This window comes from Myxocyprinus asiaticus, chromosome 26, assembly GCF_019703515.2.
Source record: "Myxocyprinus asiaticus isolate MX2 ecotype Aquarium Trade chromosome 26, UBuf_Myxa_2, whole genome shotgun sequence".
In the NCBI taxonomy this organism is placed as follows: Eukaryota; Metazoa; Chordata; class Actinopteri; order Cypriniformes; family Catostomidae; genus Myxocyprinus; species Myxocyprinus asiaticus.
The window spans coordinates 5,297,501-5,517,814 of NC_059369.1; the positions used below are offsets into that span (position 1 = coordinate 5,297,501).

Here is a 220,314-nt window from a genome sequence, read left to right on the forward strand (position 1 = left end):
AGTACGTAGTGTATTTTACTGATTAATTATTTCAAAACACAAGAAAAGAGATTTGTTTGAATTTCCATTGTGTCTCTTTACTACTTTATTTTGTTTAAACTTTTACTTACTTTTCTGTTTGTTTAAAAAGGTGATTTATGTTGTTTCATTAGATAGAATGGAAGTTCCTTCTCCCGAGAGAGTTAGGAAAGGGAGAAAGTAATCATTAGAGAGTTATTCAACTTAAAAAAGAGGGAATAAGGTAAGATAGATGTTTTCTATTTACAGCATAGATAGGTGTTGTAAATTTAAAGCTCTGCTCGAACAAAAGGCTAAAGTAAGTTGTATTGAATGTAAAGAGAATGTTGAAAAAGAAATGTGTTTGTCACCTGTTTGGAGCAATATGGAAACAAAGAGATTTAGGAGAAAGTGATGGAAGCCTAATTAAACATGCAGAACAGATTGAACAGTTGATTTCTGCAATGATGTTACCTAAATGATTGGCTATCATTAAATGTCAATCCCACAAAAAGGGCAATGACTTTGTCATTAAGGGAAATAATGCAGGTCCATATGAACGTGGGAAAATAGGGGTGCAAAGAAAGATTCACAAGGTATATGGTGTTCTCATGAAGGACAGATTGTTGCATCACCTAAGCTTCTCAATGTTCTTATTACAGATGTGCATGGTTTTGACCACTGTGCAAGGGGGGAATTGATAAGGAGAATTAAACAACAAGTTCTAGAAGAGGATTTTTGAAGATGGTTTAAGATGGGAAAGTTTGAAAGCAGTTAATATAATGAATTATTATAATTATCACTATTGTCACTGTTGAAGAATAACTTAAATGTATTATTGTGAGATTCTAAAATGGAAAAAAATAAGGAATAGCTGTAATGAGATTAGAAACAGTGTGAAGGTGTGGAATGTCCCCCTCTGAATTCCTCCCCCACCCCACTCTCTCTCACACACACACACACACACACACACACACACACACACTCTCAGTTTAAGTTTGATAAGTGTCTGTTTGAGACGGAAATACAAGAGCAGATTTTGAACTGTGCTAAAGGCACATCTATTTATTTTCTTTTGATTTTCTTTTCTTTTATATGGAAAATGATGTGATTTGACAATAATGTTAGATACAGTGATATGAAGGAGATGTTCAAACAGCTTTCCTCATCATGATTAAATATTTTATATTCAGAGGGCAATTTGAAGTTAAGTGTTTATACTAAAGATCAGAGATTCAGTTGAATGTTCATCTGAAAGAATAAATGTAGGTTCAAAAACTATCTAGAGACTGTTATTGAATTAAGGTAATGTTTTTAAATGAAGCTTCCTAGAAACTGGACAGAGGCTACTCTTTATTTTGTTTTGTTCTGATGTTAGTCCCCACCATGATACATGGTCTTTTGTGATGTTTTCTAAAGGAGCAGAAATAGAATCTGAATGAAAATTAATAATCTGTACATGAGTTCAATTTGAGAATTCTTACTTTTAATTTGGACAATTTTAATAGACTGTTACATTTTGAATAATGCTTTGTATTTAACCATGTTATGAACTGTCTCCATATTTAAGCAGTTGTAGATGGTTCCATTGGCTGTGACTGTTCTCTGGTTATACTTCCTGAAACAAAAGAAAATATCTGTTAACTGATACCAAATTATTAAGGATTGGCTGATATGACTGAGTGGTATAGAGACCAGTGGCAAGAGGTGATGACCCAATGATGGGTAAGGCTTTCCAATGGGGGGGGGGGGGGGTGCAGGGCATCACCGCCCTGGAAGTCTGCCCAAGAAGGGGTGATTTGGGTTTAAGGAAGTGGATGGATGCTTTTAGATCGGAAGCATCAAAAGTGAGGTCTAGAAGAAACCTGTCCGAAAGTTGTGAGTTCCACTCAACCCGGCTGTATTTCAATAACCGCTTTACTAAAACAACTTATCACAGTGTTAAATACCAAGCATTCTGTCATTGTGCCATCAGGGGATCATACCCTGAGTAGAAGATTATTTATAGATTGGTTTTAGGGGTAAAGTTTTGAAAACTGTTGCAGACAAAGGAGTGCCTGACTTAGTAAAGAAGTATTAAACAAACCTGGGAATGTTTGTATGATGAAGAATTGAGATTGAAAAGTTATTTATTACTTTTACTTATGCTTTTATTGAACTCATGTACATTTTAATATTAATGAAGTATGGAAAAAGAAAACATGGTGGTGACTAAAGATTAACATTGCTTGTCTTGTTTGTTTATAACAATTTAAATAGAATTGTTTAAGAAATGGGGTGCACGATTGACTAAAATTGATATAATGATTTGAATAACAATCCTTGTGGAAGGAATAGTATTCTGTTGTGTGATACCATTAGTAAAATAATTCTTGATCTGAGCAACAGTAAAGCAGATGACACTGATCAATCTGAATGGTCCAATGCAATACAATGACAACTACCCTGGATGGACAGAAAGACCAAATTGGGAGGAAATGGATTCCTCCATTGAAGATATGTATGAAGAGATAAATGATGAGCCATACCCTGGGTGTAAGTGCTAGACTAACCTCTCCCAGGTGGTGACCCTCTACGATGCACAAAGTACCTGGGTTGAAGATATCTACACTACAAAAGAGAACTCTTAATATGATGATGAATATTTTGTTTTATGTTTGAAATACTCTACATAACTGTGACAACCACAGGCAAGGCTGAACCAATTGCACGCTCATGCTTACAGTATAACATGCTTATAGGTTTCATTTATATTCCGATTAACATTTTTTTTATTGATTCAGCCATTAAATATATACATAGCAGAACACACATATACAGAATCAATATACAACCCCCCCCCACCCCCAATCTCCCACCCGACCCCCAACAACACCCCAGTGGTCACACAACCATAGACACACAACAAAAATAAATAAATGAATTAATAAAAAAATAAAAATAAAATAAAATAAATAAAACAATCACACACCCTTATAAATAAAACCCCTACACCTCTCTCTCCACTGTCCCTCCCCGAGAGCCCTCCAAAAAAGACAGATATCTGCCCCTTTCCTCACAAACATGTCCAGACTCCCCAGTCTTCTGGATACCCCCTCCTCAAGAGCTGCCACTCTGGCCATCTCTGAACACCACTCCTGAAAAGGGGGCGCTCCAGCTGACTTCCAACTCCTCAAAGTGATCTGTCTGGCGATCATAACACTAGATAGGACCCAGTTTTTCATGTGCTTATTCTCCAAATTAATGACTGCCCCATCTCCCAAGATACAGAGTCTGGGGCAAAATAAAATTTGAGAGTCCAAAACCTCGCACATAAAACTCTGAATCCTCATCCAAAATTCCTGCATCTTAACACATCCCCAAAAGACATGGGTTGTGTCTCATCTTCTAATTGACATCACCAGCAGGTGGGTGTGTCTTTAAGACCAAGCCTATGCAATCTAGAGGGGGTCCAATAGACTCTATGTAAAATTTTAAATTGCATGAGGCGAACCCTTGCATCTCTGGATGCAGATTTGACATTTTTTAGAATACCAGCCGGGATTCCCTGTGGCCGGGAACTTCAATGCAAAAGTAATCTTTCATCAATGTAAAAACTTCTTTAAGAAAAGTGTTATTCACAAAACAAACTCCAGCCGCTAGGCGGAGCCAATGCAAAAAGAAACCAAAATGACACCCAGCTTCCTCAAAAGCTAGAGTAAGTACAGCGAGTCAGACCCACTCATATGAGAAACATCCAATGGTTTACTCACCCATTGATTCAATAAAAGACATTGCCTGATTGGGGCATGTAAATACTTTGCGACCATTCTTCGTTTCTATTCTCAGTTTGGCCGGAAACATTAGAGCAAACGAGATGTTTTGCCGATGTAAGAGTTTCTTGCATTCCTTGAACCAATCGTGTTTCTCTCTTGTCGAACTCGCAAAGTCCAGGAACAAGAAAATATTATGATTCCTCCACGAAAGCTTCCCTTTGCTCCTCGCCTGGCGCAACACAAGATCTTTACCAGATGACCTCAGAAATTTGGCCAGAATCGATCGGGGCCTGTCTCCCTCAGCAGATCTGTGAGCTGGGACTCTGTGAGCTCGCTCGATTTCCAGCTTGTGGCCTGTTATGTCGAGCAGACTCGGGAAGCGCTCGTCTAGGAATTTCACCATATCTCTGCCCTCCTCATGCTCAGGAATTCCAACAATTCTGACGTTATTCCTGCAGTTTCTATTCTCAAGATCTTCAAGCTTTTCAAGAATACATTCCAGATCAACTTTGGTCACGGGCAGATTAGCGGTTAATTCCCTCTCCGATGACTCCAAATAATCAATTCGTTTCTCAGCATCCGACACTCTTGTAACTAACTCAGAGACTTTTATTTCCATTGCCGTAATCAATCGACGTATTACAGCAAGATCCTCCAAGTCAGCAAGAACCTTCGTCAACATCACCAACATGTTGGACAACTGATGCTGGATCTCCTCTCTTAAGAGTTCTCTGGAACTCTTAAGGAAACTGGTCTCCAAATGGTTTGAAAAGCACCTTATTTTCATCCTGCCTCCATATTCAGCTTCCGAAGGCAGCATTTCCTTGTTTGGGACACATACATTGATTTAACCACTGGAGACTTATGGATTACTTTTAGGTTGACTTATGTGATTTTTGGAGATTCAAAATTTCACTTCAATTCACTTGCATTGCATGGACCAAAACAGCTGATAAATTCTTCTAAAAATCTTCATTTGAGTTCAATAGATGAAAGTCATACACATCTGGGATGGCATAAGTGTGAATAAGTGATGAGAGAATTTTCATTTTTGGTGAACTATTTCTTTAAGCTCAATCAACAGCATTTGTGGCATAATATTGATTACCACAAAAAATTAACTTTGCCCCTTCTTTTTTTAAAGGTGCAGTATGTAAGATTCAGAAACCCTTGTTATTAATGACACCTGTGGCCATTAAGTGAACTGCAGCCAGCTACCTGTTGCTCATGCTCGCGCTCGTTAACACACTCCATAGGGACTCGAGCATTGCCCAAAACAATGACGTAACGTGCAAAGAGACAACGTGATTCACTTGCATCATGCTGACAGAGGAGGTAGCATAATTAGAATTACACATTTATGATTGTTTTACTACAAACTTTGAGACTGTATATTATATTTGACTCTCCAGTGCTGGAACACGGCTAAAACAAAGTGTGGATATAGGTCTGGCTATGCGAGACTGTAATCACTTTTCAAGTAATCACTTTTCTTTGCATGATACATTGACTGCATTTATATGATAGCCAATGTAGGTGTTAGCTAGCTAGCCAGCTTTATCAATAGCTGTTAGCTAAATTTGGTGGATGATGACAGTAGCTGTTTATAAAATAGACTGTACATTATAAATATGTTGACTCAATTCAGTAATGATGTGATTCCATCACAACTGTCATTTTGATATATCGATGCGCTATTGTTTTATAATAATAGAATGTATATATGTTCTGTATAACCAAGTTATGTTACACTAATGAATGGGTCTTTTTGCATTATCTTGAACATTGTCTAGCATTCATTTCATGTGTTATTGTAGTTTAGCTAAAATTACACAGATCAATCCTTATGGCACTATATTTCACATGCTTTGCAGTTATGTAAGCTTACCTGTCCAATAAGAAGAACACCAATTCAGGGTCAGTTTTGATCCCCAAAACTGAACGAAGTTCCCTCCAGGAATCAAATGCCCTGCCGATGTTCACTCTAGTTTTCGCTCGACCATGATCATGTTCCCGCTTAGCCAGACAGGATTCAGTAGATAAATGTTATCGTTGTTTTTTTTTTTTTTTGGCTTACTCGGAGTTTGTGTAGGAGTCAGTGTTGTGCTGGGAGATGGCCGTTTGCTGGATTCCATCTCTAAGATAACATTACGTAGTGTTGCAGTTTGTTGTCGCTGTTGAATAGCGGAAGAGAAGCACTGAGGCAATGCTCTCGGGAGCACGCATAAATGTCACATCCTTTGGATTTTCCCGGCAAAAGCGACCTGCTCCCTTCAAATGAAAATCAGTATACAGGCTTTAATAGGAAGTCCAGGAAGGGCTCATTTTTTATGTTGCGTTACAAGCCGTTCACACATTGGCAAAAAAAGGCGAATATTACATGAAAATTGTTACATATTGCACCTTTAAAAAAAGCAAAAATCTGGGTGACAGTGAGGCACTTACAGTAGAAGAAAATGGGGGCCAATTTTTGAATTTTAAAATACAAATTGTTTCAAGAGTATAGCCACAAGACATAAACAATATGCGTGTAAACATGATTTTAGTGTGGTAAAATCACTTACTAACCTTTTCTGTGTAAAGTTATAGCCAATTTGACAACTTTGTTGCCATGGCAATGTTATGTCAACAAACCCTAAAACCCTAAAATGACTGTAAAAATTACAATTTAAACAACTTTACATCTCAAATAATACATGAGTTTGAACAGTAGAATTAATGTAAGTGCTTTTATAAAATTCTAAGCTTCACATTTCACAGGCGAACTTCCTGTTCCAGTTGCTGCTGGCACATTGCTCGAGTCTGTGTTCGTAGCTTGCTTTGCTGCTTAGCATTGCTTATTCCTCTACATTCATCATTTAATCCTTAATCTTTGCCATTTTATCCGCGCTTTGGTTTTTCCACTTTACTACTTTTTCAAACGTGCGCAATTTTTTTTCTTTTGTATTTTTTTTTTTTTGGTTGTCTACATCTCGCGATTCAACTGTGTGCATTCGTCTTCTCCGTGTTTACACGGATTATTGCATCAATCTCAAACCTCTGTTGATCAGGAACCACCACAATAACAGCAAACCATTGCCTAAGGGATTCACATTGATCTCAAACCCCTGCTGCTCAAGAACCACCACTACAACAACAACAAACAATTGCGGTAAGTCATGGCATCAGCACACGTTATTGCTACCTGCACTGCATGTCACATGTTTATAATTGCTTCATACATCAGCAGTGAAGGATTTACATGTGATAATATAAGTAATTAGTCAGGCTGACAGTGAAGGTTATGAGTTAGAGACACGCATCCAAACACTACTGGAGGTCAGTGAGAAAGAGAAGCCGGTAGATACTGTTTTGGATGCAGGTAGTACAGCGAGCAACTCACGCATTGGCTCCAGCTGTACAGCCCCCGCAGCACAGCAATTGGGTGATGTCTCGATGGCATACTCGCTCAATAAAGCAACACCACTCTCCCGTTCCTTTTAGGATTTCCAATAGATTCTCCCCACCCAGTGACAAACCCACTGACAAGCCTGCTGAAAAAGCCCTGGTTATAGGTGATTCTATTGTAAGGAACGTGGAAATAGAGACTCCATCCACCATTGTTAATTGCATTTTGAGTGCTAGAGCGTCTGACATCAGATCAAATTTACAAGTGCTGGCTAATGATAAACATAGATTTTCTAAGATTGTTATTCACATCGGCACTAACAGTGTAAGGCCTCGCCAGTCAGAGATCACTAAAGATAATGTTAAAGAGGTGTGTGAACTTGCAAAAATGATGTCAGACAATGCTCTGGCCCCCTCCCTGCTCATCGTGGTGATGAGGTTTATAATAGATTAGTGTCACTGAATGGCTGGATGTCTGATTGGTGTCCTGATGATAACATAGGATTTATAGACAATTGGAAGCGTTTTTGGAGTAGACCTGACCTGCTAATGAGAGATGGACTCCATTCCTCCAGGGAAGGTGCCGCTCTCCTCTCTAGCAATCTGGCTCATAGTCTTAATAGTGATAGTATTTGACTAACTGGGGCCCAGGTCAGGAAGCAGACACAATGGCTTAAACATCCTTCTGCAAGCTGCCTTGAGACGTCACACAGTTCACATAAACTATAACACATAGAGACTGTATTACCTAGATATTATATAGATACTGTGTCTGTTCCCCGAACTACCGAACACAACCCCCTCACTAAATAATTTAGAATTTTTTTTTTATTATTGAGGTCAAACTTGAAAATAAAAATAAATACATTTGAAGATAAACATCATATAAAGGTAGGACTACTAAACATTATATATCTTTCAACCAAAGCACTAATTGTAAATGAAATGATTACAGATTATAGTTTGGATGTGCTATGTTTGACTGAAATCTGTCTTAAACTGGATTAATTTATTAGTTTAAATAATAATAACAATAATAATAATACATTTTATTTATAATGCGCTTTTCTAGAACCCAAAACGCTACAAACAGATGCAAATAAGACAAATAAAATACAAAAGTTTTGTAATACAGTACAAAACAAATCATTCTAAACAATACAATAGAACTAATCAATACAATCAAATACTAGTGATCTCAATCTATATAAGCAATTTAAAAAGATGGGTTTTTAACAACTTCTTAAAACTGTCTAATGTGGGAGCATCTCTAACAGCAAGAGGAAGTGCATTCCATAATCTAGGTGCAGCAACTGAAAAAGCTCTCTCACCCATAGATTTCAGTCTACAAAGAGGCTGCTGAAGAGTAAAATGTTAGATCCAAAACCAGTTAAAAGAGGTGTTTCCTATAATCTCAGAACCTCTTCTTTATAGTACTGACTCCTCACTATCCTTAGGGCATGTCCCAAGAAACTTTAAACTGGCAGTTATCAAACCGCTTATTAAGAAGCCACAGCTTGATCCTGGAGAGCTGGCTAATTATAGACCGATTTCAAATCTCCCATTTATGTGTCATGTCCTGTCACTCTGTCAGTCTGGATTTTTGTCTGACAGGACCTTGGTATCATCGTCCCATGTCTGTCTTGTGTTTCGTTGTCTGTCTTTGTGTGAGCACATGGTTTCAGTTGTATTCCCTGCCGTGCACTCTTCGGTCTGTCTTGTTTCATGTCTGGAGTAAGGTGTCTGGGTCCTGACTTCCTGTCTGATTCAGTTTCGGTCTGTGTCAGGATCCAGACACTCATGCGCCATGTCTGTCTGTTACTGACGTGGGTGCATCGCGCTTATGTCATCTTGGCAGCATGCACTTGTGTCAATAGTTTATGTCTGTCTCTCATGAACACGGGTGCACCTCACGTCACGCTGCGCACCCGGATCGCAAGCTGTCTTCACATTGTGCTGAGGTTCAGTCACTTCAGTCTGAGATTTTGGGTTGTGTGGCCGAACTCTCACACAGGTGTCATGTCTTGTTTTTGTTGCCGGTTGCTTGCATCGCGTGCTGTTTGCCTCGTGATGTATGCTCAGGTTTTGTTTAGTGTGAGAATGCATGGCATCACTTTGTTTGGCATTGCTACGCATTCTCTTAATGTATTGCCGAGTGTCTCTCGGTCTTACGTCATACCCCGCCTCCTTGTTTGCCCATTATTCGTTTATTAGTCACACCTGCCCTGTCTTTTTAACCCATTTGATTTCTTTCCCTATTTTAGTCTCCTCGTGTTTGTTGTCCAGTGCCAGTTCATCTTGTTTCCAGTCTTGTGTGCTTGTTTTTCAGTCAGTCTTGTCTGTATGTTGGTGGTGTTTAATCAGTCCTGTTTCATCCCTATCCCTGTTCCTGTTCTCGGTCCGGTTCCCCATAACCTCTGCCCCAGCCTGGATTTATTACTTTATGTTTTCCCCTATGGGGTAGTTTGTTTTTGTTTTTCCCCCTTGTGGGAGTTTTATGTTGGATTTTTGTGTTTTATTTTTTGCATTAAATAAACCTTCATTTTTCACTCTGCATTTGGGTCCTGAGCCTCTTATTCCTGACATTATGTTGAAAATACTAGAATAGGTAGTGTCCTCCCAACATGTTAATTTTTACAGAGAAATGATATATATGCACAATTTCAGTCAGCATTTAGGCCACATCGCAGTACAGAAACTGCACTTATCAGAGTTACAAATTACTTGCTCTTATCATCTGATTGCGGCAGCATTTCTCTTCTAGTGCTTTTAGATCTTTGTGCTGCCTTCGACACCATTGATCACAACATTCTCTTGGATAGGCTTGAGAATTATATTGGCATTTGTGGACAGGCATTAGCATGGTTTAGATCCTATTTATCAGACTGCTACAACTTTGTATTTGTAAACGAGTAATTGTCAGATCAAACAAAAGTTATGTATGGAGTACCACAGGGATCAGTTTTAAGGCCTCTGCTTTTCTCCTTATATATGCTTCCTCTGGGAGACATTATCAGGAATCGTGGAATACGTTTTCACTGTTATGCCGATGATACCCAACTTTATATTTCTTCGAAACATGACAAAATTTCACAAATCTCCAAATTAGCATTGTCAATGAAATCAAAGATTGGATGGCTAGAAACTTCCTTCCACTCAATTCCGACAAAACAGAGGTACTAATTATTGGACCAAAAACCTCTAAAAATAAGCCGTTAAACTATAATTTGTCTCTTGATGAATGTACTGTTACATCGTCTTCTACAGCAAAGAACTTATGTGTTATATTTGCTACAATCTAATTTCCAACATTTGTAGAACAGCATTCTTCCACCTCAGACATATTCCTAAATTATGACACATGCTTTCTGTTGTTGATGCCGAAAAAGCTAATTCATGCGTTCATGACCTCAAGACTAGATTATTGTAATGCATTACTGGGAGGATGTCCTGCAAGTTCAATAAATAAATTTCAATTGGTTCAAAATGCAGCAGCTAGAATGCTGACTAAAACCAAGAAATATGATCATATTAGCCCCATTATATAATTGTTACATTGGTTACCAGTTAAATTTCGTATTAATTTTAAAATTCTATTAACTATGCACTAAGCTTTGAATGGTCTAGCTCCACAGTACAGGTGACCTTCTACTATGCTATATTCCATCATGTTCAGCACGATCGCAAAATTCTGGCCTGTTAATATTACCTAGAGTATCAAAATCCACAAAAAAAGGTAGATCCTTTTCCTATTTGGCTCCTAAACTATGGAATAGTTTTCCTAACACTGAGACATACTCTCTCAATTTAAGTCTAGACTAAAGACTCATCTATTCAGCCAGGCATACACCTAATTTATCCATCAACTCATAGTTATGCTGCTTTAGTTAGGTCTGCCGGAACCAAAAACACTTCTCATATTCTACAGTGCATCCGGAAAGTATTCACAGCACTTCACTTATTCCACATTTTGTTATATTACAGCTTTATTTCAAAATGGATTAAATTCATTATTTGCCTCAAAATTCTACAAACAATACCCCATAATGACAACACGAAAGAAGTTTGTTTGAAATCTTTGCAAATTTATTAAAAAAAATAAATAAAAATAAAAATCACATTTACATAAGTATTCACAGCCTTTACCATGACACTCAAAATTGAGCTCAGGTGCATCCTGTTTCCACTGATCATCCTTGAGATGTTTCTACAACTTGATTGGAGTCCACCTGTGGTAAATTCAGTTGATTGGACATGATTTGGAAAGGCACACACCTGTCTATATATGGTCCCACAGTTAACAGTGCATGTCAGAGCACAAACCAAGCCATGATGTCCAACGAATTGTCTGTAGACCTCAGAGACAGGATTGTATCGAGGCACAGATCTGGGGAAGGGTACAGAAACATTTCTGCAGCATTGAAGTTCCCAATGAGTACAGTGGCTTCCATCATCTGTAAATGGAAGACGTTTGGAACCACCAGGACTCTTCCTAGAGCTGGCCACCTGGTCAAACTGAGCGATCGGGGGAGAAGGGCCTTAGTCAGGGAGGTGACCAAGAACCCGATGGTCATTCTGATAGAGCTCCAGCATTTCTCTGTGGAGAGAGGAGAACCTTCCAGAAGAACAACCATCTCTGCAGCACTCCACCAATCAGGCCTGTATGGTCGAATGGCCAGACGGAAGCCACTCCTCAGTAAAAGGCACATGACAGCCCACCTGGAGTTTGCCAAAAGGCACTTGAAGGACTCTCAGGCCATGAGAAACAAAGATTGAACTCTATGGCCTGAATGGCAAGCGTCATGTCTGGAGGAAACCAGGCACCGCTCATCACCTGGCCAATACCATCCCTACAGTGAAACGTGGTGGCAGCATCATGCTGTGGGAATGTTTTTCAGCGGCAAGAACTGGGAGACTAGTCAGGATCGAGGGAAAGATGAATGCAGCAATGTACAGAGACATCCTTGATGAAAATCTGCTCCAGAGCGCTCTGGACCTCAGACTGGGGTGAAGTTTCATCTTCCAACAGGACAACGACCCTAAGCACACAGCCAAGATAACAAAGGAGTGGCTCCGGGACAACTCTGTGAATGTCCTTGAGTGGCCCAGCCAGAGCCCAGACTTGAACCTGATTGAACATCTCTGGAGAGATCTGAAAATGGCTGTGCACCGACGCTCCCCATCCAACCTGATGGAACTTGAGAGGTCCTGCAAAGAAGAATGGGAGAAACTGCCCAAAAATAGGTGTGCCAAACTTGTAGCATCATACTCACAAAGACTTGAGGCTGTAATTGGTGCCAAAGGTGCTTCAACAAAGTATTGAGCAAAGGCTGTGAATACTTATGTACATGTGATGTTTTTTTTTTTTTTAATAAATTTGCAAAGATTTCAAACAAACTTCTTTCACGTTGTCATTATGGGGTATTGTTTGTAGAATTCTGAGGAAAATAATGAATTTAATCCATTTTGGAATAAGGCTGTAGCATAACAAAATGTGGAAAAAGTGAAGCGCTGTGAATACTTTCCGGATGCACTGTATAACTCTGCAATAAATTGAATGGCATCTAAGCTAATATTATTCTATTTTTTTTCCCCCCTGTCTCAGGGATTCATATCCCGAGGTTACCAGAGCCTGCCACATTCAGTTCCCTTTCTGCTTGGTGTCCGACTCCCACTGCTATATGCAGCCTGTGCCAGCCAGATATCACTTTAGTCTATTATGATGGACTTCACATAGCATGAACTGATGAACTCCAACCAGAAAATATGGGAAACTTCATGTGCCACTGCCTGAACCTTGGATTTAGGATTGACCTCACCAAAATGACCTGCCCTCATCAGCCAAATAACAAGGACAATGCATCAATGTGAACTTCTGCAGTTAATCCAGGATGAACTTCAAAAGACATTGTTCATTAATCTTACAGTTTGTACAAAATCTAAACATTGGCCCTGAACACTTACTTAGTTTAATCATTTTAAACCATGACCTGCACTACACATAAAAACTAATATTTGCATTATATTCATGCTGTTTAGCCAGAGGGAAACTGGCCCCCACAGTGAGCCTGGTTTCTCCCAATGTTATTTTTCTCCATTAATCTACATCTTATGGAGTTTTGTGTTCCTTGCCACAGTCGCCTTCGGCTTGCTCACTGGGGTTCTAAATACAATTATTATTTACTTATTTACTTAATTATTTATTTTTATACACAATTTACAATCATATTTTTATCAAACTGCACAATGATGAGTCTAAGACTTTATAGATATTACAGCTTAATTTTCTGTTAAAGCATGATTTTCTGTAAAGCTGCTTTGAAACGATGTGTGTGGTGAAAAGCACTATACAAATATATATGACTTGACTTGGCATTTCTGCCTTTTAACCCTCAAAAATTGGCCCCATTCACTTCACTGTAACCTCGATCTTTGCTTTTTTAAAAGAACAGTAGGAGGGAGTCGAAATGAGTTGTTGTGGTAATCAACATTATGCCACAAATGCTGTCAGTTGAGCTTAACTTGTATTGAATGCGGAATCTTCCTTCAAGCACATCCAATGGCATAGTAGGCCATTTGTGCGCTCTATCATTAAGTGTGCACGGGCAGATCCAGAACCCTGCTCGAGCTAAAAAGCACATATTTTTGTATTTTTGTTACTTAGACAAAAGATTATACATACAGTATAATTAGACTATTTCATATAGTCTGTGCGTACTGATTGAAATGTTGAAAATGTTTGTTTGCAGATTTTATGCACAAACACATGCATGTGCATGGTTAGTGAGTGAGGCCCAATGTCCAGGTCATATTTCCCCCCAAAATAACACCAAAAAATAAAATAAAAATAAAAATTATATTTAGCATAAAGCAAATGAATACATTTTACATTTTAAGATGTTTAGAATTTTTGGTAATACTTTAGGGATCAGAAATTAGACAGCAATTAATGACTAATAATTGGACTTGTATGGGACTAATTACGGACTTGTTTGGAATTATAAGGTATTTAGTTAGTTGATTTCTTACCCTTGCCTAATAGCCTCTTTATATTAGTTTTTCTTAACAATGAACTTATTGGATAGAAACAAAAGATACCAATAGCTAGTAAAGTGCAAAATACATCCTTAATAGGTTCTCATTACACTATGTGAATGTGCAACTTATAAGTATAAAATAAATATATTAGGCAGAGACTTATGTTTGTTAGTATAAATAGCAATAAAACGCATCCTCTTTGCATTAAGGGCAAATAGTGTTAGATGCTATTTTCACCCTAAATTCAATACTACCATACAGTATACTGTAGTGGCATCACTGCAGCATGTTTATTGTGTTTATTTAGAGTCCCACAAACACCCTACACCAACCTCTACCCCTAAACCTAACCCTAACCTTCCCAGCTTTGTTGAAATACTATATGCATTCTACATGTATTTCATACTTACAAGCCACACATTCACACAGAGTACTGAGAACCTGGGATGTAAACTCAGCAAAAAAAGAAACGTCCCTTTTTCAGGACACTGTATTTTAAAGATAATTTTGTACAAATCCAAATATCTTACAAATCTTTGTTGTAAAGGGTTTAAACAATGTTTTCCATGCTTGTTCAATGAACCATAAACAATTAATGAACATGTACTTGTGGAATGGTCGTTAAGACACTAACAGCTTACAGACGGTAGACAATTAAGGTTACATTTATAAAAACTTAGGACACTAAAGAGACCTTTCTACTGACTTTGAAAAACACCAAAAGAAAGATGCCCAGAGTCCCTGCTCATCTGCGTGAACGTGTCTTAAGTATGCTGCATGGAGGCATGAGGACTGCAGATGTGGCTAGGGCAATAAATTGCTATGTCTGTACTGTGAGATGCCTAAGACAGTGCTACAGGGAGACAGGAAGGACAGCTGATTGTCCTCGCAGTGGCAGACCACATGTAACAACACCTGCACAGGATCGGTACATCCGAATATCACACCTGTGGGACAGGTACAGGATGGCAACAACAACTGCCCGAGTTACACAGGAACACACAATCCCTCCATCAGTGCTCAGACTGTCCACAATAGGCTGAGAGAGGCTGGACTGAGGGCTTGTAGGCCTGTTGTAAGGCAGGTCCTTACCAGACATCACTGGAAACAATGTCGCCTATGGGCACAAACCCACCTTCGCTGGACCAAACAGGACTGGCAAAAAGTGCTCTTCACTGACGAGTCGCAGTTTTGTCTCACCAGGGGTGATGGTCAGACTCGCGTTTATCATTGAAGGAATGAGCGTTACACCGAGGCCTGTACTCTGGAGTGGGATCGATTTGGAGGTGGAGGGTCTGTCATGGTCTGGGGCGGTGTGTCACAGCATCATCGGACTGAGCTTGTTGTCATTGCATGCAATCTCAATGCTGTGCATTACAGGGATGACATCCTCCTCCCTTATGTGGTACCCTTCCTGCAGTCCCATCCTGACATGACCCTCCAGCATGACAATGCCACCAGCCATACTGCTCGTTCTGTGCATGATTTCCTGCAAGACAGGAATGTCAGTGTTCTGCCATGGCCAGCGAAGAGCCCAGATCTCAATCCCATTGAGCATGTCTGGGACCTGTTGGATCGGAGGGTGAGGGCTAGGGCCATTCCCCCCAGAAATGTCCAGGAACTTGCAAGTGCCTTGGTGGAAGAGTGGGGTAACATCTCACAGCAAGAACTGGCAAATCTGGTGCAGTCCATGAGGAGGAGATGCACTGCAGTACTTAATGCAGCTGGTGGCCACACCAGATACTGACTGTTACTTTTGATTTTGATCCCGTCTTTGTTCAGGGACACATTATTCCATTTCTGTTAGTCACATGTCTGTGAAATTTGTTCAGTTTATGTCTTAGTTGTTGAATCTTTGTGAGTTCATACAAATATTTACACGTTAAGTGTCATAAACCGTGGCAATGCAAGTTCAAGGGAACTGAGCTCAGGGAAAACGGGGAATGTGGACCCAGTTGCAAAGAACGCAAGGAAGTCAGGAATAAAACAAAAACAAATCTTTAATAATCCAAAGGAAAACTCAGGTGCAATGCCAAAAATTAAATCCAGTTAAACATAAAGTTCATGGCAGTAAAAATCCACAGGGTTTCAAAAAACATAAATCCAGAAAACAAAAAGTATTTCCAAACAATAACAGTCAGTAATCCACAGAGTCTCGGGAGCAACAGAGAACAGGTCTGGTTAACTCAAAAACTGAGCAAGGAATGAACAGAAACAACCAACTTAAATAGATCGCAGAAAACGGGGCACAGGTGAAATGAATGGTCAGAAACAAGCATGGGAAACACAGGGAAAACACAATGATGACATCTAGTGTACAAAAATAAGAATAACAGGACCAAAACACTGACATTAAGTTTGCTGAAAATAAAAGCAGTTAAAAGTGAGAGGATGTTTCTTTTTTTGCTGAGTTTATTTTATCATCATACTTGCTATTGAAATGTTTTGTTTTTAGCTAAGAAATTAATTGTTATGATGTTCGTTTGGGAAAGGAGGAAGCAGGAACCGGATTAACAATTAACAAGTAACAAGACTTTAATCAACACAAACGCTGAACTGAAACATAACAACAGACATTGACACACACACACACACACAAACACACACAGCTCCGTGTGTCTGTCTGTCTCTCTCTCTCTCTCTGGCGTCCCTGGCTCCTCCTTTATCTCCCTCCCACTGATTGGGCACCTCACTCCCTCCTCGTCGTCACAAGGGGCTATAAAGCAAGAATGAGAAATCAGCCAATAAAGGCTTAATAAATACTTTATAATGTCAAACAAGTCCATAACTAGTCACTTACAAGTGTAATTATTAGTCATGAATTACTGTCTAATTTCTGATCCCCAAACTATAGTGTTAGTGGATTTTTGGTGTTGTGACATTATGACAATTAAAGTTGAAGTGTCTAATTTCTGTGCCGTTCAGAATGACATACTACCAAACTACTCTTAATATGCCTGCCATATAGCAAAAATAATAAGAGCAATATCATAGTATTACATTCCGAACTCAGCCACTGTTTTCATATGTTGGTTGATCCATTGTCATTGTGTTGGACTAGACGGGTTGCTTAAACAAACAGAGGAATGTTTTGATAGCACCACAGAGCCACAGTGTTATAATTTTAGTTGAAATCAACCTCCAAATGGCTTACATGACTACATATAAAGCTGGGGTATGAAAAAATTACACACATCAGTTTTAAGTCCCCAGAGCTGTTGTAATAAGTCAGTCCTCACCAATCGTCTGTCCAGCAAGAGCATAAGAGTGTGAGCTGTGTCAAAGGGGATCTGTCTCCTCAGAGTATCTATATGTCTTCTCTACATGTCTGACCTTCCAGAGAAGATTTCAGCTCCTCAGCATGCCGAAGAACTTTAAGAACTTTACAGACAGAGAGCTCAAATAATTTGAAGATAATGCAGTCTTAGACCCAACAAGAAAAAAACTGTGCAATCCATGAATAGTTGCCACTGTTTTTTTTGTTTGTTTGTTTGTTTTTTTCTTCATCAAAGAACATTTGAAAATGATTCTATGAATTGTCATATACACCAAATTATGTACAATAAAAACTCAAAAGCCCGAGGTTAGGATAAGGATTAGGTTTAGGATTAGGGTAAGGGTTTGATCTAGGAATTTTCCACAAAAACACAATGGCTGAGAATAAACCTGGAGAAACAAAATGCTTGTTCAAGGGGCCTCCTAAATGTCTGCACCCTGTATACACTGTCAAATCATTACTAAATAATGTCATATTTATGCATAACACAGAGAAACTTGTGCAGTAGCCCTGATCCCTTGGTCCATTGCTCGCTCTCTCTCTCTACCACACCATAATGCTCAACATGGACAGTCTCTGATGTTGGCTCCTTAAAGCCTGTGTCGGGCCCCATGTATTCAGGTAGAAGACAAAGGCAGGCCTAACACAGTCGTAAAACCTAACTCAGGCCCCCACATAACAAGTCATAAATCTTACTGATAAAAACGTGCCAAAATCAAACCAAGGGAGTCCAAAACAGTCTACAAATCCCATGAAGCCTTGCTCACTAAAGGATCAAACTCTCAACTCCTATTGGATGAGGCACACGACAGAATGCACCTCAACCATGACATCATCAGGAGTAGAAATACCTCTGAAATGCTTCCGGGATTTGCTTCCAGCAACTTTGCTCAGCGTGCGTAGACGCAGCTCATCGCTGCTCTCAGGTGCAGCCTTGTGGCACAAGGAAGTAAGATCTGACTTGAAACTGTGGCCATACAATCTCCATCTCGCTGGACGAGTTGAGATTACTCTGTGTTCCACCGAACACTCTAATGGATCCGAAGGTGACTGCCGCGCAGTCTGCATCTTCATCCATTTGCCTGCAGAAGTGAAGAGATAAAAGATTTCTCTTCCATCTTCAATCAAGTCGACGTCGCTGATTTCTCCGCCAGCACGCCGAGAATCAGCAGCCGTACCGCCCGCCGACAGAGCGAGGAAACGGCTTCCCGTCATCACCCGAGCCTCGAGGAACCGAGTCTGAGTTAAAGGACGGATGAACACACATTCTGCATCCTCATACGATTCAAGTAAGAGGTTTACGTCTGGGCAGAGATAGAATATTATAGTGTGTTATTCTTGTGTATCAAGGTTATTGCTTGTACAGTTTACGGACTGCCATGTCTGCTCATTATTAACACTCAGGGTATTAATTATCACGAATGAGGTTTGCTGTATTGTAGTCCAACCACATTGGACAGGTGTGCATTTCCACCATCGCGGGTGAGACCGGCACACTGAGTTTATCCATTAAAGAATCAAAGGCCGCGGGACAGTTTACGAGCCGTCCACCGCGTCTCTGAGTGATAAACTAACAGCTGCTTTCTCTCCCACGATCGCGAAACCGGCTTTGGGGCCATCACTTTATTCTCTCTCTCTCTCTCGTACCAACCACACACATACACACGCGCGTGCGCAACCCTTCACAAACATTCTCGCACACATTTTTGGCTAGTAGATAGCTTCGTGATAAAGCTCAGCTTTGTCCCTAAGCTACCATTGACTGGTTTCTCCCCGCCCACATTCGCGGCCATATTCTTTGGCCGGAAGTCTCGCGTGACATACTCTCCACGAGAGTCATGTCCGCCATTTTGTGCGCATCCCTCCTTACACACACACACACACACACACACACACACTCTCTCTCACACACACACCCTCATGTGTTATAGGATTATTTTGATTTCCATATCTAATCATATCACTGTTTAGTTTGTAGTTGTAAGTCGGAAGTTTATTGACTGCATTGTATTAATTATTAATTGATATTACTGCATAAATAAACTTTGTTATACTTCAAAGAGAAGTGTTTTGGTTTGTTTTGCATATGCCTGTGTCATGCTGATGGGATGTCAGTGCTCGGATTCAAGCCTTCATTCACTGTTTTTTTTCTCCGAAAATCGATATTCTTCGGATGTCGATTTTCTTAAGAAAACAATCTAATATTGAGACTGTTATACTATCTGGTTATTAGTCCCTGATTCCAGGGTGGTGCCCCGTCAATATTAATCCTTATTAATATTATATTGATTTTTGATAATTATCTTTGATGATTGTTGAATTTGAATGATCAATAAGCTAGTGTTAATTTTAATTAATGTTTCATCGATGTAAATGATTAGTGATTATCTTTGATAATTGTTGATTTAAAGGATTAAAAAAAAAGCTAACACTGATTCTCATCAGTGTTCTATTGATTTTAATAATTAATAATTATCTTTGATAATTATTAATTATTGCTAATAACCAAACCCGCTCCTAAACGTAGCACACTACATTTACTGGAGCCCCATATGAGGTTTTAATGAGTTAGATTCAATTAATTAATTTAAATATGAATTAATAACTAAAGAAATAATTACCAATTATTTCTGATAGTAGCACTGATCTAAACAACCAGTAAAGCCCTACACCTGCTTTATTATCAGTGGACCATTCAAATTGTATGGTAATAAAATACCTTTCCAACACCAGACAACCACAATGTGAGGGGATTCACGGAAACTAATAATATGAGGAAGAGCCATTGTATTTTGTATTAAGTATTTATGAACTTCCAATATGTTCTCAAATCCATCATGTGAATTTCTTCTCATTTGCATCTCTCAGCAATGAACAACACACAGTTTTGCCCCCACTCAGCTTTTTCAGGTGTGGGCCAATGACATGGTGTGCAATGGTTACAAATTTCACATGGTTCGACTTGTATCACAGTTTTAGGGTCACAGTTTTGGTACTGTTCAGTACTTGATATGTCCAGAAAAGAAATAAAAAACACTACTGCCAAAACTCTTTTATTAAGTACCATGCACTTTAGCATGTTTCATGTTTCAACTCAACATAACATTTGGAAGCTATACAGTATAACTATTTGAGCAACTCAGAACACTTACATTCTCTCTTATTCTAGGCCACTATCTTCATGTTTTTCTGCAGGAAGATAAGTTTGTTAACATTTTCTGTTGCAAAGCGAGATCTGCATGCAGTAACAGCGTCATCTGCAGTGAAGAAAACTCTCTCACTTGACACTGATGTTCCTGAGACACACAGGTATTGTTTTGCAAGTTTGGCAACATGAGGATACTTGCCCTCATTTGTCTTCCATCAGGCAACTGGACCTGCATGTACGCCCATGCAATCTTCTGCCTTGTATGACAAGACCTCCTCTATAATCTTGCTAAAAGGTTTTATCTTCTCAGCTGCTGTAAAAAGCTCCTCAAATAGCTCTGACATAGCTGACTTCTTCTGGGGAGGGGATTCTGGGAGCTTCACAAATTTTTTTTGCCTGATTCACAACAAGTACGTACGCACATTAATTTGTTCTTACCCTCGTTCCAGTGTTGACGAGTTTGAATTATTCTAAATGAGGGAGCATGTGCCCATAGCGAGTAATTTGATTAAAACACACTCAAACCAACTCCATATAAGGGCTTTCAGCATCACCACACCTGTACAGAGAAAGTTGTAGAGAAAGATGCTGCTGAAGCAAAAGAACAAACAAAAAAAAATAATAAAAAAAGAACTTCACCAATAGTGAACGAGAGGTTTTGTTATCGTAGATGGAAGCCAGAAAAGGTGTGCTGTTCAAAGGTGTGTCAGCAGCAGGCACAAACAAAAAAGAAGCATGGGATGTGGTAACAGAGGCTGTTAATGTGGTTTTAGCAGAGATTCGGACTGTTGCGGGTTAAGAAAAAGTGGTTTGATATGAAGTTTGACACAAAAAGTTGAATTTCAGCACAACAAAGGAAAAAAGAGATGGGTGGTGGACAGGGGCGGCCTGATCTGTCTGCTTTTGATGAAAGGATGGCTGCAATCATAGGACACAAAATCTTGAATGGTGTTCTAGAAAGGACTGAGGGAGAGATTGATCTAATACAGGAGCAATTACAACACGGTAATCATTGTTATTTAAGTAAATCAAATTTAATCTTTTATTTAGAATTTAAGTCATGCAAATAATAACTTTGCATTACTCCAGTGATGCAAAGTTTTGAGAACTCCCCTGCCCCATCCAGTGCATCCACACACAGCAGATGATGCTGAAGAATCTGAAGTCCAGCCTGAGATCCAACCGTCTACTTCCCAAGCATCAACCTTCTGATGTGCTACTGCGCAGAGCTGCACAGGCACACAAGTCTTAACCTATGCTCGCTAGTCAAGATGCCCTCATAAGTGCTGTTAAGTATGTGGCAGCCGGTCTATGGGAAAAAAAGGTGCCTTTGAGTAAATTTCTTGTAATATTTAACAAGAAACTTCCTGAAGAGGACCATATTTTCTATGCGTGTAAGTATATACCTAAAATTCAACAAGGATACAGTCACGCAGTTAATGCAAAAAGAACACAAGTCCATATTTCTATTATTCTTATTTATATTCAGCCCATTTGCAACACACAGTGTGTTATTGTGTGTAGCAGTTTTCCTTAATAAAAAGCTCTGAGCTATCTGTGTATCTGTGACATAAGACCACTCTCCATAAATTTATATGAGCAGGAGGATACAGCATTTTGAACTGCAAAATATAGTCCATACAATGCAAGTGAATGGTAGCTAGAACTTTGAAACTCCAAAAAGCACAAAAAAGCATCATAAAAGTAATTCATCCATGGATTAAACCACTGGAGTCGTATGGATTACTTTTATGAAAGCTCTGGCCACCATTCACTTGCATTGTATGGACCTACAGAGCTGAAATATTTTTCTAAAAATCTTAATTTGTGTTCTGCTGAAGAAAGAAAGTCATTCACATCTGGGATGGCATGAGGGGGAATACATGATGAGAGAATTTTCATTTTTTGGTGAACTATCCCTTTAATAGACCAGTACTTTTTACTTTTGATACTTAAGTACATTTGAAATCAAGTTCTTTTGTACTTTTACTCAGTTGGAAATTTAAAAGGAGGTAATTTTACTTTTACTGGAGTAATATTTAATCAGGGAATCTGTACTTTTACTCACTACAGGATTAGAATACCAGCACTGCCGGGGGGTCACGTGACGCCATGCAAGAAGCAGATGTGTAAGCGACAAGCTCTACGCACTTTGCTAGTTTTTAAATTATTTTCATGTTATAACCAGTGAGATTCGATACACCCAGTTACATATTTGCTCTTTGAGGTAAACATGGCAAAGAAGTCAAAATCCTCAGACTCTGGCGACATTAAAAGAACACTTACGTGTTCAAGCTGAGGCCTCTGATGGGCCTGTGAGCCGGGGACTCGATTTGGGAAGCACGTCGGAAGAAGAAATTCAGCGTCAACTGTTTAACAGCTCAGTGATGCTGACAAAGGTTGTTGCTGACTTGGAGGATCTCGCTGTAATACGTCGATTGATTACGGTGATGGAAACAAAATGAGTTGGTCACAAGAGTGGCAGATGTTGAGAAATGGATCGATTATCTGGAGTCATTGGAAAGGGAATTATTCGCTAATCCGCCCATGTCCAAAATAGACTTTGAATACATTTTGGGAAAACTGGAAGATCTCGAAAATTGGAACCGAAGGAACAATATACGGATTGTTGAAATTCCTGAGCATGAAGAGGGCAGAGATATGGTGAAATTCCTGGACGAGCTCTTCCCGAGTCTGCTCGACATAACAGGTCATAAGCTGGAAATTGAGCAATCTCATAGAGTCCCAGCTCGGAGATCTGCTGAGGGAGACAGGCCCCAATCAATTCTGGCCACATTTCTGAGATCATCTGATAAAGATCATGTGTTAAGCGAGGCGAGGAGCAAAGGGAAGCTTTCTTGGAAGAATCACAATATTCTCTTGTTCCCGGATTTTGCGAATTCAACAAGAGAGAAACGCGATCGGTTCAATGAATGTAAGAAATGTTTACATCAATGGAAGATCGCTTTTTCACTGATGTTTCCGGCCAAACTGAGAATAGACACCAAAGACGGCAGCAAAGTATTTTTATGCCCGCAAAAGGCACTGGCCTTCATACAAACTATGGGTGAGTAAACCATTGGGCATTTCTTAAGTGAGTGGACTGACTCACTGTTCAGTGTCTCGACTGTCTAAGGAAGCTGGGCGCCATTTTTTGTTTCTTTTTGCGTTGGCTCCGCCTAGCGGCTGGAGTTTGTTTTGTGGCATGACACTCCAAGAAACTTTTGCATTGATGGAAGATCGTTTTTACACTGAAGTTCCCGGCCAGATTGAGAATGGACACTGTGGATTACCGCAAAATATCTACATGCTCACATAAAGGATGTCTTTTATAAAGTTGACAGACTGAGTAAGTCATGGTATATTTTTTTTTACATGGCCTCCGAGTGAATTTGACTCTTGATCATCCGAGGTACCGGGATGCCTGTTTTGTTTCTTTTTGTGCTGGTTCAGCCTAGCGGCTGGAGCTTGTTTTGTGGAATAACACTGCTTCGGGACAGTGTTGTGGATGAATCTGTTCGTTCTTTGTGCTTATGCCTCCTGTTGGCTGGAGTTGGGACTCTCGTAGGCATACATGTACCTTTTGAATTTTAGAAGGATCGGCGCCGGTTGGCGCTGTCGTGCGTGGGGTTAATGCGCACGTTTTTCTTTTTTCTGTTTGTTTTGTTCGGGGGGAAGTTCGGGGTTTGATTGTTGCAGTAATGGGGAATGTGGTCTGTATAATCTTGCTTTTGACACACAATTTATTTATTTTTTATATCAATATTTCAAATGTTAATCTGAGTGGATTATCTCTCGCCACATGGAATGAGAATGGGTTGGGGCACCCCATAAAAAGAAGGAAGGTTTTTTTCTCTTCTTTTTTTATTTTTTTTTATTTTTTATTTTTTACAAAAAATACAACAACATCTATATAATGAATCAAAAACTTTAAACATTAAACCCCCACTATATCCCCTCCCCCTACCAAACTCTCAACCCACCCTGACCCCCCCACGAACACCCCTGTGGTCAATAGAATATAGACACACACACAGAAAACTAAAACAACAACATAAAATAACACAATAATCAAGTATAATAATAATTAATAAAAAAACTCTAAATTACTCCCTCCACCACCCCACCTCGAGATTCCCTCAAAAATGCTAAATAATTGCCCCATTTCTTATTGTAAGTTTCCCTAACCCCCATCCTAATGGTTGAACCCTCCTCGAAGGCAGCCACCCTCCCCATCTCCACGCACCACTCCGGGAACGAGGGTGCTCCATCCGACTTCCAACTCCTCAAAATAACCTGCCTACCAATCATCACACTGGTCAAAACCCAGTCCTTCATGTACTTATCTACCAAATCCATGACCTCCCTATCTCCCAAAATACAGAGTCTGGGGCAGAACGAGACCTGAGTGCCCAACACATCACACACAAAACTTTGCACCTTCAGCCAAAATTCTTGGATCTTAAGGCACCCCCAAAAAACATGGATGGTGTCTCCATCTTCAGTATGGCATCGCCAACAGATGGGTGTGTCCTTAAGACCAAGCCTATACAATCTAGAGGGGGTCCAATAAAATCTATGTAAAATCTTAAATTGCATAAGGCGAACCCTTGCATCTCTAGATGCAGACTTTATGTTTTTTAGAATCCTTGCCCACACTCCCTCCTCCAATACCAAGTTTAAATCTTTCTCCCATAATCTTTTAAGAGAATTTAAAGCTCTGTCCCCCAGACTCTGAATTAACAAGAAGTAATACACTGATGCCTCATGACCCTTCCCAAAAGCAGCAATCACCATTTCCAGAGTATCTGCCGCTCTAAGAGGGTGTATGCTACTCCCAAAAACAGAGCAGAGCAGGTGGCGCAGCTGTAAATACTTATAAAATTGAGATCTGGGAATCCCAAAATGTTGAATCAAATTTTCAAAAGATCTCAATACTCCACCCTCATACAGGTCACCAAGTGTATTAACCCCCCTCACAATCCAATCTGACCAACAGAAAGGGGACTTATTAATACATAGTTTAGGGTTCAGCCATATGTTCGAGGCTATGTTTAAATAAATATCAGAATTAAACACCCTGGACACTTTTGTCCATATCGAGTGCAAATGCAAAATAACGGGGTGCGACTTAACCTCTCCAGCTAGTTTAATCGAAAGGCTTTGCAGTGGCGAGATAGGGGCAAGAACTTCCTTTTCAATACAAAACCAGGGAGGAGCTCTCTCAGGTGGAAGCGACCAATGAACCAAATGTCTAAGACTGAATGCATAATAATAAAATAAAATCTTGGGTAGGCCTAACCCACCTTTGTCAAACGGCCTATGTAACTTACTAAAATTTAACCTGGGATGTTTACCATTCTAAATGAAGGACTTCACTATGCTATCAAATTGCTTGAAATAAGAGAGAGGGACATCTACAGGGAGAGATTGTAGCAGGTAGTTAAATTTTGGAATGCAATTCATTTTAATAACATTAACCTTCCCAATCATCGATAAGTGTAATGAAGCCCATCTGTCCACATCATTCGAAAACCTTTTTATTAAGGGATCAAAATTAACTCTGACTAAATCAGACAAATTTGCTGGGAATAAAATTCCCAAATACTTAATTCCCTGTTTGGGCCACTGGAAGGCACCCAGCTGGAAGGCCGTTGCTGGACAGTATGCTGTCAAAGCCAAAGCTTCGGATTTAGACCAATTGTCTTTGTATCCTGAGAATTTGGAAAAGGAGTTAATAATTCTGTAGAGGCAAGGCATAGATCTAGTGGGGTCGGAGACGAATAATAAAATATCATCTGCGTAAAGCAGAAGCTTATGCGCTACACCTCCCGCTGTCACCCCTGGAAAATCATCCTCCTTTCTTATCACGGCTGCTAATGGTTCCAGGGCAAGACAGAACAACAATGGGGAAAGAGGGCAACCCTGCCGGGTGCTCCTATCCAGAGTAAAGTAATCTGAAATTAACCCATTTGTTTGCACCGCTGCTACAGGGTGTCTATAAAGTAACTTAATCCAACCAATAAATGTATTCCCGAACCCATACCTTTCCAAAATCTTAAAAAGATAATCCCATTCTACCATATCAAACGCCTTTTCGGCGCCAAGAGAGATGGCAGCGACCGGAGATTGATCATTCGCTACTGACCACATGATATTGATGAGACGCCTAATATTATCAGAAGAGCTACGGCATCGAATAAACCCCACCTGATCTATATGTATAAGTGATGTCATAACTTTACTTAATCAATTAGCCAGAATTTTGGACAAAATTTTTACATCTAACTGGATCAGGGAAATTGGGCGGTAACTTTTACACTCGCTTGGATCTTTGTCTTTTTTAGAATCAGACTGATCCGGGCTTGTGTCATGGTTGGCGGAAGCTTTCCATTCTTTAATGAATCAGTATAAACTTCTAACAAAAGTTGAGCCAGTTCTGTAGCATAAGATTTGAAAAACTCAGCGGCAAAGCCGTCAGGCCCCGGAGCCTTGCCTGTAGGCAAGGCTTTAATTACCTCAACAAGCTCCTCCAAGGTTATTTCAGTATCAAGAGAATTTTTTTGCTCAGTCGTCAGTTTAGGGAGATCTAATGGATCCACAAAGTTCCTAATATCTTCATCAGTGGATGAAGACGTGGAACCATAGAGATCAAGACAGAACTCTTTAAAGGCATTATTAATATCAATAACTGAGGTAAATATTTCACCACAAGCAGATTTCACTGAGGGAATGGTAGAAAAAGACTCTCTCTGCTTTATATATCTAGCCAAAAGTTTTCCTGCTTTATCACCTGACTCAAAGTATGACTGTCTTGCCCTGAATAATCAAAACTCCACTTTCCGTGACAAAATAGTATTATATCTATATTTCAATCGGGTCAATTCTCTGAGACCATCAGATGACATACGGCGCTTCAGCTCTGCCTCGGCACTTTTAATATTTCCTTCCAACTCCACGAGTTCTTGTGCTTTGGATTTTTAATGAATGAGGCATACTGTATGATCCGGCCCCTAAGAACCTCCCAAGCCACGCCCGCAGAGGATACTGAGGACCAGTTGGTCTCCATATAAACATTGATTTCAGTCTTTAACATTTGTTGGAAATCAGGATTTTGCAAAAGGGACACATTAAGGCACCAACTATAAGATTTCTTTTTCTCTATATGTGGCATCACCTCTAAACTCACCAGAGCGTGATCTGAGACTAAGATATTTCCAATTGAGCAATCAACAACAGATGAAATGAGGGATTTGGATATAAAAAAAAAAATCTATTCCAGAATACTGATGAAAAAAATGTATAGTCTCTACCAGATGGGTTCAGAAGTCTCCAAATATCTGTAAGATCAAGATTTTTACACATCCTGTGAAGCGTCAATGTTGCTCTAGGGGGCTTGCACACTTTTGCTTCACTATGATCAATGACTGAGTCCATCAAAAGATTAAAGTCTCCTCCCAATATTATATCATGAGGGGTGCCAGCAGCTTGCAACATCCCATCAAGATCTATAAAAAAGCCCTGATCATCAGCGTTAGGTGCGTAAATATTAGCCAAAATCAACCTTTGCCCTTGAATTTCAACTAACACAATAATTACTCTTCCTAATTTATCTTTAATCTGTTTGAGACATTTGAATTGTAGATGTTTATTTACCAGTATAATGACTCCCTTGCTCTTACTTGAGCCAGTACCAAAGAAAGCATGTCCACCCCATATCTTCCCAAATATTTCAGCTTCCTGCGGGGAGAGATGTGTTTCTTGAAGAAACACTATATCATATTTCTTACATTTAAGAAAATAAATAACCTTCCTTCTTTTTATGGGGTGCCCCATCCCATTCATGTTCCATGTGGAGAGAGATAGTACACTCATATTAACATTTGACATTTTGATATAGTAGAAAAAATAAACTGTGTGTCAAAAACAAAATTATACAGACCACATTCCCCATTAGTGAAACAATCAACCCCCGAACATCCCCCGAACAAAACAAACAGAAAAAAGAAAAATGTGCGCATTAACCCCATGCACGACATCGCCAACCGGCGACAATCCCTCTAAACTCAAAAGGTCCATGAACGCCCCGAGTCCCCACGACAACTTTGCTATCGGATTGCTCAATTTTACATAACAGAAAATACTTTGTAAAATAAACCCAGTCAATAGGAAGAATGAACACAAAGAATGTGTAGATTCATTTACAGAACTGTCTCAAAGGTGTGATCTTCCACAAAACAAATTCCAGCCGATATAAAGCCGTTCAGATTCCTCAGGCAGACAAACGAATCTTCAGTGAGCCAGCTGTTATGAGTTCAGTGGATGACGTAATCATTCCAATGTCTCTTGAAAAAAAACCTCAACAAAACAAACTACAGCCAGCAGGAGGAATAAGCACGAAGAACGAACAGATTAATCCACAGCTGTTCCAAAGGAGTGTTATTCAATAGAACAAGCTCCTGCCGCTAGGCAGATCCAATACAAAAAGAAACAAAACCGGCATCCTGGTTCCCCGGATGATCGAGTCAATTCACTCGGAGGCCACATAAAATTATATACCATGACTTACACAATCCGTCAGCTTTATAAAAGACATCCTATGTGTGAGCAGCATGTAGATATTTTGCGGTCATCCGTAGTTTCTACTCTCAATCTGTCCGGGAACTTCAATGCAAAAGTCATCCTTCATTAATGCAAAAATTTCTTTAAGGAAAAGTGTTATTCACAAAACAAGCTCCAGCCGCTCGGCGGAGCCAACGCAAAAAACCCAAAATGTCGCCCAGCTTCCTCAAGAGTTAAGTACAGCGAGTCAGGCCCACTCACATGAGAAACACCCAATGGTTTACTCAGTCATTGATTCTATAAAAGACATTGCCAGAATTGGACATGTAAATACTTTGCGACCGACCTTCGTTTCTATTCTCAGTTTGGCAGGAAACATCAGAGCAAACAAGATCTTTTTCTGATGTAAGAGTTTCTTACATTCCTTGAACCAATCGCGTTTCTCTCTTGTCGAACTCGCAAAGTCCGGGAATAAGAAAATATTATGGTTCTTCCAAGAAAGCTTCCCTTTACTCCTCGCCTGGCGCAACACAAGATCTTTATCGGATGATCTCAGAAATCTGGCCAGAATCGATCTGGGCCTATCTCCCTCAGCAGATCTCCGAGCCGGCACTCTGTGAGCTCGCTCGATTTCCAGCTTGTGGCCTGTTATGTCGAGCAGACTCGGGAAAAACTCGTCTAGGTATTTCATCATATCTCTGCCCTCCTCATGCTCAGGAATTCCAACAATTCTAACGTTATTCCTGTGGCTTCTATTCTCAAGATCTTCAAGCTTTTCTAGGAGATGTTCCAGATCAGCTTTGTTCACGGGCGGATTAGCGGTTAATTCCCTCTCCGAAGATTCCAAAAAATCGATTCGTTTTCCAAAATCAGTCACTCTTGTAACTAACTCGGAGAATTTTATTTCCATTGCCGTAATCGATCGACGTATTACAGCGAGATCCTCCAAGTCAGCAAGAATCTTCGTCAACATCACCGACATGTTGGACAACTGACGCTGGATTCCTTCTCTCGCCGTGCCATCCAAATCGAGTCCCCGGTCTGTAGGCCTGTCGGGGCTTTCATCCTGAACACGTAAGTGTCTTTTAATGTCTCCAGAGTCTGAGGATTTTGACTTCTTTGCCATGTTTTGCAACAAAGGGCAAATGTGTAACTGGGTGTATCAAATTTCACCAGATTATAATATGAAAATAATTGAAAATTCAGCAAAGTGCACAGAGCTCGTCGCTTACACGTCTGCTCCTTGCATGGTGTCACGTGACCTCAGGTTATTTCTCTTCTTAAGTGTAAGAAATATGATATAGTCTTTCTTCAAGAAACATATTTTTCCTCGCAACTATCATTACATTGATAAGTAAACATCTACAATTCAAATTCTTCAAACAGATTAAAGATGAAATAGGAAGAGTCATTATTGTTTTAGCAGACATTCAGGGGCAAAGGTTGATTTTGTCTAATATTTACGCACCTAACGCTGATGATCAGGGCTTTTTTATAGATCTTGAAGGGATGTTGCAAGCCGCTGGCACCCCTCATGATATAATATTGGGCGGAGACTTTAATTTATTGATGGACTCAGTCCTTGATCATAGTGAAGCAAAAGTGCATATGCCCCCTAGAGCAACATTGATGCTTCACAGGATGTGTAAAAATCTTGGTCTTACAGATATTTGGAGACTTTTGAACCCATCTGGTAGGGACTATACATTTTTTTCATCAGTCCATAAGATTTATTCTAGAATAGATTTTTATATATATATATATATATATATATATATATATATATATATATATATATATATATATATATATATCTAAGTCCCTCATTTCATTTGTTGTTGATTGCTCAATTGGAAACATTTTAGTCTCAGATCATGCCCTGGTGTGTTTAGAGATGTTGCCACACACAGAGAAAAAGAAATCATATAGTTGGAGCTTTAATGTATCACTTTTGCAAAATCCTAATTTCCAACAAATGTTAAAGGCTGAAATCAGTGTCTATATGGAGACTATATGGATAACTGGTCCTCAGTATCCTCTGTGGGCGTGGCTTGGGAGGCACTTAAGGCGGTTCTTAGGGGTCAGATTATACAGTATGCCTCATTCATCAAAAAATCTAAAGCACGAGAACTTGTGGAGTTGGAAGGGAATATTAAAAGTGCCGAAGCAGAGCTGAAGTGCCGAATGTCATCTGATGGCCTCAGAGAATTGACCCGACTGAAATATAGATATAATACTATTTTGTCACAGAAAGTGGAGTTTTGTTTATTCAGGGCAAGACAGTCATATTTTGAGTCAGGGGACAAAGCAGGGAAGCTTTTGGCTAGATATATATAGCAGAGAGAGTCTTTTTCTACCATTCCCTCAGTGAAATCCGCTGGTGGTGAAATTTGTATCTCGGCCATTGATATTAATAATGCTTATAAAGAATTCTATATTGATCTTTATAGTTCCACGTCTTCGTCTACTTATGAAGATATTAGAAACTTTGTGGAACCATTAGAACTCCCTAAACTGACGACTGAGCAAAAACATTCTCTTGATTCTGAGATAACCTTGGAGGAGCTTGACGAGGTAATTAAGTCCTTACCTACAGGCAAAGCTCCGGGGCCAGATGGCTTTGCCGCTGAATTTTTTAGATCTTATGCTACAGAATTGGCTTCACTTTTGTTAGAAGTTTATACGGAATCATTAAAGAATGGAAAGCTTCCCCCAACCATGACACAAGCCCAGATCAGTCTGATTCTTAAAAAGGACAACGATTCAAGTGAGTGTAAGAGTTACCGTCCAATTTCCCTGATCCAGCTAGATGTAAAAATTTTGGCAAAAATTCTGGCTAACCGATTATGTAAAGTTATGACATCTCTCTTACATATAGATCAGGTGGGGTTTATTCGGGCCACGTCTAATCAATATCATGTATTCAGTGGCGAATGATCAGACTCCGGTCGCTGCCACCTCACTTGATTCCGAAAAGGCATTTGATATGGTAGAATGGGATTATCTTTTTAAGATTTTGGAAATATACGGGTTCGGGAATACTTTTATTGGATGGATTAAGTTACTTTATAGACACCCTGTAGTGGCGGTACAGACAAATGGATTAATTTCAGATTATTTTACTCTGGATAGGGGCACCCGGCAGGGTTGCCCTCTATCCCCATTATTGTTCTGTCTTGCCCTGGAACCATTAGCAGCCGCGATAAGAAAAGAGGTTGATTTTCCAGGGGTGATGGCGGGTGGTGTGGCGCATAAGCTTTTGCTTTACGTAGATTATATTTTATTATTCGTCTCCAACCCTACTAGATCTATGCCTTGCCTCCACAGAATTATCAATTCCTTTTCAAAATTTTCAGGATACAGAGTTAATTGGTCTAAATCCGAAGCTTTAGCTCTGACTGCGTACTGCCCAGTAATGGCTTTTCAGCCGGGCGCCTTCCAGTGGCCCAAACAGGGCATTAAGTATTTGGGTATTTTATTCCCAGCAAATTTATGTGATTTAGTCAGAGTTAATTTTGGGCCTTTAATAAAAAGGTTTTCGAGTGATGTGGGCAGGTGAGCTTCATTACATTTATCGATGATTGGGAAGGTTAATGTTATTAAAATGAACTGAATTCCAAAATTGAACTACCTGCTGCAGTCTCTCCCTGTAGATGTTCCCCTCTCTTATTTCAAACAATTTGATAGCATAGTGAAGTCCTTTATTTGGAATGGTAAGCGTCCTAGATTACATTTCAATAAGTTACATAGGCCGATTGACAAAGGTGGTCTAGACCTACCAAAGATTTTGTTTTATTATTATGCGTTTGGTCTCAGACATTTGGCCTATTGGTCGCACCCACCTGAGAGAGCACCTCCCTGGTTCTGTATTGAACAGGACATTCTTGCCCATATTTCGCCATTGCAAAGCCTTTCTATCAAACTAACCAGAGAAGTTAAGTCACACCCCATTATCTCGAATCTGCACCTGGTTTGGATGAAAGTGGTAATGTGAATAATGTGAATAATTTATTCAATTTTTTATGTTGTGTTTGTATGTTTTATTTTTGGAATCAATAAAATTGTTAATAACAAAAAGAATAAAAAAGGGTAAAAATGACATTTACAGTAATACAAATCTAATGAGAGTTATCATCGAGAACAATGAGAATTACAAAAACAAAGGTCTGAATTCATGATGATAAGAATTCATGAAAAAAAATGTGGTTAATTTTTATGAAAATATTGTTACAATGCAAAAAAAAAAAAATCTTAATAGACAAAAAAAAAAAACGAAAAAAAAAAAACATGAACATATAGGGTGCTTCTCTTTTCTGAAATTGTGCATCCTTGTTTCCTTTCCTTGCTTCCTTTCCTTGCTTCCTAGCTCCCTCTAAGTATAAAAGGAAAGGGTGCAAGGAAAGGAAACGAGGACGGAGGAATCGAAGAAAGACATATGCGCAAAATGGAATGTCCTGCTCACTCATGAGTCAATTCAAAATGCTGTCTCTGCATAGCTGCATTACCTCGAACCTCTTGCCGTTATGTTGTTGATTAAAACTTGATTAATTGATATTTTCATAATAAAACGTAATAATTCAAGATGCACAGTTAAAGTGTGTGACAATTATGTTTTATTTAAACTGCAAAGGTGAAACATGAATTAAAACTGTTGTGTCAAATGTGAAGGGGGAGGAGAATTTATGCGTGCGTCAGGTGATTCAACCAAAAAGTCTTTCACATAGGATGCTCCTGTGCTTCCTTGCTCAAGCATCCTCGGTAATCTTTCCACTTCCTTGATCCTCGCCTCCTCATGGTGCGTTTAGAAAATTGATACGTCCTTCATGATGGGGAACTTCAGTTTTTGGGACACAGGCTTGCGGACGGAGGAGAGAGGAAACACAAGAATGCACAAGAAATGAGAATGCACACCTGGTTTAGTTTTTTTGCTTCATGTACATCCTTGCCCCGCCTGCTTTGCTGCTTACCTGACATGTCTTTTATTAGACAATTAACCAGCTTCACATTTTCCTAATTATCTGCCATCCAGTCTCATCCTTTCTGCTTGTTTGTGCACTCTTATTTATTTTATTCTCTGTTTGCTGTGTTTCTTGCCAGATTGTAAATGCTTACTGTTTGTCTACATCCTACATCTGTGAGTCCTTCCACCCAAACAGAGCACATTTAAGAAAGAACTAGTCACTGGAGTTGACAGTTTTTCAGGTTAGTGGCATCAAATGAAACTCACTTTTGTTTTTTTTGTTTTTTTTAGGCAGCAGGTTTGAGGCAACTGGTAGAAAGGAATACAGATATGTCTATGAAATAATCAGCATACTTTTTTCTCCCCTTTTTCTCCCCAATTTGGAATGCCCAGTTCCCACTACTTAGTAGTTCCTCACGGTGGTGCGGTTACTCACCTCAATCCGGGTGGTGGAGGACAAGTCTCAGTTGCCTCCGCTTTTGAGACAGTCAATCCGTGCATCTTATCATGTGGCTCATTGTGCATGACACTGCAGAGACTCCCAGTATGTGGAGGCTCATGCTACTCTCCACGATCCATGCGCAACTTACCACGTGCCCTACTGAGAGTGAGAACCACTAATCGCGACCACAAGGAGGTTTTCCCCATGTGACTCTACCCTCCCTAGCAACCAGGCCAATTGGTTGCTTAGGAGACCTGACTGGAGTCACTCAGCACACCTTGGATTCAAACTCGTGACTCCAGGGGTGGTAGTCAGCGTCAATACTCGCTGAGATACTCAGGCCCCCCCAAAATCAGCATACATATTATTTTGGTCAGACAGAAATTCTGATGACTAAGTCTACACACATTTTTTATACCTTCTGTGTTCCCTCTATAGCTGATCATAGACAGAAACTGCTGTCCCATTATTTTAATTAAGTTTTTTCCACACCAGTCTATTATTGTTGTATTACCTTTTTTCAGATAAGCCCACATCTAAATGATATGCAAAAACAAAACAAACTGAGATTGGTTACTTTACATGTCAGTCAAATGGCCTCTTTCTATTTAAGTGGGCAGTTCTTGGCCAGAATGAGCAGCAAACTGTAATAGACTTAATGTTGATAGTCCAAAGTCTCTCTCTCTCTCTCTCTCTCTCTCTCTCTCTCTCTCTCTCTCACACACACACACACACAAGAACACAAACACCCCCAAAATACTTTCTGCAATGGGAATGCTACATTGTCTTGGATGCCACAACATAGCTGAAAATAGTCATTTGCATAGCAGCTTGTAAACAAATGCAATGTTACATTTGAGACAATAGTGTAATGGAAGAGTTTAGACTGATCCTGGTTAGAATAGGAATGAGCAAGCACAGCATACTGTAATGATAGGCTACACACATTCAAGGTCCAAAATAAAAACTATATTGTCATGTAGTATTCGGTTATAACACTGGACTTATTTCTTTTTGCTTGAAAGCCTTCCAGAGAGTTAATAAGATGGTGCATAATGAAACTTTAATCCAGTTTAAATTACTTAATTCAACATTTTTTTTTTTCATACAAATAAAACTCTCTTTTACTGGAAAAACTGGAGAAAATTACATATATTAATACTAGACTGAGATGTGACACACGGACCTCTTGACTCAATAAAAAGAAACCGTACAGTATTTCATAGCTGCATGTTTTTTATTGTTGCAGACAAGTGAGTGGATGATTTGTTTTAACATTTTAAATATAATATTATTTGTGATTTATCATTTATCAAAACCAGAATCCCTTGAGCGTGACATCATATCCTGTTCAATGCAGAGTAATTTTGCATGCTCAAAGACTAGTGTGAATGTGGCTTAAGTCTGCATGTTAAAACCATGCCCTTTCATTATCACATGGAAAATACACAAGGAAATACAGAAATAAATGTGGAAATAAATAAATAGAGGAATAAAGAAATATGGAAATTAAGGGTCACATGATGCCATGTAAGAAGCAGAAGTGTGAGCGACGAGCTCTGCGCACTTTGCTAAATTTTCAATTATTTTCATGTTATAATCTAGTGAATTTGATACACCCAGTTACACAATTGCTCTTTGATGCAAAACATGGCAAAGAAGTCAAAATCCTCAGGCTCTGAAGACATTAAAAGACACTTATGTGTTCAGGATGAAAGCCCCGACAGGCCTACAGACCAGGGACTCGATTAGGATGGAGCGGTGGGAGAAGGAATCCAATGTCAGTTGTCCAACATATTGGTGATGTTGACGAAGATTCTTGCTGACTTGGAGGATCTCGCTGTAATACGTTGATCGATTACGGCGATGGAAACAAAATTCTCTGAACTAGTTACAAGAGTGACTGATGTTGAGAGACGAATCGATTGTCTAGAATCTTCGGAGAGGAAACTAACCGCTAATCCGCCTACGACCAAAGTTGATTTGGAACATCTCCTTGAAAAGCTTGAAGATCTTGAGAATAGAAGCCGCAGGAATAATGTTCGAATTGTTGGAATTCCTGAGCATGAGGAGGGCAGAGATATGGTGAAATTCCTAGATGAGTTTTTCCCGAGTCTGCTCGACATAACAGGCCACAAGCTGGAAATCGAGCGAGCTCACAGAGTTCCAGCTCACAGATTTGCTGAGGGAGATAGGCCCAGATCGATTCTGGCCAGATTTTTGAGATCATCCGATAAAGATCTCGTGTTACGCCAGGCGAGGAGCAAAGGGAAGCTTTCTTGGAAGAACCATAATATTTTCTTGTTCCCGGACTTTGCGAACTCGACAAGAGAGAAACACGATCGGTTCAAGGAATGTAAGAAACTCTTACATCGGCGAAAGATCTCGTTTGCTCTGATGTTTCCAGCCAAACTGAGAATAGAAACGAAGGTCGGTCGCAAAGTATTTACATGTCCCAATCAGGCAATGTCTTTTACTGAATCAATTCAAAAGTGGTTGAGTAAACCACTGGGTGTTTCTCATGTGAGTGGTTCAACTCGCTGTACTTACTCTTGAGGAAGCTGGGCTACATTTTGGGTTTTTGCGTTGGCTCTGCCATGCGGCTGGAGCTTGTTTTGTGAATAACACGTTTCCTTAAAGAAACTTTTGCATTGATGAAAGATTACTTTTGCATTGAAGTTCCCGGCCAGTTTGAGAGTGGACACTATGGATGACCACAAAATATCTACAGGATGTCTTTTATAAAGTTGATGGATTGAGTAAGTCATGGTATATACCTTTATGCGACCTCTGAGTGAATTGACTCGACCATCCGGGGAACCGGGATGCCGGTTTTGTTTCTTTTTGTATTGGTTCCGCCTAGCGGCTGGAGCTTGTTCTTTTGAATAACACTCCTTTGGAACAGTTGTGAATTAATCTGTTCATTCTTCGTGCTTATTCCTCCTGCTGTCAGTTGTTTGTTTTGTTGAGTTTTTTTACGGGACATTGGAATTATTACATCATCCGTTGAACTCATAACAGCCAGCTCATTGAATATTTGTTTGTCTGTCCGATGAATCTGAATAGTTTTATATCAGCTGGAATTTGTTTTGTTTTGTGGAAGATCACATCTTTGAGACAGTTCTGTGAATGAATCTACACATTCTTTGTGTTCATTCTTCCTATTGACTGGGTTTATTTTACAAAGTATTTTCTGTTATGTAATTTTGCCTCACAAATTTGAGGCAAAATTGAGCAATCCGATGACAAAGTTGTCATGGGGGCTCGTGGGCGTTCATGGACCTTTTGAGTTTAGAGGGATTGTCGCCGGTTGGCGCTTTCATGCATGGGGTTAATGCGTACATTTGTCTTTTTTCTGTTTGTTTTGTTCGGAGGGAAGTTCGGGGTTTGTTTGTTTCACTAATGGGGAATGTAGTCTGTATAATTTTGTTTTTGACACACAATTTATTTTTTCTAATATATCAAAATGTCTAATGTTAATATGAGTGTACTATCTCTTTCCACATGGAATGTAAATGGGTTGGGGCACCCCAAAAAAAGAAGGAAGGTTATTACTTTTATTAAACGTAAGAAATATGATATAGTGTTTCTTCAAGAAACACATCTCTCCCTGAAAAATTTGGGAAGATATGGGGTGGACATATTTTTTTTTAATGCTGGCTCAAGTAAGAGCAAGGGAGTCATTATATTGGTAAATAAACATATACTATTTTTTTTTTTAATGCATTTTGGCAGATGCTTTTATCCAAAGCAACTTACAGTGCCCTTATTACAGGGACAATCCCCCTGGAGCACCCTGGAGTTAAGTGCCTAACTCAAGGACACAATGGTGGTGGCTGTGGTGGTTGAACCAACAACCATTTGCTTACCAGTTCAGTGCTTTAGTCCACTACACCACCACCACAATTCAAATGTCTCAAACAGACTAAAGATAAATTAGGGAGAGTCATTATTGTTTTAGCTGAAATTCAAGGGCAAAGGTTGATTTTGGCTAATATTTACGCACCTAACGCTGATGATCAGGGCTTTTTTATAGATCTTGAAGGGATGTTGCAAACCGCTGGCACCCCTCATGATATAATATTGGGAGGAGACTTTAATCTTTTGATGGACTCAGTCCTTGATCATAGTGAAGCAAAAGTGTGTAAGCCCCCTAGAGCAACAATGACACTTCACAGGATGTGTAATAATCTTGGTCTTACAGATATATGGAGACTTCTGATCCCATCTGGTAGGGACTATACATTTTTTTTTCATCAGTCCATAAGATTTATTCTAGAATAGATTTTTTCTTTTATATCCAAATCCCTCATTTCATCTGTTGTTGATTGCTCAACTGGAAACATTTTAGTCTCAGAACACGCCCTGGTGAGTTTAGAGGTGATGCCACATATAGAGAAAAATAAATCATATAGTTGGCGCCTTAATGTATCCCTTCTGCAAAATCCTGATTTCCAACAAATGTTAAAGACTGAAATCAATGTTTATATGGAGACCAACTGGTCCTCAGTATCCTCTGTGGGTGTGGCTTGGGAGGCACTTCAGGTGGTTCTTAGGGGTCGGATCATACAGTATGCCTCATTCATCAAAAAATCCAAAGCACGAGAACTCGTGGAGTTGGAAGGAAATATTAAAAGTGCCGAGGCAGAGCTGAAGCGCCGTATGTCAGCTGATGGCCTCAAAGAATTGACCCGATTGAAATATAGATATAATACTATTTTGTCGCGGAAAGTGGAGTTTTGGTTATTCAGGGCAAGACAGTCATACTTTGAGTCGGGTGACAAAGCAGGGAAGCTTTTGGCTAGATATATAAAGCAGAGAGAGTCTTTTTCTACCATTCCCTCAGTGAAATCTGCTGGTGGTGAAATATTTACCTCAGCCATTGATATTAATAATGCCTTTTTTTAAGAATTAAGAATTCTATCTTGATCTCTATAGTTCCATGTCTTCGTCTACTGATGAAGATATTAGAAACTTTGTGGAACCATTAGATCTTCCTAAACTGATGATTGAGCAAAAAAACTCTCTTGATTCTGAGATAACCTTGGAGGAGCTTGACGAGGTAATTAAGTCTCTACCTACAGGCAAGGTATGGATGGTTTACCCCGGGTATGGATGGTTTTGCCGCAGTATTTTTTACAGAACTGGCTCCACTTTTGTTAGAAGTTTATACTGAATCATTAAAGAATGGAAATCTTCCACCAACCATGACACAAGCCCGGATCAGTCTGATTCTTAAAAAGGACAAAGATCCAAGCGAGCATAAAAGTTACCGTCCAATCTCCCTGATCCAACTAGATGTAAAAATATTGTCAAAAATTTTGGCTAATCGATTAAGTAAGGTTATGACATCTCTTATACATATAGATCAGGTGGGATTTATTCGGGACCGCAGCTCTTCTGATAACATCAGGCGTCTCATCAATATCATGTGGTCAGTAGCGAATGATCAATCTCCGATCGCTGCCATCTCACTTGACGCCGAAAAGGCATTTGATATGGTAGAATGGGATTATCTTTTTAAGATTTTGGAAATATATGGGTTCGGGAGTACATTTATTGGTTGGATTAAGTTACTTTATAGACACCCTGTAGCAGCGGTACAAACAAATGTATTAATTTCAGATTATTTTACTCTGAATAGGGGCACTCGGTCCCCATTATTGTTCTGTCTTGCCCTGGAACCATTAGCAGCCGCGATAAGAAAGGAGGATGATTTTCCAGGGGTGATGGTGGGAGGTGTGGCGCATAAGCTTTTGTTTTACGCAGATGATATTTTATTATTTGTCTCTGAACCTACTAGATCTATGCCTTGCCTCCACAGAATTATTCATTCCTTTTCCAAGTTCTCAGGATACAAAGTCAATTGGTCTAAATCCGAAGCTTTGGTGCTGACAGCGTACTGCCCAGAAACGGTTTTCCAGCCGGGCGCCTTCCAGTGGCCCAAACAGGGCATTAAGTATTTGGGGATTTTATTCCCAGCAAATTTGTCTGATTTAGTCAGAGTTAATTTTGACCCTTTAATAAAAAGGTTTTCGAGCGATGTGGGCAGGTGGGCTTCATTACACTTATCGATGATTGGGAAGGTTAATGTTATTAAAATGAATTGTATTCCAAAATTCAACTACCTGCTTTAGTCTCTCCCTGTAGATGTCCCCCTCTCTTATTTCAAGCAATTTGATAGCATAGCGAAGTCCTTTATTTGGAATGGTAAGTGCCCCAGGTTAAATTTCAATAAGTTACATAGGCCGATTGACAATGGTGGGTTAGGCCTACCCAAGATTTTGTTTTATTATTATGCGTTCGGTCTTAGACATTTGGCTCATTGGTCACTTCCACCTGAGAGAGCCCCTCCCTGGTTTTGTATTGAAAAAGAATTTCTTGCCCCTATCTCGCCACTGCAAAGCCTTTCAGTCAAACTAGCCGGAGAGGTTAAGTCGCACCCCGTTATTTTGCATTTGCACTCGATATGGACAAAAGTGTCCAGAGTGTTTAATTCGGATATTTAATGCAGCCATGAGCATATGGCTGAACCCTAAACTATGTATTAATAAGTCCCCTTTTTGTTGGTCAGATTGGATTGTGAGGGGGGTTAATACACTTGGTGACCTATATGAGGGTGGAGTATTGAGAACTTTTGAAAATTTGGTTCAACATTTTGGCATTCCCAGATCTCAATTTTGTAAGTATTTACAGCTTCGCCACCTACTCTGCACTGTTTTTGGGAGTGGCACGCACCCTCCTAAAGTGGCAGGTGCTTTGGGAGGGGTGATTACTGCTTTTGAAAAAGGCCATGAAGCATCAGTGTATTACTCTCTACTAATTCAGAGTCTGGGGAATGGAGCCTTGACTTCTCTCAAGAGAGTATGGGAAAAAGATTTGAATTTGGTATTGGAGGATGGAGTGTGGACTAAGATTCTTAAAAATGTCAAGTCTGTATCTAGAGATGCAAGGGTTCGCCTTATGCAATTTAAGATTTTACATAGATTTTATTGGACCCCCTCTAGATTATATAGGCTTGGTCTTAAAGACACATCCACTTGCTGGCGATGCCAATCAGAAGTTGGAGACACTACCCATGTCTTTTGGGGGTGTGTTAAGATCCAGAAGTTTTGGTTGAGGGTTCTGAGTTATTTGTGTGATGTTTTGATCATTCAGGTTTTACTATGTCCCAGACTCTGTATTTTGGGTGAGGGGGCGGTCAAGCATTTAGGGGATAATTACATAAAAATAGGTTTCTGACCAGTCTCATGATCAGCAGGCAAGTAATTTTAAGGGGTTGGAAGTCAAGTGGAGCACCCTCTTTTTCGGAGTGGTGTGTGTGTTAATGGGGAGGGTAGCTGCATTTGAGGAAGCGGTAAGTAGAAGGCTGGGGTTTTGGGAGTTATTTGTTAAAAAATGGGGCAAATATTTAGTTTTTTGGGGGGGACTCTCGGGGAGGGGATGTTGAGAGTGTAGTTTAGTTTAATCATGTATGCTTATTATTATTTTATTTATATATATATATATATATATATATATATATATATATATATATATATATATATATATATATTTTTTTTGGATTGTGTGTGTGTGTGTTATGTGGGACCACAGGGGTGTTCGTTAGGGGTCAGGGTGGGATTGAATTAGTAGGGTTTAAATGTAAAATGTTGATTCTTTATATATGTGTTGAGTTTTTCCACTGTAATGTGCAAATGAATCAATAAAAATGTTAATTACAAAAAAAAAAGAAATATGGAAATTAAAAAAAGAAATTAAAATAAATAAATGTGGGAATAAATATATTTTTAAAGTTTGTGTGTTGCGTATGTGACACAACACCCTCCTCCCCTGACATCAAAGATGCCCGTCTTTTGGATCAGCTGCCCTTCCTAGGCTCCCAATGGGAGTGGGTAGGAGAGAGAGGAGGGGCACAGTGACTTTTCCCCATTTGGCGGTGCGTGATGAGCCACACCTGAAGTCAATGAAGAGCCTCACCACCGCTGCCTTTAAGAACTGAGTGTGCCTCTGCTTGGGAGACCAGTCTCTTCATGCTGGCATCTGCATAGGTCCAGGAACGGCACGAGGAAGGTCAGGCGCGAGTTAGATGCATTGCAGGACCTGGACCCCTGGTGTGAATTAGATGCAATGCTGGGGATTGGCGCATGCATCGCGGCTGACATTCCCCTCACACACCATGGCACAGGGAAGCTGGGCCGCTCCAAAGAAACCTCCACCCCTCGCGCCCCAGATTAATGAGGGGGAGCGCGTTGTGCCCATTGGACCCTCTCATCACTACCCTTCCTTCAAATAGCCCCATTCACTGCAAGGACATTATATTCCCCTTTGTTTTGGACACTAGCCCCTTGGACCCTTTATCCCCCCTTTTCTGTTGTTATTTCAAATAAATGCCTCTCAGAGGCCTGATGCCACACCCACTGTGTCTGTCTCTTGCTCGACCTGCCACACGTGATTAAAATGAGCTGCACAGCTAGGTAATCAAAGCTGAGGGGAAACACCTGTTCGGGAGAACCGGGTTGAAACATTGGAGTGCATTGGAATAATGTTTGAATTCAATTGCTAATCTTTGATTCTCTCATCAGTTGTAATAGTGCTCAAGTGATGTGAAGCTGGAGCAGTGCCCGAATGCGGAAAAATATGCAATAATGACTGCTACGGGTGGAAAGCTAAGATGAGAGGACCTGTATAAAGCCATAGGGAGCTGTCCCACAGGTACATGGCTGCTTTGCGGAGGCAGCCTAAACGCCAGGGTCTGCTTCGGTGAGGAAATATTATAATGAAGGAAAGACAGGGTGGAAAACAACAGTTAAAGTGGCAGCCACCGTTGCCACGAAATATGAAAATAGTGAGCTGCAGCGGAAGCTTTGTTGGAATGGAAGAGCTTATCTAATGAGGACAAATGCTTCACACAGAGCAGTGAGTCATCTAAGTCTGTCGCATAGATCTGTCACGGGTAAGTGTGTGGGGCCAAATCCTAAAAGAATTGTCTCAGCAGTGAGGTAAGCAGAGGTTTATACGGTATATACTATGGTGCTGTGATTGGTTGGATTAAATGAGCATGCTCCTCCCGAACTTTGTTTGTAAAACTCCATTTACAGTGAAATACTGATGTGTGAACAGCACATGTCATAATTTTTGCTGTAAATATACTTTTCAGCTTTACATGAAAATATTTAACATTTATGCATTTAAACACAACTTATGCTTTTAAACTGTGAAAATATTGACTGCACCTGTGCTAGATTTAGATTCTTTTTGCATATGTGGACTGAGATAACTGAAATTTCCCATCAAATATATATTTTTTTCTGTCTTCTACTTCTGACAGTGGGGCAGTGGTAGCTCAGTGGTTAAGGCTCTGAGTTACTGATCAGAAGGTTGGGGTTTCAAGCCCCAGCACCACCAAGATGCCACTGTTGGGCCTTTTGAGCAAGGCCCTTGACCCTATCTGCTCCAGGGGCACTGTATCATGGCTGACCCTGCACTCTGACCCCAGCCTAGCTGGGATATGTGAAAAAAGAATTTCACTGTATATGTGCAGATGTATAATGTGATAAATAAAGAAAATTATTATTATGACAGAGCCAGTATGGGAGGAAAAAAAATCACTTCTTTACACAGAGAACAAAGCAAATTATGGTGATTAGAGGTAGACCGATATATCGGTTTTACCGATTAATCTTTTCCGATAGTTCCTTTTTGGAACTATCGTTATCGGCAAAAATCTATGCCGATAGTTGCCGATAGTTTTCTCATCATTTTGTCATTTCAAAATAAGAGTCCCCGGTGTGTTTCGGGCTTGTTTATACTTAAAAGTCCCATGTTATATACCAAATCTGAATTTTTTCTAGTTACGTTGGGGATTTTGGTTGAACAATAAACCACACCTGGGATTTTATTCATTAAGGACTCTTTGTCTATGCCCATCATAGTAAGGAAAGAATAAAAAATTTTTTTACATTCTATAAATCAATTTTAAAAACTATTAATCAGTTTTCTGCCTTTTCTACCACTTTAGTTATCAGTATCAGCAAAATCCACAATCGATCGACCTCTAATGGTGGCACAAATAAAAAAATAATAAATACGTATGCAATTATAGTTAACTTCTAATAACAGGAGCATTAATCCACATTATTATATTATACAGTGCTTTGATTATGTATTATATATGCATTAGCTTAGTTAACTACTTAATAGTTATTAAAAAGCATAACCCAATCACTAGCAATACAAAGAACATACTATAGCCTATAAGCAAACCTATCAAATTAAATGGGTATTTATTTTAACATGGTAACTTGATCATACTTCATCAGCTTTGACAGCTATATTGGTTAACTATATGGGAACTTTTCTGCCATCCTGAGGGTAAGAGAGAGAGAGAAAGAGAAAATAAAGATACATATGATACAAATCTTGTTGCTCTAATTAGCACAGAACATGTAAAACAATGTCAGTGTGTCATTGAATCATTACTCCTATGGAGTTACCTTGTTTTATATTCTGTGTCTCACTGTGTGCACTTGTTTCTCCTATCACCAAAAACAGTTCTTTGTGTATGTGAGAACACTTGGCAATAAAGCTTATTCTGATTCTGATTCTGTGTTATCTCCAGAACATTTAAAAGAAGACCATACCAGTAATGCCAATAACACCAAGCCCACACTTAAAGACTGAAGCTTGTTGGTGCGCACTTTACACAGCTGATTACAGACTAGGTGCGTCAGTTATCATTCTCCTTGTCGCTAGCCTTTCTTTCAGTTTTGTTTTGCTGTGTGTGTCTTCTTATGATGTTTGTGTGTCTTTTATTTTTATTATCGACAGTAAGTTGAAGTGTCTTACAAGTGTGCACATGCTGCAAGTTTGCTTTGATCCCCAGCACCAATTAAGTTTTGTTTTTTTAAACTGACAATTTTTTAGTTTTCGCAACACAATTCTACAACCTGAAACATGGCACTTAGAAAGAATGAAAGAAAGAAAGGACACATTTTATTTATTTTATTTTAGGCTCAGCAAGGTTTGAATCTGTACTTGTATTCTTGCTTCCCTCACAGTTTTGAATAACTACTGTATATGTATAAGAGCACCCTGGATCTTCATCTGAAGCCAGTTATTTATGGCATTTTTAATAACATGGCACCCTTAAAACCAAACAATTTTAATGTTTCATCATGCTAGTTAAAGATGGACAGTGTGCATTTCCTACTGTCAATATTTTCATTGTATAAATAGTGATGTACATGAATTAGGGATGTGCAAGACTAGTCGACTAAACGGTTCTGATGCTGCTAGTGGACACTGGAATTACTAGTCAGTTAATATTTTTTCCCATTGTTCAACATTTTTACACATTTACATTTGGCTTTATATGTTTACAGAGGCTGCACTTAAATTACAGTCATATTAATGTTACACATTTTAAATATAATTAATACAAATATTATTTTAAAAAAGAGGATATCTGGAGCAGATATAGAATTTCATTTCACCGCAGGCTGCGCATGCTTCTTCCCTCTCTTGCAGTGCGCGCAGGAAAATGTCCACTCAGTAGACAAGAAAACTCAGCAAAATAGTTATGAAATCACTTCGGTGGTGGTGTGGGAAGCGGATTTCCGAAATGTTTAAAAGTCCTTATGAATGTTTTTACATTTGATTCTTCTTTAAATCTGTGCGTGCTTGTAAGTCATTTTTCCGCTGAGCAGGCTTTTTTAAGCGCAGGATAGCCGCCTCAAGGCCTCGATATACTTCCTACGAAATCGAAGAACGAACAGGCATAATGTCAACAACAAAATCTGTCCAAAAAGAAGGTGTTTTTGCATTCGTTTCGGTGGTTCATAACAGCTCACTGGGGCGAACTTTTAGGAAAAAAGTAAATAATAATAAATAAATAAATAATTAAAGAGTAAATAATAAGGAACAAGAAATTATTAATGAAAGGAACATGGTCTAACTGAATGCAAACTAAATGAAATCAAATATATCTAAAGGTAGGCCCATTTTTCATGTGTTGCCAAGTGGGCCGGCTCCTGCCAGCTATGCTAGGGTGGGCTGGAGAATATTATAGGTGGGCATTTGGGAGGGGGGTGTTACTCAGACTACTACTTATTCATTGTCTTTAATTGGCATGACATGGCGTATTTGTCAAAATCATAAGACCCAATATAACTATATTTTACACTTATTCCCCATATTAAAAAATATATTGAAATAAATAAACTGATAAACATTGTATATAATCATAAGATTGAAGTGGGTCCTGACAACTTTACACTTCATAGTAATTAGAATTACAGCCTTAAAGCAAATTACAAAGACAAATCAGAGCCCACATGAATGCAAGGATGGAGTGGAGAGAAATAATATCAAGGAGGAAAATATGGATGGAGTGAAAGGAAATAAATTAAATGGCGAGATCAAGATTAAGAACCTAAAATTTGACACAGATGGGAACTGCTTAAAGAAGTAATTATATAATATTGAATGATGACGATTCTTTCTGTTTGACAGAAATATAATAAGCAATGATCCTGCCCCACAAAGGCAAAACGCAAAATAGAGTTATGAATGAAACAGTTCTCATATGATCTGTCCGGTGACAGATGAGTTTGTCTCATTTGCTGAAATTCAGAGTAACTATTGTGTGAAAATGCAGTAACTACAAAAATCCACATCAAAATAATGCAAGCCATTTTTCTCAGTTTCAGTGTTAGTTAATGAGTATGGCCTTTGTAGGGTAGTAAAGGATATTGCTATTTTTACCAGTGAAACTATATGTGTAATGTAACGAATGAGGCTGGTATCCCTTCAGCCGACCACCAGAGGGAGCCCTCTCCCGAATACTGACACTGTACCGTTTATTCTATGGTTACTTCCTGTTTGAACCATATAAATAGCCATGCTCTTCTATTGTGACTTTGCAAAGTATTGCCAGTTTTACTGCATGTTATTTTCATTGCCTGTTTATTTGCCTACTTGTTATGACCATTGTGTCTGTTTCACTGGATTACCGTTACTGGATTACTGTTTTACTCTGTTTGCCTGGTTGGACTGATTACCTGTGTAACGACTACTTTTCCTGCTTCAACTATTACGTCTCTGCCTTGTGTTTGGATTTGTTTGCTGATTATAATAAACTTCTTGCATGTGGATTCTACCTTCGCCTCCGTGTCGAGTCCCTTACATGTAAAGTTATTAGGGGAATACAGGAATTTGGATGGATGGATGGAAAGTAATGCCATGTAAGCACCAAAGGTTATTTTCATGGCAAACAGAGTAGTTTGAAGTGCAATGACAAACAATAAACTATCATAGCACTGTAAAAAATGTGTACATAAAAGAGATGTAAGACACGAGGAGACAGACAGTATCTCTCATCGACACTGAATTAACAACAGGGGAAACAGAAGCACACGTCCCGCAAAACACTGTATCCAGCTATGAATCAAGATCATGTATGGTACTATCAGCTAATATTGGCTGCGGAATCATTCAGACCCGGCACAACAGAGTGCAGCGTAGGATGGTGTGTGGGAGCGGGAGAAAGAAATGACTCGCGGAACTCCCGCAAAATATAAATATCTAAATAACAAAATAGATGTTCCTTAAATTTATTTAATGTATTGTAGTATTATTCGTCTATTGAGCAAGACCAACACAAAACAAACTATTTACAGGCGCAGGGTTGGTGGCTAATTCGTACAAATTATTCTTTGTGCTCCATGTAGTGGAAAGTGCTATGGATGTTAATGCTTTATTAAAGAAATGTACAAACAAAACGTTGAAACTAACCAAAGGTCAAAAAAAAAAAAAAAAAACCCTGATACCAGAGCAGGACAGAATCTTAGGGGACCGGGACTGAAAAATGTGCACAGACCACTACCTGCGGACTTGCGGGTGGGAATTGGACAAAATGTGAAAGTTGCAGGTGGGAATGGGACAAAATATTACTTTTTTTTTTGTGCGGGAGTGGGTCTGAAAATCCATCCCCGGCAGACCTCAACTTTACAATTCAGGTCCAGTATTTCACGAACACCCGCGATTTTGGGGAGCTGATGTGGAAGGAGAGGGAGTCAGGGAGATATTTGATAAGAGGGAGCCTGTGGTACACTAACAGCAGCCACATGGTCACTGCACACTGAGACAGCACCAGGCTTCTTTATGGGCATTAAAAACCTATGCATTGCATAAAAATATCTCTTATTACCGTTCTCGCTCGAACTGATGTGATGTCTCGAACTCTCTGGTTTGCAGCAGCCGTTTCTTGAGTGTGTCGTTGCTTTCGGCCAGTGACAAAAATAGAAAAACACTACACATTTTCTGTGCTGTTTTGGGATTGGTTGGGCAGTCTACAGCCCACCCTTAATGTTTGCAACACACAGCCCGCCCCCATATTGCTTTTAACCAATACACAAATTGGAAGAAAATATATATATATATATATATATATAATATATTATTTAAAACCATGTTTCCAAAATGTTTGATTGGGTGGGCAAGACTCACATTTGGGTGGGCTCAGGCCACCCCTGCCTACATCCGGCCCCGTTGCCAACACCTCCATGTTGTTTGATAGACTATTCACAATGCAGGGTCCAATGATTTAACAATAAGTAACTGTATCCTGCATAAATAATATTGAAATGTGTGTAACATCAAGTAAAACTAGTATATACACTTTTTCCCCTGATCATCATGGTTCAGAAAGAATAATAGTAAACAATAAAACAAGGCTTGTTTTAGCAACAAAAATGCACATTCAACATATCCAACTAAACATTTATCCATTCTCAGTCCATTCTTTCACCACTGTCTTTCACCTTTTTCCCTACTTGTTCTTCTCTAAGCAATATGAAATTTTGTATTGCAGCTCATATTTTGACTTAAGACGAACTTGTTGCTGTATTCCTCATTTGTAAGTCGCTTTGGATAAAAACATCTGCTAAATGATTAAATGTAAATTAGGGCTGCAACAACTAATCAATAAAATCAATAGTTATCGATAATGAAAATCATTGACAACAAATTTCATTATCGATTAGTTGGATATGCAGCCAGCACAGAGAAGCTTCGTCAGTGACGTCACATTACAGCCCAGTGACAATGTTGCATGATGAAACTCCTTTGAAAAACGACAGAGACAAATTGAAGCAGAAAAAACACAACCCAAAATGCCCAGTGCACAAGAGCACTTTATATACACTTCGAAGATCATAGTAAGCCAACAGTTTAATGTGGAGCGGTTGCTGCATCAGGCACATTGACAGAGTGCTTGTGCTGTTAGATGCGCTTAAGAGTTGTTTCTCTCCAGCGCATCACTTACTTACTTACTGCTATTTTCTATGTTTTATAATGTATACATGTTATGAATTCAAGATCAGGCATGTATTTCCAGGTACTTCACAAAACTGTTTGTTTTTACCACATGCAAGTTTCCGTTAAAGGAGCAATATGTAATATAAGCCCATTTACTGTACTAAAGCATAAAATTATCATAATATGTTATCAGAGATTTAGGAAACATGCTTAGTTGAAATATGGCTTCTCCGAAAACAATGCAACAGCCAGTATATTCTACTTTGAAATGTCTGTTCGGGGCAGAATTTCTGTGTGTGTTTTGGCCTGTGTGATCCTGCCCACTGCCCATTTCCCAGTAGTATTTTAACACCCTGGGTTGCCTGATTTGAAACAAGTTAGCAAACACAACACGCTGCAGCCATGGAAGCCAGCAATACATCTAGCTAACATTGACAAATTTATGAAAAATCCACTTGAGCTGGTTTATAATTTGCAAACAATAAAAACATTGCAAACGTATACATTAGCTGATCAACTTACAGTGTATGGCTCGTCGCTTGCCATTGTCAGTTTGCTCGTTCCTGTTGCGTGTCCTCAACCTGGCAACCCACGTGAGCTTCGAGTCTGGGGAGGAGGGGGCGAGGGAGACAACTCTCTCCAATATTTTGAATTTGGACTGCAGTACCCATTTTAAATGCTTGATGTCAACGTTACATATTGCTGGTCACGTGACGCCATGCAAGAGGCAGACGTGTGAGTGACGAGCTCTGCGCACTTTGCTAAATTTTTTATTCTTTTTATCTTATAATCTGGTGAAATTTGATACACCCAGTTACACATTTGCTCTTTGAGGGAAAACATGGCAAAGAAGTAAAAATCCTTGGGCTCTGAAGACATTAAAAGACACTTACGTGTTCAGGATTAAAGCCCTAACAGGCCTACAGACCGGGGACTCAATTTGGATGGAGCGGTGAGAGAGGAGATCCAGCGTCAGTTATCCAACATGTCGGTGATGTTGACGAAGGTTCTTGCTGACTTGGAGGATCTCGCTGTAATACGTTGATTGACGATGGAAATAAAAATCTCTGAGATAGTTACAAGAGTGACTGATGTTGAGAGACGAATTGATTTTCTGGAATCTTTGGGGAGGGAATTAACCACTAATCCACCCGCGACCAAAGTTGATTTGGAACATCTCCTTGAAAAGCTTGAAGATCTTGAGAATAGAAGCCGCAGGAATAATGTTCGAATTGTTGGAATTCCTGAGCATGAGGAGGGCAGAGATATGGTGAAATTCCTAGATGAGCTTTTCCTGAGTCTGCGCGACATAACAGGCCACAAGCTGGAAATCAAGCGAGCTCACAGAGTCCCAGCTCACAGATTTGCTGAGGGAGATAGGCCCTGATCGATTCTGGCCAGATTTCTGAGATCATCCGATAAAGATCTTGTGTTGCACCAGGCGAGGAGCGAAGGGAAGCTTTCTTGGAAGAACCATAATATTTTCTTATTCCCGGACTTTGCGAGTTTAACAAGAGAGAAACACGATCGGTTCAAGGAATGTAAGAAACTCTTACATCAGCGAAAGATCACTTTTGCTCTGATGTTTCCAGCCAAACTGAGAATAGAAACGAAGGACGGTCGCAAAGTATTTACATGTCCCAATCAGGCAATGTCTTTTATTGAATCAATGGGTGAGTAAACCATTGGGTGTTTCGCATGTGAATGGGTCGACTCGCTGTACTCACTCTTGCTTTTGGTTTCTTTTTTCTTTTTGCGTTGGCTCTGCCGAGCGGCTGGAGTTTGTTTTGTGAATAACACTTTTCCTTAAAGAAACGTTTGCATTGATGAAAGATTACTTTGCACTGAAGTTCCCGGCCAGTTTGAGAGTGGACACTACGGATGACTGCAAAATATCTACATGCTCACACAAAGGATGTCTTTTATAAAGTTGACAGATTGAGTAAGTCATGGTATATACTTTTATGCGGCCTCCGAGTGATTGACTCGACCATCCGGGGAACCGGGATGTCGGTTTTGTTTCTTTTTGTATTGGTTCCGCCTAGCAGCTGGAGCTTGTTCTATTGAATAACACTCCTTTTGGAACAGCTGTGGATTAATCTGTTCGTTCTTCATGCTTATTCCTCCTGCTGGCTGTAGTTTGTTTTGTTGAGTATTTTTACGGGACATTGGAATGATTACGTCATCCGTTGAGCATTCGTCTGTCTGTCTGAGGAATCTGAACGGTTTTATATCAGCTGGAATTTGTTTTGTGGAAGATCACACCTTTGAGACAGTTCTGTGAATGAATCTACACATTCTTTGTGTTCATTCTTCCTATTTGCTGGGGTTTATTTTACAAAGTATTTTCTGTTATGTAATTTTGCCTCACAAATTTGTGAGGCAAAATTGAGCAATCCGATGGCAAAGTTGTCGTGGGGGCTCGTGGGTGTTCATGGACCTTTTGAGTTTAGAGGGATTGTTGCCGGTTGGTGCTTTCGTGCGCAGGGTTAATGCGCACATTTGTCTTTTTTCTGTTTGTTTTGTTCGGGGGGATGTTCGGGGTTTGATGGTTTCACTAATGGGGAATGTGGTCTGTATAATTTTGTTTTTGACACAATTTATTTTTTCTACTATATCAAAATGTCAAATGTTAATATGGGTTTATTATCTCTCTCCACATGGAATGTAAATGGGATGGGGCACCCCATAAAAAAGGAAGATTATTACTTTTCTTAAACGTAAGAAATATGATATAGTGTTTCTTCAAGAAACACATCTCTCCCCGCAGAAAGCTGAAAAATTTGGGAAGATATGGGGTGGACATGTTTTCTTTAGTGCTGGCTCAAGTAAGAGCAAGGGAGTCATTATATTGATTAATAAACATCTACAGTTCAAATGTCTCAAACAGGTTAAAGATAAATTAGGAAGAGTCATTATTGTTTTAGCTGAAATTCAAGGACAAAGGTTGATTTTGGCTAATATTTACTCACCTAACGCTGATGATCAGGGCTTTTTTATAGATCTTGAAGGGATGCTGCAAACCGCTGGCACCCATCATGATATAATATTGGGAGTAGACTTTAATCTTTTGATGGATTCAGTTCTTGATTACAGTGAAGCAAAAGTGTGTAAACCCCCTAGAGCAACTTTGACGCTTCACAGGATGTGTAAAAATCTTGGTCTTACGGATATTTGGAGACTTTTGAACCCATCTGGTAGGGACTATACATTTTTTTCATCAGTCCATAAGATTTATTCTAGAATAGATATTTTTTTAATATCCAAATCCCTCATTTCATCTGTTGTTGATTGCTCAATTGGAAATATCTTAGTCTCAGATCATGCCCTGGTGAGTTTAGAGGTGTTGCCATATACAGAGAAAATAAATCAAATAGTTGGCACCTTAATGTGTCCCTTTTGCAAAATCCTGATTTCCAACAAATGTTAAAGACTGAAATCAATGTTTATATGGAGACCAACTGGTCCTCAGTATCCTCTGTGGGCGTGGCTTGGGAGGCACTTAAGGCGGTTTTTAGGGGTCGGATCATACAGTATGCCTCATTCATTAAAAAATCCAAAGCATAAGAACTCGTGGAGTTGGAAGAGAATATTAAAAGTGCAGAGGCAGAGCTGAAGCACCGTATGTCAGCTGATGGCCTCAGAGAATTGACCCAATTGAAATGTAGATATAATACTATTTTGTCGTGGAAAGTGGAGTTTTGGTTATTCAGGGCAAGACAGTCATACTTTGAGTCAGGTGACAAGGTAGGGAAGCTTTTGGCTAGATATATAAAGCAGAGAGAGTCTCTTTCTATCATTCCCTCAGTGAAATCTGCTGGTGGTGAAATTTTTTCCTCGACCATTGATATTAACAATGCTTTTAAAGAATTCTACCTTGATCTCTATAGTTCCTCGTCTTCGTCTACTGATGAAGATATTAGAAACTTTGTGGAGATCTTCCTAAATTGACGATTGAGCAAAAAAACTCTCTTGATTCTGAGATAGGAGCTTGACGAGGTAATTAAGTCCCTACCTACTGGCAAGTCTCCGGGGCCAGATGGTTTTGCCACAGAATTATTTAGATCCTATGCTACAGAACTGGCTCCACTTTTGTTAGAAGTTCATACTGAATCATTAAAGAATGGAAAGCTTCCTCCAACCATGACACAAGCCCGGATCAGTCTGATTCTAAAAAAGGACAAAGATCCAAGCGAGTGTAAAAGTTACCGTCCAATCTCCCTGATCCAATTAGATGTAAAAATATTGTCAAAAATTCTGGCTAACCGATTAAGTAAGGTTATGACATCTCTTATACATATAGATCAGGTGGGATTTATTCGGGGCCGTAGCTCTTCTGATAACATCAGGCGTCTCATCAATATCATGTGGTCAGTAGCGAATGATCAGTCTCCGATCGCTGCCATCTCACTTGACGGCGAAAAGGCGTTTGATATGGTAGAATGGGATTATCTTTTTAAGATTTTGGAAATGTATGGGTTCGAGAGTACATTTATTGGTTGGATTAAGTTACTTTATAGACACTCTGTAACAGCGGTACAAACAAATGGATTAATTTATTAATTTCAGATTATTTTACTCTGGATAGGGACACTCGGCAGGGTTGCCCTCTTTCCCCTTTATTGTTCTGTCTTGCCCTGGAACCATTAGCAGCCACAATAAGAAAGGAGGAGGATTTTCCAGGGGTGGTTGCGGGAGGTGTGGCGCATAAGCTTTTGTTTTACGCAGATGATATTTTATTATTTGTCTCTGAACCTACTAGATCTATGCCTTGCCTCCATAGAATTATTAATTCCTTTTCCAAGTTCTCAGGATACAAAGTCAATTGGTCTAAATCCGAAGCTTTGGTTCTGACAGCCTACTGTCCATTAACGGCTTTTCAGCCGGGCGTCTTCCAGTGGCCCAAACAGGGCATTAAATATTTAGGCATTTTATTGCCAGCAAATTTGTCTGATTTAGTTAGTGTTTATTTTGACCCTTTAATAAAAGGTTTTCAACTGATGTGGACAGGTGGGCTTCATTACATTTATCTATGATTGGGAAGGTTAATGTTATTAAAATGAATTGTATTCCAAAATTGAACTACCTGCTACAGTCTCTCCCTGTAGATGTCCCCCTCTCTTATTTCAAGCAATTTGATAGCATAGTGAAGTCCTTCATTTGGAATGGTAAACGTCCCAGATTGCATTTTAATAAGTTACATAGGCCGATAGACAAAGGTGGGCTAGGACTACCCAAGATTTTGTTTTATTATTATGCGTTTAGCCTCAGGCATTTGGCTCATTGGTCGCTTCCACCTGAGAGAGACCCTCCCTGGTTTTCTATTGAACAGGTAGTCATTGCCCCTATTTTGCCACTGCAAAGCCTTTCTATCAAAGTAACCGGAGAAGTTAAATCACATTTGCACTTGATTTGGACAAGAGTAGCCAGAGTATTTAATTCGGACATTGATTTAAATGTTGCCTCAAGCATATGGCTGAACCCCAAATTATGTATCAACAAGTACTCTTTCTGCTGGTCAGAGTGGATTGTTAGGGGGGTTACTACACTCGGCGACCTGTATGAGAGTGGAGTGTTGAGATCTTTTGAGAATTTGGTTCATCATTTTGGGATTCCCAGATCTCAGTTCTATAAGTATTTACAGCTGCGCCAAATGCTCTGTACTGTTTTTGGGAGTAGCACACACCCCCCTAAAGCGGCAGGTGCTTTGGGAGAGGTGATTGCTGCTTTTGGAAAAGGTCATGAAGCATCAGTGTATTACTCCCTGCTAATTCAGAGTCTGGAGGATGGTGCCTTAACTTCTCTCAAGATAGTATGGGAAAAAGATTTGAATTTGGTATTGGAGGATGGAGTGTGGACTAAGATTCTGAAAAATATCAAGTCTGTATTAAGAGATGCAAGGGTTCGCCTTATGCAATTTAAGATTTTACATAGATTTTATTGGACCCCCTCTAGATTATATAGGCTTGGTCTTAAAGACACACCCACCTGCTGGCGATGCCAATCAGAAGTTGGAGACACTACCCATGTCTTTTTTTTTGGGGGGGGGGGTGTTAAGTTCCAGGAGTTTTGGTTGAGGGTTCAGAGTTATTTGTGTGATGTTTTGAACATTCAGGTTTTGCTTTGTCCCAGACTCTGTATTTTGGGTGATGGGGCGGTCATGAATTTAGGGGATAATCACATTAAAAATTGGGTTCTGACCAGTCTCATGATCGGCAGGCAAGGGGTTGGAAGTCAAGTGGAGCACCCTCTTTTTCGGAGTGGTGTGTGGAAATGGGGAGGGTAGCTGCATTTGAGGAAGCGGTAAGTAGAAGGCTGGGGTTTAGGGACTTATTTGTTAAAAAATAGGGCAAATATTTAGTTTTTTGGGGGGACTCTCAGGGAGGGGATGTGGAGCATGATGTTTCCCAACACCTCGAGCTGATCAGCGCAGTCCTGCAGCACAGCACCTGCTCTGAGCATTTCCAAATTGTAATATAATTAACATATTTCCTGAGTCTATTGACCAACACATTTATTATAGGCCGTTTTGTTTGTATTTTTCCTTATTATGTGTATAAGCTATATTATTTTTATGTCCTCTTATTTTATTTCATATGTTTATTTATTTATTTTCTATTTTTGCTTTTTGTACAATTTCATGAAGTCTACAACATTATTTTGAATGTTTGTACTGATTAATGTTGTACATTAAAATCCATTACTGGATAAAATTTTGTGCTATATGGTACTATAAATATCAAGTTAAAAATATGACTGCATGGAAGACTTTGACCAATAGTATATGCTACTCATTTTGACATGACACTAAACAGTACTTCGCATGTTGGTTTTGCTTTCAAACAGCAGAGGGCAGCAAAATAAAGGCGAAGTGTCCATCTGGAAGGACTGTGCATGTCAGCACATCATAAATGAGCCCAGAGTCCCTTTGAAGAGCACCTGTGACTGGGCTGAACTGTACCTGCTTGCAGACTATATGAAACACTATACACGTATAACTGATGATAACAAGTGTTCTGTGCAAGTGGTCTAGAAAAGATTTTTAATGCATTGTTTTATTTTTTTCCATTTCTTGCTGAAAGAAAGAAAAGAAAAGAAAAAAACACTCTCAGATGGTTTGTTGGTCTTAGATGCTGTAGACCAGAAATCCACCTTAGACAGGTTTAAGCCTGTAAGAAAAAAAAAAAAAAAGCTAAAAGTGCTCCCATCTGCAAAATATTTTTCAATACTTTTTTAAATGCTACAAAAAAAAAAAAAATGTTAAGTCTGATTTATACAATGGAAGAAGTCAATCTTTTTTCTCTTGGATGAACTAAAGCATCCTCGGCGAACGAAGCTGCCGTTTATCCACCTTTTTCCTACGTCCCGTGATGCTTAGCGAGAAATATGGGCGTTACTTCCATTCTTAAGTTAACACCGCTGTTATTGTGGCGTACATCCATTCATTCTTTCGTTGTGGTGTTGGGATTTTGAGGAGAGCGTGTATGATTTCGTGTGGACATACATCAATCACAGTGTGTTATTGAATGATAATAAACAGCAACAAATCATAAAGACAAAGAAAGTGCAAACAAAACCGGCACGCTGTTTCTCCCAGATGCAGTTGAGATTTAATCTAAGCACAAATGCAACATTTCGAGCAAAATTATTGGTTGTTTTAGTGGAGTACATGTGTTAGTTCAGCTTCAGATGTGTGTGCTTGTCATCTTGTCACCCTGCATGTTCAAATCAGACACACTGAGGGAGAGCTGTGAAGTTCTCATATTGGTGATGTAATCGCTTTTTCAAGTTTTCCGATCAGATGGTTATTTCCTTTTTAAATCTGCACGTAAATTTAAACTTTTGTTAGGCGGGTGATTGACAGGTGAGGGGTGGTGCTTTGCTGCTGTCCGGGATGCATCAGGATGCCATTTTAAACCTCAAATGTGATGTAGTTTTGACTACCTCTGTATGTGTTTTTTGTGATGTAATCACAAAACATTTTGCACCCCATTTACAACTATATTTAACGCTGACCTTTGCGATTTGGATCATCCGAAACGCGTCTTATTACCAGCTGTAAACAGGGTCTTAAAATGACTGCAGCCAGAGTTAAGGGATGCTGTAGAATGACTTCCGGCGGAAGTCCCACCCACATTTGTTTCCCCAGTAAGACCCCCAGGAAAAAGGTGGATACTACGGGCAGCGTTGTTTTAAAATTGGTTTTTTAAGGGTGTTGTTACGGTGTTTAACGTACTGTTCCAGCCACAAGTAAAGCCAATAATGCAGGTTTTTTCTCTCCGTGGACTGCTGCTTTTAGCGCTGTGTCGTTTCATTGTTTTATTAAACTTGTCACAGAGCCCCTTCCACTTTTAAAAAAATCAATCTCTCTCTACTCATTTTCTTGGCCACACTGTCTTTATAGAGTTTGTGTTGCAAATCATGTAAAAAGTATACTTCTGCACAATCTCTGAAAGAGACGGGCTTCAAAGTTAACCATTTTAACGACCGTAACCTAGGGAACAACTCCTCAGCCGGAACACGCAATTGTAAATAAAACAACGTCACATCCAAACCACACTCACGATTAGCTTTAACCAATCATCAGCGCACTTCGACCAGCCAAGCTCTCCTAGGTCAAGAATTTCAGAGATGTGAGTGAACAGGAGAAATCTCACCAAACGAACACCTTGGCAGAACAAAAACGTCAATGCACTTTGTCATCATTTGTAGGCGAACCAAGCAAAGCCTGTTCATCCAGTAAGTATAAATTAGACTTTAGTGGTGCTTGCCCATACAAAACTCGCCACCACAGTGTTCGGTTTTTCCGTTGTTGTTTTGGTCAGTAGGCCTATGTTGTTATGCAGTTGTTAAAGGCCCTGACACACTCACGGTGAAGTGCTTCTTTGTTCTTCGCACTCAGAGCCCAAAAGAAGTTCGAAACAGCAACGACAAACTGTTTGCAAACAATCAGACATCCGGCACACTGCTGGGGAAGGCGTTTAGAGGAGCATTTAAATATGAGGATGCTCAAGAATACATGTAAAACATCAGCTAATATGACATTAAAATGTGTTGTCAATGACTTCATGCCTCAGTAGAATTCTCCCGAGATCAGTAAAAGAAGCTGCTTTAACTACTTGATGATGATTTAATGTAATATGCGCTAATACGCTATACGTGGCTATAATTGCACTGGTTGCACTCTGTTTTTGTTTTTTATGATGACTGATACTACTGCAAAGATGTGTGTATAAAAGAGTGTTTATGGGCAGAATACAGACAAAAGAATGATGGTAAGAGAGGCATATCTCACTTTGGGCAGATGTATAAATGGCTTTCGGCTGCAGATGGCACGAGTGAAGCAACATATCAAACAATAGAGTAAACAGAGTATTTGAGTGGACTTGATTTCTTTTATAGACAAAAAAAAAAAAAAAATTACAAATCGCATGACATATTATTGGAAAATGTCTCTACTTGAACGATCGTACAGGTGTAGGTAAATTTGCACCAGCTCGCTAATAACTCTGCATATACTGTATACAGGCTACATTAGGGCTGTCGATTTAACGCATTAATTTACTGCAATTAATTATATAAAAAAGAACACGTTAAAATATTTTACTCAATTAATCATGCCCCCTGACACATATGTAAATTCCGTAATAAAAGTATAGATTTTCCTACCAGCAATTCAAGCTTGAAGTACATCTGTTTTTACAAGCCGTATCAATAGGTGGCAGCGAGCCTCAAAAAAACTCACAAGCAGCGCAGCCACAGAATGAGAACCGCTCAATTCGGAGGAAGCACAACAGAATACAAGAATCTTGAGATGCGATTTTCAAAGTTTCCACTACTTTCAACTGAACACAGCATCCTAAAAATGGCACGCACATGTACATAGAGTGACGATTAAAAATAGACAGAATGCAAGAAAGCATCCTGTGAGAACTGGATACATTGACGAACTCAATGCAAAACAGATTGCTGTCAACTGTAGGCTTGTTCAATGAGCTAATAAACTCACAGCATCACTTCCCAAATAAAATGAATGCCTCTTCAATTGTCCATTTGCAAGGCTGCCAGATGGGATGATGAGCCAGTAGGATATTTATATGGTGGAGACTCCCAAAGCAGCTGAATGTAGGCCTCTGCTTTGCCACATTTAGGACAAACAGATGCCTATTATCAACTAAGAAACATGATCAAGGTCAACTGCAAAGGGGCTGGTTTACCCGTCTCTTCGGCCTATTGATGAGGTGTATACATTCACTAGCAATTGTTATAATCAAAAGGTAATCAAAGTGTTTTTAAACATGTCCATTTATTCTGCCTAACTTTGCTCTGTTGGGTTTGGACGTATTGTTCTATTGTCATGTTTGTTTCAGCTGAATAATGCCTGTATCCGAGTGAGGCCTGACTTGTGAACCTTGAGGGAAAGATGGCTTATGTTGTGTTCTGTCTAAGGACGTCATTGCAAGGATTGTTTGAAGTTTTGAGAGTCATGTGTCTAAGCAAAAGGAGCTGAGCTCATTGGGTATCTAAAAGAAGAATAGCCTATCAGATTTATGACAAACCTGCAACCCTTACAATACTTGCTTAAGATTTGTGTTGAAAGATAAAAAATGACGCAGCTCTGAATTGTGGCATTTATGTAGTAGCTCAGAAAACCATGTTTGTAAGATTTCTAGAATTATCTGTAATGTTCACCGATCACTGAGATGATGTAAATTAATTTGCATATGCCTATAATTTCTGTTGTTTCTGTAATCTAAGTTAGTTCGAGGTTAGATCCTCAACTCATTTTCTGTTTCTGTATTTTGCCTTTGGTAATGTGGAGAACTTTGTCTTCAGTAAACTCTCTCTCTACTGACTGAAACTTAGCTTTGACTCCTGTTCGTCATTGTAACATACTGGTCTCTCTAATGGGTCTAACTGTATTTTCTTACAACTGCATGAGGCCAAATGGTGAGCTGTGAGTTTTCTGCGGATTTTACTTTTGTTAACCACATGCTTCGCTGCTGTCTGCTTGTGTTTGTCCTATCACCTTAAACTGTCTGCTTACTGTACTGAAGGGGGAGACTGGGGGGTGTTGTACTGTAATACACTTTATTTCAATGTCTGTAACTCAGTGGTTTTCTATACAATGCATCTCAAACTTTGATATAATATTCCCATATTTATTGGCTACAAATTAAAGTAGTTTAGAAATCTACTACTTGTCCCTAAACCGTCCTGATTACTTTCATAACCTCCGTTCCCTGATGGAGGGAACGAGACGTTGTGTTGATGTAGTGACACTAGGGGTCACCCTTGGGAGCCCCGAACACCTCTGATCTTTGAAAAAAGGCCAATGGGAATTGGCGAGTGGAATTTGCATGCCACTCCCCTGGACATACGGGTATAAAAGGAGCTGGCTCGCAACCACTCATTCAGGTTTTGTGATGAGGAGCCGAGACAAGGTCCCGGCCATTTCAGCGGGTAGTTCAATGTTGTGGCAAGAGGGACACAATGTCTCGTTCCCTCCATCAGGGAACGGAGGTTACAAAAGTAACCAGGACATTTCCTATCTGTCACTCACTTGACGTTGTGTCGACACTAGGGGTCCCTCTACAAAACGCCACAACGACTGAACTGTGTTATGTGGACTGGCAGTGCGAGACGGGCAGACCGCTGTGTGCCTTGTAGCCAGCACACCAGGCCATCACGTAACCTCCCCCGATGCTCCTATGAGCGTCGAACAGTCCCCTGTACTTCGGGGATATGTCGACTGCCCAAAAAATGGGGACAGGCTAGCCCAGCCGTGGCCTCTTCTCCTCTTTTTTCTCCCCCAAAAGAGTGGAAATGGTTTACTGACTGGGGGCCATAAGTGTCCGTGTCAGGGGGGTGTCACTCCCAAGGGGAAGACACCGTGGAGACCACACCCCACCCAGAGGGGGGGGGTATTTGAGTGGAAATACGTCACATGGTCTTACCGAGTTTTGTCGGAAGTATGTCATGTGGAGAAGTCCCGTGGTAGGTCCTACCCGAGGGGGGAGGAGCTCTACAGACACAGTGACCAGGGGCAGAGGAACCTCCGCCCAAGGAAGACACAGTTTACAACAGGGAAACCATTTTTTCGGAAGATACATCACACGGGGTTACCTACGGGGAACCAGCGCATTTGGAGCACATACCCCAGTACAGGGCCTAGTTACCACACGTACTGGGCCGGCAGCAAGTTTCTCCGCAAACAGGGCTAAGGAGGAAAGTCATCCAGGGTCCACAACTTTGTGGACACGACTGGGAGTCAAAGCACGCGTCTTCACCTGGGGAAGGGGATAGGCACTATGCGCAAGCAGTACACCCAGCCAGCTGTCCCGGAACTTACCTGTTCGTACCTGAAAACACACGGGGCGAAACCGGCTCAACCCGGAGATTATAGAATCTCACAAAGGTGTTGGGTGTTGCCCAGCCCGCCGCTCTGCAGACGTCTACTAAGAGTTGCCATTGGTCAGAGCCCAGGAGACCGCCACACTCCTAGTAGAGTGGGCTCGTAGCCCCAAGGGGGGCGGCACATCCTGGGCGTGATATGCCATAACGATGCTGTCAATGACCCAGTGGGCGATCCTCTGTTTGGAGACAGCGCTCCCTTTCCGCTGTCCGCCAAAGCAGACAAAGAACTGCTCAGAGCGTCTAGAGCTCTGTGTGCGATCCCAATAGATGCACAAAGCACGCATCGGACACAGCAATGATAAGGCTGGGTCTGCCTCCTCCCAGGGCAGCTTCGCTTGCAGGTTCACCACCTGATCCCTAAACGGGGTCTTGGGAACCTTGGGCACATAGCCCGGTTGGGGTCTCAGGATCACATGAGAGCAACCCGGACTGACCTCCAGGCACGTTTTGCTGACGTTCAGCTGACTCTAGGGGCTCAAATGGAGCTCCCTGTAGGCCCCGAAGGACCATGTAGAGGTCCCATGAGGGGATGAGACGCGATCTGGGGGGGTTTAACCTCCTAGCGCCTCTCAGGAACCTGATGATCAATTCGTGCTTCCATGATGTGGTATTCATGATGTGCCGATATAGCGGCTACATACACCTTCAAGATGGAGGGGGACAGCCACCCCTCCAGCCCCTCCTGCAGGAAGGAAAGCACTGATCCAACTGCCTGAGTGATCGTGTCTACCACTGCCAGTGGTAGGCCACTTAGGTCTTCCACATCCCGTCCAAGGGCCAGACGTGGAGATTCCAGAGGTCTGGTTGCGGGTGCCAGATGGTGCTCCGTCCCTGAGAAAGAAGTTCCTTCCTCAGGGGAATTCACTGGGGGGGGGGGGGCTGTTGCAAGGAGTGTGAGGTCTGAGAACCAGGTCTGGGTCGGCCAGTAGCGCGCTACTAGGACGACCTGCTCCTTGTCCTCACTGACCTTGCACAACATCTGTGCAAGTAGGCTCACTGGGGGAACGCATACTTGCGTAGCCCTAGGGGCCAGCTGCATGCCAGCGCATCTGTGCCGAGGGGAGCCTCGGTCAGGAAATACCAGAGCGGGCAGTGGGAGGATTCCCGGGAAGTGAACAGGTCCACCTGCGCTTGACCGAATCGACTCCAGATCAGCTGGACCACCTGAGGGTGGAGTCTCCACTCTCCCCCGAACGTGACCTGCCACGACAGTGCGTCCACTGTGCTGTTTAGGTTACCCAGGGATGTGAGTGGCACGCAATGACTTGAGTCGCTGGTGACTCCAGAGGAGGAGACGGCGGGAGAGTTGCGAAATGCGATGAGAGCACACACCTCCTTGGCGGTTGATGTACGCTACCGTTGCCGTGTTGTCCGTCTGGAACAACACGTGCTTGCCCTGGATCAACGGCAAAAGCCTCAGCAGGGCGAGCAATACTGCTAGCAACTCGAGGCAGTTGATGTGCCAACGCAGTCGCAGGCTAGTCCAAGGACTGGCGACTGCATGCCCATTGTACACGGCGCCCCAGCCACGCTTGGAGGCATCCATCGTAACCATGGCGCGCCTGGAGACCTGTTTTAGGGGAACCCCTGCCCGTAGAAACGCTAGGTCGGTCCAAGGGCTGAACAGACGGCGGCAGACCAGCGTGACGAGCATGTGGTGTGCACCGTGGTGCCATGCCCATCTCGGGACTTGAGTCTGAAGCCAGTGCTGAAGCGGTCTCATATGCATCAAACCGAGCGGCGTGACCGCCACTGAGGATGCCATATGCCCCAGGAGCCTCTGAAATAATTTCAGTGGGACTGACGTTTTCCACTTGAACGCTCTCAGACAGTTCAGCACTGAATGCACGCGCTCGCTTGTGAGGTGCGCCATCATTGAGACTGAGTCTAACTCCATGCAGAGAAAAGAGATGTTTTGAACCGGGGAGAGCTTGCTCTTGTCCCAGTTGACCCGAAGCCCCAACCGGCTGAGATGCCTGAGCACCAGGTCCATGTGTGCACACAACAAGTCCCACGAGTGAGCTAGAATCAGCCAGTCGTCAAGATAGTTGAGGATGCGAACGCCCACTTCCCTTAACGGGGCAAGGGCTGCCTCTGCGACCTTCGTGAAGGCGTGAGGTGACAGGGACAGATCGAAGGGGAGGACCTTATACTCGTGCACCTGGCCCTCAAAAGCAAACCGCAGGAAGAGTCTGTGTCGAGGTAGAACCGAGACGTGGAAGTACGTGTCCTGTGCTTTTGCATCAGCATCTTGAACGGGAGCCTGTGCAAGGCCCAGTTCAGAACTCACAGGTCCAAGATTGGCCGCAACCCACCACCTTTTATGGGTACATTGTACTATATATAGTAGGGGCTATAAAACCCCTTCTTCATCTCGGCTGGAGGAACAGGCGTGCGAGGCAGCAGCATTCTCGCCTTTCACCGAAGTGAAGTGGACGCCGTTGAACCTGGGCGGGCACCTGGCAAACTGAATCACATAGCCAAGTTGGACGGTCTTGATAAACCACTGCGATGGGTTGCGGAGCACGAGCCACACCCCCAAGCTCCGAGCGAGGGGGACCAAAGGGACAATCACGTCGGATGTACCGGTGGGTGGGGCCTCACGATGGGGTGGAGCCTGAGGCGCCACGTCGAGGGGGCTGGAGCCCCGACTTCATGGCCATGCTGAGTCTGGGAACATCGAAGCACTTACCTGGCTCCAGATACCCACCATAGGGCCGGTCAGGGAGGGGGGAGGAGGAAAGTTGTCCCCGCAGTCCATCAGAACCGGCCTGGCATGGGCGTGTTTGTGCCACAGCTGGGCGCGCAGGGGCGGGGGGGGCGGTCTCATCCCAGCGAGGCAAACGAGCGTACTGGGGAATGGGAGGTTCGTGGGAAGTTACCCGGCGGAGTGGCTCGGAATGGGTTCTCAAATCACCCCCAGTGCTAACCGACGCGGCCTCAAACCCGTAGGTAGAAGGACCAAGGCGGGGAGCGCTGGGGTGGTCTTTCCCTCTAATGAAGGAAAAACCGTGACTGCAACATTGCCATGGTCACACTCATGCAGTGAGAACATGACCCGTCCTTGAATGCTGTCTCCGCGTGGGCAGTGCCCAAGCATGTAAGACCGTAATCGTGGCCATCGGTAGCGGATAGGTAAGGACCGCAACCAGGAAATACACACAAACGGAGAGGCATCTTTAAAAAGATGCTCTCCATTAATGTCACTCTTTCAGAAGGGAAAATATACTCTTTCAGTTTAGCTGCTAAAGCGCCCAGGGGCGTTCTCTGCACTTCACCAGTGCAAGAGGGGGAGAAGCCGCTGTAATGCGCCATAAATCCAACAGCTTTTCGAGGTGGATGGATCGGCAGAATAATTCAGTTCCCTGAACACAACCGCTCGGCTACGAAGAGAAAATCTGAATGAGTGGTTGCGAGCCAGCTCCTTTTATACCCGTATGTCCGGGGCAGTGGCATGCAAATTCCACTCGCCAATTCCCATCGGCCTTTTTTCAAAGATCAGAGGTGATCGGGTCTCCCAAGGGCGACTCCTAGTGTCACTACATCAACACAACGTCGAGTGAGTGACAGATAGGGAATGTGTAATTTAGTGTTAAGTATCGCACAGAGAGTGCTAACCCCACTGTCTGTTGGGGTTTTAACACTAATAGAAAACAATGACATTTTAAATTGTGTGCATGAATTTATTGTTGAAATCAAACTACAAACTGTAGTTGTCATGACATGCCCAGCCCATGTCCATTTCATTTAAAAAATGTTAATTGAAATTAGAATATAAAATATTCATCTTAAGACAAATGTTTTTGTGAAAAAATATAATGCATCTAAAACTTTTGCACAGTACTGTACAGTATAGATATTTTTTGTTTAAGTGTAAAGCTTGTGTACAGTAGATGATACCAGTTCTGTCATTTAACATTCATTGACATGATTGCAAATCAATTATACACTCATACCTCAAAATAGATTTTTTTTTGTCCTGTAAATCCATTATACAGTTTATGCACAGAGACTTACAACTTCAGGAAGGTATGATAGTAATTTCACCCCTGTACCTAATTTCTAATGGGTTAAATTGGTTGTATTTGACCCCTCCTGTGTTACAAAACTCACTGGTCTTCCTAAATGATATTTCAGTAAAGATAATTAATGTAAACCTGTTTCTGACAGGCAGTGGTGTGGCTGTTTATATGCCGCTCTCCCCAAGCTCACTGGAATTAGAGACAGGTGTTATACATAATTTAGCTCAGGTGTATGCATCCTTACCGCTCTCTCTCTCCGGACAGGCGCTCAACCACGCCCCCGCTGCCACATATCCCCGCCGCCCGACTCAGGCCAGGGAGCCATCCAGCCTGTCTACCACTACCCCCCCCCCCCCCCCACCATTTCTGGAAAGGAAGTCGGTGACAGCCATCTGCGCCCCCGGTCTGTGGACCACCTTGAATTTAAAAGGCTGGAGAGCCAGATACCAACAGGTGATCCACGCGTTGGTATCCTTCATGCGGTGGAGCCGTTGGAGTGGGGCGTGGTTCGAGCAGAGGATGACGGCCAACCCCAGCAGGTAGTACCGGAGGGTGAGGACCGCCCACTGGATGGCCAGACACTCCTTTTCCATGGTGCTGTACTTCGTTTCCTCAAAGAGAGCTTACGCTGATGTACAGCACCAGGTGCTCCTCCCCCTCCACCACCTGTGAGAGTACGGCCCCCAGCCCTCTGTCTGAAGTGTCCGTCTGTAATAGGAAAGGGAGAGGGAAATTAGGTGCATGCAAAAGCGGCCCCCCGCAAAGAGTGGCTTTGATCTGCGTGAACGCCTGTTGGCACTGCTCCGTCCACTGGACCGGGTCGGGAGCCCCCTTTTTAGTGAGATCAGTCAGCAGGCTGGTGACGTCCGAATAATTAGGCACAAACCTCCTGTAATAGCCAGCCAGCCCCAGCAACTGTCTCACCCCCTTTTTGGTCTTGGGTCTCGGACAGGTCGCAATCGCCGCAGTCTTGTCAATCTGGCTTACAACTCTGTTATGGAGGATTTTATGAAATCTCTATGCAAAAAATTAATGGAAAAAATACTTCTGCAACACAGACGGCTAAAAACCTGGACGGGCTCTGTATATTTCTGACTTAACCACAGATTGGGATGACACTAAACAAGACTGCTCTAAAATAATAGCCTACATATTTTGACATAGATAAACATTAAACAAAATCAAATGAATAAATTAAAAGGTGGAACAACCCTAGAAGTGATTGGTAAAACTTGGTTATTGGCAGTAACCAGGGTTGGGAAGTAACGGAATACATGTAACGGGATTATGTATTTCAAATACAAAATATAAGTAACTGTATTCCACTACAGTTATAATTTAAATCATTGGTAATTAGAATACAGTTACATTCAAAAAGTATTTTGATTACTGAAGAGATTACTTTGCATTTTATTGTCATTTGTTTCATTTAATATTTAGTCCTTTCAGATGAAAAACATTTATACATATAAATGATGTGATCCAAAGTGCATTTGAACAGCGGTGAAACACTTTCTTATGATGTGTTACATTCATACGAGCAGACAGAGAAGTAAGTTTGAAGTAAGTTTGGAGCAGAAGAAATAGAAATAAACTTTGTGTAAATTGTCAGCTTTACGCTAAGCTTAAATGCTATTTCTAGCCATTTTACATGCACGTTACCAGACACGATTTTCTTTTTTTCTAGTAAGACCTTTGATATTAGGGCAAACATCATATTCTTGATGATAATTTTTGTATTGTTTTCCTGTAAAAATATCTAAAAATCCTTAAAACAAGATCAATTTAATTTATCATGTTTTAGAAACAACACTGCTAATGATATGTGTGTTTTGTCTTACTGTACTGGCAGAGTTTTTATAGTCAAAACAAGTGAAAAAATCTACTCGTGCTGAAGAAGTAATCCAAAGTATTTAGAATACATTACTGACTTTGAGTAATCTAACGGAATACGTTACAAATTACGTTTTACAGCATGTATTCTGTAATCTGTAGTAGAATACATTTCAAAAGTAACACTCCCAACCCTGGCAGTGACTATGGCTACCATGTTGTGTTTCTTATGGGTTGTTGACATGCCTGCATCGTGTGTTTTGGGTCTCTCGTCGATCGATTAGTTCGGCCTATGCAGCAAACGTTCCACCCGCAGCTGAGAGAGAGAGAGAGAGAGAGAGAGAGAGAGAGAGAGAGAGAGAGAGATCATATTGACTGTTAGTGCCGCTCTTCCCCGCACACAACATGGGCTCCACCGCTCAGACCACCAAGAAAAGAGCCCCGGGATCGCTTCTGTGTTGCGGATCGCGTGTACTGTTGAGTTATTTGAGGTGTAAAATGTGAAGGTAGCTGGTTTTGTGGACTCATGACAAGATGGCAGCAGTATGAGAGCCCACACATCTACATGCTGTGACTTCAGAATAAGTGTGTAAAATGATCGGAGAGCACCTGGATAATACCTACTGTTACTCCGTGTGAAAGGTAAGACTTTATTTTATTAATCCGAGTGATCTGAGATCTTGTGTTCTTGTCTGATCATGTATTTACACTTGATGTTTATGGAACAAGTCAATCAAACATAAAACGGATGATCACACTGGCTGTGCGGCAAATTCTAGTGAGTTGTCTACCTAGATAGCATCTGTCGGCATCGTCGTGTCGAATATTAGATTCGCAGCGTGAAGATTCGAACCTGGATGATTCGATTCGAATGCTCGAACATGCCTATGATGCCCAGCAATGCTGTCTAGTTCCATCTCAACTGATTTGAGACACCACCGCCAATATGAAGTCAGTGAAATAAGCAATTTTACACTCGAAAAGTTCTTCATCACTTGCTTTAATGGTTAAGCTGAAATGGGAATGATGAGTCGGCATTTCTATTTCATGAGAAATAATCAAGTTAAAAAGTAACGGCTCTTTTGAGGTTAGAAAATTGGATAGACTAAGAGGAAGAAGCGTGTTTTATAGCTTTATAATAGCTGCCAATAATAAGTCATTAGCAAACATTATGCAATGCTGAACTGATCAGTAGTTAATTAATTAATATCAGAATCAGGATGAGCTTTATTGCCAAATATGACATACAAGGAATTTGTCTTGGTGACAGGAGCTTCCAGTACACAACAATACAAAACAGCAACAACACTTTAAAAAATAGATAAATATTGAAAAGAAAAAAGTGTATATATACAATACACAATAGACATATATATATATATATATATATACATACACACACACACACACACACACACACACACACACACACACATATATATATATATATATATATATATATATATATATATATATATATACACATATATACACACACACACATATATATATATACACACACACACACATATATAATATACATATATACACATATATGGATATATATACAGTTGTAGTGTTGACAGTTAGATAATTCGGTTATCAAAACTTTAGAAAAGCTGGCCGGTATTGAGATCGCTTCTCAAGTTTCACAGGTACCGCGTGGTGAAGGGGTTTGTGTGGCTGTAAACTACATACTATTGGCTATTTTTCAAAATAGGACGAGTCATTCGACATGTCTCACCCCCACTTCCTGTGTCAGTAGGAAATAAGTCAAAACAGCAAATTGAGCAGCACTCATCAACATGGTTGATTTTTCAGTGTATCATGAAACATTATAGGATTATCACATGCATAACAAATGGGGTATTTCCAGAAATATTATGGTGCAAAAAAATTTCTTAGATCAGGTAAATAATGCTGAAAAAACAATGAAAGATTGCAAGCAATGCATCTCAATGGAGATTTTTTTTATTACCACATACTAAAATTATTTTTAAGTTGAACCATCAAGCACAGCAGAGAGTTGGATTAATGCATTTAAGTAAGTTTAAATTGGCCTACACTTAAAAAAAAAAAAAAGTTTGTGTGGTCAAGTCCCATTCAGCCTCTTGCCAGCATGCACTTGGGCATGAATAATATGTTTGCATTGTTTGGTTGATTGCATGGTTTTATGTACATTTTTGTTGTTGATTTTGTTGTCACGGTAGGTGACTTGTTTTGTAATATCAGGATGAGTTTGTTTCTCTAATAAAATGATCAATTTGTTGTAGGGATGGGACGATATGGTTATCTCACGATTCGTTCAATATACGATATGAGGTTCACAATTCGATATAATCTCGATTCGATATAATAACACTTAAATTACAAAATACTACAGATTTTTTTTTTTTTTCTGAAAAAAAAAAGATTGAGCAAAATACACATGATAATATCTCATCAAAATAAAGTTCCTTAATACGCAATATAAATGCTCAAAGTTTAAATAATAAGAGTTGCTCATGTGGGCTACATTCAGACTGATTGTTTGCAGAACAAGCAATAGAACTGAAAAGAACCTGTCCTGAAAAAAGTATGTGAAATTGAATAGTATATTTTTTAATAATTTGTTTGCTATTATTATTAGAATCGCATTGTAAAAAATGGTTTATAAAACACTTCGTAAAAATACAAAAATTCTACATTCTATTAATTAATATTATATCATGGTATATATAATAATGATATGAGCTATCACTGTTTGAAATAATGTGTACAATTTACAAGTGAAAACATTGAGTTTACTTTTATTTGTGTAAGAAACGCTAAAAAGGTACTGTCACTTTAAGAGTTTCAACATGCATTTCACAGTGAACATCAACAAGAATCTCTCGGTTTCTTTAGCGCATCCATGCTGTGTGAGATTAAAATTAATATTTCTTGTAAGTTTTTATCTGACCGTAAAGAACAGAGAGGATATTAAGGCACACTAGGCCTTGTTCTTGGTCCTTGGGTAAGACACTGAACCCTAATTTGCTCCCAATGGCAGGCTAGCACCTTGCATGGCAGCTCTGCCATCATTGGTGTGTGAGTGTGTGCGTGAAAGGGTGAATGAGTCACAGTATAAAGCGCTTTGGAACCACTAAGGTTAAAAAAGCGCTATATAAGTGCAGACCATTTACCATTTGTTCAGACTGCCACTAAAAATCCAATTTTTTTGCATATCCAGATTGACTCCAGATGAGTTTTTGATAGTCTGGACAGCAAAAAACCACATGAAATCAGATTTTTCTGAATCTGATTCAAACCATATCGGTTGGTGGTTTCAAATGCGATTGAAATCTGATTTTTTCAGATGCGTCTCAGTCCGGACGCTCTGGCTGCTCAAATTGGATTTCAAATGGTCTTTTGCGTCACTCTTAACACGACACACAATGATGAAGTCAAAAATCGGTGACTGCAGCATGGAACATCACAATATTTACCAGTCTCCTCCGTCGCTGAATTTTTCTTGTGCGACGGAGGAGTTCTGCACCGCGACTGGACAGGGCGCTTATTTGGGGAGCGAGATGATGCACCTCCATTTTCACCGCATCTGTTTTGAAAGCATCGCCACATGGGTACGCCTATGTCGTTACCAAAGCAACCCATGCAGATAGGTTGGTTATATCTGAACACGCAAAATCTGATTTGATCATTTGCAATTAATAGTGCAGACAGTCGGCCTGAAAAGATCTGATTTGAGAAAAAATCCGATTTGCCTGCAGTCTGAACATAGCCTTATTCAATGAAAGTGGAGTTGCCTCATCTTCAATGGACACACATTACACGGATGAAACTATCAGTTTGATTCTCAAGCACTTTCTTATCAAAACAAGGCGATTTTCCAGGTATTAGAGTACTTAAGTAGCTAAATTCAAGCACTTTAAGCACTTCAAGGACCTTGTGTGAACTCTGTAAACAGTGTAGAAAAAAAGCGCTGTAGTGGTAAAATCAAGCGATAAAGAGATTATGATGTTTGACGGGTCATTTCATTTCTGATCACATGGACAGAATGTTGCAAATTTCAAAATATCGAGTTATGCCACAAAATGGTTTGTAATTTTTTTGGGTTTGCAATATATTGAAATTCGAGATATCGTCCCATCCCTAGTTTGCTGATTGTTAACCTTGTCAGGTTTTATGTACAAAGTATCGAGGTCTTTGCATGCCATTAAAAAATAAATAAAGAAATAGTTTTCATAAGTGTTCATGTGATGAGTAAAAATGTGATATTATTGGATGAAAGGTGCACTCAGCGATTCCTGAGAAACTGTTGATATTCGAACTCAACTGCCAAAACAAACACACCCCTCCCTTCAGTGCTCCTTTAGAAACTCCGCCCCCCAAATTCATGCACGCGCATTGCCAAGGGAACGACCTCAACTTTCGGACAAAGACTGAGAGCCAATGCTTGACACGGGCGATGGAGATGGTTTAGACGCTCCGGGCTTATAAGGCGTGGAAGTGGAGGTCTCTTTCTCATAGCTGAAGTGAAGCAAAGTAATAATCTAATGTGTTAATAAACGACAGACAAGCAAGCACAAAAACAGCATATTAAACACAGCAACTAGAACTAGCGAGAGTTAGTTGTTTAATTTGATTTTACAGTAACATACAAAACCACAGTGACCGAAGAGGGTGCTACCAAACATATGTTTTTAAATCTTTGTGGCTATAAAACCCTTTGCAAACGTTGTGCGGACAAATACCATTAGACGATTAGAGCGAACAACAACACAGCAAGCAATGTAAATAACATTAGCTGTGTAGTGGGTTAGCAAACTTTTGCTACAGTAAGTTGCTGCTGCTAAGATAACTTGCAGAGAAGACGAGACGGTTTTACGCACACCAGCTCCAGACACTCACAACTCTCCTGCTACTAAATCTAACATCACAACAACAGCATATATGGGTTCTGTGAAACATAGCGAAATTTATGTTACCCACCTATCGAGAAGAAAAGGAGCAACTTCTGCATCCATCTTCAAGCCTTTTACCTCTCTGAGGTCTCTCCACCGCTGAAAAGCCTCGCCAATGTTGACGCGGCTCCTAGCCCTCGACTTATCATAATCCTTCTTTTTTAGTTTATATTCGCCTGACCTTTTTATCTTTGTCTGTTTCTCAGCCATTTGTCCTCCTTGGAGTTTAGAAAGTTCGCATCAGCCAGATTTGCTGTCGCTCTTCTAATGAATTTCCCTCTCGCTCTTCCCCCACCCCCCATCCTATGCACGTGCAAGAACCACCCCATGTTGCTGATTGGCTGGAGTAGTGTTGTGTGGATCGGTCTGATCCACTTTGTTTTTGTCCCATGTACAGAGCCAGGGCTGTGTACAAATACTAGATTTATTTTCAGCCCACCCACAGAACGGACAGCTAGCAGACTGTGAGGAGATATTTGCAGAATTTGACAAAAAGTGTATTGGATTAGAATTACTGAGTGCACCTTTAAGGCAGCAAGTACATCACTTTCCATGAAATATATATTTATAGAAATGTTGAGATGCTTAGAATATTGAACAGTTTAAAATCATGTCAATAAAGGAAGCAGTTGGATAGGATAAAGTTGACAGTTTAAGACACATTTGTAAAGTTAACTTAATTTTAATATGTAATTGTTAAATATGTCAAATTAATATTTTATATGTACAACTAAAATGTTAAAGTCATGGCAGGTTGACTTAGGTTAATTTACTTAAAATTAAGTTCATTAATTCAACTTAAAAACAAACACATACCATAATAAATTATTTAAAAAAATAAATAAATCAATTTTCATGAAGTATTTTGCAAACAACTTTTCACTTTTCTACTGCTGTACAGAAAAAAACAAAATTTATTTTGATGGCTTTGTTAATTTTAGCTTTATTATTATTATTATTATTATTATTATTATTTAGAAATGTTATGTCTAAAAAGTTTAAAAGTGTAATTCTACCCATTAGCGAAAAACAGGCATACTTGGTAAAAGATAATAACGTAATTGTTTGTCAAAAAATGTGTCTTGGACTAATTAAAGTCCTAGTAGTGAGTGTTTTGACTGTTTTGACAGTGACTGTTTTGAATTTCTTTGAATTGCAATTCGGTAAATTCCACTTCCTATCGTTCCAATTCAAATTCCAGTTCAGCTTCCTGTGGGGCGTGGCCAATTCAGTTCAAATTCCAACTCATGAATTGAAAGGGAGTCAATTCTGAAATTCTGAATTTTGCACTACCCTGCTTGTCAAGGCACTTCAGTGTGACTTTAAGCTTTACATGTTTCAATAAATGAATTCAATTTTTAAAGCAAAATCGACTGGTGGAAGTGAAGTGCGTGCAGAAATATTCACCAATCCCTCGGCTGTGGTGGCAGGGGTTGACAATGTAATCGGATATCGCAAGATTATAATTTTTTTAAATAAAAATATTGTGAAAATATTTATTGTATATTGCCCAGCCCTAGAGACAACTATGAGTTAGCCTAAATGTTCATAGGTTGATTCCCCTGAAAAGGCGCTATTTGTTTTAGCATCTGGACATAGCAACATTTTGGTCAGCGGTATGAGTTTTGGGCGGGATTATCTGCTCAACGACCAAGGGCTGACAGGAAAGTGTTTGGGGAAATGTATTTAAAAAAAATTATTTTTGCAGTTCCATATGATGACAATAACACTCTTCAGCTTTAAGAAACAACTTTCCTTTTTGGTCCTCCTTAATTTTTAACCCATCTCTTTCTCATATAGAGAACACACTTCACCATCCAGTTAATTCCCTATGGATAAAATAAAGTCCTGCCAAAATATTTTATTCTTGCTGAATATTACTGTTTCACTCGGAAATTTCATATTACGGAAGTAAAATGGGTTTTCTATAGGGAATACAGAATTTCTCGAGTCTTGCTCTGCTCTAAACTATTTTATTGGCGTATGATTAAAAAAAAAAAAAAAATCCTTTTATATCGTGATTACCGGATAAGTCATGGAAATGTATTGGTCAAAAGAGTTGGAACTCTGTCACTACTTTTTTTTTTTTTTTTTTTTTCACTAGCATTGTCAGTCATGAGGTGCCATGCTACTGGACTCCTTTTTCAGCTCCTGATCGGTGTTATCCTTTGGTTTGTTTTAACTTTTCTCGTTAATACAACCTAGTGTCAGAACAGACGTCACGCACCAGTAAATTACCTTAGGTTGCTGTTTAAAGAGGGTTGGACTTTAGGTCAATTCAGAATCAGAATCAGAATGAGCTTTATTGCCAAGTATGCTTACACATACAAGTAATTTGTCTTGGTGACAGGAGCTTCCAGGGCACAACAATACAAAAACAGCAACAAGACTTTTAAAAAATAATTAAAATTGAATAAAAAATAGATAAATATTGAAAAGAAAAAAGTATATATAGGATACATAATAGACAATATATACATACACATATACATACATACACACACGCATATATACACACATATACATATACATACATATACACATATAAACACATATATGAATATATATACATATACATCAAGGTTGTTTTGACTGCACCAGACAGCCAGCTGTTCAACCTCCCTTCTGTATGCAGACACATCATCATCTCGGATGAGGCTGTTGACAGTGGTGTCGTCTGCAAACTTCAGGAGCTTGACAGAGGGGTCCTTGGCGATGCAGTCGTAGGTGTAGTGGGAGAAGAGTAGTGGGGAGAGCACACATCCCTGGGGGGCACCAGTGCTGATTGTACAGGTGCTGGAAGTGAATGTCCCCTGTCTCACAAGCTGCTGCCTGTCCGTCAGAAGGCTGGTAATCCACTGACAGATAGACGTGGGAACAGAAAATTGGTGTAATTTAGTCCAGAGAATAGCTGGGATGATGGTGTTGAAAGCTGAACTGAAGTCCACAAAAAGGATCCTTGCATATGTCCCTGGTCTGTCCAGATGTTTCAGGATATGATGCAATCCCATGTTGACTGCATCATCCACAGACCTGTTTGCTCGATAAGCAAATTGAAGGGGATCTAGAAAGGGTCCAGTGATGTCTTTCAGGTGGACCAACACCAGTCTCTCAAATGACTTCATTACCACAGACATCAGGGCGACAGGTCTGTAGTCATTAAGTCCTGAGATTTTTGGTTTCTTTGGGATGGGGATGGTAGTGGAACGTTTGAAGCAGCATGGGACTTCACACTGCTCCAGTGATCTATTGAAGATCTGTGTGAAGATGGGGGCCAGCTGGTTAGCACAGGATCTAAGACATGCAGGTGAAACGCCATCTGGGCCCTGTGCTTTCCTTATCCTTTGTTTTCGAAAGACGCGGCTCACATCATCTTCACAGATCTTAAGTGCAGGTTGAGTAGCAGGAGGGGGGAGGAGGGGGGGTTGCAGAAGGTGTTGGTGTTTGTGTGACGTGAAGTTCAGAGTGGGTGTGGGGTGTGAGATTGGGCCTTTCAAATCTACAGTAGAACACATTCAAGTCGTCAGCCAGTTTTTGGTCCACCACAGGGTTGGGGGTAGGAGTCCTGTAATTCGTAAGTTGTTTCATGCCACTCCACACTGATGCAGGGTCGTTAGCTGAAAACTTGTTTTTCAGCTTCTCAGAGTATCTTCTTTTAGCCACTCTGATTCCCTTATTCAGTGTGTTCCCTGCCTGATTGTACAAGACTTTATCCCCAACTCTGTAAGCATCCTCTTTGGCCTGATGAAGCTGCCTGAGTTCCGCTGTAAACCATGGTTTGTCATTGTTAAATAAGTCCTAGTAGGAATGCACATATCCTCACAGAAACTGATATATGATGTAACAGTATCTGTGAGCTCGTCCAGGTCTGTGGCTGCAGCCTCAAAAATGCTCCAGTCAGTGCAGTCAAAGCAGGCTTGTAGTTCCAGCTCTGCTTCATTGGTCCAGATTTTAATTTCTGTCTGTAGGTTGGAAGAAGATGAACCAGACAGTGATCAGATAGTCTCAAAGCTGCTCTAGGAACAGAGCGATATGCATCCTTTATTGTTGTGTAGCAGTGATCCAGTATATTTCTGTCTCTGGCTGGGCATGTAATGTGCTGTTTGTATTTGGGCAGTTCACGTGTGAGGTTTGCTTTGTTAAAATTCTCAAGAATAATAATAACTGAGTCCGGGTATTGTTGTTCTGTGTCTGTGATTTGATCAGCCAGCTGTTGCAGCGCAGCATTCAAACACGCGTTTGGCGCGATATACACACTCACCAGAATAAACGAGGAAAACTCCCGTGGCGAGTAGAACGGCTTACAGTTAATAAAGAGCGCTTCCAAATTAGGACAGCACATCTTCTTTAACGTTGTTACATCTGTACACCAACTTTCATTGATGTAGAAGCATGTTCCACCGCCTCTCGTTTTCCTCGTTAACTCCGCGATGCGATCTGCTCTGAACAGCTGAAAGCCCGTCAGATGTAACGCGCTGTCCGGAATGGCTTCACTCAGCCAGGTTTCTGTGGAGCACAAGGCAGCAGAGGTTGAAAAGGCCTTGTTTGTGTGGGTGAGGAGATGTAGTTCGTCCGTTTGGTTAGGAAGAGAGCGGAGTCACAAGACGAATATTCTGCAGCATTGTTCAAAAGCCCCGCCGACGGAGTTTGACCAGCGCTCCTGCTCGTCTCCCTCGCCTGCGTCTCATAGCACGTTTAAACAACACAGCCGCGCCTCCAACTAAAATGTCAAACAAAACGTCTGAATATTCAAAATCTGGGAAAAGATTGACTGGTATATGCTGTCGAATGTTCAGCAGTTCATCTCTGTAAAACTGACTGGAAAAAGATTACTAAACACAGGACAAACAAACAAAAACAACAAAACAAGAGAAGCGCTCCACACCAAGGCTGCCATCCGCGGCGCCATCATGATGTAATAGGACAGCCTATAGTATACTGTATGAAAATGATGTGAATCAAAGTTTCATGACTTTTCTAAATATTTGGATGTACATCTGTTATGCATTAAATAAGGTTTTAATGTTTGTAAATGATATTAAAGAACATAATTTTAGAGTTGAGCCAGATATTGCAGTTTTATTTAATAAATGATGACGAAGTCTTGTGTAGTTTTTAACAACCAAAATATGGATTTTGTTGTATGAATGGGTCACAATTCAAAATGTAACAAAGTTAAAAGAAAGCCAGACAAATGTTGAGAACATGCATCTGCAGTGGAATGGGGCAAGTGTAAAAAAAAAAAAAAAAACACATTACTATGCGTGCTAAACTTCCATTATGTAGCCAATAAAATAAGCTCATTTACACTCCAAAATGTGTTCATCACTTGCTTTAATCACTAATGTCAAATGGAAATGACAATTTGCTGTTTTAACGTTGTGATTAAGAAGCTAGAATGTGAGGGGCCTGGGTAGCTGCAAGTATTGACACTGACTACCACACCTAGAGTCGCAAGTTCGAATCCAGGGCGTGCTGAGTTACTCCGGCCAGTTCTCCTAAGCAACCAAATTGTCCCAGTTGCTAGGGAGGGTAGACTCACATGGGGTAACCTCCTCGTGGTCGCAATAATGTGTGGTTCTCGCTCTCGGTGAGGCGCGTGGTGAGTTGTGCGTGGATGCTGCGGAGAATAGCGTGAAGCCTCCACACACGCTAGGTGCAACAAGCCATGTGATAAGATGCACGGATTGATGGTCTCAGACACGGAGGCAACTAAGATTCGTCCTCCGCCACCTGGATTGAGGCAAGTCACTACACCACCACGAGGACTTAATTGGAATTGGGCATTCCAAACTGGGGTGAGAAGGGGAGAGAAAAAAAAAAAAAGAAGCTAGAATGCAAGTTGTTTTTAGTTAGTACTAAGTTAAATGAACTTTAATTAACTTTTAATAATTTTCATTACTAATTTACAAACATATATTGCTGGTATGATCAGTAGTATCTCTACAGTTTTAAAGATAAGACAGTTAGAATATATCTTGAATATTTTTAAACGATTATGTGGAAATATATGAATCAAAGTTTCCCGAAATTCAAACTACTTGAATGTGCATTAATGATCTGTTATACATAATAATGACTTATTCACAAAAGTTATTATAACGAGTTATAATGCATGTTTTTGTCGATATTTGTCAATATTATTAATCATTATAAAGTGCTAATAAGTTGTCTCTACTCAACTGATTGAGTTAACTCGTTCCCTCAATTGAATTAAGTAGTGGCATCTCCAAACTTGTGTAATTCATTTCACTAAACTTGGTGTTCATATAGAATGAAATTAACTAGCTGCATTTAGTTACCTTAATGTAAATAGACTTATCTCAGATTTGATATTTAAATGTTGTTGTTTCTAATTAATAATCTTAATTGAATGGACTCAAATTTTGGTCATACACTAACACATCTTAAAAATTATAACTGATTATACTGTAGGTAAATCATTAAATAAACGTAATTCTCTATAGAAATGCAAAGACACCTGTACTTTATTTTTATATGCACTAGGAGGGGACACAGATCACCCTAATGGTGACATCACACGAAACCTACTTGCAACAAAACAACATATACGATAAAAGAGCTGAAACATCTATGAATTCGTAATGACAACTATATAAATGCCCCCATTAGTTCCCTTTGACCAAAGAAACATAATTAAATAATTCAGGTGCAAGGCATTATGGGTATTCCCCATAGCCTCAATTTTGTACCCAATTGTTTGAGCTATTAACACTTACAATCTTACAACTTTGGATTAAGAAAAAAATAAATTCAATGAGCATATTTGAGTTATGAGCCCAAAACTTCAAGTCTCAGGCACGTTAAGCAGATAATTAAATCCTGTTTTCTCGACGACTGGTTCCATATTGTATATCGCATCTAAGCGCACCCAGTGGAAGACGCGGCTATAAACACGGAGACAGCACGCAAATGTGAAAGCTGTCGGGGCATCGTGCATGTTGATGAAAGAACTGTCCACATAAACCATATCTTGCAGTTTTAACATGGATGATGAAAACTATTATAGTCTTATACATACAAAATTTTCAGAAATTGTTCATATACTTGTAGTATGTCACATTCGAAAATGAATTCAGAGCTCAAAGAAAGCCAAAGAGATGTTGTGAGCATGCATCTGCAGTGGAACAGGCAAGTGTAAAATAAAAATAAACTAATTTGCTATGCATTAGAGAAACTCATGTGGATTAAATGCTGTTTAAAAAGCTGTTTGTCTTGTAAAAAAAAAAAAAAAAAAAAAGAAACCCATAATGTTGATCATTTTTACAGTAGAAATGAAGTTTGTTGGCAAGTCATTTTCGATCTAAGGCAACCCCATATCCAAAAAAGTGTTTGCATGTAGCTTATTGTGTTGCGGGGTAAAGGCTGGCCATCTCTCTTTTCAACAGCAGTGCTTTGCTGTTTCTGAAGAATGAGCTCATTTAGTAGCGGGAGAGTTCAATAGTGAAGTCACACGATAGCTCGGCTGCCATCTGAGTCCTGCAGAGTGCACATTCATGTCCACTCCTGCCCGTGTTACTTACTGTGGTGAGGCCTGCCACCAAAATAGACCAGACTACAGCTCATGTTGTGACTCAGTGGAATTTACATTTAAAGGGGTAGCTCAGAAATGACTTTTTTGTTTTTCATCTCCAGCACCAGAATTCTGGGAAAACATGCATAATGAAACTTGCTTTATGGCCTTGTGTTCTTGTCCTTGCATTTGGTTCAGATCGCCGACTACCTTGCTTTTTGACCTTTGGAATGAGATTCAGCCCCTCCTATCACAACAAAACAAAACCACTGTGTTAAATCAGGGTTGCTTAAGATTGTTACTAGTCCTGGTTCTGAAAAAATTAGGACTATTGCTCATACTAGGGGTTAAGGATTTGAATAAACCCCTAAACCTCAGTATTAGGGCTGGGTATAATACAAGCTGGGCATATTCACAAGCTCTCGATTACATATGAAAGAAATTTTCTCCCAGATGATTCTGTTAATGATACAGGGGACTGGGGGTCACGTGACGGCATGCAAGAAGCATACGTGTGAGCGACGAGCTCTGCGCACTGATTATTTTCATGTTATAATTTGGTGAAATTTGATACACCCAGTTACAAATCAAAATTCTCGGGCTCTGGAGACATTAAAAGACACTTACGTGTTCAGGATGAAAGCCACGACAGGGGATTCGATTTGGATGGCGTGGCGGGAGAGGAGATCCAGCGTCAGTTGTCCAGCATTTCGGTGATGTTGACGAAGGTTCTTGCTGACTTTGAGGATCTCGTTATAATACGACGATCGATTACGGCGATGGAAATAAAATTCTCTGAGATAGTTACAAGAGTGTCGGATGCTGAGAAACGAATCGATTTTCTGGAATCTTCGGAGAGGGAATTAACCGCTAATCTGCCCGCGATCAAAGTTGATCTGGAACGTATTCTTGAAAAGCTTGAAGATCTTGAGAATAGAAGCTGTAGAATAATGTTCGAATTGTTGGAATTCCTGAGCATGAGGAGGGCAGAGATATGGTGAAATTCCTAGACGAGCTTTTCCCGAGTCTGCGCGACATAACAGGCTAAAAGACAGATTTCTGAGATCATCTGATAAAGATCTGCTGTTGCGCCAGGCGAGGAGCAAAGGGAAGCTTTCTTGGAAGAACCATAATATTTTCTTGTTCCCGGACTTTGCGAACTCGACAAGAGAGAAACGCGATCGGTTCAAGGAATGTAAGAAACTCTTACATCAGAAAAATATCTTGTTTGCTCTGATGTTCCCGGCCAAATTGAGAATAGAAACGAAGGTCGGTCGCAAAGTATTTACATGTCCAAATCAGGCAATGTCTTTTATTGAATCATTGACTGAGTAAACTGTGTTGGCTCCGCCGAGCGACTGGAGCTTGTTTTGTGAGTAACACTTTTCCTTGAAGAGACTTTTGCATTGATGAAGGATTACTTTTGCATTGAAGTTCCAGGCCGGTTTGGGGGTGGACACTGCGGATGACCGCAAAATATCTACATGCTCACACAAAGGATGTCTTTTATAAAGTTGACGGATTGTGTAAGTCATAGTATATACTTTTATGCGGCCTACGAGTGAATTGTCTCGACCATCTGGGGAACCGGGATGCCGGTTTTGTTTCTTTTCGTGTTGGTTCCGTCTGGAAGCTGGAGCTTGTTCTGTTGAATAACACTCCTTTGGAACAGCTGTGGATTAATCTGTTCGTTCTTTGTGCTTATTCCTCCTGCTGGCTGTAGTTTGTTTTGTTGAGTGTTTTTACGGGACACTGGAATGATTACTTCATCCGTTGAACTCATAGCAGCTGGCTCACTGAACATTCGTTTGTCTGTCCAGGGAATCTGAACTGTTTTATATCGGCTGGAATTTGTTTTGTGAAAGATCACACCTTTGAGACAGTTCTGTGAATGAATCTACACATTCTTTGTGTGTTCATTCTTCCTATTTGCTAGGGTTTATTTGACAAAGTATTTTCTGTTATGTAATTTTGCCTCACAAATTTGTGAGGCAAAATTGAGCAGTCCAATGGCAAAGTTGTCGTGGGGACTCGTGGGCGTTCATGGACCTTTTGAGTTTAGAGGGATTGTCGCCGGTTGGCGCTGTCGTGCGCGGGGTTGAAGCGCACGTTTTTCTTTTTTCTGTTTGTTTTGTTCGGGGGGAAGTTTGGGGTTTGATGGTTTCACTAATGGGGAATGTGGTCTGTATAATTTTGTTTTTGACAAACAATTTATTTTTTTCTACTATATCAAAATGTCAAATGTTAATATGAGTGTACTATCTCTCTCCACATGGAATTTGAATGGGTTGGGGCACCCCATAAAAAGAAGGAAGGTTATTACTTTTCTTAAACGTAAGAAATATGATATAGTGTTTCTTCAAGAAACACATCTCTCCCCGCAAGAAGCTGAAAAATTCGGGAAGATATGGGGTGGACATGTTTTTTCTAGTGCTGGCTCAAGTAAGAGCAAGGGAGTCATTATATTGGTAAATAAACATCTACAATTCAAATGTCTCAAACAGATTAAAGATAAATTATGAAGAGTCATTATTGTTTTAGCTGAAATTCAAAGGCAAAAGTTGATTTTGGCTAATATTTATGCACCTAACGCTGATGATCAGGGCTTTTTTATAGATCTTGAAGGGATGCTGCAAACCGCTGGCACCCCTCGTGATATAATATTGGGAAGAGACTTTAATCTTTTGTTAGACTCAGTCCTTGATCATAGTGAAGCAAATGTGTGTAAGCCCCCTAGAGCAACATTGACACTTCACAGGATGTGTAAAAATCTTGGTCTTACAGATATTTGGAGACTTCTGAACCCATCTGGTAGGGACTATATATTTTTTTTCATCAGTCCGTAAGATTTATTCTGGAATAGATTTTTTTTTTATATCCAAATACCTCATTTCATCTGTTGTTGATTGCTCAATTGGAAATATCTTAGTCTCAGATCATGCTCTGGTGAGTTTAGAGGTGTTGCCATATACAGAGAAAAAAATCATATAGTTGGCACCTTAATGTGTCCCTTTTGCAAAATCCTGATTTCCAACAAATGTTAAAGGCTGAAATCAATGTTTATATGGAGACCAACTGGTCCTCAGTATCCTCTGTGTGTGTGTCTTGGGAGGCACTTAAGGCGGTTCTTAGGGGTCGGATCATACAGTATGCCTCATTCATTAAAAAATCCAAAGCACAAGAACTTGTGGAGTTGGAAGGAAATAATAAAAGTGCCGAGGCAGAGCTGAAGCGCCGTATGTCATCTGATGGCCTCAGAGAATTGACCCGATTGAAATATAGATATAATACTATTTTGTCACGGAAAGTGGAGTTTTGGTTATTCAGGGCAAGACAGTCATGCTTTGAGTCGGGTGACAAAGCAGGAAAACTTTTGGCTAGACATATAAAGCGGAGAGAGTCTTTTTCTATCATTCCCTCAGTGAAATCTGCTTGTGGTGAAATATTTACCTTGGCTATTGATATTAATAATGCCTTTAAAGAGTTCTATCTTGATCTCTATGGTTAGATATTAGGAACTTTGTGGAACCATTAGATCTCCCTAAACTGACGACTGTGCAAAAAAAAATTCTCTTGATTCTGAGATAACCTTGGAGGAGCTTGATGAGGTAATTAAAACCTTGCCTACAGGCAAGGCTCCGGGGCCTGACGGCTTTTCCTCTGAGTTTTTCAAATCTTATGCTACAGAACTGGCTCCACTTTTGTTAGAAGTTTATACGGAATCATTAAAGAACGGAAAGCTTCCGCCAACCATGACACAAGCCCGGATCAGTCTGATTCTAAAAAAGGACAAAGATCCAAGCGAATGTAAAAGTTACCGCCCAATTTCCCTGATCCAGTTAGATGTAAACATTTTGTCCAAAATTCTGGCTAATCGATTAAGCAAAGTTATGACATCACTTATACATATAGATCAGGTGGGGTTTGTTCGAGGCCGTAGCTCCTCTGATAATATTAGGCGTCTCATCAATATCATGTGGTCAGTAGCGAATGATCAATCTCCGGTTGCTGCCATCTCTCTTGATGCCGAAAAGGTGTTTGATATGGTAGAATGGCATTATCTTTTTAAGATTTTGGAAATATATGGGATCGTGAGTACATTTATTGGTTGGATTAAGTTACTTTATAGACACCCTGTAGCAGCGGTGCAAACAAATGGGTTAATTTCAGATTATTTTACTCTGGATAGGGGCACCCGGCAGGGTTGCCTTCTTTCCCCATTATTGTTCTGTCTTGCCCTGGAACCATTAGCAGCCGCGATAAGAAAGGAGGATGATTTTCCAGGGTTGACGGCGGGAGGTGTGGCGCATAAGCTTCTGCTTTACGCAGATGATATTTTATTATTCGTCTCCGACCCTACTAGATCTATGCCTTGCCTCCACAGAATTATTAACTCTTTTCAAATTCTCAGGATACAAAATCACTTGGTCTAAATCTGAAGCTTTGGCTTTGACAGCGTATTGTCGAGTAACAGCCTTCCAGCCGGGTACCTTCCAATGGACCAAACAGGGAATTAAGTATTTGGGAATTTTATCTGATTTAGTCAGAGTTAATTTTGATCCCTTAATAAAAAGGTTTTCGAATGATGTCGACAGGTGGGCTTCATTACAGTTATCGATGATTGGGAAGGTTAAAGTTATTAAAATGAATTGTATTCCAAAATTTAACTACCTGCTACAGTCTCTCCCTGTAGATGTCCCCCTCTCTTATTTCAAGCAATTTGATAGCATGGCGAAGTCCTTCATTTGGAATGGTAAACGTCCCAGGTTAAATTTCAGTAAGTTACATAGGCCGATTGACAAAGGTGGGTTAGGCCTACCCAAGATTTTATTTTATTATTATACATTCAGTCTTAGACATTTGGCTCATTGGTAGCTTCCACCTGAGAGAGCTCCTCCCTGGTTTTGTATTGAAAAGGAAGTTCTTGCCCCTATCTCACCACTGCAAAGCCTTTCAATTAAACTAGCTGGAGAGGTTAAGTCGCACCCCATTATTTTGTATTTGTACTCGATATGGACAAAAGTGTCCAGAGTGTTTAATTCTGATATTTATTTAAACGTTGCCTCGAGCATATGGCTGAACCCTAAACTATGTATTAATAAGTCCCCTTTCTGTTGGTCAGATTGTATTGTGAGGGGGGTTAATACACTCGGTGACCTATATGAGGGTGGAGTATTGAGATCTTTTGAAAATTTGATTCAACATTTTGGGATTCCCAGATCTCAATTTTATAAGTATTTACAGCTGCGCCACCTGCTCTGCTCTGTTTTTGGGAGTAGCATACACCCCCCTAGAGCGGCAGATACACTGGAAGTGGTGATTGCTGCTTTTGGGAAGGGTCATGAGGCATCAGTGTATTACTCCCTGTTAATTCAGAGCCTGGGGGATGGAGCTTTAAATGATCTCAAAAGATTATGGGAGGAAAATTTAAATTTGTTATTGGAGGAGGGAATGTGGGCAAAGATTCTAAAAAACATCAAGTCTACATCTAGAGATGCAAGGGTTCGCCTTATGCAATTTAAGATTTTACATAGATTTTATTGGACCCCCTCTAGATTGTATAGGCTTGGTCTTAAGGACACACCCATCTGCTGGCGATGCCATACTGAAGATGGAGACACCATCCATGTTTTTGGGGGGTGCCTTAAGATCAAAGAATTTTGGCTGAAGGTGCAAAGTTTTGTGTGTGATGTGTTGGGCACTCAGGTCTCGTTCTGCCCCAGACTCTGTATTTTGGGAGATAGGGAGGTCATGGATTTGGTAGATAAGTACATGAAGGACTGGGTTTTGACCAGTGTGATGATTGGTAGGCAGGTTATTTTGAGGAGTTGGAAGTCGGATGGAGCACCCTCATTCCCGGAGTGGTGCGCGGAGATGGGGAGGGTGGCTGCCTTCGAGGAGGGGTTGAGCATTAGGATGGGGGCTAGGGAATCTTACTATAAGAAATGGGGCAATTATTTAGCATTTTTGTGGGAATCTCGAGGTGGGGCGGTGGAGGGAGTAATTTAGAGTTTAGTTTTTATTTATTTATTTATTTTTATTATACTTGATTATTGAATGTTATTTTATGTTGTTGTTTTAGTTTTTCTGTGTGTGTGTCTATATTCTATTGACCACAGGGGTGTTCGTGGGGGGGTCAGGGTGGGTTGAGAGTTTGGTAGGGGGAGGGGATATAGTGGGGGTTTAATGTTTAAAGTGTTTGATTCATTATATATACGTATATATGTTGTATTTTTTGTGTTAATTTATGAATCAATAAAAATGAATCAAAAAATAAAAATGTTAATAACAATTATACAAGGGACCTTCTAACTAGCTACATTACAAAAAATTAATTGTACTAATTATATCTTATACATTTTTCATAATTTTGGTCACATTTTAGCTTTTTAAAAATGAACAAATACATGTATTCAATCAATAAATATTATATTATATTATGTGTATATACTGTTTTATACAATATATAAAGTGTATATTTAAGCAATATCACACGAGCAAGAGTGTGATATGGCCCTAAATCAGCACTGCTGTGATTACCTACGGCACTCGGCCTGCGGCCGAATCACAGCAGTGCTGATGTAGGGCCATATAGCACGATTGCGAATGTGATATTGCTTATATACAACAGTTCAATAAACAAGTAAATAAAAAAAAATTATGAAAAACTCAGTACGGTCATAAAAACGCATTTGTGCATGGAACTACTTTCTTCAGAATCAGAATCTGTGTTGCTGGTTCAAAACAAATGATGCGTCCAAGCCTTCGTAAGTAATTCAAAAATGTCACTTCTGAAATAGTATCATGGCTTTTGCTGTTCCTTCCAAGTTATTGGATAAACGAGGATGGATGTGTGTGTGTTTGTGTGTGTGTTTGTGTGTGGGTGTGTGTGTGTGTGTGAGAGAGAGAGAGAGGGAGAGAGAGAGAGAGATAGATGGAGCGTGTGCGATCACCTGTTGCCACTCCCAAGCAGAGATGCTGTCAGCTTTCTGAAGATCAGCTTTCTCAGTGGAAAAATAGCCGTCCAAGCGGGGGTATTTCTCCCTATTTTGCATTAGCCGGTGCGCAAGAGTCATTCAATACAGAAACCGGAATGTCCTCCGCCATTTTAAACAGCACGTCCTCTCCAATGTGGAAAGTCCGGTAAGAGGTAAGCGCCTTGAGATTGTGTAATTAATCAGTCTGTTGTGTCTCTCAATTGTGATGAGCCGTAATGCTGAAGTTGTTCGTTTAAAGCTGTTTAAAGCTATTTTCTAACTTTAGAATTGTAGTAGTAATATTAGAGATCACGTAGAGCTGTTGTATGTAAACACTGACTGATGCGGATTCACTTCACTTCATCAACTGGCTCATATTACACACAATCTTTTGCCACCACCTGCTGGCAAACATATGTAATGTAAAAAAAAAAAATACATGTAAAGAGACACACATACAGTAGCTCTTAACACATCTGCACTGCTCTTACACTTTAGTTTAGAACGGCACGAACACAAGCGGAGTGATACACACAGTGAAGCGTCCGAGTGCTGATGGTGTGAGACCATCAGTACTCATGGAATGCCTCTTGTCCAATCAGATTCGAGGACCGGAACTAACTGTTGTGTGTGTGTGTGTGTGTGTGTGTGTGTGTATATATATATATTATGCAATTAAACAAACATGTTACTATATATACAGGTGCATCTCAATAAATTAGAATGTCGTGGAAAAGTTCATTTATTTCAGTAATTCAACTCAAATTGTGAAACTCGTGTTTTAAATAAATTCAATGCACATAGACTGAAGTAGTTTAAGTCTTTGGTTGTTTTAATTGTGATGATTTTGGCTCACATTTAACAAAAACCCACCAATTCACTATCTCAAAAAATTAGAATATTTTGACATGCCAATCAGCTAATCAACTCAAAACACCTGCAAAGGTTTCCTGAGCCTTCAAAATGGTCTCTCAGTTTGGTTCACTAGGCTACACAATCATGGGGAAGACTGCTGATCTGACAGTTGTCCAGAAGACAATCATTGACACCCTTCACAAGAAGGGTAAGCCACAAACATTCATTGCCAAAGAAGCTGGCTGTTCACAGAGTGCTGTATCCAAGCATGTTAACAGAAAGCTGAGTGGAAGGAAAAAGTGTTGAAGAAAAAGATGCACAACCAACCGAGAGAACCGCAGCCTTATGATTGTCCAGCAAAATCGATTCAAGAATTTGGGTGAACTTCACAAGGAATGGACTGAGGCTGGGGTCAAGGCATCAAGAGCCACCACACACAGACATGTCAAGGAATTTGGCTACAGTTGTCGTATTCCTCTTGTTAAGCCACTCCTGAACCACAGACAACGTCAGAGGCGTCTTACCTGGGCTAAGGGGAAGAAGAACTGGACTGTTGCCCAGTGTTCCAAAGTCCTCTTTTCAGATGAGAGCAAGTTTTGTATTTCATTTGGAAACCAAGGTCCTAGAGTCTGGAGGAAGGGTGGAGAAGCTCATAGCCCAAGTTGCTTGAAGTCCAGTGTTAAGTTTCCACAGTCTGTGATGATTTGGGGTGCAATGTCATCTGCTGGTGTTGGTCCAGTGTGTTTTTTGAAAAGCAAAGTCACTGCACCCGTTTACCAAGACATTTTGGAGCACTTCATGCTTCCTTCTGCTGACCAGTTTTTTAAAGATGCTGATTTCATTTTCCAGCAGGATTTGGCACCTGCCCACACTGCCAAAAGCACCAAAAGTTGGTTAAATGACCATGGTGTTGGTGTGCTTGACTGGCCAGCAAACTCACCAGACCTGAACCCCATAGAGAATCTATGGGGCATTGTCAAGAGGAAAATGAGAAACAAGAGACCAAAAAATGCAGATGAGCTGAAGGCCACTGTCAAAGAAACCTGGGCTTCCATACCACCACAGCAGTGCCACAAACTGATCACCTCCATGCCATGCCGAATTGAGGCAGTAATTAAAGCAAAAGGAGCCCCTACCAAGTATTGAGTACATATACAGTAAATGAACATACTTTCCAGAAGGCCAACAATTCACTAAAAATGTTTTTTTTATTGGTCTTATGATGTATTCTAATTTCTTGAGATAGTGAATTGGTGGGTTTTTGTTAAATGTGACCAAAAATCATCACAATTAAAAGAACCAAAGACTTAAACTATTTCATTCTGTGTGCATTGAATTTATTTAATACATGAGTTTCACAATTTGAGTTGAATTACTGAAGTAAATGAACTTTTCCACGACATTCTAATTTATTGAGATGCACCTGTGTGTGTGTATATATATATATATATATATAGATATATTGTAACATGTTTGTTTAATTGCATAATTTGTACTATTTACAAGTATTTCCATTAATTTGTTGAACATGTGCTAAAAACTGGTACTGTCTCTTTAAGGAATTAGAGATTATTCTATATATATATATATATATATATATATATATATATATATATATATATATATATATATATATATATATATAGGTCTCTTTAGTGTCCTAAGTTTTTATAACTGTGACCTTAATTGCCTACCGTCTGTAAGCTGTTAGTGTCTTAACGACCGTTCCACAGGTGCATGTTCATTAATTGTTTATGGTTCATTGAACAAGCATGGAAACATTGTTTAAACCCTTCACAATTAAGATCTGTAAAGTTATTTGGATTTTTACAAAATTATCTTTAAAATGCAGTGCCCTGAAAAAGGGATGTTTCTTTTTTTGCTGAGTTTATATAGTTCTCATCAAGCCAGACAACTTGCATTATTACAGTCATTAGCTCCACCCAACAGGAAGTAAGCCATTTTGGATTTTTTGAAAATTGGAGGCTCTGAACTTTTAAATACTCCTCCTAGAGGATTCATGTGACAGTCACCAAGTTTAGGCAACATTGTGCCAATACATTGAAGATGCTTTATTGCGAACGGATTGATAAATTGAACGGTGTTGCCATGGCGAGGCAATAAATGAATGGCAAAAAATGGGAAACAGGAAGTTTCACATATCTTCTGTGTTCATTGTGTGATTTAGATCAAAATTTAGCTGTATGTTTGGTAGTGGGGTGCTGATCAGATGAATGTGGCTATTGTGGTTTACTGTCATAGTGCCACCACCTGACAGCAGGAAGTGTGGCACTTACAACATGCTATAAAATAGTCCTCTTACCCAAATCACTTCAAAATTGTTAATAATAATGTCGAGAAACATGTAAGGGTTACATGAATCATGTTGGCATGGCAACACATTAAATGTCATTATTCTTTTCTTTATATATTCATGTGTTTTTGAGGCACTCGTCTTGCTTTCCTTGACAAAATGCATTGTTTTCTGAAAGCCACCGGGTGGAAATGGACCCATGGTGCTTGGGCCTGTTATTGCTGCTTGCAGCTATATTTTTTGTTGTTGTTTTTAAATCAACAGTTGATTGTAAAAAACAGGAAGGGTATTAAAAGAGACATTGTTCAATGACAAATGTGTCGCGTGGATCTCATCTTTGGACACACATTACACTGAACAACTTTTACTCTCAACACACAGTGAAGGGATCTCGCTGTTGAATAATTCAGCACTATACTACACAATTACTGGTGAGTGAAATCTGAACATGTAACAACCATTTACATTATACATAGATACATTTTAGTCGCATTGTGCAAAATTTGGATTCAATGCAAGCTATTTTCTTTTATTGTAGTAAAGAGTTGTGCATAGAGTAAAAGATTGATCTTGGGATTTAAGAATCATGAAGAATTGTGGTGGCGACAGGCAAGCACCATTCACATTTTCTTCAGAGAATGAAATCTGATTATAAATGTTGTCAGAAGCAGATCTGAAGTTCTGACTGCTTGTCATGACGGTTGTGACATGCTGTTGTTTTGCACAATCAAATAATAAAATAGAGATATATGATTTCCTTTAAAGGCTTTAAAAACGTATGAATGAAATGAAAAATAATGTTTTAAAAATCAAAATATTTCTAAATACTTAATATGTCTTTCATTTCGGTCTACTTTTGTTCAGTTTTACATTTACACTGTTGTTTTGAAATTCCTGTGTTTTATGTACAGTGTGTGTGTGTATATATATATATATATATATATATATATATACCGTAGATACTGTATACAAAGTTATTTTAATCCTGTGGGAATTGATATAAGGGTAAATATTACCTAATCTCCTAAAAGTTTCTTGTGTGTTGCAACGCAGTATGAAAACATCCAAGGAAACGCAAACCACTTATTAGAGGATTAAGGCTTGTGGCATTTTTGATTTATTCTGCAATAGCTAGACTAGCCTTTGCATCTCCCAAAACATAAATGACCCATAATGCTAATATTTAATAACATTATTAGTGCAAAAGTAATCAATATACTATATACAATAGATACTGTGATCGATCTGTTTAGATTAAACAGTGTTAAAACTAGACTACGTACCATGCAAAGGGCTGTTTGGACATGATGACAACGTGTCAATGACGAAGACATGCCCATCTCAGCAATTTCTACAAATGTTGCTTATCCCCTGCAAATTGACTGTAAACAGTACAGATGTCCACAGTAACAATTACTTTACATACATGCTGTATGTCCGGAAAACGAATCCAATCCTAATAGGGCTTAAAGGAATAGTTCACGCGAAAATGAAAATTCTTTCATCATTTATTCACCCTTATGCCATCCAAGATGTGTATGACTTTCTTCTGTTGAACACAAACAAAGATTTTTAGAAGAATATTTCAGCTCTGTAGGTCCATACAATGCAAGTGAATGGTGACCAAAACCTTGAAGCTCTAAAAATCATAAAGGAATCATAAAAGTAATCCATATGTCTCCAGTGGTTAAATCAATGTCTTCAGAAATGATATGATAGGTGTGGGTAGGAATTAGATCAGGGGTTTTCAAATTGGGTGAAAGTGAGCCTCCCCCTAGAGAACTTGAAGTCAGCCGTGTCCCCCCAACACCTCCACAACCACTAATTAGGCTATTATTATTGGTACTACTACTAGTAGTAATACTATTATTAGTATTGCTTTTAGGCTATGTTCCACTCAAAATGAGTTTCATCAATATATATTGTATTTTTTATTAAGATAAACTTTTTTATTACATTCCATTTTAAATTCAGTTTAATTTTGAAATAGGTTATATTTTTTCAAAACATTTCAAACACGTTTGTCTTTTTAAAACATATTGTGAACACATAATTTGCAACACATTGTTACCACATTCAAGCAATTGGGAAACTGTTAAAATTAGCCTTCTGAACAGAATCCTTCACAGTCAAAAAACTAAAAGTATTCTCAACAGCCCTATAACCAAAGAGCCAACAAAATCAGACATAGAACGATATCAGCACGATGGACAGCTCTATTTTCTGATCACTGAACAGATAACCCTCGACGGTCAAATAACTAAACTGGAAACTAATGTTATCTCAATTGAATAAGAGCTATTTTGGAGATTTTAGGCTACTTAAGCCAATTCAACTTTGAAAACATCAACATCAGACATCAAACAACATCAGCAAGATGGACAGCGCTGTTTTGTCACAGTGTCAAATGCGTAAAAATCACTTCCATATAGGCCTACGTTAAGCAAAAAAAAAAGAAAAATCCTCTTAATTTTCATCGCCCCTACATCAGTGGGAACAATGAGTCCGAATTTTTGATGCACACAGGTGATCGATGCGGGGCTGCACGGTTTGAAAGGAATAAACGTAAATCGTCCTCCACCTGCAGCCTTGATTGGTATTTGCTTTTATGCAGGGTCAAAGTGGAAAACCCACACTCACATAAGTAAGTGGAGGTGAAGGGAATCTGCCTCCTCTACTGTAGACTTTTGTATTGTAGACATTGCAAAGCGATCCATTTTGCAACACTCATATGCATAACACACACTTTAACATGCAAGCTAACAGGACAGATGTGTACAGACGTGAACCTTTGTTTTTTTCCCCGCGCTGCGCCTCACCTGGGGCACTCTGGCGCCCCCAGGGGAGGCGCGCCTCACCAATTGAAAACCTTTGAAATAGATCAATATTTAAGTCCTTTTTTTTTTGTTACTGTAAATCTCCAGTTTCAACCAGCCCACCTATGAGCACTCACGAGGTCTTCTTTTCTTTCATGCATATTCTTCGTGCATATTTCCACCTACTGGGTAAGGAGGATCATTTATAGTAAAAAAAAAAACACTTAAATATTGATTTGTTTCTCACCAACACCTTTCGTATCACTTCAGAAAACACGGATTTAACCACTGGAGTCTTATGGATTACTTTTATGCTGCCTTTATGTGCTTTTTGGAGCTTCAAATTCTTTTAATGTCAAATTAAAACTGTCAGCCTTGTCACCTAATATAAGGCATGATTAGATCCCATTAAAAAAAATACAATTAACTTAGTTTAAGATGAGACAATGCAATTTATTAATGCTTAAATGTTTTTTGTTTGATAAAAATGTGTAGAAATGTATTTAAAATCAACTTTTCATATTAGAAAAGGCACCTGTTTCAAGAAATGACCTTTTAGAAGTGTATTTTTTGTGCTTGTATTGTCTCGTTTAACACATTACTTGCACACTTTTAATTAGTTGTATTTTTTCACTTGTACACTGATGACCAAGTCTGTTTGTTTTGCACCTCTTCTGCATGTTCATCTTAATCGTCCGTAGCTTTACATTGCAGTCTCGTTTACCTGAAGTGAACACGCTTGCATGCTGCACTGCAGCTGTCTCGTGAACTTGATCCTTTTCACATAGAGACTGCTGTGTTTGGCTGGTCATTCAGCCCGCTCAACTTTACTTCTCTGGTTACGGATTCAGTTTAGAGTCTTTACTTCATGACCTGGCCACAAACAGCATTTAAAAGTCCTGAGACAGAATTCCTCACACTTTAACAGAGTTAAACACGTGCCTCGTTACCATTGTTAAGCATGACATGCTGTTTATTGTTTAGCAATGTTGTCAACAGGAATGGCAATTTGTATTTTCAACTACAGACTGTCATATGAGCAACCAATAAGTTCACTGATTTAAGATTCACAAGCCTTAAATACTCATAAACTAAAGGCAAACTTATGAGTTCGAGGCAGATACTTTTGGCTGATCCATTAAAAGAACTGGATCATAAGAGTCATTAACGAATCAGACTACACTTAGGCTGTATGTTTGTTGTTGTCTAATCATCATCTTTGTATTCATTCGTGGCACCCAGTCTTTTGGATCACATTCAATTGTGTCTTGGGTATTTTAGGACAGACTTCCATTATGCTGATTTTCAAGAATCTTTAACAGAATGGAAATGAATCTTTCTGAATAAGAGCGGGTTCTCAATTCTTAGTCCTAGTAACTCATACCATGTTGTTGTCTTTGATCATGAAACCAGATGATTCATAGGGTTTTCCCAGGGATTTCCAAAGTTTCCCGGTGGTAAGGGTGTGTAAAGTCATGGCATCAGTAATATTTCAGTTGTGTGGGTGTTAGGACAGTATATAGCCTTCCATGTGATGGTAGAATTTAGAGCCCGACTGATATGGGATTTTTGAGACTGATACCGATTTTAGAGAGGGAAAATTCACAGATTACCGATATGGTGGCCAATATAGTTCATTTTTGAGCTGGAATGAAAACAGACCTTTTCTATGTGGATTTTTCACAAATTTTTCACCGATATGACTATGCAAAGGTACCAAAGAATATTTGACATTATTAATATACATTATCAACAAATTCTAGAAATGAACACTGAGAAAATAAAGAATAAAAAAAAATACAATAAATAGCTTAATAAACATCAGTACTGTTTAGTATAAGTCAATTACTGACCATTTAAATAAAGAATAAATAAAAATAAAAGAAATAGCTAAATAAACATCAGTACTGTATATCCACAGGACAATAATAAAAAAATTAAAAAATGGACATCAGACATGGCAAACAATGCCACAAACAGGCTCTTCCAGTGTAGATAGTTTAGATTATTACAACGGAAGATATTTTGTTGTGATGTACAGTATATGTGGCATGTTATATTAATATTAGGGCTGTCGATTTAACATGTTAATTTAGTGCGATTAATTAGATAAAAAATAACGCAGGTCATCCCTGCCTTCCTGGATCTGGGAGGGGACAAGTGGAGGGAAACAACAACAACAACAACAAAAAAAAAAAAACGCGGTACTTGTACACCGTAATGGTGATGATACCAAACTAAAACACAATACTAATATTTAAAAAGAGAGGGAAAGGCCAACACGGAGCGGCAGCGGGAGAGAGAGTGGAGAGAGAGAGAGACAAAAATGTATTTACTCGCCGGTTCTCTGATACGCCGTAGCCTGGTCCTCGGCCACTCCTCCACCCACTAGTGGACGACAGCCGCGCCTCCCCTGGCAGATCGGAGGCAGTCCTCTGGCCCCTGGCGGACGGAATGCCCCGCCGCATTTTCAGTGGATGGAAGGGGTCTCCCCCGCCCCTGGCAGCGGTTCTTCTGGTCGGCCAGGAGCCCCTCCCCGCTCGCGGTCGGCGGTCCTCTGACCCCACCGTGTTTTAGCGGCTGGTAGGGGTCTCCTCCGCCCATGGCAGCGGCCCTGACTGCTCCTGGCGGTCGGCTAGGAGACCCTCCTCCCCTCGAGGTCGGCGGCCGTTCCAACGCTCTCAGGCGGCCGGGCTCCTCTGTCCCCCGGTGGATGGCTGCGGCTGCTCCATTGGGGTGGATGGTAGTGGCGAGGACTCCTATTACGGCGCATCCCTCCTCCTTCCTGGGTTGCGGCACCAGTGTAACAAGGTAAAAGGGAAAGGATGACGCAAGAACTGGCTTGACAATATAAATAATAGTTTAATGATTAACTTAAACAAAAAGACAAACACAAACACATGCAGGGCAGCTGCCGTAACTCACTCTCTCTCGAACCGCCGTCTCCGGTCGCCTTTATCCCTCTCGGGCTTGATCAGCCTGATTAGGGGCCGGGTGTGCAGAATCACGGCCAGGCCCCGCCCTCCGCCCTGCCACATATATTTATAAATATTTGAATGATTAAAATCTTAATGTATATTACTATATCGGTATATAAATGTTAATATATCGATGCCACAAAAACCTATCAAAAAATAACGTGAAAATCTATAATCAATGTATCAATATTTTATGACATTTTTCAAAAATTAACCAACAAAAATTGAGAAACCAATTTCTCAAAGATTTGACTGCGCTTTTTATTTAGCCATTAATTTTCCTGAAGATCATAAGCAGCAGACTAGTTTTTTTGCCTGCTTTTTTTGTCAAGATTTTTAAGTATGAGAGCATTCAATCAGAAATTTTATAACGTCTCTGATTTAAAAATCAGGAGTAAAAAATTAAGATAGTGTTTGAAGTTGAATTCATTTCCGTGAATCAGTTCTTTCGAATTGGGATTCGGTGAATCTGTTCAAAACAGTTCACTGTCTTCGTGTGCCGTTTTACATGCTTTTAATTGTTTAAAAAAAAAAATATATATATATATATATATATATATATATATATATATATATATATATATATATGCAGGTAAATATTGCTGTTTATTATTACTATGTGTTATTAATTTCACGCATATAAATTACAATGATTAAATATAGCCTAATTCTTAGTGTTGAGTGAAAAAATGGTGTGGAAAACATGCCTTTTGAATAATTGTAATAATTTTTTACTGTATTTCACTTCTTGCATTAAACATTTGGAATCTACTTGGCAACAACTTGGCTGTTTGGTTGAAATAAATCTTTGTCTGATTAAAAATAGACATATCAATATTCATATTGTCAAAATGCTGAAAAATACTGAGGAATCATTTATTTTAGCTGTTTCGCTCAGCCAAAACCGCTGACCATTGCCTCCTGACCTTCTGTGCTTTCCAAAGAATTTGTTTACTCCTATTGTGGATTGTTGTCAGACATGCATTTGCGTTTTTCCTTGAGAACAGGGAACTTTGTTGAATCTGACTTCCTGTTCCCTTTCCCTTGTGGTTTTAATTCTCAAGGAGGAACAAGCCCCAGAAACATGTTTCAAAAGAGATGTGTGCCTTTACAGCTCTGGTCTGAACGGCTGCCTCACTATAATCAGACTGTGACCCGGGGCACCTTTGTAGTTGGCACACTGCAGCCCTTCAAAAATGTAGAACACTGTAAATTTGCCAGTGCATTTGGGAATTTGGACAGACAAATCTAGACTTAAGTCAATTTAGAAAACATTTCACTGTGAAAATAGGTCAAAGGCTTTATATGTTTGTTTTCCATGCTTAAAGCCAACATGAAATCAAAATTGACTTAAAGGGATAGTTCACCCAAAAATGAAAATTCTCTCATCGTTTACTCACCTTCATGCCATCCCAGATACACTATATTGCCAAAAGTATTCGCTCACCCATCCAAATAATTTAATTCAGGTGTTCCAATCACTTCCATGGCCACAGGTGTATAAAATGAAGCACCTAGGCATGCAGACTGCTTCTACAAACATTTGTGAAAGAATGGGCCGCTCTCAGGAGCTCAGTGAATTCCAGCATGGTACTGTGATAGGATGCCACCTGTGCAACAAGTCCAGTCGTAAAATTTCCTAGCTACTAAATATTCCACAGTCAACTGTCAGTGGTATTATAACAAAGTGGAAGCGATTGGGAATGACAGCAACTCAGCCACGAAGTGGTAGGCCACGTAAAATGACAGAGCGGGGTCAGCGGATGCTGAGGCTCATAGTGCGCAGAGGTCGCCAACTTTCTGCAGAGTCAATCGCTACAGACCTCCAAAGTTCATGTGGCCTTCAGATTAGCTCCAGAACAGTGCGTAGAGAGCTTCATGGAATGGGTTTCCATGGCCGAGCAGCTGCATCCAAGCCATACATCACCATGTGCAATGCAAAGCGTCGGATGCAGTGGTGTAAAGCACGCCGCCACTGGACTCTAGAGCAGTGGAGACGCGTTCTCTGGAGTGACGAATCACGCTTCTCCATCTGGCAATCTGATGGACGAGTCTGGGTTTGGCGGTTGCCAGGAGAACGGTACTTGTCTGACTGCATTGTGCCAACTGTGAAGTTTGGTGGAGGGGGGATTATGTGTGGGGTTGTTTTTCAGGAGCTGGGCTTGGCCCCTTAGTTCCAGTGAAAGGAACTCTGAATGCTTCAGCATACCAAGAGATTTTGGACAATTCCATGCTCCCAACTTTGTGGGAACAGTTTGGGGATGGCCCCTTCCTGTTCCAACATGACTGCGCATCAGTGCACAAAGCAAGGTCCATAAAGACATGGATGAGCGAGTTTGGTGTGGAAGAACTTGACTGGCCTGCACAGAGTCCTGACCTCAACCCAATAGAGCACCTTTGGGATGAATTAGAGCGAAGACTGCGAGCCAGGCCTTCTCGTCCAACATCAGTGTCTGACCTCACAAATGCGCTTCTGGAAGAATGGTAAAAAATTCCCATAAGCACACTCCTAAACCTTGTGGAAAGCCTTCCCAGAAGAGTTGAAGCTGTTATAGCTGCAAAGGGTGGGCCGACGTCATATTAAACCCTATGGATTAAGAATGGGATGTCACTTAAGTTCATATGCGTCTAAAGGCAGATGAGCGAATACTTTTGGCAATATAGTGTATGTATGACTTTCTTTCTTCTGTTGAACACAATTTTTGGAAGAATATTTCAGCTCTGTAGGTCCATACAATGCAAGTGAATGGGTGCCAAACTTTTGAAGCTCCAAAAAGCACATAAAGGCATCATAAAAGTCCATATGACTCCAGTGTTTTAAACTATTTCTTCAGAAGTGATATGAAAGGTGTGAGTGAGAAACAGATCAGTATTTATGTCCTTTTTGCTAGTAATTCTTGTCCCTGCCTAGTAGGGGGTGTATGCATGAAGATTGTGATTCACCAAAAACAGAAGAAGAAGAATGTGAAAGTGAATGTTAAAGTGGAGATTGACTGAGCAGGAAGGACAATTTATTGTAAAAAGGAATTGATCTGTTTCTCACCCACACCTATCAAATCGCTTCTGTAGACTGCTTGATTTAACCACTGTAGTCTATGGATTACTTTTATGCTGACTTGTGTGATTTCTGGAGCTTCAAAATTTTGGCACACATTTACTTGCATTGTGTGGACCAAAAGAGCTGAAATATTCTTCTGAAAATCTTCATTTGTGTTCTACAGATGAAGGAAAGTCATATACATCTGGGATTGCATGAGGGTGAGTAAATGATGAGAGAATTTTCATTTTTGGCTGAACTTTCCCTTTAATCTTTTTAAATGTGTGTGATGTGTGTATTTTTGTGTTGCATTTCTCCTATCCCAGCCTAAAATCTAGAGACAACTTGGGCTGGGCGATAGGATGTCACCCCCCCCCCCCCCAAATTCTCTTCTCTCTGCTGAAGTATGTCATGGCATACGGCTGGGCAATAAGTTTGACCAATAGCCAGATGAGTTTCAACCCTTTCCCTCCAGCCACCTGTCAACCACGTGAACGATCGCAGCAATTAGCAAACGACATGGTGTAGGTGTATATTATGTTGCTCCCCTCCCCCAAAAGGAGGAGGAATATTTGAGAATTTGCGTTTGTGTTGCGAGGGTAAGTAGCTGGAGTTTATTTTTTGTGCAGCCGGAGATTTCTTGGGATGTACAGTTCGAGTAAGTGTTCTTTATTCATTATGTTTGTTGTATTGTGATTAAAAACTTGGATATATTGTTTTTACTCTCTTGTTTCTCATTCATCTGTATTGGCACAACGGCTCCCGCCTCACTGTAAGCTAAGTACTGTGTGCGTTTGTGGGCTGGTTATGTTGTAGTGTTGACAGTTAGATAATTTGGTTATCAAAAAGCTGGCCGGTATTGAGATCACTTCTCAAGTTTCACAGGTACCGCGTGGTGAAGGGGTTTGTGTGGCTGTAAACTACATACTATTGTACACATACTATCATTCGACATGTCTCACCCCCACTTCCTGTGTCAGTAGGAAATAAGTCAAAACAGCAAATCGAGCAGCACTCATCAACATGGTTGATTTTTCAGTGTATCATGAAACATTATAGGATTATCACATGCATAACAAATGGGGTATTTCCAGAAATATTATGGTGCAAAAAAATTTCTTAGATCAGGTAAATAATGCTGAAAAAACAATGAAAGATTGCAAGCAATGCATCTCAATGGAGATTTTTTTTATTACCACATACTAAAATTATTTTTAAGTTGAACCATCAAGCACAGCAGAGAGTTGGATTAATGCATTTAAGTAAGTTTAAATTGGCCTACACTTAAAAAAAAAAAAAGTTTGTGTGGTCAAGTCCCATTCAGCCTCTTGCCAGCATGCACTTGGGCATGAATAATATGTTTGCATTGTTTGGTTGATTGCATGGTTTTATGTACATTTTTGTTGTTGATTTTGTTGTCACGGTAGGTGACTTGTTTTGTAATATCAGGATGAGTTTGTTTCTCTAATAAAATGATCAATTTGTTGTAGGGATGGGACGATATGGTTATCTCACGATTCGTTCAATATACGATATGAGGTTCACAATTCGATATAATCTCGATTCGATATAATAACACTTAAATTACAAAATACTACAGATTTTTTTTTTTTTTCTGAAAAAAAAAAGATTGAGCAAAATACACATGATAATATCTCATCAAAATAAAGTTCTTTAATACGCAATATAAATGCTCAAAGTTTAAATAATAAGAGTTGCTCATGTGGGCTACATTCAGACTGATTGTTTGCAGAACAAGCAATAGAACTGAAAAGAACCTGTCCTGAAAAAAGTATGTGAAATTGAATAGTATATTTTTTAATAATTTGTTTGCTATTATTATTAGAATCGCATTGTAAAAAATGGTTTATAAAACACTTCGTAAAAATACAAAAATTCTACATTCTATTAATTAATATTATATCATGGTATATATAATAATGATATGAGCTATCACTGTTTGAAATAATGTGTACAATTTACAAGTGAAAACATTGAGTTTACTTTTATTTGTGTAAGAAACGCTAAAAAGGTACTGTCACTTTAAGAGTTTCAACATGCATTTCACAGTGAACATCAACAAGAATCTCTCGGTTTCTTTAGCGCATCCATGCTGTGTGAGATTAAAATTAATATTTCTTGTAAGTTTTTATCTGACCGTAAAGAACAGAGAGGATATTAAGGCACACTAGGCCTTGTTCTTGGTCCTTGGGTAAGACACTGAACCCTAATTTGCTCCCAATGGCAGGCTAGCACCTTGCATGGCAGCTCTGCCATCATTGGTGTGTGAGTGTGTGCGTGAAAGGGTGAATGAGTCACAGTATAAAGCGCTTTGGAACCACTAAGGTTAAAAAAGCGCTATATAAGTGCAGACCATTTACCATTTGTTCAGACTGCCACTAAAAATCCAATTTTTTTGCATATCCAGATTGACTCCAGATGAGTTTTTGATAGTCTGGACAGCAAAAAACCACATGAAATCAGATTTTTCTGAATCTGATTCAAACCATATCGGTTGGTGGTTTCAAATGCGATTGAAATCTGATTTTTTCAGATGCGTCTCAGTCCGGACGCTCTGGCTGCTCAAATTGGATTTCAAATGGTCTTTTGCGTCACTCTTAACACGACACACAATGATGAAGTCAAAAATCGGTGACTGCAGCATGGAACATCACAATATTTACCAGTCTCCTCCGTCGCTGAATTTTTCTTGTGCGACGGAGGAGTTCTGCACCGCGACTGGACAGGGCGCTTATTTGGGGAGCGAGATGATGCACCTCCATTTTCACCGCATCTGTTTTGAAAGCATCGCCACATGGGTACGCCTATGTCGTTACCAAAGCAACCCATGCAGATAGGTTGGTTATATCTGAACACGCAAAATCTGATTTGATCATTTGCAATTAATAGTGCAGACAGTCGGCCTGAAAAGATCTGATTTGAGAAAAAATCCGATTTGCCTGCAGTCTGAACATAGCCTTATTCAATGAAAGTGGAGTTGCCTCATCTTCAATGGACACACATTACACGGATGAAACTATCAGTTTGATTCTCAAGCACTTTCTTATCAAAACAAGGCGATTTTCCAGGTATTAGAGTACTTAAGTAGCTAAATTCAAGCACTTTAAGCACTTCAAGGACCTTGTGTGAACTCTGTAAACAGTGTAGAAAAAAAGCGCTGTAGTGGTAAAATCAAGCGATAAAGAGATTATGATGTTTGACGGGTCATTTCATTTCTGATCACATGGACAGAATGTTGCAAATTTCAAAATATCGAGTTATGCCTCAAAATGGTTTGTAATTTTTTTGGGTTTGCAATATATTGAAATTCGAGATATCGTCCCATCCCTAGTTTGCTGATTGTTAACCTTGTCAGGTTTTATGTACAAAGTATCGAGGTCTTTGCATGCCATTAAAAAATAAATAAAGAAATAGTTTTCATAAGTGTTCATGTGATGAGTAAAAATGTGATATTATTGGATGAAAGGTGCACTCAGCGATTCCTGAGAAACTGTTGATATTCGAACTCAACTGCCAAAACAAACACACCCCTCCCTTCAGTGCTCCTTTAGAAACTCCGCCCCCCAAATTCATGCACGCGCATTGCCAAGGGAACGACCTCAACTTTCGGACAAAGACTGAGAGCCAATGCTTGACACGGGCGATGGAGATGGTTTAGACGCTCCGGGCTTATAAGGCGTGGAAGTGGAGGTCTCTTTCTCATAGCTGAAGTGAAGCAAAGTAATAATCTAATGTGTTAATAAACGACAGACAAGCAAGCACAAAAACAGCATATTAAACACAGCAACTAGAACTAGCGAGAGTTAGTTGTTTAATTTGATTTTACAGTAACATACAAAACCACAGTGACCGAAGAGGGTGCTACCAAACATATGTTTTTAAATCTTTGTGGCTATAAAACCCTTTGCAAACGTTGTGCGGACAAATACCATTAGACGATTAGAGCGAACAACAACACAGCAAGTAATGTAAATAACATTAGCTGTGTAGTGGGTTAGCAAACTTTTGCTACAGTAAGTTGCTGCTGCTAAGATAACTTGCAGAGAAGACGAGACGGTTTTACGCACACCAGCTCCAGACACTCACAACTCTCCTGCTACTAAATCTAACATCACAACAACAGCATATATGGGTTCTGTGAAACATAGCGAAATTTATGTTACCCACCTATCGAGAAGAAAAGGAGCAACTTCTGCATCCATCTTCAAGCCTTTTACCTCTCTGAGGTCTCTCCACCGCTGAAAAGCCTCGCCAATGTTGACGCGGCTCCTAGCCCTCGACTTATCATAATCCTTCTTTTTTAGTTTATATTCGCCTGACCTTTTTATCTTTGTCTGTTTCTCAGCCATTTGTCCTCCTTGGAGTTTAGAAAGTTCGCATCAGCCAGATTTGCTGTCGCTCTTCTAATGAATTTCCCTCTCGCTCTTCCCCCACCCCCCATCCTATGCACGTGCAAGAACCACCCCATGTTGCTGATTGGCTGGAGTAGTGTTGTGTGGATCGGTCTGATCCACTTTGTTTTTGTCCCATGTACAGAGCCAGGGCTGTGTACAAATACTAGATTTATTTTCAGCCCACCCACAGAACGGACAGCTAGCAGACTGTGAGGAGATATTTGCAGAATTTGACAAAAAGTGTATTGGATTAGAATTACTGAGTGCACCTTTAAGGCAGCAAGTACATCACTTTCCATGAAATATATATTTATAGAAATGTTGAGATGCTTAGAATATTGAACAGTTTAAAATCATGTCAATAAAGGAAGCAGTTGGATAGGATAAAGTTGACAGTTTAAGACACATTTGTAAAGTTAACTTAATTTTAATATGTAATTGTTAAATATGTCAAATTAATATTTTATATGTACAACTAAAATGTTAAAGTCATGGCAGGTTGACTTAGGTTAATTTACTTAAAATTAAGTTCATTAATTCAACTTAAAAACAAACACATACCATAATAAATTATTTAAAAAAATAAATAAATCAATTTTCATGAAGTATTTTGCAAACAACTTTTCACTTTTCTACTGCTGTACAGAAAAAACAAAATTTATTTTGATGGCTTTGTTAATTTTAGCTTTATTATTATTATTATTATTATTATTATTATTATTTAGAAATGTTATGTCTAAAAAGTTTAAAAGTGTAATTCTACCCATTAGCGAAAAACAGGCATACTTGGTAAAAGATAATAACGTAATTGTTTGTCAAAAAATGTGTCTTGGACTAATTAAAGTCCTAGTAGTGAGTGTTTTGACTGTTTTGACAGTGACTGTTTTGAATTTCTTTGAATTGCAATTCGGTAAATTCCACTTCCTATCGTTCCAATTCAAATTCCAGTTCAGCTTCCTGTGGGGCGTGGCCAATTCAGTTCAAATTCCAACTCATGAATTGAAAGGGAGTCAATTCTGAAATTCTGAATTTTGCACTACCCTGCTTGTCAAGGCACTTCAGTGTGACTTTAAGCTTTACATGTTTCAATAAATGAATTCAATTTTTAAAGCAAAATCGACTGGTGGAAGTGAAGTGCGTGCAGAAATATTCACCAATCCCTCGGCTGTGGTGGCAGGGGTTGACAATGTAATCGGATATCGCAAGATTATAATTTTTTTAAATAAAAATATTGTGAAAATATTTATTGTATATTGCCCAGCCCTAGAGACAACTATGAGTTAGCCTAAATGTTCATAGGTTGATTCCCCTGAAAAGGCGCTATTTGTTTTAGCATCTGGACATAGCAACATTTTGGTCAGCGGTATGAGTTTTGGGCGGGATTATCTGCTCAACGACCAAGGGCTGACAGGAAAGTGTTTGGGGAAATGTATTTAAAAAAAATTATTTTTGCAGTTCCATATGATGACAATAACACTCTTCAGCTTTAAGAAACAACTTTCCTTTTTGGTCCTCCTTAATTTTTAACCCATCTCTTTCTCATATAGAGAACACACTTCACCATCCAGTTAATTCCCTATGGATAAAATAAAGTCCTGCCAAAATATTTTATTCTTGCTGAATATTACTGTTTCACTCGGAAATTTCATATTACGGAAGTAAAATGGGTTTTCTATAGGGAATACAGAATTTCTCGAGTCTTGCTCTGCTCTAAACTATTTTATTGGCGTATGATTAAAAAAAAAAAAAAATCCTTTTATATCGTGATTACCGGATAAGTCATGGAAATGTATTGGTCAAAAGAGTTGGAACTCTGTCACTCCTTTTTTTTTTTTTTTTTCGCTAGCATTGTCAGTCATGAGGTGCCATGCTACTGGACTTCTTTTTCAGCTCCTGATTGGTGTTATCCTTTGGTTTGTTTTAACTTTTCTCGTTAATACAACCTAGTGTCAGAACAGAGGTCACGCACCAGTAAATTACTTTAGGTTGCTGTTTAAAGAGGGTTGGACTTTAGGTCAATTCAGAATCAGAATCAGGATGAGCTTTATTGCCAAGTATGCTTACACATACAAGTAATTTGTCTTGGTGACAGGAGCTTCCAGGGCACAACAATACAAAAACAGCAACAAGACTTTTAAAAAAATAATTAAAATTGAATAAAAAATAGATAAATATTGAAAAGAAAAAAGTATATATAGAATACACAATAGACAATATATACATACACATATACATACATACAGACACACACACACACACACACACACACACACACACACACACATATATATATATATATATGTATGTGTAAACATATATACACACACATACATATACACATATAAACACATATATGAATATATATACATACGTACACACACACACACACATACACATACACATACGTAGTGCAAATCTAAATACAAATCGATTTTGTACAGTGCAAGGGAATGTAATGGCAGAAGAGGTAGGATGTGTTGGATAATATAAAAAGACTACGCTGTGTATTGCACATTAATTATTGCTCATAGGGGCAGTTTTAACTGTTCATGAGATGGATAGCCTGGGGGAAAAAACTGTTCCTGTGCCTGACGGTTCTGATGCTCAGAGCTCTGAAGCGTCGGCCAGAAGGCAACAGTTCAAAAAGGTAGTGGGCAGGGTGAGTGCGGTCCAGATTGATTTTTCCAGCCTTTTTCCTCACTCTGGAAGTGTATAGTTCTTGAAGGGGGGGGGGCAGGGGGCAACCAGTAATCCTCTCAGCAGTCCGAACTGTCATTTTGTAGTCTTCTGATGTCTGATTTCATAGCTGAACCAAACCAGACAGTTATTGAAGTGCAGAGGACAGACTCAATGACCGCTGAGTAGAACTGTATCAGCAGCGCCTGTGGCATGTTGAATTTCCTCAACTGGCGAAGGAAGTACAACCTCTGCTGGGCCTTTTTTGCAATGGAGTCAATGTGGGTCTCCCACTTCAGGTCCTGTGAGATGGTAGTGCCCAGGAACCTGAATGACTCCACTGCTGCCACAGTGCTGTTTAGAATGGTGAGGGGGGACAGTGTTGGGGGGTTCCTCCTAAAGTCCACAATCATCTCCACCGTTTTGAGCGTGTTCAGCTCAAGGTTGTTTTGACTGCACCAGACAGCCAGCTGTTTAACCTCCTTTCTGTATGCAGACTCATCGTCATCTCGGATGAGGCCGATAACAGTGGTGTCATCTGCAAACTTCAGGAGCTTGACAGAGGGGTCCTTGGCGATGCAGTCGTTGTTGTAGAGGGAGAATAGTAGTGGGGAGAGCACACATCCCTGGGGGGCACCAGTGCTGATTGTACAGGTGCTGGAAGTGAATGTCCCCTGTCTCACAAGCTGCTGCCCGTCTGTCAGAAAGCTGGTAATCCACTGACAGATAGATGTGGGAACAGAGAGTTGGTGTAATTTAGTCCGGAGAATAGTTGGGATGAAGTCCACAAAAAGGATCCTTGCATATGTCCCTGGTCTGTCCAGATGTTGCAGGATATGATGCAATCCCATGTTGACTGCATCATCCACAGATCTGTTTGATCGATAAGCAAATTGAAGGGGATCTAGAAAGTGTCCAGTGATGTCCTTCAGGTGGGCCAACACCAGTCTCTCAAATGACTTCATGACCACAGATGTCAGGGCGACATCCTGTGATTTTTGGTTTCTTTGGGATGAGGATGATAGTGGAATGTTTGAAGCAGCATGGGACTTCACACTGCTCCAGTGATCTATTGAAGATCTGTGTGAAGATGGGGGCCAGCTGATTAGCACAGGATCGAAGACATGCAGGTGAAACACCATCTGGGCCCTGTGCTTTCCTTATCCTTTGTTTTTTGAAAGCCGCGGCTCACATCATCTTCACAGATCTTAAGTGCAGTTTGAGTAGCAGGAGGGGGGAGGAGGGGGGTTGCAGGAGGTGTTGGTGTTTGTGTGAAGTGAAGGTCAGTGGATGTGGGGTGTGAGATTGGGCCTTTCAAATCTACAGTAGAACACATTCAGGTCGTCAGCCAATTGTTGGTCCACCACAGGGTTGGGGGTAGGAGTCCTGTAATTCGTAAGTTGTTTCATGCCACTCCACACTGATGCAGGGTCGTTAGCTGAAAACTTGTTTTTCAGCTTCTCAGAGTATCTTCTTTTAGCCACTCTGATTCCCTTATTCAATGTGTTCCTGGCCTGATTGTACAAGACTTTATCCCCAACTCTGTAAGCATCCTCCTTGGCCTGATGAAGCTGCCTGAGTTCCGCTGTAAACCATGGTGTGTCATTGTTAAATGTTAAATAAGTCCTAGTAGGAATGCACATATCCTCACAGAAACTGATATATGATGTAACAGTATCTGTGAGCTCATCCAGGTCTGTGGCTGCAGCCTCAAAAACACTCCAATCAGAGCAGTCAAAGTAGGCTTGTAGTTCCAGCTCTGTTTCATTGGTCCATTTTTACAGTCCTTATTACAGGCTTAGCAGATTTTAAATTCTGTCTGTAGGTTGGAAGAAGATGAACCAGACAGTGATCAGATAGTCCCAAAGCTGCTCTAGGAACAGAGCGATATGCATCCTTTATTGTTGTGTAGCAGTGATCCAGTATATTTCTATCTCTGGTTGGGCATGTAATGTGCTGTTTGTATTTGGGCAGTTCACGTGTGAGGTTTGCTTTGTTAAAATTCCCAAGAATAATAATAACGGAGTCCGGGTATTGTTGTTCTGTGTCTGTGATTTGATCAGCCAGCTGTTGCAGCGCGGAATTCAAACACGCGTTTGGCGCGATATACACACTCACAAGAATAAACTAAGAAAACTCCCGCGGCAAGTAGAAAGGCTTACAGTTAATAAAGAGTGCTTCCAAATTAGGACAGCACATATTCTTTAACGTTGTTACATCTGTACACCAACTTTCATTGATGTAAAAGCACGTTCCACCGCCTCTCGTTTTCCCCGTTAACTCCGCGATGCGATCCACTCTGAACAGCTGAAAGCCCGTCATATGTAACGCGCTGTCCGGAATGGCTTCACTCAGCCAGGTGTCTGTGAAGCACAAGGCAGCAGAGGTTGAAAAGTGCTTGTTTGTGCAGGTGAGGAGATCTAGTTTATCCGTTTTGTTGGGAAGAGAGCAGAGATTCGCAAGATGAATGCTTGGCAGCGTTATTCGAAAGCCCCGCCGATGGAGCTTGGCCAGCATGCCTGCTCGTCTCCCTCACCTGCGTCTCATTGCGCGTTTTCATCATGTGCCCACGCCTCCGACTAAAATGTCAAACAAAACGTCTGAATATTCAAAATCTGGGAAAAGATTGAATGGTATATGCTGTCGAATGTTTAGCAGTTCGTCTATGGTAAAAACTGACTGGAAAAAGATTACTAAACACAGGACAAACAAACAAAAACAACAAAACAATTGCACCACACCGCGGCGGCCATCCGCGGCGCCATCATGATGTAACAATCTGATGTAGCTAAATAAAGGCAGATGCGTTCTTATATGAGGAACATCAAGCTACTTGTCAAATACAATGCCCTCTGCAGCTGCCTCTTAAACTGAATCAAAGAGACAAAAACATTGTTTGGTTTCATCTGAGATGTGGCCTAGTAGGATGTACACATTCTTGGGTATATTGCACAGTGGCGTTTGTGTGCCGGCAACCTGAGTTCAAATCCAGTTTCGATCCATTCCCCTGTTTCCTTCCACCTCTGATCTATTCTGTGCAATTCAAGGCAAAAGTCCATATACAAATTTGAAAATTGTCATGTTTGGCCTTTATGCTTCATTATACTGTAGCCTATTTAGAGGGAATGGCTATGTTTAGAGTTAGGGATGTAACAATAACAAAATCTCAGTAGTTGTTACCAATACCACTCAAGTTTCATTTTGATTATGAATCAAAATCTAATGTGCTATTGAACACACTGCTTTCTTTTTAAAGTTGGGCTGTCAATTTAACACTGTGACTAGGAGGAGGGCTAATTGGGCTAATCAGCCGAGGAGAGGGATAAATGCAGTGGAACGCGGCAGTTCGGGAGAGAGAGAGCCACATGCAGCTGCCATATGTGCATTTGTGTTCTGTGTGTCTTTTTGATAAAGTTCTTATTAAATATTATTTTGACTGTTCAGTCGGTTCCCGCCTCCTCCTTTCCCAACCTTAACCTTGTTAAATTGGTGCCGAAGCCTGGGAAGAAGGAGGGATGCACTGTCGTGGAGTCCTCGCCACTGCCATCCACCCAAAGGAGCAGCCGTGAGGGGCGGAGGAATGGCCGCCATCCGCGAGGGGCGGAGTTCCCCCCTACTGGCCGCCAAAATGCGGAGGGGCGTTTCATCCACCAGGGGTCGGAGAGCTGGCTCCGGTCCACCTGGGTAGGAGTGGCTGTCGTCCGCCAGAGGGTGGAGGAGTGATCGAGGACCAGGCGACGGCATGTCTGGGAAACCGGCGAGCAAGTTTATTTTCTCTCTCACTGTCGCCTTAACCTTTCCCTCTCCTCTTTTTTGTTTTTCCCTCCCCTCGTCCCCCTCCCCAGCCCTAGAGAGGCGGGGAAATGCCTGCCGGCAGGCACAGCCAGAAAGGCAACGCACCCCCGAGGAGGGCCGGGCTGTGAATACGCACACCCGGACCCCAATTGGGCAAATCAGCTGAGGAGAGGTATAAATGCAGTGTAATGCGGCAGTTTAGCATGCTGGTGCCATGTGTGCGTTTGTGTTCTTTGTGTCTTTTGTTTAAGTTCTTAGTATTTTGACTGTTCAGCCAGTTCCTGACTCCTCCTTTCCCAACCTTAACCTTGTTACAAACACGTTAGTGTTTAGTACAAGAAGGCTACAAAATGTATATTTATTTAAGTCTGGTTCAGACTAACAAAATGAGAAAGGATACTGCGTATTAGTCGGTATTCAGTCAGTATTGAATGCCATTGAGGGAGTTTTTGTCCAGGAGTGACTTCTATCTGCTTTATATAAAAAGTTGCATAAGGAAAACAGAACAAGTCATCTGAGGCACATTATTTGACATCAGATGTAGTGAGATAAGAGACTGTTTCTGTTTGGATTTGGGACAGTTCTGTCATTATTTATTTGATAATTTTTTTGTGGTTGAGATGTGACTTACTTGACCGTTTGTAGCTGGGTTTCCATCCAAATGTTTCGCATTTTTAAGTGCATTTCTAAAAAAATGTGCATAAAAATGTGTTTTAAAAAAACACATTTCCACTCACAACATCATGCGCATTAACTTGAGGGAGCCCGCCTTGCTTCGAAGACAGCTGCAGTTGTGGTATTTAAGCAATTGTACATCGTGTTATTAAATGCTGCCATGAAGACGCTGCAGAAAGAGTGTAATATCTCATATAATAAGAGCTTAAATTACTGTTCTGGCGGATTGTGAGGACCCACTTTAACGACCAACTGTGGGTTGAACACTTCTGGATGTTAAGGGCTATGTTCGAAGAATTGTGTGCCAAGGTCTGACCTTTCATTGGGCCAGTCACATCACGCTATTGCACACCCATAACACAAGCACAAATGGTCAACAAACATTAGCATTTTGCAAATAAACTGTTTTCATCACCTTAATGCGCATTTGACTAATGTAAACCTCAAAAAAGGTAAATGTACCATTGTATATACTAGGTCTGCACTGTAAAAAGAAATCTGTTAAATTTTATGGTAAAATACAGTGACCATAATTTTTAGACTTTATGGGATATAATTTTGATGCATGCATATTTTAAGGTACACTAAAAAGTTTAAATGATATAAACTTGATATACTAACCTTCTGGAACTATAAAAGTCTGCTTTTCACTTCAAAATGTATTGTTAATCACTGTAGTATCTAGGGGTGTAACGATACACTAAGCTCACGATTCGGTACGGTTGACGATACGGGGTTCACAGTTCAAGGTTCGATACTTTAAATTAAAAAAAAAATTTAAAAAAAGAATACTGAAATGAAAAAAATACATTTATTTCCTGAAACATCAACAATGTTCAACAAACAACATGTTTTCTTATTTGCACATTTTGCAATCAAAACTGCAGTAACGGGAATATTAAGTAATGACAGCTTGGCCCTAATATAAATGCCAGACATATCTAAATTATCTTAATATGTAAAAATAAACAATCTTCAAACAGCTTCTTTTGGATAAATTAACACTAACAGTAGTCAAAGTTAAAATTTCCTTCTCTGGAAATTACAAATAGAATTGGGCTGTCACTGAAAATAAACTAGCTTTAGCATGAAATTAGAATTAGGAAATTTACACCCTAAATTTCTTAATAGAACTACTAAAGTAACAATTAAACTAAACTTTAAAAGGCAAAACATAAACAAATAGTCTTGAAACAAATTAGGCTGAATCCGTCATTGCCGACCACAGAAAATGGCCTCGTCCTTTGCCATAAAAACGCCTATGCATCTGGTTATTTCTTACGCTCTTGCACATGAATTCCACAACGGGGCTGTAAAACTACTTTGCAAAGATGTCTGGCCTTTGATCACTCTCTGTCATATGCTGTTCATGGAGTTTGTCGTTGTGGTGACATTGCACATGCAGCATCATATTGGACGTATTGGAAGATGTATACTTTATAGTTCTTTTACAGTATTTACATACAGTTCTTGTTTTATCTGTAATCTTTTGGTTGGGCAGTCATGTAACAAGAAAACCAAATTGTTGCCATACATCCGACTTAAAAGAGGATGGGGCATCCTCTATTTCCACGTCAGTTTCAGCCACACTCATTATTCAACACCTTTCTGGCAGCAGCTGCTAGTGTGCTATGAAGCGACTCCATTTACATCACTGTGTGACGTAGGCATAGGACGTTGTGTGTCATGCGTATAGGAGAGAACATACAAAAAATAAAATAAAATACCTCCACAAAAAAATTCTATATTTTGAACCGTATACATTGCGATACACAATATATTGTTACACCCCTAGTAGTAACTACAAAAGGCCACATGATGACTTAAAGTTCATCCAGAGTGACCTTTCCAGGAGCAATAATAAATACAGTGCAAAGTGTTACTTACACAGACACAAAACACCATCAAGGTAATACATGTGACACTAAAATAATGTAATAAACATTAACTAAACTATATACAATAAAACACTGAATACCCCATTGTAAATAACTGATATTAAAAATAAGAAGAATCACAATTATTCCCATAAACTATAATGAAATGTGATAGGTCACTCTGAAACTTCTGGAAATTACCAATTTATTGTTTTAAACCGTAATTTTAACAATAGTTTACCGTAAAAGTACATTGTCGGTGCTGTCTTGTTCAGTACACAACAATATCCTATTAGCTGGATAGCTAGCGGCTACTGAGCCTCATTGGTTTCAATGACAGCAGGGCTGCTAGCCGCTAGCCTGCTAATACTTCCTAAGAGGCTAATTTCATGACTGTGATTCAGTTAGATATTTGTGTGTATAACTTTGCCAAACTGCTTGATTTTTTTTTTAGCGACACATAGAACATAGGCTAAATATCAAAAATTACTCAAATGTTTATCATCGATATAGAAAATTGATTTTTTTTTCCTGATAAATATCGATAGCATTTTATTGGCCAACCCTGCTGAATACCACTGAGATGCTCCAAATGTGTCCGTCTGAGGCACGCACATGTTCATAGAGTGACAATTAAAAATAGCGCAGACGGAACGCAAAAACGCGTACTGTGAGAACTGGACACATTGACGAATGAGTTCTTAAGCCAATTGTATTTTCTAATCAACACTTTATTCATCTGCCACGATAATGAAATCTATATAAATAATCTTAATTGTGTAGTATCATTACTTTTGACTCAGATAAGTAACTTCATACATTTTTGCATCAACAGGAAGCAAATGTGGGCAATACCCATAACATTTTCATAGAGATTTACTTATTAGCGGTGTGCTAAGACAATACTGTTGTAATAATTATTTACTGACCCTCATGTCATTACAAACTTGAATGAATGACTTTCTTTCTACAAACTGTGATTTTTTTTTTTTTTGAAGACTATTTTTTAAATTTTTTGGGTGAACTATTTCTTTTAATTTCTGAATACCTTCCTTGATTGGACATTGTATTGAGAAACTAGATGCACTGTGACTCTAGTGTCTCTAACTTTACCCTCACTCTGTAATGCTCACTTTGAAACAGCCATTGCCTAGAGACCTGTGAGTCGATTCAAGGAAACTGATATGAAAAGGTCATGTGAACCTGTGAGCCGTCGGTTGTTTCCCTTTTCGGTATTAATGAAAGGAGGGTTGATGGGTGTTGGCGAGAGGAAGTTCACCTTCTGCTGCAGTATATAATTATCTCTGCCTGTCATTTGCTACTGAAGTCTGATGTTCACCACTGTAGCATATGGGCAAAGTTCAAGGATGAAGTCAGCCTGATGGTATAGACATTAGTAATGGATGGAGAATAGTGTCAATTTTCAGGAATTTTTAAGTCAGTGATAAGTTATATTATTGATGAGTTAATCAATTAAATAAATATTACATTTAAATATGAAAATTCTGTCATCATTCACACCTCCCTCACATTCTTCCAAACCCGTATGGCTGACTTTCTTCCGTTAAACACAGAAGGAGAGTATTGGGGAATAACACTTTAATACTAAATGTTGATACAGCAAAATGAATGTGGAAGACTCCAAATAATGTGCAGTTAATGTCAATAGAAAATATTACAACTTTTTCTGAAATAAAAACCTTGTTGTGTGGAATGTAAAATGATTTGTTTTACGGATGCTTGAAGTGTTCTCCCCTTATGCTCAAATGATCACTGAAAACATTTGTGCTGAAATTTATAAATGAATAGTCAATAAGCATAGTCTAAATGATGAATCTATTAACCACAATTAATCAATCATTGATTAATCATTAACACCACAAATGGAGACTGTAAGTTTAATAAGGCAGATGCTATTTTCACCCTGGTGCAAATAATGGTATATGCTATTTACACCCTAGTGCAAATAGTAGCAGATATTGTTTGCACCCATATATAAATGCTAACATACAGTATGGGCATCACTGCAGTGTGTTTATTGTGTTTATTCAGAGTTCCACAGACACACTACATTAACATCTACCCCTAAACCTAACCTTGGTTTTACTACAGTAACCATGGTTTCACACGGGAACGAGTGCGTTCGACAGACCCTGCCTCCAGATCAAACCTTTCTCTGCACTTCCTGACATTTACCGTGACCAAATCACTGCGATTAAATCAACATTTATATTCATTTTTATCTATTATTTTAAGTAGTATTAAAGGAAATATGGGACAAAACACGGATTCGAACCGCAGTCACTAGGACAACAGTACACATTCACACACCGTCTTTACACCCCATGCCACTGCAGCGACATCTATTGTCTAGTTTGTGGTATATTTCTGTGGTTTCACCAGACTATTGGGGTGCAAATAGCTGCACTTTGTGGCAGATGCTATTTACACCGGGGTGCAAATAGACACTCCTGTTAAATAATATTTTTCAGTCCCATGTTATCAGTCTTTCAAATATTTCAGAAATGGGAAAGCACTCTAAAGAACATTTTACACCAATAGTTTTACAAATGTGTTGCAGGCAATGATTTTTAATGTTATTTTCAAACACATTAGTGCCCATATAATACAGTTCCATGTTTTTCTTAAAAATATTGCCTTTTTTTCCCTTCAATTTTACAGCTCGTAGAAATCATAAAAATAACATTGAAAAGATGGGAACATATGCCCCGAGGTCAACTGCCAGAAAATGCTGCCATGTTACTTTTAGATAATGATTTAGATAAAGAGCTTATGCCAGAGTTTATGTACAAATACAAATCACCTCAGTATTTGCAGTACAGGACCCCCTTTTCAATCTCAACCTCATTCATTGCTCATCTCCCCTGTCTGTCAAATGTTTGTAACCTCCAGAATACAAAAAAACTTTATAGGGTTAAAGATCATCTTTTGAACATAGAAAGAGGCACAACACAAATTGGTGTCTGTAATATGTAAGTGAGAATCCCGTTCAAGTTTTGCATACATTTTTACAAAGAATTTGGAAATGATAAAATTTATGAAATTTCTTAGAATTTCTCAAAAGCATTTGGTAGAGCACTGGTAATCATGCCCCTGTTTTTACTTATATTCACAGGTATGGCCTCACAAGTCTTGGTCTACCCACCACAAGTTTTTCAAACACAGACAAGTGCCTTTTGTAGTGTGAAGAAACTCAAAGTCGAGCCCAGGAACTGTGTTTACCATGACAGGGCCTACCCACAGACTTACTTGAATGGTAGAACCCTTGGCATTGCATATCCAACAAAACTTACTCCTTTGTTCAAGACCCGAGATTCTGCGGTTGACAGACACCACGGACAAGATATTCCATTGCAGACGGCTGCTGTACGAGGCATACAGCGACAGCATACCACTGCAGTGGCACCGCAACAAAAAGGAGGCATATCCTCTCAGGGCAAGGAGCCGGAGCAACAGGACAAAGGAAGGTGTAGCAGCAGTGGAACTTTAGGAGCAGCTGGAGGGGGTAGGGGAGAGGGAAGCGACAGGCAAGGAGGAGGAGGTGGAGAAAAGGGTGGTGGTGTTGACGAAGGTGGTGGGGGAGAGGACGAGGGTGACGGGGAAGGGTGTGGAAGTTTGGACTTGCAAGATAGCTCCCACAGATGCGGCTTGAAGCGTAAGAGCGAGGAGCTTGAGAACTTGGGGAGCGCCATGCAGATAGTGGAGGACCTGCCAATGTTACCTGCAATGTTGCAATCAAACGTGGGAAACCCAACAGTTGCAGTGCCAGCTGCAGTTGGTGGAGGGCCTGCAAAGCAAGGCAGAAGTTCTGGAAGTGGGGATGGTGACTACCAGTTGGTGCAACATGAGTTGCTCTGCTCGTTGAAGAACACCTATGAGGTATTGGACTTCCTCGGTCGAGGTACTTTCGGTCAGGTTGTGAAGTGCTGGAATAGGGGTACCAATGAGATTGTGGCGGTCAAAATCCTAAAGAATCACCCGTCGTATGCACGACAGGGCCAGATCGAAGTGGGCATCCTGGCCCGCCTCAGCAGCGAGAACGCGGACGAGCATAATCTGGTGAGAGCGTTGGAGTGTTTCCAGCATCGAAGCCACACCTGCCTTGTGTTCGAGATGCTGGAGCAGAACCTGTACGATTTCCTCAAGCAGAACAAATTCAGCCCGCTACCTCTGAAGGTGATCCGCCCAATTCTTCAGCAGGTGGCCACAGCGCTGAAGAAGTTGAAGGTGATGGGACTGATCCATGCTGACCTGAAGCCTGAAAACATCATGCTGGTGGACCCTGTACGGCAACCCTACCGGGTGAAAGTCATAGACTTTGGCTCAGCCAGTCACGTCTCCAAAGCAGTCTGTTCTACGTACCTCCAGTCACGGTACTACAGGTATGTACAAACAAACGACTGAATTAATGGTCAATCAAAACATGTTTTGCACTCATAACCGACTGATATGATGACAATCTCAAAATGGTTAAATGGCATCCAATTAATCAGCCCAGTGGACAGATTGGTCAGTCACTAGACTCTCTCGAGTTTAGCAAAGTTGTTCTACTTGGGTGTAGATGGTTAGGTAGTTGCATGGCACATGGTTTCTTATTAGCGTTTTAATATAATTTGTTCTCCATATATGCTATATCAATTCATTTAACATAAGCCCTTGTGGAATTACCATTCAGGAAATGCTTCTGATGGAAAACAATATCCCTTGTGTTTTAAAAACTGCACTGACCTTGTTGAGCTATTTGACCCCACAATGCAACTTGCAGGGGGTTAACCACTCTTGTCACATTGTTATGGGAAAGGACGTGATGGAAAGTTGAAAATGGACTTTGTGCAATAGGACCTTACATAGGGGTGAAAGCATGATTAGGAATTAATATTCTTCAGAACACCATTCTATAAGCTACACAAAACTTGTCTTTTTATTAGGCTTACATCTGTAAATGTAAACTTAAAGAATTAACCTTTTGGGAGGGGGGATTCCCAATTTGGAATGCCCAATTCCCAATGTGCTTTTTTTTTTTTTTTTAAGTCCTCGTGGTCGCGTAGTGATTCGCCTCAATCCGGGTGGTGGAGGATGAATGCCAGCTGCCTCTGCGTCTGAGACCATCAACCCGCGGCTTGATGAGCGTGTTGCCATGGAGGCTTCACGCCATCCACGCTCAACTCACCATGAGCCCCACCGAGAACGAACCACATTATAGCGACCACGAGGAGGTTACCCCATGTGACTCTACCCTCCCTAGCAACTGGGCCAATTTGGTTGCTTAGGAGACCTGGCTGGAGTCACTCAGCAGGTCCTGGGAACTCCAGGGGTGGTAGCCAGCATCTTTTACCACTGAGCTACCCAGGCCCCCCAAGAATTAACCTTTGCAGAACTTAAATGATTGTGACATAACCAACACTTTTGTGTTTGTTCTTATCCGAGTCACACACCAGTCAAACATGAAGGGTTCTACGCTGTTTAGTTATAAGCATGCTATGCACATTATTTAAATAAAGTGTAACGGGGAAACGTTCATCAGATCTTTCAGTGTAAATGTCTCCTGGCTACTTTTTGTTAGTGGCATAATCGTTTGCATTTAGCATCATGAAAGTGAAATGCTCGTGCCACCAGGCTTTACTGGCACTTTTTTACTTTTTTAAGAAGATACAGAAAAAAATAAAATAAATAATAATAATAATAATGGCTCAATCATTGAATTGGCGTCATTTGACATTCTTTTTTTTTACATCCCAAACTTTAACCTTTGTCATGTGAAGTAGTCAGTCAGAAGACTAGAAGCCTTTTTGTCAGGTAGGTCATTTCAGGTTTGTCTATGATGTGAGTTATGATGATAATGAAAAGAAAAACTGGGAACAGAGGAATATAGAGTACAAACAGCAAACTCTCGCAAAAATATAAACAAGGATTTTAATAGTGAATGCAAACGCTCCTGTTTCACTTTAATTTAACGATCATGTACTGGCAAATGTTCTTGGTCATTGCGGGTGCATTTGGGCAGTGTTAATGACATGCAGTGACACAGAGGAGGAGATACCCACATACTCTATTTCTGTGGAGATGATAGAATACACAGAATCTTAATAGTCACCCTTCTTTTGAAAAAGAGCTTATGGGTTTAAGCAGAAAGTCTTAAAATAACGTGTAAAAGTGAAGAGTTTAGGACAGAAATATTTTACTATTGCATAATATAATATAATATAATAATATGCTTGTCATTTAGGTTGGCTGGGTTGCAAAAGCAACAGTGTAAATGACAAACTTACACTAAAGACTAAAGTTGACAAAAAAGAGAGATGTGTTTTAAGTATTTTGAAATATATTTATATTTAATATATTATTTGTCATGTCATTCATACGTTTTTAAAACCTTAAAGGAAATCATATCCCTATTTTATTATATGATTCTAAGTTAAATATGAATAAATTACTTCTTAAGATGAATGAAGCACACATACAAAGACAATTTGTATGACAATTAATCGTCATAATCACAATTATTTGTTTGACAATTAATCATTAGCCAAATTTAATAATCGTGACCACCCTAACTTTATTGGGAAAACCAAACAATTTCAGTTTTATTCACACAATAATAGAGCTATTTTCCTTATCAACCAGCCATTGACTGCATCTATTTACAGTCCCTTGTTCTCAGTTCGTGTCACAAACCTACATCAATAACTGGATTTATGTCCTTCCATTAGATCTGTTTGGTTCTTCCAATCTGTCCCAGAAGAACTGAATTTACAGATGCGGATAAGAAGTGAATAAAAAAGAAAAAAAACGTTAACACATTGTACAAAAAATAAATGCAGGCACATTATTTTGTGTTTGACAAGTTTGATAAAAAAAAAAAAAAAAAAAAAACACATTGGCTTTGTTCAGAATGGAATACTAGCGTACTGCTTACTGCATACTTTACAGTATACACTCCTAACTGCTTACTAGTTTTTAAATAGTATGTGAAATGGGATGCATTTTGCACAGATTAAATATGCTATATTATTGTTACATGACCTTATCATGTTGCATATTTAATTCAGTGAGTGGAATCCAGTGACTTCCATTTGGGAATAAAACACTTGTTTTGCAACATTTTGTTTTCGTTTAATTTTTTGAGGGAGTTGCCTTTATTTATTTATTTTTATATAGTAAAAAAGAGTATAGTGGATGTAGAGAGGACAGTAGGTGTAAGAGAGGGGAAATGGGATTGGGGCATGATACAGGCCAGACTCGAACGTGGGTCCCCATGGAAACAATGGAAAAGGAAGATCAAGTTAAAGGGAGCACAAAAGTTTTTCACAATTTCTCCCTTTGCGTTACGAAAAAGAAAGGAAGTCATATGGGGTTATTACAACACAGGTGTGAGTAAACAATGACTGCATTTTCTTTTTGGGGTGAACTATCCCTTTAAGTGCTTTGCCAATGGGATACAGTATTCCATTTAGCATGCTCTGTTGTATACTGCACTTCATCCAGATATTTCATGCAGAAAATGTTTATACCGTGCACTCATTACTTCATACTGCCAAAATACGAAGAGTAGGATATTATTGTGTAAATAGCCATTGTGAGCTGATCCTAATGGCTAGTATTTTGGTGAATATTTGTCAGTGTGAATTCTTTTCACAAGTATTTAAAATACTTTTGGCATGGTAGGTAAATACTACAGCAATTTACAGAAGAACCCTTCTCTCATTAGTCATTACATTGAAGCTAATACCTGAGTATTTGATTAGCTGATGGTTTAGCCGTTGGCATGAGGGCTGGTGAAATCACACAGGTCCGGGTAAGTAATCCACTCAAGCTCCTGCTGCCTGCCACACCACATCTCAAGTCACAGTCTGTCTGTGGCAGTTCAAGTCACCTCCACTTCCAAAGAGCCATAAGATTAATGGTTTGAGCATGTATGAGGTTTTACAAATTTTAAAATTATATTTATGTTTTTAATATAGCTGATTAATCTCATATAGATAGGATGCGTTCAAGTAAGGCGATTAACTTGTAAAGCCGGCGCCACACTAGCAGTCTCCAAACAACTCGAGTTTGGCCGAGGGTGTCACACATGCAGACTGTTTTCATGTGGAGCTCGCCGAAACAAAAGGAGTACTGCGTGAACACAAACGAATGCAATAGAGTGATTTAGGTGTTTTCAGACCTGTAGCTTGCATGATTGGTTCCAAAACACAGACTAAAATAGTTACAATGTTGCATTTTCTTCATGATTCAGTTCGCTTTTACAAGGAAATATTTCATAATGGACCAAAACTGTAAAATTTCCGTTTTGGTTATTTTATACAACTTTATCTGCTTTTGCATTATATCTGCATTGAAAAGTACTTGTTCTCACATTCACAGATCTCTCTTTCTACCTCTCGTGCCCGCACACTTGCACACAACGTTTTTATCAAGTTGCTGATGCTGTCCTACCTGTGTCTGTTCTGCTGTTATCCAAAAGAGAGAAGTGATCTTGAAAATCGACCTATATCTAATATAGCTGCCAAAAGGCTATACATGCATTTTGATGGTGAAACACAGTGACAAGCTGCCCTACACATTTCTTCTCCGTCCAGGTGGTCTCGGACTGATTGTTTTGGTGCAGATCCAAATGCGATTGTCATGTTCATATATGCCTATACGAACCAAATGAAGGTAGAAAACGCATCAGGTTCCGAAAAAAAAAAATAAAAAAAAATCCTTAAAACGAGCCAGGTGTGTGATTCACGATATACCGTGTGAAAGTTTGTTATTGTCTATTTCTCCCCTCGGAGCTTGCTGTAGAACGTATATGTCTATATGCAGCTTTCATGGAGTAAAGAATTTATGTTCAATGAAAATTTTGGTGGTGTAAAAAAAGGCAGGAAAAACGCTTGGTGACAGAATCAAGGCCTTTGCACACCAAAGGCGAATTTTCATCGCGATTTCTTGCCGTGATTAACATTTTTAATCGAAATAATGGATTACTAGCAAGCCATTCTCACCTGGAGCAAATATTAGCATAGAATCCCGCACTGACCAAGCGACTTTTTTTTTTTTTTTTTTTACGGTTAGGAATGTTACGAGCTGCCGCAGTTACCAAAACCAGCGCAACAGGTAACGCTAAACCACAGAAAGCTGTTTTGACCACCGACATTAAACACTGAAGGAACTCGAGGAACAAATCCTGAACCTGCAATGAGGACGTGTGTTTCATTTGCATCAAATGCCTTGTAACTGAAATTGTTTTTTTTTTCATATGGGTTCTCTTTAAATGCAAATGATATTGCTGCATCACTGTCTAACATCCCCTTTAAAACAACTCCCTGATCTTACGTGGATTGTCTTCATAATGTATTCCATGTTGCTCCTTTATTGCCTTTTGCATTTAATTAAACTAGAGTTCTCTCTAATATAACATATATTGCAACATTTTTTCTTTGGATCTCCTAACCCTAACCCTAATAACTTCTGTTTTTCTTTGCCAAATTTTAATAACAATGCAATAGCAATGTTTGTCTTTTTATCAAAGACACCCCTCCAGTGTACACATGATAAAACTGCCAGTCAGCTCGTCGAGCAGATTAACTGAAATAGTTTGTGAAGTGTCTCAAATGTTTTCTATCTCATTGAGCAAATCACCAACAAGCTCTTCATCACTGCAGCAGCTTGTGAAGAAATCTGTTTTCTTTTTTTAGGGGGATCTGCTTGTCAAGTTCTTATTTTGGACTGCAGTCAGTGTTTGTGAAGATATGCAGCTGAGTGAGATGAAAGCGTTCAGATCAGTTTGACATCTTGTCAGTAATTCAGTAAAAGAAGAAGCTCATTGGTCAAGAGTTCACTTTTATTGCATTATTGAACTAAACAACAAATATTGTGGTATATATATATATATATATATATATATATATATGTATGTATGTGTGTGTGTATATGTGTATATATATATATATATATATATAAAATTTGGAATATGCAGATGAAAAATAAGCAGAAAGTCTCATAGACTTCCATTGGAAAGTTCCCCACACATATTTAGGCATCAGGATGTCTCTTTTGACTTGGGCTAGCAAGCAACCGTTACCCTAGTATCGCCCTAGTAATCACCCAAAACACCCAGGCATTGTATAAAAATAAACCATCGTCATAACATTTTTATATATTTTGAACTGATTCAATTATTCATTGTTGTGGAGAATCCAAATTCATTTGAACTAAATACAACATTAAGATAAACTTTTAGCTCTAATTTTCATTCTATTTCCAACTGGTTGCCATTCTTGTTGACTTAAAGTATATGAAGATAATTATAGAATAAAGACTAGACTAAGCCTCCCCACATTTTCCTAACCTCTAAATCCAAACCTGACCATGCCACATGAAAGCGATCCATGCTTCCCCTGTTTCTGCTGCTCGAGGGAGAGTCCTCTCAAGCTCACAGCGGGGGCTGAGCGCTGGAGACCGCTGCCTAAAATTAGCTGACGGGAGGGCGGCCAACTCTATTTGACTTCTATAGATGGTGAAGTGTGCTGGCGGTGAAAGTGAAATAAGGCAGAGCAAAATGTTAGAGATCACTTTAGCGCTCTGTCAAGGTCACTGTCTTCCAGTGTCAGCTATTTTGTTGCCTTTAGAAGAGGGGATATAGATAGCCCAGTGTTTAATAAGAGGGTGTTCCACCAATCCCAGTATTTATTTATTTTTTTTTTGTCCTTTTCAAACCAAAGTATGTAGGTGTAATGGGTTATTGACTTACAAATTTCCCACACCCTTTTTAATAAAAAATGCAGCAAGCATTTATTAATGTTGCAATATAAAATTAAAGACCCCATAAAATCACTTGACCAGCACTGTTTTCTGTCCTATTGAAAGAAGAAGCGTGGTACATATTGAAGGCTCATCCCTTTAAAAAAAAAAAAAATGCAAATAGCATTTAGTTACACCACATTCATAATCCATGATTTTCTACTAGCTGGTTGGTTGCAGTGGGAGGAACATAATTATTTTAGAAAGCATTTGATTTGGACAAAAATCAATTTAGTGCAACAAGAGACATCAACATTTTGTTTAATTTCCCAGGAAGAGAAAGACTTTACATTTTAAATGCATTTATCTGCTAATATGAATTTTGTTCATGTTTAGGAGTACACTAGCATATAGATCAGCTTTTCCCAACTAGGCAGCTGCGGCATGTGATCTCCAAGCAAACACACAAGGACTATCTGTGATAGGGATACATCTGTGATTGATTAGGGTCTTTAAATTATTTTCAAACAGGACATAAAATACCCATTAAAGTAGTCCAATTTATGCTCGTTTCAACAATGTCAGTGTCATATAGCCCATATCAAGGATTCTTGAAATGTCGAGGCCTGTTTATGTAATCACAGATGAGAACAGACGAAGGACAGAGGAGGCAAAATTAGCGCCACTACTTATAACACAGCCATGTTGCATTGTACTCCGTTATGATGAGCTCTTTCAGCTGTTTTCAACTCTTTAAAAACATACACAGTATACCAAGCCCTGGACCCTGGAGCTGCTTTCTTTGAAAGTTGGAGTTAAAGAAACATTAAGCACTTCATGTATTAATCTACTAACCATCCCTTATAGGCCTGACTGGTCTGAAAGCTCAGTATTGGCTCAACAAAGACGAAACATGGTAGATTACATGGAGTGCTTGGTAGTGCTTACAGTACAATTAGAGTGTAAGCAGCCCGTGCATATATTTTACCAATTGCTTTTTGTCACCTACAGTGGTGTGAAAAAGTGTTTGCCCCCTTCCTGATTTCTTATTTTTTTGCATGTTTGTCACACTTAAATGTTTCAGATCATCAAACAAGTTTAAATATTAGTCAAAGATAACACAAGTAAACACAAAATGCAGTTTTTAAATGAAGGTTGTTATTATTAAGGGAAAACAAAATCCAAACCTACATGACCCTGTGTGAAAAAGTGATTGCCCCCTAAACCTAATAACTGGTTGGGCCACTCTTAGCAGCAACAACTGCAATCAAGTGTTTGCGATAACTTGCAATGAGTGTTTTACAGCACCGTGGAGGAATTTTGGCCCCCTCATCTTTGCAGAATTGTTGTAATTCAGCCACATTGGAGGATTTTCGAGCATGAACTGCCTTTTTAAGGTCATGCTACAGCATCTCAATAGGATTCAGGTCAGGACTTTGACTAGGCCACTCCAAAGTCTTCATTTTGTTTTTCTTCAGCCATTCAGAGGTGGACTTGCTGGTGTGTTTTGGATCATTGTCCTGCTGCAGAACCCAAGTTCGCTTCAGCTTGAGGTCACAAACAGATGGCCGGACATTCTCCTTCAGGATTTTTTGGTAGACAGCAGATTTCATGGTTCCATTTATCACAGCAAGTCTTCCAGGTCCTGAAGCAGCAAAACAGCCCCAGACCATCACACTACCACCACCATATTTTACTGTTGGTATGATGTTCTTTTTCTGAAATGCGGTGTTACTTTTACGCCAGATGTAATGGGACACACACCTTCTAAAAAGTTCAACTTTTGTCTTGTCAGTCCACAGAGTATTTTCCCAAAAGTCTTGGGGATCATCAAGATGTTTTCTGGCAAAAATGAGACGAGCCTTAATGTTCTTTTTGCTCAGCAGTGGTTTTCGTCTTGGAACTCTGCCATGCAGGCCATTTTTGCCCAGTCTCTTTCTTATGGTGGAGTCATGAACACTGACCTTAACTGAGGCAAGTGAGGCCTGCAGTTCTTTGGATGTTGTTGTGGGGTCTTTTGTGACCTCTTGGATGAGTCGTCGCTGCACTCTTGGGGTAATTTTGGTCGGCTGGCCACTCCTGGGAAGGTTCACCACTGTTCCATGTTTTCGCCATTTGTGGATAATGGCTCTCACTGTGGTTCTCTGGAGTCCCAGAGCTTTAGAAATGGCTTTATAACCTTTTCCAGACTGATAGATCTCAATTACTTTCTTTCTCATTTGTTCCTGAATTTCTTTGGATCTCGGCATGATGTCTAGCTTTTGGAGATCTTTTGGTCTGCTTCACTTTGTCAGGCAGGTCCTATTTAAGTGATTTCTTGATTGAGAACAGTTGTGGCAGTAATCAGGCCTGGGTGTGGCTAGAGAAATTGAACTCAGGTGTGATAAACCACAGTTAAGTTATGTTTTAACAGGTGGGGCAAACACTTTTTCACACAGGGCCATGTAGGTTTGAATTTTGTTTTCCCTTAATAATAACAACCTTCATTTAAAAACTGCATTTTGTGTTTACTTGTGTTATCTTTGACTAATATTTAAACTTGTTTGATGATCTGAAACATTTAAGTGTGACAAACATGCAAAAAAATAAGAAATCAGGAAGGGGGCAAACACTTTTTCACACCACTGTATATATTACCATGGTTCCCACACATTCTGGAAAACCTGGAATTTTGCAGTGCAGTTTTCCAGTCATGGAAAATGAAAACACACCTAAATATCCTGGAAATTAGTTATTTGTCCTAGAAAAATATTTTGAATTAAAAAAAAAAAAACTGTTTTGATTGTTCCACTGTCAAGGTTTTTGTTACATGTACAAGTATTGATATAGTGCAAATTTATTAAGTTCCAACACTTCTGTAGTGTTTACTACAAAAACATTTGAGTTTAGACAATGACGACAGTCGGACTGCATTTTATTTGTATTTGTATTTATTTTTATGAATTCACACCTGCTAGCGTGGTGATGCAACCTTTACACTTCGATATGTAAATACATTTTCAGTAATTCAGTAATGTGTAAGTCTTCTTACACTGACGTTACCGCATGTAGGGCCACATGTAGGGCCCTATGATTTCTGCAATGTGAAAAGCAAAGATGAAATCACTAAATCCAGTCATAAAAATTGCATTAGCTATAAGATGCGGAATGTCACAGAATTGGACATATTTGGGACAATAATGAATGTTTGAATGCATAATTAATCAAATTGAAATCTCAATAATCCAAATGTGATTATTAAACTGCAAAAGGCTGGGATTTAATTAAATAAATATATAATTTACATGTTCTGCGTGCTTCAAAACGAGTGTGTGAAGCAGCTGGCCACTTATACGCTGAAAACACCTCATCATGAGCATCACGTGTGCTCTGTGTGTGTGTTTGTGTTTAGTAGATGACAGTGAGCAGAGTGCTCTGAAACTTGAAGCACATATAGGCTATTTATGTATTTTAATTAAATTATAGCTTTTTGTGGTTTAATTCTCACACTGGTACATGTAGCAAACTACTGATCCAGAGGTGAGAAACTACTATCAAAATAACACAAAAATGCCAAAATAAAAGCTTGATTTAAATGGATACATGAAATCTGAAAAATCTCATGTTTAATGCAATTAAATAATAACACTAAAGCAAGATCTCGCAACTGTGATGTTCTGTTGTGCAGCACCTCATTTGACAAAAAATATCTCCAGTGTTGTTTCGGATTGTGCTGTTCATTTGGTAAAAATAATGCAATGTTATGTTGAAAAATTTAATTTATTAAAATAATATTTTCATTTTATTAGTTTTAACAAATTATTTTCATTTCTAAACACGGGTTATGGTAATTCACGGACTCCAAGTGGTCGGCCTACTGCTTGAGCAATTACAGCGCGGTTTGCCTTTGGATAGTTCATCCAGAAATGAAAATTCTCTCATCATTTACTCGCACTCATGATATCCCAGGTGTGTATGACTTTATTTCTTCACCACAACACCACAAGAAAATAAGAGAAATATCTTAGCTCAGTAGGTCCGGAAAATGCAACTGAATGGTGATCAGACTTTTGAAGCTCCAAAAATCACCAGTGGTTAAATTAATGTCTTCTAAAGCAACACGACACAAGTACTTTTTTAACTCTAAATCATCACTTCTCATCTGCTGCGGTATGCGTGTGTGTCGTAATCGTGTTTGCATGTGAGACACTTGAGAACTGAGGCACGTGCTTCACAGCTGTAAGAGCAGCGCGGTTTACAAGTGAGAAGGAGGAACGCTGTACAGAAGCTTGGTTGGTTTTGGTTTAGATCTGTGTTTATCGGTTTCTTTACTCACAATGGTGCGTTTGTGTGCTTATTGTGGATGTCTCAATCGAGTGGAGAACATGAGTTTACTTCAGTATCATGTCAATGTGAACTCCACCCTCTCGTGAAGCATAACGGAAGTGTTGGATTATAAAAGTACTTTCGCACAAAAAGTGATCGTGTCGCTTTAGAAGACATTAATTTAACTGCTGGAGTCGTATCGATGAGGTTTTGCTGACTGTCTGTGATTTTTGGAGCTTCAAAAGTCTGATCACCATCCACCTGGATTTATAAGGGCCTTCTGATATGAGATATTTTTCTATTCTTCTTCAAATGTGTTCTGGTGAAGAAAGTCTGGGATATCTCAATGGTGAGTAAATAATGAGAGAATTTTAATTTTTGGGTGAACAATCCCTTTAAGGTCAAGTAATACTGCTCTTTTAGGTGCTTATATACTGTAACTATTTGGAGTTAAATCTAGATTAAACTAGCAAAGCAAGTAGCTGAAGTTGGGATCAGGGGTCCAAATAAAACAGACATCTAGATCTGTAAATAAATAGCCAAATTTACTTCAGTACATTAAAAGATGTCTTTGTCTCTAGTTTTGGAAACACTGGCGTCTGGTGATATTACAGTTTCATTTTCTGTTAATGCATGATCTTTTGTAAAGCTGCTTTGAAATGATGTGTGTTGTGAAAGTCCTTTTGCCTTTTTTCAACTGGAAGTGAAAATCATTCCACTGTTTGAGTGGGATTTTGTCAGTAAGTGGATGTGTTGTTTCAACCCTCTACGGACACGTTGGAGAATTTAATCGCCATTGGTTAGTAAATTGTTGTTTTCGCCAGACTTTTGACAACATGGAAGTGTAATGCAACTAAAAACTAAAAAAGATATTAAGAAAACTGAGAAGGGGGCATCATCATATATTTTGCTGTTTCGGAGGGAAATTGGTACTTTAATTCACCAAAGTGGCATTTCACAATCTGATCACAAAGTATAGTCAGAACATTACTGATGTAAAAAACAGAACCATCACTATTTGACAAAAGTAATTTTTGATCAATTCCAGACATGCCCCATTTCCAGCAGCCACCACTCCAACACCTTATCCTACAACACCTTATCCTCATGCTAAATTGATAATCTGGTACTATAAAATTACTTGCCATTATATCAAACACAGTTGAAAGCTATTTGGTTCATTAAATGAAACTTAACATTGTCTTTTGTATTTGTTTTTAGTTACCACAATATGCAATAGACTGACATGTCTTAAGGTCAATATTAGGTCAAAAATGGCAAAAAAGAAACAGCTTTCTCTAGAAACTCATCAGTCAGTCATTGTTTTGAGGAATGAAGGCTATACAATTCTTAAAATTGCCAAAAAACTGAAGATTTCATACAAAGGTGTTCACTACAGTCTTCAAAGACAAAGAACAACTGGCTCTAACAAGGACAGAAAGAGATGTGGAAGGCCAGATGTACAACTAAACAAGAGGATAAGTACATCAGAGACTCTAGTTTGAGAAATAGATGCCTCACATGTCCTCAGCTGACAGCTTCATTGAATTCTACCCGCTCAACACCAGTTTCATGTACAACAGTAAAGAGAAGACTCAGGGGTGCAGGTCTTATGAGAAGAATTGCAAAGAAAAAGCTACTTTTGAAACAGAAAATCTAAAAGAAAAGGTTAGAGTGGGCAAAGAAACACAGACATTGGACAACAGATAACTGGAAAAGCGTGTTATGGATCTTAACCCAAATGAGCTTTTGTGGGATCATGTAAACTGTAAGGTGCGTGAGAAGTGCCCGACAAGACAGCCACATCTATGGCAAGTGCTACAGGAAGCGTGGGGTGAAATGTCACCTGAGTATCTGGACAAACTGACACATAGAACGCCAAGGATCTGCAAAGCTCTCATTGCTGCACGTGGAGGATTGTTTTGATGAGAACTCTTTGAAGTAGTTTAAGAAGTTCTGAATATTTTTTTCAAATTGCAATAGTAATTTTTCATGTTATTAATGTCCAGATTGTGTCTATACATTGTGATCAGCTGAATGCCACTTTGGTGAATTAAAGTACCAATTTCCTTCCAAAACAGCAAAATGTTTACATTATTCCAAACTTTTGGCCACCAGTGTGTGTGTGTGTGTGTATGTGTATGTGTATGTGTGTATGTGTATGTGTGTATGTGTATGTGTGTGTGTGTGTGTGTGTGTGTGTGTGTGTGTGTGTGTGTGTGTGTGTGTGCGTGTGTGTGTGTGTGTGTGTGTAAAGTGTGTGTATGTGTATATATATATATATATATATATATATATATATACACACACACATACACACATACAGTATGTGTACGTATGTGTACACTCATAAGGGATGCTGATAATTCACCATCGTTATGCAGAAAATTGACATGACATAATAGTAATTTGTATGAACATTGCACTCATTTGTGTTGCAAAAACAAATGGATGTACTGTGATTAAGTCAAAGCTATGAAATTATAATAAAAATTTGGTTTATGGAAGTGCAAATATTTTTTTTCTACACTTGCACAACTTGTGTCACTAACAGTCCTATGTACTTTTGGTAATTAAGTAATTATTTTTTTATTTATTATTGTTATTTGCAATTTTGTAGTTTTTATTGTTTTACTATTGATAACAGAAGGGTTGATGAATTTTAATGAGTTGGAGGCATAAGGGGTTGGAATGAGGTCCTTGGTCACTAAAGACATGAGAAATGCATTTAAGGGTCAATTAAGATATTGACAGAAAAGAATTAAACAAATTATGCAGGTTCTATACTCATTGTTGGCATTTTAGCAAAGACAGTTTGATTTAGCTTGTTTTGCACAGGCAGGATGCATGGACAGAGCTATGTTTGCAGATATTTATCTGTTGCATGTTCTGAATAAAGGATGGTGGCATAAAGATGGTAAAGGAAGATATGCAGCGAATGTAGAAAAGATTTAACTACCTCTTTAATAGCTCAACTAAGAGTGTTCCTAAACACATTCTCCTATTCAAATTTTAGTTTCAGTCAAGTGTATTGATTAATGGAAGTGAATATAAGATACTGTAACTCCTTGTACTTCATCCTCAATGTTTGTTCACTAAGTGCACAACATAACAGAATCGGTTACAGCAGAATCAGATTTGGAATTGTAATACCCTCAATATTGTTACTTAACCAATGGAATTTTATTTGTTTGCCTAGACAAATATATTGAAACTAGGAACTCCTTTTAACTTATTACCTTTTACACTGCTTGTTTGACCTCTACTCAGTTAACTGGGAACATTTTCCACATGTTGTTAAACAAGTTTAGTACTTGGAACTTGGAGTGTCCTTTGATTCACAATCTTATTTTTTTGGACTCGCACCAGCAAGAGCACTAAGTTAAGCTTTCACCCCCCTCAGTCTGGGATCCAGTTCTCTATTAGTCTTTGTTTAGTTACACTTCTCAGAATGTGGTCTCAAAAGAGAACGATGATGTAACACAAATATCTTGCTTATTCTTGCTTGATTTATATCTGGTAGCAAAGTCCAGTTAGTATAGTAGCTCTCAAACAATGAGGAAATTAATAGATTTAGATTTCATAGAATTTTAGAGGAGGCCTCTTGTAGTCCAATGTTATGGAGTCTCTTATTTTCTTTATTTTCTTGCATCTTCAAGGGTTTTTAGATTTTTAAAAGTTACATTTTTAGAAGCGAAACAAGGCCTTGTTCTCAATCTTGATGTTTAGATATCTGCCTACTTCTTGATCAAGAATGTGTCCTTACCGCAAGCTTCCAATGAAAGCCTTAAAATTGGCTTTACATGACAGAGCATCCGGGAATTTCCTTCATTCCCTGTGGAGTACTTTCCCTGCAGGACTGCCATCTAGTTCCAGCCTGTCTGTGTCATAGCATTGTCTAGCAGCAATAGGTTTCAAATAGCAGAATTTCTTTTTTTTTTTACATAATTGTATCAAAGCATCTTCAAGATCTCAAGTGTTTGTTTTGTCCACTTTATGAAGATATTTGTGCATTCTTCAATAGATCTTTTGTGTTCCACAGAGGAATGAAAGTCGTATGGGTTTGGAATGATATGAGGGTGGGTAAATGATATAATTTTCATGTTCAACTATTCCTTTAACAGCCTCTGTCCTTTTGTCAGTGTGTTGCATTCTATTCAAATACATAGTTGTTTGAATTTGTTGTTTTTCTTGCATTGTTTAACAGTGTCCTGTCTCAATAACTAACTGGAATCAATTTAAAATCTTGGTGTCTTGTCTGGATGTTTCCCAATCATGAGAAGAGGTCTGCATGGGCTTTAAGTTGAAGTTGAAATTGCTCTCTATTATTTCTTCTCCAAGCAAGTAAATTTGTTGCAATAGGCTGTATTTTATTTAAGCATCATAGGCAACATTCGTAACAGTAAGCATACAGCGTTTTAACATTGCAAGATGGCCCTTCATCACACCAGAACTAAAGGGGAAAACATTGGCTTACCATTTATCAAAAACGTAAAATTTTCTCGGTGAGAGTCGTGTGGCGCCATGCGAGGGTCGGACGTGTGAACGACGAACTCTGCGCTTTGCTAGTTTTTAATTCTTTTTGTATCATAAACCGGTGAGATTCGATACACCCTGCTACATAACTGTTCTAAGAAGTCAACATGTCAAAGAATTAAAAATCCTCAGGCTCTGGAGACATTAAAAACACTTACGTGCTCAAGCTGTTACCTCAGTCAGGCCCGCAGACCAGGGACTCAGTTTGGACGGTGTGGCAGGAGAAATTCCACAAGAGTGGATTATCTCTCTCCATGTGGAATGTGAATGGGTTGGGGCACCCCATAAAAAGAAGGAAGGTTATTTCTTTTCTTAAACGTAAGAAATATGATATAGTGTTTCTTCAAGAAATGCATCTTTCCCTGCAGGAAGCTGAAAAATTAGGGAAGATATGGCGTGGACATGTTTTCTTTAATGCTGGCCCAAGTAAGAGCAGGGGAGTCATTACGTTGATAAGTAAACATCTGCAATTCAAATGTCTCAAACAGAGTAAAGATAAATTAGGAAGAGTCATTATTGTTTTAGCTGAAATTCAGGGGCAAAGGTTGATTTTGGCTAATATTTACGCACATAACGTTGATGATCAGGGCTTTTTTATAGATCTTGAAGGGATGTTGCAAGCCGTTGGCACCCCTCATGATATAATATTGGGAGGAGACTTTAATCTTTTGATGGACTCGGTCCTTGATCATAGTGAAGCAAAAGTGTGTAAGCCCCCTAGAGCAACACTGATGCTTCACAGGAGGTGTAAAAATCTTGGTCTTACAGATATTTGGAGACTTTTGAACCCATCTGGTAGGGACTTTACGCTTTTTTTCATCAGTCCATAAGTTTTATTCTAGGATAGATTTTTTTTTGTATATTTTATATATACACACACACACACATATATACATATATATATATATATATATATATATATATATATATATATATATACACACATATATACATATATATCTAAGTCCCTCATTTCATCTGTTGTTGATTGCTCAATTGGAAACATTTTTTTCTCAGATCATGCCCACCCATCCAGAAAAAGAAATCATATAGTTGGCGCTTTAATGTATCCCTTTTGCAAAATCTTGAATTCCAACAAATGTTAAAGGCAGAAATTAATGTTTATATGGAGACCAACTGGTCCTCAGTATCCTCTGTGGGCATGGCTTGGGAGGCACTTAAGGCAGTTCTTAGGGGTCGGATCATACAGTATGCCTCATTCATCAAAAAGTCCAAAGCACGAGAGCTCGTGGAGTTGGAAGGGAATATTAAAAGTGCCGAGGCAGAGCTGAAACGCCGAATGTCGTCTGATGGCCTTAGAGAATTGACCCAATTGAAAAACAGATATAATACTATTGTGTCACAAAAGGTGGAGTTTTGGCTATTCAGGACAAGACAGTCATACTTCGAGTCGGAGGACAAAGTAGGGAAGCTTTTGGCTAGATATATAAAGCGGAGAGAGTCTTTTTCTACCATTCCCTCAGTGAAATCTGCTGGTGGTGAAATATTTACCTTGGCCATTGATATTAATAATGCCTTTAAAGAATTCTATCTTGATCTCTATAGTTCCACATCTTCGTCTACTGATGAAGATATTAGAAACTTTGTGGAACCATTAGAACTCCCTAAACTGACGACTGAGCAAAAACATTCTCTTGATTCTGAGATAACCTTGGAGGACCTTGACAAGGTAATTAAGGCTTTGCCGCTGAATTTTTTAGATCTTATGCTACAGAATTTGCTCCACTTTTGCTAGAAGTTTATACGGAATCATTAAAAAATTGAAAGATTCCGCCAACCATGACACAAGCCTGAATCAGTCTGATACTTAAAAAGGACAGAGATCCAAGCGAGTGTAAAAGTTACCGTCTAATTTCCATGATCCAGCTAGATGTTAAAATATTGTCAAAAATTTTGGCTAACTGACTGAGTAAAGTTATGACATCTCTTATACATATAGATCAGGTGGGGTTTATTCGGGGCCGCAGTTCTTCTGATAACATTAGGCGTTTCATCAATATCATGTGGTCAGTGGCGAATGATCAGACTCCGGTCACTGCCATCTCACTTGATGCTGAAAAGGGGTTTGATATGGTAGAATGGGATTACCTTTTTAAGATTTTGGAAATATATGGGTTCGGGAATTCTTTTATTGGATGTATTAAGTTACTTTATGGACACCCAGTAGCAGCGGTACAAACAAATGGATTAATTTCAGATTATTTTAATCTGGATAGGGGCACTCGGGAGGGTTGCCCTCTTTCCCCTTTATTGTTCTGTCTTGCCCTGGTACCATTAGCAGCCGCGATAAGAAGGGAAGATGATTTTCCAGGGGTGGTGGCGGGAGGTGTGGCGCATAAGCTTATGCATACGCTGATGATATTTTATTATTCGTCTCCAACCCCACTAGATCTATGCCTTGCCTTCACAGAACTATTAATTCCTTTTCTAAGTTCTCGGGATACAGAGTCAGTTGGTCTAAATCCGAAGCTTTGGCTCTGACAGCGTACTGCCCAGTAACGGCTTTTCAGCTGAGTGCCTTTCAGTGGCCCAAACAGGGCATTAAGTATTTGGGTATTTTATTCCCAGCAAATTTGTCTGATTTAGTTACAGTTCATTTTGACCCCTTAATAAAAATGTTTTTGAGCGATGTGGGCAGGTGGGCTTCATTACATTTATCTATGATTGGGAAGGTTAATGTCATTAAAATGAATTGTATTCCAAAATCCAACTACCTGCTACTGTCTGCTAAATGTTGCCTCAAGCATATGGCTGAACCCCAAATTATGTATCAACAAGTCCACTTCTTGCTGGTCAGAGTGCATTGGGGTTACTACACTCGGTGACCTATATGAGAGTGGAGTGTTGAGATCCTTTCAAAATTTGTTTCAACTTTTTGGGATTCCAAGATCTCAGTTCTATAAGTATTTACAGCTGCGCCACCTGCTCTGTAATGTTTTTGGGAGTAGTTTACACCCCCCAAAACAGCAGATACTCTGGGAGTAGTGATTACTGCTTTTGGAAAAGGTGTATTACTCCCTGCTAATTCAGAGTCTGGGGGATGGAACTTCAACTTCTTTTAAGAGATTATGTGGGCTAGGATTCTAAATAACATCAAGTCTGCATCTAGAGATGCAAGGGTTCGCCTTATGCAATTCAAGATTTTACATAGAGTCTATTGTAACCCCTCTAGATTGCATAGGCTTGGTGTTAAAGACACACCCACCTGCTGGCGATGTCAATCAGAAGATGGAGACACAACCCATGTCTTTTGGGGATGTGTTAAGATTCAAGAATTTTGGTTGAGGATTCAGAGTTTTATGTGTGAGGTACTGGGCTCTCAAATTTAATTTTGCCCCAGACTCTGTATTTTAGGAGATGGGGCGGTCATGAATTTGGAGAATAAGCACGTAAAAAAACTGGGTCCTAACTAGTATTAAGATTGCCAGACAGATAATTTTAAGGGGTTGGAAGTTGGCTGGAGCACCCCCATTTCAGGAGTGGTGTTTGGAGAAGGCCAGGGTGGCAGCTTTTGAGGAGGGGGCATCCAGAAGTCTGGGGAGTTTAGACCGGTTTGTGAAGAAATGGGGCAAGAATCTGTATTTTTTTTGGAGGGCTCTCGGGGAGGGACAGTGGAGAGAGAGGTGTAGTGGATGTGTGTGTTTATTATATATATATATATATATATATATATATATATATATTTTTTTTTTTTTTTTTTTTTTTTTTGTCTATGGTTGGGTGACCACTGGGGGTTTGGGCTATTGTGAGGGTTAAATGTTGATTCTGTTTGTATGTGTTTTGTTTTTCATTGTTTAATAGTCAATAAAAAATATTAATCACAAAAAAAAAAAAATTATCGGTGAAGAAGAATCACACAAAGTCCTCTTTGCAACCTGAACTTTGTATGGACATCAAATGGCGACACCTTCACTAAAACAAAAAAACAGATGCAGTGTGACAAATGAAAAAGAACACGGATAAAATTTTTTTCTTTTTTTAACTTGACATAGTGTCCAACAAATGCGGCGGTCCTGTGCAAGATGATGAATCAACAGCAAGACGCAGTGTGACAGTCAAAGACGTCCGTCCAGCGTGTTTTCATTGAAAAAAAAAAGAAGTTCATATACACAAAAACAAAATTGGTTTGAACAGCCCCAAACTGCGAACTAAGTTACACATTTAATTTTTCATTAATTACAAATCGGAATCAGAACCAGGATCTTTAAAATCCTTACAATTTCCATCCTTATTAAGGCTATTTAAGGTTTATTGGGCCCCCTTTATATTAGGTGTCTTTGCTATGTACGTAAGCATTTGATACAATGTACTTAACATGTGGGGTTGGATTTTATCTACATTTAAAGTAGCTGCATTTAATTTAATCTGTAGTTACACTGTTAACCTTACCCCTAACCCTGAACCTAACCCTACCCCAACCCTTACCCTAACCCGTAATCCCTAACCCTACTCCTAAACCTTCACATACAAAGCCTGAACCTCAGTAGCAGCAAATGTGAATCTTGTGAGAATTTAGCAGAAAAACATGCAGTTACACAATAAATACATTTTATTGTGTATATTTTGATATTGGTACACATTAAAGACATCTAATAAAAAAAGTGGGACTAGTTTATCTGTTGGTGGCTTTCATTTGATTTTCAGCTAATATGCCTTTAGGTTGGGCTGGGTATTGATACAGATTCAATTCCAAATCACAAGCTTTCGATTCGATATTGATTCATGTAGGCAAGGCAAGTTTATTTATAAAGCACATTTTATACACTATGGCAATTCAAAGTGCTTTACATATAAATGATAAAGAAAATACAAGATACAATTCAATTTAAAACCAATTAAGAACAAGAAATGAGAATAAAAAGTAATAATTTAAAAAATAAGAAAAAATTGATAAAATGAATAAAAAAGAAAAAGAATACAGAAATAAAATGATCCAGTGCAATCAGCACAGTGCTCAGTCAATAAATGCACAGTTAAATAGATGTGTTTTCAGTCTAGATTTGAATGTGGCTACTGTTGGAGCACATCTGACCTCTTCTGAAAGCTGGTTCAAGCTGCGGGTGGCATAATAGCTAAACGCTGTCTCACCTTGTTTTGAGTGAACCCCCTGTATGTCTAACTAACTTGATCCTAATGATCTGAGAGGTCTGCTAGGTTTATATTCAACAAACATATCTGAAATGTATTTAGATCCTAAGCCATTAGTTGATTTATAAACAAGTATTAGTACCTAAAAATCAATTCTAAATGTAACTGGAAGCCAGTGAAAAGACCTGAGGACTGGGGTAATATGCTCTGATTTTCTGGTTCGGGTGAGAATCCTGACAGCGGCATTCTGAATGAGCTTCAGGTGTCTAATGCTCTTTTTGGGAAGGCGAAGGTGAGAAGTCCATTGCAGTAGTCCACCCTACTGGTGATGAATGCATGAAGTCTTGACTGGATACAAAAAGTATAAATCTTGCTATATTTTTGAGATGATAGTAGGCTGATTTATTTATTGCTTTGATGTGACTACTGAAACTAAGGTCTGACTCCAAAATGACTCCAAAATGACACCAAGATTCCTTACTTAATTTTTCGTCTTTAGACCCTTGGAGTCAAGGTATGTGTTCACCTTGGGAATTTCACCTTTGTTGCCAAATACAATGACCTCTGTCTTGTTTTTGTTTAACTGAAGGAAGTTTTGGCACATCCAACTGTTAATTTAATCAGTGCACTGACACAGAGAGTCTATGGGTCTGTAGTCATTTGGCGATAGGGCTAGATAGATCTGGGTGTCGTCTGCATAGCTATGGTACGCAATTTTGTTCTTTTTCAAAATTTGGTCTAGTGGGAGCATATACAGGTTGAACAGGAGATGTGCAAGAATTGAGCCTTGTGGGACTCCACACGTCATGGATGTCCACTCAGATTCATAGTTGCCTATGTTCACATAGTAACCCCTCCCTTCTAGATAAGACCTGAACCAGCTGAGGACCATCCCAGAGAGCCCTACCCAGTTTTCCAGTATGTCTATGAGAATGTTGTGGTCAACAGTGTCAAAAAAGCAGCACTGAGATCTAATAATCTCAGTGTATGTAGGTATATATCTGTTACAATGTCCATTTTGCTTGCTTATGAAATACATTTTCTCTCAGCTAATGCTTTTTTATTATAGAAGGGTCCTTCTAGGTACATTTTGAAAATATTAATTTTACAAATTATATTTTATAATTAGTTTATCATAATTCATATTATCATCATATTTGGGTCACATTTTAGCTTTTGAAAAATGTTCATGTCTTTTCCTTCAACAAATGTCTTGAAAATGCATATATATGGTTGCATATATATTTTTGTTACATGCTTATTGTTTACTTGCATAAATTGTACTATTTACAAGTATTTATATTGATAAATCGGATAAGTCTCTTTAAGACTAACGGCATCAGTCAATGAGCGCATATAGAGTGAGGACATGTTTCTTAAGTGCATCCATGTGTGATTAGAAATAAATGTTTCTTTTGTTGTTGTTTTTAATCAACAACTGTCTGTAAAGAACAGAAAGGGAATTAAAAGAGACATTATTCAATGACTAGTGAGTGAAATCTGAACATTTACCAGCCAGTGGCTAATCACAGACATTTTTAGTCGCATAGCATGATTTGGATGCACATGCGAGTGATTTACTTTCATTGAAGAGGGTTGTCACAAAGAGTAAAAGATCTATCTTGGGATTTAAGAATCCATATCAAGATAGCACAAACAAATATCGCAATGCATTGGCAAATCTATATTTTTACCCAGTCCTACCTCCAGGTGAGATTACTGTTAGGTTGCAACACCTTTCTGCTCTAAATATCAGGGCTTGGTATTGATACAGATTTCCAGGTTTGATTTGATTCAGATTAACAGGCTCTAGATTTGATTCGGTTTCGATACAATATTGATTAATGTGGGTGTAATTTAATTATAATGTCCATTTTGCTTACATATGAAATAAATTCTCTCGTAGCTTATGATGTTAAGTATGCAGGAGATCTTCTATCTTAAGAAAAATATTTACTAATTATTTTTATTGGTTTTAATTACTTTGATCACATTTGAGCTTTTAGAAAATGAGCAAATACATGTAGTCCATCAAGAAATACTATATTATATTGCATTTATTATACAGTATTTTGTTACATGTGTTTTTTGTTTTGTTTTTTTTAATTCCATAATTTGTAGTATTTACATTGAACACATGCTAAAAACAGTACAAACCGGCATTTCTGGTAAGATTGTCTGTAAAAGAGCACATACAAACAAGAGAGGACTCAAGTGGCTTTACCATCAGTGCAGTGCATGATTATAATGTAATTATTTTTGTCGTTTTTGATGAACAACTAACTTTTAGAACAGAAAATGGAACTAAAAGAGACATTATTCAAGGACAAATGGATTGTGTGGATCTCATCTTTGGAAAAATCTAACTTTTACTCAACATGCAGTGAAAGGATCTGGCTGAACTTCTTCACCACTATACTACTCAATCACTGCTGAGGGAAATTTGAACATTTACCATCCAGTGGCTCATCACAGACAATTTTATTCACAGCGTGAAATTTGGTTGCAATTCCTCTCATTTAAGTAGAGGGTTGCACATAGAGTAAAAGACTGATCTTAAGAATTGATATCAAGATTGTTCAAACGAAGATCGCGATGCATCGGAAAATCTATATTTTTTTCCCAGTTCTACTAAATAAGGTCTCATAAGCTTTTTACTTTCAAAAGTCTCAGTTTTATGGGAATGTGGCTGTTGCTGTGCTCTGTCATAGTGCTTAGTTGGGCAGAGCCTTTATGGTTGTCACTTACTGTTGTCCTTTGAACACACTGATAGAGTGATCTTCGTTTGAATTCAGTTAAAACATTAGAATGGCAGTAACGCCTCCTAGTTTACTCACCCTCACAAGGTTCATTACACCTGCCTTCTGTTCAGCCATCACGTTGAAGTAACACGTGAGTGTTTGATTTCACGGATCATGTTATGTCTTCAAAAGACTGTGTTTCACCTTTTATGTGAGAGGGAAAACAACAGAGGAAGAGTGAGACCTGTGTTGTCTCGTAAAAAAACAATTAACACAATGAACACCTAACGGCAAGATTGTCACATCTTACTGTGCAAAATTAACAACATCTTCCTTGTTAGAATCATAAAGCAATAGTTTATAAACCTTCTAATTCACTGCTTTGATGCTCTTGGTTTAACGACCAGAATGGGAAGCAACCCTGTGAGTGCAAAAAATAGTTGCTTTAGCATAGCACTGATGGCATCATATAGGCCTTACTGTACAGAGAGAAGTAACGCTAGCTGTACGTGCATGGAGCTGAATTTAGATCAGCATTTGGTCTGAGCTTTCTCTCCGTTATGATGGGAATGTTCTTAATTTTGCTGGATGATATTTATGGTTTAAACAGGCATTTGGTGGTGCCTCTGATCGTAGTATTAAAAACAAAACAAAAAAACACATTCCCAAGTTAATAAAACTTTTCTTTCTTCATTGAAAGCAAAGAACGGAATGCTTTTGTGTCCGTGTGTTCCAGATAAGCAAGTTGTCACAAACAGACCCCTCTCGACCTGAAGATGGAGTCAACAATCATATACATGACACAATAAAGCTCTTTTTGACAAGATGTGTACAGATATTACCTAATACATGCCAAAAGAAAGATCACCAATTTAAGAGGGAATTCAAAGGCCTCACAGAGCCAGACTTTTGTCACTTGTGGCATCAGGTGTATTAAAAGTGTGCTTGAGCTGTTTTATGCACTCGACAGTTGTTTCTCTCCTGTGCATAACTTGCAGTTTACTGTTATTTTATAAGCCATGCACATCCATTTTGCAAAACTGTTCTTTATCACAAGAGAGTCTCTATTAAAGTTTAAAGTACACTGAGCAAGTGAGTGCACATGCAACTGCGTCGATTAAACTGATCGAAACGGAGAAAAGGAGCGCAATCATTTGGACATAAAATTTTGGTTTAAATGTAACTGTTATTGAAATCCTACACATCATGCAAGAAATAATATTTTGGAAGATACAGAGTCCTTCATATCAAGAGTGTATCCTTGATATGAACTTGAAACGTAGGCTCTACTCAACTACTTTGTGTAGCTTAAAGGAATTGAGTTAATCTATAGTATCTTAAATTTGATCCAGATAATTCTACTGAACCTTGCAGCTTGTTGCTAGCTAGCAACAAACACATTAGCAAATTATATAATGTACCCATCCTTGACCTAACCATTAGCTCAACTCTTCTCAACAATGTTTACCTAAAAAAAAAAAAAAAAATCCAACATGACAGAAACTCCCCTAAATCCCAACAAAACAGAATATTAAACACTAACAAGTCTCCTACTTGTTTCATTTTGCATTAAAATAACATAACATAACATAAAAATTCCAAAATTTACACTCCCAATCCAGCCCCATGCAAAGCATGCTGGGAACTGGAAATCCCCTGTCTGGTTTCAGCAATACATTGATGCAACAAATATTATTAACATAGTCCCAACACAATTGGATTAAGTAAATTTAGCTGGATTGTACACAGTGAAATTAAGTTGAGACTAAATGCTAAACAATTGTGTTACATTAGCTAATTTCATTTAAGTTAATTGAACAAGCAATAAAAATCATGTTGTGTGAACACTGTGTGTTAGAAGTCTGAATTCATTAAAAAAAATTCATAGCAATGTTATCATATCACTTTTTGAAGACTGTTTTAAATATCACTTTGACTTTATGTAATATAATTGTTCTCATCTCAATCATAAATGTATTAAGTTGATTTTAAAGTGTACTGGTAGTATTTTCAGTAGAGCTACTTTCCCATTTTTCCAATATATTTTAAACTTGTTTCCCTGTCATAGGAACTCTACGCTGCGTATGAACGCTATGAGACACCGTCTGAGTGTCACATGGTCTGAAGCCCTTATATAATCATGGCAATTTTTTGGCTGATTGCACTTAAGCGACGTCCCTAGGGAGCTACATCACAGGCTCCATCAAGGCACTCGCTTTCACGGCATCGAGATTTTCTGTTCTTCATGCACGAATTGTCTAAGCCTGTGGTTGTTTCTAGCAACTCACGTCGAAGCAAGGATTATTTTTCTCCCATTTGAGTGTCAAACACATAAGGACGTTGTTGACACAGTGTAAATTTCAATGTGGTTTTCCAAACTTTACAAGGGACCGACAAGGACAACTGCGCTTCGTTGAGGCTCGCAATTTCTCACCACAAGGCGCTATTCCCACTTGTTCCAGTTCTACAGCTTCCAGATTTGGAGCTCCGTGTGCTTGAGCCATTTGGGATTTCGGTTTTGTGTCTGAGAAGATAAGAGTGCAAACAGACACCAAAATCCTCCTCGTGTTTGTCACCTTCCCCCTGAGCGAAAGCGTAAGTCTCGTAGGTCATGCTCTGAGGTGGCCATTTTCTGAAGAACATCATGTGCGAGAGCCACACGTGTCGTGAGCAGCCGCCATTAAGAAACGCTGTATGAGAGAATTTGTCATTGGACGGTAAGAAAACTAAAAGGGCCCTTTTGTCCCTATAGTTTTGCACATGAATTATGAAATTCACAAGGGGATTCTGCATGGACCGGTGAAGCCGGCTGCTGAACAAGGGGGCTGGAATAGGAGAATATTCCCCTACTGAGTGATGGCAAACCAATGTGCGGAGTGCTTCGTCAGTACCATTATTCTCTCAGGATTCTGTCAGGAGATGCAAGGTATTTTCATTTTTTTTTTGTTTCTTTTGCCCGTTTCGTGGATCACACGGCCGTTCTGGCGAGAGAAGAGATGCGCATTGCAACCTCTGCTCGATTTTTCAATGGCGGCATGGATGCTGCTCTTTTCAGACAGCTGTTGGATCTACACACAATGGTTTTGTAGTCCAACCAAGGGCATCGCGTTAAGAAGTGCCTTTTTGAGTTCACCAGGTCCGTTTCAACTTTCCCTCAAATTTCCCCCTGCGGCTCGCACTGGGAAACGAGTTGGTCAAGGCGATGCCGCCTCCTATGAATCGAGGTTAGCAAACGCTCCCTCCCACATGTATCACGTCTCACAGACGAGCTCTTGGCATTCAGATCGGTGCCGTTCAGAGGACCACAGTCTTGTGACCAGCCAAAGCCCGTTAATGTACAGTATTTATTGATGAAGCGGAGTTAATTATTGAGTCAAGTTTGCCGTTCCTCACACCTCGAACGCTCGAAATTGTCTCCCTGTGAATAAAGTTGTGATTTAATGTTGAGCATTCTCAACTAAATTCTCTATCCAGTTTGCAAAAGTGCTTTGTCTCAAGTACTACACGTTGTTCCCCCATTGTATATGCTGGGACCGGTTTAGTGTCTAACCCGTTTTTCAGTACACCAATTTAATTCTGTTTCCCATGTAATTTGCCCTGGCGAACAAGCATTGCATATTTTCAGCTTGAGTTTTGCCTCTGCCTCCATGACCAAGGGTCTCAGGGCACATGTAATATGACTCGGTGTACAATAAAATAGGTCTACACAGGAGCCTTACGGGCTTGTTGTGTAATGAAGGGTATGCCCCCATTCAGTGAATGAAACTGGACCATATAAACATATCCGTTTCTCCCCTAGTTGCCCTTCGGTCAGTATCGGGATGAGTTTGTCATTGTACACACCTCGAAAGCCCGGCAACCAGAATATAGTTCCGTTTCCCCCTGAAGCTTGCACTGGGGAGCGAACATTGAGAGATTGCATCCCGAATTCAACCATAATTCGATGTTCAACAAGCACAACTGTACACAAAACACACAGTCACAAGTACCACACGCTGTCCCCCCATAGGAATGCTGGGGCCATTGTGGCTGACCAGTTTGTTTCCAATATCCCCCATGTTCACACACTCTTTCCCACTCACAATGCCTGGGAAGAGGTTTTATCAATGTAAGCGCAGCGTAGTTCTAGCGGGAAGACTAGCAGCTGTACATCATAGCACCATTAGCTAGGTAACTCCTAGCCAATCACATGTAAGCCATTGCTTTATAAGTCTGCTCACAATCTATCACATTGCTGTTTCAGTGTGCTAACACGGCAACCTCCACCTCCCCACCACCACCAGCTGAGTTCCGTCCTGCACGGGGGTAGGCTCCTCGCCCCAGCCTCCTATCTCCGGCAGGATATGACAGTTCAGAGTACAACTTCTTCGGACCGCCAGACGGGGCTTACACCAAAGAGAGACATTACATTTCTATTTTATATTCAACAAATAAATGTCATCTTAAATTTCACTCAAGTCTGCAAGTCTTCCTGATAGAAATGAACATCCCTGCTGTATACACACTTCAGGGTGACTTTTTATACATGCCTAGATAGAAAAAAGGCAATTCTACCTACAATCTTCCTTGTTCAACATGCCAGGGAAGATGTTTTATTCCATGAGCGTCCCTGCTGTAGACACTTCAGGGTCATGCCTAGATATAATACAGACAAAACATTATTTACCTTCATTCAATCCACCACAGTAGCAAAGGCACAGGGGTCTCTTTCTGCTGTGCCGCTGATTGTAGAACAGTCACCAAAAGTAAGGCAAAAGCGCCATCTAATGGTTACACATTGCACTACAGGAGAGAGCCATGCATTTATTCCTCTGTCTGCCCGTCTGGTGGCTTGGCAGCAGTTGCAAAACGTTTCGAAATGGGTAACTTGAACGATAGAGCATGGTTATATAACAGCAGCTTGCGTCCCATTCTGGATTTGAGATGTTTGAAATTCACTCTAATGAAATGTCAATTGAAAATGTTGACACAGAAACAAATAATGTCACATGTACAGCCAGGGGACTGGTTTGTGACAGTAGATTTGAAGGATGCTTATTTGCATATTCAGATTGTGCCGAAGCACAGGCACTTTCTCAGATTTGCTTTTGGGGGCAAAGCAAACCAATTTTGCGTCCTTCTGTTCGGATAGAGGGTGATTACGTCCACATAGCTACTCTGGCACCACGCACTTTCACGAAATACATGGATGCAACTCTGACATCCTTGAGGCTTCAGGGCATTCGTGTTTTGAATTATCTCGATGATTGGTTGGTATTAGCTCACTCAGAGTGTCTGGCTGCCCAACAGATGTTGTTCTCAGCCATTTGGGCAAAAAAATATATAGGGCTGCGAGTGAACCTAGACAAGAGCATCCTGTTGCCAAGGCAACAGTCTGTGATTCCAGGTGTGGAGCTAGACTCGTGGACCAGTCTCCAGCTCGCGTTCTGTCATTATGCCAGTGTCTAGCGATGTTCAGACTGGGATGTGTTCTCCCTGCGAGAACATTTCACAGGCTTTTGGGACTCATGATCGCGGCATCCACTGTCATTCCCCTGGGCTTGTTGCATGCAAGATCTTTTTCAGTTCTGGATGAACTCCACAAAGGGACTTCAACCACTGAGGCATGCGCTTCCTTCCTTCAGAGTGATGCGTGAGTGCTACCAGGCTCTGTTGCCAGGGGAACGGACCCGCTATCTATATCGGGCATTCTGTTGGGACAGGTGTGTCGCCGCTAGGTGATAATGTCAGACACCTCCGCCGTGGGTTGGGGCGCTGTATACGCCAGCGGCTGGATTGACACACACACTGTATGGAGATGTTCACGGTGCTGCTCGTGCCATGCTGAGACTGGCACATCGCATCCTTCTGTGGGCACAGAACATGGTACTGTCTGCGAGCCATACATGTTCTGGTCCGGTTGAATTTAGGGGCGTATCTCCTGTCCAGACTGAGTCTGATACCCGGAGGATGAACATCACACCCGCAGATTGTAAAACAAATCTGAGGAGGGTCGGCAGAGCGTAAGTGGACCTGTTTGCTTCGAGTGAGATGTCGCGCTGTCCCCTCTGGTTTTCTCTCTCACCCACTGCTGAGCATCGATCCGCATTTATGGAAATTATGGGTGTGGCCCCTCAACAGAGCTCTCTTTTGAATGATGGTTTATCCCCTGCTGTGGTTGATACCATTCTGAATGCTAGAGCTCCATCAACAAGGAGGCTATATACATTTAAGTGGCTTTTTTATTTTTTCGCTTCTTGGTGTACACTGCAAAGTGAAAATCCAGTCGTTTTAGCAGCTGAATATGTGCTTATCAATGGAGTCTCTGTTGGTAGACATTGTCTTGTCTCTCGTTTTATGCACAAGGTACGCAGGCTTAGACCTTTTCTTCCTGTCTGCTCCCTTTAGGGGATTTATCTTTTGTTTTAGGGGCACTCTCAGGTGCCTTGTTAGAGCCCTTGACAACAGTTATTGGCCAGGTTTTGACTCTTAAAACGGCCCTGCTAGTGGCATTGGCATCGTTTAAGAGAGTCAGTGTTTTGCATGCCCTGTCCATCAATCCCTTGTGTATGGATTTTGCACCAAGGTATTCAAAGGTTGTGTTAAGACTTAATTTAGGCTATTTTCCTAAGGTTATTTCTACATCATTTTGCTTGCAGACCATTAATTTACAGTCCTTCTCTCCTCCCCCATTTGAGTCGGAGGAGCATGGAAGGTTACATATGCTTTCCCCAGTTAGGACTCTGTGAGTTTATGTTGAACGTGCTAGCCAATAACATAAGTCAGAGCAGTTGTTTGTGTGCTTTGGTGGGCTCAACATAGTGTTTCGGTGTCCAAGCAAAGACGGTCACATTGGCTTATTGATGCAATTTCGAGTGCTTATGAAGCGCACCTTACCTTTGCCTTCAGGAATTCGAGCCCATTCTACGAGGAGCATGGCATCCTCATGGACTTTGGTTAGAGGTGAGTCCTTGGAGGACATTTGTATGGCGGCAAGGTGGTCCTCGCCACATACATTTGTTAGAATTTATAATCTGGATGAGGATTTGACTCCTGCTTCCCAGGTTCTCTCTGTTCAAACAGGAGTAAATCCATAATTTATTTTATTTAGAAGCTTTAGCTTGCTTGTGCGCTGCTGTATGCTTGCCACACAGGCTTAGACAGTCAGGGAACCAAGATTACATACGTAACAGATGTTTTTTGTACACAATACAGTATATAGCATGCAGCTATATATTTGAAGTCAAAAGTTTACATACACTTAGGCTGAAGTCATTAAAACTCATTTTTTAACCACTCCACAGATTTAATATTAGCAAACTATAGTTTGGCAAGTCGTTTAGGGCATCTACTTTGTGCATGACAGGAGTCATTTTTCCAACAATTGTATACAGACAGATTGTTTCACTTTTAGTTGACTATATCACAATTCCAGTTGGTCAGAAATTCACATACACTAAGTTAACTGTGCCTTTAAGCAGCTTGGAAAATTCCGGAAAATTATATCAAGCTTTAGACAATTAGCCAATTAGCTTTTGATAGGAGGTTTACTGAATTTGAGGTGTACCTGTGGATGTATTTTGAGGCCTACATTCAAACTCAGTGCCTCTTTGCTTGACATCATCGAAAAATCAAAAGAAATCCGCCAAGACCTGAGAAAAAAAAATGGTTTGGATCATCCTTGGGAGCAATTTCCAAATGCCTTATGGTACCACATTCATCTGTACAAACAATAGTACACAAGTATAAACATCATGGGACCACACAGCCATCATACCACTCAGTAAGGTAAGTTTGGTGCTAAAAGTGCAAATCAATCCCAGAACAACAGCAAAGGACCTTGTGAAGATGCTGGAGGAAACAGGTAGACAAGTATCTACACTACCGTTCAAAAGTTTGGGGTCACTTGCCTGAAATGTTTCTCATGATCTTAAAAACCTTTTGATCTGAAGGCATATGCTTAAAAGTTTTAAATTAGTTTTGTAGACAAAAATTTAATTGTGCCAACATATTAGTATATTTAATTACAAAACTAACATTTTATAAAAAATAAAAAAAAATTTTTTTTTTTTAAATGGATGACTTGGACCGAATAATTAAGATAAGCAGCCACTAAGTGCCCGGCATATAGATGGGAACTCCTTCAGTACTGTTTAAAAAGTATCCCAGGGTGATACTTCAAGAAATTGGTTGAGAAAATGCCAAGAGTACATTTCTGCAAAATCTAGGCAAGGAGAGGCCACTTTGAAAATGTGAAAATATAACATAGTTTTGGATATATTTTAGTCACAACATAATTCCCATATTTCCATTTCTATTATTCCATAGTTGTGATGACTTTACTATTATTCTTCACAAGGTAAACAAGTATCTATATCCACAGTAAAACGAGTCCTATATTGACATAACCTGAAAGGCTGCTCAGCAAGGAAGAAGCCACTGCTCCATAACTGCCATAATAAAGGCAGACTACAGTTTGCAAGTGCACATGGGGACAGAAATCTTACTTTTTGGAGAAATGTCCTCTGGTCTAATGAAACAAAAATTGAACTGTTTGGCCATAATGACCATCGTTATGTTTGGAGAAAAAGGGTGAGGCTTGCAAGCCGAAGAACACCATCCCAACCATGAAGCATGGGGGTGGCAGCATCATGTTGTGGGGGTGCTTTGCTGCAGGAGGGACTGGTGCACTTCACAAAATAGATGGCATCATGAGGAAGGAATGTTATGTGGATATATTGAAGTAACATCTCAAGACTTCAGCCTGGAAGTTAAAGCTCGGACGCAAATGGGTCTTCCATATGGACAATGACCCCAAGCATACCTCTGAAGTTGTGGCAATATGGCTTAAGGACCCACTGGGAATGTGATGAAAGAAATAAAAGCTGGAAGAAATAATTCTCTACTATTATTCTGGCATTTCACATTCTTAAAATAAAGTAGTGATCCTAACTGGTCTAAGACTGGGAATGTTTTCTATGATTAAATGTCTGGAATTATGAAAAACTGAGTTTAAATGTATTTGGCTAAGGTGTATGTAAACTTCTGACTTCAACTCTGTGTGTAGTGTGTGTGTGTGTGTGTGTGTGTGTGTGTGTGTGTGTGTGTGTGTGTGTATATATATTGTAATAAAATACAGGAAGTAAAATTTGGCTTAATCTGATTAATTGATTAATCAAAGAAAAATAGATTATCAAAATAATAATTAGTTACAGCCAAATTTTCCTTACCTCTAATGCAAAGTTTGTTTCTTGTATTAATCATAAGCATCTCTAAATTTTTCTATATAGCTCTTGTCATTTTTCTTCCCAAGTAAATAAATATTTTAAAGGATGTTTTGATTTTTCGATTGGGAAAACAAGAAAAAAAATATTGATTAAAGCCCTATTTGGACTGGATTAGTTTCCTAAATAACGTTTGAGTTTCAATTATCATCACCTAACATCTGTAATTTCATGTACTGATTTGGATGGGATTAAGATCTCCATGTTTATTATAGAGGTGAGAGTGTCTGTTTTCTGGATGTGGGCATACAGAAGTTTAAACACATAAAATTAGTTTTGATAAAATTAACGTATCTTTTGAACTTTATCTGTTTAAATGTAAAATTACATATTTAAAAAAATTAATTTGTAATTAAATTTATTGATTTATTTTTCATTTATTAATTATACATTATAAATCTTATTTTAAAAAGACTATTAAAATAAACTTCACATGAGTTTATAGAAGTGGCTGCTTATAATCAGGGTTGGGAGGGTTACTTTTGAAATGTATTCTACTACAGATTACAGAATACATGCTGTAAAATGTCATTTGTAATGTATTCCATTAGATTACTCAAGGTCAGTAATGTATTCTAAATACTTTGGATTACTTCTTCAGCACTGGTAGATTTTTTCACTTGTTTTGACTATAAAAACTCTGCCAGTACAGTAAGACAAAATACACGTTAAAAATACATTCTCTGAAAAACCTAAATATCTTATGCAGTGTTGTTTCTAAAACAAGATCAATCAAATTGATCTTGTTTTAAGGATTTTTAGATATTTTTACAGGAAAACAATACAAAAATTATTATCAAGAATACGATTTTTGCCCTAAGGTCTTACTAGAAAAAAGAAATTATGATCCAACGTGAATTTTCTTGATTAAAAAAAAATATATAGGTTCGTGCCTGGTAACGTGCATGTAAAATGGCTAGAATAGCATTTTAGCTTAGCGTAAAGCTGACAATTTACACAAAGTTTATTTCTATTTCTTCTGCTCCAAACTGTACTTCAAACTTACTTCTCTGTCTGCTCGTATGAATGTAACACATCATAAGAAAGTGTTTCACCGCTGTTCAAATGCACTTTGGATCACATCATTTATATGTATAAATGTTTTTCATCTGAAAGGACTAAATATTAAATGAAACAAATGACAATAAAATGCAAAGTAATCTCTTCAGTAATCAAAATACTTTTTGAATGTAACTGTATTCTAATTACCAATGATTTAAATTGTAACTGTAGTGGAATACAGTTACTTATATTTTGTATTTTAAATACGTAATCCTGTTACATGTATTCCGTTACTTCCCAACCCTGCTTATAATAAACCCACTGAAATAAACAAGACTTATCTGTGAATTAAATAATTATAATGTTTCATAATTGATCTGAAAAACTATGGTGAGTATCTTACTTGATGCTGATTTTACAGTGGCCAATCTGAGTAGTTTTTGTGATTTGGCTCTCCTTGTTGATATTTATTTTCTTATTTTGTCGTCGGATGGCAAAAAATCTACACCCATATTGAAAGGCCCGCAGCAGGCAGAAGATTGGCACGCATAAGTACTATTTTAATGGTATTTCAAGTAGTTTAAAATACGAGGAGAACCGTTGTGAAAATTTTATATCAGGAATCAAAGACATTCGCATTCGGACAGCATTAGATTTCTGACCCTTGAGTTAGCCGAAAAACAGTAGGTAATTTGCTCTGAAATATTTACAGAGGCTGTTTGAGGAAAAACAGATGGGATTAAAATCACAAAGTATGTCTGCGAAACACAAAATTCCCTGACCTCCTCAGGGAAATCTAGTCCTGTCCGAATAGGGCTTAAGAAAATAAAAACTAATCTGTAAAAATGCGAAACCTTCAAATATTGCTGTTGCATTCTCTGCGAACAGTTGTGCAGACAACGCAGAAGAAAAATAAATGGACAGTTTGTGTAGAATTTGTAATGAGAATTTCTGTCCACCAAAGTAAAAAAAAAGCCTAAGTATCATATACTTCATATACTGCAGAAAGTGCAGTTCGGCTTGTGGATATCTAGTTTACTTGCAACTGTGTGCCTCAAAACTAAACTCTCGAGTATCTTAAGATTTTGAACACTTCAACACTAGTCACTGAATTTGCCAAAGTTTGTGCAGTTATGGAAGTAAAAATTAACCAATCACAAGCTAGCTTCCTGGTGGACTAGTTAAAACATTTATGCCCTCACTCCCGGAAGTTTTTCACAAGTGCTTGTGTGCATATACGCAGTTTTGGGCAAGCTACTCAACAAAATTAGTTAGCTAAGCTACCAACTACTCAACGAAAAAATGTTTTAAGCTAAGCTAAAAGCTACACCTCAGAGAAAATAGCAAGTTACACTACAAGCTACATGCCAAAAGTAGCTTGCTACATTTAAGCTGCTTCTTTTTCTTTTTTTCTTTTTTTTTCTTCAACCAGATGCACAGAGTATACTGTCATAGACAAAGCATCTAAAATACTAATCACATGATGTTTATGTAAGCCATGGTACAGTATAGTGCAATACAGTATGCAATATGAAATGTATGTGCATGTAAAAATACACCTTAGCCAAATACATTTAAACTCAGTTTCTGACATTTAATCATAGGGAATGTTTCCTATCTTAGGTCAGTTAGGATCACTACTTTATTTTAAGAATGTGAAATGTTAGAATAATAGTAGAGAGAATGAATTATTTAAACTTTTATTTCTTTCATCATATTCCCAGTGGGTCAGAAGTTTACATACACTTTGTTAGTATTTGGTAGCATTGCCTTTAAATTGTTTAACTTGGGTCAAAATGTTTGGGTAGACACAAGCTTCTCACAATAAGTTGTTGGAAATTTGGCCCAATCCTCCAGACAGAACTGGTGTAACTGAGTCAGGTTTGTAGGCCTCCTTGCTCACACACGCTTTTTCAGTTCTGCCCACAAACTTTCTATCGGATTGAGTCAGGGCTTTGTGATGGCCACTCTAATACCTTGACTTTGTTGTCCTTAAGCCAATTTGCCACAACTTTGGAGGTATGCTTGGGGTCATTGTCCATTTGGAAGACCCATTTGCAACCAAGCTTTAACTTCCTGGCTGATGTCTTGAGATGTTGCTTCAATATATCCACATAATTTTCCTTCCTCATGATGCCATCTATTTTGTGTAGTGTACCAGTACCTCCTGCAGCAAAGCACACCCACAACATGATGCTGCACCCCATGCTACATGATTGGGATGGTGTTCTTCGGCTTGCAAGCCTCACCCTTTTTCCTCCAAATATAACGATGTTCATTATGGCCAAAAGGTTCCATTTTTGTTTCATCAGACCAGAGGAAATTTCTCCAAATGTAAGATCTTTGTCCCCATGTGCACTTGCAAACTGTAGTCTGCCTTTATTATGGCAGTTATGGAGCAGTGGCTTCTTCCTTGCTGAGCAACCTTTCAGGTTATGTCAATATAGGACTCGTTTTACTGTGGATATAGATACTTGTTTACCTGTTTCCTCCAGCATCTTCACAAGGTCCTTTGCTGTTGTTCTGGGATTGATTTGCACTTTTCGCACCAAACTACGTTCATCTCTAGGAGACAGAACGCGTCTCCTTCCTCAGTGGTATGATGGCTGCGTGGTCCCATGGTGTTTATACTTGTGTACTGTTGTTTGTACAGATGAATGTGGTACCTTCAGGCATTTGGAAATTGCTCCCAAGATGAACCAGACTTGTGGAGGTCCACAATTTGTTTTTTCTGAGGTCTTGGCTGATTTCTTTTTATTTTCCCATGATGCCAAGCAAAGAGGCACTGAGTTTGAAGGTAGGCCCTAAAATACATCCAAAGGTACACATGCAATTCAGTACACCTCCTGTCAGAAGCTAATTGGCTCATTGTCTAGGCTTGACATAAATTTCTGGAATTTTCCAAGCTGCTTAAAGGCACAGTTAGCATAGTGTATGTAAACTTTTGACCCACTTGAATTGTGATATATTCAATTAAAAATGAAACAACCACACCGTCTTTTTCCAGAGCAGCCTGTATTTCTCCTGAGGTTACCTGTGAGTTTTTCTTTGTATCCCGAACAATTCTTATGGCAGTTTTGGCTGATATCTTTCTTGGTCTACCTGACCTTGGCTTGGTATCAAGAGATCTCTGAATTTTCCACTTCTTAATAAGTGATTGAACAGTACTGACTGGCATTTTTAAAGCTTTGGATATCTTTTTATATCCTTTTCCATCTTTATAAAGTTCCATTACCTTGTTACACAGGTCTTTTGACAGTTCTTTTCTGCTCCCCATGGCTCAGTATCTAGCCTGCTCAGTGCATCCACATGAGAGCAAACAAACTCATTGACTATTTATACACAGACACTAATTGCAATTTAAAAAGCCACAGGTGTGGGAAATTAACCTTTAATTGCCATTTAAACCTGTGTGTGTCACCTTGTGTGTCTGTAACCAGGCCAAACATTCAAGGGTATGTAAACTTTTGATCAGGGCCATTTGGGTGATTTCTGTTATCATTATGATTTAAAAAGGAGCCAAACAATTATGTGATAATAAATGTCTTCATATGATCACTATCCTTAAATAAAATACAGTTTTTTTTGCATGATCAGTCATATTTTCAAAATCATTGTCAAAAGTTCACAATTTCTACCAGGGTATGCAAACTTTTGAGCACAACTGTACCATTGTCTTAATATGGTGATGGTACATATCCAAAATACTTGGTAATGCCATGGTACTTTTTTGATGTGTTTTTGTATAGGCTACTAAATGTTTTGTTACTTTTTTGGTGGTAAAATATCATCCTGCAGAAGTCGTTCACAAGCTGCACACGTGTTGAACTTAGTAAAGACCTCCTTCATCAATGCAAACGATAGAACGCATTTGCAGGTTTCATTTCCATTAATTGTAGATCCACTGCAACCAGCGTTATCATTATTTTCTATATTTTAAAATATTCCATGAGCATATTGGCAAGTGAGAGTGCGCACCAAATGATTCAGCAGAGCTTTCTGAATCATTCAGATTGAATCGCGAACCGATTCAGACCAATTTGCTATCACATGTGGCCAATTAATTGTAAAGAACCGACTCAGATGACCGATTTATTTGTGTCTGATATCTTTAGTACATCCAGTACCTTTCTACTCAGAAATGTACTGTAGTTAAGCTAATAGCTTCGCTATATGTAGAGAAGCTACTGCCCATCACTGCATATACGTAGACATCAAACAGTCAGTGAATGGATTGCAGGCATGCCGTCTGATGCTGAGACTACAGAGGGGAAAGCTGCTGCCATTAAATAAGTGTAATATTTATCATTTTTGTTTTAATCAGACAAATGACTTTTGCTACACGGTAGATGACCTCCCCACCCCCAACACTCCTCAAAATAACCCTGTATGCAGTTACTTTGGGCATGTGATCCCCCTCGTAGACAGAACAGATACATGGCTGGAGATCATTATTGGATCCGCTTACGTGTTAATGAGGGAGAGACGATAAATGAGACCTGCAGTGGAGGATCATCACCCAGCTTTATGCATAAAATGCAATTAATCAGATTTTTTCATACTTTTGCTCTGCTCTTAAACATTTCATTAGCTAGAAATGCTCTTTGTGAGTGAAACCACTAAGATCATTTTTTAATTCTTAAAAACACTTAAAGGTGTGAGGAACCCTGTAGGAGTCTCTTTGCAGTATTCTTCACTTTAGGGTATTACCTAGGTAAGCAGCTCTGTAAGTTTGGGAACAGAGCTCATATTTTGCTAATTTTGTGTGTTTGTACTTGAGTAACCTGAGTGGCAGTACTCTGTCAGATGGACTTACTCAAATGAACACTGACTGAAGCTTCATCACACTCACACACAAACAATGAGTCACCGTGGTGATTTGTTGCTAAGCAGTCACTGGGCTTCCTGCGTCACCATGGCTACACTTAAGGTAGGGCTCACTTACCTGGTAACTTGTGTAACCAGGTCTGGTGTTGGACTAGTCCTACATTAAACCACAATACATCTTTTTCCAAGGCATACTATTTTTCTGGATATATAGCTATATGTTTATAAGGGCCTTACTATTTGATATACAATGCACTATGATGTTGTGTGATACTTTAACTTGGTTGTTAAAAATCTGGTAACCAAGGTAGTAATTTGCATTGGATGTGTATACTTTACTCTTTATGTAGGGCACACATCCAAAACAAGCTGTGAAGTGTTTTCCCGACTTACTTTAACACTGCTTTATACATCAGTGCATCAAGTCAATTTCACATAGGCCCTATTAGCAGCAAATTTTGGCAAAGTGAATAAAAGATAAATGTCTGCGATTTGGTTGCAATGCTCAGCCACTGCACAAAACAACTTGTAAAAACAGGTTTTAATGCAATGAGAACAGACCTGAGTGGAATGCTCTAATTGACACTTTTCATTGATGGTTAATATGTCACGGTCCTGTCACCTTGTCAGGTTGGGTTTTTGTCTGACGGGACCATGACATCATCACCCCATGTTCTGTCACCCCATGTTACCGCCATGTGCTCTTTGGTCAGTCTTGTTTCATGTCCGGAGCATGGTGTCTGGATCCTGACTTCCTGTATGGTTCGGTGTCGGTCTGTGTCGGGATCCGGACACTCATGCACCATGCTCTGTTTGTTTTGTTCAAATCGTGTTTATGTTTTCCCTCATGTTTTTCAGGTGCCTCTGGCACACGGAATCAGCGTTTCCATGGGAACCCTGATTGTTTCCATAGAAACGCTGATCATGCCAGCTTTCTGCTGGCGAGCGGCACCTGTCCCTTGTTTGTTCCTGCCTATTTTAATCCCCTCGTGTGTCATGTTCTTGGCTGTAATGTTGAATGTAGTATGTCTTAGTTTGTTGCTTGTAGATGTTAGTTGAGTTAAGTTACTTACTAATCTCACTGTCTCTGCCTAGTTGGTCCTGTTCTCGTGTATCTGTTTGGTTGCCCGTCACTGCCCACATGTCAAGTGTGTGGTTGCCTTCCAGCTTGCTGTATGCTTGTTCTCTGTGCTCACAAATCTTCAGCGGAGGATTCCTCGTCTCTGCCTGCATGTCGGGAAAGTGATTGTCTTCCAGTTTGCTGTGTCAGCTGTGCTCAGCGGAGGTTTCCTCGCGGCTCTACTCCTCGCTGTCATGGCGCATGCAATCGCCTGCGGGAGCGCTCATCGGAGGATTCCTCATCGTGTTTGCTAAAATTATAATTTATTATAAATCCTTTGAACTGTTACTCTGCTCTTGGGTCTCTGTCTCGCTCTCGCACTGTGACAGAACAATCCAGCCAAGTATAGACCCAGCGGAGGAATCTAATAAAAACAAAAATGAGTGATTTGTAAATTATATTCACCCTTTGAAATTGAAAGCTCTACAACTACACATTATATGATGTTTTACCTTGTGAATTTCATTGTTCGTTTGAAAATGAACAGTAATTTCATATCAGATGATTGCAACACGTTCCAAAAAAGTTGGGACAGTCGAGTGTTTACCACTGTGAAACATCAACATTTCTTCTAATAACACTTATTAAGCATTTAGGCACTGAGGACAAGTTTGTTTAGTTTAAAAGTGGAATTTTCCCCTATTCATCCATTATAAAGGTCTTTAGCTGCACAATTGTACGGGGTCTTTGTTGCCATATGATGTGCTTCATAATGCACCACACATTCTCAATTGGAGATGGTCAGGTCTGCAGGTAGGCCAATCTAGCACCCGCACTCTCTGTTCACACAGCCATGCACTTGAAATCCGGGCAGTATGTGGTTTGAAGTTGTTCTTCTGGAAAATGCAGGGAGGTCCCTGGAAAAGACAGTGCTGGATGGCAGTATATGTTTCTCCAAAATTTGTACATATCTGTCTGCATTCATGGTGTTCTCACAGATGTGCAAGTTACCTATGCCATGGGCACTGACACACTCCTGGCACATACAGACACTGGCTTTTGGACCTGATGCTAATAACAGTTTGGATGGTCCTTTTCCTCTGTGGCCCGAATAACACGACAGCTGTGTTTTATTAAATGTGGACTCATCGGACCAAAAAACACAGTTCCACGGTTCTACTTTACATCTCAGATGAGACCGAGCCCAGAGAAGTCAGCAGCGCTTCTGGACAGTGTTGATGTAGGGCTTCTCCTTCACATAGTAAAGTCTTAACATGCATCTGTGGATGCAGTGGTGAGTGGTGTTGACTAACAAAGGTTTGCTTAAGTAATCCCAGTCCCATGTTCATGATATCCATTACAGATGAATGACGTTTTTTAAGACAGTGACGTCTGAGGGATCAGAGATCATGTGCATTCAGAAGTTGTTTTCGTCTTGCCCTTTATGCACTGAGATTTGACCAGATTCCTTGAATTGTTTAACTATATTATGCAATGTAGAGGGTGAAATGCCCAAAATCCTTCCAATTTATCTTTGGGGAACATTGTTCTCAAAGTGCTGGATTATTTGCTGAAGCATCTGTTGGCAAATTGACAAGTCTCTAATGATCCTTGCTCTTGAAGGACTGGGCTGTTTTTGGAGGCTTCTTATATACTATGATACAATTTCCTCACCTGTTTAACATCTCCTGTTTCACATTGCCTTGTTATTTCAACTCGTCAAATTGTTAATAGTCTTAAATTGCCCCGTCTGATTTGAAAGTACTGTACATTTTCAAAAAAACAATGAAATTCATAGGTATAACATCATATAATGTGTAGTTGTGGTGCTTTCAATATAGCAAATGGGTGAATATAATTTACAAATCACTCATTTTTGTTTTTATTAGCATTTTTCATACTGTCCCAACGTTTTCGGAATTGGGGTTGTACTCTTCGCTCCACCCTCTCTCAGCAGGGAGCCTTGCTGAGACATCAGCAGACATCCGCAACTAACCGGGCTCCGGAGATGATGGTGTCGCAGCTCGCTAAGCTCATTGCTGTTGTTCAACAACTCCGCCCACCTCCCGATGCTGGTCCCACTCTGGAAGTGCCCTCGCCAGCTCTGGTGGTTCCCCACATCCCTGGGCGTTCAGAGACGCGTATCCCTCCTCCAACCCCTTATTCAGGTGAGACAGGATCTGTAGTGCATTCCTTTCACAATGTTCCCTGTTCTTCACGTTACAGCCCTCTGCTTTCCCGTCGGACACAGTGAAGGTGGCATACGTCATCATGCACCTCACCGGAAGGGCCGCTGATTGGGGAACTGCCATGTGGGACAATGGAAGTCCCTGTCGTGCTTCGTTCCTAGCATTCGCCACGGAGCTCTGCCGAGTATTCGATCCGGCCCTGTTGCTGTGTGGATCAGCCAATCCCACTGTTCCTGTATTGTGAACTCTGGAGCCGAAGGGAACTTGGACATCGACATTGCTTCCAAGTGGCAAGTTCCTATGGTCTAGTTGGACAAACCTATCACCACCCGGAGGAGCAGCCGGGCGCCTGCTCTCCTGCTGCTGCGAGCATCCATAGCCACGGAGGCCGTTTCCCTGCCGCTGCCAGCGTCCATGGCCACGAACGTTAATGAATGAATAGAATACAACAGGCATATTTTTTTTATCTCAGACTAAAAGTTTATTTGTGCACAGCATAGTTACAGATGTTTTAAACAGATGTGGCTTACTTGTCGTGTTTCTTTCATGAAACATAAAAAGAATGAGAAACTGATACACACGGTTACTTAAAGCAAATTCTCCCGTTTAAAACGAGGACAAAGACACTGTGATACAATGTGTAGATTCTGAGGTACTGTAATCATGCTTGACCTGTGAGTTTGACAACTTATGTGTTTTTTTTTTTTTCTCAGCAATGCGATTTTGACCAGGTGTGACTTTATTTCTGGAAAATACGGTAACTTTACATTGCCAAAACACAATATTATATGATATGATATGATATATCCAATATACCGCCTAGCCATACTTCAAATTGAAAGCGTTAGCCAGGTGACTGATAATTATGTATTTATTTATTTTTATGTATTTATTTTTTGGTCCCCAGCTAAGAACATACTGTAGGACAGACATTCTTTTTTGTATGGTTAGTAAAGTGTGCAAATGCGGTATTGTCGCATTTTCCCTTGAAAAAAGAATTTAATTGTGAAACAAAAAATAAACAATTTTTTTGCAATCTAAAAGTGTTTGCCATAAATATTATAAGTGTTGCCACCATTCAACCATTTTATAGACTCATTATAGACCTAAATAAAATGCATGTGAATTATTAACTGCACAGCTCCAAAGGCAATTTCCCAAAATATTACATTCTCTGATATTTTATTGTCAAATAAGTTAGAGTATTTGAACAAAGTATTTGTTGTGTTTGAGGTTTAGCACTGCTCTTGATGTTTTTAGTGAGATCTTAATCTTAATCTGAGTGTTTGTAATGGTGACCCTGTATATCTTGTTTGTTTTTGGTCTGCAGGGCTCCAGAGATCATTCTTGGTCTGCCGTTTTGTGAAGCCATAGACATGTGGTCTCTGGGATGTGTGATTGCTGAGTTGTTTCTGGGCTGGCCTCTCTACCCGGGAGCCATCGAGTATGACCAGGTACAGTTCCTCTGAATGGCTTTCTCCTCCTGCACTCTCGCTGTCATAGTGATGAATCTCTCAAAACCTGTCAAGAACATGTGCAGGTCTTATTTCACTCCAAAAATCAAGAGAAAGAAAGAAATGATATTTTGCTTAAATACAACACTGTTTGTTGCATTCTGCCTAGTATAATGTCTTATCTTTCCATTTGATTTTGGAGTGAAATGTGACCTGGATATATACAGTATTTGTGAGATTCACCCATATCTCTTTCTCTCTCTCTCTCTTCCTCTGTGTGCTTAAAATCTTGTTTTATAGTCTCTTTGATAAACACACACAAACACCCGCTGCATATCTCTCTTGATGATGGCGAGTTCTCCCATATTTCTCCTGCTCTTGACGTAATCTGTTTAGCACAGGGTCATGGTATGTGCTCTCAGGCCCAAACAATCTCCACAAGAATTTACACGGCTGTTGCCTACAGGCTGTGTTAGTGCACAAATGTCAGTTAGTGGGTGTTTGCTGTGTGTCTGTCTATGCGTGCATGCTTTATAATCCAAGTGCTTTCTCCGCTCCTAGTTTTCGAATCGTTTCCTCCTGTTGTGGGGCCCTTGCAGACCCTGAAGATGAATCTGAGAGGAGGGGGCAGCAGAGAATGTGTGTGCTCAGATTAGCTCACTGTTTCTGGGGAGGGTTTGGAGAGCAGAGTTCCAGCAGCCCTCGACCTGACAGGGTGTGTCGCGGCAGTAGCAGGGGGTTTGATGGGTTTCCTTCCACCCCAATGGTCTGCTGGGCCATTAACACAGTTGGGATGGGGGTTTATGGATCTCGGATGCCAGCGGGTTCCATGCGCTCTCTCCACTGCCAGTCTTGAAACTGTTTGCCCCCTACCGGCCCAATTTATAACCCCCCATTATATATTGGGTGGTACACAACCCCTTTAGCATATGATACATTTTTTGCTATGACTGGCATCATGTTTCATCATCCCATATGTTTTCAAAATCCTTTCAAAGTCAAGTAGTTTTTATTTGTTTAAAAAAAACACTCTCGTTCTTTTACCATTGTGATTATGATGGATCGTTGACTATTGCTTTGATTTGTGATGTGTTTCAAGCTTTCTGCATCAATAGCCAATATTTTCGAAGGGATCATTTTGACAAACAATGCGATTTGAATTGTAGTATGATAAACATCATCTAACATTACTGCGCTGCTCAGTGTGTACCACACTCAGCCGCTAGAGGGTGCCGCTCGCTCACGCAGTGCTGACTGAAGTGATCAATGTAGACTACATTTTATAATGCTGCCTTTTGCAGTTTAGTAATCTTGCAAGGCCATATGGCGATTTCAGTCTTATTTCAATTCATCATGCAGCCTTGATAGATATCATAACGATGTTTTAAAGGTTAAAAGTCTGCAGGTTTCAAAGCATTTTAGATGGTTTTCCTGCATGATGTAAGTGCTGCTTTCACACTGTGAGTTGTCATGTCCATAACATTTTATCCCCATAACATGTCCAAAACATTTGTCCCCCCATTTATATGAAAATGACAATTAATAAAAACGTATTCGTTTATTTACAAAAAAAATTGTATTACATATTTAACCCTTTTGTGGCTATAATTATTTCTTGAATGTTCATTTCAACTCGTTTTCATAGTGTCTGGTCTCGCAAAAACTCGGTTCCAATTTTGTCATGTCTGTAACGCAAGTTAATTTCCTGATCTAAACTGGAAAAAAAAAATTCCAGATTGAAAATGTTCTGATATCTGGAATCTATCTGCAGGTGTCTGTGATTATACATGCAAATGGTCCGTTATACTGGCAATTAGTACTTTATTTGTTGAAGTTAAATTTCACGTTTTTAAAATTTCATGCTGTAATTTTAACTTGTTGCCATTTTAAAAACACAATGTTCGTGGTGGGGCGCTCAAAAAGCAATGACGTCTGTACATGTGGTTGGATGCAGGGGCGGTGCTTTAAAGAGGATGAACTTGAGTATGTAACTTTTCAGAGATGGTCATCGTGCAGATTGTATGTCAGGTAATACTGTGTCCTAACCAGACGCAATGTGATTCTAGCAACAAGCAATCTATCTCTCAACTAGGGCTCGGTATTGATAGAGATTTCCTGATTCAATTCTGATTCACAAGCTCTCGATTTGATTCAATTCCAATTTCTAATCGATTCGATTATTTTGGGTGTATTTCAGTTATGATGTTCATTTTGATTACATATGAAAGGCATTTTTTTGTCTGCCAATGGTGTTAATTATACAGACAACATTATAGCTTGGTACATTAACAAAATAACAGAAAGGGTATTAATAGAGACCTTATTCAATGACAAATGGATTGTGTAGATCTCATCTTTGGACACGCATTATACGGAAATTTTACGTCAAACCAAACTTGTACTCTCAACACGCAGTGAAAGGATCTCGGTGCTGAACATCTTCGCCACTATACTACTCGATCACTGCTGAGGGAAATCTGAACATTTACCAGCCAGTGGCTCATCACAGACAATTTTAGTCGCATAGCATGAAATTTGGTCGCATGTAATTTAATGTTTGTTTGTGTGTTATTGACACACATATGCATCCATTCACTCATTGAAGCAAGCTAAAGTCTATCTATCATGTTATGGTGAATCTGTAAACTCAGATGAGGTCTGAGGGTCTGATATTGCCACAATAACCCCTGATATATTAGTGAAGGGTGTCGCCTATCTGGTCAAGGTGTGATTCCAGTCCAGGGCCTAAAAATGGCCTGTGGCACCCCTTCCCGTGCACACTCCTAATTCACGCGCTTCCTTGATTGTGGTGTTTAATCCCACACAGCAAAAGATATTCATAGCAGTGATGAACGCCCCTTATGGCACCAATAGCAGGGGCTCATCTCACAGGCATGTGGCACCCTCCATCAATTTGGCCATCAACATGGCAAGTGACTATTAGATCAGACCACTGATCAGAGGCAGTGTTCTTATCATTTATGGAAACAAAAATGAAATGAAAACATTTTTATTAACTGAAAAATAAAATGCATAATTAGATGCATAATATATAATGAAAATGCATAACTTTAAAATAAAATAAAAATTACCACAGATTATTTTGGGTTTTTCATGCACAGTATTTCTAACATGTTTTTATCTTTTACTACTTGCATTCATTGAAATTGAAAATGCTACAAGATAGTGCTTAACAGAGAATTTTGGGTAGCCATAAGATACTGAAACTAAAATAAAAACTAAATAAACTGAAACATTTGAAGTAAACTGAAGTTAGAAAACACTGAAAAACTCAACTAAAACAAATACTCGAGATTGAAAATTGATGAAAACTGAACCAAACTGAAAGGATATTGAAGAAAAAAAAATCTATAAAAACTAAATAAAAAAAATAAAAACTATAATAACCCTGAGGGATGAAACCCGGGTGTATGTTTGGACATGCAGGCATACTGGTACAGTACTGAATTTGCAGACACCCGTGTGCACATAAAGCTGTTAACCTTAGAGGCTAAAAACTTCCAAAATTAACACCCACCAAGCACCAAATGCAAGTAACAATTAGCAAGTAAATAAGTGAGTAAATGAATCCAGTTATGTCAATGTAATCAGTTACATATTTTTATTTTTTATTTAATAAACTCCAATTATAAGTTAGTAGAACTTTCAGATTTTGCACTACACATGCTTGATAATTGTTCTTAACTTGAAATATTGAGTAAGCGATCTCATACATTTTGATGGCACTTAACTTAATGTAACTCTTTTGATGAACTTAAAATGACCATGCAAACTCAATTTAAATACTCAATACTTAAAATTGAGGGAACCTAATTGAATTAAGGAAATCCAACTCAATTAGACATGCAAAATGAACTTAAATGAATCAATTTCTGTTATAAACTAGCTAGTACAGTGAATACCAGCATGCTGAATGCATGCTTATGGGAAACACTATGCTTTGACTCTTAATGAGTAAACCAGTGTAACATTTGTGGCACAGTATTAACTACCACAAACATTTATTTTGTCTTGTCCCTCCTTTACGTACAAAAAATAAAAAATAAAAAGTCTGAGTGAGGCACTTACAATGGAAGTGAATGGGGCCAATGCGTAAACATTTAAAATACTCACTGTTCCAAAACGATAGCCACAACACATGAACAATATGCCTGTAAACTTGATTTTAGTGTGATAAAATCACACTAACTTTTTCTGTATAAAGTTAAAGCCAATTTTACTACATTGTTGCCATGACAATGTAATGTCAACAAACCCTAAAATGATTGTAAAAATCACGATTTCAACAACTTTACAGCTCAAATAATACATGAGTTTTAACAGAAGAATTAATGTGTGCTTTTATAAAATTATAAGCTTCACATTTCTGCCTTTAAACCATCAAAAAATTGGCTCCATTCACTTCCATTGTAAGTGTTTCACTGTCACCTCCATTTGTGCCTTTTTGAAAGAAAAGGAGGGACGAGTCAAAACTTTTTTTATTTTTTTCATTTTTTGTGGTAAACATTATGCCACAAATGCTGTTGATTGACATTGAACCTGGAACATTCCTTTAAAGTACCTGTCCTCAATCTAAGCTCAGGCTCCACTGTTCACCATAACAGTAACACCCAAAACTCAAACATAACAAACTCTTCTAAATAACACAACAAAACATTAAACACTAACAAGCCTCCCCCCTTGCATTCATCCTGCACAAACACACATTATACAACACTTAATTTTAACATTTACTTTCCCTGTTGAGTGGCATGCAAAGCATGCTGGGAATCAGAAATCCCCTGCCCAGTTTCAGTTAACCAAACAAAAAAATTAATGTTGTCCCAACACAAATAGATTAAGTAAAGCTTTATAAAAAAACAAAAACATTTGTTGTTGCCAGGGACTAAAAATGGTTCAAGGAAAGAAAATGGAAACCGAAAATGAACTATTTTTTTTAGCAGAACGTAACCGAAAACCAGAACAAATAGACTTTCAATTGTTCCGGAGTGAGAACGTTATTTTTAAATGCTGGTAACCTGTTATAACCAGTTAATTTTGTTCCGCTATTTTTTTTTTTCATGAAACCGAAGGCCAAAGGGTTTATCACAGTAATTTTTTGGAATTACTTCACTTGATGTTGCCCGAAAAAATTAAACATGTGCTTTGATCCTGAAGGAAACTGCTGCATCACACATTTCTTTGCCTTATTGGCCATTGTGGATATCGTATTCTGTGAATGAAGACCTTTTTAACAACTATGAATAATTATTACTACTTATACTGTACATGCATGGCTAATCCAGATACAAGGAAAAATTATTAGAGGTAAAAAGTACTTTTCTCAGTTATTTCCAAGTCTTCACTGAATTATTGTTAGATACGATGCATTAATACAGATTTGATGCTGCCGGGTTTTGACTCAGAAGCAGATCTGTAATTAAAATTATATTTAACTGTATGTATGTTGATAAATCTGCCACACAGGAAAATTTTTTTTTGCTAATTTTTGCTTATTTTGGTGTGACAAGTGACTTATTTTGGGCTTGTGTTTCTAGACCAGGTTGCTTATTTCTCTTGCAAGATCTGGCAACACTGTACTTGGTATTTAACCCGCCCCTTAGTGCAGAGTACTGTCATTTTAAAAAGAACGTTATTAACCGTTATTTTATTTTGTTCTAACTGGTAACCTTTTTAAAGGAGGCTGCTTAACTTCTGAACTGGAACGATAAAATAGCGTTTTTGCTCCGAACAAACCAAAATGAAAAACATTTTGTTTTTTGTCCCTGGTAGTTGCACTAACTCTGTTCATTGCAACTTACAGAACAGCATGACAAAAATGCCCAATAGTCTCTGCATTGTTGCTCCTATTGCACCATTGGTATCGTAGATTTAGAGGCTACCAGGCCTGGGCGATATGTAAAAAATATTTTATCGATAATCGCAATATTGCGATATCCGTTTATATCGTCAACCCCCCTGCCGAGGGTCGGTGAATATTTTTGCTTTAAAAATTACATTCATTTATTGAAACACGAAAAACTTAAAAGACATTTCTAAATTCAAATTGCACTTGAAAGGAATAGTTCCCCCAAAAATGAAAATGTTCTCATTATTCACTTACCCTGATGCCATCTGTAACAGTTCAAGGATGGGCAAGGAGGTGGCGGGAACTGGCTGAACAATAAACATAAACTTTAATGATATAAATGAAATTAAAACAACATAAAACACAAGGACAGACTCACATGCAGTGTGGCCGCGTGCGTCTCTCTCTCTCTCCCGAACTGGCGCCTCCGGCTCCCCTTTATCTCGCTCTCCCACTGATCAGCTGATTCAGCGCTGGCTGTGCACCATCACGGCCATACATGGCTGGCCGGAAGCAATGATTTAAAGTAAAAAAAACTTTTTAATTATCAGTTTGTTTTTTACACCAACTTATCGATTTGCTGAACCTGCAGAGCTGCATTCACAATGCATGTTAACCGCGAATTGGTCCGTGGAAATAAAGCAAACTAAACTCACAGCATCTCCTGAGATGATCGGAGATCATTTGCAGCAGTCTCATAGATGACATTATTCTTGCAAACAGTTTTCAGATGAATGAAACAGAAAAAAAGAGTGTAAACTCTTTACATGCACTTGTTCCACTGCATGCCTCTGAACAAACAGCGAATCAGATACGGGCAGTGACGGCTTTTCTTTTGTCTGTTCTTAAAAATACAATAAAGTGTGTTTCTTCAAGCGCGTCTTTGTGTCTAACAGCATTTCTTGTCATGTGTCAGTCCGAGACGTCTTACAGGTCACCTGCCTGTTGCGGGTTGATGAGCAAAATTACCCGCGCATGAAATACCTGCACATACATTGCATTTGGCGGTGGTAGGTGCTAATTTAACACCCTGGGCCACTGTTAAATATATTTGCCGACTTCCCAGATCCATGGATTTGCCATTTTCCGATATTGTCGATCATCGTCTGTCAATGAGTGTCGCAAATCGGCATCGAATATTTGTAAGATATCATCAATATCCATTTACATTGTCCTATCGCACAGCCCTAGAGGCTTCTGGACATCGTATCGTATAATTTAAAGAGACAAGTTCAAAGCAATAAATCAATTCAGGTTACTTAAAATTGTCAGTTTCATGAACTCAAAAGAAAGAAAAAGTTCTAAATACTCATCAAGGTTAATGTACTTGAACTAATTTGTATGATTGAATTTTTCCCTACTCATTACAATGAATTACATTGAGCATTAGGGTTTACAGTGTGGCAACTTTTCATGAAATGTACTTAGTACAATAGAATACATGTACACCATTATGTTAGAATGATCCTCACTAATAATAAACTAATAAACTCTTCTTTCTTTGCCGTTACTCCAGAACTCAACGTGGGAACACATTTCTGGTGTTGAGTGTTTTAACTAACTTTTACAATTGTGATGACCTCAAGCCAGTTTCTCTATTTGTAACTAACAGGGTAGGAGATATAATCATTTAAAAGATGGCTGTCATATAATCTTGTTTTTGAGAAAATGGCTTTTAAAGAGTGCAAACAATTCGCAGACTTTATTTGACAGAATTGGAAGATTTATTTAAGCATACATTAAATTATTAATACAAAGATAAATAAATATAATGTAGGGACAGTGCTCTTGCATCTTCAGTTTGAACATGTGCATATTAATATTACATCTATATATCCTTATCTATATAACATCAATGCGGGCTTACAAGGGCATACTCCGAGCATATCCATGTATTTACAGTTAGGCATGCACCTGCACACACAGCACACACACACACACACACATCTGAGCTCTTGATGGACCTAAGTGGAGATTGCACTTCTACCTGTCAGAATACTCTAAAATGAGTTGTATCCACTGCATCTGTTGTCGCATCTCTGACAGTGATGGTATTTAAGATTTTAGCTTTAATCTCTTCCCTAGAGGTCATTTTTCCAAACTAAGCAACCATGGACACCTGAGGTGAATGTGGAGCGCTGATCAGAGGAGAGAAGCTCTATGCAGCACGCTGGTGTAAATTAACAGCAGCTGAAGCGATTTCACACACCTCATTTCAAAAATTCCGTTTTCATTTCAAAAATTAGTTTGAATATCTTGAAAACATTGACATCACTGGAAAGCTGAGACTGATTGATAGAATGATTAAAAAAAAAGTCATATACAGTGAGTAGATATTAGGACTAATCTATGGATTAAGAGTGTGGATATAAACATAAAATTAGACAACCCAAACAAGACCAAAACTGACTGATACTCGAAGCACAGGAAGAAAATAACTATAGGCTACAGAAATGAGAAATGTAACAGGTGTTATAAGGAAGACTGTTTTACATTTACATTTATTCATTTGGCAGACGCTTTTATCCAAAGCGACTTACAAAAGAGGAACACACCAGCGAATCATCTTAAGGAGAAAGTGGTACGAAAAGTGCCATATTGCAAAGTTTCACTAGCATCAGAATAGCATTCAAATCAGATTAAAGTGCAACAAGGACATTTTTATTTATTTTTTTTAGTGACTGGTTTAGTGCTCATGGAAAAGATGTGTTTTTAGTCATTTTTTGAAGACAGAAAGTGAGTCAGCTTCACGGATGGAGTTGGGAAGGTCATTCCACCAATGTGGTATGATGAAGCTGAAAGTCTGGGAAAGTGTTTTGGTGCCTCTTTGTGTTGGTACAGCAAGGCAACGTTCCATAACCGACCGCAGGCTTCTAGTGGGTGCGTAGCTCTGCAGAAATGATTTTAGGTATGCTGGAGCAGACCCAGTGACTGTTCTGTATGCCAGCATCAGAGCCTTGAACTTGATACGTGCATCAACGGCAGCCAGTGAAGACAGACAAGGAGTGGTGTAACATGTGCTCTCTTTGGTTGATTAAAGACCAGACATGCTGCTTCATTCTGGATCATTTGCAGGGGTCTAATTGCACATGCAGGGAGGCCTGCAATGAGAGTATTACAGTAGTCCAGTCTAGTTATGACAAGTGACTGAACAAGAAGTTGTGTGGCATGTTTAGAGAGGAAGGCTCTTATCTTCCTGATATTGTAGAGTGTAAATCTACATGATCTTGCGGTCTTTGAGATGTGGTTTGTGAAATTTAAATTGTTATCGATGGTTACCCCTAGATTTCTGACCGTTTTGAAAGGCGTTTCTGTAGTTGCACCCAGCTGCATGGTGATGTTGTGTTCAACAGCAGGGTTGGCTGGAAAGACAAGGAGTTCGGTCTTGGCTGGGTTAAGTTGCAGGTGGTGTTCCTTCATCCAGGCCGAGATGTCTGCAAGGCAGGCAGAGATTCGAGCAGTCACTGTGGTGTCGTTGGGCTGGAAAGACGAGTAGAGTTGCGTGTCATCAGCGTAGCAGTGGTAAGAGAAAACATGTGCCTGAATGATGGGTCCCAGTGATGTTGTGTATATAGAGAAGAGAAGTGGCCCAAGCACTGAGCCCTGAGGTACCCCAGTAAGTAGCTGATGTGACTTGGACACCTCACCTCTCCAGGCTACCTTGGAGGACTTACCTGAGAGATAGGAATTAAACTAGTCAAGCACAGTTCCTGTGATGCCCAGCGAAGAGAGGGTGGAGAGTAAGATCTGATGGTTGACTGTGTCGAAGGCTGCAGAAAGGTCCAGTAGAATCAGGACGGATGATCTGGATTCAGCTTTTGCCTGTCTCAGCGACTCAGTGACAGACAGCAGGGCAGTTTCGGTGGAGTGTCCACTTTTGAAGCCTGACTGATTGTCATCTAGCAGCTTGTTCTGTGAGAGATTGGCAGAGATTTGATTGAAAACTGCCCTTTCAAGTGTTTTTGCCATGAATGGGGTGAGAGAGACTGGTCTGTAGTGTTCAATTTGTGTAGGGTTAAGTGCGGGTTTCTTCAGCAGCGGGGTTACTCGAGCCTGCTTAAATGTAGTGGGAAAAGTGCCTGTAAGTAGAGATGTGCTGTTTATGTGAGTGAGTGCAGGTAAGATGGACAGAGTGATGGCCTGGAGAAGGTGAGAAGGAATGGGGTCAAGGGAACAGGTGGTGAGGTGGTTGGAGAGGAGGAGTTTAGAGACCTCGGTGTCAGTCAGAGGAGAGAGCATAGAGACAGAGGAGTTGCATACAGGAGATGGGTATTTGACAGGGTGAGGTGCTGAGAATGTATTGCTGATGGCTGTAAACGTATTAGTAAAAAAATGTGGTGAAGACATCTGCTGTCAGTGATGTGTCAGGAGGACAGAGAAGTGTGTTGAATGTTCTAAACAAGCTGCGAGTGTCTGTGGTGCTGTTGATCTTGTTCTGGTAGTAGGAAGTTTTTGCAGATTTAACTTTATTTGAAAAAGTTGCAAGCAGAGACTGATACTTACCTTTATCTGCTGGATCTTTAGATTTCCGTCATTTCCTCTCAGCTGCCCTGAGGTCAGTACAATGTTCACAAAGGACGTCAGAGAGCCAGGGGCTAGGTGGTGTAGTACGTGTTGGCCTTGAGGAGAGAGGACAGATGTTGTCTAGACAGGTTGTTAAAGTAGAGCTTAGTGTGTCCGTGGCAGTGTTTACATCAAGGGTGGAAAATACATTTTGTGTGGGAAGAGAGGTAGAGACAGCAGTGGAAAGGCAAGAGGGTGAAAGAGAACGGAGGTTAAAGCGAAAGGAAACCAAAGGTGGAGTCTGTTTTAATGTAGATGGGAGAGTCATGTTGAATTGAACAAAGTAGTGATCAGAGACATGTAAAGGAGTAACAAGAATATTTGAGTTGGTACAGTTATATGTAAAAATGAGGTCCAGCTGGTTGCCCGATCTGTGAGTCACTGTGGTGCTTAGTCTTTCCAAGTCAAATGAGGCCAGAAGAGCATTCAGGTCAGTGGACTGGGGCTGGTCTTGGTGTGTGTTGAAATCACCAAGAACCACAAGTGGCTTACCATCCTCCGGGAAGGAGGACAGCAGGACATCTAACTCCTCGAGAAAGTTTGCCAGCTGACCTGGAGGGCGATAGATGACAACATGTATTTTTGTGGGTTGCATTGTAGTAATAGCATGGAATTCAAAAGTAGTATTGTTACATAGAGAAGAATGTGGTGAAAAAGTCAGTTGTTATGAATGAGCAAACCTGTTCCCCCACCCCTACCGGTGTGTCGAGGGGTGTGAGAGAAGGAGAAGTTGTTGGAGAGAGCAGCAGGTGTTGGTGTATCCTCTTGATGTATCCATGTTTCTGTCAGTGCCAGGATGCTGAGGGTGGACTGTGTGGCAAAGGCTGCAATAAAGTCAGCTTTGTTCACTGCTGACTGGCAGTTCCAGAGTCCTACTGAGAAAGAGAGCAGAGCAGGTGCTGAAGTGCAAAGTAGCCATAGGTTGTGTGGGTTGCATTTGTCTTGCATCTATATTGTGTAAACGGTCTGTAACAGATAACAGGGATGTGCTTGAAGGCGTACGTTATTCTTGAAGTTAACATGTTAGTATGTACAAGGAAAATAAGAAAAGAGATAAAATTAAAAGATACTTAAGTGCTATGGTGAGTGGCGCCTTGTCGGTGTCCTTGCTAGGTGGACTCGCACAGGTAGACTCACTGGTTTTTACACAAGTAGGTCTTTACACGAGGAGGGCTTTACACGAGGGCTACCACTTCCGCTGCCGCATCCGCGTCAACATTCACATCAAATATATACACGATGCTAACGAACCGTACAATGAAAAAAGCAGGACACGCCTTAATGCTACTTAGCACAAAGCTAGTCACGTGGGCAACCGAAACTACGGGTTGCGCGAGGTGAACAGTGCGAGAACAAACGTGACTTCAGTACACCGCAAATAAATTAAATTATGTTACACTTTAGCAATAAATAATACTCAAACAAGTGAAGCACTGTTTATAGACACTAAAAACAATGATGGTTTTACACACACTGGACAAACAACTCTAAATCTAGCAGTGAATACCCTGGGACAAGTCAAAACAATATAGCACACACACCAACACACGTTTAAGCGATGTGAGTTCAAGCCAGTAAACAAACAGCACAAATCTAGCAATGAATACTACTCTACAACAAAGTAAAAGTTTTAAATAGTCATCTTCAGCCTGCAGCTGAACAGCTCTGAAAATAACAATAGCCATAGCGTCTTTTCATATCAAACGCCATTATCATGTTGAAATAATGATTACGTTTTGAAACATTATTTAAGTAAATGTATTCTTACATATTGCATACTGAGCAGCGCATGATTTCCAGCCATGTGTATAACCGGTGTTTAACAATGTTTATTAGATTTCATTCAGCACTTCATCTCTAAAGGCAAAATAATGAAAGAAAATGCATTTTTTTTTTACTGCGGGAACAATACTCTGTCCATTTATGATAGCGCATGCACATTAAACAGTGTCTACTCTGCACGGAGAGAGATGAACAGTCCAACAGAAATAAACCGTTGATTTCTTGTGTTCCAATGTGTGGATTACTCATTTTCACCAACATGTTAAATCGAAAATATGTGGGAATTTCATGCACTGTGAATAATGTGCGGGGATACTTAAAGTGTAGCGTAAGATGTGCAATCCTGCTGCGAAATTCCTGGAGTGGGTTTTTTCCTTGCTATGTTGTACACATTGGTAATTTCTGCTGCTAAGACACTTGGAAAAGAGTGCGAATGGTTCTAGGCTGTGACGTGCACAGAACGGGGGCAGTAGGGGCGCAAGAAAAAAAAGTGGAAATTGTAATAAATGAAAATGGTTAAATAAAACAAAAATAAAATCTCGTAATAATCTCACAATAACAGTAATAGTGTGTTATTATGAGGTTTCTTTGTAAATCTCAGGCGTATTATAGAAAATTAAGCAGAGATACCTTTAACAGCATGCACTACAGCAGATCGGGGCAGATTCAAATCGCAGGTGATCCTCCCTATGCCCTACTCACTCCAAAGTGCAGAGCCCTTGAAGTGGGTACTCTGAAGGGAACACGGAATTACTGTATGAATGTGCCCTTTGTCTTGTGGAAGGGCCCGTTCATTTTCTCACTTTCGTTTGGAACGAGCTTTCGAGTGGCGTCTCATCCCGCAGCATTGCCCTTTGAGGGAGCAAAAATGACGTTTTTAATTCGCCCCGCAACATCAAAGTCGCATCACGGAGCATCAGCTGTTTTTTGTTTTATTATTCTGTTTAGTGCCCGACCGATATTAGCCTTTCACCAATATATCGGTATTAGCGTATATTTTACCGATATGCCGATTTACCTGACAACCATGTCACTCTTGTTTATCACATCTGTTTGCTGTTAGCCAGCTATAGTTGTCAGTGCAGTTAGTAATGTAGCAGATGGAAATTTGGAGCATATTTTTTTTTTTGCAGCTCAGCAGACAATGGTGCGGTGGTGGATTGTGTGTGGTGAGTGTTGATTTCACGCTTCGCTGTTACCTAGTTGGTGAGACACAATGCTGGAAAGTAAATAATGTCCATCTTTTACTCTCCTTGACAACGAGCTTATAGCTAACTAGCTAATCATGTAGCTACTTTCATTGTTGTCAGCTGAGTGGAAGCTAATGAGTAAAGATGTATTCACCAAACTGTTTTGTTCAGGATTCACAGTTTGGTACCCCCTTCAACCGAACAATTCCAGTCGTTGCATTTATAAAATGTAATATTTAGAAGTCTGGTTTTCCAGACATTAAAATAGGAAATGTAATACAAGTAGATTTAATAAATAGTATATTTGCCCTGTGTAAATAATAATATATAGGAACTGTATCTAAAATAAATGAGGGGTGATGAATACTAATAAAACAGGCTGGAAAAATAGACATTTATTCATTTTAATAACTTTTATATATATTTTTTGAATGTTTTGAAACTTGACAAAAACTGTTACATCGGTTTCATGCTGAAGAGCCACTTAAAAGTAAGTTTTTATTTTTTTCTCTCTCGTAAATGTAAATGAGTGTAAATGCCAACAAAATCATATATGTCGAAAGGACTGATGCCTGTCAACCAAAACATGAGCTCATTGATGTCAATAAATATATCAGTCTGCTTTTTTATTCCATCAGTTACTCCTGGTCGGAGGCTGCCGTAAATATTTAGTTTATACATAGGGTTACATCCTACATAAATTTAATGGTGCAACGCTCAAATATTTGGTAGTGTGTACATTTTGACTTAGTGCCCATTTACACCACAACTAGGCGCAAGTTGTAACGTACGTATAGCTGGTGCAACCAGCTCCTGATGTTTATTTAGCTATTTATTTTATTTTAATTAATTTAAATGGTCAGCATTTGACTGATACTAAACAGTAATACTGATGTTTATTTAGCTATTTATTTTATTTTAATGTATTCTTTATTTTAATGGTTAGCATTTGACTGATACTAAACAGTACTGATGCTTATTTAGCTATTTATTTTATTTTTATTCTTTATTTAAATGGTGGGCAATTGACATACTAAACATACAGTACTGATGTTTATTAAGCTATTTATTGTATTTTTATTTAATCTTTATTTAAATGGTCAGCAATTGACTGATACTAAACACAGTACTGATTTTTATTTTATTTTATTTATTATTAAATGGTCAGCAATTGACATACTAACAGTACTGATGTTTATTAAGCTATTTATTGTATTTTTATTTATTCTTTATTTAAATGGTCAGCAATTGACTGATACTAAACACAGTACTGATTTTTATTTTATTTATTATTTAAATGGTCAGCAATTGACTTATACTAACAGTACTGATGTTTAGTAAGCTATTTATTGTATTTTTATTTATTCTTTATTTTCTCAGTGTTCATTTCTAGAATTTGTTGACAATGTATAATAATAATGTCAAATGTTCTTTGATAAAAATATGTTTAAGAAAGCAGCCTTCTGAGTACCTTTGCATAGTCATATCGGTGCACAATCCACATAGAAAAGGTCTGTTTTCATTCCAGCTGAAAAATAAGCTATATCGATCACCATATCGTTAATTGGTGAATTTCCCTCTCTAAAATCGGTATCGGTATTGGTCTCAAAAATCCCATATCAGTCGGGCTCTAATTCTGTTTGTGTTTCATGAAGTTACAAGCGAAACACGACAGAAGATATCTGTTTACAGCATATACACTCTAAAAGCTTCTTCTTTTTTTTTTCTCTCCAGGCCATTACTTGATATTAATATATGAGTGAAATAACGTGTTGTTTTCTACTTGCAAACTTTCCGATCGGCACTATGATTTGACCGTATGTTTGACAGTTTGTGTAGAGTAAATAATCATATTTCAAAAGTTATGGAAATGGAACACTTCTAATTTGTCCGCAAATTAAAAAGAACCTGGTAAGAGTTGGTTATATTGCCTGTATACATTGTAAAGTCTTTAAAATGACACCAATTTTGTGTTATTGAGGCGAGTAGTCATTAATTATTTTGATTTTCTTTTTCAGCACAGAACATCGGAAGTATGCCAAAACATATTTATGTGCAGTGGTGTCCAAAAATATTGGCACCCTTGGTAAATATGAAAAATATATAAAAAAAAATGTCTTTATTGTTTATCCTTTTGATCTTTCGTTCAAAATATTCACAAAAATCTAACCTTTAATTAAAGGAAACTAATTGAATTGGTACCCCTAGAAATTCTTAAGAGTAAAATATCTGATGTATATTCTCGTTCATATTTTTATTTTTTTTAGTACGCCTGGGTGACTAGGAACATGAAATTGTTCAGCCATGACTTCCTGTTTCAGAGGGGTATAAATATGAAGTAAAATTCCCTTAGTCATCCATCACAATGGGTAAGACCAAAGAATATATTTCTGATGTGCGGCAACAGGTTGTTGAGCTTCACAAAATGGAAAATGGCCATTTCCACCATCAGGGCAATAATTAAGAAGTTCCGATCAACTGGAGATCTTAAGAATCAGCCTGAAAGAGGACGTGTGTCTATATTGTCTCCACACACAGTGAGAAGGATGGTTCGAGTGGCCAAAAATTCTCCAAGGATCACAGCTGGAGAATTGCAGAAATTAGTTGGGTCTTGTGGTAAGAATGTCTCCAAAACTACAATCAGACATCACCTACATCACAATAAGATGTTTGGGAGGGTTTCAAGAAAAAAAAGCTTCTGCCCTCATCCAACAACAAATTCAAGCATCTTCAGTTTGTTAGTCACTACTGGAACTTCAAATGTGAACGGGTTCTATGGTCAGATGAAAAAAAAAAAAAGAGCTTTTTGGCAGCAAACACCAGAGATGGGTTTGATGCACACAGAGAGGTAGTGATATGGGAAAGCACCTCATGGCCACGGTTAAATATCTTGGTGGATCTTTAACGTTGTGGGGCTGTTTTTATGCCAAAGGTCCTGGACATCTTGTTCGGATACATGGCATCATGGACTCTATCAAATCCCAACAGATAAAAAATCAAAACCTGACTGCCTCAGCCAGAAACCTTAAAATGGGCCCTGGCTGGATATTCCAGCAGGACAATGATTCAAAACACACATCAAGATCAACACAAAAATGGTTCACTGACCACAATATCAAGGTTCAGCTTTGGCCATCCCAGTTCCCTGACCTGAACCCCATAGAAAACCTGTGTGGTGAACTGAAGTGGAGAGTCCACCATGTGGCCCTCTGAATTTGAAGGATCTGCAGAGATTCTGTATGGAGGAATGGTCTCAGATCCCTTGCCAGGTATTCTCCAACCTCATTAGACATTATAGAAGACTCAGAGCTGTTATCTTGGCAAAGGGAGGTTGAACAAAGTATTAAATAAAAGGGTGCCAATAATTATGCCACACATATATTTGACAAAAATATTAGTTTTTTTGATAAAACTTGTGTTGTGTTTGCAATTGTTTGATATCCTTTAGAGGATATATATTTGTGAATATTTTTAATGAAAGACCAAAAGGATAAACAGTAAAGACATATTTTTTCACAGCCTTCTTTGCTCATATTTACCGAGGGTGCCAATATTTTTGGCCACCACTGTATTATTATTTATGCGGCTCAAGAGCAAACACACAGTAATTTCCTCATTTATTTTCTGCCTGCAATGCAGCCAACATGAATAATAAATAATGTTTAGTCTACATTTCATCATGTTCAAATACTTTAAACTCATTTTTGATGCTATAATAATTTTATGAATACTTTAGAATCCAGACATTACATTGCTTGCATTGCTTTTGTTTATTTATTAAACATATAGTTAGCGTTTTTGCTGTGTACTCACAGAACGATGCAGACACATCTATGCAGAACTATAAATGCAATCCAAAACAGGTCAGCTAAAATGTCCACTCTATGTGTTGTGTTGTAAGTTCATCAACAGATTAATACTTGGTTGCTACTGCATTTCTGACATCACATAACACACCTGCAGTGTAGACAGCTTTATTAATTATAATGGGAGCGGTCGCGTCGTTTTCAATGATAGAAATTTTATACGTCTTTTATAGAATACTGCCATTAACTGAAGGAGCTTTCTGATTCAGGCAAATCTAGATAATAGTCTAATCACTATCAGAAAAATACCATGGTATTATTGACTGAATACTTATATTCATATTTCATGATACTGTCATAGTACTCAAAGATACTTCAAAAAATTACCATGGTTTTACTATGACACATGTCAAAAACATGGGATTATTAAAGACCATGCCTGAAAAAAAAGTGTACAAAATGGAAAATATAATATGTTAATAATACAAGAAAAATGCTTAAATACTCAAAAGCAAAGGATTAGTTAAATATATATAAGTGCTACTCTTAAAAAAAAAAAAAAAAAATAAAAAAATATGTGCCCTTTTTTTATCCTTTCACCCCTGTCCCTGCTGAGGTCTGTGCACGCTGCACAGTGTTTAGTATGTCAATTGTTGACCATTTAAATAAAGAATAAAAATACAATAAATAGCTAAATAAACATTAGTACTGTTTAGTATCAGTCAGTTGCTGACCATTAAAATAAAGAATAAATAAAAATAAAATAAATAGCTAAATAAACATCAGTACTGTTTAGTATCAGTCAAATGCTAACCATTTAAATAAATTAAAATAAAATAAATAGCTAAATGAACATCAGTACTGTTTAGTATCAGTCAAATGCTGACCGTTTAAATAAATAATACATTAAAATAAAATAAATAGCTAAATAAACATCAGGAGCCGGTTGCACCAGCTATACGTACGTTACAACTTGCGCCTAGTTGTGGCGTAAATGGGCACTAAGTCAAAATGTACACACTACCAAATATTTGAGTGTTGCACCATTAAATTTATGTAGGACGTAACCCTACGTATAAACTAACTATATATGGCAGCCTCCGACCAGGAGTAACTGATGGAATAAAAAAGCAGACTGATATATTTAATGACATCAGTGAGCTCATGTTTTGGTTGACAGGCATCAGTCCTTTCGACATATATGATTTTGTTGACATTTACACTCATTTACATTTACGAGAGAGAAAAAAATAAAACTTACTTTTAAGTGGCTCTTCAGCATGAAACCGATCTAACAGTGCAGTTTTTAGGGTGCGTCGCCCGGTGTCAAGTTTCAACACATTCAAAATATATGTATAGGATATTAAAATGAATAAATGTCTGTTTTTCCAGCCTGTTTTATTAGTATTCATCACTCCTAATTTATTTTAGATACAGTTCCTATATATTACTATTTACACAGGGTAAATATACTATTTATTAAATCTACTTTTATTACATATCCTATTTTAATGTCTGGAAAACCAGACTTCTAAATATTACATTTTATAAATGCAACGACTGGTATTGTTCGGTTGAAGGGGGTACCAAACTGTGAATCCTGAACAAAACAGTTTGGTGAATACATGTTTACACATTAGCTTCCACTCAGCTGACAACAATTAAAGTAGCTACGTGATTAGCTAGTTAGCTATAAGCTTGTTTTCACGGAGAGTAAAAGATGGACTTTATTTACTTTCCAGCATTGTGTCTCACCAACTAGGTAACAGCGAAGCGTGAAATCAACACTCACCACACACAATCCACCACCGCACCGTTGTCTGCTGAGCTGCAAAAAAAAAAAAAATGCTTTGATGTTTACCTTTCAATCTGCTACATTACTAACTGCACTGACAACTATAGCTGGCTAACAGCAAACAGATGTGATAAACATGAGTGACATGGTTGTCAGGGACAGGGTTAACGTTATATTAGTTATATAAAATGATGGGGTAATTTTTTATTAACCTTCCAGTATGTATTTCACAAACTAGTTAGCAATTTAATGAGAAGAGTTTGCTCAAATCCACACTGTTTAACTCCGTCCTGTCTGCAGAGCCACCGTCAGCTCTATAAACAATGGAGTCGGAGCGCACTCTGCTGGACAAGCTACGCTATGACACCAATTCTAAAGTATTGTTTTCTGCATTATATGTTCTGAAAAAAAGTTTTCATATCAGTAAAATATACGCCGATACCGATATATCGGTGAAAGGCTAATATCGGCCGACCGATATATTGGTCGGGCACTAAATAGTACGCAAGTATAAACACCATGGGACCACACAGCCATCATACCACTCAGGAAGGAGATGCATTCTGTCTCCTAGAGATGAACGTAGTTTGGTGCGAAAAGTGCAAATCAATCCCAGAACAACAGCAAAGGACCTTGTAAAGATGCTGGAGGAAACAGGTAGACAAGTATCTATATCCACAGTAAAACGAGTCCTATAGTGAGATAACCTGAAAGGCTGCTAAGCAAGGTAGAAGCCACTGCTCCAAAACTGCCATAAAAAAGCCAGACTACAGTTTGCAGGTGCACATGGGGACAAAGATCTTACTTTTTGGAGAAATGTTCTCTGGTTGATGAAACAAAAATGTAACTGTTTGGCCATAATGACCATCGTTATGTTTGGAGGAAAAAGGATGAGGCTTGCAAGCCGAAGGTCACATCCCAACCGTGAAGCATGGTGGTGGCAGCATCATGTTGTGGGGGTGCTTTGCTGCAGGAGAGACTGGTGCACTACACAAAATAGATTGCATCACGCGGAAGGAAAATTATGTGGATATATTAAAGCAACATCTCAAGACATCAGCCAGGAATTTAAAGCTTGGTCGCAAATGGGTCTTCCAAATGGACAATGACCCCAATCATACCTCCAGAGTTGTGGCAAAATGGCTTAAGGACAACAAAGTCGAGGTATTGGAGTGTGCAGATTTGTGAGCAGAACTGAAAAAGTGTGTGTGAGCAAGGAGGCCTACAAACCTGACTCAGTTACACCAGTTCTGTCTGGAGGAATGGGCCAAAATTCCAGCAACTTATTGTGAGAAGCTTTTGGAAGGCTACCCAAACATTTGACCAATGCTACCTATTCCTAACAAAGTGTATGTAAACTTCTGACCCACTGGGAATTTGATGAAAGAAATAAAAGCTGAAATAATTCATTCTCTCTACTATTATTCTGACATTTCACATTCTCAAAATAAAGTAGTGATCCTAACTGACCTAAGACAGGGTATGTTTTCTATGATTAAATGTCTGGAATTGTGAAAAACTGAGTTTAAATGTATTTGGCGAAGGTGTGTGTAAACTTCTGACTTCAACTGTACGTATCCAAGTACTTCTTGGGGCCACTGTATGTATATCTCTGACTCTTGTGGTACAGCTGCTTAGACTAACAGTAATCTGATGAAACTGTCACTGTGTCTAGAATGTCATTTATAATAGCATGGTCTGCTCACTTCCTGCTTTCTGTGCTGATCTGAGGCCTGTTTCGTCGGACATACATCCACACTTATTACCTGACACTGACTTCCTCATTTGTATCCATATGTAGCCATACATTTCGCCATACTGACTTCCTTTTCTCACGAGTTCATGTCTCAACAGTAGTTGTGGAATTTGCAATGTTTTTGGTCATTTTTGTTCTAAACAGATCTTGTTTAGTCTGAAAGCTTCAGAATGAATGTGTGCCTTTCTTACTGTGAGTGTGTATGCTTGTGTATTTATGTACTGTATTTGTGTGTCAAAAGGGTAGTTTAACAGTAGCTTAAAGGGATAGTTCACCCAAAAAGTGAACATTGTCATTCTTTACTCACTCTTTCCAAACATGTATGAGTTTATTTTTTTCTGTGAAACACAAAAAGAAAAGTTTAGAAGAATTTCCAAGATGTTCTTTTCCATACAGAAAAAGGGGGTGATATATATTGTGCCGACAATATAAAGTGTCAATCAATAGAGATGTTGCTATATTGTACATATCGTGATATGTAAAAAATCTACACTTGTGCTGTGTGCATATTTTTCAGTGGGAGGGGCTTCGTGTGAGACTGAGAGAATTAAAGAGACATGGACAGGGTTTTTACCAGCATAAAAAATTCCAATGAAATTCAGCAACATTCATCCTGCGTTCGGCGCTTTATAAGCACTAAATGTGCTTCTCATCTAACACGCTTATCTGTGTTTTACGTGAGTGTCGCCCGCCAGTCTCTTGAGCATGCAAGTGCGCGTGAGTCCAGCAGGCTTCCGGGTATTTGTGCTTCAGAGACAGGAGAGTGCAGAGCGAGATCACTCACGCTTTTCTCAATATCGTGGCACAGACCATAAAACTTACATGACCCATTTGAATTCTACTGTTTGTTTGTTTTTTTTGTTTTTTTGTTTTTTTGCCATAAAGCACATTGGAGGAAGTCAAACATCTCAAAAGGTTAGACATCCCAACATTCTAACCATTGACAAGGAAAACAGCTACAACACTGTGTCATGTGCCAAAAATATATATATATATATATTTTTTTTTTACTTTGACTATATTTGTCAAGTTCCAAATGAATTCATAATTATATAAGAGGAAATAGTTTTCATTTATGAAGTATTTAATTCACTGACTGGATTATCCAAAAATAGACTACAATATGGCTTAATATTTGAATCCATTGTCGTGATATCTTTATTTAAGATTTTGGTCATATCGGCCACTACTACGGTCAAGCTCCAAAAAAATAAAATAAAAACAAAGCTATCTAAAGAAGTCAGAACGACTTTTGTGCTATTTTCCAAGACTTAAGGCATGTGATAGCTTTGTGTTAGCAACAAAATTTTGCTTATGTTTTTCATGAAAACATTCCCAACTGTGTGTCTTAACTGACCGTGATGCACCAGTTTGAAATATGCAGAAGCGCAAATGAGGGTTGAAAGATTATCAGTGAAAAACAACCTAAATTTTAGTCTGTTCATACAAAGCTATCATACGACTTCAGAAGACTTGGAATATAGTGCATGAATCAGTCATATGAACTTCTTGAATAATATTTTCATGGTTATTTAATATCCATTTTGGAGCTTGACAGCCATTGGTCTTTGTGCTTTTATTGCATGGAAAAGAGCAGCTCAGAGATTCTTCAAAACATCTACTTTTGTGTTGCATGGAAGAAGTCATACTGGTTTGGAATGACATCAGGGTGAGTGGATGATAATACGATTTGAATCTTTGGGTGAGCTGTTCCTTTAAGAGTAAAGTGTGGGGTGAACACATTTAAAGATGTCAAACTGTTGTGATGTAGCTAATGTGGTGCGGATGTTCTCTAATTTATTGTGTTGTTTTTTTGTTTTGTTTTTATCAACTAACGGGCTGAAAAGTTTGTTTTACGCTGACAGTGTATCACAAGCATGCTGGCAAATCCAGGATATTTCTTACACCTCTGCAGTCCATGTGTAACACTGAACATCTAATAGAGATTTCTCTCATACCATGGTGTCTCTGACGTCAGAACAAATGCAAAACCACCTCACACACACACACACACATACATATACACACTCACCTCTCACGAGTTTCACATGAACACAATTCCATAAACCGCCCATTTGTGGGTGTTCTTTACACACGTGCTGGGCTCTTAATGTGTTATTGAGAGCATGTGCCGTTTCTAGGCATCAGACGGTCTTTGTTGACGTGTCTGTTTACATTGGCCGGTGTTTAACCATTAACAGAGAGCTCTGTTTCACTCTTTCCCTCGTGTTTCTCCTCAGATTCGCTACATCTCTCAGACGCAGGGTTTGCCTGGAGAGCAGCTGTTAAATGTGGGGACAAAGACGTCTCGCTTCTTCTGTCGTGACTCCGGCTTGCCGTATGCGGTCTGGAGACTCAAAGTAAGACTCACGTGTCACATCCACTCTTTTAAAGACAATATGAAATAGAATTCACAATGCATTTAAAGACCCCATGAGACCAAAATCCATCCTCTATATGCTTGTGTTCTCCTGAAAGTGGCCAAACTCAACTTTTTGTGAAGAATTCACCCAAAGTTCACCTAAGTTTACCCAAAACTGAAAATTCTCTCATCATTTACTCACCCTCATGCCATCCCAGATGTGTATGATGTTCTTTCTTCAACAGAACACAAATGAAGATTTTTAGAAGAATATTTCAGCTCTGTAGGTCCATACAATGTAAGTGAATGGTGATCAGAACTTTGAAGCCTCAAAAAGCACAAAGGAAGCATAAAAGTAATCCATAAGACTCCAGTGTATAGGTGTGGGCGAGAAAAATTTCAAAATTTAAGTCATTTTTTGCTAAATATCTCCACTTTAACTTTTACATCTGAAAGTCACATGTGGTGCCTGTTTAGTTTCATTTTCACATCTGAAAGTTAAAGTGGAGATTTAGAGTAAAAAAAGGACTTCAATATTATTCTGTTTCTCACCCACACCTATTATATCACTTCTGAAGACATGTATTTAACCACTGGAGTATTATGGATTACTTTTATGTTTCCTTTATGTAATTTTTGGAGCTTCAATGTCTGATCACCATTCACTTGCATTGTGGGGACCAACAGAGCTGAAATATTCTTAAAAATGTTTGTTTATGTTCTGCAGAAGAAAGAAAGTCATACACATCTGGGATGACATGAGGGTGAGTAAATGATGAGAGAATTTTCAGTTTTGGGTGAACTATCCCTTTAAGTACATTTTCCCCCCATATTCCTTTTACTGTAATGCAAAAATAAAATACATTATTTAATATATTATTTAATTGTGAAATACATTTCTAAAGTATAATTGTAAGTATACAACACCATGGACAGTATTTGCTGTACTACATTTTATCTGTGCTGGTATTAATAAAAATTAATCATTGTGTCTGGACAGGATCATTTTCACTACTGTATTTCAGCATTGAAATATTAAAACAATTTTATTTTTTTATTTGCATAGTTTTAGGGGAAAATCTGCTTAATAGTCATAATGTGAAGCAATTTAATGGACCTAAAAATAGGCTTTTTGTTTATGCAAAATGTTTTCTCATTTTTGTCTTTGGGGTGATGAATGACCCAAAAGCCATTTCTTCCTCAAGTTCACCCATTATTACATTTTTGTCTGTTGAAAAATATTCACTGATGATCATTCACAATAAGATCATTTACTGCTAAGTATATGGAGTCAGTTTTGATTTGATGTTGATTTTAATAGCTGCTCATCTCTGCTTCAGTCCACAGAAGAACATGAGACGGAGACGGGGCTCAAATCAAAAGAAGCCAGAAAATACATATTCAGTTGTTTGGAGGACATAGCGCATGTACGTATCACACGACTCACTTTCATCACATCACTGATCACAGTCGCTCACACCTCGTCCTACTGGTCTCTGAAGCATATATTATTGGATTGTTCTGGTTCGTTACGACTCAGTACACTTGCTATTTCATTCTAATGCATATAGAGAGTGTCCTTCCACACGACCTAGTTGAAACCTCTCTACAATAATGGCAATATTCTAATATTGGCTATGGTGTTTGAGCCCCGCCTTTTTAGGCGCGAAGCTGTCTGCTATAAAAGCAGGTGCGCAAACACCATTCCTCAGAATTTTCTTCCTTCTAGACAGCGATTTATCTCTCATCTAGAAGCCCTCTACTGCTTCGCCGTCGACTACACGTGTCAGCGGGCAGAATCTTCATGGCAGTGAGAAGACTCTCCACTCCCCTGCAGTGTTCCGGCGAACATCACTCCACCTCGCCGCTTGACGCTTCGCTGGTGAATGGGCGGATTCAGCATCCTGATTCCCCGCAGCACTTCGGCGGGTGTTGTGTATCCTTATAAAGCAATTGTATATTGTATATTGTGCATGAGTCTCAAGACGCTGCGCTTGTGAATCGCCCTCGTTCTGAGGGACGATTCAGCCTCAAGCGCCCTCCCATCCACCTCTTCTGTGACACCAGAGGGATCACACAAGGAGACACGGCAGGGCCGTGAGATCGAGCAGGATGAATTTGAGGTGGACCTCGTGCCGGCACACATCCGCAAGCCCCTCAATCTCCATGCAGTGGGTCTATGCCGGCCTCGTCTCGTTCGGTGGTTCTGACGCTGGGGATGATAACGATGTCATGTCTCTCACTGCATCAGGCGAGTGGTCAGTGGATGATGCTACCGCCCGTCCCCCAGTGAGCAATGTGTACGTGCCATTGACAAGGAGATGCTTTGCGTCCTTTCATGGGCAGTCGAAGAGCTTGATATCGAGTGGTCTCCTCCAGAGGAACCTACACAATCTCGCCTTGATGAATGGTTCCTGCAGTCCAGACGCCATCAAGAGATCGCATCTCGTAGATCTGCCCTGTTCTTCCCTGAAGTTCATAACAAACTGTCAAAATCCTTGCACACACCCTAATCAGCTAATTACATCCTCTCCAATGTGGATCAGTGGGAAGAAAATGGTTATGCCCAACTACTCCCCCCATCTCTGCCCGGCGAGTAGCAGGGCGTGGAACCCATGCCCCGTTCATCTTTCTAAACCGTGTCATCTAAAGTCCACACTGGCTGGAAGAGCATACTCAGCGGCGGCCCAAACTGGTTCAGCACTCTACGTGATGGCGGTGCTCCAAGTTTTCCAAGCTAAGCTCCTCAAACAAATGGACAAGCAAGGCTACGATCCAGAGATGTTCAAAGAGCTCCGCACCGCTATGGACTTTTTTTTGGATTGTCACATCTGGCTGACCCTCACGGAAATGCGTGACATGGGAAAAGCTGCTCTATTTGATGCACCTGTGTCTCCATCTGGCCTATTCGGAGGCTTTGTGAATAGAATTGCTGAGCACTATGTCACGACTCAGCAACAGTCACAGGCTACGGGACATTTTATACCAAAACAGAGCAGTAATTCATCACAACCAGCTCGCTCCTGCTCTGTCTCGGTCCAGCGCCTGGCTAAAAACCCCACACCAGCTGCCTTTAGCGCCGCCAAATGTCACCGCCGAGCCGCTGGTAAAGCAATGCAAGATGACGGAAGCCCACATACAGTATTTTGCACAATCGCTTCCCAATGGTGAGCGGTGCATTATATCTTGTAATGAATTACAAAGATTGAAAAAAGATTACAGTGCTCGTTGCAAATGCACGAGATGCTCACACTTTTCAATAAAGGGCTTTTCCACTTCAAAGCTTCACATTATGCGCAACCACTTCCCAATGGTGAGCGGTGCATTATATCATGTTATGAACATACCAAATTGAACATACCCTCTGTCCCATTACGCGGATGCGTGGCGAGCTCTTACTGGCATTCCGACTGGGTGCCAAAAAACGATCGAACATGGTTATACTATCCAATTTGCTCGTTGGCGGCCTCATTTCAACAATCTTCTCGCAAAGAATGTGGTAGAGGTTGCTTCATATGAATGAATAAGCCTGCTGTCCTTCTGCGTGAATGCGTGGCAATTCCTCACGGGCGTGTCAGAGCTGGTGTTTACAATGATCGATCACAATCTGTGGTCTGACCACACGATATGCCAGTGTTGCGTGCACAGACTGCAACACACACAGCGGGATTTGCAGCCGTTAATTCCTCATTCTGGAGAAGGACAGCAGGCTTCGGCCCATTCCAGTTCTGAGAGGATTGAATCGCGCTCGCGATGCGCCCATGCAGACTGTTTACTCAGAAACAGATCTTATCGCACATCTGTCCTCAGGACTGATTTGCGTCAATAGATCTGAAGGATGCGTACTTCATATACCAATTGCACCGCGTTACAGGTGGCTTTTTAGATTCGCATTCGAGGGAACTGCGTATCAATTTAAAGTCCTTAATTTCAGTCTGTCTCTGGCGCTCGCCCCATTGAAAATTGAGATTACTAGCCAATTAAAGGCACTACTGAGCGAACACAGAAACTTGCTGCTTTGCCATATGGAAAATCTGGTCTAATATCAACTGGCGAAAAGCACACTTTTCCACAGCCAGTAAATCTCCTTTTTAGGAGTTTATGCATGTGCACCTCATGAACGAGGTGTACAGACCATTCTTCTGTGTCTGTTTCAGTCCAAACTGAAAAAAACATTACCACTAAAGTAATTTCATTTTCATGTGCATCGCGGTAACTCTTCACTGTCTGGCTGCTCTAGCAACATGGACAGTGCCAGCCTTCTACCAACAGGGTGTTATGCTAGATCAAGTTTTCAGAAAGAACGTGCTGAACACAAATGCATCCAACACAGGTTGGGGCACGGTGTGTAATGGACGCCCGACTTTCGACACCTGGAAACAGGTACCAGATGGCCGCTACATGTCAACCGCCTAGAGCTACTGGTTGTCTTTCTAGCTTTGAGAGCTTTTCATTCCGATATTGTGAATCACTACATTCTGATTCATTCGAACAACACAACAGTAGTGGTGTATATATGCTGCCATGACACGCTGGCCCACGTATGGCCGGCGAAACGCAAGTATGCGCTTCCCCCAGTGCACCTCCTTCATTCTGAAATCAGCTAAGTCCGAGTAGACATGGAAACTGTTCTGTTAATTGTGCTGAAATGGCCCAATCAGCCATGGTTTCCAGAAATTATAGAGATGTTTTACAGCTCACAATGGGAAATACCGCTGAGGAGGGATCTCCTCTCTCAGGCTCAAGCCAAAATCTGGCATCCCCAGCCCAAGCTGTGGCACCTGAATGGAGCATGCTAAACGTGCCAGAACTGATGCATTCAGTCATGAACACCATTTTACTGGCCAGAGCGCCATCCACGATTGGTGTCTTTCACATGGCAAAGACACAGTGAACTGCCCCATACATGAAATTCTCATATTTCTTCAAGAGTGATTAGACTCAGGACTCACTCCATCAACGCTCAAAGTTTATGTGGTGACTATATCTGCGTATAACGCACCTGAAGCCAGAGCCACTATAGGCAAGCATGATTTAATCATGAAGTTCCTTAGAGGAGCAAGACGATTAAATCCACCTTGGCTGGCTACAGTCCCAACTTGGGACCTGACTTTGGTCCTAAAAGTGCTTGCAGGGCCCCCCTTTTAGCCGTTGATTTGCGCATGCTTTATTTGAAGACTGCACTACTGCTGGCTCTGGCCTCAGTAAAACGGGTTGGTGACTTACATGCACTATCAATTGACAATTCATGTCTGGAGTTTGGCTCCGGTCTTTCAAAAGCCACTGTCAAACTCAGAAAAGGCTATGTGCCTAAGGTTCTTACCACACCCTTCAGAGCGCAGGTGGTTCACCTTTAAGCTTTCTTCCCTCCTCCATTTAAATCGGATGAGAAACATTCCTTGCATTTGTTATGCCCTGTACGGGCGCTACATGCATACATTGAGTGCACCCGCCAGTTCAGACTGGCTGATCAGCTCTTTGTGTGCTATGGAGAATGCATGAAATGAATGTCCATCTCCAAGCAAAGACATTCTCTTTGTGATTGCCCTGGCTTATGAGTCGCAGGGTAAGATTTACCCAACTGGTGTTAAAGCATACTCAACTAGAGCCATGGCCATGGACGAATGGTGTGTCTTTACAAGACATAAGTTTTGCAGCAGGATGGTCATCTCAAAACACAATCGCAAGGTTTTACAACCTAGAAGTAATGTCTCTCTCTCTTCACAAGTCCTCTCTGTTTAGAGCGCTTGCTATTTCATTTGCCAAACATATACTTATGCACCTCCCCTTAAGTACGGGCTCCCCAACATTTTACACAACCACCTACATTCAGGCCATTGTAATTTACCATAAAGTCACGAGCACTTTCACTATGATAAACTCCCTTCCCGACTGGGATTGTGAAGGGGTTAATTCATACTATATGACTATAGATCAGAATTTCCTCTCTGGAAGGTTATGTTGTGTAGTGCGGCGTAATGGGATTCTGTTCCCCTTATGCATTAGCACGCAATGTCAAGTGTACATACGTAACCTCTGTTCCCTGAGACGAAGGGAATGAGACATTGCAAACGCTGGCCGCACTACAAGACTAAAGAGTTCTTCTGAGGTGTGAGCGATGCGCTCCTTGTCCCTCAGTCAGAAAATTCTGAGGAATGGTGTTTGCGCACCTGCTTTTATAGCGGACAGCTTCGCACCTAAAAAGGCTCAAACACCATAGCCAATATTAGAATGTTGCCATTATTGTAGAGAGGTTTCAACTAGGTTGTGTGGAAGGACACTCCCCATATGCGTTAGCACACAATGTCTCGTTCCCTTCGTCTCAGGGAACCGAGGCTATGTACTTTACAAATGCAAACGTATTTTGTGGAGCATTAGTTGAGAGCATGACATAAATAAACCTTGTCTGTTTCCCAGAAGGCAACAAATATAACTTACCTACTTCTGTCTTCTCACTAATGTCTAACTTACAGATGTGGTTTAAACATACAAATGTGTTGTTTTCTTCACATGGAGTCCAAATGGAATTTGTGATTTGTAATTATTACAATTTGTTTTCAATATTTTCATTGTCTGTACTGATTTTTGGGTGCAAATATGTCTAATTCAGTGGAATGTGTCTAATTGTGGTCAAATGATTCACAGAACTGAGAGAACTACACTGCCCTTCTCAGCCAAAATACTGTAAAAACGCCAACACTGAAACTGATGAAAAAAAAGCTTCAACGTTTTTGATTGTCCTGCCAACTGTGGATTATAAATGGTTGCACTCTGTTTTCTCTAAATCTGAACATAGTTGAGCCAAGTCCGTCAATCACAGGATAGATCACAGTCTAAGAGACTGGATGTCGGTTATAATTCAGTTGCAGTTACTGTGTTTTGCCTTTGCACGGCATTACACACTTAAAGGGATAGTTCACCCAAAAATGAAAATTCTCTCATCATTTATTCTCCCTCATGCCATCCCAGAGGTGTATGACTTTCTTTATTCTGCAGAACAGAAACAAAGTTTTTTAGAAGAATATTTCAGCTCTGTAAGTACATACAATACAAGTGAATGGTGATCAGACATTTGTAGCTCCAAGTATCACATAAAGGAAACATAAAAGTAATCCATAAGACTCCAGTAGTTAAATCCATATCAGAAGCAATATGATAGGTGTGGGTGAGAAACAGAACAATATTTAAGTCCTTTTTTATCATAAATCTCCACTTTAACTTTCACTTTCAGATGTGAAAGTGAAGCTAAACAGGCACCACATGTGACTTTTAGATGTAAAAGTGAAAGTGGAGATTTAGAGTGAAAAAGGACTTAAATATTGATATTAATCTATTTCTTACACACCTAGCGTTTAGCTTCAGAAGACATTAATTACTCCACTAGAATCGTATGGATTACTTTTATTATGGATTTATGTGCTTTTTGGAGCTTCAAAAATTTGACACCCATTCATTTGCATTGTATGGACCTACAGAGCTGAAATATACTTCTAAAAATTTTAATTTGTGTTCAGCAGAAAAAAGTAATTCACATCTGGGGTGGCATGAGGGTGAGTAAATGATGAGAGAATTTTCTTTTTTGGGTGAACTATCCTTTTAAAACGCGTATCGAAAAACAAAATGTTCTGATTCACTCATTGCACTGAGTCTAGCTTTAACACAAGAACGTGTTTGCTTTTGTAACTTTTAAGTGTTTTTTTTGGTTTTTTTGACTGGGGAGAAAGTTTAGACTTTTGTATGCAAAATTTGCTACATTTATTTTCGTAGTCAAGGACAGTTTGACTGCTCAGGTAACTGACTGTGGAGTAACTGTCCTGTGGTTTTGTGTCTCTCAGGTGAATCTCGTGATGAATCTAGAAGGCTGTGATTTGTTGGCAGAGAAGGTGGACCGTGCAGAGTTTGCAGCTTTGCTGAAGAGGATGTTGTTGATCGATGCAGAGGAAAGAATCGCCCCGAGTGACGCTCTCACGCATCCCTTTGTCACCATGCAACACCTGCTGGACTTCCCCCACAGCAACCAGTGAGAAGCTTTTCACTCCCAATCATGTTTATGGCCCAGATTACACCTGGTATTTGTGCACATATATTCAACTTTTCTACATTTTCTGAACTGACAGTTTTTGTTTTTTTTTTTTTTTTTTTTTTTTTTTTTTGCACATAACTAGAAAAATGTAAACCCTCGATTTGGTGCAGTTGATTTTTGAATGGTGAATAGGTGGCCCTTTGAATTTTTGACCAGATGTAGCATTTAAATTGCAAACGTAATATAATCACATGTGCTTTGTGACCACCAATGAACATGGTATGAATCATCTGATGACAACATTTTGGACCCCATTTACAACTGTACTATTTAGTGCTGTCCGCTTGTGTTGTGTTCGAGATTGATGTTATTGACACTTTCAGGACGACTGACTCAAAGTGCACTGTTATGTTTTTAAAGGCGCGTCATGTTTACCTTCGGGCAGCGTAATTCCACGGGTGAAATTTAGTCAATGGGAATCCGTGTGATCGTGAGTTTCGTGAGGTTGACTTCCAGTGGCCATGATTTCGATGAAGTTCAAGTTTGGTGGACTTTGACTGGCGAATTATACCCGTTGACCAATAGGAAGTTGGTTGGTTTGGCAGAGACCTCTGTGTGGGCAGGGCTTCCTATAAAACTGCACTGAATATTCACAATACATAAAGATATAATTTTAGCGGCGAGTTTTGTTCAACTTCACTCTCCCAAAGTTTAAAGTGCAGCTTTAAAAATAGGCTGCTTGGCTTGTTTCACACGTGGTAAACACCCACCCATGCCTTCTTCGCCCGCATAATTTCACCATGCAAAGGTAAATGTGATCACGCCTTAAGACTCTTCTCTGTTTTATTGCAGCGTTAAATCGGGTTTTCACATCATGGATGTGTGTTGCTCGCGCCCAGGTGGATATGACAGCCGGACCAAGCCTCCATTTGTCAGGACGGTCCCAAACAGCAGCGCAGCACCCAGCCTGACCCTGCCCTTCTGCAAGATGCCCAGCATTCACTCTCAGGTACGGAAACATAGACATTAATGTATGGAACATTCAGTTAGTGGTTTTCAACTGATGGGTCGCAAACAGCAGGGAAAAACAATGATAAATCAAATAATAAAATGCAGTTAACCATATAATCATGCAAAGTTGGGACAGAATAATAAATACGTTTTTAAGAGAGAAGAGAAATTGCTTTTTTTTTTATTTTCAGTGTTGACATCAAAGACTGTGCATTAGGTTTGGTAACTAAGAACCGTTTTTCATTTTTGGAAAAAATTACTGGAACTGTATGATTTTAATGACTTTTGGTCGTTTACTGTTCCTAAACATGCAGTTTTCCACTGATGCGGACAAAACACCATACTAAAATACTCTGACAGCATTTTCTGCAGCACAGTTCAGTAACACACACAGTGTAGTTATCACCGGACGAATTACTCTTGTGAGCCAGTTCTCTGTAGTGAATCAAAAGCATACAGATTCGTTATATATGTTCTGTCGAAATTTGAAATTATTTCATCATTTGGTAACAGGCTGTTGAGGACTTGAAGAATCAGAATTGCATTACTTAATTCCACACAAATGACCCTGCGCTAAGCCCAGCCTTAAAAGTGTTCTTACCAGTCCTATCTTAGCAACTGTTGCGGTGCGCCATTTCTCTGACAACCATTTGCTTTTTTCCCATTGAGAGTTTACGGGAGTGATGTGTGTTTGAGCAGTTTTAAGCGGAATTTTTCAGAAATTATCCCCCCAAAAAAACCTTGCTGGGTCACTTGTAATAGTGACAAGAGAGGATACACACAGTGTTTTTTTTTATGTTTTTTTTTTCTTTAAAAAAATAAAATACAAAATAAATAAATCTGGAGAAGAGCATGCTCTTGATTAAACTGTGTCATTCCTCATTCCCAAATGAACATGTATAACATCAGCAAGGACACCTACATTTGCTCCAAGATAACTTAAAGCTAATATCTGAATGTTAATTAACGTATTGATTCAGTTCTTAGTATAGGTGATAGTAAATAAAGAGTTCACAGCATCATAGTGAGTGTGTTATGAAATGTTATGAGCAGTACTGCTCACTCACACTAATGTTATCAGGTGTAATCGCCATGAATTTACGCTTTTCTCTTTTCAAGTGACTGTGATGATCATTTGCCTCGATTCTGATTCACAGTATCCACAGTTTTCAATCAAACTACTGTGTAATTTAACAATTTCTTTCACAAAAAAACGTCAGATGTATATGCTTCATGGAACTCCTCATTCCAACCCACGTAAGAATATTTTCAATTCCGTTTATGAGAATTTTTTGCCAAAAACCGTGCCGTTTATGGCAATCTCCAATTCATTCCTATGAGAAGTTCTGTAAAGCTTGTCAGAGCGAGCAACAAAAGCCAAGGGGGGCAGAGCTTAGCAAAGGGTCAATTTTTCCTCAAAAATAATAAAGAATTGTTAATGGAACCCTAAAGGTACTTGAATTGTTCAAAGTAATCAGAACCGGTGTTGTGCTGAAATCTGACCCCCTGCCAGATTCTGACTCCCTGCTACCTGCTTGCCCTTATCCCTAAAGCCCTCCCCTAACCCTAACCTCATTGGTCCCTCCCCATAAAGCCCATCCCCTCACCTAACCTCTAAACATAAGGATACTAGAGAGTCAAAACTCGGCAGTACACCAGAATGATTAAATTCCTCAGAATTCCCATCCCTACAGTGCGTCCAATCAAGTTCTACAGTATTTTGCTGTAGATTTGACAGTCAGTAAATACAGATTCACTTGCAACAGAGATAAACATGGTTTATGCCGACCACAGTTTTTGTATGGTGAATTATTGGCTGCAAAGAGGATAATAATTAATAATGATTTAACAGTATGAAAAATGTATAATTTTGCGTATTGTTGGGTCTAAGCATTTCATAGTAGTGCTAATAAGATTCAGTATTTATTTTGTTCTTGTTTTAAGCATAAATCTCACAAATTTTGTTAGATTTGTATGGAGCCCCTTAAAGGACAGGAAGGGGATTTAAATGTTGTAATACAATGTCCCTTGCAATACATTTTGTAATAAGCACAGAATTTACCACGGTTTTACTACAGTAACTATAGTTCAACTATGCTATTTGTTGAAAAAGCAGTTACCACAAAATGTACCATAATTTTTACAGTAACCATATTTTAGAAATTAGTGGGTCTGGTACAAAACATTTTCAGCCGGCCCCTCTCCAGTTCATACCACAGTATGTAGACATATTCATCTCAAAACTCTGTCCCCATTCCAGTCGAATAGTTCTTCCATCAACGTACGCTGCCCCGGTGGCTTTTGCTTTCGCTGTTGCTTGCTGTCTCCATGTTTATACCCGCGTCTCCTGCTGAACGCGCTAGATGCGCTATACAATATGTATAGCACCATGCCTTACCGACAGCCCTGTTTGTGGTAAAAACATAGTAATAATGCAGGAAAACCAAAACTATGGTAATAAAAATCATAATCATTCTGCCAAAAAATTCTTTTTTACTGTAGTAACGCCATGGTTAATTTGTGGTACATGTACCACAGTTCTTGCCACAAAAAAAAAAAAAAATGGTTACAGCAAGTTTTCTTTTGTGAAAACATGGTACAATTTTGTAAGGGCATGTTTTTTTATTGGAAATTGTGGTTTTAAAAGCCGTACTTGTTCCACTATTAATATAGTAAAACTGTATTAACTTATGTTTTTTAATTTTTTATTTATTTTTTTGCAAAATAATTTTTATTATCATAGTTTTTATTTTCCTGTATTTTTTTACTTTTTTTTTTACTGTGGTTTTACTACAGATATCATGGTTGAAATATGGAAACTGTACTAAAACCATGGTCAATTTTGTGATTACTATAGTTTTACTGCAGATGCCATATGTTTACTATGGTTACTTACTGTAGTAAACCCATGGTTAATTTTCATATAGGATGGATAAAATTATTGCGACAGAACCCAAAATAATTGTGAGGTAACGCAAAATTTATTGCAAGGAAATATACAAATATTTCAGAAAATACATTCCCTCACTGTCCTCTAAGGGGCTCCGTAGATTTGTGCTTAAAACAAGAAAAAAACTATTTGCCAATGGGAAAGACAAACTTGGTTCAAGAGTCTCTGAAAACTAGCCTTAATATATTCTGCAACTTTCCTCTAAAGGAACAGTATCTTGTTTTAAGACCGTTTAGATATATTTACTGGAAAACAAAACAAACATACTGATTTAAGAAAATGAACTTTAGCATTGCAAGCCCAGCACTGGTTTTTGTGTGTTCTGTGCACACTTTCACTATGTGCTGCATCAGATGCTGTCAGATACAGTATTACATCATCATTTACCCTTTAGTTTAAGTCTTTTCCCTTTTTGGCTATTTTGTGCTTTTAAATTATAAACTGGTCGTCACATTAACTCATTCCTCACAATATGACACACTGCATTTAGAGCAAGTGATGATAGGCCCATCAATGAACATGTCAACACACGCTGCCTCTGCTCTCACTACATTATAATAAACTTCAATACATGTTTGACCCCTAAAACAGGCTGTCAGACAGACGTGTTTTATACATTACATACACATTAGAGCGAGTGTGTGTTGCTGTATGTGATTGACTCTATTGTATTCTTTTTTTTAAATCTCACAAATTTGTTGCCTTACCGCCGTTGTCACGGCAACATGGCTGACATCATGGCAACGTGGAGTGAGCATTCAGTTTCCAAGGAGAAACACGGCAGAAATACTTTCTTAGCACAGCACACTGACCTGACTTAAACACACACACACACACACACACACAGATATTTTTAATGCATTGTCACTGGCCTTTTATGTAATATATTGTATTCACGATTGATCAGTCTTATAAATATGGCCCTCCTTAAAGGGATAGTTCCCTCAAAATTGCAAATTCTGTCATCATTTTCTCAACATCAGTTTGTTAGAATGACTTTCAAACCCATTTGACTCTCTAAGGTGATGTTAGGAAGAATTGTAGTCTCAGTCACCATTCACTTTCATCTTTTTTTCCACGCTGTGAAAGTAAATGGTGACTGAGGCTATTATTCTTCCTAACATCTCCTTTTGTGTTCCTCAGATGAAAGAAAGTCTTACAGGTTTAAAACGGCATGAGGGAGAGTAAATGATGAGGTAATTTTCATTTTTGGGTGAACTATCCATTTACACCTAATTTGTAGAATTGTATTTTGTTAACTGTTAAATTGTATTAAAGGAAGTGGGGCGGTCAGCTGTTCACGTTTAGCTGGAGAAGGTGGTTATTGAATTAAAGGCTTTGGCCAGTGTCTTAGAGCACGTTCACCCTTTGGTCACATTCTCGTTGCTAAAGCACAATTGCCGTTATTCATTAACCAGACTTTATGGTTGTTTGATTTTTGATCCAAAGGCAGATATTTTTTCTTCGTCTGCTTTCTCTGAGCATGTGCATCTTTTTCCCAAAACACTCTGAATCTGTTAGTGCGCTGTCGCCACCTGTAGGACATCTGGATGCAGTGCACATCAATGGCTATCCATAGAAGCATTCATCTTTAGCAACTACTGAACCATTATTTCTAGAATTGCTAAAGCTTCACCAATGTTAGCTCACCAACTGTACATTTTTTAAACTTTATGTTCCCTCTTTCTGCTTAAAGGGGACATGTCATGAAAAACAGGTTTTTTCATGCTCTTTTTAAATAAGAGTTAAATATACCACAGTATGTAGACATATTCATCTCAAAACTCCCCATCCACCCCAGTCCAGCCAGACATTCATTCAGACTAAACTGCAAAACTGGACTGACCCGCCCTGATGAACAGCAGTGTGAACTGTGCTACATGTAGGCTATCCTAGTCAATCATAAGAGAGGTCATTTACATATAGAAGTCTTTAAAGGTACAGTAGCAACAACAGCCTGTTTAATTTCTAAAGGCCAATATATACTTTGTAATTTGCATTTATAGTTCTGCGTTTGTGTTGCTTGCATCATTCTGCAAGTACACAGACAAAGTGCTAGTGTATTGAGAGAAAATGCCTTCATTTCTGAAATACTATTATATGTTGTAAATAAACGGCAGCAATGTAATTCATGGATTCAGAAGTATTTATGAAATTATTTTAGCATTAAAAACAAGTTCATCAAAGTATGTGAACATGTTGAGATTTAGGTACATATTATTTATTATAGATGTTGTCTGTCATGCAGAGAAAATAAGTCGGGCATATACTGTATGCTTGCTCTTGAGTCGCTCAAAAAATAATCAATAAATATTTTGGCATACTTTGAGAAAAAAAGAAATCATCAAATTAAAAAATAACTTCTCGCTTGAGTAACACATGTTGTAAAGCTTAGATTTAAAAAAAAAATCTTAGTCCAACCTTTTAAAGCTTAGACTTTTAAACTGGACCTTACAATGCATATAGGCTATAAACAACTCTTAGCAGGTGCTTTTTAATTTGCTGACAAATTAGAAGTGTTCCTTTTTCATAACTTGAACCATGACTATTTTATGTGCACCACACTGACAAACATACTGTCAAAACATCATACAGACTGGAAAGATCCTGAGTAGAATCATAACACGTTCTATGAAGCCTGTATTTATAATGCATTATAACGGTGTTCTTAATGCATTATAATGTATGCATAATGCCTTATAATAAACCTTATAATATGTTGTATTGTCTTATAAATAATTGTAACAACAGTTATAATAAGATATAATAGTTAACTATTTATGGGTGTAACTTTTAAGAGTATACTGTATTATAACACACAATCAACATCGCATTTTATCTGCATTTATTCTAAGTTATTATGTATTATAAGTTTCATATTTTGACATTGTTTATTTAAGATCAAAACCTGCACAATATCTTCCTACAACTTATGAGTGATCTTTTACCGCTTTAAGTCAGATGCCAAATGCAATGTCTCCTTGTAAACATCCAAAAGGCTTTATAATGTGGTCATAATCATTTATAAGTGGCCTTTGTCTGTTTTTAAATAAAGCAATAAAAGCTACAGTAGGTCTTCTTTAAACAGCCATAAGATATTATGAAATGGTTATAAGACACATTTTTATTGTAATATTTAGAAAATAAAATATTTAATAAAATCAACACAGCCACATAACATTATTTCAGATGTAAAAGAGTTGTCAGCTTAAACTTGCTTACATTAAAATGAACATTGGCCTCAGAGGAAACACTCAAAAATGAACAAAGTAACAGCTCTACTAAAGGCTAGGCACTGGCACTGTAAAATATGGATTTTTACTCATTTGCATTCTAATAATGTATGAAGTCACAAGAACGTTTATTATAAGGCATTAGGCATACATTATAATGTGTTAAGAATACCCTTATAATGCATTATAAATACAGTTTTCCTCCTGTGTTATTATACATCTTAATCTTAAAAGTTATAACCACAAATAGGTATTATATCATATTTTAACTGTTCTTACAATTATTTATGAAATAATACAACATATTATAAGGTTTATTATAAGGCATTATGCATGCATTATAATGCATTAAGAACACCCTTATAATGCATTATAAATACAGGCTTCATAGAAAGTGTTACTGTCATGAACACTAAAAAATATTAGCCTATGTTTAAAGATTAATGCATTTTGTAACAAAATTCCATTGAGTTGAGTTGCGTAATCTTTAATAAAGCAAAATTAAAGGGATAGTTCACTTAAAAATGAAAGTTCTCTCATCATTTACTCACCCTCATGCCATCCCAGATGTGAATGACTTTCTTTCTTCAGCAGAACACAAACTAAGATGTTTAGTAGAATATTTCAGCTCTGTAAGTCCATACAATGCAAGTAAATGGTGACCAAAATTTAAAGGTCAGAAAAGCACATAAAGTCATCATAAAAGTAATCCATATGACTCCAGTGATATGATAGGTGTGAGTGAGAAACAGATCAATATTTAAGTCCTTTTTTTACAATAAATTCTCCTCTCTGCCCAGTAGGTGGCGATATGCATGAATAATGTAAATCACCAAAAACAAAAGTGAAAGAGGAGAATTATAGTAAAAAAAGAAGAACGTAAATATTGTTCTGTTTCTCACCCAAACCTATCACATAGTATCTGAAGACATTGATTTAACCACTGGAGTCGTATGGATTACTTTTATGATGGCTTTATGTGCTTTTGGAGCTTTAAAGTTCTGGTCACCATTCACTTGCATTGTATGGACTTACAGAGCTGAAATATTCTTCTAAAAATCTTTGTTTGTGTTCTGGAAAAGAAAGAAAGCCATACACATCTGGAATGTCATGAGGGTGAGTAAGTGATGAGAGAATTTACATTTTTGGGTGAACTATCCCTTGAATACATTTAATTTTTATTAATTTAATTTTGTTAAAGATTACGCAATTCAATTTGTTGGAATTTGTTGGAAGATCAGAGTTTGTAAGTTGTACAGTAAACAGATGTGGCTTTTTTGTCGCATTGCAACTTCATGAAACTTAATCAGATTATAAAAACACCAGGTGCTCCTGATTAAAACGAGCCCAAATACATTGTGATATGATGCGTAGATCTTAAAATAACCTCAGAAAAAATGTGACGCTACCTCAGATATCTTTATCATCATCCTGGGGGACGGTCTCTGGTTACAAAGTAGACCAATCACTCTTTTGGTGTGAGTAGACGCAACGTGCAGTTAAATTTTTTTGGAGATGTATGTCAGGCTACAGTGTGGGTTCAACGCAGAAGTAAAAATCTGCCTGAAGGGTCAGAACAAGGGTGGAAATGGTCATGGGAAACTAAATTAACTATATGTTGTAAATAACTTTCATCCTTTTCTCTTTTTCTATTTGTGAAGGCTTTAGCCTCATCAGCCTCATCAGTGATGCATCCTGGGATACCGCTCCAGACAGGAAGTGCTCAGTTTGGTGACTCTTTCCAGCAGGCACTGATTCTCTGCCCCCCCACCATACAAGGTACTGCACTTTCAGTCATATCAGATCAAATATTACCGCTACGTTTCATCTTGTCACATTTTTGTTACTCGTTTTGTCCTTGTCTTTGGTGTGACAGGTATTCCTCCCAACCCCAATAAGCCAGCGGGCTTCTCAGTGCGCATGGAGAACACAGTGCCACTGGTGACGCAAGCCTCTGCCATTCAACCTCTCCAGATCAGACCAGGCCTCATTACACAGGTAAACACAACAGTAACATGGATTTTGAAGTGTTAACAGTTGAACTCATTTGATCACAAATGTCTTATCTTTTCCACAGCAGGCATGGACGAATCGTGCTCCGCAGATCCTGGTGCCCGCCTGGCCACAGGTGACCCCAGTGGCCCCCTCTGCAGCGACACTGGCCTCAGATACAGTGGCAGGTCCACAGAGACTATCAGACTGGGGGTGCGTGCAGAGAACCGCTCTGTCATTGTGTTTGCTCTGCTATATTTATCTCTCAGTTGTTCAGATGTTAAAACACGTTGTACGAGTCACCTTTCTTTATACACTTTCCTCCTCAGTTAATTCCTTTGTTCCTCTCCATCTTTTACAGGAAAGTTCATTCACATGGCAACCATTACAGCTCAATGATGCCCCATCCCCAGCCATTGCTAACAAACCCAATGACCCTGTCTGCTCACCAACCAATCAGCATAGGCATAGCTCATGTGGTGTGGCCACAGCCAGCAGCTAACAAGAGAAATAAACCATCTTCAAACAGGTTCATCAACACACCATATCTGAACACTAGCTGGTGTACGAAGGAACTTGTGCCACTAAAAAAAATGAAGAAACCAATTATTTATTTAGTTCATTTTTTATTAATTCAAAATGACCAATAAATGGACATTTGAAAATTAAAATATAACAATAAAATAATTAAATAGTATCTAAATGCAACTTTTTAAGTCCCCTTTAAAAATTATTTACCAATTGCTTTTCATGATTTATTTGCAATTTCAGTTAAAAAATGTCAGTGGACAATTGGTCATGTAGAAGCAACCAATGCACTTTTGACATTAAGACACGCCCTTTTGATACAAAATCACTGTCAGCAAAGGCAAATGTTGTTTGAGATATTTTTCAACATATTCATGTGTCCATGAATTCATGGTTGACTTGTAAAGAGATGTTTTTATTTGCATTTTTAAGTAGAAATTGGCAAAAAAAAAAAAAAAAAAAAAAGTAATCAATTATCAAATAATTCCAAAATTTAAATGTAAATAAATGTACCAGTAAATTGTCAATGAAAAAAAAAGTTTGAAAATGTATATATGTAAATATGACAATAAAATTAGAAATCATTTTAAATGCATATTAATTTAAATTTAATAGATTTTAAGACCAAAATTAAACACTTGCATATCATAAGCATTTATCAGCATTTTGAATGTCTAGAAATGTCCATTTTAAAACTGGATAAAAAAAAATAAAAAATAAAAATTGCATTTATTGTTTAATTTGTAAAGTGCTTTATTTTTAAATTAAAAAATAAAGGGAATTCAGTTATTAAGTTATGATTTAATAAATGTAAGCATGGAAATAAATCACTTTACAAATTGACAAATAAATTGACATTTTTTTAAATGTTTAAAAATGTAATATATTTAATTACATTTTTAAACAATTAAAAAAATTTCAATTTATTTGTCAATTTCTTAAGTGATTTATTTCCTTGCATTTTTAGTATTCAATTCATAAGTTCATAATTGTTTTCTTCATATTTTTAAAATTAATAATTATTAAAAAAATAATTTAAATAAAGTACTTCACAAATTGAACAATACACTGATATTTTTTTTTAAACTGTTGTTTTAAAAATGGATATTTCTTTGGACATTTAAAATGTTGATTAAAGCAATTGCCAAATTCTTGTTAAAATCCCCCCAAAAAACACATCTGAAAAATATTATTTACTTTTTTAAATTATTATTTTAAAATACAATTAATAAAACACATTTGAAAAAATCATTTTATTTATTAAATATATAAATAAAACAATAATTTTCTGATGCGTTTTTAATTGCATTTTAAAGAGAATTTACCAATTTCTTTAATCAACATTTTAAATGTCCAAAAAACATCAGTAAAAGTACATTTAGTGTTCAATTTGTGAAGAAATTATTTTAATAATTTTTTTTTATTAAAAGATGAAGAAAACAATTATAAACTTATGAATTCAGAACTAAAAATGTAAGGAAATAAATCACTTTAAACAAATAAATGGACATTTCTTTAACACACTACATGTTACTATTATTAATTCCTATAGTAATAATATGTAAGTACATGCAGCTCTACAAAGTAATTACACAGTAATTACATATATTTCATTAGTATTATTGATTAATCGCCTGTGTTAGTGCACAGTAACATGAACACTGTAAAATAAAGTGTGACTGAATGGGGTTAAATATAACAAGAAAATATTCCTTTTTAATGCAAATTTGTAATTGCATTTGAAAGAGAATTTACCTCTTACAAGCCACTTTGATGCACATCGGCCTCCAACAAAGGCAGTTGATGTTTCAGCCAAAAACACATTTTACTGACATTAATAGACATTTTTAATATATTCATTTATTCGTCAATTTTAAACATTCAAATGATTTAATTGATAATTGATTACTTCATATTTTTGTTGCTTTTTTATAGTGGCACACCTGGGTTTTCATTAGTTTAAATGTCTCCATCTTTATGGTCTCCTAGAAGTACCAACTTCATGCACAGCATCAACTCCCACAACTCAGCATGCCAGTCCCCAAAGATACTAGAGAGTGCCAAAAACACAGAGGAGGTGAAGGCAGGGTTGGAGGCGGTGCCAGAGGAGGAGCCTGTGTGCTGTAAGGCAGAAGCAGATCGTCAGACGCAGAGACAGAGCATTGTGATTGCTGACTCTCCGAGCCCTGTGGCCAGTGTCATCAGCATCAGTAGCGGAACAGATGAGGAGGGACCAGATGCACAGAAACACTCAATAGAGTGAGCTGACACACTCACATATATCTGATAGTACACAAGTTTTAGCACACTGTGATTACACTAGATTAAAGGGTGTTAAAGAAATAGTTCACTCAAAGTGAAAATATCATAATTTACTCACCCTCATGTTGTTCCAAACCTGTATGACTTCGGTGGAGCACAAAAGAAGATGTTTAGTAGAATGTTCACACTGCTATTTTCCATGTAATAAAAGCAGATGATAAGTGTGTGTGTGTGTGTGTGTGTGTGTGTGTGTGTGTGTGTGTGTGTGTGTATGTTTTAGATGTAAGGGTAGTCCAGAGTGTGAGGCGTGTCAGAGCACACTGAATATGGAGCGAGTGTGTTCACTGAGCAGTCCAGACTCCACCCTCAGCACCAGCTCATCTGCATCAGAGCACTCCAGAGCTTCACCCCTCAAGAGACCCAACAGGTCATTAACACACACACACACACACACACACACACACACACACACACACACACACACATACACATTTACCTAGCAGTCTAAATGAGGACATGCCAGAGACTTCTATTGTTTTAACAGAAAACCTCTTATAATAACCCTTTTCACATTTCTGCTTTGGAATGTGCACGGTAAAAAAATATTTTTTTCCGGTAAAAATACAGTATCTAAGCATCCTTCAAACAAGAACAAATTGGCATAAGACAATGTTTTCAGAGAAATCTTAACAAAATTTGGTCGGGTTTATGCTTAAAACAAGAAACTATATTCCAGTGGGGTAAGAAAAATAAACTTGTTTTCCCATTTTAAAAAATTAATTTGTTTATGTGTTTTTTTTTTTTTTTTTTTTTTTTTTTAACCTTAGTCAAATTTTTTTCTTGTTATAAGCATAAACATTAAAGTTTGTTAGATTTCTCTGAAAACAAAATATCTTGTCATTTTGCTTCTCAAGTAAATTTATCTCGTTCTTAGGATGTTTAGATATTTTTACCGTAAAATAAGACAAAAATACTCAGTAAGAAAACTAAACTATTCATTTATTAATTAAATTATTAATGAAAAATTCCACTATTATGTTTCCACGACTTTCCAAGAGGAAAAAATAGAGAGCTACTGTATTACGGAATTCAGAAGAGAAAAAGATGCCAAATTTACTGTTACTGCCTCAGCAGCTGTAGTAGATACCCTGTGGCAGCTGTGGCAACTTTTTTTCCCTTTAATTAATGACAGGGTGATAAAAGACAATGATAGTGATATTAATGTAAATTAAATGTTTAAAAATTTTAAATAAAAAAAGGCTTGCATGATTTACCCTGCTTAACTAAGGCAGAAATGTGTCATTGCAGTCTGTGAATAAGGTCCCTAACTCAACCTCTAACCCTAAAAGAACACTTGTTGCATTTTTAGAAGGAAAAAAAAACCCACTTCACTTTATTTATGAATTGATTTTCCAGTGGAGCACATCGATAAAGTTCCCAAAAAGGAGGTTTTGTCAGATTTATCTGACAACAATTTTGTCCCTGAACTAAAGCTAAATACATACACACACACAAACGTCAAAGGGTCAGCATTTTCTCAGCCATATGCCTGAAGGCGCAGTCACATTTACATTTACACAGCAAAATACAGTCATCTAAATGGGAATCCGCACAATCCGCGCAATTATGAATATCATGCGATGGACTTCTGGTGGTAAATGTGGTAAATGTGACCCAGCCTTAAGTTGGACGGGTGAGTCTTTGGACATGTAAGAAATGGGATGCTACTTTCTCATTTGAAATAAAGCACTATGTGTATGCATGGAATATCCAGATGACCTACATACAGATATACAGTATATCTAGATAGTTATGTACTGTGTGTGCTCTGAAATGGCTTACAATTTATGCGTTCTTGTTTTCAGAGGAACCAACACTTCAACTAAACAGTTGAACTTAATCTTCGATTAATCGACTAATCGGATAAAAAAACGAAATGTTATTTCCTACAATGTAGCATACCACTGTTTATCATTGCATAATGTATACCGTTTAAAGAAATAGCTTGCTTTATACAGTGTGTGCTGTGTAGTATACAGTCAGTATGCTACTATTCCATTCTGAATATCATAGTCAGCGAGTATTGTATTCGCTCAGTGTGTCTGAATGCATCTACTCTGGTCTGTGTGCAGCATGTCAGATGATGAGCATGAGAGCGGCTGTGATACGGTGGACGGCTCGCCCGCCTCCGTTTCCTCCAGCCGAGCAGACAGCCCCTTTCTGGAGAGCACGTTTATTGAGGACAACAACCAGAACTTGAAAGCTGCAGAGACAGAGTCTGTCAAGCTGCCCGTCCGCACCATGGTGGTGCCGCCCATGAGGGTTCACAACAATGAGCCCACCGGCCGCACAGGTAACAGGCCATTAGATAGTTACACCCCAAACTCATGCTATCGGTCAAGCCGATGTTCCTATGCTGGGCTGATCGTGATGCTCAAACAAACAATGTTTTGATAGCGCCATATAGTCAGTGTTTATGCTTTTCAGGAAATCAACATAGAAAAGATTCACATATAGTTGTCTCTGCATAGTAAACTGGGAGAGAAAAAAGCAGTTTAACATTGAAAACAATCTTACAGCAACAGATATAAATTGTTTTTATGTTCTATATTCTCTATGGGAGGTTAAATTTGTGTTTTGGGAAAACATTTACCTTTATAGCAGTCATTCTGAAAAAGAAATGAAACTTTTTGGACCTGAATGTTAATATAATGGCTAAATCTTGAAACTTTAAGACTGATTGATTACTCACTTCAGGTCAGAACATCACTACTGCTGCTGTTTACTTTCAGGTCATATGACTGAGGAATGTGTGTCTTTAATGGGTAACAGACACGGTCCCAGGTGATTATGGGTGCAGTGGTGGTCACACTGGCTGGAGTGTTTCCTTCTCTCTGAAAACTCTTCCTCAAATCTTCTCTTTTGTACTTTTTTTGTGAAAACTGTTTGAGACTGTTTCATTGGAACCATAAACAAAGGCAAACAAGCAGAAAAAAAGCCTGTCAGAAAAAACTGATTATTTATGCCAAGTTGTAATCACATTACTGATTACTTCATTGAAAAAGTAATCACATGAATAATTCATTTCACATTACTTTCTGAAACACTTTTCCACAAATTTAAAATAATGTCTGTATTTCCTCCTTGTCCATTGTTGCACACAAGTCATGCACTCCGCACCTCACGTTCATCCCTTACAGTGACTTGTTAGGGGGCATACAGCCTTTAGCGCTCATAGAAATGCAAACAGACCTACATACAGTGACAAGAAAAAGTGTGTGAACCCTATGGAATTACCTGCATTTATGTTTAAATTTGCCTTAAAATCTGGTTTGAACTTCATCTAAGTTATAATAATGAACAAACACAATATGTTTGAACTAATAACATGCAAATTATTTTACTGTGCTTGTACATATTGAATACATCATTCAAATATTCACAGTGTAGGTTGGAAAATGTATGTGAACCCCTAGGCTAATGACATCAATAAAAGCTAATTAGAGTCAGGAGTTGGCAAAGCTGGCATCCATTTAATGAAACGAGACTGGAGGTGTGGGTTAGAACTACTTTGACTTATAAAAAGCACTCACACATTTTGAGGTTACTATTCACAAGAAGCATCTGCTGACGTGGACCGTGCCTTGCAAAAAGTGATCTCAGAAGACCTACGATCAAGAATTGTTGATTTGCATAAAGCTGGAAGGGTTACAAAGTTATCTGGAAGAGCTTAGATATTCATCTGTCCACAGTTAGACAAATTGTCTATAAATGGAGAAGATTTATTACTGTGGCTACTCTCTCTAAAAGTGGCCATCCAGCCAAGATGCCTCAAAGGGACAGCGCAAAATTCTCAGTGAGGTAAAAAAAGAACCCTAGAGTGACAGATAAAGACTTGAAGGAATCAGTGGAACTGGTTAACATTTCTGTTCATGAGTCTACTATATGGAAAACATTAAACAGGCATGGTGTCCATGGCAGGACACCACGAAGAAGCTGCTGCTTTCCAAAAAAAAAAAAAAAAACATTGCTGCATGCCTCAAATTTGCCAAAGATCACCATGACACTCCACAACTCTGCTGGGAAAATGTTTTGTGGACTGATGAAACTAAGGTTGAATTGTTTAGGAAGAACAAACAGCACTATGTAAGTCATAAAAAGGACACCACATACCAACATGAAAATATCATCCCAATGGTGGAGGTAGAAGGATTATCATGATTTGGGGCTGCTTTGCTGCTTCAGGGACTGGACTGCTTACCATCATCGAGGGAAAAATGAATTCCCAAGTTTATCAAGATATTCTACAGGATAATGTCAGGGTGGCTGTGTGCCAGCTGAAGCTCATTAGAAGTTGGGTGATGCAGCAGGACAGTTTGTCTAACTTTTGACTTTTAAGAAGAGATCACATTTTATGACCATTTAATTCAGAAAACCAGCTAATTTCAAAGGTATCACATACTTTTTCTTGCCACTGTATGAATATAATTTGCATTTTATATGTATTCTACATAAATAATATTATTTTAGAAATAATTGGAGCCAAAGTAATGTACTGTTATCTGATTACAAGTATTTAAAATATTATGAATTACTCTCCTTTTTTCCCTGCTTTTTTTATTAAAAAGTAGTTAGATTACAGTAAGTACTTTTTAACCGGATAACACCCAGCATTGGTTGTCAACTACACCTTTTACACCAAAAATGGGGTCAGTGTTTGGCCAGGGGATCTGTGAACCTCTCTTGGCCAGCATCTATTGTATATGCCATCGCAACCTTTGATATGATGTCAGAAGTTATTTAAATAATTAATTAAATCACTTCACACATATGATATTTCTAAATCAGTTCATTTCAGACGGATGTTGAAAATAAAGTGGCCACAATAGCTGCGCAACATGACAAAAATGGAACAGAGTGTTTGTAAAATGAACAAGAATCTTGAAAAGTTTAAAAGTGATGCAGGTGTATTAACTTATTATCTACTACAACAACAGAAAGAAAAGCTTTTGCCGATGTTCATTGTTTATTTGGTTTGTTTTGGCTACTTCCATATTTTAATTTCTGCCTTGGATGCGTGACATGTCATGATAGCGCCTAAATCGCACGAAAGAGCTTCCCAGGTGCACCTGATTGCAGCATGTGTTCATGGAAACTAGAAAATCACAGTTTACTGTCCTGTTTGTTGAAATGATGTGGTTTCTTGTTATTCTTCACATGAACTTCAGTCATCTTCTCTATCTGTTGTCCTGAATCCTTTCTGCAAAATGATTAAAAATACTCAAATCTAGTACACATTTCTACAACCCTGAAGAGTTGGGACAGTGTGGAAAATGCGAATAATAACAAAAAGGAGTGATTTGTAAATTCTGTTCACCTTGAGCTATATTGAAAGCACTACAATAACACATTATTTGATGTTTTACATTAAAAAATACACTAATTTCAAATCAGATGATTGCAACATGCTAAAAGTTGACATAGTCTAATAACACTTAAGCGCTCAGGCACTGAAGTCACAAGTTTGCTAAATTGCATACAGAAGGGAGGTTGAACAGCTGGCTGTCTGGTTCAGCCCACTACCTTTTTGAACTGTTGCCTTCTGGCCGATGCTTCAGAGCTCTGAGCACCAGAACCATCAGGCACAGGAACAGTTTTTTCCCTCAGGCTATCCATCTCATGAACAGTTAAATTGCCCCATTGAGCAATATCTATGTGCAATACACAGTTTAGTCTTTTTTTTTATATTTATCCAACACATCCAACCTCTTCTGCCGTTTCATTCCTCTGAGAGAAAAAAACAAAAAAACATTTGCACTGTACATAACAGATTTGTATTTGCAGTGTACATAACAGATTGTATTAGATTTGCACTACCCATGTGTATGTGTGTATGTTTGTATGTGTGGTCTGTATGTATGTGTATAATTAGTTTTATTTTTTATTATTATCTATGTCTTGCTGCTGTTTTTGTATTGTTTTTGTATTGTTGTACACTGGAAGCTCCTGTCACCAAGACAAATTCCTTGTATGTGTAAGCATACTTGGCAATAAAGCTGATTCTGAATCTGATAATGCACCACGCATTCTCAATTGGAGACTGATCAGGACTGCAGCCAATCTAGCACCCACACTCTCTACTTACACAGCCATGCACTTGTAATCAAGGCAGTATGTAGTTTGGTGTTGTCCTTCCTAGAAAAGGTGGCATGTGGATGGCAGTATGTGTTGCTTTAAAGTTTCTACATATCTTTCCGCATTAAAGGTGCCCTCACAGATGTGCGAGTTACCCATGCCATGGGCACTGACACACCCCCATATCATCAGACACTGGCTTTTTGGACCTGACGCTTGGATGGTCCTTTTCCTCTTTGGCCCAGAGAACAGGGTGGCTGTTTTTCTCAAAAACTATTTGAAATGTGGACTCGTCGGACCACAAAACATGATTCCACTGTTCTACTTTCCATCTCCGATGAGACAGAGCCCAGAGAAGTTGGCGGCGCTTCTGTGCAGTGTTGATGTATGGCTTCTCCTTTGCATAATAAAGCCTTAACTTGCATCTGTGGATGCAGCGGTGAGTGGTGTTGATTGTCAAAGGTTTATCGAAGTATTCCCGAGCCCATGTCATGATATCCATTACAGACGATGACGGTTATTAAGACAGTGACGTCTCAGGGATCGGAGATCACACACATTCAGAAGTGGTTTTCCAGCAGGACAACGGCAAACCACATACTGCCAGGATCGCAAGTGCATGGCTGTGAAAGCAGAGAGTGTGGGTGCTAGATTGGCCTGCCTGCAGTCCTGACCTGTCTCCAATTGAGAATGCATGGCACAGCAACGGCCTTTGGCTGTACAGTTGCACAGCTAAAGGCCTGCATAATGGATGAATGTTCAGTGCCCATACGCTTTATAAGTGTCATTAGATGAAATGGTGATGTTATACATTGGTAAACACTTGACTGTCCCAACTTTTTTTTTTGTTTGTGTGTTGCAATCGTCTGATTTTAAATGAGTATTTTATATATATATATATATATATATATATATATATATATATATATATATATATATAAAACAATTAAATTCACAAGGTAAACATCAAATAATGTGTTGTTAGTGCTTTCAACATAGCACAGGGTGAATAGAATTTACAAATCAATACTTTTTGTTTTTATTAGCATGTTCCTTACTGTCCCAATTTTTTCAGAATTGGGGTTGAATATGTGCTTGTTGCCTTAAGGCTTTCATTGAATATATGTGCGTGCTCTCCTCCCCATTGTGGCTATAGAGCAATCATGTCCACCCAAAGTCCACAGTGGTTCCAACAGACAGCTGCCGTACTCCACGTTACTGGTGAATCGGCAGCAGAAGAACGCGCCGGCTTTCCCGCCCCTGCAGCCCCATCAACAGCAGCTCACTTTTGGACAGGTCAGTTCCACCTTCCCTTTAAGTTTCAACGCAACAAGAAACAATTTTTCTAAAGAAACAATTCATCTGTATTTGCACTGTGATGAAACGAGCAATATTATTTTTTGAACAAGTACAAGGGAAACCATTAAAAAGCCAAAAGGCATTTGTGAAAATTCATATCATACTGGATTTGAATAGTTTGGGTGCAAAAAATCGTTTTAAATTTTTGACCGCAGTTTCCTTCATTTTGTCACTTTGTTTTTGGTGTGAATAGGGCTTAAAGACCCCATGAAATATGTACATCTAAATGGAATGCTGTAACTGACACTTTTCATGATTATATAACTGCAACAGCTGTAATTGTAATCTTGATAATTTTTTCGATTAATTGTGCAGCCCTAACTCTTATGAACCGGTTCTTTGGAATCTACAGTGCGAAAAATGCAGCGCAACCAGTGTAATCCGATTCCCAAACGAATTACTCTAATTAGTCGGTTCTTTTGAATATACAGCTTGAAACACAGTGCGACCAGTGTAGTCTGTTTCCCGAATAAACGAGCTTTTTCTTTTGAATCTACAGCATGAAAAATGCTGCGCAACCACTGTAATCCAGTTGACCCTTCGCTAAGTTCCATCCCCCTTGGTTACGGTTGCTCGCTCTAACAAACTCTGCAGAGCTCCCCATTGGAATGAATGGGAGATTGCAGTGAACGACACTGTTTTTGACTAAATATTCTCATAGACGGAATGGATAATATTTTTACATTGGCTGGTATGAAGAGTGACATTGTAAAAGAAATTGTTAAATTACACAGTAATTTGATTAAAAACAGTGGAGACTGTGAATCAGAATCAAGGCAAATGATTATTACAGTCACTTGAAAAGAGAGAAAACTTAATTAAATAGCGATTACACATCTAATAAAATTACAGAACTGTTTATAACGTCTCATAACACTCATTTTGATGCTGTGAACTGTTTATTTATTATCGCTTTTACTATGACTTGAATCAATACATTAATTAACATTCAGTTATTAGCTTTAATTTGCCTTGGGAGTAAATGTAGGTGTCATTGCAGATGTTATATGTTCATTGAGGAATGAGGGTTGACACAGTTTAATCCATAACATGCTCTTCTCCAGATTTATTTAAAGATTATTTTAAAAAAATAAAGAAAATAAACACTGCGGGTATCCTCTCTGGGTAACTCGCGTCACTATTACAAATGACCCGGCAACAACGTGTTTTATGTTTTTGGATTATTTTGATAAAATCCTGCTTAAAAGTACTCAAACATGCATTACTTCCATATGCTTTCATTGGAAAATAGCAAACGGGTGTCAGAGTAGTGGCGGCAGGGCAAAAGTTGCTAGGACAGGATTGGTCAGAAGTGTTAAAGACGGGGCTTAGCGAAGAGTCAATTCCCAAACTAATAACTCTTCTTCTTTTGAATCAACAGTGCGAACTCCTTGCATAAAAAAAATATATATAATTATTTCATATTAAGTTTTATTTCATTTATACTGTAGTGACAGCTGATGACCTCAAAAATAACAGACGAACTAAAAGCCACAAAATTCCTATTCTGATTTCATGGGATCTCTTGAGTCTATTGTTATTCAAAATATTTATATGAAATGATTGACACTTGCTTTATTTTGGAATGAACTGATTGGTTTGTGCTCTAGGTCCAGCATTATGGCTCCTCCCACCAGGAGTGGAATGGCAACTACAGCCACCGCCGGCCTCAGGCATTCATCCCGCCCACCGTACATGGCCACACCTTTACTCTACAGCATGGCAGCCCCACACACACCACGGTCCACCACGGCGTCCATACGCATACCCAGCCCACTTTACTCTCCTACCCCCCTTCAGGGCCCTTGGTGACAAATGGGTCTATGGCCCACCTCTTGGCTTCACCCGGGGCCACGCGGAATCACGTTTTTCAACCGGCCTATGGCCTCTCCCATCCGGCAGGTCACCTCATGCACCAGGTCACCGTGGGGCTCAACCCCCGCCTCTTGGCCTCACCCACCCTCCACCCTCAGGGTCAATTCAAGCCCCTCTTCCCCCCACACTCCTTCATCGCATCACCCGCGTACGCAGGTTTCCCCCTCAGTCCCACCAAACTAAACCAGTACCCGTTTGTCTGAGACGCGCTCCGCACACCTCTTGAGGTCAGAAGGGCAATCAACTCCACCTTAGCCTCAGGCGTAGCGAGAAACCACAACACCACCTGGTTTTTGTCCCCAAAGCCATGGCACAAGAGAGAAAGCAAGCAATTTTTTGGGTGAATCACGACATAGACTTGAGTGCAATTACAATGAGCTTTAAAAAAAAGAAAGAAGAAGAGATGTTTGGAAAGTCTTGAGCAGGTAGGTTGAAGAAAGTCAAAGGTTGGAGAACGTACAGGAATGAGAGATTGGATAAATTAATAGACAACTGTTTTGCACATTTGATACATCACCCAATTGGATTTTCAGATGAATGCTCCTTTAATGAACATCAACAGCGTATGGTGTTCAAAATCATGTGATGGTCAACTTATTTTTATATATTGCCTTTTACCTTGTATATGACGCATCTTTCTTTGTAAAAGACCCAGTGTCTTGTTCGATACCGACAAGATGTGTCCACTTGCTGTGTTTTTTTGTGTTCAAGTATTTGTATTTTTCTCTATGTCTTTGGTGTTTTTCGGAACGGAGTCACAAATGGGTCGTTCGTCAAGCGCTGCATGAGTTGTGTTGCATGAGCTGCAATGTCGCTCAGACAGAAGCCTAGAGGTGCTCTTAACACTTCAAGAGGCTTGATGCATCATTGTCTCCAACCATAGTGCCTTATATATTGGCAGTCCAGTTCATGTTACTACTACACTATTTATGTATATAAAATGTGTTTGTGTATATACGTGTACTGGACTGCAGCACTTGCAATTCGAATAGTCCGTGTGTGTGTATATGTATTATGTATATACACATAGGTGTGTTATTTCATGCATAGAAAGGCATCGACGTACTGCATTGCACAAACCGCAGTGCTTATTTTTGGATCCAATGTATATTTGAGATGTAGTAAGTTAGTTACTTTTCGTTACGTCATCGGAGGATGGCATGCTTTTGCTGCAGAGAATGCTTGCTGGTTTTATTGTTGATGATTTATTTTTAGTTACCTCGAATTAACGAGTTATGTAAGGAATTCATCGAATACTGATGTCTATTCAGAAGAATTTCGTACTACTAACAGTATTTTTACTGTTTAGTGAATCTGCAATACAATCTAAATATAAAATAGATATAAAGGTAAAGTTCACCCCAAAAATCAAATTCTATCATAATTTATTCACTGTTATGTTAGTTCAAACCAGTTTGACCTGATAGAGACCACCTCAGTCACCATTCACATCTCCTTCTGCGTTCCACAGAATACAGAAAGTTATACAGTGGTGAGTAAATGATGACAGAATTTTCATTTTTGGGCAAATTGTCCCTTTAAGTGTTTGTTTTCTTTTTTGTCTGCGAATTTAAATTCTTGGGGTTTGTTTGTGTGACACAAATGCAAAAATGTCTTTGATTCAGGGTTATAGACTCATCTTGTATTTTTACTGCAGACCATGCAGTATTTGATGTATAGACACACATATGAGTATATATAATATAGAGTTAGTTTATTTAGTGCTTGACAAGGTGTGTTAATGGTGTGCAATCCTCATTTATGCATGTGTGAACTTTTTTTTTTCCCTTAATTATACCATTATATCATGTGCTGAAAGCTTGTTGGTGTCAACTGCATTTCATACATTCCTTCAGGGAGAAATAAATATAGGCGATATATATAAATACAGTATATGCTGTGTGCATTTTAGTTTTTTAGTTTGTTCTGCTTGGTTTGTGTGTTTTTTCAAATGAAGTTGCTTTTGTATCACCAAAGACTGTAATTTGTAGGCCCTGTTCTAAAATCTATTGAGTTGCCTGTGTAAGCAGCGTTTTAAGGACGCACAGGTCCACATAAATTTGGCTGCACAAGCACAGTCTGGACGACCCTTGCGGATGATGAAATTGATGTCAAACAACATAAAACAGAAGTATACCTTAAGCTTAAATATACTTATATTTAATTAGATACTGAAAAGAATTAGTTAAAAAGAATGATCTAATTACAAATTGACTTATTTTGTGTGCCAGTGTCGGGGAAGATATTTTGAAACTGTAGCTTCATAAGCTACAAGCTAATTGTAGCTTAAAATACTCAAACTTCAGTAAAGCTACTCTTTTAACCTCGCGAGACCCCGCATCCACATGCGTGGACATTACATTTTGGCTTCGCTATAGGCTATGCTTAATTTATTTGTTTTAAACCAACTGATCTCAGTTCCCAGGGTTAAACTTTCATGTGATAAAACAACATAATGCCAATCTCAGCCAAGTTTGTTTTGCGGAGAAACTGCAACAAAACTACATCTGGTAAGAAACCAGTTGAGGTTTTCACATTAAAACCTGTTTGAGTCAAAAGAGTCTCTAGTTTCATCCGATATGCCATTTTAAATATTGCATTGCAAAATGGCACGCTGTTAAACACAATGTCCACGTATGTGGACAGTAGGACTAACTGTGCATTATCACATTGAGAATCAATGGATGCATCCAAAAGCTGAAAAATGTTGCTTTCAGAGGCTGCATACATAGTTAGGATGAAAATAAGGTGCATTTCAATCTGTTCTGAGACCAGTGCAGACAGACAGCACACTGGAGGTTAAGTCATTCACTAAATAGGGAGAAAGGGAGCATCCTGTAGCTTTCTAAGCAGCCTAGTGTATTCACTTCTAACATCTGGTCAAAAGTTCAATTTCAGGCTGCAAATGATGATGTTTGGACCACTCAACATGTTTGGCAGACATGGGATAATGGTAATACATAGATTCAGACTTATTAATTCAGCTTTATAGAAAATCAGCTGTAATGTCTATAATGCCTCAAAAACACGAATAACCAACACTCCTGGACACATAATAAACTATATGATGAAAAAAATCTGACTTTCTATAGCTTGAAATTACTTAAATTTCACAACTTAGTCCCGCTGTCCACATATGAGGACATCAATGTTTAGGAAAACGATTTGCTCTAGAAAAAAATATGTAATGTTTTGCTTGTTTATTAGGTGCTACTAGTTACAAATCAAAAAGGGAAATGGAAAATGCACACAGCAGTCATCATGCTGGGGCCTCATGAGGTTAAAGCAAGCTACTAACAAAAAGTAGCTAACTACATTGAAGCTATTTAAAGAAGAAAATGTTTTTAGATATTGTGATGGGGTGAGCAAGTGACAGACACAGTGGGTGTGGCGCCAGGCCTCGGAGAGGCGATTACTTAAAATAATAATAAACAGAAAATGTCCAAAAGGGGAAATTTAAGTGTCCATTGGGGAAAGTGTCCAAAATAAAGGGGAATCTGGCATGCTTGCGGTGAGACGGGACTTTTTGAAGGTTGGGGAGTGTCCAAAGGTATGGTCCAGGACGAGGTGTGGGTCGTTCCGCCACAATATATAACAAACAGATTATGTTATTTAACTTCTGATTGCAGAGCTCAATAATATCACCTGAGGTATATATTTAATTAGGGTTACACTAAACAAATAGCGTGACAACATTAAAATGAACATAAATGAATACTAATCCGATCCCACAAGAATTCATCACAACAAATTTGTACCAATTCGTACAGGTTCATTCGTACAAAACGTACAAGTTATACACCCACAAATGAGAGACGCTTACCTCATGCCCTTGTAGTTCCCAATGTGGCGTTTGTGCCCCAATAATCCAAAACTGTTTTCGTAACTTTAACCTCTGAGTGTAACACCTTACCCTACCCAGAGCATAAAAATAACCTTGATATAATTGGTAAAAGCCCTGATGTGTAATACCAAAGAAAGCGACACTTCCTGGTTCCCAAAGTGTGTTCGAGAAGCATGTGATTGGTTGATGTATAAGTGGTACGTTTTGCACTAATCAAGTCGTACGAATTTGTCACCTCGTTGTATTGTAACGAATTCTCATGAGACTGTGTTGATTAATACTTATACTTAATATACAATAATAAAACTAGACAACACCATATTTTTTATAACTGAATCTAAATATAGTGGTAAATAGCAGCATTTAACGAAATATTTCGCTTTAAAAAAAGAAGACGAAGTCCTTTAGGGCTGTGCAGGGGCTCAAGTGAATCAGTGAATCATTTATGTGAGCTAGTTCATTTGCATGAACCATCCAAACGAACCGTTGTATTTCAGCACTCCCAACGCTAAATATAAGGGAATCGTTTATTGTAACCGGTTCATTTACATGAACTGTTTGAAATAACCGATTCACTTAAATGATTTGGTTTACCCAGTGCTACATGAGAGAGATAAGAGTGTTCAGGTGAGCGTGTTTGATTACTCCCTCGACTCCACTGCTGCATTCACAGTACAATGTGACAAATGTAGCATTTTGTGACGCTTCAGTGCTACTCGTTGGAAAATTTAGCTAGTTACTGGAAAAGCTACCGAACACTACTGAAAAATGTAGTTAAGTTAGTAGCGTCGCTACCTTTAGTTAGCTACTCCCCAACAACTTGTGTGCTCTGTAGTTTTATGCTTATGAATGGTATCACACTGTTAACTTAGCAACATGCTAACTCTATTGGTGCTTTGCGTGAGGAGCCCTATTTATGTCACGCTCAAAGTTGTCGCCTATGTAGCGCGTTGCAAACTAGTCGCTCAGGTTCCATTTCAGTTATGATACTACCTTGGAAGTAAGCTGCCTATGAAGGCATTAGACGGCAAGGCAGCTCACTAGGTTTTGGAGCAGCACCCTTTTCTGAGCAAGGTAGCTACTTTCTCTGCATAGACCTCATGTATACTGTAACTATAATCATGGGGTAAATTTCAAAAATGTTATTTAAAAAAAATTGCTGAGGTTATGTTTAGCTTTTTGAACAAGTAATAAGTTGTATCATCTATCTTGAATGTATCATAGACAAGCTGCTATATATTGATTGCCACTTCAGATAGCTGTGAAATTAGGTTAGACTAGTTCATATCTGCAATCTTGTTTATTTGTATGGGTCTGTCTGATTGTCTAAACTAGAAGTGGTCTTTGATTTTCAGTTATTTTTGCTCGTTTGGAGTGCCATTTGTAACTACTGTATTGCTGATTATGGACATTTAGATTTTCTTTTTAAATCAGTATTGTATCTTCAGTAACAGTTCTGACTTATCACTGCATTTTAATGGATGTATCGTTGTAACTTAATTTTTGTATGTTAACCTGTTTACCTATGTTTTGACTTGTAATAGTTTGCAGGCTTGATTCTTATCAAAGTAATGATTGTTATTCAGAAAACCATTTCTGCTGTATTTTAGAAATACAGATAATGAAAATATCAGTATTTTGTCAACTGCAAATTTGAATGAATTGATAATCCCATAACCTAATGCCACTGAGCACGTAAAACAAAAACAATAGTGTGCAGTAACCATGTGACCATGTTTGAATACGAGAGTACAGTGTTGTGATGAAATTGTTCAACAAAATTATTTTATTAATGTTTGTCATTGAAAATTGTGTTGAGAACATGTTTTTAACAAATGATCACTGATGTCAGCTGGTATGTTATGTCTTAAGTTCTGTATTGTATTTGATTCGAACAGTGTAAGCAACACTGTGTGTGTGCCTTGATTGAGGTATTGGTAATGAAACAGATTCACTTTGCAAAACAAAAACTATTCAGTTCACTCATTGCCCAGTATAACAGTATAACTCTCCATTTCAGGGATTGAAATAGTTATATACATACGGTATACATCCACATTTTAAAGAGATAATGGCAATATCTTTCCCCCTCTCACACTATGGATTGCATTCAAAAGCCTAGTTAATTAATAATGTGTATAATCAATATTAACTTGCTAATTCTAAACACGCAGTAATTGTGTTTTACTGTATTGGTGTAAACATATTTTGATAATTCCAATCCTAAAGGACAGAATGTAGTATGTTGTGCCCTATAGGACAAGTTGCTGAACACTTCTTAGTTATTTATTGGTTATACATGAGCCAGCCGTTACAATAATGTTCACGTTTTAATCCCTGTGAAATGGCAATCACCAGCATACCACATCCAGTGTCAATATACAAATGACTGTAATGCAAACCAACATTGGATATTTATTGTCTGTTCATATTTTAAATGAAATGGATGTTTTCTGTTCAACTCTTTTCTAATAACAGCATTCAATAAATATGAACATCACTGTTTTTAATGACACATTTTAATCATATTTATGCATTTTTGTGTGTGTGTGTGTAGGGTGGGGGGGTTGTTTTGACAGTAAAATCTGGGTCTTTTTTTTTTCTAATGTAACATTTTTGTCTATACTGTGCATTCATAAAGTATTCAGACCCCTTCATTTCTTTCCACATTTTGTTATATTGCAGCCTTACACAAAAATGCTGTTTAATTTTTTTTCACATCAATCTACACTCCATACCCCATAATGACACAGCAAAACCAGATTTTTGATAACTTTGCAAATTTATTAACAAAGAAAAAACTGAAATATCCCATTGACATAAGTATTCAGACCCTTAACTCAGTACTCAATACCTTTGGCAGCGATTAAAGTTGTCCCTAAGTCACTCTTGTGTTGTCTTGGCTGTGTGCTTAGGGTCGTGTTGGAAAGTGAATCTTTGGCACAGTCTGAGGTTCTGAGCGCTCTGGACCAGGTTTTCATTAAGGATATCTCTGTATTTTGCTGTGTTCAGCTTTCCTTCAACCCTGACCAGTCCCCCAGTCCCTGCCGGTTAAAAACACCCCCACAGCATGATGCTATCACCACCATGCTTCACCGTTGGGATGGTATTGCGCAGGTGATGAGCGATGCCTGGTTTCCTCCAGACATGACCCTTGGAATTGAGGCCTAACAGTTCAATATTTGTTTCATCAGACCAGAGAATCTTGTTTCTCACAGTCTGAGAGTTCTTTAGGTGCTTTCATGTGTCTTGCACTGAGGAGAGGCTCTGCCATAAAGCCCAGATCGGTGGAGTGTTGCAGTGATGGTTATCCTTCTGCAAGTTTCTTCCATCTCCACACATGATCTCTGGAGCTCAACCAGAGTGGCCATCGGGCCCTTCTCCCCCAATTGCTCCATTTGGCTGGGCAGACAGCTCTAGGAAGAGTCCTGGTTGTTCCAAACTTCTTCTATTTAAGAATTATGGAGGCCACTGTACTTTTGGGAACCTTCAGTGAAGCCGAAATGTTTTTGTAGACTTCTCCAGATCTGTGCCTCGACACAATCCTGTCTCTGAGCTCTGCAGGCAGTTCCTTTGACCTCATTCCTTTTGCTCTGATATGCATTTTCACCTGTGAGACCTAATATAGACAGGTGTGTGCCTTTCCAAATCATGTCCAATCAATTGAATTAGCCACAGGTGGACTCCCATCAAAGTGTA

The 220,314-nt window shown here is 39.1% G+C and overlaps 1 protein-coding gene across 11 annotated transcripts; it reads left to right on the forward strand.

The window, feature by feature from the left end:
• The first annotated feature begins 68,507 nt into the window (after positions 1–68,507).
• On the forward strand, positions 68,508–219,120 carry LOC127417332 (homeodomain-interacting protein kinase 3-like). Of its 11 annotated transcripts, none has more exons than XM_051657291.1 (17): positions 68,508–68,798; positions 116,185–117,451; positions 160,157–160,280; positions 183,282–183,401; positions 184,744–184,830; positions 191,239–191,423; positions 192,279–192,435; positions 200,282–200,398; positions 200,487–200,618; positions 200,698–200,825; positions 200,974–201,141; positions 203,130–203,399; positions 203,683–203,829; positions 205,535–205,755; positions 206,195–206,246; positions 210,694–210,833; positions 212,507–219,120. In XM_051657291.1, the coding sequence occupies exons 2-17, from the start codon at positions 116,187–116,189 to the stop codon at positions 212,995–212,997; spliced, it is 3,804 nt and encodes a 1,267-aa protein (XP_051513251.1). In that variant the 5' UTR covers positions 68,508–68,798; positions 116,185–116,186; the 3' UTR covers positions 212,998–219,120. The 11 variants fall into 11 exon arrangements, with proteins under 11 accessions (XP_051513251.1, XP_051513252.1, XP_051513246.1 ...); XM_051657292.1 differs by lacking the exon at positions 68,508–68,798 and adding an exon at positions 75,819–75,822; XM_051657286.1 differs by lacking the exon at positions 68,508–68,798 and adding an exon at positions 75,882–76,247 and having other exon boundaries at positions 200,701–200,825.
• The last annotated feature ends 1,194 nt before the right edge of the window (positions 219,121–220,314 follow it).

Coding starts and splice junctions, on each gene's coding strand:
- LOC127417332 (XM_051657285.1), top strand. CDS start 76,181: ATGTCTTTCAGGTGGACCAACACCAGTCTCTCAAATGACTTCATTACC. Junction 117,452..160,156: donor CTCCAGTCACGGTACTACAG/GTATGTACAAAC, acceptor TTTGGTCTGCAG/GGCTCCAGAGATCATTCTTG. Junction 203,400..203,682: donor GCACAGAAACACTCAATAGA/GTGAGCTGACAC, acceptor TGTATGTTTTAG/ATGTAAGGGTAGTCCAGAGT.